This window comes from Terrapene carolina, unplaced genomic scaffold, assembly GCF_002925995.2.
Source record: "Terrapene carolina triunguis isolate 2854851 unplaced genomic scaffold, T_m_triunguis-2.0 Scaffold210, whole genome shotgun sequence".
NCBI lineage: Eukaryota > Metazoa > Chordata > Testudines > Emydidae > Terrapene > Terrapene triunguis.
Genome location: NW_020664561.1, coordinates 42,127,750 through 42,416,107, shown reverse-complemented (window position 1 = coordinate 42,416,107; position 288,358 = coordinate 42,127,750). Strand labels below are relative to the sequence as shown.

The window sequence follows — 288,358 nt, the reverse complement described above, 5'->3', positions numbered from 1 at the left end:
ACCTTTTCAGTAAGCTTGTCCAGAAACGAGAGGGTGATTCCTAGACAGTAGTTGCCAGGATTACTTGCAGTGAGTGCAGGCATTTTAAGACAATATGTGCTATCACTTTTTCTAGGGGCACTGGTAAAATGCCTACCCTGAACACAGGCACTGCTGATATTGGGCAGCAGCATCTTTGATTAGCTTAGGAGATATGTATGGATATTACCATTGGATAATATCATAAGTGGAGCTGGTTGAAAAATTTCAGATGAAAAGTTTTTTCATTGGAAAATATGGTTTTGTTGACCTTTTTCTTTTTTTTCTTTTCTTTTTCTTTTTTTTTTTTTTTTTTTGAGTTTCTGAAGAGACCTTTCAAAACACAGTGAAACATTGGTTCAAACTGAACCAGTTAGTTTCTAATTGGCATTTGAACTTAATGTCATTTGAATGTCATTTTACTTTGAAATGTCAATTAAAAATTAAATGATTCAGTTTGAATGGCTGTTTCAGAACAAAACATTTTTGTTTGAATTGGGGTTTTTATTTTAAATCTCAAACATTTTTATATTGACATTTCCAAATTAATCATTTTTTTTATAACTTATTTCCATGAAAATTTTCAATATTTTGACTTTTCATCCTCAGTCAGGACCAAAATATCAGAATTTACCCAGGGAATTCAGATCTGTTCTCTGACCAGTTTGACCAGCTGTGATCACAAGGTAGTTTATTGGCAGAAGTCGCTTAACAAGACAACAGCTATATAAAAGTATAACTTTTTTTTGTTTTTCTATTTTCTTTTTGTCACAAGGACCTATTAGTTGAAGGTTCATTTGCATCTCAGAGTGATTGATAGCAAATGCAAAAAAAGAGTAGCCCCACACATAGAATGCAAACATACCAGAAAAACTGAAGCGTGAGATTCACAAGAGGGTGTGTAGGTACATATGTGTCCCATGCATTGCTCACTAAAGATACTGTGAAGTCCAGGAGTTATCTGACTGATATGAGACCTTTCTAAAAATGTTATTGCTTCTTTTTCCAAGATTAGATCTGTGTATGCAAATCTTGGCCCACAGAGTGAAGGGAATAATTAGCAGGTTGGGTAATGGACACAAAAGTAGGCTTTTGGCTAAATAGAGTTTTCCCGTTTTAGGGTTCATGCACAAAACCCTGTTATTTTGGAGACACTCATTTCTGCCACGTTGTCAGTTTTCTATTAGTTGCATTTTACTGTACAGAAGAAAACTGCAAACCTGCCAAGTCTGAGTCTTTAGAAGTGAGACTCATTTTGTTCTTTAGAAAAAGTCCAGTCTTAAGCTGTCTCACTCCTTCAAAAAAGACATTCCCAGTGTGGTTCAATGGGGAATTAAAATTTCATTCTTTCTTTCTATGAAAGTTTAATTCTTCTAGGTGCTGTTACCTACACACTCTAAAAACATACCAGGTAAGGCTAACCCAAGATAAACTCCATTGGCTGTAATTATCTAGGGAGACCTGTAATGCTTAAAAATAACAGCATGAATTGCAAAGGATTTTCAATGCCTATGTTTAAAACTTCTTTGTTTAAACAAACGGTCATGAAGAAGTTTCCAGAAGAACTCAGTGCTTTTTCCCTTTTATCCACTGTGGTTGAGTTAAAGGCAATCCTTGAGGGCATTTACTTTTACATGTTTAAAATAATCATTAAGTATTTTGACAGCAACAGAAATCAAAGGTAGTTGAGTTTCGCAAATATAACTTGTGTTTATCTCACCAAGTTTAAGAAAGAAGCAGATAGGATGTATTCCATTATTATTAAGCATTAGCAGTTGTTTAAAAGCTCTTGAATTTGCAGTGCGATGTATCTGAATCCCAGATTGTATATTATTCCCTGGTCTCATTAGAGCTTCCAAGGAGAAAGTCATCTTTATTTCTACAAGCTACTAGTGTATCTGCCAATAGAATTTATGGTGCAGAAGTGGCGGTTAACTCCTATTCCTTTAAAGCACATTTTCTCTTAGGTTATGTATACACCCAGCCGCTAGTTCGGCGGCTGGGAATCGAAGTTCTGGGTTCGACTTATCGCGTCTTGTCTGGACGCGATAAGTCAAACCAGGAAGTGCTCGCCGTCGACTGCGGTACTCCAGCTAGACGAGAGGAGTACCGCGGAGTCGACGGGGGAGCCTGCCTGCCGCGTGTGGACCAAGGTAAGTTCGAACTAAGGTACTTCGAACTTCAGCTACGTTATTCACGTAGCTGAAGTTGCGTACCTTAGTTCGATTTGGGGGTTTAGTGTAGACCAAGCCTTAGAGACCTTGACAGGTTAGCCATAGCGCAAAAGCTTAGTTTGACTTCTGATTGAAGAAGATGAAAAAAGATATTTTGCAAAGGTACAGTAACAAAAATAAAGCCTGACTTATGTAAACCTATAAGGTAATAAACGACCTGATATACCAGATATTGAATTCTGGCTATTATTCTATAATTGTTGTTTATTATTTGTATTACCATAGTATCTAGGAGCCCTAGTTGTGAACCTGGGTCGTATTGTGTTAGATGCTGTACCAACACAGAACAAAAAGATGGTCCCTGAACCAGAAAGCTTACCAAATACTTCTTAATTAAATTATGTACTTGAATTGAGGAAAAGTGGCTGCCTTTTTAAAATATCTGTCAAATTAATCTGTTAATGAATAAAATATAAATACAAATAAAAATATGTATTTTAAAAGTCTAATTACACTATAGTACTAATATAGACTAGACTATATTCATATTTCATCTTGTATTGTGTTAGCATCTAGAGGCCCCAGTGTATCAGGCACAGTACAAATACATAGTAAGAGCCAGTGTCTGACAGACAAAAGGTGTCAGGGAAAACGGGGGCATAGATTGTGGAAGTGACTTGCCCAGGGTCACACAACAGGGCATAGCATAATAGAACAGAACTCAGGTGTCCTGAGTCCTAGTCTAATTCCCTGTCCACTAGATTACACTAACAATATTAGGACCTGATCCTTCAAACATTCATTACTGAATGTCAACCAGAGAGCTGGTGACCTCAATAAAAATGTCACAATGGAAATATGAAACTGTTTAAAGTCACTGGCTTAAACTTAACCAAAGGTTTCAAATTAACTGAAAGGCAAATCAGTAACTTGATGTGGAAATACTGTGATGTTTTGTGCTCGGGAGAGAGGATTGACTCACACATCTTGGAGCAGGCAGCTATCTGGATTCTTTGATATTAAATATAGTACCACAGGCTGTAGAAAACCCACAAGAGAGGGACCCTGTCAGGAGGAGAACTTCTCAGATTCCTCATGTTTTTGTCATTTGTCTCGCCCTGCCACAGCTAGAAGTTGAAAGCCAATCCTATAGATCCCAAAAGATTCATCCCACTATGAAGGTCCTGTGCCTCTGCTTCAGGTCCAGGGGCCCACTGGTCTCTCTTCGGGCTTCCAGACAGCGCAGCCATATTTAAGCCATAGCGCCAAGGCTTTCTCCTCCTTTTGTTTTCTTTTCTGAGGTGCAGCACCCTCAATTCCATTATAAAGCCAATATGAGCTGCAAGCCTTCAGCACCTCTGAAAATCAGGCCCCAGGAATGTAAATATGGGCTTCCAAAAATGGGGGCACCAAAAAACAATGGTTACTTTTGAAAAATTTTGCTCCCTTTAGTGTCTCCCTAGAACATCTGCACTGCTCATAATTGTGTTCTCACAATGGCCCAAGTTGTTGTTGTCACCAGAAAAAATAGGGTAAATGCTGGACCTCATGTGAGGAGGGCTGAGTGGTACCCAGTGGAATGCCAGAGAATTTTAGGGGATGATGGACTGAACTAGCACAGAGGTTAGGAGACACCAAAAGAGGTAAGAGAGCAGAGATCACTCTCGCTAAAAAATGTGTAAGACTAGGCTTTTGTGCCCATGTATAACCAAAAGTTGGGTTTACATCAGATTAAATGAAAGGCACTTTTGTTAATTTCAGACACTGACATAGCTGAAGAGTTAAAAATTGCCTATTCTAAACTTCTATTGTAGAACTGCTGCATGAATGCCATTCATGCTAGCTAAAACTGTTCCAAGACTGCTTCTGTTTATCACACATTCCATTTTTGGAAGATTTTTTGAAAGCAGAATAATATTATTATGAGCTGCATTAAACCTTGTTATGGGTTGCGTTAAAACCTCATTGAAACTGATGAGTAAACGTGCCCCTCACTTAAGATTGCGGTAAGAAACAGTTAAGGCATGGCGCCACACCGAAAACAAAGTATACTGGAGTCTTCCCAGAAACTAGCACCATATGGGTGAAGGATTTGACTGGGTACTGTTCTGGCCAGGTGCGGGGGGAGGGAGGGATGAGAGAGAGAGAAAAGCTGGGGTATAGACAAGAAAAAAAGAGAGAGACCAAGAGCAGAGAAAGAAAGAGAAGCAGAAGCCTGTAAGCAGGGTGTGCATGTGACCCTGGAAGAAGCCTAGAGTCGAGAAAGGTTCTGGTTTGGAAGTGTTGGCTGAAAGACACTTGGGCCTGAAAGCTAAGTAACTGCTCCTTTTGCTGTTGGTTCCTCCTGTGGCCTTGGCTACACTGGCGGTGTACAGCGCTGCAACTTAAAGACTAACAGATTTATTTGGGCATAAGCTTTCGTGAGTAAAAACCTCACTTCTTCGGATGCATGCAAGTGAGGTTTTTACTCACGAAAGCTTATGCCCAAATAAATCTGTTAGTCTTTAAGGTGCCACCAGACTCCTTGTTGTTTTTGTAGATACAGACTAACACGGCTACCCCCTGATACTCAGCGCTGCAACTTGCTGCACTCAGGGGTGTGAAAAAACACCCCCCTGAGCGCAGCAAGTACAGCGCTGTAAAGCGCCAGTGTAATCAGAGCCTGCAGCGCTGCACGCTCGCTCACAGCGCTGCAAGCTATTCCCCTCGGAGAGGTGGAGTACATTCAGCCCGGCGAGAGCTCTCTCGCAGCGCTGGCAGCGCGACTACACTCGCGCTTCACAGCGCTGACGCGGCAGCGCTGTGAAGTCCCGAGTGTACCTAAGGCCTGTGTTTACTGAAGCAGGACTTAGTTTGTACATTACTTATAAACAAACAAGGTTGCATCAAAGAAAATACTAGACTCCATCAGTAATTTCTGCTCCCAACTGGAAATCCCCAGGGCCTGAAACTTTGACTAGCCACTTGGGTCAAGAAAGAGTAACAATATACCATAACATTTAACCTGTCATGCGGGCATGGACGGACCATCCTTTTAACAGAAAGTCAGTGTTATTCAGTGGAGTTTACCCTTCAGGGCAGGAACTCCCTATGTAGAATCAGTGGAAATTTACAGGCTCCAGAAGTGTGCACGTAGATTTGGTCAAGAGTCTACCTCCAACACTTTCTCTCGGCTTTCTGCAGCCCCCTCTTATTGGCATGTTTCCTGAGATGTGATTCAATTGCAAAGAGGAAAAATACTGACAGTGCATAATTTAAATGAAAGGGATACGCTTTGCCACATTTTCATTAAAATTGCAGGAAAAAAAAAACCACCAAGCTGCATGGAGTGTAAGTGAGATCAGAATAGAGTCCAAAGTGCTGTCATTACATATGATAGGTTTTTTCTAGCTCAATAAAGCAGATGTCCTGTATTTACTAAATAACGTTGAAAATGCTGGTCGTGAGGGAAGGAAAGATGCAAACAGTGTAAGGTTCTCTTCCCCCACCAACTCCGCTCTTCCCCCCCACCCTCCCCCACAATGTTTGGTCTTACATTTCTATAGCAAACAGTTCTACATTTCCTTAGGTAGATGGTGGGCCAAAAAGATATAACAAAGATCCGCAAGACCTCAGCTTACTTTTACAACTCTCCCCTGAATAATAATAACAAGGAGTCCGGCGGCAACTTAAAGACTAACAGATTTATTGAGGAAAATAAATTTCACTCCATGCATCTGAAGAAGTGGGGATTTTTACTCATGAAAGCTTATGCCCAAATAAATCTTAGTCTTTAAGGTTCCACCGGACTCCTTGTTGTTTTTGTGCATACAGACTAATGGCTACCCCTCTGATACCTGAATAATAAGATTTTGCTTAATAGTTTGAGGGACAGTTGCAAAAGTTGCTTGAAAAGTGCCTGAAATGACAGGCAAAATATTGAAGATCACATGTGCACAAATTCTGGAAAAAAATCACCATTTTTGCCTTTTCCTGCCTATAAAATAGCCCATGCCTGCCCTTGCTTCTCTGCTTGCAGAGCCAGAAAAGGGCGAGGTCAACAGGGTGGTTTTTTTTTTCCTCATTGACAAATATAAATAAGCATCTATGAGCCCATTCCACCACTCCTGGAGCCACTTTATTTAAACAATATGTTAGTGTAGGATCCACATGTTCTCCCAATCAGGCCATGTGCACGGCATCCCAAAATATTAGAGTAATTTTCACTCATTTCATTAAGTTTTCTCCCCAAGTTTGAGTTTCAGGTATCACATCATCTTTTATATAAAACATATATAAGCATTAGGATAGCTGTATATCATGAGGCCAGATCCTCAGGTGCCATGCAGATGTTTTCTGAAGAATCATAGAATATCAGGGTTGGAAGGGACCTCAGGAGGTTATCTAGTCCAACCCCCTGCTCAAAGCAGGACCAATCCCCAGACAGATTTTTGCCCCACATCCCTAAATGGCCTCCTCAAGGATTGAACTCACAACCCTGTGTTTAGCAGGCCAATACTGCACTGTTGTCAGAATATGGCCATAATGCCAGCCTAACTGTCCCTCAGATGATCAACCCAGTGTAGGTGTGATTGTTGGTTTAACAGAGGCAGCATAATGGATTCTACAGCACCCTTTCTCCTTGCAGTTAGTATAGGGGAGGTGGCTGAAGTCTCTCTAAGCCTCACCAATGCCCAGCCATTGGCAGCCAGTGTAATTTAGAGTAGCCTTCAAGATTATTTAACCTATTCCAGGTTATCAGCACAGAATGAGCTCATGATTGCAGCAGTGCAAAACAGGCTTTATTCTACCTTTGTATTGCTGCCTGGCCTGTGCTGTGTGCTCCTCAGTTGAAGGACCCATATCTTTATATCTCTCTGTCTTTTTAGTGTACTGTTTGGTGATCATTGCTTACACTTTTGGCCAAATTTGCTATATCTTGTTATGTTTCATCATGTTTGCTGCTATTCATAACCCTGGCTTCCAGCAGCCTAATCGGATGCCATGTAACTGAATTTAACACAACAGAATGTATCAAAAATATTTTTTTCCAAATGTTTTTCTTTATCTGCCAGGATGTTAGGTAGTGAGCCATGAATCTGTGGAATGGGGAAACAGAAGCTGTACAAGCAGAGAAATACTTCTGCTGTTTGTGAACTAGTAAGCAGATTTCTCCCAAGTAAAACACAATTTCAATTCACAAACATTTGTTGGAGCTATTAGCATGCAAATGCTTCATGTTCTCAGCCTCCTCGGGGTTTTAAACCAGTGTCTGCGTCTTTCCCTGCCAGTGACCAAAGACATGTGCCAAAGGTCTCCTTTATCTAAGGCTATGTCTACACTTGCAGAGTTTTTGCACTGTGAGTTTCACCGGTGATAAGGAACCGGTGAAAGAAAAGCGCTGGTTTGTGTACACACTTAATTCCTCAGGTGTCAGAGAGTGTTTACACTAGCAGCACTTCCATCACTGATGAGAGCAGCGCTGTAGGGCAGCTATCCCACAGTGCAGCTCTCTCAATAGGTCTTGTGGGAAGGGGAGGGTGAGCTGAAGGCATTCTGGGTTTCTGCTCAGTGCCCCATGCTGCACTGCTTCATGTCCCAGCAGCCCTATTACTTCCTTGTTTCTTTCCTGGCATTTTTTTTAAAACCCCCTGCTGTCTGGCTGCTTTCCCTGCCATATCTACAAGCAAAGGGAAAGGGAGTTTCAAACTTCCCGGGGTTTACAGGGGGAGGGGCGGATGTCCGTTCACTCTGGCCAGCATCTCCACTGCTCTGACGCCAGGTAGTCATTTTGGGAACTGTGGGATATCCTTCGGAGGCCAAAATGTGTTTACACTGGTAGAATGTGTCTTCACTTTCACAACAGCGCAAAAAGAACAGCGGTAAGAGCTGTATGCCTCTTGTGAAGGTGATTTTCTTTTTGCGGTGAAACTTCTGAGTTTCACCACAAAGTCATTAACAAGTGTAGACGCTCCCACAGTTTTAGCGCAAAAAAGGGACATTTTGCGCTTTAAATGGCAAGTGTAGACATAGCCTATGGCAGTGATTCCAGCAATTGATAGCTATGGAGTTAGTTTAGAGTCTCCTCAACTCTTCTACTATGGGCTGCCATTTTTATCCCTGTTGATTCTATCCCTCTCCCAAGTGACCTTGTTTTTATTAATTACTATTTATTTATTTGTTGGGCACTTTGATAAAGATACAATTTCTGCCACAAAGAACCTGCAGTCTACTATGGACAGACAGTACAAATCAGGCATGTAATATATTTGATATGCAATAATCTTAAGGCTGAGTTTTCTGTCTATCCAATGTACTTATGGTGCCCAACACCATGGTATTTCAGCACCTCAAACTCTTTAATGTAGTTATCCTCGCAACGGCCCTGGGAGTGGGACAGTGCTATTATCCCCATTTTACAGAGGCACAGATTGACTACGTGACTTGCCCAAAGCCACAGAAGAAGTCTGCAACGGAGTAAGGAATTGAACTCAAGTCTTCTCAAGCCCAGTCTAGCACTCTAACCACTGTACCATCCTTCCTTTTTGTTATGCAGTGGTTCAGATACCTTTTTTTTTAAAAGAGGCATTTATCTCATTATTTTATCATCTTGAAAGGTTTTGTGGAAATATTGCACCTTGAGAAGGGATGTGAATGAAGGCAGGGTGGCTGTCTAATAATCAGGGGAGGATGACTATAGCAAACATAGATGCAGAGTCACTAAACTCTCAAAAACAACAAGGAGTCCGGTGGCACCTTAAAGACTAACAGATTTATTTGGGCATAAGCTTTTGTGGGTAAAAAACCCACTTCTTCAGATGCGTGGAGTGAAAGTTACAGATGCAGGCATTATATAACGACACATGAAGAGAAGGGAGTACCTCACAAGTGGAGAACCAGTGTTGACAGGGCCAATTCAATCAGGGTGGATGTAGTCCACTCCCAATAATAGATGAGGAGGTGTCAATTCCAAGAGAGGCAAAGCTGCTTCTGTTGTTGTTTTTGTGGATACAGATTAACACGGCTACCCCCAATGCTAAACTCTCAAGTGAGTGTGGGAGATGGCTACAGTGGAAGGGCGTAAGCAGAGTGTAAACAGCAGAGTGAGCAGTAGTATGAAAAGAGAGCCAAGATCAGAAGCAAAATTGCATAGAGTCTTGGGGAAGTTTGACCTTCATGTGGAAGCAATGGAAAGTCAGAGAAAGGATCCACAGAAGATACATAGTCCTGCTGCTTGGACCATGGATGAATTGGTGGGGAGCAAACTAAAACGAGGATGCCAAGAAAAGGTTTTACTCATCAAGGCAAGAGATGACCAAGACATGGACATCTGTTTTACTAGTGGATGGCGAGGAATGGATACATTTTGGAGATTTGTTTTGTTTTTGTTTTTAATAGCAGTATTTACTGACAACCTGGATTTGGGGGGAAAAGAAGGGGAAAAAAAGGAGTTGAATATGACCCCAAGCCTCAGTGATGTGGTCAACAGTGCACTTTTCAACAGGAATGGAGAAGGGGATGGTTTCCAGGGAAAAATCAGATCAATCTCCTCCTTCTACAAATTTAACCTAACTTAATTACTGAGAGACTTAAAAGGGGCATATATTCCTTCTTCTGTTTTTACATGAGGTTTCATCTAATGCGTCCCATATATATAAACAGAACAACTACAGATGTATACATTTGCAGAAAACATTGAATTACATGTCTATCTGTGATGAGAAGCCCTTAATCCTGCCAAATTTTTTATATGAGGCTCTTCTATTGTTTAGTCAGCTCTGAAATGAGAGCCTCTAGCACATGCAGTGCTGCTGTGTACTGCTGTGTCTGTTAAAACATTTATTTCCAGCAGCAAACAATGGGAAATACCACGTGGCACTGAGAATCCAAATCGCAAAAGAGATGCAACATCACAAATAAGTATTTATAAATATTCAACGCCAATGAAGTTATGTTTCTTGTAGACAGCTTTTTTCATGTACCTCCGCAATTACTCATGCCACGAAAAAAAGGATGCTACCACTAAAATGATGAAACCTTAATGTGACCTTTTCCATGAGAGATAAAACATATTGATTGGTGATTGCTGAAGGACATCATTAAACTCTCAATGTTTGATTTCATTTCATTTCATTCATTTATTTATTTATTATTTGGTTGCCCGGCAGGCATCTCTCTACTGACTGACCCTGCCAGTTCAACTATTAAAGAATGTATTTCTCTGAGGAGGCCTGATGTAAACGTGATGATCTGTTTGGTGGCCCTTATGATGGCCCATGAATAAAACATATGACAATGCAGTTTGAGCTGAAGAGCTTTCTATCTGTTACCAAAGAGAATGTTTGGAAGCTCCCCAAAGACCCAAGCGTTTTTAATCCCGCAGGCCTAGTACTTTATTCTCCACTCAGGCTAACCCACAAGAGGTGTGGTTAACTATTTTTCCCCGAATAACTACTTTATAATGGCTTATTAGAAAGGAATTTATGCAGGGGATTGTGTTTTGAATTACTTGTCTATCTGGGATAAGAAGTAAGGGCTTTTCTCTAAAGCTATATAGTTTTCCTTGGGGGGGGGGGGGTAGAAATTTGTTGATTTTCTTGGCCCTTTATTCCAAAGTATGAAAACAGCCTTTTCAGTTTGCGTTTAATAATGTGGATGAATGTACTGTCATTGAACTAGTAAAATGACTTGCTCAGATGTGTTACATTTGTGATCTACTTTAGTCAAGTGAACTTTTCCCCTTGATTACAGACACCAAGTAGCTCTGATTCATGGCTGGAACCAAAAGGTTGGTAATCAGAGTCTCTTGGCAAATCAAAGAGGCAAAACCTGTTCCTGGTTCAGTTGGTGTTAAGGGTGGATAAAGCCAGTGGGGAATTGCTGAATGTGACCTTTCCAGTATAACAAGAGAACTATTGTTTTTATATTTCAAGTTTGTTTTTAAAGCCTTCTCATTAAAAAAATAAATAAATGCTCACAACACATTTTTTCTTGAAATCTCTCTCTTTATGTATAAGCTTTGGCCATTAATCCTGTAATTATGGTCCTGCATATATTTAATTTTTGATCTTCTGTACAAGAAATGATAAAATACACATTTAATATAAAGGCTGATTTATACTATAACTGCTATTGGCCAGACAACTTTCCAGGGACTGTCTCTTATCCATCAACAGTTCTGCTTACAGGAACAAACATTATACTGTGCACAACACTTTTTACACTGTAGCCACCCTATTTTCTTGTTACTTTTTATCAGATGCATTTGTTTCTCTATGCTAACAATGTCTACATAAAAGCCAAACTGCTCAGTACGAAGTACAGACTTATTTTGAGTAATTTGTTTAACACTATAATTGAATGTCAAAGATGCTTCTAATTTAAAAAATAAGGCATAGCTAACTTAGTTTGGATCTTCTTGCAGATTCTTGGGGTTTAATTTAATGCACAGGATATTTCTGATACTAAAATTATCAAAATGATGTCTTAGATGTAAGTCCCCTTGTTTTAATTTTGGTTTTTATGAACACACAATAGCATATGCAACACTTACAACAAGGCCCTCTGGTGCTTCCTACTTTTATTTTCTCAAGATAACTGTAAATGCAGATGACTGGATTCCCGTGTAATTTTTGTTTTATTCCATCCTTCATTTGGATCAGGGATAGTACAAGTATTTAGTGCCTCATCTTTTTGTTGCAACCATTAGTCATTATATTTCCTGAAAGAGACAAGGTGGGTAAGGTAATATATTTTATTGGGCCCCAGGGAGCTCAAAATCTTGTCTCTTTCACCAACAGAAGTTGGCCCAATAAAAGATATTACCTCACTCACCTTGTCTCTCTTATATCCTGGGACCAACACGACTACAACAACACTGCAAATGTTATATTTCCTGACATCTTACAGGGCCTATTCCTGTAGCCATTATTAATTCTTTACTCAAGCCCAAGTCTGATTGTCTTCGTTGGGAGTTTTGAAATCAATAGGAAACGTACTTCAGTAATGAATAGGGCGTGTGGGATTGTCCCTATAGGAAGTAAAATTCTGTTGCCATTGAAATCAATGGTAGGTTTGTCATTGATTTTGATGGGATTGGGATCTGACAGATCCTCAGCGGATGTAAATTGACTTCAATGGAGCTGTGACAATGTACACCAACTGAGGATCTTTCCCCCCAGTCTTTAACTGCATAGCAATGAGGTGCATCTAGTTTTACCTTCCTAGGATTTCAACAATGGGTTTATATTCCTTCCTCCTTTTTGGTCTTCTCCAGCAAGCTGACTGTTGAGAATCAATTCCAGAAAATATAGGCCTCCTTAAACTATAACTCAGAGTCTGGAGGGGAATAGAATAGAAGCTTCTACATTCACATCCAGAAAGTGTTACTTGACACCTGCCAATGTTTTGTTTTGTTGTGTTTCTGAAAGCCTGTGTGGTCTCTTTCAACTCGGGGAAAATCGCTATTTTGTCAACTTCATAAGTTAAGGCCCTCTGTTTCCTAGCTTCAGCCAAAATCTTGTCTCTGACTCATATGTCAAGAGAAAGGCAATAATAGTGCCTCCCCCAATGCTGTGCTTGGCTGCCTCACATTTGTTTTGCTGGAAGAAAGTTGTTCATTGTTCTTATCCATTTTCCCCTTCAGGATATTTTTATGTGGTGCTTTACAATGATTTGGTTGTAAAAGCACAGACTGTAGCAGTAAAAATCTGCCATTGTCAGTCTCTGAATGAGCCCCACCATTTGCACCTGCAAAATTTGTGCCTGCATTTTGCACTCACAGTTCAATTACAGGCATCAAACTGAGTATTTACACCTCTAACTACTTGACCGGTGAGGAGCAAATGAAGAGGGATAAGCATTCAGATCTGTGCCTGCAATTCATGTTTGTAGGTATAAATTGTGATGGCAAAAAGGTGAAGCAAGGCCTCAAACTTTGAATATTTACCCCCTTATATGTGTTATATCATACCAATGCTGATTCATTACCAGTGAGCTGTGTTTGATCTCAAAGAGATACTACCCTTTCCTGACCACAAACTCTGGCAATAACACTGCCCCTTATTCACATGTGGATCCCTACTGATGTCTTTGTGAGTTCTGCACACGGTTTTGTGGACTCTCTCTATTCTCAGTGGCCTCTGCCTCAGAGCTAAGAAATCTTAGGGCCTTCAGCCAATGAAGACTACTTTTGTGAGTCAAGAGAATACGATTTGGCATAAAGTATTGCAGAAAATGGAGCATTGCTTTATGCCCTGACAGCAGCAGAATGGAAAGAAGAAAATGGGAGAGGAAGAAGAAAGAATTCTAGTTCCCCATATTCAGCCTTTCATTTGTTTGGTTCAGTTTAAGCAACACTGTGGGGTCAATTAAAAATAAAACATCCCATTTCATGGAATTAATTTATGATCGTTGCAAGTGGATTTTGAAGGGAGCTTCCATGAGTATGGCTGGTTATTCAGTGGGCCCCTACTTGCTACCTAGTCTGAGAACTTTCTTACCATTATTATTATAAGAATGAAAAAGGGGGAATGCCAACTTCAAATGAAGGAAAACACAAAGTGTGGCTTTATGCTTATCACTAGTCACCCAGGAAGAAATCATCCAGATCACTTGTGGTCCGTATTATTTGACAATTGCCTTCTGGATCCTTCTACATATTAATATATTATCAGTGATGTAGCAATGTCTTATCTTTGTATGGCTTCTCACAGGTTGCTTCACTGATATTCTGAGGCAAGTGGATTTCAGAATACATATTAGAATCAAGAAGTAAAAATTTAATGGCATGGAAGAGTAGTGCGTTTTTTTATGAGATTTGAACAGCTGTCATCTCTGAAATTTCCCTCTCCAAATCATTTTTGACTTTGAACAAGCTTTTACGCAGCCTGGATGATGATGGTGCTACACGTCTAAGGGTATGTCTACACTACGAGGGTAATTCGATTTTACTTAAATCGAATATGTGGAATCGATATTGCAAAGTCGAACGTGTGTGTCCACACTAAGGACACACTAAGGACAGTAATTCGACTTTGTGAGTCCACACTAACGGGGCGAGCGTCGATATTGGAAGCGGTGCACTGTGGGCAGCTATCCCACAGTTCCCTCAGTCCCCGCTGCCCATCGGAATTCTGGGTCGAGCCGCCAATGCCTTCTGGGTAAAAAAAATTTGTCGTCATCCGTCCGTCACTAACGCCCTCTCTCCCTCCATGAAAGCGCCGGCGGGAAATCAGTTCGCGCACTTTTCTGGTCAGTGACAGCGCGGACGCCACAGCACTGCGATCATGGATCACGCTGCGACCATCGCTGCACTTGTGGCCGTTCTCAACACCTCGCAGCTTATCATACACCTTTCCCTGAGGCAGATGAAGAGTAATCAGGCGAGGAGGCTACGACACCGCCGTGATGGCCTGAAGTCGGAGAGTAGCACAGAGCTGTCAGAAACCACGAGCCCCAGCGCCCAGGACATCACGTTGGCAATGGGGCATGTGGATTTTGTTGAACGGCGATTCTGGGCCCGGGAAACAAGCACGGACTGGTGGGACCGTATAGTGCTTCAGGTCTGGGATGAATCCCAGTGGCTGCGAAACTTTCGCATGCGGAAGGGGACTTTCCTCGAACTTTGTGAGTTGCTGTCCCCTGCCCTGAAGCGCAAGGACACCCGCATGCGAGCAGCCCTGACTGTCCAGAAGCGAGTGGCCATAGTCCTCTGGAAGCTTGCAACGCCGGACAGCTACCGGTCAGTCGCGAACCACTTTGGTGTGGGCAAATCTACCGTGGGGGTTGTTGTCATGCAAGTAGCCAAGGCAATCGTGAAGGTACTGCTCCCAAAGGTAGTGACCCTGGGAAACGCGCAGGTCATCATAGATGGCTTTGCCGCGATGGGATTCCCAAACTGCGGTGGGGCTATCGATGGGACTCACATCCCTATCCTGGGACCGGTCCACCAGGCCAGCCAGTACATCAATAGAAAGGGCTACTTTTCAATGGTGCTGCAAGCACTGGTGGACCATCGGGGACGGTTTACAAACATCTACGTCGGATGGCCGGGCAAGGTTCATGACGCTCGCGTGTTCAGGAATTCTGGTCTGTTTAGACGGCTGCAGGAAGGTATTTACTTCCCAGACCACAAAATAACTCTTGGGGATGTGGAGATGCCTACAGTCATCCTCGGGGACCCAGCCTACCCGCTAATGCCCTGGCTCATGAAGCCCTATACTGGCGCCCTGGACACAGAAAAAGAACTGTTCAACTACCGTCTCAGCAAGTGCAGAATGGTGGTGGAGTGTGCTTTTGGCCGTCTCAAAGGGAGATGGAGAAGCTTACTCACTCGCTGTGATCTCAGTGAAACCAATATCCCCATCATTATTGCAGCTTGCTGTGTGCTCCACAATCTGTGTGAGAGCAAGGGGGAGACCTTTATGGCGGGGTGGGAGCTAGAGGCAAATAGCCTGGCTGCTGATTACGTCCAGCCAGACAGCCGGGCCATTAGAAGATCCCAGCGGGACGCCCTGTGCATCCGGGAGGCTTTGAAAGCTAGGTTCCTGAGTGAGCAGGGCAACCAGTGACTTTTCAGTTTGTGGACAGAAAAGCTGAACCTGCCCCCGTTTCTTTACCCAGTTCATTTTGACTATCCTCTCCAGTTACATACCCCCTTCGCCCCCTTCCCCTTCCCAAAAAATAAAATCATTTCGATTTTGTTAATGAACACCGTTGTCTGTATTGCTGTTTTCGCGGGAATATTTTAAACCGGGGACGCAGACTGTGGCGGGGGGCGGGTTCAGTGTTCTGATGCAAATGATGCTTCTAAACTACCGGAATGACAGGCTCCGCACTGGTGGACTGGTTATTTCAATGGAGCCTGCCAGCACTCCTGGTGGGGACTGTGTGTATGTGTCGGCTATGTGACTTTCTGGCAGGGGGGGTAGGGTTACATATCCCCTGCTGCGTGGATCTGTGAGCCAGGATAAGGACCGCTGCATAAGATCTGTAACTGCCCTCCCCCGCCACAAAGTCACAGAGCAACCCCCCCCCCCCAGAACATGAAAAACACCTCCCAGACTGACCAGGGTAACCAGTGACTGCACTGTGTATGTGTCCTGATGCTGGACCTGACACCGCCTCTCTACCCTGCAAAAGGTCACTGTCCTGTCCAATTACCAAGCCCCTTCCCCCCCTCCAGACAGACTCTCCCTCAAAAGAACCTGACTGAAACAGTAATGAACAGAAACATATTTTTTATTAACAACCAGACAGGAAACTGGGGGGTGAAAGTCGGACGGGGGCTTGGGTGAGGCGGGCAGGAAAGGACTTTTCAAATTTTGGGGAATGACAGCCTTCTGGTGCTTGAGCAGTCTGCAGGGGTGGAGTGAGAGTTTTCACGGACTCTGCCACCCCTCCTTCTTTGGACTTTGGGAGAGGGAGGTATGGGACTTGGTGGCGGGGGACTGCGGTTCCTGATAGACTGCTGCGGGGCTCTGTCCTCCTGCCTCCGTTCCTGCAGAACATCAACAAGGCGCCGGAGCGTGTCCGTTTGCTCCCTCAGAAGTCCAAGCAGCGTTTCAGTCGCCTGCTGGTCTTCCTGCCCGCCACCTCTCCTCACGTTCCATGAGTGTCCGGTGCATTTGTGACAAATTCTCCCTCCACTGATTCTGCTGTGCTGCCTGGGCTCAGGAGCAGCCCATTAGTTCTGAGAACATGTCCTCTCGCGTCTTCTTCTTTCTCCGCCTAATGTGCGCTAGCCTCTGGGAGTGTGATGCCAAGCTGGGTTAGGAGACAGTTGCAGATGTGGCTGTGGGAATGAGGAAAAGGCAGTGAATTCCTCCAAAAGATAAATGTGGTTGTGAATCAAGAACATAGTTTTTCTCTGTGAACAAGACCATGAACCACACCTATCACATGCGCACTCCGGACAAGGTCGAATTTTCGAACCTCGCCTTCAGTGCCTGGGCTTTTGCACTGCCGATCTGGGAAGCGGGGCAGGACACGGTACTCTCTGTAGCAGGCAAACATGGTAAGCCGTAGACTTGTGGCTGCTTAAAACTGTAGGAGTACCACTGGCCTCCTTTCACATTGAAAGCACTGCCAGTCTGTGCTGCCAGCAATCGGCCAAGCAGGAACTCTGGCCCTGTCCCACCCCCTCGCGGATGAGCCAGGGAAAGATCCCTGTATGCTGCCCCTCTCCCGCCCCCACCGCGTGGCTGTAAACCAGCGGTCACAGTTCTGTAAAGGAACTTGTTGCAAGCAGTCCCAATACTAACAGTCCCCTACCTAATTCAAAGCAGGTCATCATGAGCGACATAACTCTCATGAGGATCCCGGACACCGAGATCCAACGGATGCTTCGAGAAAGCCTGCAGAGACCGGGGCCCTATGCCGCCATGCTATGCAAGGCAATGATACCGGAGTACCTGCTTGTCTCCTGGCGCGGGAACGTCTCCTACTTCGGAGGACCAAGTAAAGCCGCTCTCCCCAGGAACCTGATGAACAGGCTATCCCACTACCTGCAGCAGAGCTTTGTGGAGATGTCCGTGGAGGACTACTGCTCTATCCCCGGACATATAGACAGGATTCTAATATAGCTGCAGTAGCAGGCACTAAAGAGTGGAGCAGCTTGGGCAGCACAATCATGCAGAACCGGACACTGTTTGATTTTTTTTTAAATAGTTGTTACTGATTACTTAAGCGCCCAGGGGGAAGAAATCATGATTCACAGATTGTTCTTAGTATTAATATTCAAGTTTTGTAAAAAATAAAGGTTAATATGTTTAAAGCACTTACCGCTTGATCCTTCGCCTGAATCTGTGTCCAGGTTACATGCTGGGGAGGGTTGGTAGGGGATCTCTGTAACGGTGATGAAGAGCTCCTGGCTGTCGGGGAAATCAGCTTGGTAAGCGCTGTCGACTGCCTCGTCCTCCTCATCTCCTTCCTCCTCTTCCCCGTCCGCTGAGGAACCGGCCGTGGACAATATCCCATCCTCAGAGTCCACGGTCAGTGGTGGGGTAGTGGTGGCGGCCGCAGCAAGGATGGAATGCAGTGCCTCGTAGAAACGGGATGTGTGGGGCTGGGATCCGGAGCGTCCGTTTGCCTCTTTGGTCTTCTGGTAGCCTTGTCTCAGCTCCTTGATTTTCACGCGGCACTGCGTTGCATCCCGGCTGTAGCCTCTCTCTGCCATGGCTTTGGAGATCTTCTCGTAGATCTTAGCATTCCTTCTTTTGGAGCGCAGCTCTGAAAGCACGGACTCATCGCCCCACACAGCGATGAGATCCAAGACTTCCCGATCAGTCCATGCTGGGGCCCTCTTTCTATTAGATTGCACGGCCATCTCTGCTGGAGAGCTCTGCATCGTTGCCACTGCTGCTGAGCTCACCTCGATGTCCAAAGAGGAACTGAGATTCAAACTGCCCAGACAGGAAAATGAAAATGAATTCAAATTTTCCCGGGGGTGTGGCTGGTCAGAGCATCCGAGCTCGGACTGCTGTCCAGAGCGTCAACAGAGTGGTGCACTGTGGGATAGCTCCCGGAGCTATTACCGTCGATTTCCATCCACACCTAGCCTAATTCGATATGGCCATGTCGAATTTAGCGCTACTCCTCTCGTTGGGGTGGATTACAGAAATCGATTTAAAGAGAGCTTTATGTCGAACTAAATGGCTTCCGGGTGTGGACGGGTGCAGGGTTAATTCGATATAACAGCGCTAAAGTCGACATAAAAGCCTAGTGTAGACCAGGCCTAACTATTAATGTTAACTATGTATTGTTGTGGGGAACTGACATATTTAAAAAGAACTGCTTAATGAACATCTTTCATTACATATCAAGTAGATTAGTGCTGTGGTAATTGAAGAGAATCCAATCAAACTTTAAGAAAAGAATGCTGGTACAAAATGTATGAAATATAAATTAGATGGTATTAATTTAGGACTAGAATTCTGCCTTTAAGGTACACTCTACGGTGGCAGATGCAGACTCATACTACTTCTTGAGAGCTCCCAGAGGCATTGTGCCTGAGCAAAGAATAATTTCTGCAGAGGCTCCTGAGGTATGTTGGTCAGAACAGTCAAGACTGTACAAAAGATACAGCTGCACTGCACACCCTTTTGACAGCAAATAGAATACAAATACTACATGCCTCCTTAGCATGGGTATAACAGCAGTGTAGATGGTGAGATACTACTTAGGCAAGCAGAGTAAAGACATATCTGAACTCTGTGGCTAAGTGTGTGCGTATGTACCCTGCATGGCTCTCTACTCACCCAAGCAGTGTCTCCTCAATCTACACTGCTGTGTAGCATCCCTGTGCCTCCCCAATGCTGGAGCCTTTCCCCACTTCAGGGAAAGGTTCCAGCAGTGGGGAAAAAATTTAGCAGGGGAGAGGCAGCAGGGAAAGTCTCCACCAGCACCCTACCGCCGAGCCCTTCCCTGCTGCCTCCCCCTGACAGAGCCTTTCGCTGCCATGGGTAACTAAAAAGTCCAGTCTGTGGACACAGCCTGCATTTCACTGTGGTGTTTAGCTACGCATACCCTATGTGCTGCTGTAAGTGTTGTGCAATGTACATGTCGTCAAAGTGTTGCATGCCCAGTCAGGACCAGCTATGTTGCCTAATTCGGAGGAAGATAACAGGGCAATTTAGGAAGACTAGATCCCAAACTCAGGACTGAGATTGGGTCTGAACCCTTGTGCTGATGTATTGGGGAACCCTTTGTATCTTCCCCTCCTTGTGCATGCACTTACAGAGCCAGGTCCAATGTGGCCCTTAATGGCACACATTCTACAAAGAACACAATTTATTTTGTTCTTGTTCTGCTGCTTTTAAATACCATTAAGAACTTTACTCTGAGGCTTAGGAGCATTGCTAGCCCACATTAATGAACTTACAGGATCTATGCCTGAAATGTAAGCAGGCTTGTTAATAAGAGACCAACCAAACCGATCTGGACAATTTGGGGGCATCATTGGATGTACGATACCTGACTCTCCAAAGTTAGTCATATATTTTATTATAGACACAACACTGTACAGGCCACCAGTGAGATTTGTAGTTCAGACTTGTTCAAACCAATCCCAGAGTAGTTGCCTAGGGGAACCTTTATAAAACCTTCCTGTTGCCATGCATAAATCACTCATGTCATGTGATGAGTGGTTTGTGGTTGGTGGTTTTGTGTTTTTGGGTTTTTGTTTTTTTTTTCCCTTCCCAGCATTAACAGCAGCCATTCCAGTTTCTCTGTTACTGTGAGACAAATAAGAGCCAGTACGTGAAGCTGGCTGGGAAACTAACTCCCCGAAAATTCCTAAACACAAAATATAACAAATAATTACTTTAAATACTTGGGAAAACCTTTAAGATATTATTTATTTAGGTTCTGTGTTGTCAATTTTTTATAAGGGAGACTAGCTCTTTAGGAATACCTCTTAAAACTTGAAATTATTTTATAACTCCTAAATGTTTTTGTCCTTTTCCCTTTAAAAAGCATTAATTTGTTTTTCTGCCTCTTGATTAGAATTAAAATAATTAAGTTATTTTATTTACCAACTGTGATTTCCCAAACACCTTATGCCAGAAAACCCTCTTTGCTCATGCATTTGCATGGTGATTAATGGGGGCACAGCACGGGAAATAGTTATTGGAAGTTACAAAATGTTGTAGAATGAAATCCATGCTTTGGGGGTAGTGCAGAGGTGCAGCAGCTGAATGAAAGCTCCCAAAAATCCAAGGCACGGCCGGGGGGAGGAGGGGGAGTGTACATGGATGCTGCATCACATTTTAAGGACCATTACAGGCCAGCTCTCCCTTTGTTTGGGAGCGACTCAGCTGCTAGCCTAGAGTAGACCATAGAGTCAAGGGTCCTTGCACTCCAGATGTTACCAGTCCACAGGCAGTTCTTGTGCTCAGGTTGTGGCTGGCCTCCATAGGGGGTGGGGAAATGGGAGAGAAAGCTGTCCCTACTGCCTGGTGGAGATTCCACTCTTTCATGCTGTGAGAGTTCGACTAGTTTATCAAATAAATTAGTTTAATGGATGTGCTACCTCCTCTGCTAATGTCTCTAAATAACTCTCAGTGTTAGCTGTCAACTGGGAAATCAAATAACCATCAAACTATTGAACAGGACCAATGCCCCAGTTTACTTCCTTAGTCTTCTCCACTGGGAAAACACTACACACATTAAGACAGTGCAAACCAGACTCACTATCCTTTCCTCATTTACTCTTAGCCAAAAAAAAATCTCTCACCAAATTGGAGAGATTAGTAGAGAATCTGATAGCAGCTAATTGTCTGGGGTTGGGGGTGGGGGGGAGAAGGGGGTGAAGTGAAGCCACTGAATCTTTTTGATGGGACAGGAAAGAAACTGTGTTTGAGAGATCAAATTCGGAAAGTACCTCTGCTGAGGAGGAATTTGTGCCAAAAGGACAATGGCAAGATACCAAGTTACAAAAGGAAGCCAAGGGTAAGCCACACTGAAATCAAAGGAGTCCCACTGTGGAATGAATGGAATGTTCAGAAAGGGAAGACTATGTATTGACAATCCGGCTTGATCTGCATGTCAAAGCCAACATCCACTATATAGAGACATGCATTGCTGGAAAAATGCTCTGATAAACAAAGTGCTTGAGGCCATGTCATGTTTTCCTCATCTGCCGCTTTCAGGACAGGTACATAGCATGAAACAGAATGCCTTCTTTTTCCAGAAACCTCAGTACTAAAGGGACAATTGAGATAAACAGTAACAGGCACATTTTAATGTCTGGGACTAAGAGCAGCACCAGCAGTAAAATTCACTAATGCACCATCACAGTTTTTGACTGCTAAAAAAGAAAAGCACATGATTTTTCTCATCAGCTCATAATGGCTCAGAACTCTTCAATGAACTCAAACTATTTCAGTCTAAGGGCTTGTCTACACTGCCACTTTACAGCACTGCAACTTTCTCGCTCAGGGGTGTGAAAAAACATCACTTTAGTCCCACTTAAGCTCTGTGGGATCTGATGTATTGTCTATCTCTTCTTACTAAACAAGTGAAATGATCTTAAGTCAAATAGCTCATTTGCTATAGTTCAGTGGCAAACAGAGTTGTCAGGAAGTTTAACTGGAGCTGATAAATGTCATTAGGAAAAAAAAAGTTTCATTCAAGGATGAATGGTTTAAACTTATCACAGATATTCAGCCAATTTACAAACGTTTTACCTGGTTTAAATGCCATAACTAATGTTAACAGGGAGATTTTCATTATCGTTAACAGAAAAACATTGCACTTGAAGTAGATTGGCATAAATTGCAATTGCCTCTGCACTGCACTTTTTTTTTTTTTTAATTTATAGAAACAGAAGTTGCTAGTTCAGAAAGAAGGCCACTATTCTTGGTTCTTTTGCAAGCAAGAGAGGTAAGAAGAAACTGAAATATTGATACTAAATGTAGCTTTAGTTTGAAAACTACACTGCTCTGAGCTGGCATGATGATGATCTTTCCCGGAAAGTACAACTTTTGGAAAACAAAACTTCCAGACATAATACCACAAAGGTAAGCCAACAGTGGCTGGAATTCTTATTATGTCATGGAGGTCACAGAAGTCATGAAACCCGTGACTTCCACAGACCTCTGTGACATTGGGGAACCCCTGCAGCAGCCCAGCCAGCCGGCAGCAAGGGGACCCCGCAGCTGCCCAGCTGCCACGGAGGATAATCCTGCTGCCCCTACAGCTCCCAGCCACTTGGAAACGGAGTCCCCGGAAGTGCTGGACCCTCTTCCCTCCCCATTTTGTCAGGTATGTTTTTAGTAAAAGTCTGGGACAGGTCACAGCTTCCATGAATTTTTGTTTATTGCCCGGGACCTGTCCATGACTTTTACACCACTACCCCGATATAACGCGACCCAATATAACACGAATTCTGATATAATGCAGTAAAGCAGTGCTCCGGGGGGGAGGGGCTGAGCACTCTAGTGGATCAAAGCAAGTTCGATATAACGCGGTTTCACCTATAACACGGTAAGATTTTTTGGCTCCAGAGGACAGCGTTATATCAAGGTAGAGGTGTACTAAAAATATCCATGGCAAAATTGTAGCCTTACTTAGCAGGCATTCTAGGTCTGTACCTTAGGACTGGCACCCTGAACATGCTGGCACCATTGTTGTTCAAAATGGTCAACAAGATGACAAGATGCTAGACTTCTGAACTCAGTTCATTTCAGAAGCTGGGATTGGCTAAGCAGTCAGGCAGGAACCCAGAAGATCAGACTTTCTTGTGTAATTTCAAATACCTCTGATCTTGGCCAGAATCTGAAAATCCATAGTCCTGTACATTTCCCCCGTAAAGTTCTAAGCAAAGACATAGCTGGTTCTTATTTTCATGAGACCGGTTTGCCCATCCCCATAACTCACAAGTTCTGAAAGTGCCAGTATCTATCTTTTCCAACTTCTAGTAGTCTTAACTTTGATTGCATGGTAAAACAGACATTCACATCAGAAATTCTCTTCTTTTTCAGTCCTCAAAATTCCCCTTGGGTGAAATTGACTTCTGAGAGAGGACATGCCCATGCACGGCTTAAGCCCTGTTTAAGACTCCCATGTTAAGGTCTTAACTAAGGCTTAAGTAGTGCACAAGAAATGGTAGGGGCCCTCTGCTCTGATTTTCACCCGTGCTGAGTTTCAGTCTGATGCAGATAATGTTAGCGACGCGAGTCTAGTGCCATGTGGTTTACATAGCTGCACATGGTTCATTTAATATGAAGATACCAGGCTAAATCCAGACCAGGTATTAGTGAGCGCCACTCATATTGACTTCAGTGGCGCTGCACCCACTCACAACATCTTGAATTTGTCCCATTGTGTTAAAAATCCTCAGATAAGAAGAGAGGGCTTTAAACAAGAAGCATTTTGTTAGTAAAAAGATGGATTTACATTACAGCTAAGGCCGTTTTGTTGTGGACACATTGTTTTCAATTGAACAAAAGTGGGCCAGAGAGACTTTAACCTAGTTAGGAGAGAGTGTGGCGGGGGGGGGGGGGGGAAGAGGGGGGGGGGGGATTCTTTTATTTGTTTGTTTGGGGTTTTTTAGTTATCAGTCATTAAATAGAGACCAAAAAAATCACAGGGGGAGACTTGTAAAATGGCTCTTGTGATCCTCAAGGGCTTTCTTTCAGTCTTTTCATCAACAGAACTGGTCTATATCATAAGTCTTATTTATAAGGAGGCTTTCAGGCAATTTCACACTTCTTTTCTCTGATGCAGCCCAAAAAAACATGTAAACCCAAGGGATTAGTAGCGATTTAGAGGGAAAATAGTGTAAAGTTACACCATGAACTGAGCCAGTGCAGCTGGCTTGATGCACTGTTCCCTAGGGCTACTACAGTGAATGAAACTTATCTAAGTGCCCCCAGTCCACTCCCACACTGCTAGTGTACTGAATCCTTTGTTATATTGTGCCCTAGAATTACTCAGTCTCAGGGGGCAGTCCAGGCTTTAATGGCCTGCAGTGTGGAAAGAGAGAGGCGCTCACTATCTAGGAACTGAAAGCTAAACCTCTTTTTATATTTCTTGTCAGTAACAATTGGGCAGCATAGTAAACAAAATGTTTACTCAGGCAGTGCCAGTTGGTTAGTCTCCTCTGATTCAATTACTGACATGCTAGAATATCCTAAAATGGAAAATAAATTATGGCATTACCGGCCCATTGTGGGTCAATCTAGAGTTACTTAAAAAAACAAACAAATTGTACCAATTATATTGCTTTACAACTGGTCCAGACTGATAATTAATGATACTGCAAATCACAGAGCCTTATTTTGAGAACGTATTTTCTCATTCATTTAATTTCAACTGCAAATCAGCTGCTCAGAACCTAACCAAAATACTTTTTATGTACTTTCATCTTATGTCAACTAACTTAACTGACTTATGTCAACTGAAACTACATTTTATGTTTAAGCAGCTACAAAAATCATTATATAAACAATTGCTTTTCTGTAAACGTTAGAAGTATACATATGCAAATAAAAGTAACTAGTCACAAATTTCAGTTCAGTCTTAAATGTGAAGACTATAATGCCCATCATTTTTAGAATGAGAGAGGCTTGAAAACCCATTGCGTTTGGAAAAATAAAGAGCGGTATCTCACTGCCATTTGCAAATGAAGTACTGATTTTTTTACAGGGCTGCTGTGATTATAATTGTACAGATGAATCCAGTGATTTCACATGTTTGCATATCTGCCATTTACATATAAATGCCAAAAAGAGACACAAAAGACCTTATTTAGGTCCTGATCCTGTTGAAATCAATGACAAAACGTCCTTTGCTTCGAAGTTGAAGAATCAGGCCCATACAGCACAGTTCTGTAATCTTTGTGGTCTAGATTCCAACAGTCTTGCTGCTCACTTTGAGTAGTATTCATTTCAATGGAATTAACTCAGAGGATAGGCTACTACTCCATGTGAGTCAAGATTGTAGAATCTGGGAGTTTTCCTTGATAAGTAGTGCATGATTAGGCTCAGCCCCTTTTCACTGGAGTGTTGTCAGGATTAATTTGTTAATGTCAGTGCAGCACTTAGTAGATATAATAAAGAAAATAAAGTGACTTTGGTGATGAGTGCCATAGAAATGCTTTTAAATGAATAAAATGCCATCTAAGTGCTAAGTATTATTATGATTACTGCCTGCATTTGGGAAGAAGTGGTTAAATACAGTGGGATGTGGGTGTAAAATTACATTTTAAATGGTTCTATTTTTGAGATTACTTATCAGCATGATTAGTGTGATAATAATTACATTTATCATTAATAATGCATTTTTGGAAAGTTAGGCAGAAAAAGCTAACAAGTTTCATTTTGATTTTGCTAGAAATGTACAGCTCTTTCCAAAAGCAATCTGTGGAACTTGTCTCTGGAATGCAGCTGTGTAAGATTTCACTAACATCTTGCAGGTGGAGCCTAATTTTAGTTCAGCCTTGAGAAGGGGGAATTGTTTTCCCTCTGATATGCACAGCACCATAACAGCAGCAAAGCAGGTGGAGCCTTTAGACGAGTACTTGTTTACTTTCCTGTTTAAAAAAAAAAAAGAGATGATTCAAATCGTTAATCATACAGTTTCGATTTGATTTTAGCGAGTCTAACAAAATAGTCTGGAGCACATTTGACCTACTGTGACTCAAATGTGGAACAAAAGCAATGAAATGGAAAATGTTCAGAAATGAACATTGAATCCTAAATATAGTGGAGAGGGAGCTAGGGAATGACAGGGCGGGGGGGGGGGGAATTTTTGAACTACGCCACCACAGCCACAAAAGAGCAGCAGAATCAGCCTCTCATTTAGTATTATGAAGTGGACTACTGCTTGTGTCACTGAAAAGAGAACTGTACCAGGAGATAAAGGCTGAATCCTGTGAAGACCACTTACTATTGCTAACTAGTCCAGTTGGCAAAATAAGATGATTATAAATCTTAATGGTTTACTAGTGATAAGCTTAGTTTTTAGGCCTGCCAAAAAGCCTTATTCATTAAGTGGTGAACAACTTGTAATTTCTTTGTAATTTGTTTATGAAGCATCTCAATTTGTACCCAGTATGGGCCTGAGAGTAAAAACTCTTACTCGCACCAGTACCATTGGAGCCAATAGGTAAGCTCTGTATCATTACCCTAAAAAGAACAGTTTCCTACCTGTGGCAACTGCAGCAATTTCTAATATGGAAAAGATGTATTTAATGATGTTTTAGTTCTCTATTAATGCAATTTGGCCGCTAAAAAGCAAGGCAAGCAGCTCAAGCAAGTGCTCCTCAGAGGATCAAGTTGTCCATAACCCACAGTTTGAGCATTAGCAAATCTATGTCCCCAATCCTGCAAAGACTTATGTGGCTGCTTAACTATCTCTGCATTGAATAGTCCTGTTAATTCAATGGAATTACTCAGAGTGCATAAATTAAGCAGCTACTTAAGTCTCTGAAGGATCAGGGCCAGTGTCCATTTGGAAGAACAACTACACTCCTATGCATAATGTGCCATCCTGGTGGAAATTGTATTACCTGCATAGACAGTGAGCTTCTTTATTTCTGCCAGGCAGAGCTTTTTAAAGGAACTGAATGGGTGACTCTGCTGGCCTCTGCAAAGAACTATTGTTTCGTTTGTTACCATCTTCAGGAATCCTTCTGGGAGTTCATAGTTACAATTTTGTTCATTACCTATAAGTATATAGACACTGCATTCCAAACACCTCTCTTAATGAGCTGTTAAAGGAGATGTCTCAATTTGTCTCCATCAACAAGAAGTATTCTTAAATAATTTCTAAAGAAATGTAAATTGCTCCTGCATTGAGAATTAGGTGGTTAATTAAAGGTCTATATGCTGTGCTCCTTTCTTTCCCCTTCCTCTAACCAGATGTGGCATGTCTAAATGTCTGCTGAAGAAGGAAAGAATTTACTTAATCAACTAGGTTATCAGCAATTATCTCTTAATAACAGTCATAATGACATAGGACCTTTCATCCAAAGATTCCGAAGTGCTTTATGAATTTTACAAACTGCCCACCTACTTCAGAAATACAGTAATGTCTGGGGTGGAATGCTGGCTTCTGTTTAAGAAGTATTGGAATCCATTACTTGATGCTGACAGGCCTGTGGTGCTCAGGTGAGATGAACAGGTGGCTTAACTCTTATCTCTCAGAGGTCTCCGATAGGGCAGTGGTGGGCAACAGTTCATATACCCTAAGGGAGCAGTCTTGTGGAGGTCACAGAATTCCTTGATGTCCTTTCCTTGTTCAGAGTTTGTAGGGGACTGTGAGGAGGGTTAGTGAGGAAGCCTGGGCTGTAGCGTCTTCCGTATGCAGAAGACACCCAGCATTATTTTTCTCTTTGTTCCAGTTGAAGTGTCACAGCTGAGCATCTTTCTGGTGTCTGTTTGAGACTGTGGCATGGATGAGAGCAAATTGGCTGAGTCTCATACAAAGAGGTGATGTTGGTGGGGTGTAGGAAACAACCAAAAGAGGCAACAAGAATTTGCAGAGCAATACTCCATACCTCAGCAGAGATGCACACCCCAAACTCTGTCCTCACCTTGCATAGTGAAAATGCACTGGCCACAGACGTAGGGGCCAGTCTGCCCACTGAAAATTAAAATCATCTACTGAATTCTATATGACAGATAGCTCTGAAATTATCCATAGCCAATACCATAATACTGAGCTTTTAGAGCCACCAAGAATGATGTCGCAACACTGAACAAACAATTAATTATCATTATTCTATCATTTGTTAAACCTCACTTGCTCTTGCCCCAAGTACAAACTGTAGCTACATATATGAAAAGGTCTGTTCTCTCCCATTGATGCCACTAGAGTGCATCTGTATTAGCTATATTATTACCCATGTTTCATCAACAGCCTGCACTAATTCTAAGCTGCTAGTGTAGCATTACTGCCATGTCATAAACAACTCAGCTCTGTCCATGTTAGCGCTTACACTATCACTACCCTCCACCCCGAACAAGTGGTGGCAAGTGGCGGTAGCTTTGTGGCAGCAGAGCACTCCTACAGGACGGTTTGTTTACCTACAGTGTCTGCAGGTTCGGTTGATCGGCGTGGGCCAAAGGATGTGCTGGCTACCGCTTCCTGCAACCCCCATTGGCCTGGAACGGCGAACCGCGACCAGTGGGAGCTGCGATTGGCTGAACCTGCAGACGCTGCAGGTAAACCAACTGTCCCAGCCCGCCAGCGGATTTCCCTGATGGGCCGTGTGCCAAAGGTTGCTGAACCCTGGTGTAGACAAAGCCTAAGGGAATACATGATACAGCTGAAAGAAAAACTAACTTTTAGACGCAGGTGAAAATGAAACAGGGATCATTTTATTCCTATCCCCAATCTTGCATGCCTTGAAGTTACTAGGTGTTTTGGTTCTCAGGAAATGCAGGATGTGGGCCTCTAGTATGTTTTAAAGCAAAGAATACATTGACATAGACATTTTTAAATATTTTTTTTATCAACAAATATTTTCTATTAAGTTTGATTCTGCAAACATTTCCTGAGCCTGCTTCCATTTCTGGTGATTTCAGTTCTGTTAACCCCTAATAAATCTACCTGGGTTCTCCCACATTTCTGATATTTTGTAGCATTTCTTTCTTACTCCTGAGAGAAACTTCTGGCTCTGATTTTAAAAAAATAATTAATTAAATTTAAAAAATGGTGCCAGAACTACCCAACCCATTTCATAGCTTACATTCCTGAATCAGAACTGTGATCCTGGAAAGGAAGTTGAGAGCACTCTTCACCTCATAGGACTGAACCCAGGATTGACTGCCAGTAGCAATAAGTGTTACAGTCCAAATCCTGCTCCCACTGAAGTCAGGGAAAGTTTTGTCATTGGATATCTGTAATATTTCAGCACCTGCTATGTAAATTGGAGTTGGATCTGCTACAAAGATGAAAATTGTTCTTGCAACTAATATACATAGGACCTGACTTCTGATTTCATGTACACCAGTGTAAGTCAGGAGTAACTCCACAGAAGGCAATGGAACCAGAAACTACAGTCATTTCTGCCATATCTAAAAGGATATATTTGTCAAATAAAAGTAAATAAACACCCCTGCGTATTGGCCATAGAGGCCAGAACTAATGCAAGACAAAAATAAGGGTTTTATAACTAGACTCTTTAACATTACTTCGCATTAGAGGCAAGCATTAAAGACCATATACTCCCTCTACCTTTGCCTTAGCAATGAGATTTCTGCCACCAGGTTATCAATGAGATCTGATGCTCTGAGGCATAAAGTGATCACTGCAGGGGTCAGGAAGCCATTTCCTGCTACTAGACAGCATTGCATAATTGTCTAGGTTGGTTGGAATTCTTTTGTGCCTTGCTCTGGAGCATTTGATATTGGCTGCTGCCAGGGGCAGGATACCAGACTATGGTCCTGATCCTGTTTGGGAGTGTTATCACTGATGTCAGTGGGGAAACTGGATCAAGCCCTAAAGCTGTTGCTTTAAACTACGGTAAATCCATTGACATGAACAGGAGGAACTCAGGGAGTTCCGCAGTGGATCAAGGGCAGCCTATGGCTCTGAGGATAAAAAATAATAAATTCTCTAGCAATACTTTAGCACTACAGCAGATGAAAAATTCCATGGGAAATTTTTCAACCACAGAATACTAAGGGACTTGATTCTATTATTCTTCTGTTTCCAGTGGTCTTATAAGTTCAGATTGGAGACATATTTGTGAGATAAAAGATCATAATAATATCTTAATTTCTCAGAGGACATCTTTACAAAAGAACTGTATGCGAAAGGAGTTCTTTCAACGGAATTGTGAAACGAGAGCAGATGAATTTATTGTGAAAGAGCAGGGGACTTGCTGCTGCCCCAGAAATCAGCCTTTATGGATCTGTACTGTAAAGAACGGCCTCTACTCCTATTCCACTCTATTTGATGAGGATTCCTGAAATCTTAATCAGATCTAACAGCAATCTCTTCTGCTCTGCCTCCCCAACTCCCTATTCTGTAGTTGCACTGCCTTTAAAAATAAAATAAAACTATTTCAATGAGAAAGAGAAAAGGAGGGAACGAGAGGTTTTTTTTAATTAACATTGAAATTGCAAATACTAATTGTATGTTAGCATCAAACACTTTTTTTGTTGGTGGTAGTGTAGTGCTTTTTTGTGTTTTTACAAGTTTTCTGTAACCACTAATCAAACATGGATGAGTATCCGTTGAAACAATGTATGTAATTTGTTTACATTGTTAGTTGAGATAATTACAAAGCAAGCACAATGGAAATAACTGGTTTCTTACTTTTATGTGGAAAGCAGGAGGGGGGGACCTCAACCAACCAGCCATTGTCAGCTGCGCTCTAAAATATTGCCTAATTTACAGTTGTTGCATATTAGCATTGCTAAGAATGCTAGGGACATAAAATGTCATGTTGAATATAGGGTGATGACTTCATACCATGGCAAATCTGGGGATATGACCAGTTTGCAGTCACAGAGAAATCAGCTTTAATTAATTTGAGTGCCAGCTCTGTGTATAATTACACAGCATGAGAGTTTGCATGCAAATGCTGAAATGCTGATTGTTCAAATACTTGCATTTACTCATTAATACATTGGGACTAAGCAGAATATAGCACACACACTGCCTGCAAGCTAATTTATATTATACCATAGTTAGCAAACAGAATTCAAATGGTTCTGCTTTCTCAAATAATAAGCACAAAATACAAGTCTTTCAGACTCTTTGGTGACATACCTTGTTGCCCCCTCTTAGCAACCAATTAAAACAAAATGATGAATGTTGAGGTGTCAAAAGCATTTCGGCAGGTTTTTACCTTTACATATTTATTTACGACAATAGCAATTTAAGCTTGTATTTTAGAGTTCACTCTTTTATGTGCCAGTTGTTATCACATGTTGTCACTCTTTTCAATTAGAAAAAACAGCCTGGAAACAAATTTAATTTGATAATAAAGGACGTGCCTGAACATAGGAATTGCCATAACAAAACATAGCCCATCTAGTCTGGTGTGATAATGGACAATGTTAGATGCTTTAAAATGTATATAACTCTGTTCCCTGCCTAACCATAACCTGTGTAATACTATACTTTGGGGGTTATATCTTTCTGGCCTCAACTGGTTGTCAGATTATGGCCTGAGATCGCCATAGTAATTTTATCCTAGCCTGTGTGTATCCATAGATATTGTTCTTCATATGTGTCTAATCATGTTTTTAAGAAATTTGCCTCAACAGTTTCCTGAAGCGGAGGGTTTCACTGATTTATTATAAGTTGGTAATAAAATAGTATTAGGTGTTAAAGTTGTTGTACTTAATTTCATTGAGAGTTCTTTTACTCATAAAATGTGTAAAAGGAGAACCCAAGAGGCCCTCTCTTTATCTTTCATTAATTTATACATAGCAGACACATTTGCTGTTATCCTTCTCCTTTCCAGGCTAAATAGTCCAGAGTTTTTAACATCTCCTTGTATGGAATACCTTTAATCATGTTGATGTCCCTCTCTCGATCTCTTTGAACTATAGTCAGAATTCAGAGAAAAAGATTGGATACACTTATTCATAACAGTTATTTTTATATACATCCATGCACAATAAGAGAGGCCTATATATGAACTTCGGCTATGTGTGTGTTTATTTGCTGGGGTTTTGGGGGTTGGTTGGTTGGTGTTGGTTTTTTTAAGTATATTTTTCATTTGCAAAACGTTCACATTTGTTAGGATTATTTTCAGTCACATAGAAAAACGTTCCTTTGTGTTTTTTGATTATTTAAAGCAATTTTGTTTCCCCAATGCATATGTGCATCCAGCACAGCATGTTCACTGCCTTGAATGAATATGTGGAAATGTTGTTAATTTCCTCATGTGCACGTAGAGGAATGCTTTTTATTATCTAACACACATGTAGGGATGGTGCTTTCTGTGTCTTCTCTTTCATATTGTTTATTTAGAGGAGGCTTCTTTTCATATTTGAAATATAATGGCTATATCAGGTTACAGAGCTGACTATATGTAGACTGTATATGCATTACTTACGGAGGGCATTGAGTATACTACTTAGATTGTAGTGCGTTGATACAAGTTACGGATGCTCTATAGAATTATTGCTTAGTTTTATGAATTGAGGGATAACTGTCCTGAAAACATTTAGGCCTTAATCCTGCCCATAACAGCATAGGCATGTATTACCCTAAAGGCAACAGGATGAGTGAGGTTTTGTACAGGACTCAACGCACACAGAAAGTCCACATCTCCTGCATGCTACAAATCTGTGCTTCATATGGGCTCAAGGTACAGTAGCATGCAGGGGTGTTTTGCAGACAGGGACATTGCCAGTGGATCTGTGGTTGTGTGTGTGTATCCACCTGCCAAGCACCCACATATGGCTACAGATTAGCATGGAGAGGGGTTTGTGGACTTGATCCTGCAAGGTGCTGAGAATTCTAGCCCAATCCAGCAAAATACATGCTTAATTTTAAAGCATTAAATAGTTCCACTGACTTCACTGGAATTATTTCTGTACTTTGTTCATATTATTATGTGTTTTCTGTGAACTTGCTTTAAAACAAACAAACAAAATAACTGGCTGGTTATTTTCCAGCCAGTTTCCCCAAAATATTTGCAAAATGTAGTGAGGATGGGAGAAATTCCACAGAATTTTGCAGTGTGTCCTAGCTGAGCTCCAACGAGATTAGTGCTGAGTAAATAATTAATAATAGAACAAAAATTTGCTTTCCTTATTCCAAAATACAAGTCAGCCGCAACACTATAAAGGGGATAAGGAAGATTTCGAAAACTATAATTCAGTATTAACGTTTAATGGATGTGACACTTGCCTTGTTGTGAAATGTTATAAATCACTCACTGAGGGAAAACAACAGAATATTTGAAGTATATTGCAGGAGGGTTGTGTGGTTCTGGTGTAACACTGAAACAATGACCAGCTGTAGACAGTTTTATACAGGGGTGAAAGTAGAAATAGGGACTTACCGGTACGGGGCTGGGTTGGGGCCGGCTCTGGCCCCCGGAAGGGGCGGGGCCTCGGGCGAAAGGGGCGGGGATTGGGGGTCAGAGTCAGCACCAGCCCGCCCTGTACCGGTAAGTGCCCTCCCCCTCCCCTGCCGGGGTAGCAGCGGCAGCCGGGGGCTCCAGCAGCAGTTTAAAGGACCCAGGGCTTGGCCGCCGCTACCGCCCTGGGCCCTTTAAACTGGTGCCGGAGCCCCCGGCTGCCGCTGCTACTCCAAGGCTCTGAATATTTTAAACATACATATTCTTGTGTTCTGTAATTCATTTCACTTCTGAACTTTTTGTTACTTTCTATTTCTGTAGCTTAGATAATTGGTATATTACAGGATTGCTAGCCCTTAAGACCAGATACTGTCCTCTATCTAAACAGTGAACCATAGTTGATATTATTGGAAGTTGCACTTGCAGACTGAGGGCACCATGGATTTTAACAGTACAGGTTGTCTTGAATTTCATTGCCATACAGCACTCCCATTGACTTCAATTGGCTTAGAAGTGAAACCAAGGCTATGGTTCATTATGGGTCAGATTCACCTCTGGGAAGACCGCTAACACAAGGGCTTAATCGGGACTTAAGCTGTATGCAGGCTTTGTGCTGACCCTCTGCAAAGGGTGAAGGTCACCTCTAAGAAAGAAGGGATCCTTCTAAAACTAGGGCTGATGGCTGGTCCTGCTTCCACTGAACTCAAGGGCTGAAATCCTAACTCTACTGAACTAACTGGGGAAATTTGCCTTTGACTTTCTTTCATGGATCCAGGATTTCACCCATGGAGTTCTGCCATCAACTTAAATGGAAGGGAAGTAGGATCAGATATCATGAGAGTATTTCTCTTTTTAAAAATAATCCTTTATAAATCAAAAAAACTTTGCAATCAATGGGGGAGACTCAGAAGTATGTAGAAATATCAAGAGATTTATCCATTCTCAAATTCAGCCACAAATTACTAGTCTCATTCAGTTATTAGTGGGTGAGATTATATGCTCTGTGTTATACAGAAGGTCAGACTAGAACAGGGGTTCCCAAACTTGGTTCGGGGTTTTTTCAGGGTAAGCCCCTGTTGGACCACAAGACGCTTCCCGCACCTCCCATTGGCCGGGAACGGTGAACCGCAGCCATTGGGAGCTGCGAACGGCCATACCTGCGGACGCTCAGGTAAACAAAGCATCTCGTGGCCCACCAGGGGTTTACCCTGAACAAGCCGCGAACTGAGTTTGGGAATCCCTGGACTAGAATGATCTTAATGGTACCTTCTGGCCTTAAAATTTACAAATCTATACCCTTCTCATAGAAGCTGGTTAATTACATTGCTATATTTACCAGACACTAACATTAAGCTGTTGAATGAATGTATTATTTTTTCCATGAAGATCTGGTAATATCTTTGGCGAGTGTTGATATCATTTCTTCAATCTAGCATGTGGCAAATGATACAGCTTACTGGAGTTTAAACTGTGAAAAACTCTTGATAGCTGATGTTCACACGTCACTCACATCCTCTTGAGCCATGAGCTTTTAGACAGAGGTATTAAAGCAAACTCCATGTGAGGGAGATATACTGTACAAATACCAATCCTATTCATACAAGGGACCAAATGTTTAAAAAAAGAATTATTAAATCAGCTTTATGCCTACGCCTGTTCATTATTTTGCTGACTTGGAAACCTTGGTGTGTTTTGTATCCATTTCATTATCTCCAAACACATGAACTGTAATGGAATTTACATAAAAATCCGGCTGGAGAGTGGAGACTTTACTGCACAGTAAGCTGCCCCTCCTAATCCAATCTTCCCCAATGCAGTTGGCCTGGCAGTTGCCAAACTCAAACAGCAGGGATCTCTTTTGTTCAGAAAAGTATGAATTTGAGCTTTAAAATGAGCAGAAGTCTTTTCTATTACTCAGGATGCTTCCTCTTGCTGAGTTTACATGAGATGTCTAGCAGGAGGTATTATTAAACAGCCTCAGAAATTAGCCAAAAAAACAATTATCTAGGTTTAGCCAGGGAAAGGGGCACAAAGGGCTTAGAGAAATGAGCACTTGAATTTTCATTATTGAGTATCTGTGAAAAACTGCACCACCATTTGAGTTTTATTATTAACCCTGTCAATAAAAAGATTTAATAATTTTAATCAGTCTTGCATTGCACTTTGAGGATACTACACGTAGGAAATAAAACAAGGTTCCTTTATTTCCTTCTGTGTCATTTCACTGGACTCCTACTAGTAGTTATCTCAAAATAGTTTTAATCTTGTGTTAGATTTGTCATGCAGGTTGGTAACTACATGGGAATTTCAGTCTGCTCCTTCACTCTTTACTTAAGCAAAAATCCCATTTACTTAAATTGGTGGCAGACAGAACACAGATGTTCCCTTAGAATCAGGTTAAATATCAGCTTCTAAAAAAAGTCTTGGGGATGGAGTAGTGCATCCTGTTTGTTTGTTTCCCCTCCCCCCCCCTCCCCTAGATAAAAACTGGAGAACAATCCCCACCTATATATAAGAGATTTAAGGTAGTTCACAGTTTAGGCTCACATAGTTGTTCACTGAACCTTTTCATTTAATAGTGAATTTCTATGGTTGTTGCAGAAGGCAGACATGCACATACTGATTTAGGAAGATTTGCTTAGATTGGCTGCAATTTTATCAACAAAACAACACTAGCTAATCTGCCTTAGGGAAAGTACCCCTTGAAAATTACCTGTAGGGGATGATGGCCTATGCTACTTCCCTTTTCTGAAAACATAATTGTGGGACTCTTCATCCTTTGTTTTCAAGGCTCCAGTCCTTGTCCTTGTCTACATCTTATCACTGGTCACCCATCATTTTCATGTTCAGGCTCTTTGTTCCTTTCTCTCTGATGCTATATCCAGCACCACCATGCTTCACTGAATCCTCTCCAAAACCTACCTTTAGTCACAATCCTTCAAACAGGGATATTCAAATTCTTTTCAAACAATAAAAACAGAGAAGCAAGAGTTAACCTGCAGTTAGAAGCTATGCAGGCTCATGAGCCATGCAGTCATGGGCTCTTCGTCTGGTGTCCATTGGTGTCTGCTGCCAGCCTCTTTTTATTTTTGCTGCAGGACCAGTAACCTTAAGAACCAGTAGATCAATATACTCTTCGCTGTGTTCTAGAATTCTAGTCACCAACTGGTACTATTAGAAATCATCTGGAAATTTTTCATCTGGAATTTCCAATAGCAGCTTCAATGGCAGTTTTTTGTCTGCCTGCAGAATCAGGCCTTTTAGTCGATACTTCTAAAGTAAATATGCCAAATTCTGCACTTAGTAAGAAAATGACAATCCAGCGAAAGTCTGTTAGCTTCAATTAACTTATAGTGCTGTCCCTGAGAGCACAGATTGCCCCCACAGTACTATGGACAGTACGCTGTTACTAGCATTCTTTTACCATTAAAGAAATAAACATTTGCTAGCAATTACCAGACAGGGCTTTCTGAGATCACCTCAATTTCCTTCCGTATTAAGAAGGGGAAGTATCTCTGGTAACTGTGTGGTAATGGCTGGCAAATATTGTCATCTTCTTTATGCTGTTTTTTAATGTCATATATTTACTGTTTAGGACCAAATTTTGACCTTCATATTGTTGTAAGTAGATGTGGGAAGGTCCATTACTCCTTCGCTCAGATTTAAAAGAAAAAAAAAATAGCAGTGCAGCCTCTAGCTAAGGTAAAATGCATGTTTGGCTTTTGTCTCCTAGAGCTCTAGAATAGCCGTTAACTTCTGGAAGAAAGAATGAATGGAGCCGTTAACCTGTGGCTGGGTCCCTCCAAATATTGCTGCTGGGGACACAGTGCTAGTAAATTGAGAAGGCACCAAAAGGGCTGCCCAATTTTTTCTGCAGCACTAGAAAATCAACAAAGTCACCTAATGGCTAACTGTAGAAAAGCACAATCATGAGAAGAATCAAATATTTTAAAGCATTCAAAAGAGGGCTACCAAAAAAGTCAAATCCAAATCTGCAGCCAGGGTCACTTGGGCAAAGCTGCTTTCGAAGGTGATAGAAGTGTGTAGGATTGGTCCCGACACTGAAAAGTAGTTGACGTGGTACCTTTGATATGGTGTAAATGGATGCAATTCCACTGAAGTCAATGCAGCTGGGCTGATTTGTGCCAGCTGAGGCTCTGGCTCTTTGTTTTTCGTAGCACTCGTTTCTAGGGAAAGCAAACATTAATTGTCCTTTGCTGGGTCAAAGAAGTCACTGCAGAAGGCTCCCACAATTTATAACTGTACAGTAGGATCCTCCTATTTACAATTAGTATTACTCACTTAAGTGCTATAGAACGTACATGGCAGAACTTAACATATGTGCTTCTGAATGTAGCTGGTAAGTCTCGACACCCTGTTGATGAATGAGGGGCAGTTCCTCATTCATGAATGAGGGGCAGTTGGGAAAAAAAGATACATTATTTTCTGTTTCATGCAACACAGTTCATATAACAGTAATTCAAAAATTGTAAGCTGAAAAATTACACACTGTACCATCTCTTGTGGTTTAATTAAATACACCTTTTTTCCATAAGTATTAGCATCTTAGCTACTAAGCACTCATTTTCTTTAACACAGTCATTTTTCAGTACTGTTTATTCTTTCCTTACTTGTGTGAAGTTAGATGCTCTGTTCACAGTAAACTGCTATTACCTTTAGATCAGCTAACCCTAAACTTTGTTCCATGGAACACTGCTGGTCCATGGAGAAAAGGCACATCACATTGTGCTCAGTTCCAGCTTCACCTATACACACATCCACTTACTGTACTAACTCATTTACATTTCCTATATACTTGCCAAATATCACATGTCATGTAAACATTTGATTTAGTTCCCACAGGGATGTCACATGGCCATGGATGGGAGGAGGAGATGATCAACAAAGCAATTGTTTAATAAGATGTGGTCTGCTCACTGGGAAGAAGTTTGAGAAGCTTTGTGTTAGATGGTTTTTAAAGCTGCTTTCTAGGATATAGTTCAGAAAAGGCCCCTCTCCAAATGTTGGTAAAGATATCTAGTCATTTCACATCTTTCAAAATTCATTTCTGTTCTGTACTAAAACACCCCTTAGGTTCCACACCCCTAGTTATTACTAGTCCAATGTAACAAATTATTTATATCACAACCTAAATGGATGACTCCTTGGACCAAATCCTAATCTGGTATAAATTGATATACCTATGTTGATTTCACTGTAGGATTTGGTGACTAGTGTTGGTCGAGCTTGGCTAGAACTCTGATATCTCAGAGGAAGCCCTTGTTAAAATTTTATAGACAAACTGAAATGTGGTTTGGGATGATTTCCCTGCCTCAGATGGAGGCATACTATCTCTGCATACTGCTATATCGTCCCTGTCAGTGATAACTTACCCCTGTGACTCATAAAACACTAATGAGGAAGGGGAAATTTTTGGCCTTTGAAATGGACAAAATTTTGTCAAGGGTCAGATACTTTCAAAAATTATTTTCTGGGAAAGTTATGATGGGACCTTCTACAAGAGTTTTAAACCCCCTTTCAAATGACAAGAGGTGAGCCCTGTGCTATACTGCCAGTACGCTCAGCACGTTGTTCAAGAGAAAAGTATATTTTCAGCAAGTGCACTTAATATGTTTGTTTGTTTGAGTGATGTTGCCTTCCTCTTTTGTAGTACTGAAGTGAGACCGTTTTATTTACAGTGCAAAGAGCTAGCACAAGGACTATGCATTGCTTGAGACCTCTGTAAACCCTATTTTCAGAGTTTACATGGGATTTAGGGAGTACAAAGGAACTGTAAGAGTGTAGGCTTTTTTTTCCCCCTGGCTCTTTGCACTAGGGTGGATTTCACTGTAAATGAGACATAAATAGATTCTCCAGTCCCTCACCCATATTCTTTGCACTTCTGGGTTGAGCCCGGGCTAAAAGGGCACATTTTTTGTGGGAGTCCCATGTGAAAATATTGGCAGCCAATCACCAGCCAGACTCCAATGGCAATTATTATTTGTTAATTGTGCCACCGCATCCAACAATTTTAATACTTTATTGCAGCACTGTTTCCAAAAACAGCCTGACTTTACAAACCTCAAAAATAAACAAAAGCACCTATTTCTGTGCCACGTTTTAAGCGTTTTCCAAGACAGTCCCGTATTAAATGTACTCTTCTCTAAGGGGGTATGATATCACTGAAGTACCAAATAAGTGCATCTGACTATGTGATAGTCCTTTTTAGCAGTTTGAGCATATTTTTACCACTCTATCTCTGAAACATGTTAAGTTTATACATTACCAATCAGACCCTGGATTGGCCTCATTAACACCATTTTTCATATACCTTTTAACAAGATTTTTTTTTTGTCCCCCTTAATCTATGTACTCAGTAAACCTCAGTTCAGATGGTGCATCCCTAGTTTTCAAAGGGAGCATTTTACCCAGCACTCAGCTGAGCTGGCTGACATTATAAGGAGGGCAAGTAACTTACCCAAGGGCACACATTCCTTCAGTGACTCAATCAGGATTAGAACCAGGATGCTCCTACCTCTCAGTTCTTCACTCTTACCTCTTAATAACATGGCCTCCCTCACTGCTGGAAACATGCAAGTAGATTACATTGATTGTGAGAATTGCCGCAGACAAGGACGAAAACAGTATATTGCACCTGCATAGCCTTGGGACTTGCGACAGGTCAAAGCAGGCTTAGCAGCTGGTTACAGGTAATGCTTCTTTTCACCAGTAAAGGTCAACTTAATGTGAGATCCATATCAAAAGCACTAGCTGACATATTGCCCTAAATCTCTGGTTTTACTCTCTAAAAAGGTACTCTAGTGTCTGGATCTTGCATTCCTGAAGAGTTTGGGGTGTGGAAAAAATGCAGGATCCGGCCGTAGATATCTTAGTTGTAAATACAGTTTGTTAGATTTTATTTGAGTGAATTGATATGGGATTTCATATTATGTTTTCCTTATTTTATTTATGGTTAAATTACGCTTTCCAGGTTGCCATAATTATTAATAATATTTACCCTTAAATTTTGATAAACATTATTTGAGAAACACTACAGATGGTTTTTAGTTTAATGACCAAGATAATGATAACTGCAATGATTAAATAATACAGTCCAATGCAAACCTAGCATCTTCTTAAAAATCCCAGAGCACTTTGCAAAAGCAATAAAACAATAAATTAAAATAACAGCTGGGCTAATCATAATCCAATTTAAAAAGACAACAATTTGGTTTGGTTTTTAAAAGTAAGTCATTTTAGCTTTTCTACTGTCCAAAAGAAAAGAATTCCACAGATACAGTGCTATACGCTGCCTAAAGGCAATAGCTCTCAGCTTATGGTAAACCCCTCAGAACAGATAGCAAACAAAGAGTGGCAGAATAAAAGACAAAGAGAATATGTAATCAATTCCATAAGATAGGAAGTGGTAAGATCATGGACTGACAGTACCTTATATGTTAATAACAGAATCTTAAAATCTATTCAGTGTTATACAAGGAGTCAATGCAGTGACCTGATTACTGATGAAATACGAAAAGACTTCTTAGTCTGCCTTTGTGTCCTGGTGCAGGCATTTTCAGTCAATGGAAACCAGTACATTTACTTATTAGAAAGCTATTCAAAAAAAGAGCTCCATTGTGAGTTCTCTGTAGGCAAACTATGGATGACCAGTTTGGTGTCTTCCTGGGAGAGATGACCATGTAATGTTGAAAGTTCATGAAATAAAAAATTGCTGATGTATTGATATGTAATGATGCACTATGATTATTAAAGGGAAAATAGGGATAAAAAATTACACCAAGGGTTTTCACTGTTGACATAACATATATTGTGTCGCTTATCAAACAAAAAAAGGATATATCCTAATAACATTGTGGACTCATGATGACTGAAATGATGATGAAAATATGCAATACAATAAAACATAATGCAAATGTACATAGTGTTATACTCTCACTAAAAAAAACCATGGTACTTTAGAAAAGCAGTGTAAGGTTAGCAACAGCTGTGCTAAGCATAAGTAAACGGAAAAAGCCAAAGTATCAATTTTTAAAGTATCAATGGGTCTTGGTTAATCAGATGTCACAGCACCCCCAGTGTTGCCAGTGGTTTCATGTCTATGAGCAAAAAACTTCATTGAAAAGTATATAAACAAACTTCTTCTTTTTTTCTTCTAAAAGCCAAGCAAACCTCTGGGATTGGCTGGAGCTCAGCTTTATCTGCAAACTTTCTGGATTGCCTTGCTTTGTTGAATACTCCAAATAAAGTTTAGACAAGCACAAAGATGCTTGTGGCAATCAGATATGGACATAACTCAAGGGGTTAACACAATACTGAGTACTCCCAAATTCTCCTACTTGTAATTATAATTAAAGAGTTTCTTGGCCATTTTGGACTCAGCAAAACTCATTTGAATACAAGTCTTAGAGTACGGCTGGTGTACACTTAAAAGTTAGATTGACCTAGCTATGTAGGTCAGGTGGGTGAAAAATCCAGACTACTGACTGACCTAGCTATGCCAACCTAACACCCAGGGTTATGCCGCCATAGTTACAGTGACATAGTTATGCACTGGTGTAGTCTCCGCTGACATACCCTTGGTGGATGTTTGTTTAATATGTCATAGACTATCTCACAAGCAGTACAAGAGCTCAGATATAGAGCTCTGATTTACAGTGACGATGTCAAATTAGTTGTAGTGCAAATGACAGATTGTGTTGTAAAGGGGCTTTATCAAACCTAACACAGCTAGAAATGTTGTCATGAATTTTAATTTCAGTTAAAATGATTTTCTTAATTTAAACTTTTCTTTGCAGTTTTATGAATGCAAATACGTATGACCATATGACTCACATTGTACCATGAAAGAGTTTAAGTACCCAGAAAACAAAACTGACTCATCCGTTCTCTGGTCCAAGCTGACTTCAAAGAAAAATATATACTAGCAGCATATGTTAAAGTTTAAAAATTCTTTCAATTTTAAGTATTTCAGGGTTATAAGTAACACGGGTAGGGAATTAACAAAAATATGGTTGGTTCTTCACTGTCTTTGTTCATGTGCAAAATGAGTGAAAAGCTGCTGTAAAACCTGCCATTCTTATGAGGTAGAATTTTACACTCACTTTGCATTCGTGTAACTGATCACACAAGGAGCAGTGTAATGGAGAATCAGGCCCTATATTTCTGTTTCAATGTTGTACTTTCAAATGGTGAACAATCTTGCAAACCCACTTGATTTATGCAGTTTGATTATTGCTGAATTCTGCAGGTGCTTCCAAGCACTGGAGCTCCTTTTTGTACAATGGAAGATGGCATGCATGACTCCATTTCCTGACAATTCTAATCCATTTTGGAGTTGCACACACCTCATTGGATAGGTGTTAAAGAAATAGCCTCACATCATTTGACAAGATTTCTTAGATCTTTGAAGTTGTTAAAAGGATGCTGTCCATCTGATTTTTTTTTTTTTTTTAAATCGACCAATTCCCGCCCCCACCCCAGTCCCAATCCTTTGAATATTACATTGATTTTCTAAATATATAGAAGGTTTAGGATTTTTCTGTTCTACCATTGATATTTAGAAGGTTCTTTTCAGAAGACCTGAGGAAACCCCCCGCCCCCCTCACACACACACAGGGCCGGCTCCAGGCACCAGCTTGCCAAGCAGGTGCTTGGGGCGGCCCCTCCGGAGAGTGGCGGCACGTCCAGCTATTCGGCAGCAATTCAGTGGACGGTCCCTCACTCCGGCTCGGAGTGAAGGACCTCCCGCCGAATTGCCGCCGCAGATCGCGATCACGGCTTCTTTTTTTTTTTTTGCGCTGCTTGGGGCGGCAAAAACCCTGAAGCCGGCCCTGCACACACACACACAAAACATTCACAGACACATTTTTCCCCTTTCACTCGATGAAATTGACTGCTGAAAAGGCCAGCCTGAAATCCGTGTGCCATTTAAATCCTATTTAAGCACTCAAAATAGGGCTTAGGTAGTGCATTGGGTTTGTGCTTGCCCTGTGAATAGGGGTGATTTTCATCTGTGCTGCACACTCCTGTCTACTGCCTCTTTATGTTCAGTTTCAGCTTTACTGATACTGTTTCCAGTCAACACTGTCTTGCAGAGATGAGTTGGAGATGCAAACCACTGAGACTTACTACTCACAAAGTCCTGGAATGCACTAAGTAAGGAAGCAAAAATAGAGCAAAAGAAAAGAAAAATTGTCTCATCTCTTGCAGTTATAGAAATCTAAAAATGTTTGGATGAGAGAGCCATTTTCAAGATCCCAGTGTCCTTTTACTGAGTTGGTGAAATGTACTCGAGTTTCTGAGTAAAGATGGTAAATTGTGAATATTTTTATCCAAGATTTTAAAGTTACTTTTTAGTCTTACAAATTGGGCACATAATATTTAAAGACGTGAGAAGACAGACAGTACATGTAATAATACCAGACATTTTTACGCACGCACACACACACACCCGGCTGTGGTGTCCCCTCTGTACTATGTAATGCTTTTCATAAAAGAAATGAGAGCATACACTTGATACTCTGTTCAAGGCAAGGGAGTTATATATGTACACACACACACACACACACACACACACACACACACACACACACACACTCTCTTTATACTGCTGTGTTATGGTATGTTATATACTGGAAGTTATCAGGTCGGGATACCGCCCAACCGGTAGGCAAAAGAATGTTATGGGACTTTGAAATTGGAAAAAGTCAAAGAAGTGATCTCTTGACAGAATTATATAACCTTCTCACACTGTCTCTGAACTTCACTGAATCCTTGAGGTGACAGAAAGCTGGCAGACTAAGCAGAGGCAGCTGCTCGCAATGGTATGCCAAAGATGAATCTGTTCAGGGTGATCAGTGACTGAAAGCTCAACAACCTAAGTCATTGATCACCATGACCCCAGTTGCTGCTAAGTCCATTAGGTTGTAATGAAAGCTTAAAGGAAGGGGGGAGTAGGTGATACAGAGCAGGGCACACACAGGAAAGGAAGAAGAGTCACAAATACTACACCTAAAAACTGTTCAGGAAAATACAAAGCCCATTACTTTGTATGGGGTGCTTGATCAGATAGATTTTTCATTAAGATTCATGGATAAATAAAGGCTGAGAAATTCGGTTATATACATAGGCTGGGATTCCAAAAGAGCCTAAGGAAATTAGATGCTTGTCTCCCATGGAATTTCAATGAGAACTGGGCACCTAACTTCCTTAGTTCCTTTCAAAATCCCAGCACCCTTTCAGCTAATTTATGTATTTGTAGTTGAATATAAAAGCAAGACATCACCCACAGCACACATCAAATGTAGCAAAAGAAAACAATAGTATATTATGTGGATGTGCAAAAAAATATATTTTTTTGTATTATAAAAACAATGAGGAGTCTAGTGGCACCTTAAAGACTAACAGATTTATTTGGGCATAAGCTTTCGTGGGTAAAAAAAAAACCCACTTCTTCAGATGCTTGGAGTGAAAATTACAGATACAGGAATAGATATAATGGCACATGAAAAGAAGGGAGTTACCTTATAAGTGGAGAACCAGTGTTGACAAGGCCAATTCAGTCAGGGTGGATGTGGTCCACTCCCAAAAATTGATGAGGAGGTGTCAATACCAAGAGAGAGAAAATTGCTTTTGTAGTGAGCCAGCCACTCCCAGTCCCTATTCAAGCCCAAATTAATGGTGTTAAGTTTGCAAATGAATTGTAACTCTGCAGTTTCTCTTTGAAGTCTGTTTTTAAAGTTTTTTGGTTGAAGGATGACTACTTTTAAATCTGTTATTGAATGTCCAGGGAGATTGAAGTGTTCTCCTACTGGCTTTTGTATGTTACCATTCCTGATGTCTGATTTGTGTCTGTATTCTTTTACGTAGAGACTGTATGGTCTGGCCCATGTACATGGCAGAGGGGCATTGCTGGCACATGATGGCATATATCACATTAGTAGATGTGCAGGTGAATGAGCCGCTGATGGTGTGGCTGATGTGGTTGGGTCCTCTGATGGTGTCGCTAGAGTAGATATGGGGACAGAGTAGGCAATGGGGTTTGTTACAGGGATTGGTTCCTGGGTTAGTGTTTCTGTGGTGTGGTGTGTAGTTGTTGGTGAGTATTTGCTTCAGGTTGGGGGTGCTGTCTGTAAGCGAGGACTGGCCTGCCTCCCCAGGTCTGTGAGAGTGAGGGATCATTTTCCAGGATAGGTGGTAGCTCGTTGTTGATGTGCTGGAGAGGATTTAGCTGGGGGCTGTACGTGATGGCCAGTGGTGTTCTGTTATTTTCCTTGTTGGGCCTGTCCTGTAGTAGGTGACTTCTGAGTACCCATTTCGCTCTGTCAATCTGTTTCCTCACTTTCCCAGGTGGGTATAGTAGTTTTAAGAATGCTTGATAAAGATCTTGTAGGTGTTTGTCTTTGTCTGAGGGATTGGAGCAAATGCGGTTGTATCTTAGGCCTTGGCTGTAGACAATGGATCATCTGATGTGTCCTGGATGGAAGCTGGAGGCATGTATAGTGGTCAGTAGATTTCTGGTATAGGGTGGTGTTTATGTGACCATCACTTATTTGCACTGTAATGTCCAGGAAGTGGATCTCTTGTGTGGACTGGTCCAGGCTGAGGTTGATGATAGGGTGGAAATTGTTGAAGTCCAGGTGGAATTCTTCAAAGGCCTCCTTCCCGTGGGTCCATATGATGAAGATGTCATCAATGTAGTGCAAGTAGAGGAGGGGCACTAGGGGACGAGAGCTGAGGAATCGTTGTTCTAAGTCAGCCATAAAAATGTTGGCATATTGTGGGGCCATGCGGGTACCCATAGCAGTGCCACTGACTTGAAGGTTGCCCCAAATCTGAAATGGTTGTGGGTGAGGACAAAGTCACAAAGCTCCGCCACCAGGTGTAGCTGTAATTTTCACTCCATGCAGCTAAAGAAGTGGGTTTTTTACCCACAAAAGCTTATGCCCAAATAAATCTGTTAGTCTTTAAGGTGCCACAGGATTCCTCGTTGTTTTTGTGGATACAGACTAACACGGCTACCGCTCTGATGCTTTTTATTATATTCCACTCATAGGGAATAAGACAAAAATAATCAAACAATTGAATTGTTTCAAAAAAGGAATCATTTTAGTGCAGGTCTGCTCTGAAAAGGTGACTTTGTGAGAATGACGGAACAGAGTTCTACATGCATTGTAGCTCAATGATTTCCATATCAAATTTGCTCAGTTTACTACTAAAAAACTGCTTTACTGCTTCAAACTGCTAGTGCTGTACTCAACCTGGGTTCTAAAAGGCCAAGCTGGACTCTTTCTGTCTTATGCATCCCCTTAATTAATAGAGAGTCTGCAGGCCGAATGCTGTCCTCAGTTACACGTGTACAATTCTAGTGCTTTCAGTGGGGTTGAACGGTTGTAACCAAGGGCAGAATTTGAACACAACAAGGATGTATAAATGGCTTCATTGCTATAGTGGATGATGCACAAACTGGAAGAGAATGCAACTTACTCTATCAGAGCTGTGGCTGATGGAAGTACAAACGTTTTTCACTGAAGTGAAATCTCAATACTAGAGCTGGGCAAAATTTTTCAGCTGAAACGTTTTTTTCGGGGGTCAAAATAAAACAAGAACAAAACATTCAGGGGGAAAAATCTGTGTTTCTTTTAGACATTTTGAAATTAAACATTTTGGTCTTTTTATTTGAAATTACTTTTTTTGTTTCAAATTGTCCTTCAATTTTATTTTTAAGTAAGGTTTTAAAACCACAAATTAAATGAAACATTTTGTTCAAAGTAAAAAAAAAATATATTTGTTTTCGGTTTACTTGAGAAACTCCTTCACCCCTCCAACCCCCCAATATTTTCAGTTTGACTAGTGAGCCAGAAAATTAGGTATTCACATAGCTGTACTGTATATGGAAGGGCCTGATCCAGAAGTGAGTGGGAGCCTTTCCATTAACTTCAGTGGGAAATGGATCAGGTCCAGAGAGTGTACCTACTGAACAAAAAGCCACTTTTGAGAGTAGCAATGCACTTTAAGAATAAATATCTTCGATGCTATTGTTAGGAGTAATGATGTCTCATACTGCTCTGTTCTCAGGAAAGGATAGATTCTTATATAACAAGGTGCTTTCATTTCCATATGGCAACAAAGTGTATGAGTGTCCAGCTACTGCTACCTACAAATAGGATGGTACAACAATTTGAGTATAAGAATAGATCTTTGAGCCAAAGCATACATAAATTCAAAGTAATAGATTAATTAATTTCTATTTCCATCAGTAGAAAGTCACATCACAATATGGTGTATATGACCTTTGATTCATGCATTAATATTCCCTTTGTTTTCATTTTCCTTGTCTTTGAATTGGCCCTTTTTGTTTCATTATTGAGCAGCTGGGCTGCAGAAAGTCGTCTTCAACTATATAAAGTTTCCCAATATGTAAAATTTGGGGGCTGAGTTTCATCTTATCCCAGTGCAAATTAGGAGTACCTCCAATTCTAACAGAGTTATATTAGTGTAAAACAGAGGCAAGTGAGGGTAGGATCAAGTCCTTAGGCCAATACAAACTTTATGTGGTTACAGAGCTACTAAAAGATGCAGCCGTAAGTCCTCTGTCTGTAGATGACAGTAGTGACTGTCAGTGCAAGTTTCCCTAGTGTTGCCTCCTTGATATAGAGAGATTACTAGAAGTGAAAATATATCTGTCTCCATATTCATCTCTTTCTTGACCTTAGGCATTCCTAAAACCACCAGAAAGGGTACCTGTTATATGTTCACAATGTTTGGTCAGTACTAATCTGAGAAAACTGAATTAGTAACCTAGAGATGAAAGACCCTGTATTCCATTTCAAGTGCCCTGAGCTATCAGGCCTCCTCTTTCCCCATCCCTTGTACCTCTCTCTCTTGCAAAAAAAACCATTTTTATTTACACAGCAATCTTTCAGCCTAGCCATGGTGACTAGGTTTGGATCAGGGGAAGTAGTAATTTAGAACTTTTACATTCAAGGCCAAATTATCTATCATCTTATTTTCAGCAAGCTCACCCACAAAATATGTGGCTGAAATCTCTTGCATTTGTATAACACTTCATTTGCAAAAAGCCAAATTTACACATGTAAATGCATATTAGTGAACACCCATTTTACTGGATGAATCGCTGGTTGAATATTTCATCTCAGTATCCCTGATTTTGCACAATGCATGTAATATTCTCTTGAATTTCCTTTGATCAACAACTGCATATTCCTGTTAGGTCCCTTTACTGCAGTCATCCCCAAACTGTGGGGTGTGGAGAAACATTCGGGGGGAGGAGGGGTGCAGCAGGGCCTGGGCCAGCCTCCCAGCTATCCAGCCTGAATCTGCCTCTAGTTTCGGCCCCCAGCTGCGACCCCAGCCCTGCCCCCAGTCTTGGCTCCCAACCATGGCTCCACTCCAGGCCCAGCCTCAGCCCCCATTTGCAGCTCCACTCCTGGCTCCAGCCCCGCCCCCAGCTAGGCCCCAGCCTCAACTCCCTTAACCCTGTCTTCCACCGCGGCCCGGCTCCCGGCCCCAGCTCCCAGGGCGGGCACAAACAGGGGTCGGGAGGATGTGACATGAAAAGTTTGGGGACCACTGCTTTACTGGAATCTGTCAAAGTCTTTCAATGTAAAGGGATCTTTTACAGTTAGTTTTAGGACAGTTCTATCAGTATTAGATTTCTTATCTGATTTTTTCTTTATCACCTGAGATCAGTAATATCCTATTTGGACTCACATCTGATTCTCCAGATATTCTGGATGTCGCTATGTGATTAGTCTGCCTTTTGCTAGGTTTCTGATCAGGGGAAAGTTCTCCACTGTTCGTACATTTTCTGTGCTTCCCCCCCCCCCCATTCAGTCTCCAGCTTAGCTTGTTTAACAGGGATTCCCTTCAGTTTTTGTCTTGAAGGGAGACAGAGTTGCACATGTCATTTTGCTTGGCATTCACAACACCTGTGTCAAGGCTGTATCCCCACTTTGAACTTTAGGGTACAAATGTAGGGGCCTGCATGAAAACTTCTAAGCTTATCTACCAGCTTAGCTCTGGTCCGCTGCCACCATCTCAAGAATTCCCTCCCTGGGAAGCCTTGAGAAACCTTTCAGCAATTCCCTGGTGAACACAGATCCAAACCCCCTTGGATCTTAAAACAAGGAGAAATTAACCATCCCCCCTCCTTCCTCCCACCCTCCTTTCACCAACTCCTGGTGAATACAGATCCAAACCCCCTTGGATCTTAAAACAAGGAGAAATCGATCTGGTTCTTAAAAAAGAAGGCTTTTAATTAAAGAAAAAGGTAAAAATCATCTCTGTAAAATCAGTATGGAAAATAACTATACAGGGTAATCAAACTTAAAGAGCTCAGAGGACCCCCCTCTGTCTTAGGTTCAAAGTACAGCAAACAAAGATAAACCCTCTGGTAAAAGGTACATTTACAAGTTGAGAAAACAAAGTAAATCTAAGACGCCTTGCCTGGCTTTTTACTTACAAGTTTGAAATAGGAGAGACTTGTTTAGAAAGATGGGGAGAACCTGGATTGATGTCTGGTCCCTCTCAGTCCCAAGAGCGAACAACCCCTTAAACAAAGGACACAGAACAAAAGCCTTTCCCCCCCCAAGATTTGAAAGTATCTTGTCCCCTTATTGGTCCTTAGGGTCAGGTGTCAGTCAGGTTACCCGAGCTTCTTAACCCTTTACAGGTAAAAGGATTTGGAGTCTCTGGCTAGGAGGGATTCCATAGCACTGTACACAGGAGAGCAGCCACCCTTCCCTTTATAGTTATGACAACCTGTGTGAGCATTTCTCAAATCACATCTGCTGCATAAGTGGGAGCAGAGACAGTAGGCTCCAAGGAGTTCATGTAGACATGTGGTTGGAAAAATTCCTGCTGCTTTTGTTCTTGCCTATAGGCATTTTTCAACAGTTTTCAGTTCAAGTGCACCTTTACCTCTTGTTTAATTTTAATTTGTCTAACAATTTAATAATCCCTTTAGGGAGTGGTAGTGCTATAATAAAAGCATGTATAAATTTTATAAATATATAACCAAGTAGGAGCTCCTAACAACTGCCTCCTCACCATTAAATGGTTAGGCTCTATCCCTTGATTCTTTTAAGGTTTGGGGGAGAAATAGTTTGTGGTCACCATATGTGTAAAACAGTGAAAATAGAAAATCTGTTGGATCTTTCCATAAAGGCTAACCTATAAAAATGAATTTGAGTAAAACTAATGGGATTCTGTAGAAGCCTACAGAAATCACTCCAACCAACATATAGAGAATTATACGCTGCTATTGAATTCCATGCTATGGTTTAAAAATTCTATTAAAAGGCTATCATTCTCTATTAAAAGAACACTCTGAACTTTAAAATTATACTTCTATTACTTACTAACTATTAATTACTTACTAATATTACAAGTACAACCTAGGATTATTATAAATGATTGTGCAGAGAAAATAACTTTGTGCAGTTGACAGCACCCTGTGTATATCAATTTCCCTGACTCCCTTGTATAGTTAGCAAATTTCTCCTAATGTTTGTGTTGGTCTTTCACATGGTCACACAGAGAAAATGCAAATAATAATAATAAAAGGAAACACTTATGTATGTGTTTAACTTTACTCACATGAGTAGTCCCAGTTAGTTCAGCATTGAGTTCAATGAGATTACTCACATCAGTAGAATTAAACACGTCAGAGTTTGCCATGTTCATTATGCAATGTTATGGTCTAATAAATCAAGCTAGCCAAGAGGAAAAAGAAAACTTCTATAAACAGCTACAGAGCACAGTAGAAAAGGTCCCAAAAAGAGACGTCCTCCTCGTAATTGGAGACATGAATGCTAAAATGGGGAGCAATAACACTGGCAGGGAAATTAATATAGGGAAACAAGGCCGCAGTGAAATGAACAAAAATGGTGACATGTTTGTTGACTTTTGTGGAAGGCATGACCTGGTCATTTGAGGAACTATTTTCCTGCACTGTACAATTCACAAAATAACTTTGAGGTTGTCAGATCACAGAACAGAGATCTGATCATGTTACAATTTGGCACAAATGGACAACTTTAAAGGATATACATAGCAGGAACAAGGCAGAGGTGGGAACAGAATAGTGGGAGCGAAATTGAGAATAAAAATAAGAACAAAAAAAGACCCAAACAACAGAGCTGCCCATATTATAACATCACCAATCTAGAACAGATGACGACACAAGAGTTTAGAAATTGTGCTAGCAAACAGATACCAGGCGCTTGAAGATGAAAACAATAGAAGGCAAATGATAACAATCACTCTCTTTTTCCATATTATAGTCAGACATTTCCCAATCACGTTTTCATATTAATTTTTGTTGTTTTTTACAGTTATGTTCAGAGAAACATTTTCAGAAGTATTCAATAATGCAAAAGAGAACAATACTGATTATAGTAATGAAGTGAGACTATAGGAATGTTGCCAATTACATGTTGAGATGACAAACTGATCTTAACTCTGTCCCTTTCCACATCTCCTTTCTGATTTCCCTGCATTCTGTCCAACTTTCGTTCCCGATCATTCCTTTGTTTCCTTCACCATTTGCATTTAATGCCTTTTTTGAGTCCACTATGAATGAAAGCCAAGTTCCTTCCTTCTCCAACCAACTTCTAAACTCCCACCTGTTCTATGAAGCACTCCCTCATGACCAATCAGTGCTATGTGTTTGCTCTGTAATGTGTTTTACCTACTCGTGCCTCCTGTTCAGCTGTTCTCAAACTGTGGGTTGGGACCCCAAGGTGGGTGACAACCCCATTTTAATGGGGTTGCCATTAGACTTGCTGAGGCCCAGGACTGAAGCCCAAACCTGAAGGCTTCATAGAATCATAGAATATAGACTATCAGGGTTGGAAGGGACCTCAGGAGGTCATCTAGTCCAACCCCCTGCTCAAAGCCGGACCAATCCCCAGACAGATTTTTGCCCCAGATCCCTAAATGATTGAACTCACAACCCTGGGTTTAGCAGGCCAATGCTCAAACCACTGAGCTATCCCTGGGTGGCAGGGCTCAGGTTACAGCCCCCCCGACCCAGGACTGAAGCCCTTGGGCTTCAGCTTTGGCTCTGCTGCCTGGGACGGTGGGGCTCAGGTGGGTTCAGGCTTTGATCTCCCCTCTTGGGGTCAGGTAGTAATTTTTGTTGTCAGCAGGCAGTCGTAGTGCAATGAAGTTTGAGAACCACTGCTATCGTTTATAAACTAAGGAGAGCAAGGAATAGTTATTTGTTTGGCACAAGTTCCCTAATTGTACAGGGCCATGGATACTTATAGCACTATAAAAATAATAATAATATGAAGATTATAGGGCAGATCCTCACCTGCTGGTAATCCGCATAGCTCCATGGAAGTCACAGGAATCACTTTTCATATGAATTCTATAAGTGAAGCAAGTTATATTGCAAACGTGATTATCGTCAATGAGTGCGTGGGTATTAGATTTTTTTAGGCATAAGTACTTTTGCACTTCAGTTTTAGTACAAGATTGCAAAACCTGAACTTTAAATGATCTTTCCTTTCCCTAAAGCTTAAATGCTGTTTGGATACTCACTGAAAACTCATGTGTATGTACTGTAATAAATGTGACAGGGAAATAGGCTCTTGGGGCCCGTTCCTGCAAGCCCTTTTGAACATGAATAGTGTCCTTATTTGTATGAGAAATCCCATTGACTATTCCTGTAAGTAAGGGTTTGTAGGACTGGGACTTTAGTTTGTGGGTTCTGTTTCGGAAAACCATCCTGGCGACATAGCAACCTAAATTGCTTTCATTAATGGAGTACTAGACAATGTCTGGTAGACACTGAAAATATGCTGCGACACTACTGTCCTTTTAGCAGGTTTACAACTATGAGGAAAACCACAGCTCAAGGACAATGTGGAGATTATAGTACTTACCGCACTGGCTTTTATTTAAAAGAGCAAAACAACAAATGGATATTTTAATGCATAATATGTGGAAATATGTCATGTTTTAATGCCCTGAGCCCACCATACCTCTCATATCTGTCTGTCTCTACTATAATCTAATTGAATCCATGTAATATATTTTTAATTTGCCCTTCACCATAGAAGCTAGGCATTATTAGGTGCTATCCCAGTTTACCTGGATGTTTGCATATTTTCAACCCAGACGTTTTTTCTACTTCTAAAATACTAAACATTTCTATAATCAAAATTTACTAAGTCCTATGTGCATTTTTCTTTTCCTGTCTCTTGATACTGTCAGTCTTTCAAAATGTAGTTCCTGGTATTGGTTCATTGCCACTAATTATTTTTATTTTAGCCTTTGTCCCTGATTTCTCAGTCTGAGAGTTTAAAGAGGTATGACATACACCAAGAAGTATCTAATCAAGAGATGAGTAATCAAACAAAAAGCTTTTTGGGGAGGGGTGGAAATGGAATGTCTGGCTAATATTGTGTTTCCTGTTTTCAACCCTTAAATAGAGTTCTTGCAGAAACCAGAATACCTGCCCATAGCTTGCTGGGTTGGGTTATTAAATAAGTGGAAGCTTGTAAAGAGGGAGTGGTGGGAGAAACAGCATAAAATCGATGATGTAGAAAGGAGTTAAAGTATACACACTATTCATCTCTTACAGCCTTGGTTGTCAGGGCGCTAAACTCTCTGCAAGTATTTGGGTGGGTGGGTGGGTGTGTATGTGGGGGAAACCTAACCATTAATTCCAAAGAGGTGTTATCAGAGGCATCAGGGTTTGGCTGTAAATTTGACTACATTGCTGTGGTGCACAGAGAAATGAGTGAGGAAATATCTGATTAAAGTGAGCATTGCTGCTGAGGCAACTGAATGTTGCCATAGCAATTGAGATGAAATGTGCAAGAAGTGAGATAATTAAATCTAACCCCTTTAGTAGTTTTGACAGTCAATGCACTGCCAATAGGAAAAGTTATCTACAGTGTTAAAGATAAAACACATTCCTCATGGAAGTAGTCCTTGCTGATATTTTGTTGTTTCCTTTCTAAACACATTGCTTCAGGTAACCTAATCTGAATGTTCTTTTTAATAATCAAATACAGTTTTGACCTTGGTCTGTAACTGCTTAGAACTTTCCTGGCTTATTGTATCATGGGAACTGGCTACACAAAATATCCAAAATGTCCCTCCCCTCCTCCACATCCCCGCTTACAGTATGGTAAAGCCAGGACTGTCATGTTTTAGCTTACAATTCAATAATATCTAGAACGTGCTGCCCTCTTCAGGAACTGGCGATTAAAAATACTTGATTTTGTTTATTGATTCAGAAAATGTAATGAGCAAACATGAACTAGAGCATCTGGTGAGTTTCTTGAACTTTGTAATACACAACCCAAAGACAGAGACTAGTTGCAAAATGAATGGAAAACTGTGATGTAAAAAAGTCTTATCTTACTGGCACTGCAAGAACAAAATTAAAGCCTGGGGCTGTCACATTCATATCCCCTTAAAGAATGTATTTGGTCAGTGGAACCAAAAAACTAAGGACACCGTGGAGTTGAGATTTTTTTTAAATAAATTATTCTGTATAATACCAAGTGACTAGAAATTAAAGATTTTGCATGGCTTAAAAGGGACTCTCACATTAGTTGTCAAGCTAAACTACTCATATGTTTATGTAATTCCCTTTGAAATCAAATGAAGTTGTGTGTGTGTGTGTGTGTGTGTGTTTGGGGGTGGAGGGAATGGTTTCTAAAAATGAGTATAGTCCTGTGGGTTCAGCCACAGGAAGGACAACCATTGCCTGGTCTGAGTGCAGGGATTTTCAAAGTAACAGTGCTGGACCAGCTGTGGGGAATCAATTAATTCACCCCAACACACCAGAGGGATAAACTGAGGGAAAACAAGGCCAAAATCTAGCACTCAGATTCGAGGAGCAAAGATCTCTGAGACAAGCACTGGGGCTGTGAAGAGAACTGGTGTGGAGAGCGGTTTCCTTTTCCTCTTTGAAACTTGGCTAAATTGAGACATGCTGACGTGTCTTTTACCTTTCCTTTTGCTGAGGGCTACCCTGTTGTCCTTTCCTTCAGTGGCCAAAGAGAGGGAGAGATTCTGTGCTACATCTCACAGGATTGAATGTTGGTGAGGGTGTGTAGGGTGGTGTCTGTACTGAATTTCTTCAGTTCTCAGGACTGTCACAGAGTATCATTCATAAGCAACACTTTTTTATTTCAGCAGATTGTAAAGGATATTTAATATCTTTTAATAGCCATCTAAGGAATATTCTTATTTTAATCTTTACATAATATTTTCAGTCCAGTGCAACATGTTTCAGTCCTTTGAAAAGGGAAATATTGGGTCTTATCTGCCATTTGTGTCACTCTAGTTTTATCTCAATATAATTCCATTGATCTCAATTTTACACCATTGCAAAACATTAATGCACCACTGAGAATAGGGGTTGATTTTTCAAAGGCACAAAGGGAAATTAGATGACCATCTCCCCATTGAAAATGTAACACTAGAACCAAATTTTCCAAACAGTGCACAGACAAATCCTAATGGAAGTGCAATCCCAAATCACGAAGGGATTGTGAAATAGTCTCATCTCCTGCACAGAACCTCACCCACCCATCCACTCCTGTAATAGACCCATAATCTCTAAGTTACTGAAGTCCTGAAATCATGATTTAAAGACTTTAAGTTACAGAGAATTCACCATTTACACTAGTTTAAACCTGCCAGTGACCTGTGCCCCATGCTGCAGAGGAAGGTGAAACCCCCCCAGGGTCTCTGCCAATCTGACCCAGGGGAAAACTCCTTCCCGACCCCAAATATGGCAATCAGTTAGACCCTGAGCATCTGGGCAATACCCACCAGCCAGATACCTGGGAAAGAATTCTGTGTAGTTACTCAGAGCCCTCCCCATCTACTGTCCTCTCTCCAGCCATTGGGGATTTTTGCTGTTGCCAGTTGCCAATGGGCTATATGCCATCATAAGCAGTCCTATCATACCATCCCCTCCATAAACTTAGCAAGCTCAGTCTTGAAGCCAGTTAGGATTTTTGCCCCCACTCATGGGCAGCAGTCGAACCCCCACTTTAGAGAGGCTAGCCTGCTGGCCCTGCCACTTTTGCCCGAGCCCCCCTCCCCTCCTTGCGGCTGGAGGAGCTGCCGGCCAGCCCCAGCACCGGCCTAACCCCAAGGCTGCCGGCTCCAATGCCGCTCTGGGCCACTGGCCTGTCCCCTGGGCCAGCCTGAGCCGCCCCAGCCCCTGGCCACCAGCAGGAGCTGAGCCCCCGTCATCTTCAGGGAAGAGGGGAAGTGAGAGTGGGGCCTCCCAGCAGAGTGTGGGCAGGGCCACAGCCTGGGTTAGTGCCGCCCATGCCCCCACTGCTCCCCTGGGAAGGCTGTTCCAGTACTTCACTCCTCTGATGGTTAGAAACCTTTGCCTGATTTTGAGCCTAAACTTAATCACCAGTTTATATCAATTTGTTCTTGGGTCCAGGTACTTAACTTAAATAACTCCTCTTCGTCCCTGGTATTTATCCCTCTGATGTATTTCTAGAGCACAGTCATGACTCCCTCAGCCTTCTTTCGGTTAGTCTAAACAAGCCAAGCTCTTTGAGTCTTCTCTCATAGGTTAGGTTTTTCGTTCCTTTTTCAAAACTGGCCCATACTGCCTAAGTACATGTAACATATGTTCAGATCTGAATTAAAATATTGATCTGTGCTTTCTACGATAGATTTTTTTCATTTTTGTTTTGCTGCTGATGCATTGTGTTTGGCAGTTAGAATCCCTATGGATGAAGGCATAATAACTAATAACATTTTCTTTGCTTTCCAGGGTATTTATGGTACAATGATGAATTTCTTCTTTCCCAGAATGGTAAGCAGAAAGCTATTTCTACCTCTGATAATACTGACTATGAAGAAGAGAAAGTAAATTGTTATAATAAAAGATTGTACATTTATTTTTAAGCAAACTGACAATCTGATAATTATATGGTATATTGAAATGTAAATCTTTGAATATTCAAATCCTGTTCACTAGCTAGAAAAGTCCCACAGAGTATTACATTTATTTCTAAAGACACATAAGAATTTACCATATCTTTTGGAAATGCTTCTGAACCTGGAGTGTTCACCATTGAGGTTTTCTGCATAATTTATTGTAATATATACATACCCACACACACAAATATAGTTTACATCCTATCAGGAGAGAGAGCAAGTGTATCTCTCCTTTACACTGAGAAAGGGTGAGTCCTATACAATGTTTCACTGTGCTGAATTGTATAAAAATTGATCCTTATTTATGTTTCACTAGGGCTTTGCCGCATCTGTGAATTTAAAATTGTATGTTTTCCAAAAGCAGACATCACTTCTTCTGAGAGAGCTGCCTGCTATCATGTTGTTTAAAAAAGATGGTTTCAGTTGTCATTCTCCATTTTTTATGACTGAAAAAGGCAATATTTATTTTACCCCTTGATCATAACGTCTTTACAATCAAATAAAAAGAAAAATTCATCATATTGTACATGTAAAGGTCATCCTAAAATAACACTTCTGAGCAAACTATACTGAATCCTATGAGTATGCTGCTAGGAGAGACATTTCCAACAGTTCTTGGGCATTCCCTTTATAAAGGAATTTCTTTCCACTCCATAAAAATGTAGTTTGAAATCAACATAAAACCATCAAGAAGTGGAACTACTGTTAAAATGGGAAGAAATATTACTGGAAAAAATATCCCCTCCGAGCACAAATTCAAACTTCAAATGTGACTGCTTCTTAGCGTTATAGCTGAAAGACATCCAATCTAATCCCAGAAGGAACTCAAAATCTGCTTTTAAAAGGAGATTATTCAAAAAATTTAATGCATAAGAGCATAAAACAATGAAGGATTAAAATGAGTGCCAGCCTGGTTTTCTGTTGTCTTTGAAACAAGGCAGAAGGGTTCCAGAATTCAAGAAAACCACAGAAAGACACAAGTTTAAAATGAACTTTTAAAAAATGATGATAGGGTTTCTAGTGCACAAAGCAAGGGACTTGTTCTTTGGAACTTTTTTCTCCTATAGGAAAGTAAAGCCTGTAGGTGAAGCTGTTTTGAACAAACTTGTTTTTAACCAGTAGATCAAACCATTTGATAATAACAATGAGGTTCTCTGCTTTGTTGATATATTTACCTGCTTGTTAATAGTGGGTGTCTCAGCAGTATCAGCGTCAAGGATATGTCTGGGGGACTGTGATTAAAAGGGAAAAATAATCATGTAGAACTAACAAATAAAAAAGAGCAGCTCCAAGCAGACATGAGAACCACATTTAACCTCCCAAATCCACAAACAAACAAAAAAAATGCTCAAAAGAACTGAAGAGTCATTTTTAATCAAAAAGATTAACTATGTGACAGTTAAGTATGTTTGGGATTAAACCATCAAAGAACCTGTCTCTTTTGTGTATATTTGCCTATTAGCAGTAGGTACTTGGCACAAGAATCATATATAGGCTGCAGCCATAGATCCTTGCACTACATATACGCTTTTCTACAGTGTTAAGCAATAATATTGTTAAAGGTAAGTGTTTACCAACAGATTTTGACCATGTGTTTACCAACAGATTTTGTCCACTTAAAACAGTTTTAGCTTAAGGCTGAATAAATGAAGGGGACTGCTAGGAAAGTGGTGGAAAAGAAACAACATTTAATTTAGGCTGAAAACAAATATATTCAGTTGGCATCATGATTGGGGTCAATATAGCTATAAGTTTGCAGGTTAAGTAAAATTATTATTATTGGTTGTGTGCCAGCAGTGCGCTTTGCACTATGTAGAACAAAGAAGGACAAGAGTTCTGCCCTCAAGGGTCATATGTCTTATACAAACAAACAAAATGATACATGCAGTGCGCTGGGTGATCAGGCACTGGTGCAGAATACCAAGATAACACTTTTAGGAGGAATAGGTTTTGTAGTTATAACCATATACCCATCCCCAAATATGACATTTTGCCTTTGGCTCCCAGGTACAGAATTATTATGCTAGTTATGGATTACCAGTATGCTAGTATAGATTACCATACTGGTATGGATTACCAGTTTTTTTTTCCTGTAAATAAATTATTTGTTACCTTAAATTAATGCTAAATATATATAATTGTAGCATTTCGTTAAATATATAACCATTTTGTCTTTAAATAGGGTTTTTAAAATTCCATAAATGTTTTTAATCTGTGAAAAATTGCATGTTTTTTTACATCAAGTGAGAATATGAAAGAACTGCTATGATTTCTTGAATAAGACAAAACATTGGTTCTCACTTTTCTCTCAATTAAAACTCCATGCAATTATTTGTGTAGATTATAGATCTCTTTTGGGATTCTGGTTTCATACAGCTTTTTGGTTCATTTCACAGGAATAATATTAATCTTAATTAGCAAAAACAATTGATGGGCTTTTCTCTCTCTCTTTTTTTTTTTATCAGAGTATCATCACTAGATTATCCTGGTAAGTGAAAACTTCTTGTATTTTTAAACAATAAACTGGATATGTTATCTATCCTCAGGTTTGTAGCTTTTTTGTTAGACATCATCTTGTTGAGACGGGGTGGCTTTCTTGATGAGTAGATGACCCTTTTTTTGTCTGGAACCCTAACATTGCTGGGCATTATGCCAACTTAGATTCTAACTATTTATGACCATGCATTCAAGGTTCAACTATGCAAATCACAACTATTAAACAAAAAGACATAGCAGATTTGCTTTTTAAACGTATTACATAGCTCACAAGGTCAACACATTTGTTTTCTCCATTTTAAAATATAGTTTTGTCAGTAATGATCAGTAATGATTGAAGAGATCATCACCTTTTAACATGTTATTTAGACTGAGTCAGATAGAACATAAACATCTTTTCCCTCCTATGCTAGAAAAATAATCATATGGAGTACAGCAAAAAGAAAGAGATTTGGGCTGAAGTAAGAGAGAGAGAGATGCCTGTGAAACGCCTAGATTCCCTGTATCGTACTAATATATAGTCTTTAAGGGGTGCAGTTCCACCATTATAGGAAACTATACATGAATGCGAGGCCCAAATCTGTCCTCATCCTATAGGCAGGACAGCACCACAACCCCTCAGTGGCTGCTATTTCAGTTTTTAGGCTACAGTAGGAGCCATGATCCCACCAAAGCCCCTCTCCAGGAGTTTATGTGGATCTACATTCATTTAGTAGGCATAATCACATAGTCCAGAATTATTGTCCTGACCCAACCCCAGCCACTACCATCCCTATAGTGGATTCCAGCTCTACTGCATGTAAGAATCTACGTTCTCATATGTTACGAGCACTCTACAGCTTCTATGCCCTGAGTGCATTCTGTTCTATTCAGCTTAGGTTCTACCATATCCATCCCTCATGACATCTGAACAGCACCCTAAATGAAAATATAAGTATTGTGCAGTTATGAAGGGAGGTAAAAGTAGCTCTTTGGGGTAGGGCCTGCCACTTACTATGTGTTTGCAGAGTGACCAGCACTGACTGGGATCTCTAGGCACTACGATAAATAAAAATAGGACACAGTAGTCTTGTCCTCAAGTAGAGCTTGTTGTCCAAATTCTTCAAATAAAAGTACAACAAAACTTATTTCAAGAACTGACAGAGAAATATACTGCATAGCAGAACAGAAATCTACAGAATATCTGAATCTGTTTAGATACAAGCACAAATTAATACTAATAAATACAATTTCCATGGCTTAACCAAATGGAGATTTGACTCTAAAACTATGACTGTAAACAATTTATCTACAATTTATCACTCTTCTATTGACCATAATTAATTATAATTAAAACTTGCCTTTTTTTAGGTATTAAATATACAGTGTTACTGTGTTTGCATTTAAATCATATAATTTCTTCTCCTAGTACACTGAACTCCTACAGCATTATTCTCTTCTCATCCTATGTACGTGTGTGGTAAAAAGCAGATATGTTTATTTGAGTTGTGGATGTTGCATGTTTATCATAGAAATATAATAGATAGATTCAAGTTTATGAGGAACATTTTTCATTCAGAAAATCTTGATAACATAACATAAATGATGCTAATGAGACTTGGGCAGTGTATATAATACCAAGACTCAGAAGACAGGGATATTTTTCTTGTTAAATACACATTATCTGGTACTTTTTGAAAATGCCGAAATATATGGTCTCTACTTTGTAACTCATCACGTCTTTAAACTGTTTTAGCTTTTTTCTGGGTAGCACTGAAAATTTATACAAATTAGTTTATAGTGGATAAGGTACTGAAGAAGCATTTGAGGGAAAGTTCATCTAAGTAGACTGTAACCATGAAAATAACATTCACATATTAACAAAGGATCAAGGGCTGCATTCAGCCCCACCAGAAGCAGGTTCCATGGATTTCATTGGGTGTTGTGTCCACTTATTGCAGGACTGAATTTCTTCCCATATGAAAAACAAACACTGAAATGGAAAATGGCTCACTGCACAGGACATTCGCTAGGGAAAGAGACAAAAAAGAACACAGAGAGACCATAGTTGTATTATCTAATTAGCCACAAAAAGCAGAGAAGATTACCTAAACTGAAATAATCCTACTATATCACAATTAGAAGATTAGTGAAAAATGCTAGAAATATAAAAATAGGTAATATAGTGTTAAGAATGGTCAAATGTAAAGTATGTGTTCTAATATAAATAAAATATATCTCACTTTCATTTTAATCACACATAAGTAGTATAATAGATAGGCAAAATTAATAAAATCTCATATGAACAGCGGTGTGCTATAACTGCTCTCGGCAGATCTAAATCACATACTTTTTTTTTTTTTTTTTTTGCCTTCCTTAGTTACACAGAGATCAGGTCCATATTTTTGAGCAGGAAGAAAGCTGGGAGGGAACATTTGTTTCTTTGTCAAGTGAACATGCCAAACGTACAACTGATGGTGGATAAAGACTGCTTATTTTACTGCCCATAAAAATGGGGTTAATTAACAAGGAAACAAGGAAAGGTCGGACTTTTGGAATAGTCTGTATTTTTCCCAAATAAATAATTAACGTTTTAAAGGGGGTGTAAAATAGTTAAATGAGCTTGTAGTAGTTGTAGGGCAAAGGGGATTTTTCAAATGCTATTTCCCAAGCTCTGACTAAATAAAATAACTTAATCTGAATCAAGAGTTGACTATGGCCAAGTAAAGATAGTTTTAGCTTTGTAAGGTACTTATTATATATCAGAAAAGTCAGTTTTATGTGTTAGAGCAAAATAATGTGCTTCAGCGGAGGTGAAGCAATTATGGAAGAAGTGATGTGAGCATTTTAGTGCAGAGTAAAGCCAATTAAGATCAACTAATTGGACAAAGTCTTATTAGTGTGTCTTAGCCAATATCCATTCTGAGCAGATGTAGGACTCGTTGACTTCAAGTTAAAAAATTTTTTAACTTAACAGCTGTAGGGTTGAGACCATGGGTGAAATCCTGGCCCCCTAAAGTCAAGGAGAGTTCACCCAAAATTATTTCACCCCATAGCTTTTTCTCAGCAGGAAGGTAAGGGAGTGGAAAAAGGCTGCCCAGGAAGTAAGGAAGGAACGACTGGGTTAAGGAGAGAGGTTAAGGAGAGAATATAGAGATCTTCTACCAAAATCATGGTGAGATGGGCTTGCACATCCAAGTACAGAGTCTAAGCCTTATTAATTCAATGCAAAGCCTGGTAATTTACTCTCATTTAAACATCTATCCTTTAGTCAATCCATTTTGAAAGATTGCCCTTCTCTAGAGAAAGCAGCAAAGTCCATTGCTCTTGTGTGCAGTCAAATATAAATAATATTTCAAAAGCTAAATTTAAAACATTAGCAATAAAAATACGCAGTGTATATTTCTTTCCTAGGAGCCAAAATGGAAATTGAATTCAATTGAGCCCCACTTACTTAGAATGGAATTCAATTTAAAAAAATCTCCCTGGATTCCATACTGTGGAAAGCCCTCACAAATTTATTTTGGGGAGTTCTGGTGTGGAGGCTGGCCATAGTTTTATTTTTATTTTTTTAATGGAATCCAGTTTCAGTGTTTAAGGTTATTCATAACTCACCTCTGCTGCACAGTTTTCACATATAAACTGACTGAGGACAACTTGTTATTAAAGAAGTCGGCAGGTGTTCGTGCTCTGAAACATATTAAATAAAGAACTCAACAGGCTCACATTGGCTGCAATCTCCAAAGAGAAATTAAATAATGAAGACAGCAGCTCTGCAACAGAGACCATTTCAGCATAAGTACAAGGGCTTGTCAGATGATGGGAAGTTCTGTTACATTTTTTTAACTAGATTCCGCATAAGGGTGTTTGTTATTGATATCAAAATTGTAAATTAGAGATGGTCACAAACCCATACTTTGAGGAAGTCTGGATCCGAAGCCAATAGAGCACTGGAGAAACATCGAGACAAATTCTGGCCTGACTTGTACCTGTTCCATGCCACCTCATTTCTTCAATACTCACCAATGGGCTTGCATGGTGGGCAGAAATTAATTCTATTATTTTACTGACGTTAGCTGAAGCATCTCATCCACACCAATTTCCATGTGCAATAACTTTGGAAAGTCCAGAGGAGAGAGGAGAAAAAAATGACCCTCTTCACTTCTTTAGCAAATATTTTTCTAATGCATGGAGTTTTACCAAATCCTGACCTTAACCTTATTTAAGCTTTTTCCAGACATGGTAAAAATTTAAAATACACGCTCACCCTGCCTTGGGATTTAAGTTTAGATTTTAATTAAATAATTCTAAATTGAATTTTTAAAAGATTAATGACCAAATGTAAGTACAGTCTTACTCTTCCCACAGATTCTGAGTTGCTGAACAATCATATTACAGAAAATGTCTTAAGAATGGCCCTTAATATGAGGAATCACAGAGTGTATTGGTTTTTCCTTTATTAAAAATGTTTCCTTGCAATCATTATTTTAAGAAAATTGACAATTAATAAGAAACATCTAATACAGAGCTTCCTTTTTGGCAAAGGTTGAGTAATATGTGGCCAGATCAAACTCCTATTGAAGCCAATGGATAGTTAACTTCTGTGATTCTATGATTGAGCCCATAAGACTTACTGGAAAATAAATTGTTAAATGCATCCATGGTCACATTTAATATTTATTAAAAACCTGAACTTTCACAATGTATCTTTCACAAGTTTTCACAGTGAAGTAAAATAGTCTTTCAGTAACGTACTTTTATTTAAAAACTCTTACTAATGAAAAAAATGCTACAAAATCTTTGTGCCCACCGCCTCTTCTTATCAATAGAATATATTCCTATAATATAAGCCCTAGAATTCTTGAGATGTCATAAGAATTTGGTTTAGCTTTTCTTTTAAGTGCCAGTTGCATTTTTTTAATGAATAAGAGAATTTCTGAAAATCTCCAAGACCATTTATAATTTCCACTCACACGCCTACAACAGCTCTGCATCAGACTTTTCAAATTTCCATGTCTATTTACGCTTTTTACTTCTACCTCTCCAGGTTAATCACATAGGCTCTGGAACATCAATTTCTAGCAGACCCAGTTACAGACTCTAGAAATCAATAAGTTAATATGTACTTACAAAAAGGAACATTTACTCATTTTCTCAAAAAATACAGAAATTGATTACAATCCAAAACACCTAAGATGTCCCCAGTCCTGCAAACATTGAGGTATGTTAATCTCCATTAACAGGCATAAAGTTACTCACATGTTTAATTGTTTTCAGAATTAGAACTAAGGTCCAAACTTGGCAAAAATTTACACATATTTAACTTTACAAATGGGAGTAGTCTCATTCATTTTAATGGAACATGTTAACATGTTTAAAGATAAGCATGTGTGTTTACAAACTGGGGCCTAACCTTGTGTTAATTCAAATTAAAAAAATAACATGAGTTAAAAAAAAATAGGTTCCAAATTCCTGATGCCTTCTATTCTTAGCAACCGTGTTTTCCAAATCCATAGTCATTATTTCATTTAAGAGGAAAAGAAAAATTCTTTAGTATTATTTACTCACTAGGCATAATTGAAACCTCACCCAAATAAGTTATTGTCTTTACCAGTCTGTTTCTGCCAGCCTGAGGTCCCTTATATGGGTAATTAATATGTCTTTAATAGAAACAGTTGTCTGAAAGTTCATTTGCAACCCCCAAAATAGTTGGAATGAGGCTAAATTGCTTTTAATCAATCATGAAGAATTTTTTCTACAATTGCTCTTTGGAGCCTCGGAACTGCTGTTCTTTCATATTTCCAAATGAAGGCACAAGCTGACTCTGTTTCTTCTCTGAGAAGCTAAACATACTCACAACTGCCTTTACTGAGTCCAAAACCCAATCATGTTACTCTACATCAAATCCATTACCATTTGCAAAAATATAATACAATAGGCCAAATTCCTCTCTGCCTATGAAGCTAATGAACTCAACAGCGTTGCACTGGTGTAACTGAGAACATAAATTGGTGCAATACATACACTCAGTGTTATGCTTATGGCTCATGCCTGTACTCCTTATTCAGGTAAAACTCTTATTTTAAGTCAAGGAGTGAGTTAGGAGTGCAAAATCAAACTCTCTATCTTTAGATTAGTCTCATGTCAAAGCAGAAATGGCTATCTCAGGGATCGGCAACCTTTGGCATGCGGCCTGCCAGGGTAACTACCCTGGCAGGCCGGGGCTGGTTTGTTTACCTGCACATCCGCGGGTTCGACTGATCATGGCTCCCACTGGCTGCGGTTCGCCGCTCCAGGCCAATGGGGGCTGTGAGAAGCCGCAGCCAGCACAATCCCTGGGCTATCTATTGGGTGCCTTGGAATGGAGGGTGAGCAAATGCAGTTTGAGATATTTCATCCACACAGACTTCCATTTGTAACATTTTGACAGAACACAAAGAGGTAAACATAATTCTTGTATATGCAGTATATTAAATGTATATTAAAATTATGATTCTACAGTTTTAATTATATTTAATTATTAGGGCTGTCAAGTGATTAAAAAAATTAATTGTGATTAATCGCACTGTTAAACAATAATAGAATACCAATTATTTAAATATTTTGGGATGTTTTCTACATTTTCAAATATATTGATTTAAATTGCAACACAGAATACAAAGTGTACAGTGCTCACTTTATATTTATTTTTTATTACAAGTGTTTGCACTGTAAAAGGACAAAAGAAATAGTATTTTTCAATTCATCTAATACAAGTACTATAGTGCAATCTCTTATCATGAAAGTTGAACTTACAAATATAGAATTATGTACAAAAATACTTCATTGAAAAATAAAACAATGTAAAATTTTAGCACTTGCAAGTCCACTCAGTCCTACTTCTTGTTCAGCCAATCGCTCAGACAAACAAGTTTGTTTACATTTGTAGGAGATAATGCTGCCCACTTCTTGTTTACAATGTCACCTGAAAGTGAGAACAGGTGTTCTCATGGCACTGTTGTAGCTGGCGTCACAAGGTATTTAGTGCCAGATGCACTAAAGATTCATATGTCCCTTCATGCTTCAACCACCATTCCAGAGGACATGAGTTCATTTTGATGACGGGTTCTACTCGAAAACCATCCAAAGCAGTGTGGACCAACACATGTTCATTTTCATTATCTGAGTCAGATGTCACCAGCAGAAGGTTGATTTTCTTTTTTCGGGTTCTGTAGTTTTCGCATCGGAATGGTGCTCTTTTAAGACTTCTGAAAGCATGTTCCACACCTCGTCCCTCTCAGATTTTGGAAGGCACTTCAGATTCTTAAATCTTGGGTTGAGTGCTGTAGCTGTCTTTAGAAATCTCACATTGGTACCTTCTTTGCATTTTGTCAAATCTGCAATGAAAGTGTTCTTAAAACGAACAACAACATGTGCTGGGTCATCATCCGAGACTGCCGTAACATGAAATATATGGCAGAATGTGGGTAAAACAAAGCGGGGGACGTACAATTCTCCCCCAAGGAGTTCAGTCACAAATTTAATTAACGCATTATTTTTTTAATGAGCATCATCAGCATGGAAGCATGTCCTCTGGATTGGTGGCCGAATGTTTATCATATCTGACACGTAAATACCTTGCAATGCTGGCTACAAAAGTGCCATACAAATGCCTGTTCTCACTTTCTGGTGATATTGTAAATAAGAAGAGGGCAGCATTATCTCCTGTAAATGTAAACAAACTTGTTTGTCTTAGCAATTGGCTGAACAAGAAGTAGGACTGAGTGAACTTGTAGCCTCCCAAGTTTTACATTGTTTTGTTTTTGAGTGCAGTTATGTAACAAAAAAAAAATCTACATTTGTAAGTTGCACTTTCAGTACAAAAAGATTGCACTACAGTACTTGTAAAAGGTGAATTGAAAAATACTATTTATTCTGTTTATCATTTTTACAGTCCAAATATTTGTAATCAAAATATATAATTACAACACAAAATACAAGATATATATGAAAACGTAGAAAAACATCCAAAATGTTTAATAAATTTCAATTGGTAGTTTCTTGTTTAGCAGTGCGATTAAAACTGCGATTAATCGAGATTAATTTTTTTAATTGTGCTTAATTTTTTTTAGTTAATCGCATGAGCTAACTGTGATTAATCAACAGCCCTATTAATTATATATCATTAAAACTGGAAGACTAAGAAAATTAAACATTTCACCAGAGGTTAAGCTGCATATAAGTAAACTTAAAGTAACATGATTATAAACACATATATAATATTTAGCACTTATCTTCAAGGCATATTGCAAGTTTAAAGACCCAGTTCTCCACTTCTTGCACAGCCATAGGCTCATAGACTTTAAGGGCAGAAGGGACCATCGTGATCATCTAGTCTAACGTCCTGCACATTGCAGCCCACAGGACCTCACCCACTCCTGAAATAGACCCCTAACCTCTGGCTGAAGTCCTCAAATCATGGTTTAAAAATTTCAAGTCACAGAGAATTTATCATTTACACTAGTTTAAGGCTGCAAGTTACCCATGCTCCATGCTGCAGAGGAAGGTGAAAAACCCCCAGGGTCTCTGCCAATCTGACCCAGGGGAAAATTCCTTCCTGACCCCACATATGATGATCAGTTAGGCCCTAAGCATGTGAGGAAGATGCACCAGGCAGATACCTGGTAAAGAGCCCTCCTCATCTAGTGTCCCATCTCCAGCCATTGGGGATTTTTACTACTGGCAGTCACGGATGGGCCACATGCCATTGTAGGCAGTCCCATCATACCATCCTCTCCATAAACTTATCAATCTCAGTCTTGATGCTAGTTAGGTGTTTTGCCCCCACTGCTCTCCTCCTATTGGTTTTCATGAGATCTCTGGGTATGCAAGGAATGTCAGATCCGACCCTAAACAATAATCCTCACTGTCTTTGTGAGGCAGTTAAGTTTTATTATTATTCAGATTTTACAGATGTGAAAACCGAAGTTCAGAATTGTTAAATTACTTGCTTTAGGCCACAAAAGGAATCAGTGTCAGAATTAGAACACAGGACTGCCTGGCTCCCAGTCTTGCACTCAAACCAGCCATCTCTATGGGCTTAAGCCAAAGCCCACTGAAGCCTATAGGAAAAACTTCCGTTGACTTCAATAGGCTTTGGATCAGGCCCTAAACACTTACATACTGTCTAGTGATGCTTTCACATCACTGACATATTCCTAAAAAGTTCACTCTCATTTGGTCTTGGGAAAAGATCTCTATAGTTATAAATGTTTTACATATTTTATTTTCTATATTTAAGAGAGGAAATAAGCTTTGCTCCACTTCATATTTATAACTAGTATTGCCAGGATCCACTCACTAACATACTATGGAAGCTAGTTTACTCCAATACTCATTCTAGTTGTCCTTTCTGCAATGAGACACAGCAAATCCCTGTCTTCAGATCTAAATGACTATGAATTCACTGACTCTTTGTCCTGTAAAACTTTTCATATTAATGTAGTTTAATAAGCTGAGAAATGCATTAGCTTTTTAAATAAATCTTTAAATAGGGTAGTTTTAAATCAGAAAGATGTTTTGGTCTTGGAAAATTATGAGAACTAGTATTTGTCTAACAAGACCTTAAGACCCTGGGAAGAATTTTAAGGATTTTTATGAAGCTCAGTATGCATTCTTCGGCTAGGTTTTGGCATAGTTTCAGTATGACTCCAGTGCAACTCAATCAGTTTATTTTATAATTAAAAACAAGGAAATAGTAACAAAAATACATAATATATAGCACTCGTGTTTATAATAGAAACATCCATAAAGGAAGAAACATGTTCTAACTCTTCTCATTACTCCAAAGGGAATTGCATCTTTAATCACACAAAGCACAACGGCTTTCTAATTTTGTTTAAAGTGTTTCAGTACTTACAAAAACCAGATCAGGTTATTGTAAATCTAGAGCAAATTAGAATCATTGGCCTCTGCTCAGCTGTATTCAAGGGTACTATGTAAATCATAAATTTAATGGCATACTAAGACACACATCTGTTTCTATTTTGTAGAAGTTAATAATCTAACTACAGAGTATTTAAACACTACTTTCATTAACTGGAAAATTGAGAAAAATAGCAACTGCTGTAAGTCACAAGGTGTTGTTGCTTTGAACCAAGAAAACTACATTGATAAACTGCAAGTCTATATAGTAAATAGTTTTCAAAGATATTTGTGTCATTGTCTATTGCCTGACCTTGTGCTGCCTCTTTCTTTCTCCTAGAAAAATGTTGCTTAAACAAACAGAGTAGTACTGCTTACTAAAGTCTGCACCTGCACATGGTACATTTTAATCTCTAATGTTAGTAACAAATGGTTTCACAATAAGAAGTAGAAGATGCCTAAATTCCCCTTAAAACTAGATAGTTAATGGTATAGTGTGGTAAAAATATATGCATTTATTTTTACATAATCAATAGACTAATAATTCCAGCATCCTTAAATTAATATTCATTTTCCCCATTGCTTTGCAAAAGATACTTTTATGACCAATACTGATGAAAATTTTCTTTTGCAAAAAAGATTGATTGCTTATGTACATTTGTTTTTATACATTTTATTTTCTAGAATGTCTACCTCATCCCGGAAGTTTTCATATTATTGTCTTTATTTAACGTAGTGGTGTAAACATACATACAATATCAGATGCACTCTACAGTTTGTGGCATTGTGCCAGTATAGGTCCTGTGGCTCTGTGTGGGCAGAAGGGTCCCAGTTGGTGTGGATCTCATTGCAGAATTTGGGCCATTGTTTTTAACTATTGTTTATTAAAGTCTTTTTTTTTTCAAATAAATATGTAAATGATTAGCCAAACAACTGATCAGATGTGTATATACTTTATCCTTTAAAAAAAAATTCAGTTGGGGTTGCAAGTGAGAGTAGAGTTTGGCCCCTAGCTTTGTGCAGTAATAAAAGACTTAAATGTCAAGGTTTACTGTGATAAGATAAAGCCATTATTAAGGTGACAGATTTTGAATGATTAATTCTATTGTGAACCCAGAACACAGTTGCAGTAAGTGGCAAAGTTCAAGCATGTAGAAGATTAAATTAAACACCCATTCATGAAAATTATAATAGCACAAATTATTTCATGATGGAAGAATTGCTCTCTAAAGAATCTATCAGAAAAGATCCAAGCCCTGGGAGGTCACAGATCTAGCTTCAATGCTTGCTCGTTTATGCTAAAATTGTCTAAACTACTAAATACTTTCCATTAGGCTTGGGATGCAGGGACTTGAATGACATTCATATATATAACTGTATGAATATGTATCTCATCTCTCTTATCAGTGCTAGATTCTATGAACTTCTATTTGATATCTATATATACACATACAGTAATACAGATTAGGGGGGGATTGATATATTCACCCTTCTGCCAGTACTGGCTCCCACTGGGGAAATAGTGGATTGAATCCTTATGCTCAAGCATAGGGGACAGGAACAGAAAACTGGAGCGCTAAAGATTCAAATGATGAGAGCAGTAAAACTTTGTGCTTGTGAACTTCAGTAAGACTCCATGAATACCGAGACAGGAAAACCCCACAACTCCTGTGTAGTTATGCCTATGAAAAACTTTCTAATACACTAATAATTTCTAACAATGTCCCCACATAGTTTTCAGGAGACCTTTTCAGCCAGGCAATAAAATTATGCTTAAGAGTGTTGTCTTACTGATATATTATAGCATAGTACTCTGATTCACTACGTGCAATTTAAAAAGGTCTATTTTGGTGCTGATTTTCAACAGACAGCAGCTAGTGCTTAGAATGGGCTGAGGAGTAGCATCTTAATTAATTATTTAATGTTTTTTAATATTTATAATTAGTAGTAGTACTAGGTAGTCAATTGATGTTCCTCACAACAGTAGTGCTGTGTTAATATCACTCTTTCGACTGCAGTATTTTTAGAAAGCATAACCATACCTTCAATCAGACAGGAGCAGTATTTGTCAAAAACATTGAGGTTTGTCAGAAGTAAATGCTCATTTTGAAAAAAAAAAAAAAAAAGAGGTGGAGTATCATTGATCCCTATACTTTAGTGATATTAATACCCTTGTGCTGCAGATATTTGTGATGTAAAACAAATCATTACTGAAACAGATGCCTTTACAAGCAGTTTTTTTTTATTTTATTTTTTTTAAACAAAATGACTTTTCTTACAGCTGTTAGAATCACACCTGGTGGTTTGACAGAAGCATGATAAAATGTGAACTGGAAGACCTAAGTTTGGAAGAAAATCTGGGTCCCAGTCCATGCCAGTAGAGATTGATTGCAAAGCAGTAGTGATGTGCACAGTTTGTGGGGGGTGGGGGAGGATTGACTTCACTGCTGTTTCCAGGCTCTCTGACCAGTGATCCATGATGCATCTCTGGTATCTGCTCCAGAGAGAACCAATCACATAACTGTCAGTGCTACGATGGCAATAAGCACCAAGAGGAAGAAATATCTATATAAGGAACTAGATCATTGGCACAAAGGAGAATCAAAGCAGGCATAATGAGCCAAATGTAGATTTCTCTGGTGGAGGAGGACTCCCTGGGTGGCACAGGACCAACTCAGAGCAGGTCCAGGTGACAGAGTGGTTAAAACACTACCGATGCTTTGTCTAGACTTGAACTACCACTGACTGGAAAGTCTAGGATAAATAAGGTCCTACAAGGATTGGAGAAAAAGAATCCGCTCAGGTTCAGCAGTGGTTCTGTTCTTTTCTCATCATGTTCTTATATTGTGCCCATCACTGTCGTATCTGAGCACAGTGGTCACTCAGTGGTCACTCTTAAAGGTATTTAGGTATTGCTGCACTCAGTGCTACTTCAGCTACTATATGGGCTTTCGAAGTAGCTGGGATGCTTGTACTCTGTTACTTGAGATAGGCAAAGGAATAGGCTTCTTGATCCACCATAGTCACAGATCTACTAGTTTCCCCACTGCACTGTCCATGGCTTGTTAATCTCCTCTTTATGGGCTTCTATCCCTTGTGATGTTCTTTGCTGTGGAACCAGAGCTGTTCCACTGTTTGAGGGCTTTTCATTCCCACTGATGGTTTGTGATGGACAGAGGGAATGTCTGAATTAGGTGACAAGCAGCTCTACGGAGGAGAGATGGTGAGAGAGAGAAAGAGAGAGTATGTGTGAGCAGCTGACCCATAGGGTATGTCTACACTACAGCTAGGAGCACGCCTCTCAGCTCTGGTTGACAGACTCACATCACACTCCATCTATACCCAGCCTGGGTTGACAGACTCATGTCGAACTCCCTGTCTGTACCTGGCCCGGGCCGGGAAAGCTAATGATCCAACCAGCGGACCAAATTCAGTGATGAATCCTGGTCACATGCCACCTGAGGCACGTTGCACACATGCTAAGAGGAAGTTGGACTCAAGCTAGCATGTTAAAAATAGCATGGTGGATGTTGTGGCTTGGGCTGCAGCTCTGACCCTCAAGCCTAGGGCATCAGGTGGTCACACTATTGCTCATATTTCTAAGAGCATGGTTCTACAAAAGCATATACTTCCATCATTTGTATTCACAAATTTACTGCTCAGGGAATGAGGAGACAACTGTATTGTCTTCTCATAAGGAATAATCCTGTTCTTGCTGAACAAAGTTGCTTCTAATATTATTAAATTAAAAAAATAATTTCTGCCTAAGAAACAAGAAACAACAGCCTTGTTGAATACAATTATCTTCATTTTCATGAAGCTATTTAAATTAGAAACATGAGTTTCTACAGTTGGAAAAAAACATCCATGGTTAAAATGTTTGAAGCCCATCAATCTCCTTAACCACACAGCTAATGTGTTCCTTCTGTTTTCTTTGAATGAAATCACCATGAGTGGTTAGATGTTGATTTAACATAAAACAAATGGAAATGGGTGTTTCCTTAGTCATGTGTAGAATTTATTTTTAAAAACAATTAGCAAGTATTCTGAGTAAGTCAATGATTTTGTTATTTCTTAAATAATAATATAGATTGTGAGTCATTAAAATTGATTAGTGTAGTAAAATGTATTCAAACTGCACTTTACTTGTTAGGAACAGCTGCAGAATTTTCTTATTTTATGGATGGATTCTGATTTTTTTCAGTGACATTAAGAACAGTTATTTAGTTTAAAAGAACTGGCAATTGTCAAGATGTAGTTCCAAAGTCTTAAGATAATATACATTTCCTATTGTGGACTAAACCCTGTTCACTTTACAAAACTCTCCTAAGCTTCGCATGAATGAGACAAGCCGGATTTAGCTCTTTTTATCATTCAGTATTGTGTTTGAAATGTTGAAGTCTGAGTGCCAAATTAAATATGTCTTAACACTATAGAAGAGTTAATGTAAATTTTAGTCTGATTATTACACTATGGATATACAGCCCCTTCCATCAGTCTTGGCTCATATTAGGACTAATTATATGTTCACTGATGTGTTATTCACAGGAATGTGTGGATGGATGGGGGAAATCTCTTTTACTAATATTTAAAATGTAATCATTTTTGTACACTCAAATAAAAGAAAAGTGGATGCAGAAAATCTCTGTAAATCTTCAGTCCTTTCTTTTACGAAGAAAAAAAATATCTGGGATAATATTAAATTATGTATCAAGATATTTTCACATTTTTAATTCTTCTTTCATGAATACCCAGACACACACCACAATTTTATGGTAGAAAACTCTCCAGCGGTGTCAACACGGATGCATGGTTGTATATGAAAGCACAGTCTGACCAGTTTTGCAGGATATGTTCCATCATCTTTTTGAAGTATACCCTCCCAAGAACACGGATGACAGTGAATTCTATTCCAAGCGTTGTCATGCACCCTTTCATTAGAACACTCATATTCAGTAAGACATTTACAATTCCTTGTGAATCGTGTCAATAATCTATAACAGTTTGCCATTAGTCTTCAAGGGTCTGATCTGGGACATGAGTAAGTCCCACTGACTTGAAAGGAGTTTTATGCATGGAGAACATGTAGGTTAAAAGATAATGTTAACAAAACCTAACATAATAGAACTGTGTTAGTGAAAGTATTTGTTAAAATAATGTTGATGTAAACAATTTTGTCTGGATTTAAATATTCCCTGTAGTGTTTGGAATCCAGATATTTTGCAGTATTGTGCGTTATGATTATAAACAAAAGAGAAAATGACTAGTCTATATTTACTTTGTGGAGTTTAAGTGGTGTGAAATGCAAAAAGTGAAATGGTGGAAACAAAATTATTTATTCATAACTTTTTCAGTTTTAATGATCTAAAATGTTGTTAGTAAGAAATTGATTTTTAGATATGATTTTTAACCTGACAGTTTTCCTTTCAGTTGTTTTTAATCATTTCACTTATACATATAACAGTGTATTTCCACACTGTATTCCATCTTCTTACTGAAAGGTTTGTTTACATAATTGAATCAACCATAATTTTAAGGGTATTTTTGGCACATTTCATAGCTAACAAAAAGAAGTCATTTAAAGAAAAAGAACAAACTATAATAGGGCTGGAAACATTATTTTAAGGACTGCAGGATCTGGCCCATACTCTTGGAAAAATCTTATTGAAATCAGTGAGGGTAAGAAGTGCAGAATTGAGTCCAAAATATGCTGTGTGGATATATTCTGAAGAAATGTATCTGCAGTTTTACCCGTTGTTACAATTTGTGGCAAAGGTACGTAACTCTTTATGTACAAAGAAATTTAACTCCCAAAGATTCCTAACGAAAGAAAAAAAGTTAGACCACAGTCCAGAAATGGAATCCACGTAGGTGAATCTCCATTGTCTACAGTGAATATCCGCAAAAGGCCAAGTTCTGCTGTCTTCCTCCTTCTTTACTCAGACAAAACTTTCACTGAAGCCAGTCAACGTTTTGCCTAAGAATGGACAGCATGATTCCTCTCTCCCAAAAGAAAAACAAACATAAATCCCTATATATTTTGCACTGTTTATAGCCCAACCCTGCTCCCACTCACTGATTGCAGTAAGAGCAGGAATAGGCCCTCTGTTAGTGGATGACTCTCATAATTTTTTTTTCATCTACAGCTGAACTTAGTTTAGAAAAACTAGAATATCAGTAATAAATATACATGGGCATTTTTGTAGTTATGGTTTCCGTTATAAAGATGTCTCCATAGCAGGTACACTTAACCTCTAAATAGAATCCAGTTTCAGATAAATGCATTTTTAAATGATATACCATTGTGTATGTTTTAATTCTGTTAAACATATCTAAGGGCTTTGCTGGTTCCCTGAAATTATTTATAAAGGTTAATTTTTTTCAGCAAGAAAGAAATGTTTCCCTATTATATGGGAAAGAGTTAAACTGACTATACACAAAGGGCTGTAAAATGCTCACATTAAAACTGAAAAAAAAAATAGTAGAAAAAACATGGACTGGAATCTGGCCTCTGGTTTTTTAATTGAGGTGACCTTTAAGCACATCTGCTTCTCTTAATTCATATTAAGAATTATTTAAAAAAATAGGATTGCATTTTTATGTAGCGGCATCAAACACTGTTATCGCAACAGAAGCTTACATAGTTGAATAAAAAGTAACACGCTAACAAGTTGATATATCAAGTGTTTCTGAATATGGAGATGATGACCCAGATTTTCTGGTGTGATGTGGTTGTTTTGACCTGAACTGCCAGCATATTTTGGACCTAAAGTCATCATGACTGGCACTGGGAGGATCCCCAGAGCACCAAGGTAATCCTGCAGTAGTGTAGAGCCAAGAGAGCTTTTACACCGCTTTGCTGCAAGAAAAAACGAGGGAAGGCCACCAGTAAAAAGGAAAGTGATTGGGTCACACTTGTGCCAAGTATCAGACGGCTAGCTGTGTTAGTCTGTGTCCACTTGTGCAGCTAAACTGATCCTTGGATGGATGTTTGTCCCCATGTGGCAGCCTGGTATTAATTCAGAGCATTTCTTCAGCTGTTCTAAGCCTGCACAAAAGTGAGCTTTAAGTTAAATTGCACAATGCTCTTGATTTGTGTTATCATTTCCCAGGGCTTTGTCTACTGTCCCTCCATTTCTTTATATAAACAAACACTTCCCAATGCCAAGTCCTTCTTGCTGAACTGGGGCTTTCGAATATTTTAAATTTCCACATTTTAGAAACAATAGAACATTTCTTCAGTATTTGCAACTTAAGAAAACACTTCTGGAGCTTTGAGAGGATATTATTGAAAGAAAGCAACAGGATTACTGGACTGTATTTGTACATATACGCACATGATTGGTTCAACTTAATATCTTTCTTGAAATTGTGTTCAAGTATTATTTATCCTGGCCTGACATGCATTCTTTAATGTAGCTCCTTAGTGTGGATTGCTGTCTCTGATTGCTGACATGGGTAATGAATAAGAGGCGTAAGGAAATGTGTTCACTGGACAAGAGCAAAGTAATTTCAATGCAAGGAAATGAAGGAAACAGACCTAGAAAATCCTGAATGCATTTGGGAGCCTTAGACTCATTTTCCTTCCGTTGCTTATTTTTGCTCAGAGATGGTAGCGTGCTCCACAGACTCACGGTCTGGTGACTTATGGGCATGTACACGAACAGTCAGGGCCGTTTTTACTCAGGTAAAGTGTGCACGTTCAGGGTCTTGCACTTTAACTTCTTGGCGCGAGAAGAACGTGCTGAGTGTCCCCTGAAGTCTCACGCATTCAAAGGGCAGCCCTCCCCCTCAGGTACCTTTCTTGGCTTGCCTCCGCGCTCGGCGTGCGCCAGAGCCACTGCAGGCAGATCGCGCACAAAGGAGGAAGGGCTCGCGCTAAAGTTTCAGGGGCCTGACGCTGGCTGCTGCCCCTTTGCGAACGTGCACTGGGAAACGTCCAGCCCTGCATGCTGGAGTCGAGGAGAGAAAGTGCCGAGGGGACGCCTGCCTGGCCGCAGCGTCACGCTCGGCTCGAGAGAAGTGCCTGGGGAAGGGCGTCGGAGGAGAGGCCGAAGGGGAGCCGGGCAGACAGAGCGAGCCAGCCAGGGACACCCAGCACCGTTCGCTTCGCTGTCGGCGGCGCGGGCCCTTTGCAGCCTGCCCGGGACAAACCTTGCAGCAGCTCCATTGGCTGAGAGCGGCTAGCGCTGCCGCGGCTGCTGCCAAAACAGCTCAAGCCAAGCGCCCCCTTTCTCCAGCCCCCCTCCAAGCAGGGCAGCGGCGGCTGCAGCAGCAGCAGCCAGCCGCTCAAATGGAGTGGAAAATGGCCAGTGGTGGCATATAGCGCCATAGATTATCTGCCTCACGTTTTGTATTTAGCTGCCTCTAATCTGCTTTCCTTTGCCTGAGCCCCCAGCTGGGGGTGGGGGAGAGGCAGGCGGGAGAGATTCTGTCCTTTGCGGCCGGTACTATACGCGATAATGTTTATATGATTAGCTGAGCCCAGGGGTGGGGAGTAGAGAGAGGGGGGTGGAGATTGGAGGAGGAGGCTGGAGGTGACTCCAGTTCAGAGCCAGTGGAGAGTCTGTGTCAGGATTTAGCAGTCCCCAGTCACACACACAGAGGTGCATGAGCGAAAAGGAGCTTGCAATACAATTCACTGGGATTGTGTGCGTGTGTTGCGTTACCCCCCCCCCCCCCCCCCATTGCTGTGTGTGTTAGTAGCTCCGCGCTTGGTTCCTGAGCTCCAGCCGTTCACGGGGCAGCGGCGGCGAGAGGAAGACGAGAAATCCGAGGAGGGGCTGGAACTGTATCATGCCAGAGGCCAGAATGTCATCCAGGGAGATGTAAATGAGGTCGATGCGAACGACAGAGACACGGAGAAGGGAGGGGGCTTTGCTCGGCAACATTTGAGTTGGTCGCCCCGCTGCTCCTGACCTGCTGCTGCCATCGCCTTCATTCCCCTTCTCGTGATCGCTGCGGAGAAAGGACTCCCAAGGCTGGTCACATACACTGGGCTTTGCACCGTGGTCCACCCCTTTGATTTATTGCGATTTATTTATTTATTTATTGGTCGGGGAGCCTGGCTATTTTAGACCTTTCCTGCCGAGCGGGGTGTTGGAAACGGCCGGAAAATGTTGACTTAGCCCTAGCAAAGGCAGCCTACCGACCGGCCGGCCGCTTGGAGGAGGAGAAGCCGCCTTGCGTGTGTTGTCCCAGCTCAGCAGCGAGCTGCAGAGCCAGCTGCCTCCCTCTCTCCCTACCCAGCCCAGCTTTCTCCTGCCCGGTCCCCGTTGCGCCTGCTGTTGCTGTGGTGCCTCCTGAACTAACTCCTCTGCCCCTGGCGTTCAGAGGGGGCTCACCCGGCGCACTTCTCTGGGGCATCCGAGTTGAGAGAGAGAGAGCGAGAACCTGGCCCGGCTTCGGTTCCACAGAGCGAGGTAAGACGAGCTCAGGGCAACAGTCTTCCTGCTGCTGTTCCCAGGACCTGTTTGCTACTTGCGTCGCTTCCCTCTTGAGCCGTTTGCAAAAAAAAAAAAAAAGACTGGGGAGGGGGGTTGGCTTGTTTGCTGAACCCAAGGCCGCCCCGCTTCTCCCTTGGGGTATCCCCCGTTCCCAGTGAACCACAGTAAATTGGTGGCGACGGCGAAGAGAGGAATAGGCCCCCCACACCCCATGCAGCCTGTTTTTTTTCACGCCATCACCATTTACTAATAGTCCGCGCCGGTTAACTCAAAGTGCTGAGTGGGGGTGAGGACAGACCGGGCGCGCCGAGGGGGCAGCTGCCACTGGGGGGAAGGAGACTGGGCAGGGGAGGTAGGGCGCGAGGGCCGGCGGCGGGAGCATGGCTTGCTGCCTTTTGGGCAGGCAGAGCCCATGGGGCTGGTTAATCCCCCGACAGGGGCTTCCCAGGCAGCCCCAGAAAGGAGACGGTGACATGAAAATGGAGCCAGATGTGAACTAGGGTGGCCGATCGTGGCCAATTAGAGGCAGGCTCCAGGGGCTGTGGGCCGGCTTCTTGCAGGGGGTGGGCGCCCTGGGGAACCAGGGCTGGCAGGGTGGGAGTGCGGAGGAGCCCCAGTGGCGTGGGGTCCCGGGGCGGCCACAGTCTCTGGGCCCCTGGGGAGAGGGGAGCCGGTGCTGTAGGCTCCTGGGCAGCCGGACTGGTGGAGCGGGACCTGGGGGCGGGCTGCGCTTTCCTGCCCAAAGGGGGCTCCGGGCCGCGGTGGGAGAGCAGGGCCGTGGGCAGACTGCGAGCTGCCGGCCTCTGAAAGAAGTCACTCCCGGGGATCCTCGACCTCCTCCCACAACCCTCACCTTCCCCCCAGCGAGGGCTCTGGTGTCAGAGCTGGGGAAGGCTGTCTCCTGCCAGGCACCCCTGAAAAGGGACCAGGCTGAGCGGCTCTTCCAAAGGAGCCTGCAAGGCTCTAACTAACAGCAGGAGCCATATGGTTCCCGTTACCGGAGCAAGGCAGCCTTTTCTCTCCTCTTTGGTCTGATCCAACATTCTTTCCTGTATATTGAGCCAGCAAGTCTCCTTCTCTCCCCTCCCTCCTTGGGTTCAGAGGAGTAATATCTTGACGTGGGTAGTTCATTCATTTGTCTGTGTGTGTGTATAGAGCAGGCCCCACCAAGTCTGGCGAACTCAAGTTGCGCAATGAAGAAAGTTGCATCCGTTTAGTAAATAATTACCTGTTGCAGATTTATTTTAACTAAATCAGCTTCATGAAGAGCCAGTCCGCCCAGCCGCGAGTGCATAGGGAAAGAGGCTTCCAGCTAGCGATGATAATCCTTCCCAGTTGTGGAAGAAGGAGGGTTTTTTTAGTTTCAGATGTGGAAAGCTGGGGCCATCTGGAGACAGAAAACAAAGTACGTGTGTCACGGGCACCTTTTACTGTATCTGTGTTTAACAAAAATAGTATCCGGTTATAAATCTAAATTAGTGCTGGTGGGGTTTGGACATAGTTGATTTGTCAGAAAGTAAAGATGTGGTATTCAGGTGTATGTTTTTCTTTGCATAGAAATGTTCTTGCGCACACGATGAAGAATTCTGCAGAACAAATGTTCCGTTGTTTGGTTTCTTCAGACACTCTGATTCCCTCCTTTTGTTGCTTGTCACTAAAAGAGGTGCCATTTCACATCATTCTGCACAAATTGTTTGAATTAATGCAAGTGTGAATTCTTACCGTTTGAAGGGGGCTATTAGCATATCAAAGGTTTCTTAGTTCCAGCTCAATTGAGAAAATTTCAGCTTGTCTTCCATTTGCTTCCAAGCAGAGGCCCAAAGGGCAGTGGGAATTGTAAAGGGATAAAATGGGGAGGTGGATTTGGGTTATGTTTCTGAACTTTTGCTGTTTTGTAATTATGTGAGTGAAAAACATTGTCTGTCTGCTGCAGAGCCCTTGCAAACGGTCAGACAATTATTTTCTATTGGTTAATGGTTTGTTCAAGAAAAAGAGTGACCTTTTATGACAGCCACAGTGACATTGCTTCTGGTGTCTTCTGTCTGTTAGTGGGATTTAGAAAGCCTTTTCTACTGGACTCATGCTTTGGGTATGGCCTACACATTATGGCATTAGGGGGTCTGAATAGGAAAAGAACTTCTAATTATTTCAGAGAAAAATGAAATCTTGAAATAAAAGACAATTCCAAACCTTTGAAGTAAACATACTTTTCTCCTTAATATGTAGACTAGGATAATAGACAAGCTTTCATATGTAGTTTAAAGAAAGTGTTACCATCTATTAGCCATGTACTTCAATTTCATTTTTATTATAAGTACATTTCTAATGTGAAAAATAACTTCTTGTAATCTGATTTAATGGGTTAAATATGGGATACTAAGAGCAAAGTATTATATTTTGCGGTTAGTGATAGTGGTGTAGTAAATATTCTTAAGTAGGTGTGGCAAGGCCTGTGTCGGTCTCATAGTAGAATATTTATCATTATGTTTTAAATTGGTTTACATACCTCAAATTTACACAATTTTTGATTCATTAGGTACTGTTGTTTTCCTCTGTTTGCAAAGAGCAATGTCTCAGTCAACCCCCTTTCATTGTCTTAAAAAATCAATATTCATAATCTGGCAAACCAAGAGCCAAGCAAAATGCAGTTATCCTTCAGTAAGGTGGGCCCTTTTCCAGAGAGTCGATGGTTCTTGGGGACTGCATTCTGGTCTCTCTCTTGTCTTTGGCAAAAAATAACTTTATCTCCCAGACCTCTTAAACTGAATAAAATATCATCTGTTTTGTGTGTGTGTGGTTTTTTTTAAAGTGGTTTTGAATGCTTTGTAGGTTCATGGGTTCTTTGCACATTGTAGTATAAGGAATATGAATATGACATGCCTTTATTGTAAGAGGTATCTTTACTAATGTTCAAAAGTGTTCCTTTTACTTTCATTTAATAAAGAAACTGAGTTGCATGGTATAAGAGTCTTGAAGGAAACTGTAGTTAATTACATAGTTTATTTAGATTTCTATTACCCTTAAATGGACATCACTTCAGTATTTTGTAGATAGATGGGTTTTAGTGGTCCTAAAATTGTGTCATTACCTTGAGGTAATTTTTTAGCACTTTATTTGCCTAATGCCTTCAGCTGTCTAAAGTGTACCTTTTGGTGGTATAAAAGGAACATATTGATGTGATTGGCATTATTGCACTTAAGTTGCTGTTAACTAGTCTGCTTTGAATGCAGAGTGCTATAAAGAAAGCGTATTATCCTTAGCGCTATTAGGGATAATCTAAAAATTGTCTTGAAAATGTTGCACTTCAGTTTATGTGATGGTGATCCCAAATTTGACAAATCTCTAAAGATATAAAATGCAGTGGAAGAAAGATTTTCAACATTCAGATGACAAAATTGGACCACTTAGAGAAAAATTAATGTGCAACAGCAGCACTTCAGCTGCCATTTTCAATCACTGTGGGTTTCTATGTGTTGGCAACAGAAAAGGAACATAGACATTCATATAGTTCTGGGAGCTGGTGGTTGGGGAAATCAGGATATTGAATCATGTGGGTAGAACAAACCAATTACTTCAGGTTTTGACTTGAGACTGGCCAATAAACATTTTTTTGGGGGGCTTCTGGCTCCCCCTGCTCATTAATAGACCAACATCAAAGCGAGCAACCAAACTTCCAAATGTTATAAAAACTAATGTAAAGATACAGATCTTACATGTAGTCTTGCAAGTCTTAATTTAAGACAAGCAGTTGGAGTTTTTATTGCAGCAATTTTCACAATCAGCAGAGACATTAACACCAGGCTTCTGGGTGTTTCCTTCCTTACAATGAGCAAGAGGAGAGCTTTAAAAAACAAAGTTTGTTTAGTATAGTTAGTCCTTATTTGATCACTTCAGAAGCTTTCTCCATGTTTTATTTATCCTTTTTATAGCTTTTAATGTTTTAAATCAAGAATTGGTGTTATTCAGAGGATATTTCTTAGCTTGGGTAAGAAAATACTTTATTGAAATTAAAATAATCAAGGTGGCAATAGTTTAAAAGTTTGTGCTATATTTATTTTTTAATGATACATACTAAACATGCGATTTTTGTTTCTGAAAAATGTGATAGTTCAAAGTGAATCTCTATTCGAATAAGGTTATCTCTTTTTTTAGTAGAGTAATCAAATGAATTTACTGTACTGTTTGGTAAATATATTGTAATCTGGCTGGTTGTAATTTCACTTTTAGAAAAACAAGGACCTATTTGCAGCAAATTTTGTCTAAATTCAAGTTGGAAAAACATTTTTATTTAAGTAAGACTAGCAATTAACTGTGTGCATCCAGTATAGGGAAAATTACATAATTAGGAAAAATCAGAGATTGAAGCATAAAGATGATCAAATTTTTTTGGAAAATTTGACCTAAAAAGTTTATCTGATGCACTGGTACTTGCTAGGTTTGCTCGTACCACTTCCATGTAGTGTGTTGACTTTCATATTGAAAATTTTTGTAGATTTCTTCTAAACAGCTCTTGCTGAACTTGTTGGTAAAATTATCTTTACCAGGAACTACACTAATCCCTAGACAATTCTTTTAAATTTTAAATAATTGCAATACATTTTCCTGAGCCGTCATATTTTCCATTGGGAAGTACATGAGGATGACAGATAAAACAAGAACTTGAAGTAGCTATTAATGATCTTACCAGGTGAAGTGCAAGAGAAGAAGTTAAAATATGTCTGGCGGATAATTGAAATCATATTCATGCACAGGTAGGCAGTCAGTTATAAAGCAGCATACTTTATAGCAAACTTTAGTGAAATGATAATCAATCATGTTACTTAGATATGTCATGTTCAACAGAAATTTTTTAAAGCATTTTATAGGATTGATACATTTGTGATGTGAAAAGGCAGCTTGAAATAGCAAAATATTCTACTTCTTAAGTATTTAGGTGCAGCTTTAAACTTAATTCTGTCTTTTATTTTTGTTTTTCAAATCTCAGAGTTTGAAAAAACTAAAAGATTTAAACAATCACTGTATTGCAAGTGGATGTCAAGATAACTGGAAAAGCAAAAAGCTATGTAAAGGCCATTCTCAGTATTTTTAACAATGCCGTTTAATATTTAAATAGATTTCAAAGATAGGTTCATTTGCTTTCCAACAGTTCTTAAAATAAGAGTTTAGGTGGTTCTGTAGGGATAGGTAAGCTTGTGGTATTGTTTGAATACATCTATAGGAAGAGGTGCATTCAATCTTTACTTAATGAACACACTTATTTCAATCTGAGCTGTGTCCAGAAAAAGATGAATTCAAAGTTGTCACTCTTAAAGCCCTGCTCAATAACCATATTTTCTTGAAGCTCAACTTCTTCACCTGTCAGTGTGTGAAATACAGGTTCCAACATTTTGGGGTTGAGGAGTGTATGCTGCTTACTCGCTAGTGATTTAAGTTGTAAAAATGCATTGCTTAATGAGTAGTACAATCAATTCAACCCTCTTACGATACAAACTGATAATTTAAAACCAGTTCTTAAGAAAAGGGCCCTTGATCAGATTCTGAATTATAGCATAGTCCAGGTTATGGGTCATTATCTTAAACTGAGTATTTTATGGGACTTTGAAGAAATATATAATTTGCATGTGTCATGATTTCTTTCTTGTTTGATTTTCATCAGTCATTATTGCCACGATTCAACTTACACAAGCCTGTTATTTACCAAAAATTATTTAGAAAGGCATAATAATCAAGAGCATTGCAGACTGACTGAAGCAAACACAATGCTTAACACCTGCAGGTAAAGTGCAGCCTACTGCAAAATGCTATTGATTGCTTTTGTGGCACAAAGCAAGCTTAAATACAATTTATTTAATTACAACAAAATTGCAGTTTTATGAAGTAATATACTTCATCTTTTTAGAAGATTTTACATGTTATTTGCTGGTAAGTAAAATCCCATCACAGTAGTATGAATTTGTTCAATTACCAGAGCAGCTAAGGGGAATGAGATGGGGTGGGGAAATCAATTTACACTGAAAAGCTCCAGAAATGAGATTAACTTGGTTAGTAGGAATTTGCCAGCAGTATCTAAATTGCTTAATATTATAAAATATTACCATATTTCATGTACAGTAAGAATGTTGACTACACATCATATTTGTTGTTTTTGGCTGTTTTTTTGTATCATGTAAGCATTTCTATTTTTATTCCTACAATAGCATTTGCAGATAAGTCAAAAGTCTAACAATAACTTTTCAAAATAGAGGGACTAATACTCTCCTCTAAAAGAAATAGTACTATTTTAGATAAGTGATCACAACTAGTTATTTCTCCTGTCTAGCTTGTTGTCTGTAAATACCTTAGCAGACATTTCAGACTGAAAGGCAAGAGATAAAATGTTAATTTCAGAGTGGCCCCAACAGTGTCCATATTCTTCTTGTCTGTAATGTAAAAAGTCTTTGCTCATCACCTCCAGAATAAAAAAGCCATTGTTACTTCTTAATATAAACCATTTTTTGTGGAGTATTTAATATTGACATTAGCATTTTATCTTTAATCCTTATATGTAAACAGTGAACTGGAATTTTTGTATCTGCAAAATCTGTTGTGGTTTAGACTTCCTAATATTTAACCAGGCATCTGCTGGACTCTGTTCTTGCTTCATTCAGTCACCAAAACTGACTTTGCTACAAGGACGGGCAACATGACAAGTTAGAACCAGTGGACCATTTGTAGGTAATAAAGTCAGTTTACTGGAATTTCTGAGGAAAGTGGTTAAAAAGAGAGGACAAATGTCACTATGAATAGAGATGTTTTAATCAGACCTTCTGCCTTAGGGTAAAATTTAGGTCTGTTTTAACCAGGATGTAATGTCTCCCTCTACAGAGAACAGTATTAATTACGGTGTGACAAGGGAATGTGTATTGAGGAAAATGGGGTCTCTCTTGGTCTTGTCATTGATTTTTCTAATCTGTGAGGAGTACGTTATAAATATTAAAATTCACACAAAGGGAACTCAACTCCGTATTTCAATGCTGAAAGCAGTTACCTTCAAAGAACTGTATTTAAAACCAATAGACCTTTTCCAAGGGCCTCTTTAGTGGTGTGAAGTTTAAAATATTGTGTTCCTTTCAAAGTAATGCAGTGGTGCAGTTTTTCATCAGAGTGCTTGCTTCCATTTTATTGTGTAAACATGACAGAGTCTAAGTCTGTCTCTGCTAGGTTCCTTGGAGCATTAAACCGCTCTGAAAAGAATATCCTTTTATTTTAAAAGCAGTTTTAAAACAGATCTTTTCTACCATCTTTTTTTCTTTTTTCAGCTGCCATAAATATATAATGTAGTATGGCATAATTGCCCACAGATCTTTGTTGTGCCCAAGTTGTCTTGTTGGAAGAGAATGGGGGCAGAGTTGCGGGGGGGGGGGGGGGGTTGAGGGCTTTACACTGTTTGCTGTATGTTTTTTTTTTTAATTTTGCATTTTAATTGTTACTTGTCCTGATTAGCTACAAATGCTTAGCCAAAGTACAAGCCAAAACAGTAGTTGTCTTAGGAATTTTTTACAAGGACTAGATTTTAGATGCTAACTTCTAATGCAGTACAGAGTAAAAGCTGTTTAATATTTTGATACTGAATTTAGTAAGGGATTGTATTACATCATTCTTCGTAAAAAAGAAAAATAAGGAAAGGTGTTCTTTTATCTGGTGGTGGTGGTTTTTGAAGAAAAGGATATTTTAATGTTATTCATCAAAAGCTACACAGATTTTTGATAAAAATTAGATATTTATTTATGGATATATTTTTAACTCTTTTTCTTGTATTGCAGTACAGAGTAAAGTAACTCACTGTGTGTGAGCTGTGCTTTTAAACTACGTTACTTGTATATTTATTTGGTTGCTTCTAGATGTGGTAGAATATTCACTCTAATTTAGACGGGTTTCTTCCTTTCTTTGTGTCCTCTGTTGGTATTTTCATATCAATCAACACCTCATACTGGTTATTGTTCTGAATCTAGATGACGGAATAATCTAACACCCGTTACTGTCAAAAATTGTTCCTGGCAGCTGGGGGAGGGGTTGACTGACCTTGTTTGAGACTCTAATACTTGCTTTGTAGTTGATGGGATTTGGTGTGCATGGATGGTCTTACCATCCAAGCACTGATTGCAATATGATACCTTTCCCACCATCCTTTTTCTTTCTTCAGCTGCCATAAATATATATTGTTGTATGGCATAACTGCCCACTGACCTCTCCTCAATTTTGAGCAATGGTTAATGTCAGTTCTGAATAAAATACATTTTAAAAAATGTAGTAACTATTTCAATTGTTGATTTTGCATTTCAGAAGATGATAGGTCTAATTTTTTTGGCAAGCTCATGACTCCAGCTTACATGACAGAACATGATCATGTTAAACTGACTCAGCCATTGTTTTACCCATTTTTACTGTGTTGAAACTTTGGAAACTTTTTCTGTTTGAACTCGTTGAATAGAAAGGTTTGTGTTCAGAACACAAGAGATGACACAGCTCTTTGGGCTGAAGAAATAATACGGCTCCTAAAAGATCTGTTCTCAGTATTTTGTTTGGTAGGTTTTACATTTAGACATCAGAAGATCGAGGTTTAGGTCTATTGATGTGACTGATTTCAGTGTAGCTGAAGTATTCCTTATAGGAGGATTGGCACGGCCTGATTGTCCTCTCATTTATATTGGCAAATATCTTGGGTAAGTGCATTTATACTGAAATCAGTGGAGCTATACTAATGTAAAACTAGTGTAAGTGAGAGGACTATTAATGTTCTAGTGTATTAATGGCAAAGGTGTCTAAGTTGAGAAAAGGGAGGGGATAAAATAAACAGTATATTTTAGATGATACAGGAAGGGATGGGGGGGGGGGAGAGGGACAGAAGAACTGCCTCCACTCACAGGAGTTTGAAAGAGATAGCTTTGAGAGAGAAAAACAAAACATCCTTTCCCCCTTTACAAACCATAGTCTTGTTGAATACTTGCATAGATCCTCATCCCGCTGAGATGCTGCCCCCACTCCCTTTGCTCAACGTTCTCCATTTTAGGAGTTATATACTAGTACCTGATAATGACAGGTTATGGATCCACCCACTAAAAACGTCCCTGCAGCAGGAGAGAGCTCAACATCTGCCAGCCATTGTCCAGACGTGTGTGTCCAAAATTTGCCCTGTTTTTTGTCCTGGTTAACCACTATACCCTTACTAGAATGTCATCAAATATGGATTCTCTCAGATTATGTCATCTGGTTTTTAATGTAAATTGATGTTGAAAGCAATGCAAGCTATAGTTTTAGTTTAGTTCAGGGGTCGGCAACCTTTCAGAAGTGGTGTGCCGAGTCTTCATTTATTCACTCTAATTTAAGGTTTCGCGTGCCAGTGATACATTTTAATGTTTTTAGAAGGTCTGTAAGTCTATAATATATAATTAAACTATTGTTGTATGTAAATAAGGTTTTTAAAATGTTTTAAGAAGCTTCATTTAAAATTAAATTAAAATGCAGAGCCCCCGGGCAGTGTGAGTGCCACTGAAAATCAGTTCACGTGCCGCCTTTGGCATGCGTGCCATAGGTTGCCTACCCCTGGTTTAGTTTCTAGAGCGGAAGGATGGTCCACTGGTTAGTGCACTAGCCTAGGACTTACAGAGAGGCCTGATTTTATTTCCTTGCTCCACGTAGATTTTCTGTGTGACCATGGACAGATGGGCAAATCACTTAGCCCTCTGTTCCCCAGTCCCCCATCTGTAAAAATGAAGGTAATAGCACTGCCCTACCTCACAGGCGAGAAGTGAGGATAAATATATTAAAGCAGTGCTTCTCAAAGCCGGTCTGTCGCTTGTTCAGGGAAAGCCCCTGACGGTCCGGGCTGGTTTGTTTACTGCCGCGTCCGCAGGTTCGGCCAATCGCGGCTCCCACTGGCCGCGGTTCGCTGCTCCAGGCCAATGGGGGCTGCGGGAAGGGCAGCCAGCACATCCTTCGGCCCGCACCGCTTCCCACAGCCCCCATTGGCCTGGAGAGGCGAACTCCGGCCAGTGGGAGCCGTGATCGGCCGAACCTGCGGACGCGGCAGGTAAACAAATCAGCCCAGACTGCCAGGGCCTTTCTCTGAACGAGCGGCGGCTCGTCTTTGAGAAGCACTGCATTAAAGGTTGTGAAGTGTTTCAAGATCTACTATTAAGGAGTGCTTTGTAAGAGCTAGGTATTATGTTTATTTTTTCAGCTAGAACAGTCCACGTAGGGCCAAATCCCTCTTCTTACAGGACGAGTAGTCCTCCTGAAATGTCACTACTTACAGGATTTGGTCCTGAAAAGAAAGATAGCCTTACTCACTCTCTAATTCTTTCTTTCCATGTTAGAAAAGGCATTAACATTGCCGCCACACTCAAGTCTTTCCAGTTGTTTGAGACTGAGTGCTGGAGGTTAGACAGGACAATTGCTTAATTTTGATCTGCTTAATATTTATAGTTCCAGTCATTGAGGATTTTTTTCCATTTATGTTGAATTTTTTTTATTAAAGTTCATGTTACATATGTTATGAAGAATAAATAAAGACATTTCAAGCAGGGAAAATGCTGATTGGAAGGCTAATAAAAAGCAATCTTCCTTCAGTTGAATGAAAACTAGTTATAAAAACAAGATGATTGCTTCCATAAATATTATACAGATTACTATAGACTTAATTTTTAAATGGTTGAGTAGAACTTAACATATCTGTGTTGAACTTAATTGATTCTAAACTTTGTAGAGATATGTATCTCAAAGTGGCATAGGGTCTTATCTTCAGCAGTAAATACAGCCACAATGCTGCTGTTTGTTTGTTTTTAAGTAAGGGAGATACACCAGACAGGCTGGATGTGTTGTCTTGTTTTGGGTGGTCTGTCATTTCAGGTTAGCTTTGTGTAAACAGAACAGTGTTTTTCCTTCCCCTGAAAACATTTAGGTGACTTTGAAAAAGAAGTCTGTGTATCTTGAATATTAAGGACTAAAGCTGTACACATAACTATTCTGAAGGGCAATAATAGTCCTGTAGAGCCAGCAACAATATTTTAAGGGTGGCTTCTCCAGTAGCTGTTTGTATCAGATAACTGATAGAAAAAGGATATCTTGGGGGAATTGGTGACCAATTATCAGGGTTCTTTTCTGGCTACTGCCCACATTTTTCATATATTTTTGCTAACCCTTCTTATTACCTGCAGAGGGAGCTTGTATATGAGATAATCAACATAATCAAGGCATTGAGGGCTGAAATGTTTCCAGTAAATACAATTTCATTTCATTGAATACTCTGTCATACTCATGCAGTGCAGAAAGAAAGCTTGTTTAAAGGATTTTCCATCACTAACAGAGATGACAATGGGGAAAGATATAAAAAGTCAGGAAGTCAACATTTACACTATAATTGTTTCGGACTTAAGAGAAGTCCCTTTATTTCGTTACTGGAAATGAAAAAAGAATTGAAGGAAATAATTTTCTTGCACATCAAATTGATATTTTTATTCCATTTATGATGGTTACAAAAAAAGCCTTGGGAAGCAAAGTACAGCAAATTCATTGGTTGCATAAACTGTCTCCTCTCTTTTAACAAATGTCCTGCGGACATCAGATAGAGAACATAGTACTTTGAGGACATATGAAAGTGCCTGCATAGAATCTAAGCAGAAAGCATTAGATCTTATCCATTTAAATATTAATTATAATTGGCCTATTTAGAGATGCAAGTTTCTTTTAATTTTCATGCTTTTATGAAATAACCTGTAATGTTAGTCAATTTCATAATTATATAGTTGACAAATTAGTGCATTAGTACTTAAACAGGACAACTAGTGGTTAAGAATCAATCCAGCATTAAGATTTCTAGAAAACTGCTGTCTTAAAAAATAATGCACGCAGAAGAATACTGAATTATAAGATTATTTGTAAATAAATAAAAAACACTACTTTTAAGAAGCAGAAATGCTTTCATTTGAAACAATGAATGAAAAGATCTGTTGGTATAGGTTTGAGAATTTTCATTGTAAATTTCTGGGCATTGAAATGATGATCCTTTAAAAAAGTTAAGACCTTTTTAGTGAAGAAAACAATTCATTTTTAATATAGCCTTGCTTGCTGAGCAAGAAGCATTTAAATAAATTCTGCACTATTTAGCTCTGAAAAATGGTGGCAGTCATTTTTCATTTAAAATATTTCAGTAAGTTTGCAAGCTATTTGCTATTATACTGTTATGAAATAAAGCATTATGCATAGTTGCACATTCCATAAAACAGAAACAGCACTCAATAACATGCTCCCTTGTAATAAATCCTCCAAGAAAATTGATTTGAGAGTTGATTTTCCATCAGTTTATTACAGAGCTGTAAACTTAAAACATATATGTGCAGCGGAATGCAGTCGTCTTGTTGCATTTTGGATTATCATTTTAAACACCTAGAAAAGGTTTACTATGTCTAACAGGGCACCATCTCAGTGCCGATTTATTATTTATACTGGCTAATCCTTGCTAATGTGAAAAGTCAGCTTGTTATTGTAACACCAAATGGCCCTCTAAGTAGGGAAACAGTTAAGTAGATCTGCTGTAATAGGTTGTTGTCTAATAAAGAGATTTATGGTATTGGAAAGGGCTATTGTATAGGTATTACCCTCTCACAGCATGATCATGTATTATCTTAACAACTCAGTGCCACGTTTATGTGGAGCATTTTTATAACAGGGTAAGAATATTAGCCACAGCAATTACACTCCAATAGGATTATAGTGGTAAGATTTATAGAAAATATATGAATGCTGTCTTTTATAGAAATTTTGATAGATATTGGTGGTTGAAAAGTTGCAGCATGATTTGCTTGTGAAAATATATTAGTTTATGATGAAGAGAGAGTGGTTTCTTAAATTAATCTTACTGAGGAATAATGGGGACGCAATTAACATAATCTGTTTCCGCACAGTGTGTTTTTTCTCTGTGAGGTAAGGATTACTCAGAAATTCAGCCCAGAGAAGATTGTTCTACAAAATACAATAAGTATCAGGGAGTGTGTATAACTTCAATTCTGGTGTGGGGATAATACTGCTAGGATTAAGTTCTACTCTTGCAACTTCACAAATTTGAAGGTAGGACAACAATGTTTTTAAAATGCTATGTTGAAAGTCCTTTTGTGTAGATTTTACTTGCTTGAAATAATCTTACTCAGTTTTGGCTTTACTATGAAACCAATTTTGGTTTTATTTACTGCTAGATGTACTTGTTAGGGTACATCCTTATGAAGACAAGACAATTAAGTAACTAAATAACAGCAGCTACCACACTTTCTAACTAGTTACAAGTTTAGATTATATTTTGAAATGTAGCAACCATTACCCATTGATTTATTTTATTGAAACCTGGTGTAGGAATCCTTTTGAGAATGAAAAGTAATGAAAGTTATGTAGTATTTGTATTGTTTCCCTTTGTATAGCTTTCAAGATGTTTCCTACTTCTTAACATTTTCCATCTCCCCACTTCTCTCCCTCCTAAAACCTGCCCCCTCCAAAAAAAGGACACATTGAGGAAAGCAATGTACCATGGTTAGTTACATTTAATCAAACTAATTACATATTATCAATGGAAGGCACTTAAATGGAATGATAGATCAAAATAAGGTCCTGTTATAAATTAGGATTACCCGAACCCGAACTACAATATTGTAAATTATAAATATAATTACTGTAGATTTTATGATAGTTTAAATGTAAATTATTTAATAAGGGGAAGATGTGTATCTTAAATACAATTTTTAAAAATAACAAACACCAAAAAAATCTCTCTTGCTTTCCTTGGGTACATTGTGACAAGATGAAGTCTTAATTAGGTCTTTCAAATTAAGGAAATGTACACATTGCTGTTTTCATTACTGAAAAGCCTTCCAACAAGTATGTATATATTTTGCATGAACACAAATATATTATTGGTTGAAAGTGTATGTGAATACAATATCATGAAATGTTTGGTATCAATAGAGAAAAAAATGAATACTTCCATATTTGAGCCACATAATTTATATCACTGTTAAGTGATTACTAGTAACTAGTAGAAAAACATACCCAAATATTGACAACGTTTTTTTAATATATAGTCATACAAAGTAATATTGCTAGTGTAGCTAACATACTGATGTTTTAGTGAATAACGTCCATTTCATTAGGGTTTAAAAATAAATAATGAATTATTCAAAATTTGATTTTTAGTTACTTTGTTGGTCACCGATGGATTGTAGTCAGTAATTCATTTATCTTCTGTATGCATAATTAGAGTGGAGCATTAAGGAGCTTTGTCATTTTGGATCTTTTAGGTAGAACAAGAATTATGAGCGAAGAATAACACATTTTGTTTTAGAAAAACATCAGTAGGTATGTGGACTGTTATGACATTTTGTCCATGTTGGACTCTGGAACGGGATTGCAACTTTTGTCTAAAAAGTAAAAAATCTAAGGGACAAATTCTACCCTTGGTGTGTGTGGGGCTCCCATCAATTTAACTGAAAGAGCCATGCTTACATACTTGAGGACAACACTCGGTCTATATGCGTTAACTAAAAATAAAGCCAACACTCAGAAGTAAATGAAAAGTAAAAATAGTGGAAAGAAACCTAAAATCCATCATAAAAGGTAATAGAGTGAATTAAAAGCCCCGATGTTGGCCAGCATGGAAAACCTCACTTTAAAAATTGAGCTCATACATTTTTGTCGTATTATAATAGAAGGATTAAGAAGCAATAGGTTAACAGCGTATTAGTCCATTCATTGTCTACATATATGTTTCAGTAAATACATTTTTTAGATGCCTTAAGAAGAAAAATTATAGCATATATATATATATATATATGCAATAGTATTTAATTAAATGCTGAATCCTTACATTTTTACTTATACATTTTCAAAATGTTTCTAAATAAATGTGGAATAAAAAAGATTACCTTTCCAGCACAGATTTGGGTTTTTATTTTATTTTGTTTGCCTTTTTGCACAAATTCTGTACTGAATGTCTTTTTAAAATGAGGATTCTCCTGTTTCACAAAATAGTAAATCAAAACACAAGTCTGTGCTGTTATCATTTTACTAGCACTGTGTATTAAAAGTGAAGCTACTTTATAAGGTAATAGTTAACTGCCTATGGAAAACATTCATATGTAGAAAGGGGATTTAGTTTTAGTTTATTGTGGTGTTTTTCACTGACTCTTTTGAAGAGCAGATCTGTTGTGATGAATAAAACTTGTATTTAGCAAATGGAATGTAAGTGACCAGCAGCTATTGGCTTATGAGTGAAAAATCCACAACATAGAATAAAGCAAAGCAATGAGCCTTTGAAATACACCTGTGAATGAAATTCTTCATTTTTAACTGTCATCTACAGAGAATTCAAATATTTCCTCTACACATTAAGATACTATTTTGTTAGCAACATCTTTTCCAACATTATACTGTTTCTGATATACTGATTTTTGCAACCATATAAGCAAAGTAGTATAAGATGTTTGTAAATTATATGGTGGCTTATAATTTCTATATAATGCTGTAACTTACAGGAAGATCATCCTATTTATTATATGTTATTTGATTAATGGTCAACTGTAACTCTGTGTGTGGGTTTTTCTTTTTTAATATAGTTTCTTAATGTTTACTGTCTGGCTTTGATTAGTTTTGCTTCTGCTTGGTTGTCAATATGCTGTAAAATTCTTGTTTTCATAGCATTCACCTCACTGGACAAGTTTTGCAAAATAAAAAAAATAGTACCTGCATCTGAAAGTACTGCATGTATTTTTGTTTGATGTAATTTCCATTTTGCAAATAACTGTTGATTGGAGAAAAAGTTTAACATGCTAGTCAAGTAAATAAGACAGTAAGTCAAGTCAGAAATAAATTAAAATTTTACATGAAATTTACTAGAAGATGTTTTGAGTACACATTTGATTAAATTCATGTAGAAATGAATTAACATTTGATTTGGAGAAATTGAAGAAAATGGCATTAATGAATTAACTTCAGTGTAGTACCAATTTGATTTTTATAACAGCTTCTTAAAACCCTTTCCAATGATTTGTAGGTATTTACCCGTTTATAATTAAATTTCTTTTTGTTTATTTTGTTTTGAAAATTCACAGTTCCTGTTTTTTTGCTAATGCTTTACTTGATCAGAAAAAAATCATATTTCTAAATGCCACACCTCCAGCCATATATACAATCATATAATCTAGTTTCCACAACTTTTTCATGTTTGAGAAATATTAATGTAAAAGTAATCAAAGAAACTGTGGTTGTAGGGTGGTTACTTGGAGAAAACCTTTCAAATGCCGTCCATGTGGATGATATTATTTGCTGCCTTCAGAAACACTGGAATCATTCTGCTGATATGTCCTGTGACTTTGGAGCTTGATTGTGACTCATAAGTGGTGAAAAGAGGTCTTTCCTGCTTACTCCAAAAACATACGCTCCTTGAGTTAAGTTTGTTAGACCCTTGAACGAGTTATTTTACTGCGGGAGACTTGTAAAATAGGTTGTGACATTTCATTCTATGCACTGACACATAGAAGTGTTTCCCTTATAGCAAAACACACTTTTTCTGCTATTTAAATATGTATTAATATATTAAATAGTATATAAATACTATCTGACATTCATAAGTCTGGAGGACTAAGATTTCTTCTATGTGCAAATTTAAATTGACATCTAGATTCCTTTAGTTGCTTTATAATAAAACAAAGGTGTAATAAGTACTACCTTAGTTACTGATCAAGAAATGAAGGTAATCCCTCCTACCTATCCCCCCAAAAGTTTCATAAAGTGGATAGTTATTTGGGGAAAGATAAGATCATTATGAGAAGGAACACTAGACTTTGAGAGTGAACTATTTCCAGCTAAAGACATTTGGAACCAAAGTTTGTCCTTTTTCTGTTCACAGTCAAAAAGTCAAAATCTCCATTTTAATGAAGACTTTTCAAAGAACAGACAGGTTGAGAAAGACACTGTATTTTTTTACATGCTCTTTCCTTTTAAGCATAGAACCCTTAGGGTATAAATTAAAGAGTATGTTAGCCTTTATAGTTGATTTCAATCTGCGCAAGGGCAGTAAAGTGTTAAAATTCAGATATAGATTGTAAATGACTTGGTGGTCTTCAGTTTTTTACCCTTTTCTTTCTTGACTCCTTATACCACTAAAATATAGTTTGTGGGAACGAGGAAAAGTAATTTGGCACAGTGTAGATTACGATGATAGAAATGCCTTATTAAGTAGGAAACGTTCTAGTGTCTGCATGTAAACTGAATTCATTATGAAAATCATATTGGGACATATAAACATGAAGATATTGGGCTTTATCCTGCACTTAATGAAAAATTGTGGTTTGCCATCTCCAGACTGCAATAATCCTTGACCAAACTCCCTATACAGGACTGCAAATGGGCTAGATGCCGACTCAGGAAAGTTGTGAAAAATGGCCTCTCTAGACACAGGGAGATGTGCACCTTCCCTTGATAATGGTGCATTTACACCAATCACCAACCCCAGACAGAGGGCTGTTAGTGAAAAGATTTTGTGTAACTTCTACCCTTTTTGTTGTTATGTTTATTGTTGTAACTGTTGAGGTTTCAAATACTCCTTAGCATTTAGTTAAAATATTCACCAAGTGCTGAAAAGGAAATCTGCAGATTATAAGAGTTAAAACCATAAAACCAAAAACATGTAAAATTTAAACAAAATCCCATACCACAGAGCCAGATAAGACAGGCTGCCAGGCCTGCAGCTGCAGTGTTCCTGCATGTACACTTACAAGTACATAAAACTCCCTGACTTCATATCAGAAGTCACAGCAAAAGAGCACCTTTGTTCTGGGTAGGGGGAGAAGAACTTTGGGTATACAAGGCAACTTGCTTGGGTGGAGTAAATGGGATTTAGCTCTAGCAGCCTCTCTCTCAACCACCTTTCTTAATCATCAGACAGGAGGTTTGAGTAAGCAAGCTCTAGGCCACCCAGGGCAGTGTGATTAACAGTCATTAATCTAGTGAGTAACCTGCTCTGGGACAACTGGCTGATCCGCAGGCTAGCCTAATAGCCCTGATTATACCAGTACAGAATTGGGCCAATATGGAGTAGTTTTTGGGGGTTAGATTCTTAGTGAGGAAACTAACAACTAAATACAGTTTTGTTCTTTAAAATCTTCATATTTGTAAACTTTCTTGAAGGTTCTTGTCAAATTTCAATTGTTTTGCAATCTTTGCTACTTATACTTCATTCTTAAAAATTAATAATCTTGTTGAATAGTGTTTCCCAATCAACTTGAATTATTGATGCCTTGGTCCTCAGTAGAAGGACATTGTTACTTTTCTTCCCCTACAGCAGTACGTATTACCCCATTTTAATGAGCTACATCCCAGTGCAGCTAGAAAAAAAATGATAAAATTTTCATAATTGTGGCTTACTTAATAGAGCTCAAGCTGCAAAATATGTGGCAAATAAACTTTATGCAAAGCCCAGGCCTTAGGAAATTGATGTTGTCTGAACATTAAAGTAATTAAGGTACATGCTGGTTACATGTTGAAGGGAATACTCTGTTGCCAAAACTATGATCATTGCAAGACAAATTCTTAGAATTGAATGAAATGTTTACCAGTGTATTTACGTAACTGAAAGGATCAGTTTAGCTGACTTGTTTAGGAATGTGTGTTTATTCCTTGCTTTGATATTATGGTTGAGATAAATATTTTCAAAGCAAACAAAATGGAAACACAGGCAACTTGAAGGATATTACATGAGTTCTTACTCTTGAATGATTGGCTTTTATATATTTATATCTCTCTGTGTGTATAAATACACACAAACATATGTATTCACTTTTTAATTTTAAAATCTGAAAGCATTTGCAAAGATGGGTAAATAGTATTATCATAGATTTATAGGTGACAAAACTGCAGCATACAGAGGGTAAGGGACTTGTCCAGGATCACCCAGCAACTCAGTGCCAGAATCAGGATCAGGAATAAAACCCAGGTCTCCTGGCTCTCAGCCCCAGTGGATGAGACCCATATACACGCTTCCTTTAGGTAGTAAGTGATCATAGTGTGAGAAAGCTGAAACGTATTGTTCAGGATTGCACTTTCACAGTGTTATTTTTGGTCTCTTACTGTACCACAGAGGTCATTGTGGTGTACTGACTGTAGAAAATTTATGCTATGTTTGCTGTAATCTGTACTTGAATGTATACAGTATTAATTTCATGTAGAATATTTTATTTTTTAGAAAATATTGAATATTGTTGTTTTAGGTCAAAATGCATCAATTCACCTCCTGACTAAATGTATCATTAAAATAGAACAAAGGCTCTTATAGAGAGCATATTGACACATGGCAATATCATGCAAAGTGGTGTAGTAAAAGCTGACATAAGAAAGCTAGGTTCATTATCAGTGAGTCATTAGTCTTCTTGTTTAATGGAAGAATAGACTTTGAAAGCTCTTTCCCCCACCCTATTAAAAAACAAAACATTGGGGAAAAAGAAACCTCCCCTCCTCGGCTGTCCCCAATAATGCACTACCAATAAACTAGGCATTTACTGCAGTCATGACCTCTTGTACTTCTGGATTTGATTCTGAAACAAAAATTGCCCAGAATCTGTAGCAGGCATGTTGATACTCTCTGGTGAACTTTTATATATTCTTTTATCATTGTAAAATTATCAATACTGTATAGAAGATAACTTGCAGAACATAAAACTATTAGTAATTGCTTCCAAATAATGTATTTCACGTGTGTACACACACACACACACACACACACACACACAAAACCCATGTCTCTCAGCATGTTTTAACACTTGAATGGTCACTCAAACATAATTGGTTGCCAGAATTATTTCTTTTCTCACACATGTATTGCTATTTTGGACCATTCTCAACCAAATGAATGTACAACTTCTGATTTAGCTTGGTTACCTTTTAAAAAGTCAGCATTTACACTCACCATAACATTTCTCTGTGGTTAGGATATGAGGTAATGCTTGTACCTTGGGTTCCACAGTGTACTAGTGTGTCAACTATTGGTAAATGCTGACTATCCACTCTAAACAAAACAAATTACACTTGAGGTAATTTAGACCAGTAAGCTTTTCTGCCGTCTGCACCCTGCCTTTCCCTGTACTCTTCAGCATTTTCTCTGTTCCCTGTTGTATTTCATTCTTCAGTTGTTGTCAGTCTTCTCCGGCTCTCTCTATTGCTTCTTTATTTTGCACAGACTCCTGGACAGCTTCTTCACTCCTTCTGTTGCCTTCATTCCATTTGCACAGACCTCTTGATAGAGTCCTGCTCCTTCTGCTGCCTCTCTTCTCCGGGTCTTCCCAGTTCCATCTGCTTCCTTTCCCTTTACAGGTTACCCAAGGGCTTTCCCACTATCACTACACTTCAAGGGAGCTGAGGGAGCATGTCTTGTTTCAGGTCTCCATGCTCCAATTGCTTTCCCCCCCCTCCTGTACAGTATGCTTCTAATTGATTTCTGGAGAGTACTTATTAGAGTTGGGGGAGAGTCTACTTATTGATGCTTACTGTGTTTTCTGATTTTTAGTCTATCACAAAGGTGCCCAGAACACTCTAATCACCTTTACTGTTAAATATAAAAAGAATAAACAAACTCATGGAGGATCATGTGGTGGTAGTTGAGATGGGGCAAAGGATTCGATACAGAGAAATACATTTGGGGAAATTGTGAAAATCCAGTGATCTAGATTAGATGTGGAGTTCTAAAATTGCTAAATGACAAATTATTTTCTCTTTGTCAACCTCATATACATTTTCTAGCAGGGCAGAAACAACCTTCCCTAAATCTAGTTTTAGATTGTTCTGTCAGCTGCTCTTTCATCCTGAATGTGAGGTGAGTAAATGTTTAAAACTGTATTTGCTAAAAATATTTGTTGTATTTCAAAGAACAGAGTGTTTTGGTAAAGCAGTCTTAACTTTCTGGCCTGACCTATTGTTTTCTGTTGAAAGTGCCTTCACCTTACAACGAATGTTAAAATCTGATTAAGATGTCATTGTGTTCTTTGCTACCACAGCAGAAGACTACTATAAATTGCATTATATGAAACTGAATAATACAGTTTGATTTAAAGTATTAATAATACCTAAAATTGTACATTCTTGCTGTGGGGATTCGGGATTTTAATTTAGTGAAATGCCATAACGTCTTTTTGTGCTTAGTTTGATGAGTGTTATGTGAGAATTCCATTTTACCAAATTAGGGAAGATGTATATATCACACCGTTTACAAACTCTAATTATTAAAACCTGTTACATTTCATATTTAATATTCAGATGTCTGTGCAAAAGAGCTGCTTAGATTTATTGTCAGCATTGTTTGATTCCTGTATTAAAGTTGATTAAATTGCAAATGCTAATCTGAGCAACTGTGGAAGGTTGTGATCTGGATTTGAAAATAACAATGGGGCTACTGCAACTACAGTAAATCTTTAATAATAAGCAAGCCTTGCACACAACAGGAGGAATGCATGCTATGAAAGAGACCCACACATTGATACAGTTTGAGGCATAAGGCAAAAGTCAAGTGACTCTTGAATCTGAGATGTGCCAATATCTCTCAGCGTAGTTTGTCAAGTTTTAGTCCACTTGAAAAAAAAATAGAGTATGTACGTTTTTACATTATCACATCTTTTGGGGGTGTATATGAGTAGTGACTTAATTATTCATAACTTTTATTTAAAATGATTATTCATTTAAAAGTCAAACTGATTTTCAAAAGCATATCTTTGGAGACCTTAGGACAGTCAGGATCCTAATCTCTCTATCCCATCTCAAACAATGGTGACTCCTGCCTTTGAAGTATATATGGGAGCTGTGGGAGTAGTGTTCAGCCAAAAGAAACCATCAGTTTGAAAAAATATATGCTAAATCTACCTACATCCTGGCTTAGTGCCTTAAAGCTTATTCTTTCGAACAGCTAGTTTCCGTTGGCTAAAAGAGGCTTCAGCCCCAGTTATGGGTACTTCAAAGCCTGGTGCAGGTAACAGGTTCTGACCTGTGCGTCAGTTGTCACATATTGGAATCTTTTTTGACCTTGTTACCTGTAGTTTTTTCATCTCTTTAAAATGCACCATGTAAAATTCCACCTCTCACAGGAAAATACTATCATACTCGTTTTCAAAACAATGCATAGCTTGGACAGAAATGCTAAAATTAGCCAACCAGACCAATCAATGAAAAATAACGTGAAACCCTGAAGGGATTTCATTGCCAATTAAAAAAAAAATACATCAAATGTTTCCTTTTTATAGGTGCCTGACTGGCATGGCACTGGGCTCTCATGTCTGGAGACCTAGGGGCAAATTTGATTTTGGTTAAAAGACACAAACCAAGTTTGTTGATCTCATTCCGTTTTGTCCACACTACAAAACCATGGTACAGTGTGGCATGATTGGCAATTTATTATTTAGTTGTCTAAAACTGAAATTGCAGGGGTTGAGTTGCCTCGGCAGTACTGTGCAGAGAAGTGGGTGTAGTGTTGGCCTATTGTGTTTTTGGCTCAAACCAATGTTATGTGTCTCTCACTTCAGAAGCATTAAGATTCACCAAATTCTTCCTTAAAATATATTTTAAAATTCTTAATAAAAAATGTAATCTTCAGAATTTTAATTGTTTTAAACACATGCATACACATCTATCCAAAGAAGAGAGTACTGTGAAAATAAATTATTTTATAAAAATTAAGAAAATAAGTCAGCCAGAACCATAACAAATTTTGGTAGAGAAACCGGCATTTGGAAATTGATTAGTAAGTAACTTCATTACTGAAAAACTACTTAGAGCATGGGTTCTTACAAGGTTCTTATCTGAAAAATTTTGCGTGCACGGACACACACACACACACACACACACACACACACACCCACACTACGTAGTAATACACCTCACTGTTGTCATAAGCTAAAGTTACCAATTGAACAATAAAGGTATAATTTATGCCAAACCAGTTTATATATCTAGATGCTTTTTCAGAAGATTGACAATTCAGTAGAGACTGCCTTTATATATTTTGCTATATAAAATGCTTATTAATGTTGTTAGATGTTGCACTTTAATCCCCTAGAATGATTGTTTGGTACCAGCAGGAGATTTATTAAGCTTCAGTTGTATGAAACAGTGTGTGCATAAGCTGCTACTTAGATTCTAAAAATGCCATTGAAAACTGTTAAAAAGTTCTAACGGTAATTGGCAGAGAGGTATTAGCTGTTCTAAAAGAAGTATGTATGTACTGTTGGCCCTTGTGCTGTAACCTCTTTATCATTTATCTTCTTGTATTAATGTCACTGAATTATTAATTCATGAGCAAGGGTGGATAGGGTGAAGGCACTATTTAAATGTGTGGCAAATGTATCCTTATCGCTGGAGACATGAAAAGAGTCATTTTGTGTTATCTGTAAAATGGAAAGGACATTTTAAAATTTCATTTACAGTAATCCACTTCACTTCCAGTAAAACACCTAGATTATTGCTGCCATAATATAATGCTCTTATTAAAACCTTCTCCCCACTTTTCACTTAATAAATAAGGTGGATAGACAAATGCAGACTTCATTGTTCTCATGTTTTGCACACATGAGATCTGCAGCTGACAAATTAAGTGTGTAGTTAATTGTTTAAAAAAGTAATTTCTATTAGTGGCAAATGAAGTAGTGACTATCAAGTATTCACAAATAAGATATTCAGAAGTAGACAGCATGTAATTTAAAATGGCAACATATTACGTGTCACACAACTCCAGGCCTTGAGGTTTAAACTCTGCCTACTTGGGAAGTTTGAACTGTACTTGAGCAGAAGGAATAAAATTTTTCCCACATCATGGGAAGTATGTCCTGGCATGATTGTCAGAAATAAAAATAATTTAAATATGAATTTTATAAATGACACAGACCCTTGCTTTGAGTCAAGTAAAAGTTGAGAAAACTAGAGAACATAAAGAGTTACTTTCCTAAGACATATGTCAAATTTTTAGAGAAAAAATTAAACTGAAACTGGGGTATATCCTGAGTTTTGTCTGGAGTGGGAAGATTGAAATTAATATTGTAAGAGTTCAAATCTGCTTCAGTGTAGATTTTTTTAAAAGTGTTTTAGAAAATGAGTCAAGACATGTAGTGCTTTCAGTGATTCCAGTCTGTAAGATTATTTTCCATTCTGCCCTTCCTTTGGTATTAGTATCCACTGCTACAGGGAAGAGAGAGAGAAGATAACATGTAAGGTATAAGAGAAAAGAAAAGTGTAAATTGAAATTAAGCTACATCTTGCGTTTGCAACTGCTTTAGTTAAGGTTTCTATTCAAAACCCTGTGTTTGGTTGCTTATCACTTTTCAGAATTTGTACATTATATTTTCCAGCCTTGATCTTTTCCCAAAGGTAATGTTAATAAAATAAAATAGTTCTGCCATCTCTAAGTAGCTCTTTAAGTAGTTCTCAGCTCTCCCTTGAAATGTCTGGGAGCAGGAGGTTTATATTAGACATGAAAATAGCCCCACTGAGGAGAAATGCCTTTTGAGTGTTCCCAGGAATAGAACATATGGGATGCTGGGGAGGGCACAGTAGCTTTTTGATTTGACAAAGTTTTGACCCATTGAAAATCACACTAAGCTCATAAAGGATGAAAGTTACCTCATTCAGAGAGCCAGTACAAGATGCATGCAACACTGAAATAAGTCCCATTTCAGTGCACAACTAAGAGAGGTCACGATATGCATGGATACTTCAATTGTACAGAAAATGTTTTGCCCCGATCCTGTAATAAGATGTTCATGGATAACCCTGCATCTACATGGAGCCCCACTGAAGTAAATGGGTCTCTAAATGGGCACTGGGGTCCACCTACATACAACTCATTGCAGAATCAGGCCCTAAGTTAGGTTATGTATTGCACAGAGTCCTGCAAAACTTATTGCATATGTCACAAGAGATATGCATGACAATTGTATGAGAAATAGTATGTTATATAATTAAAGACTGTATAGTAATTCATACATACAATGGACCGAGTTAAGGCTGCATGTCCAGTTTTAACTGTGTCATTTCCTGGATTTGGAGCATTAACATTCTGTCAGTATCGAAGATTCTCTTTGTAAACTAGGAAGGCAAGGGAGGAAATTGACTGTGAAGAAGGAAGGAGAGATAAGAGGTATTTTTTTTTTTTTACTTTAATTATTTGTAGGTTTTAAGCCTTCTACTGTGCAGCTCCCCCACTGTGTAAATTAGTATGTCTGGAGGATTCACTTTCTGTCAGTGATTGGCAGGAGGAACTGCTTTTTCTGTTGCTGATATTCATAGTGGGGTCTTCTGAAGAGTTATCTAGGTTCAGTGCAGTCCCGTTCATATAAGCCAGGTCTCCACTGTGGAATATCATTCTTGTTTTGATCGTAGTTTAAAGGTTGTATGCTATGTATTTGTTTTAATGTTTTTTTTAAAGGGCTAAGCATTTTGTTCTGTTTACTTCTTTATCTCTCGCCCTCTTAGATATTATTACCATTAGAGATTTTAATAGCATCATGACTCAGGATTGTACGTGGGATGCTGGATAGTGCACAGTAGCTTTCATATTTATCTGCAGTGGGGCATTGCACTATTTTAATGTAATTAAATGGTTTGTAAAGTGTTTGGGGAATAAGGCTTCATTGAAAGCACTCTAGAAGTTTATTTTATTTTGTTGTTGTTGGTTTTTAATGGGACTATTCTGTGGTCCTTTGAAGCATTTGGCTATTGGAACCATGGTAAGGAAACAAGGATTTCTGATCAAAGTAATATTAATGATTCTTTTAAAACAAAAAAAAAATGGGAGGGGTAAATTTGAAATAAGAAAAAAGTATATGGTGAAGTTCGTTTATAAAAATAGTCTTTAATAAAGAGGATTATTACAGTGCTATGTTAAATATTAATATCTGAAGTTATAATGAAAGATCAGGTATTTAAAAATAGGGATCTCTCCCTCACATAAGTCTTTCTCTTTACATATAGTTACAGCTTTTTCATATTTATTTGTAAGCTCATCAGATATATTTCATCCTAGATTACCTCACTGTTCCCAAGAAATCCCTGTTGGTAATATTGGTGACCTAATATATGACAGATCTTGGGTCATTATTATTTCATGTAGTGGTCATATGGATAGACCAAGAGGGAATCTGAATATCGATTCACTGAATGGCTAGTAACAGTGATTTATGAATCCAGGATTCAGTGCAGTGAGCCAAAAATAATCAGCATTACATCTTATGTGCCACCATTGATTTTGTTTCATATTTCACTGCACAGTGATTAGGCCATGATCTCACAGATGTTAACGTTCGAACCATATTCTTTTTGTAACCATCAAGCTATGCCACTAATTACATCCAGTGCAGTATGTGTATTTTTATAATAATATATTTCTGCTAGTTTTTTTTAAAAACAGTTAATTTTTTCCACTTATTTTTGTACCTGATTTGGTCTGATTTTAAGAAAATACCAAAGGTGATTTTTTTTCATCCCCAAAGACCTGTCCTCAAAACTGTGAACAGTATCATATATATACATGGTATAGAAATTTATTTTCAGCATAATGTATGGAAAAGTGCCAAATTAAGATGTAACTGTATCCTTCAGAAAGCTGCTGAAATGGATGCTATCCTGATACTCCCATATAATTAGTAGGTTATTTTCCTATAAAAAAGAGTGTGTAAAAACAGTGTGTTTCCAGCATGAGCAGTGTTACCAAACCTAGATCTGTAAAGGTCTGTTCATGCTTACAGTGTAGGATCAGGTTGCAGAACGGTTGTCCCCTTACCCGATTACAACACAGTTGCAATTTGTAGTGTCAGGACCTCAAGGCTTTATTTAGCCCAGTTATGGAATGTGTTTAAAAGGTGATGAGTTCTTGTCCACTCTTTAAGCTTCTATTGGGTTGTAACTATGTTCCCGGACTTGCTTGTGTTTTCCCAGGTAGATGTGTCCTACACTGATGACATTATTTATTTCAGTGTGTCAGCTGTAAAAGGCATGTCTGAACCTCTCTTCTCTTTGACATACTAACTTTTCTCTGCTCTTATGCCAAGTGAGGAAAGGTCATAAAGCGTATCAAGTATGTTAAAATCCTTGCAGTCAGCTACACAAAGCATCATGTGACATCCATTCCAGAGGTATAGGCATGTCTGATCACAGTTCCATTTTGTTTGTCTACCTCCACTTCAAACAAATTCTCTGCTGTGAAAAATACTAGTTGAAAAAAGGAATTAAATCAAGTGACATAACATCTTTCAGGAAAATGGGTCTTTGCAAAGCCCTGTCAAGACTGTCAACGAATATTTTACTGTCTTACAAGACTACAGTGTGTGTATGATTTTAGACCGGTGGTTTCTCATCTAAAAGGAAAGATACATCTTTTTTAAAATAAAGGATTATTTTGTGGATTTCTCATCTGTGAGAAATTTGAAAAGCCTTTGAATTTTCTTTAGCTGTAAGATTTTCTTTTGGTTTGTCATATGGTTCTATGAGTGTTTTTATAGCTATTCATTATTCCCTTGTTTATTTTTGATGTTCATAAAAATCTATCCTATAAGAAAATGAGAGCTATTTGTTTTGCATTTTCAACAGCCTAGGACTATTTATGAAGAGAACGGGAAACAGCCTCAGACTGTGCCTCTGGTGTCCAAAGCGATCAGCATATTTAACATGCTCAGCATGACACTAAGATATTACAGCCGATAACAGTTGTAATTGACTTACAGAATCTCTTCCCCTCCCCCAGTTTTCATGTACTGGGGATTTATCATTAGGGCACCAGCAAGAGTCAGTGATACACCGAGGCCAAAAATATGAAACGACTTCAGTTTAACTGTTTGAGTTCAAGTAGTCTCAGTCAGTGATGCAGTGTCAATTGAAATGAAATGGATGAATAATGAGTAACGGGTGACCCTCATGATTCTGAGGATCTAGTGAAGGCAAAAGAGAAAGATTAAAACTTGGCAAAAATAGAGTGCCTGGAGCCAAAAAAAGCCTTTCTGATTAGCACTAGCAAGGATTTACTTTCCTGGCTTATTGAATGAAAACTCCCCAGAGCGTCCATGCTGTATCCTGTGTTAACAAGAAGGGGCTGAACGAGCCTGTCAGGAAAGGCACTCCATGTAGAATATATATACACAATACCTGGTGAAAACACAAGAATGGAACTGAGCCAAATTGGAGTTATAAAGAGAAATGAACATCTTTGCCCTTTTTAATTGAATCCCATTTATTTTCCTTGTGAATTATTGAGGCAGACCATTGAGTTGCTGCATTTTGATGGGATAAATTGTTGTCATACTATTAAATAATTTGTTTAGTGTTGCTTCTCATACAGGTAGATCCTCCTTTGTGAGTAAACTTCCACTGCTCTGATTAACAGAGGGACTAATTTTTGTGATCTCTGCTTCAGTTTAGATTCAGGGTGCATGTATATTTATCCCATACTGTTTCAGGCTTTGCTAAAGCATTGATGTATCACTTCACGGTACAAGGCAGCTGAGTGCATAGAAATGACTTTTTTATTGTAAGGCTGGGTGACCTTGGTCACGTCTTGTTCTTACTGTGCTATTCCCTTCCCTGATACTGCATTCCTTCTGTACTGCTCAGACAGAAATGTTTTGTGTTAGAAACCCAATGTTCAAGGTGTTAATTAATGGGGATTGTTGCGTACAGAACCAAAGATAAGACTCCAGGGTTAGGTCTTTAGAGTTGCAATATTTTTAATGGAATATCAGTCTTTGTTGACCAATTTTAGATAGAGCTGGTTTAGTCTATCCGTTTCTTCTGCAATAAGCAACCTGTTTAATTGGAAGTGGATTGCAGACTGACCACTTACCATAGTTGTTAAAATTATGCTAGCTAAACAGAGTTGTGTATTGCTTGTGTCTCTAGTTTTTTTTACAAGGTCTTGCAATTTAAGAGATGTGATATGGCTTCTCAGTTGTGTAGCATTAATGTAAAGCTATTAAAGCAAGTTAAGTCCCCCCCACTTTAAATAACCTTGCTGACGGGTTAGGCATGTCTTGAATATTTAGTGCATCTAATAAATGTAAATATGTTACTTGCTGAAAGACTGCAACTGTCTCTTATGTTGCAAGCAAAGTATAAAACAGAGGGGCTGTTGGACAATAAACAATGCTAAGGCACATTCCAATATTTCACTAGTGGAGCTTGAAAGAAGGTTTTAGTAGTAGTGGTGCATTATTTGACTTTTTACATGGCAGTATTATAGGATCATTAATGGTCATTTTTGTAAAACTGGGAAACCTCATGGACACAGGCTTTCTGTGGAGATCAAGTAGTCTGTATATGTGTCTCCACATGTCATAGAATATCAGGGTTGGAATGGACCTCAGAAGGTCATCTAGTCCAACCCCCTGCTCAAAGCAGGACCAATCCCTAACTATTTTTTTGCCCCAGATCCCTAAATGGCCTCCTCACAGATTGAACTCACAACCCTGGCTTTAGCAGGCCAATGCTCAAGCCACTGAGCTATCCCTCCTCCGTCCTTGCCTCCCTATCCTTTCTTAGGCCTGGTCTACACTACGACTTTAATTCGGATTTAGCAGCGTTAAGCCGAATTAACCCTTCACCCGTCCACACTACAGAGCCAGTTAATTCGAATTAAAGGGCACTTTAAATCGATTTCTGTACTCCACCTCGACGAGCGGAGTAGAGCCAAAATCGACTTTGTTAATTCGAATTAAGGTTAGTGTGGCCGCCACCACCGAATTAAAGTGGTTAAAAGTAATGGGGTAGTGTGGCCGCACACCACCGAATTAATGTGGTTAAAAACCGAATTAATGTGCTTAGTGTGGCCGCGCACAATCGAATTTATACAACCTGTTTCCCAAATTCGAATTATCTAAATTCGGATTAATCACGTAGTGTAGACATACCCCAAGATGTATTTTAGTCTCCTGAGGACTGAAATGCTTTAGTCTAACCAAACTAATTGGACTCTGTGTAGGAGTTTCAGAGTGAAATTTAACAGCCTGTGATATACAAGAAATCAGACTAGACAATCTCCTGGTCCCTTCTGGCCTTAAACTCTATGAAATCTATGGATTTTTAAAATTTACTTATTTAAAATTTAATAGCTAAGATTACAAAAGGTGGTGATGGTGAGATGGGCGGCAGGATAGTGCTTATAAAAAGAGCCTCTAGGGCAGTGGTTCTCAACCAGGGATACATGTACTTCTGGGGGTACATCAACTCATCTCGAGGGTTTGCCTAGTTTTACAACAGGTTACATAAAAAGCTCTAGTGAAGTCAATACAAATTAAAATTTCATACAGACAATGACTTGTTACTGTTCTATATGCTATATCGGTGGTTCTCAAACTGTGGGTGAGTTCGTTTTAATGGGGTTGCCAGGGCCAGCGTTAGACTTGCTGGGACCTAGGGCAGAAAGACGATGCCCGAGACCCACCATGCGGGGCTGAAGCCTAAGCCTGAGTTTTTAAGTGAGGTGAAACTTGGGGTACGCAAGACAACTCTGACTCCTGAAAAGAGTACAGTAGTCTGGAAAGGTGGAGAACCACTGCTCTAGAGTTCTGCTTGTTGCTCTGCCACTGGCTCAGTGTGTGATCTTGTGTAATTCACCTTGTTTCTCTGAGCCTCAGCTTATCCATTAATAAAGTGGGTATGCTTATCTACCTTAGGTATGATGAGGCTTAATTGAAGTTTGCAGAAGCACTTTGAGGTCCTAAGATGACAGAGCTATATATAAATTCAAAATAGTAATATTGATGGGATTGTAGGATCTTGAAAGCTCTTCAGCAAAAGAAACAACTAGGCTTACATAAACACAACTTCAGAGCTCCTCTCCATTTTCATTAATGGTGGGGCCTGATAGAATAGGACAACGTGTTACTCAAAGGGGGAGAGGGACAGCTCTTTGCATGTTGTTTTGGACCTCTCAGAACCCTTGGGGCTTGGGTTCCGCAGAATTTGGGGATATGTCTAAGAGGGAGAAGCTCCTTTCAGAGAGCCGCTTATCTCCAGACAGTGCCTATTTCAAGGGGAGCTGATACTTGGAGCAGCATTTTCTGTTTCTGGGGTGCTCCTGAGCAGTGTGGAGGGGGGAGAGGAGAGAAGGAAGCTAATGGTAGAACATGTTCTGTAGGAGATGGGCAGCTAGGCTTAGAGGTTTCAGCAGTCAGAGGGGTCGGGGAACAGGGCAGAGATTTTAGGACAGGGGCAGTCAATAGGCAGACCGTGGGCCAAATCTGGACCGCCATACACTTTTGAATGGACCCCAAAATCTTTTTATTTACATATTATCATCATCATTGTTTTTTTGTTTGTGTTTTTATTATTTTCTCCACAGTCTGGACCTTGACCAAGAAATTTGGACCTCGACAAAAAATAATTGGCTACCTCTGTTTTAGGATATGTAGGGCTGGGAGCAGAGCTCCGTGCATTCCATAGTGCTGCACAAGTCTGAATGCTGACTTCTCCTGATTTTTCCCTCCTTCAACAGGAAATATACAAAGTAAACCTCTCAGTTCCAGTTCAGGTTTTCCTGTGAGAGACTACAATATGGCCCAGAGGTAGGGATTTAAATTACAGCTGAAGTTTTTTGGACAGCTTTTGTTGCACTCTTAAGCAGTCTTTGCTCTGGGGAGCATCTCTCTTTCCCACTCTCAAACATTCTCTCTGGATCACCAATAGCTTAGGCCTATTAAGATCTGAGAGGAAACAAGTTATTTGCACAGGATAACCACTTGCTATGATCTACTTTTCTGTTTGCAAAGAGGTAACTTAATATGGCTTTTCCTGGTCCTGTTTGTTTGTTTTTTGGATTTTGTTGTTGTTGTGAGATTCCATTGTCTCTACATCTTTGCATTTACGTGATCAGAAAGATGAGACTGACAGCAATGTTTATCCCTACAAGTGTCCTTTGTCTCCAGCTTGTCTTTGGAGAAACTTTTTCCAGGATTTGTTTTATTGTGCTGCTGAACAGTTGATTCAGTATTGTAATGTCCTTTTATTTTAATTGAATTAGTTACTATTCAGGGTTTCATAACAATTTGCTTAATGGAGGGTTGTTATTAATTTGGTTAAAAAAATAAAAAACAACAACAAAAATCTCTTGAAGTCAGTTTTCAAACTGTATTTGAATTTTTTTCTGGCCTTTTGAAAGCACATCTTAGTGATAAACAGTCTGATGAAGGCTAATTAGTTTCTTTAGACATATTTTGCTTCAGTGCAACAAAGTGAGTCAAGTTTTATTTCCCAGTAGACTAGAACAGTATAAATGTTGTACACCCACTATTTCTGTTTGTCACAGACATTTCAGTTTACATTGTTCCTTCACCTGGGTGGTAGTTGCTGTTTTTGTAGTGTCCCAGGAACATTCTCAAGCCCCTTCTATAAACTATTGCTGGGTGTTATAACACCTAAAATAAGTCCATTTAGTAGGTTTGAGGCCTTTACTCCTTCCCTCTGCCATTGGTTTTCCTATCTGGGCAGCTATTTCCTAGAAAGTGGTCATCAGTCTCTAATAGTGCTCTGATTATTTCCTTCCTTTCTTCTCATAAACAAGAAGGCATTGAGGTGAAGAATGACAAAGCACAGCCTTGTCACTATCCACTTTGAGGTGAAAAAAAACTTTTCAAAATTTATGCATACAGTTAAGCAGCCCATACAGCATTAAGTTATGGAAATAAAAAAGCCCATTTAAAACTAAATCTCAGGAAATCAAAATCCTCTGGATGGACTGGGAGCAATCAAAAGGCTGACTTAATTTCACGTGTAGCCATTATTGTGACGCATCCACACTCTCAAATTATTCTAATTACTTGCTCAAATCATACTGAGCAGTCTGCAGTGTCTGTGAAATAGTTCAGTGATTTAGCCCTTTGGGTGTGACGGGTGAAGAATTAATCTAAATTCTCCTTAGGCTTTTTCTGTGGGAGAATTCCCAGTTTTTGATAACTTAGTATCAATACCTGCTTTTCTCCTGAGCAGGAACTCCTTAGCAATCTTACTTTCAGCTGCATGCAGTGTCATATGCGGATTTTAGATTTTTCAATATGCAAAGCCCTCTCAGCCCAGGATGAAAGATTTAAGAGATAAAATATGACTATCTCAGATTAATTGGTGATGGATCTTTCACCTCTAGGCACTTGGGCTTGGGCCAGGAAGAGCTACTCTGTTTTTGTTCTGCTCTTTGTGGAACTACATGTGTTATATGCATCACTCTGCCTCTTTGCTTGAAGAGCACTTGTTGGCTGTATTTGCAAATTGCAGGAAAAGAGCCTCTTTTGTTGAAAGCTTAGAATGCCAGTTCTCTTTCATTTCCCTGTATATGAGACTGTAAGAGCTTTGCATTCTGTAAGAGGTATGTGGGAAAAAATCCAACAGTGAAGTGGCATCGCCATTAAAGCCACGTCCACTGTGAAGCAGCATACTTGGCTACTCTAAATTATTAAACTCTTGTCTGACTGCATTGGTATTATGTCTTCCTGCACTCACAGCCAATGAAAGTGTGCGAGTCTTGTGGACAAGCAGCAGCAGTATTCCACTGATGGATTCATTGCTGCCCACAGGACTGTGTATAGCAACTCTGAAACAAATGAAGTGATTGTTAATTTCACCCTGCTGCTGCTTGTCAAAGCAATGAACAACATCAGAGGCATTGCAGCAGTCTGTCTACAGACTCAATGTGTTTGTGACCACGAGGGTTAGAAACTTTTTTTTAAAGGAAAGTGTAAATTCTCCAGAAATCAATGATTTGGGCATCCTTGCCAAGGAGAGCTTTCTCACTTGTCATTGGTGACTGGATGAATAGATTTTTCAAGTCCTAAGTGTACACCAATTTATAGACTCCCATATGGCCATTGAACTGAAACTTCTACAGTGTATCTCCACTAGGGCACTATCATGATCGTTGATGCATTTTGTATAGCAGCTTTGATCCCTAAGGATCTCAAGGCTGTTCTATAACAACTTTATAAAATGTCATTCATTCACAGCTCTGGGGCTTTAAAAAAAAAAGGTGTGAATGGATTGAAATGGACTACCAAGGACTATCCAGAGTACTGGGGTGTGCGGGTAGTTGCCCTTTCATCGGCTTAAGTGATTTTGCTGCTTCCAGCCTCAGTTTGCTATGGACAAGCAAGAAAGATAAAATAGGATACATGATCTATGGAACTTTGGAAAGTCAGGTTACTTATTTTACATGTAACCTCAGGCACCCAAATTTGAAAATTTTGGTCTGTCTGCCTATAGGGTCTGGAGTAATGTGGTATAGAACTTGTCTCCTTTGATCTATGTCTGTGCAGCATTTTTCAGAGGTTCATTATTATCATGTTCTGAGTTGCACACTCCTCTAGCTCATAGAGCCCACACTCATACTGGAAATTCAACTGTGCATTCACATTGATATCTTTAATATCTCAAACAGCTGTCTGCTGGAGACTGGGCCAGCTCATAGACCTACCTATGAAAGAGGAAGTAACCTGTTATTCCGATGGTTGTTGCAAGAACGAAGGCACTGACTGAAGAGTGCACATGGCTGGTCAGACTTTCCAGTTCAATAACTGTTTTCCACTATCATAAAAAAAAAATTCAAACATACCTTTTTAAAGTCTTTCGTGTTACATGGTATACAGGAGAAGTTCAGGTGAAGTTGGTTTCTCAAGTAGAACTAAGGAGTTCAGTCACTTGCTAAACCCAATGTGATCATGTGCAATACCATCTTTGACCTGGGCTAATGAACATGTGATTTGAAGTGGCAATATTAACATTGTGCTTGCAACACGTGGTTTTTTTCCCCCTTGTTTGAAAGGTTTTTCATTGTGGTTAGAAGTTCTTTGAAACTCACTGGTCAAAGAAGCACGAGCTTCCTCAGCAAAATGGTTATTTTGATGACAATGTTGCTGTTTTAGCTTTTTGTCTGAGGAGGCAGAACTACATCTCTACCTCGATATAACGCTGTCCTCGGGGGCCAAAAAATCTTACCGCGTTATAGGTGAAACTGTGTTATATTGAACTTGCTTTGATCCATCGGAGTGCGCAGCCCCGCCCCCCCGGAGCACTGCTTTACCGCATTATATCCAAATTCGTGTTATATCAGGTCGCGTTATATCGAGATAGTGGTGTATGTGTAATAGGAAAAACTGGCGTTCCTATCTCCTGTGGAAGCCCTGATGTGGAGGGGTCCTGCTGAGCTTCTCTTTTGAGGTTTTATTGTTGGTCTGTATCTCTTTCTGTACTTGGATCTGTTTTGTATCAGTGTTGTGTAGAATAATGTGTCTGATGGGGTTTTTTGTGTTTAAACCCCACTCATCTGCAAATCATGTTCTTATCTTCACTGTATCTCTTAGTAGGAGCACATTAACTACAATCACATTTTAAACTTCTTCATCCTGGTTAATCACTGACCTTGATCATAAATCCAGCACGCCTGCCCGCTCCCCAGCCACAGTACAGCTGTACTTCATGTTCTATTTTTGACTTTCTGTCTTCATGTCAGCTAAACTTTGATATCCGATATGTGAATAATTTTTTTTAAATTTGTTAGTATATGACTAACAATGGAATCTTTCTTTGTTTGTTTGTTTTCCATCCCCAGATATGAAGATCAATGATACAGACCACCGGCTTCAATGATGCTGGGCATTTATAACTGGGTTCATTAAGGAATACAAAGAAAATACTTAAAGGGATCAATAATGGTGTCTTCTGGTTGCAGAATGCAATTTTTTTGGTTACTTCTCATAATCGGCTTCCTACAGAATACAGAAGGTAAGATTATATTATATCTTTTAGTTATGCTCCAGATGAGAGACCACATGCTCTTGTATAATTTTAAAATATTATTTTGCTTTTAGATTACTCAGGAGTTTTAGGATGCATCTGCCTAACTAGAAACAACTAATTACTACCTGTCCTGTTCTAGAGCTTAGCTGTTAGTCGAAATGATTGATATTAAAACAAAACAAACATTAAAAATAAACGGACATTGTTTGATACAGTGACACCAAATAACAGTATTCAGACAACTGGAGTGATGATAGAACTGGTAGGTGGTTTATTTTTAGATTCCTTCTATTCAGTCCTCTCACTATACTGTTCTTGAGCACAAGTAAATTGCAAGTTATATAAACAATGCATAGTTGTTTAAAATATGTTCTAATGGAACCAAAAGCAGCAGTCAGAGCACCTATTTTACTTACATTGATTGGCAAATATTGGCAAATATTTCATTAAAATCAGTGCTATACGTCTGAGAATTGGGCAAATGAAACTGAAAGTGCATACAGGAGCGCTGCCAGTTTAAAAACCTAACTGCTCTCTGTAAATTGTTCACCTCTGGTACATATAGCACCTAAGATTGCTCTTAAATAGAAGAGATTAGTGAGGAAAAACTTTTTTTTTCTTTGTGTAAAATCAGTTCACTGTTTCGATAATATAGTCAGTCTCCTTGGTGTTTTTGTGGCTTTTTTAGACAATTAGAGTGGAGCGAGAAACATTTTAAAAGAATAGGAAAATATGATTTTAATTTTTTTAATCACAAATATTGGCAAGGGAATTTCGGGCTAAGTGTAATATCTAAAAATATTTGTAACTTTTTAAAAATTAACTAGGTTTCAAGTTGGCCGTTTTCCTTTAATAGCATTCATCCCCATAGTTAGATAACCCCATGACTGATAGATAATATACTACTTTTAAGAGTGTAATGATTTAATTTGCAGTTCTTCAGTTACATCTGATACCACTTAAAAAAAAAAAAAAAGTAGGGAATTCACTATGTATGAATTCTTTGGATTCATAGGTCAAACCCCTCTGAGTAATTCAGAAAATAGAGTGCAGTAAAACTAAACAAGCACTACTGTCAAACAAAACCCAGCAAAGTTTAAAGCTTAAATATCTTATAAAAGCTCTCACATTCAATATATATTTATTTAAACATTTGTTCTAGTCTAAGACTCTCTCAACTTACTCAGTTCTTGGGCTTGAATTGATAAACCTATTTGGCTGAAATATAGTAATAACTCCTATGTAGACGTCAAGGAGTACACTTCAAGGAGTACCTTCCTGAGGGTTATTGCCTTTGAAAAGTCTAGTTTTGCCTAAACAGCTTTCAAGATTTCTCTCTTCCCCCATCTTCTCCCCGCCCCGAGTTGTGAGTATAGTGCTGAAGACCAACACATTAATCTTTTGTATTGTATGATTCTTTGGATGGTAACTTATGATTTGTTAGAGACTATACATTTGTGTGTTCTTGGTGTCCTTCATGTTTTTAGTCTTGGATGAAACCTTATTGTCATATGAAAGACAAGTTTCTGCAGATGGGAAGCCACTAGGAGCTTAGATAGCTAAATTTTACAGCTAGTTGGCTTTGGTAATTACTGTGTTTGATGCAAAAATGCATTCATCTTGCAAGAATGAATGAACTAGTCTAAAATTGTATTTAAAAGATAGTACTGGGAAATGGTGTTTTCACTTCATGGCTTTTCCAATTAAAGATGCTCAATGACAGTTATGAAATCTTAAGTTTGTGTGTGTGCGTAGTTATTTAAAAATCTCTCAACTCAGAATTTTAAAATATTTATCAAAATATCTCAGTATTGGAGTTCAGCAATATGTAGCAGTTGAAGAAGATCTGGAAGCAGGAAGGGGAAAATGGTATAGAACACATAGTTATAATTTTTTCTGATTAACTTAGATATATCTAACAAGCAATTTACTACTGTGTTTGGGTAGGAAAAATAAACTGAAAGCTTTTGCATGCCGAATTGTTACAATTTGCAGAAAGGTAATTTTCATTTTCATTTGTAACATTTCAGATCCATGTTGTTCTATCCCTATTCGGGCTTCTAGGAGGCAGTAGCAATCTTTTGATGCTTCAGTGCTGAATTCAATTCCTTTAAAGTCTACACAAGACTTACTTTCTCTGCTAAAATAAATGGAAGGAAATTGGGAGCAGCTAACAGAATCACACACAATTAATTATAAATTCTAATAATAAATGAAATATTTTGGCACTGTATTTTGAAAGTGAATATTAATATTGAGTTGATTCAAGCCACCAGAAGCAAAGTGAATACAGCATTGCTAGACTTTCTGACGAGATTGCGTTGCCTTTTGTTTGTCATAAAATATGCCAAGTGTAACATGCTCTAGTAACGATGCTTCATCCCTGGAAGTATAACCACAAACAAATGCTAAAAAACGGTATCTAAGACAGTTGTTCTCCAACTTTTGTACTGTGGACCCCTTTCACATAGCAAGCCTCTGAGTGTGACGACCCCCCCCCCCTTATAAATTAAAAACATTTTTGTATATATTTAACACCGTTATAAATGCTGGAGGCAAAGCAGGGTTTGGGGTGGAGGCTGACAGCTCATGACCCCCAATGTAATAACCTTCCGACGCCCTGAGGGGTCCCTACCCCCAGTTTGAGAACCCTTGAAAATAGGAGTATCTTTAATTCTCTGACTTGGAATCTAGCTACTTAATTTTTGTTATGGAAATCTTATATACATAAGCAGGTTGTTGCAGCGGGTAGAAAAAAACTAACTAAATTTCATGCTGTTAAGAGTGAATGTTTCTGTACAGTGAAAAAAGATTCCAGGTGTGGACCAATGGTTCATTAGTCCACTTAATTAAAATTTTTCCAATCAAGACAAACTCCTCGTTGCTGTCACAGTAGCTTAACCCAATAGGTTGTTAGCAGACAGACTGTTTCACGAGAGACTGCAGTATTATTTGCAGTATCTATCAAGTCAAGAATCATATCTGCAGTTAAGAGAAGTTTCTTTTTTCTTTTCTTTTCTTTTCTTTTTCTTTTTGAGGCAACAGGCCAAGGGGTTTGCTTTTGAAGCAGTTCCTTCCTACAGGTAAAGAGAACCTGGAAAGGACATATACTGGCAGTTAGAAGGAAAACTGCAGAGAGTTAGCACATACTTCTGGTACATTGATCTGTCATTTCAGTTTGTTTTACAGAAGTCTGACAGGGCATCATAGCCTGCTAACAGCAGTAAGTAGATAATAAATGTGACACCAAATAAAGAGAACCAAGCAAAAGAAGGAAACATGAGGGAAGAAGAGCTAAAGTTAATTAGCTTAAATATTTACTTTACGTTTTATTTTAACGTTACGATCAAGATTTGATTTAACTTTTTGATTCATTTTATGTCAAAGTAATTAGGGAAGAAATTCCAAAAACGTGTCAGTGGGTTTGATGTCTCATGTATAGGAGGATTTTAAAAGTTTTTTTTTTTTTCATCCTCGTGTATTTGATTTTTAAAAAACTCTGTTTCCTAAAGTAATAGCTAATATTAATTAGTTTCAGCCCCTCTTTGTCTATAAATAGTCATTTTTGTTTACATTAAAATGAAAAGCATAAAACCCAGATTTTTAAACATTATATACTCCAGTGGAGTAGACAATATATTTTGTTTCACAAAATTTTATTTACAAAAATTGAAAGTGCTTCTAAATGTGCACCTGGAATTATTACATTTATTTTAAAAGATACATTTAAATACAGGTACTATACACACTTAGTTCCTGAAACATGGAGAATGCATGTAGCATTCTTAGCCCCCTCCGAATCCTCTGAAGGCAATGGGAGTTGAAGGGTCTGAGCACATTTCAAAAGATGCTCAACATCCTTGCACAATTGAGACCCCCCCCAGGGCCTAATTCTGCAAACAGCTGTACACATGAATAAATTCACATATGTATATATGTAAGTGTTAGCGGGATTGGGCCCGTAGTAGTTAAAACAAACAAACCCTTGTTCACAGCATATCTTGAATTGATAGGAGAGCTTCACTAATAGAGAAATCAACTTTTTGTTAACTGATTTCATTTTTGTTTCGTCCATTTCTTCCAGGGTAGTGCTTACTGTAGCATCATGTGTCAGTAAGTAGGAATGTAAATTGAATTTCTTTAGCTTGGAGAATTAAATCACAGTAACTCTGTGTGAAACACTACATTTATTAGGCAACTTCTTGGTTTAACGAAGTATCCACAAACATAACGAGTACAATTTTGCGCCACTTCTGTTAAGCAACCAATTTTTGTCAGTCCCTTGTGTGCTCAATTCTGATAGGTTTTACTGAATCCATACTGCATAATGGAGTCTTAGTAAGTAAAAGTCAGATATTTGAATGTTAGCACTATTTGGCACTAGTGATTAATTATAAATAACAGCAGCTCTTGGAAAATGGGGATAGATTTCAGGATAAGTCATCCAACATAGTGTATTTTATGATTCCATTAGTAAAAATGTTTTTGTTAAATAATGAATGCAGATTATTTAAAGGCAAAGATTTATGTAAAAAGGAATGGTAGGGTGCCTATAAAAAACAAAACAGATGTATTGAGTCCTGCTTTCAATATTTGTTGTGAACAAACGCAGAAATACTTTCATGGTGTTTATTTAGTGATGTTTCTATTTTGTTTCCTGAAACAGACATAGGGCCAACACAGCTTTTAAAAAGTAAATTGATCTAAATAGTGAAATCAAATCTTTCTTTTTAAAGAAAAATGCCAAGTAAACTTTTCAAGTGAAGTTTTAGATTAAGGAGGCTATCAGACTAGCTGGCAAAAAAAACAACCAAACAAACAAAAAAGCATCAGATTATTTAGCACGTGGGCAGTGCATGTCCTTTCGTTCATTCCCTCTATGGTGGGACTTGAGGTTCATGTTTTGTGAAAGAAAATAGCTATTTCAAAAATGTAGGAGAAATGACATGGGAATAGAGAAGTCTGATAGCCTTAACAGTCTCAGTTTGTGAAGTGCCATTTTAAATATTGCACTAATACTTGTTTAGAGGACTTACTAAGAAATCTTAATTTTAGCCACTAAATTATTTATTTTAATTCATACACACTCTCAAATTTGTTATAATTTTAACAAAAAAAAATTGAAATCTAAATTGCTGTATGCTAGGTATTAGCTACTCTTTTAAAGAGCTGTGTTCCTGCTGTCATTTGCTAAAACTTTGAATTCCTCTTGTGAAAGGGGAAACTGTATTGTGGCTTCAGAGGCTCTCCTCACAAGGAGAGAAGGACTTTGAAAATTTGTCAAAAAAATGTACAAACACAATTTACTCCTGCTAAGGGCAGATGTTACCTTTCCAGAGTCTTCTAAACTTTTGCTTCAATTTACCACTTTTCATTGTGATAAGCTTGTTCAGTCTCAATGGGAATAGCTACATGACCAACCACTAGGATGAGATTGAATTGACTCAGCTACCTTGGCTTAGCCTACTGACACAGTTGACTCTGAGTCTTCCCCCCCCCCCCCCCCCGCTCCCATATTTGGATATGTTTTAGATTAGTTAAAGACTATAGGGTGCCTTTTCTACAAGGTACATGTGGATTGGCCACACATCTCCTATATAAAATTTATTGGGACTCTCAGTGCTATGTTATGGAGCACAGAGAATGTAATATATCATTTTAATTTTTACTACCTTTAATGGTTTTAAAACCAAATCACTGTATACATTTATTTTAATGATTGCATTCCTGTTTTGTACTAAAATGGAAGTATACTGTTGTATCTGAGAAACAGGGCATTTTATTTAGCTTTATCAGTACACACTTCAGTCCTCCTTAGTTGTGTTTGTATTATACTTGTGGAACATAGTACAAAATGGAGAGGTTCGTAACCCATAGGATGGGGAAGCATAAAACATCTGAATTAGTGTATAACTGAAGACCATGCACTGAAAGTTCTCTTCTTACTACTGTCGTATTTGTCCACATCAGAATCAGAAAATAATGAAGGTTCTCATAAAGTATAATAAATCTAAATTTAGCATGCAAAACCCTAATCCTGCAATCATGCATTTAATTTTACACCCACAAATAGTTCAGTTGAAGTCTATGGAGTACTCGTGTGAGTAAAGTTGCATGCACCAATCTTTGCAGGATCACATCCATATATTGAACGGAATATTTATGCTAGTAATTCGGTTAAAACCTATCTTACTGACTTTGTGCCAATAAACATACTTACACAGTAGTAATACAAATATATTGTTGAATATAAGATTCACATAAAACACTAATTTTCATGTTCACTTCTGTATTTGTGATTTAGTTCCAGGATGTGTTCCACAAGGAACAAGAAAGCAATCCATTCAGAATAAAAAGGGACTTTGCTTTATGTCTGTGCATGTTCTCTTTGTAAGTGTGCTTGATGGTCTATATGACCTTTCTGTATGCTGGTATACAATTGCTTATGCCAATATGACAAGTTTCCCAGACAACAGAGGCACTTAAAAGTTGACTTTGGTGTTTTTGAAGTGTGATATAGTAACACAATATTTACTTTTTAACATAAATATGATATCTTCAGTTCTTTCTATAGGGTAATTATATAAAGACAAAGATCCTTAATAAGCAATACTTTGCTCTAAATTCTACTGTATCCCTAGCAATGCATTTATTTTTGTAAAATCATCTTGCAAAGTTTTGTTTCTAACTCACTCTAAAATTAATAAAAATTCACATCATTAAAGCTAGAGCCATTTTCAGTTTTATATGCTATCTTCTGTAGCATTAGTTTATTCACTGATAAATCTTATCAAGCTTGACAGATTTATTGTAATGTACAGGTATGACTGGATTGATGTTTTGAAAGTTATATCTAAAACTATTGGATTTTCTCCTGAATTGCCATCCTTGTTCTTAACAATGTAAAATTTCCCCACATTTAGCACACCAGTAAATTTTGTGTCATCTTAAATCCATAGAAATATTATGACAAACTGAAACAGAGCAATCTTTGCTGACATATAGGAACTAAACAAAGCCCCATGATTCAAGATGTCTCAAATTTTCTGTCTACCAAAAAGAAATTTGAACTAACTAGTCCACGAACTTTCAAAACCCAATTGTGCTAAAGCTTTTTGTGTTTCCGTTATCTCTATCTTCTAGCTTTCTTTTGAAGTGTAAAGAAATAGAGCTGTATAAATGTTTGCTCAGTTGGTGGATGCCTCTTTCAATAAATGGAGACAATTCATCCATATCCAAGTGACATTAAGACATTCCTTTTAAGGGGAGTGAGGGAAAATGTGTTCATTTCCAATGACACTAAATCAGTTCAGGTGGTTTGGAATTTTTCATCCTTTTTCTTTTCTTACCTTATACTAATAAGGTAATTCACTGCTATTTCAGTGCTGTGCATTAGTGATGTTTGCAAAAAAAAAAAAAAAAAAAAAAGAATCTTTCCCCCTCCCCAGAAATGTGTGAGTGGGAGAGGGGTTGGAAAGCAAACTAAATTTTTGTATTGGTTGCCTAAGCAACTCATACATGGGAGAAACCCAGAGAGTTCACATAACTTCAATTCCTGCTTATAGTGCTAGGCTAACGAGAGCTAACTTTTCCCCCCAGCCACATAAATTAGGAGTTAGACCAGTGTAATTGATGATCTATACTAGCAGAGACTATAAGTAGTCCATGACACTGTTTTGAGAGGTTTTTCCTATTAAACGTGAATTCAGTAAGTTCATTTAAAGCTGTCATTCTCAGCAGATTCTGCAAATATGTTGTATTTTTAGGTGGGAAAAGAAGTGAGAAATATTTTGTCTTTAAATTGTAGCTGGAAGATTTTTGTCCTGTTTCATATCACCTCTTGATTGTAAACATCTCTGTCGAATTGGCCTTTTATCCACTGATCCTGTCTGACTACTTGGCATGCAACCTGACCTTCCTTCCCCAATGTTTCACATTATTATCTCCCATATTCTCCCCATTGAGCTGTCCCAGTTCTTTTCTCTAGCTCAAGGCTGATAGGTTGCCTCTGATATTTTTGTCTACTTCTTCAAGCAAGTTTCTGTTGTGAAAGGGTGTTGCTTGTAAAATGAATTTTAATAATGTAGTACGGATTATAAAATGTATCTTCAGCATTGCAATTCTGTTTGGAAAAATGTGGTTTTGTGGCCATTTAGAATTGATTAGGTATTTCAGTGGTTTCAAGATAAATTTGCTCTTAGTAAACAAAAAAGAGCAGTTTGGCGCTTACACTTTTATATTGTTTAATTTGCAACAGATGAAGTTGGTGTGCATGAAGAATGAAGCCTGGAAAGTACTAGAAGGCAAACTAGTGGTTCGTGATGTGGATTATTACCCATTAGTATGGATGGAATCACAATATATCATTTTATAGATTACCAGCTAAAAGAAAATGTTATTAATACAACATGTTATACAGTGTTGTTTCAAGTGCTACTCAATAACCATCAACTTTGAATTTTCTCTATATGTTTATAGATTGTTTTGCAATGTACTTTTTAAAAAAAGAAGAAGAAAACTTTTTACACGGAACTGTAAATGTTCCAGCACTCAAACCACCTGAAGTATGTGCAGTGTAAATACAGGGTATGAAAACCTTGAATACCTGCATATAATAAACTGCCTTAAAAGATTTTATAGAAATAATGTTTTACTAAAAGCAGAGTGCCCGTAGAGGAAGATTATTCAAGAAATAGATTGAGTTGCCAAATGTATTTGTTGACTAACTACATTAATATATTAATTAGCTTTGAGTTTGACTTGATTAAATCAATGGAGTTGTAACACATTCTGACAACAGTTGCGCTTACAGTATGAGACATATTTAATCTGTAACATGCATTATTATCTAGCTTTTGCATGATATGTTTTTGAACAACATTTTCATATCGCCATTTATTTAAGACAAGAAACTTGTTTAATCCTTTGCTTTTAGAGTTTAGACAAAGAGAAGTGCTCTGAATATTAGCTTTCAAAAACTTTCTTTTGTTGCATTGATGACATTCATAGCAGAATCAATTATACTAGCCTTATTTACCATGAAAGTGTATCTGAGAGCTATCATTCCATTCCTCAGCAGTATTGTTAATTGGCTGATAGCTGATAGCAAATGTACAGTGACAGTAGTGGGGAAAACATTTAGTGAGAAAAGACTTGATCAAGTTGTACTGAAGTGGCAGGTTCTGGCCAAATTTAGGCTCTTGATCCCATTTCCACTTGGAGTAAAATATTAAATGGTGAAGAAAGAACAAAATGCATTTAAGAGCATTCAGAGATGTTAAGGAACAATAAAACTCTGTAACCATGTAAATGACAGCAGCTGACTATTTGAATTAACTTTGTGTTTAGCTTAATTTGGGGTCCTAATTATTCTTAACTTACGTGAGTAGATTTCAATTATAGTATACTGCAGGGATTTGTAGCTAAGGCAACTGAAGGAATCATTTCACATAAAGTACTTTTGTTCAACTGATTAGGCAGGTTAAAATGGAACGATAGAAAATTGAAACCTTGTCTGATAAGGCCCAACGGATTGTTTCCAGTTGCATCATGAAAAAATTGTGCTAGTACAGTTCATTCCCTCTCCACCCCATCACAAGATTTGCATCAATAGAGAAGATGTATTGTATAATATGTTTATAACCCGATAAAGTATTTTTATTTCAAAAGATTACAGGCTTAGTGCCAGAGTAAACCTGATTGCAACCAACTGATTATAGCGACTACTAAAATAAGAGTGTGGCTATAATTAAGGAATATATTCATATTTCCATGAACCCTTAGATTAAGTCTTTGTAAGGGCAGTTTTTTTTCCCCCTAGAAGCTTATGTTGAGTATTTTATAACATTACTTATCTGAGCTTTTAAATTGTAAGAAGTTGACACTGCTGCCCATGTGGAATAACTACTTCCTCAACAAAGAGTTTTAGTGCATACTGTAATAAAAAGTACCCAGAATAGATGTACTTCTGATAGAGACACTGTAAAGGTGGCATGCCTCAAAGTTTAAACATCTTACAAAGTCAGTATTCCTAAATGTCCTCCAGATACTTGAAAAAAATAACATGCTGTGACATACCAGGATACAATCCAGACTAATGAGTAGCTGTGTAACCCCTGCCCTCTAACCTGGAGTGCCCTTTACAATGCTTTACTGCTGTAGCCTCCAGCCTGGACTGCTCACAAACAGCCTCAAGCATTAAGTTACTCGCAGGTAGGTAGGTAGGTAGGTGTGTGTGTGTTGTAGCCAGCCAGCCACACCGTGGCTTTTACCAGCCTAAGTTATACTGCATGGTGACCCCCAACACACTCTGTCTTAGATTCCCTCCCCCCGAAATGTATGTCCTGTACTGCCAGCCCTCTCCTGGACAATACAAGTTTATATCAAGTCAGTTACTTTAGTAGAAATAATATGCACACAACTTGTCACCCCAAATGGACAGACACTCCCCTGACACTTCAATTTAATCACACTGGATTAAAGCAATAGAACAAGGTTTTTAATTATAAAGAGAGAGATTTTAAGTGAGTACAAGTGATGAGGCATAAAAGTCAGAAATGGTTACAAGAAAAATAAAGATAAAATGCAATTGGTGCCTAATTTAACAAGTTATGTTTCATTCAAAGCAAAGTTTTCTCACCACATGCTTTCAGCAGTCTTACTGACCAAACTTCTTAGGTCAGAACCCCTTCTCCCAGAATCTGATGAATGCTTCCTTTATTACTTCGGTGTCATCAATGTGATAGGTGTGTATGTGTGTGTGGGTTTCGTGGGGTATTTGTCCCTCCTTTTTATAGTTTCAGTCCCCCTCTTGAAAAACATTTCCAGCTGAGTACAAAAAGTCTATGTGGAAAGATGTTCCCTGCTGCTTTTTCCTCACCTGTTTGAGCTTCCTTTGCTTCCCTTCCCTATTGATGACGCTTTCCTGCTTAAATGCAAATTAAGCTGAGCCCACATTCTTTTGTTTAAGACAGACCTGTTTGCCAACTTCTGCTTGGGTAGGGCTGTGGTTTGGAACACATGTTAATAACATCATACTGGGAAATCTCTTAAACTTCACATGCAATGTTGCCACACACATTTTACCAGGATTGTAATGACCAGCAAATTACAAGTTTTCAAATGATACTCCGCAATGCATACTTAATACAAAGATTATTACAATAGGACAGGGAATCGGCAGCCAGCACATCCCTCGGCCCGCGTCGCTTCCCACAGCCCCCATTGTCCTGGAGTGGTGAACAGCGACCAGTGGAAGCCGCGATCGGCCGAACTTGCACACGCGGCAGGTAAACAAACCAGCCTGGCCCGCCAGGGTGCTTAAGCTGGTGGGCCGTGCGCCAAAGGTTGCCGATCCCTGCAATAGGGTGTACAGCACAGGGATACGTTCTGTCACACATGCCTCCAAAATGAAGTCTGCATCATGGTTTAAGTCCCTGCTTCTAAAGTGAGTAAACTAAACTTGCTGTTTTTGTTTTGTTCCCCCGGCATAACTATCATGTTGTCTGCCCTCCTCTGCCTTCTGGCTCAGTAATTCTGAACAGCCAGGGTAGTGAAAGTTACAAGGGTTCTTACCCTGCTGACTCAGAAAAGCAGAGTGGAGGAACAGCACAACATCTATGTCTGCAAACCAAAACATAGGTCTAATTCAGGTCTGCCAGCTTTGACCATGCCCCTAGAGTACACACTTAGAGCATATGTATACTGGCTTCATAGAAGCCACTTTGTTATTATGTGTGAATGTTGTCTTAGGCATTAAGCACAAAAATGGTTTAATTCTGCTGTGGTCAGAGTGATGCTCTGATTTCATAGCACATCAACGTGCTTTTTCAATGCATTTAAAAAAAAAGACTGTATTAAAACACATTTTAAAGTGAAGTTCTTAAACTAGGTAAAACCTAATTACATTTAAGTAAGGAAATTAATAAATAAGTTTAAATGCCACTGAGAAACAGTGGTTTCCAGAAGTGGCTGACAAAAATGGGTGTTTTTGCTCATACGTCTGACATATTTCTCAGCTATTGTTAGTTCTCAGCTGATAGTATAGCATTAATTGTGTATGTGGCCCCTGTTAGTGAACTAGGAGAGCTCTCTGGAACTCGTGGAGATGTGCAATGCCTCCCTCATGCCATTTTTTCATTTTCTAAAACCTGTGTAGTATAGAATAATGGTTTCTACCACTGGGAAGGCATAGAGGGAATGGAAGTCTTTGTACAGGGCCACCCTAAAATAAGTGAATCTTAATGAAATGTTACAAAGTTTAATTTTTATAAACGTTTGCTCATACCTGCAGGTGTTTGTGGATGTTGGGGAACACGACTTTTTGGAACTCTGTAGCTGGTATATTCCTTCTATTAAAGGCTGTGGCTTCCCTTATATGCTTGTACAGGAAAGATGGGGGCATGGGCTACCCTCATCACATGACTTAGCATGGTAGGTTGATCAGTCTCTGCAAGACTTGCTGCCGCAAGTGGGTGGAGAGGTATGTGGGGGCACTGGCACATACAGGAGGAATAATTTTTACTAAATGAAGGGCTGGCTCAGATTGTTTCCAAAGGAGGAAAACCAGGGATCAAATTTGTGACTGTGTTACAATCCAGTCCCTGTTCTGCCCTTGGGGAAACTAAGCACCATCACTTAACCAAAGCTAGTAAAAACTCCATAATGCAGACCTAAGTAAGTTTTCCTTGTAATACTCAGATTATAACACATATAGGGAATCATATACAATCTTGCCTACAGCAATTTAAAGGTGACCTGCAAAAGAGGGGAGAGTGAAGAGGAAATAGTTTTTTGCCCTGTTTTCATTAATGATGTATAAAGAAATCCTGAACATTAGTTTGGTTCTTTAGCAGAGAAAGGTTCTCCTTGGTTTTTACCTTAGGTATTCAGAGCCTGTCTAGACTGCAAGACTGATGAGTTGGTGAACTAGAGAAAAGATAACTTCATAACTTATGTTCTTATGATCATAAGAGTCAACAGTAGAGGCAGAGTAATTGAGGGAGAAGGGATTTTTAGTTAGACTTCATAAAACTTTGGGTTTTTATATGCCGTTTGTTAATACTTAGATAACTTCTCAGATGTTTTAGAAAGGATGTCTTTGTGAAAGATTCATTACCTCCATCCTTTCAGCAATGTGTGAGAGGTGGTAAAATAGAGGTCCTCAAGCACTCTTCCAACACCAGAGAAGAACAGAGTTGATCTTTCTAAGGTAAAAAGTAAATAGGAAAAATAAAAATAATTTTTTCATACATCAGGAGCAAAGAGGGGGAAAAAGCCCACAAAACAAAACAAGGGAACAAGCCCAGCTTCAAAAAATCATTTGCAGTTCACCTTCAGCATTTGTATAAGGTAGTAGGCAAAGACTGCATGTATTCTATTGGATAAAGTATTTGCCTATGTATTGCATTGTTAATAAGTTCAAATCTTGTCAAACTGGTACCTTTATTAAAATTTGTAGCATTCCACTCTCAACTTGGTCCTCTGCTAGGGGTCTGGAATCCATACATGAGAACTTTAGTGTGGAGAACTAAGTTTACTCTAATGGTCTTGCTTAATGTGACTATTTAAACACCTAGTTCTATTTTATTGTAGCTATTTTATCATATCTTTATTGATCCCATCATTTCTAAATGTGAAGAAGATATTTTAGAGGCCAATTTGATCCCCCTTTGTGGGAGGAGGGGACAACGTTTAGGGATATTCTTGGGGGAGGGGAGAGGCAAGGGGAGGTGGAAATAGAGAAGTATTTTCTCTGTGATGTCATCCATATTCTTTTTCTGACTCTGCAGAAGTACCTCTCGAGGAGTTCCTCAGGAATCTTGGTTTTCTGGTGCAAATGGAATAGGCTTCTGAGTGCCTCTCCATAGCATCACTACCCAGTCACCCTTTGGGACTGCAAACCAAGTGATTGTTGTCATGAATTTAGGTCCCATTAATTTGTGCTCAGAAAACCTTCTTGAAGGGAATCCCAGGGAAGTGGCCAGTGGGGAAGCCCCTAGCAGCAGAGCCAGAGGATGCCAGGGAGAGAGAGAGCCATTTAGATGGCTGTGGCTTCTAGAGATGTATGGACTAGAGATGTGTGGACTCCCCTATTTCCCCCCCCCCCAAACTTTCTGCCCACTCCATAGTGGCGGGGGAAACTCTGCTTACCTGCCCTGCCTCACTATGGAATGATAATGAAGAAACTTGTAGCATTTCCAGTCCTCTGCTCAAAAAATCCTTTGGAACAAGCACACTCCATGTTCACGTCTCACTCACCTCAGGTTCACAACAATGCAATTCTATAGATTTCAGTGGAGTTGCTTCTAATTTACTAAAAAAAGAACAGGAGTACTTGTGGCACCTTAGAGACTAACAAATTTATTAGAGCATAAGCTTTCGTGGGCTACAGCCCACTTCTTCGGATGCATATAATTTACCAGCATCAGAAGAGAATCAGGCCTTCTCAATTTATCCAAATTAACAAGCTGGTCCTTTAAACAGATCTTTGGGCCTGAGTTTACAGACAAACCTTTCAGGGCTCCACAATGTAATTCCAATAGGAACCAAAAATTATACCAGATTGTATCAGTAGTCCCTCTAATCCAGAATTTTGTCTTCAGCAGTGGTCAGAGTTAGATGCTAAGGTATAAAAAAGGTGACCTGCCAATAGTGGAAGTTCCTTCCTAATCTTATCAGTTAGTAATTGGTTTACATGTTTAAACATGAGGGTTTATAGTTCTGCTTTAAAACATAACACTATATACAGTTATATTCCATATGATATGACTATAACTGAGTGGTGGTCTTATTCAACTAAATGTCTAATCCTTTTTTATTTCCTGCTAAGTTCTTGGACTCGATATTATGGCACTGAGTTCCACAGTTTGTGCAGTGTGTAAAAAATGTATTTACTGTAATCAGTTTTAAATTCGCCTTTCAATTTCATTCAGTGTCTCCTTGTTCTTGTGTAATAAAAGAAAGGAAGTAGGAGTATGCTATTTACCTTCTCTCTACAATCATTTTATATACCTCTCTTCTGTCCTCTTACTCTCGTCTCCTCTCTAAACGAAACAGTCCCAATCTTTTCCTTCTCACTTTACATGGGCGTTTCATGAAGGCTAATGCTTTTCATTGTCCATCTCTGGACCCCTTAGGTTTCTGCTATAAACTTTTAGATAGTGTGACCAGGATGGAACACAGTTTTCCAAGCTTGGGTAACCATCAGTTTATATAATAATGTTTATAGTATTTACATTTTCAAAATGTTTTCTATCCCATTCTTTATCTTAATATTTTGTTTGTTTTATTGCCATTGTATCTGGAGTAGAGGTTTTCATTGAATCATGTTAGGTCCTTTTCCTGAGTAATTAGAGTTAGTTTAGAACACAACAATGCTTATAAATAGTTTAAAATTATTCCTTCTAATGTGAATTACCTTGCATTTGACAACATTTAATTTTGTTTACCATCATGATACCCATTAACCTTTCTCTGTGAGATCCCTGTGAAGTTTCTTAGTCTTCTGTAGTCTTGACTAACCTAAATAACTTTATATTATCAGCAGACTCTGTCATGTCATTTGTTGTCACCACCATTTCCAGATCATGAAGAAATATATGGAACACTACCAATCCAAATATGGAATCTTGTATCTTTCTCCACCCTGCCCTCTTATCCTTATCTACCCAACACCATCTGTGATGAGGAAATTATTCATTTTCTCTGCATTGTCTTCACTCTCCTTAACTGCTCCCTTAGCTCCCTGATGTCCAGCAGACCCATCAGTTCTTTCACAGGCTTCCTACTTTTGTTACACTTAAATAATTTCATGTTATGAGATCATTGGAAAATGTTTTGGAAAAATATCTACACATTTGAGGTGTGCACAGAACATTGTGGCATGTTTTCTTGTTACATGAGTGAGAGTACAATAATATTTTACTTTAAAATATTGTTATGAATGTCTATTTCTAACTGCTGCAAATACTTTTCTATAATTTGGTAACTGACACATTCTGTTGAAAATTTTACCACACATAAATGTAGCAAACTCTTCCGTGTGTATTAAATAGCTCTCTCTGCTGTGCAAACCGTGCATTGTGGGCTTGGTACTTGAGTATAATATACTCTTCTATTTAGGGACTTTTTGAAAGTCAGATTTTGTTTTAAATTAAAAAAATGCATGGCCAACACATGCCCTGCAAGAAAAGAAGGCAGTTGCAGCTGGTCCAGAGAGGGTCTGTTATGTACATAAAAGTTTCATGTCAGCATTTCAACACAACATTCTTTTGGGGTATCTATGTTATCACTGAATGAGAAACTGTTTCACATTGACAGGCGGATAGAATGTTGTGCTGAATGTGTAAATTGGAATTATCACATCTAGCATTTCCCTTTACCAGGTGCCAGTTTGCTGCTGCAGTTCTGCAATAATGTCGAAGTAGTGCCAGGAATAGTTTCACTTGCTAATTATCTTTTATCATCTCCAGTATTTAGTGCTTGGGCAAACAGCTTGTCCAGGTGTTTTCAGGAATGCCTAGTAGGACAGTGCAAGACTGCAGGTGCTCATGTGGCAGTAAGGACAATAAACAGAACACCAAAGGTATCTGCATCCATCTGTGTAATTCTTATTAAATTCAAGGTTTTAAAGTCCCTAATGTACTAAGGACAAGCCTGTCAGTACTCTTCACTTCCTGTGTAACTTGTGAATGTGAAAAAGTAAAGAAAACTGCTATTCAAAGTAATGCTTAAAGAAAAATGTATTTTTTTAGCAACCTGATTATTACATTTGTGCTTCTTGAGAAAGGAAAATACTTACATATCAGTAAGAGCTTTACAAAGAATTTCATGTTAAAATAAATACAATTTGATAGTTTAGAGAAGTAGAGGAATCAGGGTTTCCTTTCCTCATTCTGTTTTCCAGATTCCTGTTTAAAGGGATTACATCATTTTAGTAATGCTTCTTTGATCTGTCATTTAAACAGAAGTGTTTGCCTTACAAGCTCTTTGTGGGCTAGAGCTAGTCACTAACAGAATATAATGGAATTAATATTTTTACAGTTCTTTAAGAATTCATATTACAATCCTTTGCAAAATATGACTGAAAAACTGTGCGCTTTAAGCACAGAACATTAAAAGCTGCCTTTTTGTTCATAATCCAGTAATGCAGAGATCTGAGTTATCCTTCCCTGGGCCTATTAATTAATCAGTGCAGTCAAAGAAGCCAGAGGACTTTTCATGCCACTTGTTTAACCACCACCCAGATTTCTCTGTTACATTTACAGTATACATATTGGCTTTATTGTGGGTAGCTGCAACATCTGTTCTTTCATAGTTTTTGCTTTTCTCATAAGGGTTACACTTTTAATCACTCTCTCGAGATCCACAAGGAAGCTCTGTCAAAGCAGGTTGTCCAAAATTTATAAAGTCCTCTCTGAGCTTGTCAGTAGTCTATATGCAGCCAATGAGAACTTGAGAATTATTGTACCACTCTTCCACCAGCTATATTTCTTTCAACTAGGCTGCCAGTTACTGCTTTATGACATTAGCATTCAGGAGTCTTCATAAGAACACAGCTAAGGAGTAAAGGTATCTGCTCCTTTCGTTTGGACCATGAAGTTACATATAAAGTCATTGATAAGTTCAAGACATGAGTTTGGAGTCATAGTGGAGAAAATGAGTTGCGTGTTATATGAAGGGTACACTTTTATAAATAGTTTATAAAGGGTTAATAAATGATTAATATAATATAGATTGTTATAGAATTCAGTAGATCTGCAGGTTGCTTATAATTACGGCTGCTAATTATCTATAATACCTTCTTCCCATGTGCTTATAGAATCATAGAAATGTAGGGCTGGAGAGGGACCGTGAGAAGTTGAGAAATCCAGCCTCCTGTGCTGAGGTAGGACCAAGTAAACCTAGACCATCCCTGGCAGGTGTTTGTCCAACCTATTCTTAAAAACTTCCAGTGATGGGGATTCCACAACCTCCCTTGGAAACCTATTCCAGAGCTTAACTGCCACCAGTACATACTATTCAGGTCTGTAACATGCTTATAACATCTATTAAACATTTATTAATGCTTTATAAATTTATTTATAAATGTACCATTAATATATATTAAAATGTGACTGAAAACTGTCTGTTTCAGTTAGATAGGTATGTTTTCAAAGGATCTCATTAGGATATTTCAAGGGTTAATTCTCCATGTGATTCTTTGAAAACACCCTACAGACTGAAGCAGACAACTCGGTCCCTGGTTGTAGCTTCATATATGTTTTGGACCATAAGTGAGAGGAGGGAGAATTAATAGCAAAGGATAACAAGACAGCAGCTTTCCTCTAAATGGCAGGAAGAACTGGATATCACAATGTCCTCTACTGACATAAAAATAGTAGATGTCTAGGATAAAGAGTAAAATCCAAATTTGCAGGGCTAGCACTTAGCCCTAGTCTACACTGGGGGGAGGGAGAGGAGGGGGATCGATCTAAGTTATGCAACTTCAGCTACGTGAATAACGTAGCTGAAGTTGATATACTTAGATTGACTTACCATGGTGTCTTCACCACGGTGAGTTGACTGCTGCCGCACCCCCGTCGACTTTACTTGCGCCTCTCGTGGCGCTGGAGTACAGGAGTTGACGGGAGAGTGCTCGGGGGTCGATTTATTGCATCTAGACTAGATGCGATAAATCGATCCCCGCTGGATCGATCACTGCCCACTGATCCGATGGGTAGTGTAGACATACCCTGAGACAATAAGAATACTCTCTTGGGTAAGAAGTTCTCCATTGCAAGCTGGTTGATGTCTCTCTCACTTTGTCTTGATGTAAGCAAAATAGTAAAATTTAGGTGAGACTTAGCCAACACATGCTAATTAGCCTAACCTAAACAGTGTCTTTTTTCCTAGTGTAGAGACAGGTAAAATTTCTAGGTGATCAGTTTTCTACCATAGGCTCAACTAACTAAATTGAGCTACAAGGTGTTTCTCTGCATCTACACCAGGAAAAAGATAGTATTTAGGTCAGGCTAATTAGCATGTGTAAATTAGGCCCAATATAAGCTTGATCACTTTTCCTTGTCAAGACAAAGCCTCTGAGTTTTGTGTGGAAGAGCCTGGAAGCCTTCACATTTTTCCAGGCAGACTAATTTGTATCGGGTAGCTTTCGGTTTGGCCATTGTTCAGACTTGTCTCCTCTAAAAGAGTGTAGCTTCAGGATAGCTTTCCCATATCTCCACTAGAGAGAGAGGATTTTTTTGTGTGTGCTATCCTGTTGGTAGCTGCTGTGTTTTTAGTCTAATCTGTGCTTAGTTGGTTTACAAACAGACATTTTGTGAAGCAGATGTCAGAAGAAATGACTTAACAAGTGAATTCTCTTTTTTTAGATAGTTTCCTTTGGCATTTGAGGTTTGTTGCAGCATGAAACATACCAGGATCCCTTCCAGTGAGAGTAATGGTTTGAGGTATAGAAACCCCTAAGTCTTAAACCTGGCTCTTCTGTGGACTCCCTCTATAATTTTGGGCAAATAACTTGATCATTCTGCCCATGTTTTACCCATCTGTAAAAAAGCAGAAAATATTCACCTAACTGTCCAAGATATTGTGAGGGTTAATTAATGTTTGTAAATTGTTCTGGACATGGAAGTGCTATTTATGATAGTATTATTAAGTCATTGGTCTTGCATACGTTTTTCAGGCTTTTGAGATACTTAATTTGCTTGCTTTCCTGGATATTTTTGGATGTTTTCTTAGTGGGAAACTTGCTGGGCACCAGTTTGCTCATCAAGTTTCTACACATCAGTCTTCATAAGCTTAAGCTATTGCATGTGTAGGGTTTAGGCACTGGATGTATGTCATATGTAGCCGTTCTTTTTTTATTGTGAAAATTATTTCCAGCTCTTCATATATTAACGCATAGTTCTCTTTAGAAACTCATGCAACAGAGGCTAGAGAAACAGTCTTAGCAGGCAAAAGTAGTATACCAAATACTGCTAAGCCTTAAGAGTAGCAGAAATGTTGAGACAAATGTTTTAACCTCCTTCACCCCAATTTAAAGTGTAATGTGCAACAGCCTGTGCTGTTAGTGGCTGGTTGGCTTCAAAGAATTAACATTCTGGTTTTGATCTAAGGATTTAGATTTGGATCGCTTTCTATTACCCCTCTTCTGTTTGTGTTTGTTTGTCTAAATTGTTTGCAATACATATTTCTGTGAATTTATACCTATCTAAAATAAAATGCCATATTTGTGATAATTGGAACCATCTCCCTACAGTCAGTTTAAAAAGTTCCATGATCTTAAGCCATATTGATTTTCAGTCTCGGAGAATGTAATATGTAGTTCTGAGAACAATTAACTGTTTAAGGGAAAATATTTTGGTTTAAATTAGCTATTGATAATGTAAATTGAAACCTGAATTTGCACTCTTAGATCCATCAGTCCAGCTAAATATTGACAGTTGCAGCTTATATCAGTCGAGTGGCAGACAGCACCACCAATCATTTTGCTTTAAGGATTTTGGTACTACAAGACTTAATTTCTCTCCTTGTCTCTTGTTTGAGTATTCACTATTCACTGAGAGCCAGATTTTTAAAAGGTATTTAGATGCCTAAAGATGCAGATAGGCACCTAGTGGAATTTTCAACCATGCCTAGATGCCAACTCCCACTGGTGAGAGTTAGGAATTTAGGCACTTTTGAAAATCCCAGTAGACACTTATCTGCATCTTTAGGTGCCTAAAAACCTTTAAAAATCTGGCCCTGAGAGACAGTCAGAGTAAGATTTTTCAGTTCCTGTTCCTACCTGAAGTCTATCAAACCAATGGAAATGGTTAAATGTGACCTAGATAATAAAGCACTGGACTGGGACTCAGAAGACCTTTTTTCTATTTCTGGCTCTGCTGCTAACCTGATGGGTGACCTTGGGCAAGTCACATCCTCTCCCTTTGCCTCAGTTTCCCCATCTGTAGAATGGGGATAATGATACTGCCCTCCTTTGTAAAGCTCTTTGAGATCTACTTATAAAAATACACTATATAAGAGGTAGGTATAATTTATTATTAAAGGCCAAGAAGTGTATCATATCAATGAATTTTCTACAGGCCTCCAAAGCACCCACTGACATGGTAGCAGAGGTCAGTTCCTCAGGCAATTCTTAGACCAGGCATGGCAGGATTTTCAGAGAATAAGGGTACAATGCTTGCAGGCCAGGTAAAGCCGCAGAGCTCTTCGCTCTGCCTTTCCCTGTAAGAGGTCCAAAAGGTGCCCCAGATCAGGCAGAAATAGATAGTGGAGAGCTGATCTTTTCATTCCCCAGTAGCCAGAGAAAGAAGTCAGATCAACCAATTCTATCCATTCTCATTTTTTGTAGTTGCTATTTCATACGTCTTATTGAGAGACAGATGGTTACAACTGCAGTACAAACTCAACTGGGATTGATCATGCAGGAACAAACCTGTGAGTGAAGACAATTAAAACAGCGAGTTTAACTATTCCTCTGCCAATTTTTATGCCTGTTGTACTAGCAGTACATTGAAAACTTAGGGGGGAAAAACAATTTTTAGCAAGAAGAACACCAAACTATTTTCGCAAAAATACATAACCCAAGCCAGATTGAATAAAGAGATTATTTATTTATCTGTATTATAGTAGTGCCTAGGCGCTCCAGTCACGGACCAGGATGCCATTGTGCTAGGCTCTGTATAAGCACAGAACAAAACAAACACACACAAAAAAGTCTGATCATTTGTTCTCCATGTCCACGGAAGATAGGCCAAAAAGTAATTGGCTTAATCTGCAACCAGGAAGATTGAGATTGGATATTAGAAAAAACTGCCTAACTATAAGAATAGTTAAGCACTAGGATAGGTGGCTTCTCAAGGAGATTGTTGAACCACCTTAATCCTGGCCAAATGGGGTCAGAAAGTAGCGTTTCCAGAGCACTAGCCATTTAGGCCAACATAATGGCAACTAGAAGAAGGATTTTAAAGGACAAGGAATGGAGCTCAGAGGCTTCAACATTTGCTAAATGTTACCCCAGTTGTCCATGAGATACTGTAGTATTTCCAGTACTAAGTTCAGGAGGGAAATGGCAACTTGGCACATGCTGACTACTTTCTCTAAATCACTGATTCATAGAAATGCAGGGCTGCAGGGGACCTCAAGAGGACATCTAGTTCAGCCCCCTGTACTAAAGAAGGGCCAAGTATGCGTAGACCATCCTCGACAGATGTTCTAACTTGTTCTTAAAACCTCCAATAACAGAGATTCTTGGGATTGTCCCTTCCTTTCTCATTTCAGTTTTTTCCGAGATCTCACCTAGTACAAGGAGATTGTGTTGTCTAGTTTCTTCCTTTTGCTTAACAGTGACTAAGGCTATCTCTAATACTTCATGGAAGTCATGTGAGACCCGAAATTCATTCCCAAAATGTCCAAAGACTTAGCTTTTGTGATTAACTACTCCTCTTCTGGGAGGAAACCAGGAGCCAAATATTCTAAAGGAGTTAACAGTTGTATTCTGAAATATACACAGCAAAAGAGGTCTTGTACCCTGTGAAGATTTGCTTTTTCCACTCAATATGTGGTCACTTGCTGGACTGGCAGAAGAAGGGTGGTCTTGTGATTAATTGAGGTACCTGTTTGGGACTTTCCAAACTCATGAAATGTTGGTTCAGTTTCTGACTCTGCTACAGATTTCCATTTGACCTTGGGCAACTCAATGTCTCTTTGCGTCAGTTTCCTATACTTCCTTTCTTATACTTTTTCTTCCTTGTCTATTTAAATTGTAAGCTCTTTTGGTTAATGACTGTTTTTTGCTATGTGTATAGTACAGTTGAGATGATTTCTTCCAGGGTCCTTAGGCATTTTTGTAACAAATAATATTAAAAATAGAGAGAAAGTCCTCTTTGAAAGAGAGATGCAAAGCTGCAGCCTAACAAAGTTTTACCTTCTGTAAAAATGTCTTTAAACTTTTAAATTCTGAGAAAAATAGTCTACCATCTCAGCTGTTCTTATTCTAAAGAACCGCTCTACAGATCCGATTAGTCTATATAGATTGATAAACATTCCTACTTACTTGGTGCTTCTGCTGCGACTCAGGGTAGGTGTACTCTGAAAAGGCTTCAGTGGCACAGCTGCATCACTGTAGCGCTTCAGCAAAGATGCTGCAATGCCGATGGGAGAAGTTCTCCTGTCGGCGTAGTTAATCCACCTCCATGAGAGGTGGTAGTTCTGTCAATGGGAGAAGCCCTCCTGTTGACAGAGCACTGTCTACACAGAGGATTAGGTCGGTATAACTGCATTGCTCAGTGGTGTGGATTTTTCACACACCTGAGCTATGTGGTTATACGGATGTAAGTTTATAGTGTAAACCTGACCTCACAAAAAACGAAATTTAAAATTTTAAAATACTAGAAAACAGATAGTAAGTATCCCAGTTAATTTTTGTAAGATAGACTTAAGGATTTTTGGCTTGTGGCTGTATTGTGAACATGGCTGCTGTTAGCAGTAGCTTTTTGTTTTCTCCTAAATGCTGTTTATGTTTGGCATTTACAAATTAAAACAAACATTTTATTTGCTTTTAAAATTGTAAACACAGAACACTTTTAAAATGTATAATAGAAACAGCCTAATCAGCACTGTGCACATGCTAGTAATGTATTTGGTTATAATTTATCTACTTTGTGTATTGCATTTGATCAGAATTGCTAATACGTAAAAGGCTAAAAGTGATAACATGTACATCATTAAATCCAGCCCTGTGACTCTCTCAGTAAATGTTGGATCCTTACATCAACAGTCTTGGGAGAGACTTAAACATGGTGGACATGTCTTCCCGTACTCTTATAGATTTTTTTCTCCCCCTTAGCTTGCCCACTAGGTGCTGCTTTATATTTCTGGCTTGTCCACCCCAAAAATATTTTGAGATGTTATTCATAGTTAATCTCTCTCTCTTTTTTTTTTTTTAGCAGTGTTTTCTTCTCTGGGTAATTTCCAAACTTCCTTAAGTATCAAGGCATTCAAGTTAATGGCATTGAAGTGGCCAGCCAAGATAAGGAAGCATTCTTTAATAGAAGTACAGACATTCTCATAGCCCTTCTTTACTTTGACCGATTGGATAGTGCCATTCCTTTCTAATTGAAACAGCCTTCCATTTTTTCTTTATGAAATTTAGCTACACAGGTTCACATTAGTGTATCTGAAGTGGGTAAAGGATGGGAGGGCTACATTTTTAACCTAGAAACTTGCTTTTTGTGTTGTCTCAGCTCTAGCAACCTACACGCCAGCTGGATATTGTGGATCTGAGTCATATGAATAAAATTTCTAGGCAAGAAACTTAACCTGCATTCTGCAAGCATATTGATACAATATGAAAAAAAAAATTGTCTTATAACCATTTTCACTTAGCAGAGTTGAAGAACATGTCAGCACCACCTCCTGTTATGAGTGCAAATATTTAGGATTTGGCATATTTCATCATTGTTTATACTTAGTCCCTGCCCTTGACTCTTACTCTCTCTGTCTTCCTCTACATGTTGCCCAATGCTGCACACTGTCAGCACTGAATAAATCTGTTCTGCCTTCAAATCCTAGTGTGGGGCTCCTGCTTAAATTAATAAGGAACCAAGTGTATAAATCTGAGCACAGAATTTGGCCCCGTGGCAGTATTTTACGGTAGGGTCTATACTGTGGCAGGACATTCTGAAATGCCTATTCTCCTATATTTTAGACTGTAAGACATACAACATGATCAAAGAGTTTTTCTACGTAAGAGTTTATGAGGGTAATTGTTCTTCTCTCCTCTAGCGGTAATTACCTCTCTCATTCAGACTGTTTGAGCAATTAGTAAGAAAAGAGACTGGATGGAACAAAGATACATATCAATAAAAGTCATAAATAACCAAAAGCACAGTAGCAGTATAAAACACAGTTACTGAAATGTAGCATATTTTTTAAACGCAGAATCAAGGTTTTTTTTTTTTAATATTGCCATTTTTATTTTGACATAATGGTATACGTGTTCCCAACATTTCAGTGAAGGAGACAGTCTCTGAAACAAAACACACCATTTATACAGGCTGTGGAAAACTGAGCTCTCAAATTATTCTGACTTCAGCAGTATGAATTACACATATAAGCAGAGTCTTTCACATAAGATTACCACTTCCCCATCCCACACTCACACCTGCATTTTCAAAAAGTCATGCCTTTTGAAGATAGGCTTGTACACCGACCCCAATAGTAACGTGATAAAACATGATTGATTTTCTGTGATGATATTTTTATGTGTGAAATATCCATAGTTGTTGCTTCACCTGAAATTTGCATTTTAATAATCATAATTTATAATATTATACAACACTTTTCATCTGAGGATATTCAAGCTCTTCACACACTATTAACAGATACTCCCAACACCTTGTGATATAAGAAACTAGCTACTTCTATCCCCATTTACAGATAGGGAAACTGAGGCAAAGAGATTATGTGACTGTCTCAAGGTCATAGGTTGGCTCAGAGACAAACAGGTATAGAACTCAGGATTTTTACTCCCCTTTTTTCCCATGGAAATTGAAAGATTTTTATGACTCTATTTAAGAAAAGAATAGGATAGAACCTAGGTTGGCTCAAAGTTTATAGTAAGACCTCTGCTTATAAATTTGGGGTGATCACCAATTTTTATAGCTACAGTTAATTTCCATGGAGAAAAACTGGCACCAAGTTTCTTCTGCTGTTCTACGGTTCCCAGTAGCATTTTATCCCATCTTGATCACTTTTATTATAACCCCACAAAACAGCTGGCAGAATGTGTAGATTAAAATGATGCTTTTATAAGAACGATAAAGTGTCAGACTAGTTTTACCCTGACATTTTGGGCAGCCAGGTTTTAATTATTGACTAAAGTTGTTAATTCAGTTTGATAAAAGCAGTATCTAAATGATAGATGTAGATGTCAAAATGCCACAGAGGGTTCTATATCTTTGATTAAAGGTGTTACTACAGTGTTAAACCCAGATTACGAGAGCATCTTAAATTCTATTGATTCTGTCAGCCTGCTTCTTAATGTGCCATTAAAACTCAATGTTTAAAAAAAAAAAAGGGGGGGGGGGGGGACTAAAAATGACATTGAACTCTGCACCAGAGGTGCTGATTTCTCTGCTAGTTTCCAAGAGACTGTCCTTATGTCTATCAGTCAAGAAAGTACTCTGTGAATCAGTCTGATTTGGCTGTCTTGCTTTAAATTTCATTTTGTTATACATGCTTTACCCATCTTGGGACATTGTATCAGAGCATGTGCTTGGGGGATGCAGCTGTCAAGCATTATTCCAGATAAACAGAACCCAAGCTACATCATATCAGAAACACTGTCCAGAAAATCAGATACTGCTTTCTTTCTGGATTAGCCTGCCTTTCTCTTAGATGTGCCACAAACAGTGCTTGGAACATTATGTACAGTGCTTGGCACATTATGTACAGTGCTTGGCACATTTTGATTAGTTACAAATTCATGAATATATGCTGCTTTTGTTTAATGCTTGTTTGTTATGACCCTGGGCAAGCTACTATTCCCTTCCCCTCTCTGTCATGTTAGTGCTCTGCTTCCCTCAGTAAAAGAAGGGGTAATTCTAGCATGCAGATGACATGATCTCAAGTTAGAATATTTTTTTTATCTCATTAATATCCTGTTTTGGAAATGGAGAGGGGAGACGGAGAGAAGTCATTAAACAGTGCTGCAATATGACGTTGGGACCAATCCTGTGCTGGTTTGATTATACAAGATGACCTCATCTTTTCTGTAGCTTTTTAGGATTTCAAAAGTATGATACAATGGTAAAAGTAAAAGTTAAAAAGTACAGTTGATGGGTAAATGCAGGTGTCAGCTCCTTGAAAGTACTGTAAGTACAACGCAGTACCTACCATACTCAGCAGAAATCTGTGCTTTTTAAGGCATAGTTCTGGAGTCTTAAAATTCCACCTGCCCTACATGAAGGGAGTATTTTTTTTTTTTTATTTAACAGAAGCCAAATGTTGTTCAATAGAATTCACTCCACAGGGAAGATGGAATTTTAACACTCCCGGTCTGTACCTAGAAGAGCAAGTTTTAAAAACCAGCATGTGTCTGATTTTTTTCATTATGTTTCTTAATGGAAATGCAGCAACAGCATGTGCTGTGACTGTACCTCAGATACTGTTCTGTAAAATTTATACCTGAAAATATACAATTTAAATAGGGGAAAGGATATTTTTTTTCTTTTAAGTAGCTTCTGGGAAACCGGGAATGGTTTGAAAATAATCATGAATTAGAATGAATTATGTCACATAGCTGTGGAGGCCATTTAGTATTTCAAAAACACAGCAGGGGGCCTTTTTAAAAGACATAATTAAAAAAAAAAAAGGGGGGAAGAAGATACAGACTGTTACGGATGTTAAGTTCCAAGCTTTCAGAATAATCTAAGTTCTTCTGAAATCTGTCTTACTATTGTCATCTATTAGCATGTGTAATATTTCTCTTTAGTCAGTGTATGCACTTTAGTAGATGGGGAAATGTCAATAGGTCATGACTATGTTGGTCAACTTCATAGTCTTTTGGTGAAATATTATTTAATTACTTTTAGATAAAAAGATTCTTTTGAGAGAACATTTGAATAAAAATCATGATACTCACTGCTATGAAATAACTTATCTTAAACAAGAAAAAGACCTTGCCTCTTTAGTTGATTTACATATACGTATAAATAATGAAGCTGTCTCAAAAGACTAAGGGTCAGTACTTCTCTTATGCAAACTATCAAGTTGTATGTCATATGTTTTAAATCAGCTCTAGACTTTTTAGTCACTGGACATCACCGATTAAAACAACTCTTCGTAGCTGCACTTGGGGATACATTTATAAGCGTTAGCTTCAGTTGTAATTTCAGTTGTTTTGAATAGTTAGTGACCATTTTTGGGAGGGTGGGAGGAGGACTACCAGAGTCATCCTGGCACTTAAATAGTGAGGACAAATGCCTGGTTTTTGAAAGGTAGAGGGTAGAAAAAAATAAGTGGGGCAATTTCAGTGCTATGAATATTTCTGAAAAATTTAAAATGCAAACCTGGAATCGAAAATGTATCTGAGACTTTCATTTTTCCTTTATTTTAATGTTTATCTGCAATTGTTATATTGCGTTCTCTAAATTCCAATGACATATTTACTGCTGTAGATATGGGTCAGTAATGCTGTGACACTAGCCATTAGCATCTGTAAACTGGATATTGTCTTATACTGTTTATAGCTTCATTCCCTGTACCATTACATAAATAAAGCATTCAGTATGTGCATCAGTGCTATCAAGCATGAATACCCTGGTGGACTGGGAATTAAATGCCAAGTGAGGGTCAGAAGCAACAAAGGCTGAATAACACTCAGCAAATGTATACATATTAGGTAAGGAACACTGCTCCTGATGCAGAAGAAATTGAATAAGCACCTTGCAATGTCTAGATGGAGCATAAAGACTTCTTTTGTTTGCCTGAACTGCCATCATTGACCCATGTAGAATATTCCATTATTGAATGAGTTGGACAATGGTTTATTAAAGGTAAAAGGAAATCTTTGGGATTCAGATTCCTCTGTGTTGTTAAATCTTTAGGCCTATTTATTATATTGGCTAAATACCATGCATAGGGAACATACAGAAAAGTACAGTAACTATCAAATTTATAAGTCTTAGATAACATTGACTGATACGTTCTCTTAGCAATGTAAAAAATGGTTTGATGCCTTTGATACTTTTTCCTAGATTCTTTTTAAAAATACCTTTATAAATAGCTGTGAGTATTTATGCATGCAATGGAGTAGTAATTTTATAGTAGGAATTGCTGTAGTTTCAGTTTTTTAGAGCATTCCTCTTTTATGTTGATGCAAATACAAAGTTAAAATTCTGAGTTTTCAAAACTGAAATGTGTATGTAATTGACGCTTCAAGGCAAACCAGCAGTGTCACACTTTTTGGCTCACTGACATGATATGATTGCCCAACCTGCCTTTTTTTACTTACGTAATTTGAATGGCTTTTTCTAAGAATTTCAGTTATGTTCTCTTGTTTAATCTAAATGTAAAGAAATGCCTAGCAAAAGTTCCCAAAAGCTGAGCAAAGTTCTTTTTTTTTTTCTTATGTTTTAATTATACCTATAAAGCGACATATTTTGGTAAATACTGAAATTGGTTATTCCTGGTTCACTGTAGTTTGGCTTGTTTCAGAACACTATAGTATATGTACTGAAAATATAATTAAGGTTTAGCAGGAAACATTGTGCATGCCTTCAAACGAGTACTCATAAGCTTTATCATTTTTTTTCTTTGGTGGCCTGAAGTATGAATAATGAGCTTTTTCTCCCCTCTGTGATATAGGTCATTTTCTGTTACTATTAGAGATTCTTTTATGAACAACTAAAATGAAAAGGCAATTTTTTATTGAGAAGTCTTTTTTAAAACACAAGAGCAAAATTAAATAGGTGACTTCTTGGAAAGCTGAACCAAGGGATAATTATTCCTTTGGATGAATAATAGCCAGGAATAGTTGAAGTACTGATAATTGTCCTTGCTCCCTTAAAACATTGTTCTTGGGTCTTATATATGGAAATTAGGATGGCCATAATTCTAATTCAGGGGTGTGTGTGTGGGGATCCTGCAGTTTAGAAGGAAAAAGTATTATGAATGAATTTTCCTAGTCAGTGAAGTCAATGGACTTTCAGTGGACTTTGGATCCCAACTTCACAGAATCACATGAGAGTAGACCCAGTTGGCTTCTATGAGACTACTCATGCGAAAAGTTAAGCACATGGTTAAGTGTTTCCAGGATTTTTTGGTGGGGTGGGGTGGTAAATGTGTAACTATACCTCATTTTTAGGTAGGTTGGCTATCTGATTTTGAGTTACTTACAATATATACTCGTTCATTAACCCGTTCATTTATAAGCCGACCCCCCCAAGATGGTTAGGTAAAAATAGCAAAAACTGTATGACCCTTTTATAAGCCGACCCTATATTTCCAGGGTTGGCAATTTTGGCTCCCCCTGTTAGGGCAAGCCACTGGTGGGACAGGATGTTTTGTTTACCTGGAGTGTCTGCAGGCATAGAGACTCTCAGCTCCCTGTGACGGCGGTTCGCCGTTCCCAGCCAATGGGAGCTTCGGGCTCCCGCAGCTCCCATTGGCTGGGAACGGTGAACCGCGGCCACAGGGAGCTGAGGGGCTCCATGCCTGCAGACGCTCCAGGTAAACAAAACGACAATGTATTAGATATTCAATTCAATGATTCCATAGAGCTTAAAATCATCAAATTTTGGTGTAGACCTGTTTATAAGCTGACCCCCGCTCTTTGATGAGTTATTTTTTAACCAAAAATATTCGGCTTATGTATATACGGTAAATACTTTTGGAATGAAAAACCAGGTGAAATAAATCTGGTGGTGTTTTTTCCAGGTGAGATATCTTTAGGCCAGATTTACTTCAGTGGAGCTATACCAAATGACAGTAGTCAAGGATCTCGCCCCCCTCTTTACATTTTGTTTTTATGATTCTATATAAAAGTTTATTTAGGGATCAGGAAAAAAATACATATCTAACTCTGAGTTGACAATCATTTTCAGTGTGCAGCCTAAAATGTTCTATTTTATTTTTATTAAAAATATATTTATTTTTAATTTCATTTCTAATTTTTAAACACTATTTATATACATGATGGCAACAGGAGCTCAAGATGCTTTGTGGCCATTCATAAAGCTCTTTATTTGCAAGCTGGCTAACAGGCAGCATTGAAAATGTTGAGTTTCTGATTACTCAGGCCTGGTTTGCATTGAAGAATTAGACAGACCTTTCTATGTTGCTCAGGGGTGTGAAAAATTTACATCCCTGAGCACCCTAGTTAGGTAGATCTAACCTCCAGTGCAGATGTGGATAGGTCAACAGAAGAATTCTTACCCTCTCATAAAGGTGGATTAACTACAGTGATGGAAACCCCCTTCTATCACAGTAGGAAGAGTCTACACTGTGGTGCTACAATGGCATAGTTGAAGTGCCATAGCTTTGCCACCATAGTGTCAGTGTAGACAAGCCCACACAGGTATAGTGTTAAGTGTTATCTCCAAAGGATCAAGGTAGGATTGAGTCTGTTCACTTGAGAAAGTTATTGTTAATTAGGTTTAATGCTGATTTTTAAAATTGGATTTTGAGGTGTAAAACAGGTTGTGTATGTAGGAATTTTTAAGAAAATTTAATCCTAAAAACAAAACCCCACTCTTAAGTCATTTGATCCTCTCACTGCTGACCTGTGGCACTGCTCAAGTGGAAGAATACAGCCTGCTCCACATCCTTCACTTTCACCTATTCCTTAATGTTTCCATTGAGAGGCCGGACAACTTCATTTCCTCTGAGCATCCCCAGATAAATTAGATACCCAGAGCAATTTAGTTTATGCCCAATTAGTGGTTTGTTAGGAATTTTACAGAAAAATGGCGAACAATAAAAATAAATCTGTGCATCTTATAGGAAACATCACTAGACTGGAAGTAAATATAAAGTTGCAGAATAATGCCATATTATCTTTTCTCTGTCCTTATGAAAGGCCTCTGTTCCTTACCCATCTGGGGGAGGTAGTACAGAGAAAAAAACACGAGAGTGCATCTGCAGGAAATTCCCTTCTTCAATTACAGGGGAGTCCCAATACTTCACAGGTTTGGACTCAAGTGTTCTTTAAAGTACAATTCAACTCTGAAAAGTGATTGTAAAATGGTATTGTGGGTTCTACTCATGTATTTCAATAGCTTCTATGTTAAATTTGCCCAGTTTTCAGTTAGATTTTTTTTTTAACTGCCAGATCAGCAGACCCAATCTAGGATTAAAAAGAAGGGTACAATTTTTGCCATCTGTCTGTTACCCACCCACCCACCAACACCATTTATTTATGAATGGAGCCTCAGAACTACACAATGTGACCCTAAATATTTTACCAGATTATTCAATCTACTTCAAATACTTCAATTTGTTTTTCATCCATAATTGTTAATTTGTAAACTGATAATTAAGTTTTTGTCACATAATGGCTTTTTAAAAAGTTCTAATGAAAAGTTGATTGTACCACCATAATGAATATGCTGAATTTGTGCTTGTACAGCACTATTTCTGCTTAGACATTCTGTAATTTCTACTTCATTATCCAAACAAGATTTCAACGTCTCCTACGAGCATATCTTCATGATTAATTGGTCTATTAACCATAAGGTACATCATGCAAGAGGGTAATCTAGCAGTGATGTTTTGGAATGTATGCGATGTCATCCTGGGGCCTAAATAGATGCTCCAAAGAGCCACCAGTCTACTGTAGACTTAGCTATGCTGTCTAAACGGTAAGCAGGGTATGGTAATGCATCATTATAAATTGCATGTAAATGCTTTAATTGCTAGAAAATAAATTGTTAAAGTTAAAGAAAATAAATTGGTGTCTTAAAGTTACTAAAGAATTTATGCTATAGATCTGGATTACATAGAACACTGTTTCTAACAATTGAGGAAATAATATACTTTAAAAGCTCAATTTAAGTTATATATTTTTAGTTTTCCACCAATTTTCTGTGTCTTACATTTGACAAACTTTGGTTTAAATTCCACCTTTGATTACTGAATTCATTTATCAGTTGTATGAGTGTAATTGAGGGCAAAATTTATCTCATTGTTTTTGTCCCCTCTCCCCCTCGGTCTTTTAGTTGTAATTGAAATTAACAGGGTTGCTTTTGTTTAACAATAGTAACAACTAATGCCTGGTCATGCCAAAATGTCTTTGTTTGTGAATCACTGATTGATATTGGTACCTCTCTGGGAATAGTGTTTATTAGTTAACTGCAGCTGCAGAATATGCACAAAGGTGTCTGGGTTTTTTATTTTTTTAAGGGCAAAATAGAAATAGTATCCTTTGACATTTCTTTAACTCTGGCAGTAGCAATGGTGGTTACCACCATCCTTCTACTCCACCAGATTAATTAAAATCAAGGTGATTTAACTTGCTGATTTTAATCATGATTTAAATCAACAAGCAGAAAGCCTTAGTTTAAGGTAATTGATTTTAATGGTGTTTTGCATGTGTACTTTTTAGTTATTTTCCTAAAGAAAGGTTGGTTCTCATTAGTTGGTAACCATTAAATCATCTTGATTTGCAGCTAAATATAGCCTTTTCACTAGACTTGTTGCTTCTTTCTTCTAACCAGGAGAATACATGATTCCATACACGTTTATTTAAGCAATTGTATAGCTTAGTTTAAATTTATTCAGATTATTATTGTTTACATTTTTATTTTATAAAATGGTGAATGATACATTTCTTGTTTAGTAGATAATGATTAGGTTTTTTTACTTGTGATTTGCATCAGGCTCTATTTGGATAGACATTCAAATTCAGTTAAAATGCATGAAAACAGTATTTTATTTATCTATTTTTAATTAAATAAAGCTATCTTAAATGTGCTAAAACATAAGAAAAGAATCAAAAATTTTATCATAATGTTTTGCATTTAAGACTGATTTATTGGACAAATGAAGTATTATCTGTAGTTAATGAATTGAACCGATTATTTCTGGTCACTATGTCTTTCAAGATTTTAGAAATAATAAATCTTATCCTCTCACACTGAGTTTTTATTCACGAATTGGTAGAGGAAGACAAGGTTTCCTGCTTTTGCAATTCCCAAAGTTCCTTAATTTTGAATGAGCTAGTTGTTGAACTGAACTAATTGAGTACAGCGAAATGAAGAATATATTCTCTCTACTGCTGCAGAAGAGGCTACTGCTATGAAAGGCTGGTTTTGCAGTTCACCAGGCTGTGGTTCTAGGTGCTTAGCCAATGACTTCCACCTGTGCAGTGTTTTGACTTTCTTTAAAACTTGGGCAGAAAATATGTACTACTTAATATTATTTTTTGTATTTAGTTTAAATGGTTTTAGTAGATTATAAGAAGTTTAGGCCTTAACATCGGTTGTCAATTTCAAATTTAATTTTAAATAGATTCATTTAAAAAAAAACTAATTTAATTTAAATAAAAAAATCTGATTTTATCCACACTGCGCTTTCTACTCCCAAAAGAGATAGTTGTAATCTAGAGGCACTTCCCTATGAGCTTATTAAATATTTTTTAAAACATTTATAAGAGATAGTGTGCCTGGTGGGAAGGTGGGTGAGGTAATATCTTTTATTGGACCAACTTCAGTCGGTGAGAGACAGACCGGTTTTTGAGCCACACAGAGCTCTTGTGTCTCTGATCCACAGACGTTGGTCCACCATATCTCGCTAGTATCCTGGCACTGACACTTCTACACCAACACTGGATCCAGGGGTGAAAGTAACTTAAAGAACTTACCGGTACGCTAGAGTCCTGAGCGGGGGCGTGGCCCCAACTGGAGGAGGCGTGGCCTCAACCGGAAGAGGCAGGGCCTTTCAATATTAAAAGGCCCGGGGGTTCCGGCTGTGGCTGGGAGCCCCAGGGCCTTTAAATCACCCCAGAGCTACCAGCTGCAGAGGTAGCTGAGAGCACAGGGGCTCAGGGGCGAATTAAAGGGCCAGGGGCTCCGGCCGCTGCGGAGCTCCAGGCCATTTAAATCACCGCAGGAGCCCTGCCTTCTCCACCCCAGGGCGGCAGGGCTCCGGCAGTGATTTAAAGGGCCCGGGGCTCCGCTGCTGAGGGGAGCCCCAGGCCCTTTAAAGCGCCGCCCGAGCCCAGCTGCCGGAGCCCCGGTGGTGATTTAAAGGGCCACAGGCTCCCCACAGCGGCCAGAGCTCCGTGCCCTTTAAATCACTGCTGGGGAAGCCAGTCCAGTCCAGTACGCCATATTGGCTCTTTCCAGTACGCCGTACCAGACCGTACCAGCTTACTTTCACCTCTGACTGGATCTAAAAAGTTTGACAGTTTCACTTTCAGAGAGGGATTTATTATTTCAATTTTTAAGGGTTGAAATGTCTTTATGTTGCAAATCTCAAAGAGAAGACCTGATTCGCAACTTCTGTGCACAAAAAACTCCAGTTGAGTTCACTCCCATTGATTATATTGAGAGAGTTTGAAGGCCTTTAAAACTAATTCCTCAAGGAGAATGAAATTCTCAAATTCTGCATAATCTGGGCAACTGGGCTTTATGTTCAGCACAGAAGTTGAAGGATTCAAAATACATGTACACATGACAGCATGCTGCCCAGTAGATAAAGAGATGCCAGAAGGTACCATTATGATCATTTTTTTCGACATAGGTCATGGAATATCAAGCCTGTAACTTTTGGTTGAGCTAGAGCATCTCTCTTAGAAAGATATCTAGTCTTGATTTAAAAACCTCGAGTGACAAGAATCTACCATGTCCCCAAGTGTGTTTTTCCAATAGCTAATTTCCTTCACTGTTTAGCAATAAGGGGCAAATTTTTTAATGTAATTTAGTCTGTTTCATCTTTTGCATCTTTTTATACGTTTGTCTGCCTTTGTCACTCTCCAATGCTACTCTGAACTGCCCTACTTATGCATCTGAGTATCACATTTGCTCTGTTAGCCACCACGTTGCACTGCAAGCTCATGTTCAATTGCTTATCCACCAGGATGCTCAAATCCCTTTGAGTCACTGCTTTCCAAAATACATTCCCCCTTCCTGTAAGTGTGATTTGTGTTGTTTGTTCCTCGATATATGGCCTTGCAGTTGACCGTATTAAATGTGTTTTTCAAGTGAACTCACCTTCCCAAGTGTTCCAGATCACCCCGTAAAACTTTTTTTTATTTGCACTCCACCAATATTTGTGTCATCTGCAAGCTTTACCAGCAATTATTTTATTTTTTCTTTCACCTAATTGATAAAGATATCGAAAAGCATTGAGGCAAGAATCCTGTGGAACCTTACTGGAAACATCCCAACTGGGTGATCCCCCATTTGCACTTTTTTTTAGATCTATTGGTTAGCCAGTTTTTAATCCATCTGTTATGTGCTACCTTGATTTTGCATATTGTTAAATTTAATATTGAATGTCTCATTTTAAGTCAAATGCCACACAGAAGTCTAAGTTAAGTTCATGTACACTTTTATATGTATATACATAAACCCTTAAGATGTAACAAACAACTGTAAAATACACAATCACATGTAAAATATGACAAATGTACTCATGTATTTAGTGGGAAAATATTGTAGTTTATATTGGAAAATCTTTAAAGAAGCAAATGGCATAAGGACATATTTTCAGTGTATTACACAAAATATTTGACCTGTACAACTACACATTTAAATAGAACTTATTTATTGCAAACAATACTTAAGGCTAATTGGTAATAAGAGTGCATATTGTGAGCTACCTCAGTGTGGGCCAAACCTGAGGTATGGTATGTGGGATGTGTGCTTGAAAAATACACTCAGAGGCAGGCAGGGCAGAAGCCTCAGTGCCCACTTGCTGTAGTTAGCATGTAGCCAAGCCAGAGCCACTAGTAGGGGATACAGGGAAACACTGAGTTCTTGGTCAGAGGGTCCATCCAGTGGTCACTCCTGCCCCCCACCCCATTCCCCTGTCCTGTCCCGTCCCGTCCCCTCTCCCCCCCCGGCCAATACAGAGCCACCAGGGATGCAGAGCAGAGAAGGGTGTGTGGAGAGATTTTCTGTTACTGGTGCACCTCATATGGCAGAAATACATAATTTTAGCTGTTTGGGCCTCAAAAACCGGACGCCTGGCAACCCTAGTGCTGCATTAATTCATCTTACCTATACTTTACTTAGTTTACTGTTCCCTTTTGAGGTATTCCATACTGTTCTCTGTGTCATGCCAGCTGGTGAGGTACACTACTTGGGGTGAAGATATCATGACACAGGCGTTCTTTTTCCCATTGTTGGTGAGATCACCTTTGCTTTTGTGCTTCACGGTGTAAAAATCATCTGCTGTTGCTATGAGGTTTAAGGAAAAAAAGTTAGCAAGGGTAAGATGTAAGGCTCCATTTAAAAAAATGTCTGCGTGATAAATAAGGAAGTATCAGCCAAAACAACAATAATTTTAGGGAGGGAAGCTTGCTTATGTGTAGGGGTTTTTTAAAGCTTTTGTACTGATGTCTGGCCTCACACCAGTTTTAGTCAGATTCCTACTCTGAAGCCATATGACACCTGGCTAAAAGCACAGTTGAGGGGCACAAAGCTGACCATCTAAAGAAAAATCTGTGTGCAATGGTGAGAGGTTTTTTGTGGGGTGTGTGTGGGGGGTAATTTTTGCTTAAACAAATGCCTGCTGGTAATCTTCACTTCCTTTTTAAATATCAGTTCTAATCAGTAAATAACAGTGAAACTAAAGACAGAAGGAGTAGTTTTAAATATTTTCAGCATTGGTCTGGAAGTTGTGATGACTAAGACTCCCCATGCAGAATTAGTTAAATCGAAGACCACAACTTTTTATTACCTGTGATGTAACAGAACTAGCGGAGGAACTGCCAGGCAGCTTCTCCCCACACAAACCTGACAGGCCAAGTCTAGTGCAGCTCACGAATGGTGGTACAGGCAGTTAAATCCATAAGAGGAGGCTACCTCTTCTCTCCTCTGCTGTGAAATCCATGTGAGGTCCAGGACCAAGATGTCCCCTTTCCCTTTCCTTGTGGGAGGGATAAGCGCCTCTCCCCTTGCCATGCATCGTAGAGCAATGGTCCAGCCATTTGCCACCTGGATAGTGCCTGGGCCTGCAGCCAGCTACTCTGGCTTCCACTTTCTTGTTTAACCTGCACTGGACACCTGCCAGCACCTAAAAGGAACCCCCTCCTGCTAATGGAAAAAACTGACATAAATATCCCCTAGATTACACAAAACACATCAAATCATTGGTAAAAACAGGTGCATCCTTTCTTCCTTGAAAAGTCTGGCAGAAGGATAAGATATCCTTCCGTGACTGATCACTGATTTCCTAAGGAATTTGGCCACCCTCCCTAATGGTACATATTTTTAAAAAAGCCTGATTGACCTTGACTAGCCCAGTAGCTCCCTCCCAACCCTTCCCCCCAACAGAGCATTTATTACTAAACCAGAAAAAAACCCTGCTTCATCTTGGAGAAATGAGAATAAACAGAATATGAAAATAGCATCAAAAGTCCTCAAAATCTCTATTCAGATTGGTCAGGCTATACATGTTATCAGACTATTCGACCAAATAGTACTGCTAGAACATCAGGTTGGCTCCCCATTGGGGGAAGAAATGCAGAGCTTACTAACTTCCCCCCTGTCAAAGTGGGGAAATGCAGTTTATTATTAAGCCCCCATAACATGTGGGATGGGGGACATGTACAGAGTTTATTATTAATCCCTGCCCCAAATAGGGGTGGAGGAAGAAAGTACAGAGTTCATTCATCTCTGTTCTTCAGTAAGAGTGGCAGGGGTCAGTACAGAATTTATTAACCCCTCGCTACAGAAGGGGAAAATATCAAAGCGAGGGAGGATTATAGGTTAGAGCCAGCAATGCCTTAGTCCAACAGACCACTCAAGGAGGTGTCCTAAAAGGTAACGCCCACACTCATTTCAGGGCATTCACCAAGCCTTACGTGGTCACTGCTTAATGGGGTGGGGGTTGGCCAGGAAGTCTTATGGCTCCGTCACTCCTCAGCTGATGCTGCCATTTCTTGGGTTGGCTTACGACCCAGCTCCTGCAACATCTACCGGCACTTCTTCCCTGGGCATGTCTGAAAGGAAACAAGCACAGATGACAGCCCACCCAACGGAGCTATGACACGAATGATGTTCCACATGAGTTAGGTGTCGGGGTGGGAACTAATGCCCTGCTATAGCATGAGGCTATCAAAGAAGGGAAGAGGCAGGAGCTCCCTTTCTTTCCTGCTCAAGTAAGGACACCAAGAGGCATCATTCACCTACTGGTCCAGCCAAATCTCTCCCCCATCCTTGCAAACTGGGGGTGGGAATGGGGAGGGAGAAAAGGCTGCATTAGTGTGATGGGTGTATGGTGTGATCTGTGGGGAGTTATTACTGACATCTGTGCTCACTTTCAAAAGACTCTTAAAAAGGTTGAAGCCAGACATCAGAGCATTAATTTATTATTTCCCCAGTCATGGTTCATGCATACACTGAATTTCTTAGAGAGTCTGAGAGAACTGTCAGTGTGAAAGCAAACATTAGGGAGCAAAAGCATTTGAACGCAGGATTTAGTTTATTTAATCTATCTTGTTTTTGTATAAACACATTTAATATTGCTTACTACTAGCTGTGTATGCTTTTGGGCATGAAGATGCCCTTGATTCCTATCTTGTTTAGGAATGTTTGTTCACACTTTATCAGAAATTGGTCCTGATTGACAACAGACATTTGTGTTTTTAGCCTGACTGTTGTTAATGCTTCAGTGCCACAGTGCCACAGTGAATAATAGCAGACATATGGCATTAGAAGTGCATGATGATTTTAATACTTTCAGGGCAGTAGTTTCCCCAACCTGTCTACCGCTGACAGTGGACTGGCTTTGGGAAAATTGGAAGCAAGCATCAAAGAATTAATTAAGAACCAATCTTCATTGAATGATCCTAAAAATATTTGAAAAAAGCCCTTAGTGTGATGCTTTACTCTATTATGGATTTTACTCACAACTTTGCAAACAAACCTCTGCCGGTTGTCATTTTACAAAGAGATAGGGTTTTAGCTGAAGAATGAGTTTTTGATCTCCACTCTAGTTCATCTTTTTGTTCCAGGAAATCATCATCTTAACAAAGATTGCTGAGACATTTATCCTGTGTGTATGCAAAGAAGGAAGGAAGAAATTGGCACCTATTCATCTGTCATTTAAGAGGCATATCCTGCCAGCTGTGCCACATGATCATACCTGTAATGGGTTTAATCTACAGCTTTCTTTTCTAACATGCCAGATTAAGTTGACTACATTTATAGCATGAAACCAGTTTTTGCAAGGTAGATTAAAATGAGAACAAAGTAAGAACTGTATTTATTCATGTTTTATTGTAGCTTACACAAAGAAAATATAAAAGTTAAGGCTCAGGGTCTATTTTGTAAGTCCAGGGTCTTTACTGAAATGTGAACGCATTTTAAGACACCTACCTATTTCAAAGGTACTATTGATAGACCACCTGCTGTTGACATGCAATAAGGAAAATGGAGGGATGTAAATGAGTTTGTGATTTGCCTTCCTTTGAATACAAATGAGGCATACAATCTCCTGTCCTGTACTCTAATAGTGAACTACTGGAATGTATTCAATGTGCTTTGTTGGGAAGTGAGGGCTGTCATAATCGATTACCATTAGATTCTTCTTTGTTACATGAATTCTTGTTGGCACTGGATAATTTGAATGTGATTCAGTTGGAATACATGCTATTTAATATATGTCACTAAATAAGTATAGTGTAAATACTTTTTGTCAGTAAGGAAGTAGTTCTGATTGAAATTTGGAAAGACCATTTTATCTGAACTTAAATTACTGGTGAAGAATTTATGGCCAAGAATGAGAGAGATAATGGATTAATCGAAACAGGAAAGAGCCTAAAAAGCTGATTTTTTTTAGTGGTTGCAAACATAATCTTTCCCTTTCAGAATGTTGAGAATGCATTCAGAACAGACCCATGGAGAACTTGTCTAGAATTCCCTGCCAGTTTCTTTACTTAACCGTGAAGCTTGCAAATTTTATGTATCTGTTCTTTTACCAAAATTTGTCAATTTTGGTAAAAGAACAGATACATAAAATTTGTTACTGACAGAGATGTCGGTATGTTGAAAGGTAACTTGTGTGGCTTTCTACTTTTAATGCAGATGCAGCATCCTGTTTAAGTATGTTACTTGATGTGAGTATCTAACATTTTTCTAGTGGCCTGACATAAACTTGTTTAGGATAGAAATGGCAGTGAGCAGGAAGAGCTCAATTACTCTTTGGATTGATGAGATAAAGAATAAAATCATCAGGAACGTTTCTTTGGATAGGACAGGTGACAGCTATAGAAGGGGGTTTAGACTGATTTCCATTCTTTGTTTTATATGATCCTTCTTGAAGAAGTTGACAGATTTATTTTAAGCTAGCACCTCCCCTTTCTGTACCCATAAATTTTGAAAGGACTCCACTATGATTCATTCATGGTTGAAAACTGCCACAGGCTGTCTCCTCCCATCATATTAGCCATTGCTTTCAGTATCTGCCATGCATTCCCTGTTCCTGCGTGGCTTCAAAAGCAACAATTGGCACAAAGGGATGGAACACCCTAATGACAGATTTCACTCTCCTTAATATCACTGGTCAGTCTGAAAAATTAAAGATGGGAATGATTTCATAACATCAGTAACTTTGGCTAGATACTGATTTTGTATTTTAATAGCAAGATTCAAAACTATAAAACTTGCAAGCCATATTAATGTCTGCTATTCATTAAAAGAGCAGCAAACATAATATTTTGCTTATGAGACACTTTTTACTGGAGGTCTAGTTTTTCTACCCCAAACTTGGCTCAAAGCAAAAATAAACATTCCCACAGAAACTGGCATAAACCTTTCAGATTGTATCTTTGTCTTTTCCTTGCAGTTTTTGCTATGGTTGCAGTTAGCTGGAATCGCTTTGTCTCATATTGCTTCTGGGGATGACCAATATAATATTAATCTGCATTTGTTAATCCTGTTTTGTAATTAAATCCATCTCTTAATATAACTTCCATACAGCTTTGAATGAAAAGGAATTTATGGAAACATGACTTGCTTTTTATAACATAGTTTGAGGATTATTAAATCAACACTAGAGAAAAAAGTTTGCTCACAGAACTAAAGATTTTCTCTTTGTTATTCTTGCTTTGCTGGTGCTATGGGGGAAAAAAGAGCATTCAAGCTGGGTTGCATGTGGTTTAGCTCTAATTCTATAGGCTGCACACTCTTTCTCCCCAAAATCCCCACAGCAAGTGACCTTGTCAGACAAAAGTGTGGAATAATGGGAGGCAGCCCAGGGACTGTGGCTCATTTACAAGCAGCTGTTTGCTACTGTCAGAACAAAGGCAAATCAAAGTTGCATTAACGGGGTATGACAGGCACAGTGAGCAACTCCCCAACAATGCTCATCCTCTAGTGTTATCCTGGTTATAAAATTGGTTTGCCTTAAGAAGAAATGGACATGGGGTCAAGTCAGATGTATGTTTTTTTTAAATCCTTTCAAAATTAAACATGTTTAGTTGACCAAGTATTGATGGAATTCAATTAAATATATAGAATGGCAAAAAAGAATGTTAATGATTTTCCATATATAAAATCATATGAACAAAGTAGGGAACTGATCATTATAATATGTCTTTGCAGTAAGATGCGCTTCTAGTATAATCTGGCATGCACTTTCTTTCTGACCTGTTGCGTTTCACACAGTCTAAAGTGAAGTGGATCCATTTTTATGATTCTTAAATTCTGCATGGTATCTAAGAATCTTTGCAGGAGCCCAGTTTCTTCTGCTTAGTTTCTGTAATCGTGTGGTCTTTGTCTTGGGCTGAAACTTTCCCCTTAAATCATTTCTGCATCTTGCTTAGTGACACAGAGGTAGATATCTGCCCAGTAGTAAAGATATATTTTGAATGATGTCCTTCTTCCCTTCAATTTCTACTAAAAACTTCCACTGAATTCTGTGCAAGTTGTGTGTGGAGAACTATGATGACATGATTTGTGGGGCATCACACCATGTATTTGAATGGGAATTTCAACGTTGGTAATTGGTAAATAAATATCTTATGAGAATGTAGAAGTGGCCCGACAAAATGTTCCTGACAGTCGAAATATCTACAATTTGTAACATAGCTAGTACTTCTTAAAAATGACTTAATTCAGCAAAAATGGTGCAAATTTAGCTATGTGGATGAGACAGCTGAATAACTTCAGCCTTTATCATTGAACTCCCAACCTTCATTTATTTCTAGTTGAAGCCATTCTAATCATTGGTGTCACTGTGAGCATGTCTGACAAGGAGGTTTAAGAAGAAAAGAAATTAAAGTAGAAAGGGCAGAAAAAATGCTAGGTATGAAACTATTTAAGAAGGCACCCAATAGGCAGTGTATTTCTGTGTTTATTGTATCTTGTGTAGTGTTATAAGGCTGAAAGGAGAGTGAGTTGAACAGTCCCAGAAGTGCAGTACCCATTACTGGCTATGTCACAAATTGTAGATATTTCGACTGTCAGGAACATTTTGTCTGGCCACTTCTACTTTCTCATAAGACACCTATTCTACCATTTCCCTGAGAAATACACTGCATAAAGTGTCTTATTGTTATGAATTTAAAAATAAGGGAAGCAGTGAGACCTATACATTTATTTGACAAATTGATGTGGGGTATTACCATGTCCTTCTTTGCTGGTATATGAGCCTATATAACGTTTAGGTTACTTGATGCTTTTTGGGGGGGGGGGAGGGGGGGACAAGGGGGCAGGGGAGGGGAAGAACCTTTAAAATAAACTATACTGCAAAATAAAAAGCAACTATATAGTACATTTTAAAACCTCATATTTGACTTATGTTTTAAACATCAAGATATGGTCAAGATTAATTTTTTTCTTTTAAGTCTTCAATGCCATTTTTTGTAAATATGCTGAGAAGGTACAGAGATGAATAACATCTTGATTGAAAACTAAAGTAGAACAATTTATTTTGTAACTTTGAGAAATAGCACACTACAGTTCTATGTGCCCTTTAAGGTCAGACTTTATCCACTTATGTATATACAAAGTTACACGTGAAAAGAACTGTGCATACTTTCTGAGCACTGACATATGCGTGTGCAATAGATGAAATTTATGTACACAGAATTATTATTAATTATTTGTATTATAATATCACCTAGATTGGAGTCCAGTTGTGCTAGGGACTGTATATTGACTGTTAATGCAGGTGGTTTTGCACATATAAGTATGAAGGATTTATTGAGGCTCCCTTGAAAATTTGGCCAGTAAAGTCTTTCTCCTTTCCCTCACCTATTATCAACTGAAATACTGAAAATCCATAAGACTAAAACAAGCTCGGGGGAGACAGTTTCTGCTTAATATTGAAAATGCACCCAAAGTTTAAATTGCGTTGTTCATTTTTAAGTATATAATAGAGCTTTTTTATTTGTATACAACATGCATTTGCACATGGCTTAGAAGTCAAAAAATGGGAAGTTCAGTTACAATCATCTAAATTTTGTTTCTCTAAAGGTTCAAAATTTCTTGTACTGTTGTATGTGGTGCATAATATCCAGCAATGTTACTTTCTGTATCATCCTCTTTGTAGTCATTAGATTTAGCAATAATTAAAGAAATGGAGACTTTACTTTGTGGTGAAGCAGTCTGTTAACCTCATATGTTTGTTTCCTGAATTCCTTTCAGTTAATGTTCCTTTTCTTGCTGGGAAAGGAGGACATTTTGTTCATTACTTTGCTTGAATAGTACTAACACCCTAGCAGATGGTCACTTTCCAACTGGGTTGTCTTAAAAAAAGAAATTAAAATATTATAGCACCAGGGAGAGACGTTGTAATGTGTCCATTTCAAATTAACAGGTCGTTTTTTCTACTACTTTATGATTATAAAATAGCTCAATGTCACATAAAAGGTTAAAAGCTGGAGTAAATGGCATCATGGGAAATTTGAAATAAATAGGGTCTCATATGGTTTATAGCTCTATACTTGAACACACAAGTAAAATATTTCTTTACTTGAAAAGATATTTTTGTGAGAGCTTGCCATGTTAATATGCACTGTGGTCACAACAGATTCTAGTTGAAGCAGTTTAATTTACAAGGTAATTTTTGTTCTTGTTCTCTAAATTACACTTTGCAAAGGTCACCTGTTGAAACTCATAGAAACCACTTGAGAGTGAGAATTTTAAATGTTTCAGAGAAAGTTGAAATTATCCATCACAATTCATTGAATTATTCTACTTGTGGTTGGGTAGTTGCTTTTGATGGCTCTGGAGCAGTTCAGAGATCCTGACTTAAGGACCATTTCAGTCTCTGAGCCCCAATCCAGCAGGCACAATATTATTTCATATCAGTGATAAATTTGTCCTTTGGTGGCAAGGGTAAAAGCAGATGCACTGTATGATAGCTCTGGTAACCCCTGCTGGATAAGACTCATAGATTTGGCAATGGTTGTGAATGCAGCTTGTCTAAGAGGATGGCTGATTTATCACCCACACAGAGAATGAGATGTTGGAAAAGCTTCAAATGGGGATGCCAGTAGCCACTTGTGAGGTAGCTCCAGCTCCTTCCTTCATGTGTGCTAGAAAATTCTGTAGCAGTTCGGCCTAAGATGGTGTACATCTATCTAGCTGGAGTTGACTGTCCCAAGCAGGAATGTTGTGCTCACCAAGAGTAGAGGCTGAAAAATAAAGTACAAAAAAGAATGTAGACATGCCTACAGTTTGGTTTATGTGTATAAAACTAGCATGAGAAAGGAGGAGAGCCCTTTTGTCGTTCTAAATCATTAGCAATGGTAACCTTTACAATTATGCAAGTAATGCACAGCTGTTACCATTTGTACTCCTGATACTAAACAATTTTATTTGTTTGTTTTTGCTTTGAATGGGGGATTAAGAAAATATTTTTAATGCCACCAGAGGCTCTGGTAGTGGAGTTCAAAAAAGAAAAATGTCAATCTAAAATTCTTCTGCCTCCAGAGTTTTCCCCTCAATATAGAGTACATGCAATTTTCATGAAGGGGAATACCATGTATGCTGTGATTATCTCCTTCCAGTCTTCCAGTCAGGGGCCCTATGGAAGAGTTATGAGTCAATTAGCGTCCTAGCCAATCTCTCTCAAAGTATTTCCAGTTTTTATCTCTGTTCTGTTTCCAGCAGTCTTTTTTTAGAAATGTTTTGGTAATTCGTAACAAAAAAAGTATATTTTACACTTACCTTAATTTCTTAGGAGGAAAAACTATAGGGGGAACTGGGGGAATAAGTACTCATGTAGGCAAATCAAGCTAGCAGATATAATTTCCTCCAAAATGATCTCTCTTATTTATTATTATTTGCAAGTGGTTTCTTTTAATTACTTTTAAGAGAGAGAGAGAGAGAGAGAGAGAGACTTTGTGTGTGTCATACAAGATAGGGAAAGGCAGAGTCCTGTATACTTCACTCTTGGATGTCCACCAATTAGGAGACAGGTCTGCCTGCTTTTGGTTTCATGCCAAAGAGGCTTTTTTAATCAAACAATATAACAATGGCTTATTAAAAACTCAGAGGATATTAGTAAATGTTTAGCAATTCAAGCTACACTGCTACAATGGGTAAGAATTTTGAAAGCTTCAGCTCAGGATCGTGGGAGGCTAAGAGAAAAATTGAGGACCTGGATACAGTGATTGATGGATACAGTGCTGTTCTAACAGGGAATACTAAAGATTGTAAAGCACTGACAAATCAAATTGACCACCTGGAAAACAGTGCAGGTTAAGAAATATCAGGTTGATAAGACTTCCTACCAACAGGAGAAGCCAGGGTATTTTTTTCACAGTGGATTATGAAGGTGCAAGGTATGGATCATTTTGATCTCCTTGTATATAGCAAATTGTATCTCTGGGAAAGCCAGCCATATGACATCTGGTATGGTACTTATAGAATGTGAAACTCTTGGAAGGAGGAAAAATAAATTGGTGTGGAAAGCTGAGTAGCCTTCAGGATTATAAAAGAAAGCAAAAAAGACACAAGGAAGTTTTGCTGTCATAATGTTTAAAATAAGAAGTCATTAATTGTTCTAATAAGAATAAAATTCTGGCTAAATTATGTCATATTAAGTTAGCTGTAAAAATCAGACAAAGGTCTTTGTATTTTCTCCCATAGATGCTACAAATGTGTATTCCAAAGGAACATGTTTGTACCCAAATGGTACAATATGTGCTTGGGACTGGCCTTTTATTATGCAAACTTTGGTTAAGCATAGTCATGCACATGTTTTAGCCAGACAGTATGAACTTTAATTTTTATATGTATAGGGGATTGCTCTGCCGTTACCAACAACAGCTGCTATAGCTGAAGACAGGTTGGAGTACAGTGTGTTTGGAGGGGGTAAGAAAAGGGAAGATAATGGATTGTTTAGGATGAAATGTCTACTCAGCTTTCCATGACAGAGTATTTCCATAAATTTATTAAATTAAGCTATGCATATTCAAGCACCTTTCTACTGATGTAACTGAGTGCGTGTTAAGGGGTTGCACAGATTTCATCATATTAGGTTATGTCTACACCACACTCCTTATAATGGCTTGACTGTGCTGCTGGAGCCGCGCCATTGTAAGGTGTGCGGTGTAGCCGCTCTTTATCACTCGGAGAGAGGCGAGGGGCAGTAGCTTCATCATCGGGAGCGCCGCTCCTGCCGACGGAACGCTGTCCATACCGGCACTTTTAGTTAAAACTTTTGTCTTCCAGAGGGGTGTGTGTTTTTTCACACTCCTGAACCACAAACGTTTTACCAATGTAAGTGCTGGTGTAGAAATAGTCTTAGCTTCTGAACTGAAATAGCTAAAGCTGTACAAAAACTTGTGTGTAGACCAGGCCTTAGAGCAGGAAGTGAGGAAACAAGCACATGACCTGTGAAGACAGCTGGGGAGAGCAGCAAGTGCACCAACAGTGGCACCCTTCAGTAGCAGAAGTGAAGAACTGTAGGCAAACATTGTTTTCAGTTCCAGCTGCTCTGGGATGAAGGTCAAAGATTTGGGAAATCATGACGGTTGACAAGCATGAGTGAATTAATGTACATGAGTAGGAGAACCTATGACTGATATGCATCTCATTTCCTGGGAGCAGATTTTTCTTGTAACCACAAATATGGGCAAACTTTCTGAGAAGCCTACTGTAGAACCAGAATTTACTGCATCTTATGGCTTGCATATCCCATTTTTTCACAGATTTTTTAATCACAGAAGTACTCATCATTACTGTGATTTAGAACAAAGATTTTACCCATTGTTTCCCATATCAGTAATTATGTGGAGTGAATTGCTGGGATACTTGAACATTACAGCAGTAGAAAACCTGTGCTCTGTACTCTTATCTTGAGATGCTTGGTTTATCCAACAGACAGACAAAACAATTACAGTTGGTAGAGCCAATAAAGCTAAATAAACAAGTGGATGAATAGACAGAAGGAAGTAGCTGTCAACATGTGGTTATATTTACTTCTCTCTGAAGATTGAACACGTTTAATTCTGATGTTCTTTGTGTACATTGCGATATCTAAAAAAGGAAACAAGTTGCTAAAAGCAAAACAATGGATAAATAAATCAAAAACTATTATTATATCACTTTGTTCCATATTTTCCTTTAATTTTAAAGTTGTTACCAGTATATTGTGGTGGTGACCAAATGCCCTCACCAAGATTGAGGCCCCACTGTGCTAGGCACTATGAAAACACGAAGGAAAGACACTGCTCCCTGCACCAAAGAGCTTGCATTCTAAAATAACAGAAAGTGATGAAGAGTGAGGGAAAGTTATACAGTTCAAGTGGTCAGGGTTCATCTTGTTTATCTTGACATGTTTTGTTTATATTACAGAACTTAGTTTTAGGAGTGTGTTTTTTTGGTGGTCAGTGACTGGTGTTGGACTGGGGGGGAGGGAGTGATTGTCTGAGCGAGAGAGAAGTGTTTAAATGGAGGAAGGGAAGATGAAAGAGAAGCACAATAATAGGGATAGTGAGGCAGGGCAGCTGAACGATTGCTGAACTGTAGGAGAGGGGCAGGATTAAGAGGAAACCAATAACCAGCAAATGGAGACGAATCACCAAACGTTCCTTTCCAGATCTCTTTCCAATCTCTCTTTCTCTGATTCCTAGCAGGAGGCCTTTCCTCTCTCCCACCCAATATGCCCTCCCCCTTTCTGTCTGCTCCAGGTTTCTGAGAGGCAAGTGATATGATGGGTGCGCCTACCTAGCCCCTCTGCAGTTCTCCTCTCTTTCGAAAGTTGGGGGTGTCTCCTCTGAAAACTGGCACAGAATTTCTTGGGAGATGGGGTGGGGAAAAATAGAGTTTCTCCCCTCTTCTCATCTCTTAGGGCTACTGTTCTTTGGAGTAGCTTTATCTGCTACAACCCCAGCTGGCGCTAACCCTGATGATGCATGAGTCTGCCACGCCTCTCCCCCCTCCCCCAAAAAGAAGAAGAAAAGATAAAGTTTAGCTACTTACTCACCCTGAGACTTAAATTTATGAAAAGTGATTGTCACGGGGGGAGAATAGAGAGAAGCCATACTTTAAGCCTCCCAAATAGCAGGGCATCAGATTAGATTTAATATTTATTTGGTTTTGGTTTTTAAGCACCGTGGTTTCACTTGCTGTAGAGTATGCTTCATTTTTCCTGGTCATCTTTTTCATGATCATCCTACATAACTGCTCTAAAATCAGAGCTTGGTCGGTCACCTCTTCTAGTTGATGTTTTTCAGACTGGGGTTGAAACAATGAGAAACTGGAGATTCCCAGGACTTGTCACAGACCAAGATAACAATGCTCAAGATTTCCCAACAATAACTTAAGGAGGCCTTTCTAGTAAATACAGCTGCTGAGACCATCCAAAGCACTGTCAAGTAGTTCAGTCCCATTTCTAATATGAGGGTTGATAGGAATATACTAGAGCTTATACTAGTTAATTACTGTCTACAGATTTAAAAAAAAGATGGTGCTGAATGCAACGTTTGTGTGGTAGCATGGCCCTGTTCAGTGAAGCTCAATGCATGTTACGTGATTGCCTGAGAGGAATAGAAAAGCTACTTTCTCAGTCTCTGACCAGAATGCATGATAAGGCTTGGTGTCAAAAAGGGCAAGATGGGGCTCACAGCAATTATGGCAGAGGCATACTGGTTTCCTTGACAACCAGATTGAGGATTCTTTGTGATTTATTATTTACCACTTCAAACCCTCGTTCTGTGATTTAATTAGGGAGAGGGATTTCCATATGTCCAGTCCCTTCCAAATTTGAATACCCCAGCACTATTGTTATGACTACACTGCAACTATCCCAAATTGATGTTGCGCTGAAACAGCTACAAATTAGGCTCAGCATTTAGCTTTGTGGAATTTTAGGCAGGTCGCTTAGACAACAGTTAACTGAAATTCAAAGGATATTATACTGGGTGATGACTTGTTAATCTACACTTACTAACAAGGATAATAGACATCTGTGCTCACTCTCCCCCCTCTCCACCCCAGGTTTTTTCAAATGCCTCGGCTTGCAACAAGTGACACTACTCAGTCTTCTTTAGATATGTAGGAAAACAAAATAGTTTCTCCTGTGACCCAGCTTAATAATAAAATAGTTAATGGAGATATACTATCTCCTAGAGCTGGAAGGGACCTTGAAAGGTCATCAAGTCCAGCCCGCTGCCTTCACTAGCAGGACCAAGTACTGATTTTGCCCCAGATCCCTCAGTGGCCCCCTCAAGGATTGAACTCACAACCCTGGGTTTAGCAGGCCAATGCTCAAACCACTGAGCTATCCCTCCCCCCTTCTTTCCCTTGTTTTGCAGTTTGCTGTTTCAAATTATTTTCTATTTGCTGAGTACAGTAATATTTTTCAGCCACCCTTAAGAATATGTAAATATAGATATAAATAGATATTTGTTTTCTAACTTTACTTTTTCATTAAGGTGGACACTTTGTCATCTGAACAGGAACTCTGTGTGTTCTGGAGCAAAGACTCAGTTACTTGTATAATCAGTCAGAGACATTGTAAACACAGTTAAATATGGATTTCTAATTGCTTCAAGTGTTTTTCAGATATATATTTCTTGAATTGTATAATTAGATCAAATTGTGATCAATGGTACATTTTATCTCTCATAAATTTAAAAAACAATTTCATTATCTATTCAGACATGATCATTTATATAAGATGTATATTTTTTCAGGAACATAACTACAATGTTAAGTGAGGAGGAGTTACTGTATCACTGGAAAGCCTCTCTCACTGCATGTTGAGGCTGAAATTGGGGCCTCCTAAATAAATTTTTAAGAAAACAACTTTGCTGGGTTGCATGTTTTTTATTACATATTTGGCATGAAGCTTCTGCTGCATTCGATATAATAAATTAAGCAAAGTCCTATGTTTGTCAGAGCTTGGACTGGAATGCAGGGTATGTTGAAAGTGATTCAGGAGGTGGCACTTTCCCCTTCATAGGGCAGATCCAAAGCCCACTGAGGGCTGTACACTTAAAACTTGTATTGAAATACCTACATGTCTTGGGGGCGTGAAAAATCCACACGCCTGAGAGACGTAGCTTTGCTGCCCTAACCCCCGGTATAGACAGTGCTAGATTGAAGGAATAATTCTTCTGTTGACCTAGCTACCGCTTCTCGGGATGGTGGATTAACTACAGTGACGGGAGAACCAGTGAGTGTCCACATGGAAGTGCTACAGCAGCACAGCTGCAGTGTTTTAAGTGTAGACATACCCTGAATAGGTGGAAAGACTCCTGTTGACTTCAGTGGCCTTTGTGTCAAGTCCTACATCAATACTAAACCAATGTCCCATGGTGTTGGTAAGGGGTACTGGCAGCTAAAGACACTGTCTTTTTAAATGAAACAGAACAATGAGGCTCATTAATGATCCCATTGCATTTTTCCTGAGCACAATGGTGTTGAGCCTGGGTGATCTGACCAAATTCTAACAGCTCGCTCCTGCATTCATTAAGTCAATGGAAACCTCCCATTGACTTTAATGGTGCAGGATCAGGGCCTAATTGGGGTAATTAGATTCTGCTTTGCCCTAAATTTCCCCATTATTTTTGAGTGCAGCAGCTCCAAAGAGTTGTGTAATGTTGTCCCTTACCTCAGAGGTGGATGCATTTCTTTGCTGAGTAAAGTGCTTCCTAAATATTGCATATGGTTTACAAAGTGCACTTGCATTGTTGGATAAATGTAAATCATCACTGAGGAAAGTAGTAGTATTTCCTTTTTTCCCCAGTAAATATTATTTCACCCAGCAAATTTATTATACTGTATAGAACAAGATAATGTGGGCCAGATTCAGTGGAGCAGTGCTGGGTTACAGCAGCTAAAGCTCTGGCTTTCATAGTCAAAATAGGGCAGAAGTGAAAAATACATCACAATTGATTTATAGAAGTATGCATATTGCAAAGAAATAGATGCATTTTCCTGTAACTGTGGATGCCTGGGAAAATCCCTACTTGTACAAAAAGCTTCATGGTTTCTTTACTGTCTAAGCAGAGCAGAACCCCCTTTTAACATCTCAACTGAAAGATCAGCAGAGTAAACAGAATGGTGCTCAGCTTAATCTGCCTGAGAACAGTTAGAGGTGGAATCAGCCCTGCTGTGATTTGTACTTCCATGAAGTTGAGGTGTTCAGTACCTGATGATTAGATCACAAGCTATCCCCTCCTTTCTGCAAAACCCATCCTACTGTTTGTACACCTAAATAGTGTGTCTTGAGAACACGCTTTTTGATAGTTTCAGTAGGAAAGTGTAGTTTTAGGTGGGATGGAAAAAAAGAGCAGTCAGATCTGTTATATTTGATGGCTGCCTTTTTGAAATACTTGCTTCAGATATTTAGAGCAAGAATTTTCAAAAACAAAATTGCAGGCAAGTCTGGCAGTATATGTAATGTGTATTAATCTGTGAAGAAATTGCCTTATTTTCCAAGACTGTAATAATGGTGCAGTGAATTGTCTAGTTTGTGGGACTCACATGATGCCTGCATTTCTACATATCTCACATACAGCTTTCCAGTTTCTTTCATAAATTGATGCACTGTTTTGGAAGTGCAATTTATCAGCTATTAGATGCATGCTTCTTAAAAGGACGATATTAGTATATGTAAATATTTCCTGTCTCTAGTCCTTTGAAGTGTGTGCTTGTTGTTACTTTCGAATGTAAATACACCTCTACGTCGAAATAATGCTGTCCTCGGGAGCCAAAAAATCTTACCGTGTTATAGGTGAAACCGCGTTATATTGAACTTGCTTTGATCCCCCGGGGGGCCCACCCCCCCCCCCCCCCGAGCACTGCTTTACCACGTTATATCCGAATTCGTGTTATATCGGGTCGCGTTATATCGAGGTAACGGTGTAATATTAATCATGGAACTTCTGTCCCATGCATTCATAAGAAAAATGATTTTTGATTGTGTCTTGGGGTGGCTATTTCTGGGCCCTCTCCATTTCCATCCTCTCTCACTTGAGCACATGTACGCTGTCCATGCCAACACTGTCTGGCTAAGAGCTGAGAGCAGTACCTGTACTTTCTAGTGCACTCATTACCATAGCATTTGAGTACCCAGAAGAAGGGTAGTTTTGTGGCTAAGACACAGAACTTGAATTCTGAGATTTTAGGTTCAGTTTCCACCTGTGTGACTTAAATTACTTAATCTCTCAGGAACCTTGTTCACTATCTGTGAGAGAGGCTGTGGACACATGCCTACAGTTCCCCTATAGTTGGTTAATGCCACATTGTAGGTGTCTGATTTCCCCTTACTCAGGTATTTTCTCAGAGATACAGAGTAATTGTTTCATACAAAATATGGTTAGAAAAGATTACTTAGTCTTTCAGTCTGACACTAGGCATTTTTCAAGATTACTCACTGCTCATTCTGTTTTTGATAATATCTGAAGTGACTGCATTTGCCATAAAGTACATTTTTTAAATTGTTCTTCTGCTTGTTCTAAAAATGTATATCTGCTATATTTTGGCCATCAGTTTGCTCAGTGGGATCTTGCTTCTTGATATTTACAAGGGTTCTTCTTTCTCCTCCTAATCTAGTCCACTAGAAATATTTTAGAGGGTAGAGTGAATGAACGTAGGTATTGCTATGCTAAGAATAAATGTGTATGCACTCTAACTTTGTCTGAAGTGACGTGCTTCCATAGAAACCAAACACATTTTTCATTGTAAATTACACATGTGATAATAGTCTCCACACTGTCTCTATACATTTAGAAGAACACACCAAAAGAACAGAGGACATGTACACACACCCATTGTTACTTAAACCAGTTTAAAAATGTTTCACAAGTCTACACTTCTAAAAGAAACAAGACAAAACCCACCCTTGTACAATAATCTCTTGTACAAAATCTCTTATTGTACAATAACCCTTGTACAAAGATGCTACTGTTTACAGTGCTGATATTACACTATTTTTGGTGAATACTATAATAAATTGTAGAGGTAAACTCACATATTGTAACCTACGCATGGACTTGTATTTTCAGTTCAGTTTTCACACATAGATGTAGCATGCTGCATTTTGAAAATATAGCCTAAGAGGTGAATTTCCTTGTTCATAAAAGTCAATACAGAAAATACTTGTCATTCTATTAATTATAATTAATTATAATAAAATTCCTGAATGAGAACTGAACATGATGAAAAAGTACGGTAATTGCCAAGTAAGGGACAGATATTTTGTTACCTGTACTCAGGTTGAGTAGTACTGAGTTAATGGGATAACTGTGAAGTATGTTACTACTCAAAATGAGTAAGAGCATCAGAATGTGATCCTTAACTTTTACTGAAAGTAGAAACTTTGCTAAGCTGAACAAGGCAAGGTATAACCCTTTCACAAGCCAATGCACACAAAAGGCAATGAGTCATTACTGGCAACTTCATCCTGAGCAATATTTTGATCTTCTGTAGAGTGGTTTGACTTTCACTAATGTGCATATTCATAAGGAATTTTTACCCTTTTTTGAATTTGATTGCACATTCATGCATCACTGTGTGTAACTTATTTATTCAAGGTTTGGGGTATTTTTAAGCTTGGGGGAAAATGGTATTTTGCCTTTGTCCAACTGTCAACTCAGCATAGGCTTTTGAACATTGCTTATGGTTTTGTTTTTTCTCTTTACCAACCTTATGGTTAGCAGAAGTTCCCAGGCAAGTAGGACTGGGTGAGAGAATTTTGAAATAATTGTTTACCAAGAAATGATATTTTAAAGCAAATACAAAAATTACAATATATTTGAGTTTTGCTACCAACATCCTGTGGGGAGGAAGCAATTCAGCAGGAAATCCTGTTGGCACAGAATTTATGACACAGAAACCATTTGTGTGGCTTGCCTCCCTGTCTCAGCCCTCACTGAGGTTGTTCCAAATTCAGAAGCTTCTCCTTCCTGACAGGTAGCATGTTCAGTTAAGTGCACTGATGGCTAACCATGGGGGATAAGCTCTGAGAGACTAATTGATAGACACCCTCTGGCTGATTTGTTTTGAGAAACTTTTAAAGGTACTATGTGTTTAAGTGCTAAAGTAGAAAAGTAGGGTGCCCTCCTTCAGCAGGCAAAATATCGAGTGCCTACAATGTAAAGAAAAAGAAAGGAGACACTTGTCACCTGGGAACAGGCACCAAACTGGCAAAAGGAAGGGAGTGTCATGGATAGATGAATGGCTTCAGACTGGGATTATTCTAAACCTGGAGGACAAAGTTCTGCCCTCAGATGCTTGAAAGTCCCATTGAAATAAATGGGGGATGCGCATACATCTGAGCATAAAATTTGGCCCTGTGTGAGGATTGAATACCTCATATGCCTATTTAGGTGTGGTTCTGAGTGTTTCACCTTTAGGTCATGTGATTCCTATGTACCACAAGTTGGCAGTGATCAGAAATTGCCAGTGTCAAGTACCTGGTTTGGTGGCTTTTATTGAATTAATTGGTGGTTTCAATCAAATTCCAGTGCAGTGGCATTCAAGTGCAAAAAACACCACCACAGTGTGGTGTTAATTAGCACCCTTGTGGCAATTGCTGCAGGCAGGTGAAGGATTAAATGGGCATGAAAACAAGTCTGTGTGTTTACCCATAGTAGTGATTCCCTTCAGAATAAGGTTGAGGCGTGCCGGAGTAGGGTAGGAAAGCTTGCACTGCCACTGTCTGTGCTGTACTTGTTCTGGATGATTAGAGGACTTCAGTTTATGGAGCTGTCAATCTAGCACTCTTTTCTCTTGCTGTTTTAAAGAAAGAAAAATTGAAGTCTGCTGCCATGGAAAGCTAGATTTTTGGCCCTCTTGATTAAGGAGAGAGAGAGCTGCCTAGGTGAATTTAAATGAGGTATCCACCATAATTAACCATATGCAGAAGGAACTGTCACAGTTACAGTAAAGAAATGGGTTCCACTGCCCAGCCAGTTCCTGGTGCAGAAATCAGGTAGGCCTCAAAAATCATGTTTTGCTTCATAGGATTGTTTTTGAGAACGACAGGGGAAAAGAGATTATGAAAGGCAGATTCTAATATACTTCAGTGAAGTGGAAGCCAGAATCCAGTATTCTGTTGGAGGCTGTGCCTCAAAGAGGTTTCCGTGCTATATGTTTATGTATATACAAAATAGCTATATGATTATACAAAATTGCCAACTGTTGTAATTATGTTGCTTACAGCAAACCTTGAAATATACTAAAATTTGACAAATGTTTTCCAAATTTTAAATGACTTTTAGATTTCATATTAAAATAATTCCATTTTTCAGTCCTTTAATCTGAGGAGTTTGTTGAGAAAAGCTGTCATTAATTACTTAATGTTTGTAAAGTGCTTTGAATACGAAAATTGCTTGTAAGTGCACATTATTATTTTCAAAGAGCAAGGCTTCCAGATTTGGTATAGTGGGATTGTAAAATAAAATAAGGGGTCAGATGAGCTGTTCAGTCATTACTAATTGTCCGATGCAGCACTCTTGTACTCATGCCAGTAGTCCTTACTTATTAGAGTAATTCATTGAAGTAGAACTGTTGCTTGAATGACAGAGTAAAGACAACTCATGTGAGTATGGGTTTGAAGGATCAGGTGGCATATTGGGATTTTTAACCTTTTGTTAAAGTTCAAATAATAAATATGTCTTTGCTGTCATGTAATTTCCTCAGAATTATACAGTAGATAATTTTTAGCAATCAGGTAAAAAAGATTAAAAATTGAAATAAGATGCTTTACATTTAGTTGGACTATTAAAATGGATTTTCAGCAGTGAATAATCCATTCTCTCTAGATGCTCTTTTAGATACATTCTTTTGTTCCATCTCTGATGTGAAAATGTTACACTCTATATGAAGATGATGGCAGGACAACCAATTTTAAAAAGGGGTCATTTTCTGCATATTTTTCTATCCTGGTTGGAACAGCTGGCTGTTGTCTACTGTGGCATTGATTCATACTGTTTACATTTTATCTAGTGGATTTCACTGAAATGAGAACTGAGTACTGTGAACTCCAGACCTCGGAGTAGTATCAGAAGCTCTTATTGTGCCTATGTAATCTTTTAATAGACATGCTTGCCAGAACGATTTTTTCCTTTGAAGCTAGAATTAGATAGCACACTTGTCATTTAAATTGCCTATATCTTTGTGGTATTTGCTACTGCAAAGCATGATCTGTTGACCAGTATTGGATAATTTAGAAGCTGTTTAACAAAATAACATGCTTGTTTGTATAAAATATACACTGCCACGTGTGGCCCCCCCCCCCCAAAGGTGTGTGTGGGGGGGGAGAGGGACAGAGAGACTACCCTTAGTGGTGGTGTTAGATCGATCCTGTGAGGAATTTCTGGATTCTGAGGGTTTTATGCATGACTTGACAAATGCTTTGGTGAGCCCATGCTATGAATTCCCATAATTTTTGTAAACTGCCCCTCTTCTCCCTCTGTCTCTCTCTCTGTCTCTCTCTCTCTCTCTCTCTCTCTCTCTCTCATACCTACACACATAATGCATTCTTTCAGAAGTAGGGAGAAGGATTCTAAACACAGTTGTTCATACATATCTGCTTTTTTATAGAATGCAGAATTACAAAATATTCTCATCCAGTCTATCCCGTTTTGATCGGAAAATAAAAGAACTTTTTTCATCAAGCTTTGCATTTGTTTAACAAGTTATTATTGAAATTCTGCTCAACATGCCTCACTGTGTCTTGTTTGGAACTTGAATTGTATTTCATGATTTGATAAAATAAACGATTGTGAGAGAGACAACTGTAAACATTCTTCTTGAAAAGATGTGCTCTTTCCGAAAGACCTTTCCATAAGAGCCAAATAACACAAAAACTGACATTTCATTGTTATAATCACCCTGGTCAGTTTTGTTTCGTGTTCATATTACCTTCAACGACTGCACTCTTTTGCTTCGAATAATTTTGTATTTCCAGGAAGATTTACTGGTGGTTTAAGTTTTACCAAGGTTCTAACCGCAAGTAGTACTCATAGTTGCCAGTAATATTACTCTTTTTGTTTTTTCTTTACATGGGGAAAAATTCCAAGGTAACTTTTTTTTAATCTTTGTATATTAAGCTTGTTGCATTCTGTTAATATTGGCAACTCAAAAGGATTGTATGCGAGTGGGCACAAAACTGTATTATTAACTTCTCTTTGTGCTTTTATTAATTTAGATAACTTGTTAAAGACAAAATATTTCTTTAATTGGATTAAGTAGCTTGACAACAGGATGGTAAATGAGGCAGAACATGACATTTTGCAAACTTCTGTAAAATATTTTTTAGCATAGTGTGGATCACATTATGTCTACTTAGTAAAGCAGAGCATGCAAATTAGATTTCTGCAATGTGTACTTCAGTTTGCAATTAAATAGGAATAAGTAGTGGGGAAAGTTTCTTTACAAACTATTCTTTGGACTCAATGATCGATATGGCACAAAGAAACGCCTGCTACCATTAAAAATCCCCATTAACTTACTTTTAGCCTTACTTGAAACTGGAAACATGATCTTAGAAGAGCAGATTTATTTTATTATTTCAGATACAATGAATACACTCAACTGAACTTTGAGCAAGTAAAATGTGCAACAGGCATATGTTTGCCATGAAAATTGTTTATAAGTTGAGTGTTCAGCATGACAGCAACCTTGTTCTTTTTCTCATTAAGTATTTTTCTCCTTTCCATTTTAGGAAAGAAATCTGATTAAAATATATAAACACAAATGAATCGGAGGTAGCATATGCTTCAGTTGGCAATAGGCTGTTACTTGAGTTAATGTTTAGCTTGTGCTTGCAGTCACAGCCCCAGTACTGTAAAGGTCCTTGACAATCAGCTAGCACTGTGCTTCCTTAGACATCATGAGCACTGTCATCCAGGACATGGTTAGCCTGGAAGCAATTAGCAAAAACAACAAGGAAAGTTGATTTTTATTTTTGTTTTGATTTGCAGTCTAACAAAATAGTTTGTGTGTGGCACTGTAAAGTTTTTTCATCCAGGCAGCAGACTGAATGAAGATTCATTAGTAAAGCAGGGTGTTCAAAACATTAATGGCTGGAAGTGCACCTGAGATATAAAGTTGCTAGTGACAATAGTAATTATTGACAGAGTAGCATACTTACTTGTAAAAAGCTTTGAAATGATGCAAAACCCTGGTCTTTCAAATTTCCATCCTGTAGCAGTTTATCAGGAGTTATCTCCTGAATGTGAATGTATTTCAGTCCTAAGTCACTGCACCTGTTGCCAAGAGGTATTTATTCCAGTCATTCACCAAAAGCACAGAGCGTTATTGCTTGACATTTTATAGCACTGGAAAAAAAGCTGTCTTTTCAAAATCATTTGTTCAGAGAGGAGAAAATGGAGCAAAACAGTTCATTTTATCCTAAGCACTGCTATTTGGCAGTGTTCACATTTGCACGGCACAAAGCTGCAATATTGATTTTTCACTCACAAGGCCTCCCACTAGTTCTTTCTTCGATTGTCAGGGTTGTAAGATGGATTGAATTACACTTTGCTTGTTGAAATGCTTATTTTTTCTTTGTTGATAGCAAAAGATTATAAATGAAGCTTAGAATAAAGATCACATCAGCTTTGTTACAGGACTTGTAAATTTTTTTTGCTTACTTTATGGTAATTGTGTTGTAAAAATTCCATAGAGGGACCTCCCTGTCTAACACACTGCTTTCCCGCCTTCTCTCTCTGCAAAGTAGCATCCTACAATATAATGTGAGTGTCCTCTGTTACCCAATGAGTGACCTGATGTTAGCTTGTCTAATATTTTGAAATGTCAGCCCAAATATAGAGCAATGCATGTAGGGAAGGGGGAGGGGAAATCTAGGTCAATGTAGAATTGGTGATACTTAAATCAATTGCCACTTCCCTTAGATATAAGATTTGCAGTTAGCTAACATCAGTACAGTATTTTTAGGATTCAGTATATTTCCTGTTGCAAATATAAATGAGGGTAACGATCTGTATTCATCATAGATAATGTAGCATGATTTTCAGTACCATCCCTGTAACGATAGAAGTGTCTGACCTGATGCTGCAAACACGGAGTGGCTTACTGTGCTCAGTCAGCCACACACTGTCAGCTACTTTAACCTCTCTTAGAAGCAAGATGCTCTGCACCCATCTAGCGCTCCTCTACAAACTGCCAGGAGGCCACAGGAAAAATCCGGCAGCATAGGCAGAATTAACTAATTCCCTACTTTGTGCTGGATGACTTCATTTTCAGAATCACAGAATGCAGGAATGGCAACCATTGGCAGCATTATTACTAGTCCTGGCATGGCTGGGGCCATGGTGGTTTGTTTGGAGGAGCTGTTATATGCATCTGTGGGCATCTCATTCCTCTGCCCATTTTGCACCCTTATGGGGGTGTAGAATGGGGTAATGGTCAGATTCTGTAGCTTCTCTGCAGTAATTTGTTGCAAAGGAAGAATATATACAGGCCATAGTCACAAGCTAAAGTGTATATACTTTGGATCAAAATATGTTGACTGTAATTGAATCACACTCATGTATCGGAGACGAGAGCATGACCTTCTGGCTTTATCTTGGCCCATTGTGACTAGATTTAGCAAAGATCTAATATTAGTGTTTGATGCCATGCATCATATGTTCTGTCAAACCTAGGGGCACGAGTTTTGGATGATGTGAAAGTTTAATTTGAAGTTTCTTTTTTTTAAAGTGTACCGTTCTTTCTTCTGTTTTTAATAAATATTAAAATGGATGAGTGTAAACTGACTTCGCTTACAGATTGACATGATTAAAAGAAACAAGTCTTTTCTTGTTTTCTTCCCTTGCCTAGGGAGGTTGTGGAATCTCCATCTCTGGAGATATTTAAGAGTAGGTTAGATAAATGTCTATCAGGGATGGTCTAGACAGTATTTGGTCCTGCCATGCGGGCAGGGGACTGGACTCGATGACCTCTCGAGGTCCCTTCCAGTCCTAGAATCTATGAATCTATGAATCTATTTTGGAGATCTTACAACTCATCATCTCAATTCAATGGAAGTTTTAATCCACAGATTACTAACACAATAGAAAGAATGCCTCTACTACTGCCAAGATCACTTTCTCGCCCGTCAATTTGACCATATCATTTCTTTCTTTAAATCTTTCCACTGGATTCTCCTTCTCCACCTCATCAAATTCAAGATTATTGTCCTTTCCTTCAAAGCTCTATATAATTCTGCCCTTCTGTACTTATTTGGCCTTGTCCTTTTTGTCACTTCTTGTCTCTTCTGCTTCTCCAGTTACTCCACTATCCTCAAATTCTCCCCCAGTCATCTCTGCGCTTTCTTCCATTTTGCTCAGAATACTCTTCCTGTGCTGATCCACAAAGCCACTACTTTCTCTGCTTTTGATTCTCTTCTAAAGACATACTTCTGATACCATGACTATAAGAAACCAGTGTGTATGTGACTTGAGAATATTCTCTTTCATGCCCCCATCCAAATGCCCCAAAATGGCACATGCTACACCACCTGCTCTTTGTCTGTTTGTCTTTGTTTGAATTTTAGCTATGTATTATTGTTACAATGCATTTATTATTATAAACTCTTTGGTGCAGAAACTAGGCATTCTTTATGTTTGGTTGGAAAACACATAGCACCGCGTGAGAACTACTATAAATAAATAATAATTATGCCAGTCGTATTAATACGTATACCAGTGGTGTCCAAACCACAGCTCTTTTACAGTTGAAGTGCAGCTCTCAGAGCCCCTTACACCGCCCTCCCATTCTCCCACATACCAGACTGGGGGGTGGGGGGAGCTCGGGGCTTTTGCCCAGCGGGGAGGGGAGTCTAGGGGCTTCAGCCCTGTGGGGATGCCTGTTAGGGCTCAGGGCTTCATCCCCATGGGGCACACCTGCTGGGGCTGGGAGCTTCAGCAGGTGCTTCCCGTGGGGCTGAAACCCCCAGAACCATCTCTCTACAGGGCAGAAGACCCGAGCCACCACCCCGCCACGGGGCTGAAGCCCCAAGCCCCGGCAAGCACACCCGGCTCTCGAACTTCTGTTGATTATCATGTGTGTCTCAGAGGGTCAGTAACTTTGGCCACCCCTGCAATTCACCATATTTAAAATAGACTATACCAAATGATTCATATGCTGTGTTGCATGTGTGTAATAAATGTCTGAACCAAAAATCTTTCTGATCACATAATGACTGTATGTGTGTAATAGTTGTATATTATTCCAAATGTTTTGCTTATGGAAGGGAGAGAAATGTTTAGATAGGTAATTCTTGAAATACCTAACCCTTTAGTGTACACCAGAAACCTTTATGGAATCTTAACTATAACAGTGCTAGAGTGTGTTACTAGTTTTACTAGAATGCTTAAAAAAAAAAAAAAATCTGTGGTGCTGTTGAAAAGTATCTACTATTTTTAAAGAAGTTATTTAGTACTATCAAATCATCTAACTTATCCCACAATTTAAGATGATGATGGGTTCAAATTTTGTGTCAGGGAGACAGAGCAATCTGATCTATGTTAAATCTTGTACGTATAGCACAGTGGTTCTCAAATTTTTATGCTGGTGACCCCTTTCACATAGCATGACTCTGAGTGCGACCCCCCCCACCCCCTTATAAATTAAAACCACTTTTTTAATATATTTAACACCATTATAAATGCTGGAAGCAAAACGGGGTTTGGGGTGGAGGCTGACAGCTCGCAGCCCCCCAATGTAATAAGTTGAGGGATTCCGACCCCCAGTTTGAGAACCCCTGGTATAGCAGAATATAGCATATAGCTACTTTATGCTAGCACTCTACACTGACTGCATAATGATGATAAAGGACAAAAGGTTTCCTATTGAATTAGCTAGTCCTAGGTTTTGGTGCCCCAGATAATTGCATGTTACTTCAAAACCCTCAATGGAATGGTTTGCTTTAAGGAATTCTCTCAGACAGAAGAAGATTTCGTGGGGGGGGGGGGGGGAATTGTAAAGGGGATGAATTTTCCTGATTGGACGCAGGAACTTTTCAGCACACTTCTGCAGTCCATTGCAGAAATTACTCACATACTTACTCGTAGTGCTGTTACTCAAGTAATGTGCTATTAGTTTATGCAAAATGGCACAGGTACGTACACTAAAATGTAGGTCTGCCGAGCAGCTCTTACAAGCTGTTATGTACTGTGTCTGTGTCAGGCAGAAACTGTCATGGGGGCCACTTTTGGGACATAGAACATCCAAGAAAGGAAAGCTGTATTTCAAAGAGCGAGGAGAGGCACAAAGAGGAGAGAACCGAGACAGGCAACGCTTTTTCCTCACATTGTTTAGCTGTGACTCTCATCATCTCTGCCTGCTCCCCACTCTTGCAGACTGCTTCTCAGGCTGGGATCTGAGTAGTTAGATAGAGGGCAAAGTAGCTGCTTGGCAAGTTGCTCATCATAAGGCCCTCTTGCCATCCCAAACACCGTTATCACCAGGGAACCCACACCTGAGACCACACCTCCGTCCTACCACCAGGCGGACACTCACTGCCCCAGTCAAGCACCTCCCACCGCCACCACTCAGCCAGCTGCCCCAAGTGCACTCCCTCTCCCAACATCTTGGGTCAGAGCCAGAGGTCAGAAGCCGAATGCCGGAGCCCAGAGTGAGCCAGAGGCATGGTCGGGAAGCAGAGCCGGGGGTCAGAGCCAAAGGTGTCCAGGATGGATAAGGGCAGGAGCAGGCATAGGCTGGGAGCAGGCATGGGAGCAGGAAGCAGGATCAAGCACAGTTGCAGTGTGGGATGTGTTGTGCTGGCTGCTGCTGGGTCAAGTAGTAGTTTAGCTCCATCCGTTCACCAAGTCAATCAGGCAACCCCCTGCTAGCCTCAGCTATGCCCCAGTGTGTTGGTGGGAGACTGACCTTGCTGCAGTTGGCTCCCTGACACTGCACTTCCACCCAACCAGCTTCTTTTGCCACTGCCCACTACACACTCAGCTGCACCAGGCACTTCCCCCTACTAGAACTCCCACCGAATCAACTTCTTCATCTATCCAGATGCTCCAGCTGACTCCTCCAGCTGCCCCTCCTTATCCTTCTTAGGGCTGGTCTTCACTACCCGCCCGGATTGGCGGTAGAAAACTGATCTCTCGGGGATCGATTTATTGCGTCTCGTCGGGACGCGATAATCGATCCCCGAATCGATGTGCGTACTCCACCAGCCCAGGTAGGAGTAAGCGCCATCGACGGGGGAGCCGCGGCGGTCGATTTGCCGCCGTCCTCACAGCGGGGTAAGTCGGATCAGATACGTCGAATTCAGCTACGCTATTCCCGTAGCTGAATTTGCATATCTGAAATCGATCTCCCCCCCCGTAGTGTAGACGTAGCCTTAGAGAGACAGGTTCTCCTGGGGTGGAGAAAGGGGAGGTTAAGGTCCTGCCTCTGAAAACTCGGCAGCTATGTGAATTGGTTGTGAGAAGAATTCTCCCCTGTTGTGTAGCTGAGTTTTCTGCAAATGTGCAATAAAAGAGCAACAGCACATTGATTTACACTGTAAAAACAGTAGCTTTTCAGTGCAAAGGACTGAAAACTTAACTTTGTAACATTTTTTTTAATTAAAGCTCAGAATGTGTAGAATCCAGAAGAAACCACCAAGCAATTCTGAAATTCTGAAAACGTTTCTTCACTCTGTGATTTTCTCTTATGCCTGGCAATACCTCATTACTGTATTTATCTCTGCTTCTAAAAGGGAGACCCTGGACCAATTCAATATGAATTTAGATCTTTGGAAAACATTCAGGAATTTTTAAAGATATTTTGCAATTAGGCTAATATGATTACAATGCCAAAAGCTATGTTCTGTGAACATGATAAAAAACGTCTGTAATGGCTTGTGTTACTTTCCTCTCCTTGAGCATGGGATAGAAAGTGTAACATCCATGCATACGCCAGAAAGTGTTTTCCTTTTGTCAGTTTTTTCTCATTGTTTTAATTTGATTCCTAATTTTTTTTTTTAAGGTTTCAGCCGAGCAGCACTACCATTTGGTTTAGTTAGGAGAGAACTGTCTTGCGAGGGCTACTCCATTGACCTTCGGTGTCCAGGAAGTGATGTCATTATGATAGAGAGTGCTAATTATGGACGGACAGATGACAAGATTTGTGATGCCGACCCTTTCCAAATGGAAAACACAGAATGCTTCCTCCCAGATGCCTACAAAATTATGACACAAAGGTAAAAATGCATTTACTGTTTTCCAAAAGTGTACCACACAATTAATTTACGCATTGTATATGTACTGATTTGCATTTTGTCTCAATTAAAATATCCGTATCATTTTTATCTAGTAATATTACAAAGAAATTGAAGCTAGCTACCAGCAAATCTTTCTGAGTTCCTTTTATAGTCTCTGTGACAAAAGTGAGAAAGCAGGCAGGTGATTGCAAGGAGAATGAAACATTTCACGTCTTTGAAGTGTCACTGTATCCTCGTCTTTCAGGAGGTCAAACTGCACTCAAAAAGTATTCAAATGGCTGCTGCACATTTAAGCAGTTTCTAAATGCCCATGCTAAGTTAAATGCTTGCTATCAATACGATCAATAACTGACCCCCTGCTCACCTACAAAACATATCAAACTAAAAAAACTGTACAGACAGGTCAGTTCTTTGGAAAGGCGGTAGATATTGTCCTCTTAGAGGACGAAACTGCTTTCTGACTGTCTTGCTCAGCAGGTATTGCTATCACTCCAGCGTTCAGCAAGTCGCCCTGTTAGTTTCAGGGTATGAGACATAGCACCAATAAAAGGGACTTACTGTACAAAAGCATCACAGAGACTGCATCTGCACTGAAGATTTACAGAAATTCTCCTGTCACGGCCTAATAAATACTTGTGTAGATCAGCCAGCGCTAACAATTGTGGAAGCTCTAGTGTAGATTGGTCATGGGCATTTTTACCATCCTATCATCATCAGAGATTGGATAGAGACCATCTGAAAAAACTCCCTTGTAAGTGCTCAGATGATATCTACATATGATTAGCTTTGTCCATTTTTGTTATAAAATACAAAAAATCATGTCTTTTCAAATAGTCTCATTTTAACAGACAAATGAGTAGATATTGGTCAAGATTGATATGATTTCCCCCTCTTCAAAAAAACCCACCCCTCATTATTCTCGGGGGGGGTGGGGGAGAAGAGGGGGCCTAGAAAAAGGTGGAGAGAACCATAAAGATTTATGAAGTCAAGTGCATGGTATTTCTTTTATGCTTTATTTCTTTAATTATATTTTCTTATACTATAAAAAGGCATGTTTTCTGTAAGTAAAGCTAAAAACAATAATTGAGTCTCCAGTCTACTATTGTCTTATTACTCTTTATCTTCCCTTCTATACCAGTACACTTTCACCAATTTATTTTGTATTTCAGTACCTAGCCTATTATGAAGTTTTTCCACAGTTTTATTTCCACGCTTTTCAACCATTTTGATGTTATTAATTGTAACAACAGCCTTCATAGACCTAGAATTAGGGTAGAAATCTGGATCTTCAATTTTAAATGCTAGAAGGGTATTAAGGAATTTGAGATTATGTTTCACCTGATGGCTTTTGTATTTGTGGTCAGTACTGGAAGGACTCCAAAGCTAATCCTGGCCAAGTTAATGGAAAGGTTCCAGAACTTCTCTGAATCAGTTTGAATTGTCTTTTTGTGGTTCTAGTTCATTGTTGTTAAATAGATCAAGACAGATTTCCACTGAGACTGCAGCAGCAGTGTCATCAGCCTGAGCGTCATCTGTCAAGTCCCTTCGAAACCACTTTCAGTTGCTTTGTAAGTGTAGTGCTTCTCTGTAGAGTTCCTTGTTGTGTAAATTACATGTTGTGTTTTGATCAAAGTCTTCTTTATGCTCAGCACATGTTTCAGGATTGTGGCAGTTGGATGCAAATATAAACACGCAATCTTCCTGAGAGTTCCACCAGAGTGTCATTGGGAAGCTGGGACATCAGTTTTTTCGTCAGTGTGCATCAAGCTTATGGTGGTTGCAGAAGTATTTTTGAATTTTCATGATCTGCAGAACTGGGCTAGGTGTTACTTTATATCTCAACTGGAAAAAATCGTGTGCTGCATATGTCAGAGGTTTAGGTTGTTTGCATCTGAGAAGTTTTAAACTTTCAATTTTTTAAAATTCTCTTTTGTTATCTAAGCAAATGGCCAAGACCATGTGTCACACTTTTTTTCTACTTTCTTGGCTGAAATTTCTAGAATTTTTGACTTTAATGTTCTGTGGTTTTCTTTTTCAGACACAGAATCAATGACATTTAGTAGGAATGCACTTTCCCTCTGTCTTCCAATATTTTCTTAACATTGCTCAATTTGTGCTATATAAAAAGAAGGTTGCAACTTTCTTATCAAGTATTTCAAGTCTTTATCTTTCATTTGTTTATAATAGCATAACCAGTGATTGATCTTAGTTATTTTGGAGGGTGAATGGATGCTGGTCCTGAATAAAATGTATTTTGAAGGGGTGTTGTATGTCTTGAAACAGGCACTTGTTTTTATCGCAGCTGTATTTCAATGACAACAGTGGTATAGAGGATCATCAGACTCACTAGTGTACTGCTGTCTTACCTCAGCAGAAAAAAAGCTTAATTCATTTGTACACTTGCTCATGAAGAAACCATTTTTTTGTGCTTTTTGAGATGAGCACTAATCCTTTCCATCTCACTACTTAACAGCTCCTGACAATGTTTTCTTTTTACTTCAGAAGAATGATCTATTTCCATTATTACTTCAGTCCATTCAGTTACTTTCTGCTGCCTTCAATTTTTTGGCAAACTAAATCATATAAATTCATAGAATGATGTTTGGTAATTACTAAATGCTAGCCATGTGTTTGCAGTATTACTCCGCAGCTTTAGCATTTACTACAAATCTAAGAAACAACCTAGTGAAAACTTAAGATTGAAAAATAAGATGAGCTAACCAATTTAGTATAGAATTGTGATATCAGAAGCCATGTCCACTTTCTAGAAGCTTGTAGATTCTGGCAAACTAAATCTCTCTTAACATTGAGAGATCCACCATCTGCTTCAGCATCCAATGTTAGTTGATACTACCCACTGGACATGGTCATCTCTTTACACTTACTTGTTTCTTTTCTTCTTTACGTTTCTTGATAGTTCTTAATTTTCTCATTTTTTTCCTAATAGGCCCATCTTAGAACATTGATGTTCTTCAACACTTTGCTTTTAACTTCAAGTATTTTTTATTCACTGATTGAAATTAGATCCAGTGACTCTAGTATAAAATCTTTCACCTATATGTTATGGTAGAACCTCAGAGTTACAAATACCTTGGGAACCGAGGTTGTTCATGATTCTGAAATGTTCATAACCCTGAACAAAATGTTATGGTTATTCATTCAAAAGTTTACAACTGAACATTGATTTCATACAGCTTTGAAACTTCACTTCACAAAAGAAAAATGCTGCTTTTAGACATCTTAATTTAGATGAAACAAGCACAGAAACAGTTTCCTTACCTTGTCCATTTTTAAAAAACTTCTCTTCATTTTTTTAGTAGTTTACACTTAACGCAATATTTGCCTTTTTTGGGGGGTGGGGTTGGGGGGAGGAGGGTCTCTGCTTCTGCCTGAGTGCATACTTACAGTTCCAAATGAGGTTTGTGGCTGACCAGTCAGTTCAGTATGTTCATGTAAACAGAAGTTCAAAATATTAACTTAAAAAAGGAAGGGAAAACCTGGCAGCGCTTCCATCCCCCCCATGCTCTCAGCCCTACATCCACAAAACCCTATGGGGTTGTGGGGTGGGGTGTGGAGGTGTGGTAGGAACTGTATTTCCCACAACTCTAGATTTGGTCAATTTCATATAGTTATGTGTTAGCTGTTTGTTATTCCTTTTTTTTTTTTTTTTTTTTGGTAATGTAACATTATTTCTAAAATATGTGTTAATGAATGAGCAGTATAACTGCCTAGCAGTAGTTCCAAGCCATGTGGGATTTTTATGTGTAAAAACAATCTGGATGAGTTGATACTTATTAACTACACAAGCCTCCCCTAGGGAGAAATTTACTATTTTTCCCATACTTTTTTCTTTACATTTTAAAAAAAATGAAATAAGGTTAGACACATAAGGAGCCTGAGGACAAGAACTTCCTTGCTTGTGAAGTGTCCTGTGCGCAGCTGTAGCCAGTAACTCTTGTGAGACTTTGAAGTTGACATGACTAGCTAATATTGTTCTTTGTAGACAAATTGGTGGCTTGAAAATTAACTTTAAAAAAAAATTCCACTTAGAAGCCAGTTTTAGAAGAATTAAGATGGTTTGCCTGAGTTATTTTCAAACTGCCTGTTCACCTATGAAGACTTTCTGCCTGCAGTGTCAACTTCAAAGCCTCGCTTTACAGATACTGAGGAACTGCAGATGATCACTACCAATTTCTGTTGAGGCAGGCACTGAAGATTTTATGGCTTCTCCTGCTTGCTTTGTTTTCAGTTTTTATAAATTTAAATAATAACATTTGAATGTTATTTGGCTTATTATAGAATGTCTAATTTTAAAACATATATATATATATATGTTTTAAAATTAGACATTCTATAATAAGCCAAATAACATTCAAATGTGTGTGGTTGTTAGGAGAGCCACATTTTTCTGGATGCTGGGGGCACTTTCTTTCCAAGTATGGATAGAATACAACAAAATACGCCTTTTATGTTTGGTAATTCTTTCTGGATGATATTAGACAGTTGAAGTGAATTATCCAACTTATATTTTAAAACAGAATTCCTAGAAGATGATACATACAAGCACTAAGCAAAACCCTGATGAATATTAATAACAGAGATTTGTGTGGTGCCAATATAATACAAGTGGTTCACTTTCTTTTGGCATGTATATTCCAAGAACCACATGGCTTTCTTTAAAATTTTGGATCATCAAGGAGGTAAAATTTCTGCATTGGTGAGTGATTAGAAGAAAGCTGCCAGTCAGGATCTCTGGGTTCCATGCCCATCTCTACAACTGACTTGATCTAAGTCATTTAACCATTTTGTGACCTGGTAGAACTAATATGAAATGAAACTAATGGGCTTAAAAGAAAATTTGTCATATGACTCTGGATCACACAGAACTGATAGTTCGTTTAGAAAGGCAAAAACAACAAAATTTGAGTGCCTGAAAAGTGTTAATGGACAGCAAAAGTAGCTTTCTAAATCAAATGCAGTGCCCTTAACAATAAAGGCTATAACATTTTTATTCTACAAGCAGCTGCCTGGATCTTTGAAGATGAGATCTGGTCTGTATCCTGCCACGAAGAACAGTTTCAAATAGGCCTTTGAAAGAAGGAAAAATTAAAAATGATCAGAAAACTGTACAAACTTTGCAACTTGTGAATGCACCAAATGAAAGGATATTTATCACACAGTCGTAATAGCCTGTCCATTTTTTAAAAAGTGTTTATAGAAAAGATATCCAGATTATTTTTGAACTGCAACCAAAAAGTGACCGTTTCCTTTGTTAATAATATTGGACTTTCTGGGCCAGACTCTCATTTACACTAAGACCCCCATACACCACTCTGGCAATGTAAATGGGCCTTTAAGTAAATGCCATTTAAACCCACCTACGGTTCCTTTATACTGCCAGAGTGGTGTAAACGGACATTAGCATTAATAAACCAAATTGACACAGATTCTTATCTTTATAATGATTCAGAAAAGTATGCAATCCAAAAAAAAAAAGAAAAGAAAAAGTCAGGCAGGTATCACCCTTAGCTAAAAGTGATCTTTTCACTCTTAAAAGCACGTGCGAACACATACACATATACAACAATTAGCCCACATTAGAATACCTTTGTAAATGAAAGAAGTTCAGGTAAAATTATTTTTCTTAAAATAATGTTTCAGTGAGTGTACTAATAAATGCATATGTGACTCACTTGCAAATGTGTTTTGGGAAACTAACACAAAATAAATTAAGGGCATGCCTACACAGCCCCCCAGTTCACACAGCAAGGGTGTGAGTTGAAGTGCGCACTGGCATTCTGCAAAGTAACTCACGCCTCATGGATGCTGCTGGCACAAACTAAAAGGAATCTAGTAAAGTTCATGTTCTCTAAGTCTTCTTTCAAATATGACTATGTTAATGTGAACTGGGTACCTTTTAGTTCACGCCAGTAGCAACCCCACAGGAGAGTTACTATGCAGCATGTTAGTGCGTGCTGCGATTCACACCCCCGTAGTCTGAACTTAGAGGCTGTGTAGACATAGCCAGAGAGTGTTCTTTTTAAAAGAGTGGATTCTAGCATTTAACTAAATAATTGTCACAAGAGAGAGCTAGTTTCCTTACTCTGAAAAAAATATTGATTGTATCCTCAGAAGAGTTCCACAGAAGGTAGGGAAATTGTGGAAATATCACTTAAAAGATGTAGTTTTTATAAGAGGAAGGGGGAATGAGCCCAAGAGCCATCCCTCTCCCTCTCTCTCCATACAACCTTTGGAAGCCCTGCCTACAAGTAAGTGGCTGTACTGTTGTGGTGAAGAGGGTCTGGATGGAGTGAGAGAAAGCCAGATGAAAAGCCACTGATGCTGAGGAGCCAGCGAGTGGTGCAGATTCTATGCCTCCATGCAGATGCCCTGGTCCTCCAGGGGTATACGGATATCTGTGGGGAAATCCTTAAATAAGGACAAATTGTAGGAAACTTTGAGTTGAAACTTCCTGAGCTTTGTGCCCCTTACACCGTTTTTCTCCTCATGAGTGCTAGATTACTGTGATTGTATTTTGTTTGTTTAACAGCACTGAAATTTGTTTTAGAAAAATGCACAAAGATTCCCATGGGTTTGTTTTCCAGAAGACAGATAAGAAGAGTAGATGTACATAAGGTACAGGTCAAATTAGGGACCTTCCCCTCTTTCAGAAATCCTTCTTTATAAAATGTTACTACAGAAAAGTAGGAGAATAGGGCACACAAAAGCTGAACTAAAGGAAGAAATTCTTTAATACAATTATTGCTTTATCTTCCTTCATGCATATTACTCTTCCGCTGCAGGATAGCACACAACTTCAATCACCATATCCACCATGACAACAGAGTGACGTTCCCGTTTACAGTCCTGGCACCTTGCATTCCTTCCATGCTGTAATACTTTAACCTCTTGTGTCCATCATTCACCTTCCATAAGACTCAGCTGCACTCCAGCCAAAGTTCTATAGAAGAGCAATTTACTTGATTTGTTCCCTTGACCTTTCTATTTTTGGGATAGGAGGAAGGTCACTTAAACTTCCTAGATCCTTGATTTGAGAGTTGCCCCTCTTCCTTTTTCCCTAAGCCCTGCAAATATGATGGAAAATGGACACTCATTTGCTGGGGAAAGAGAGAGCAGGAAAGAGAGGAGATGTTCAATCTTTTCCTAGCAATGCAATGATTTTTTACATTCCACGTATCAATGTGTGTGATATATCATTGAAAGAAAAAATGAAATACCCTTCCACTCAGAATACACATCCTGCAAGTGCTACATATGTTCCTTGCTTGTCAGGCCTACAAAAGAAACAGTGGCATATCAGATTATCTCCTTTCAAGTGAAAACAAGCCAGGTTCTTTCTAATTGAAATGAAGTAAATCTTTCCCTGGACTCCAGTCTTGGATGGAGGGAGTGTCAATCGCCAATCCCTGCTGATTAATCTCATCAGAATGAAACACTTTAACTTCTTAAGCCCTGTCTGCACCAGTGGAACGCAAAACTGGTTTCAGAACTGGGTTGGCATATTGCATGCTCTGCCAGAATAAACCATTTTAGAGCATCTCAACCTAACTCCCTCTGACAGGTCTCAGACTTGATTCAGTGACCGGGTGTAGCCTGGCTTTAGGACTACATTCCTTAATGTAGTTTTAAACTATTATAATGGCCAACACTTCCTAGTCAACTCCTCATCTCTAGAAGGTGTGTTGTTGAGTATGAAGCACCTCTCTTTTGGGGGTCTGTCAGGCATAGACAAGGGCTCATCAGACCCCTGCTGCTGTTTGTGCTTTTATATGACTACAGTAGCTATTCCTTTTATGGATGAGGGTTGCCTTTGTTAAAGATATTCAGTAGTGAAACGTGTCTCATAGTATGATGTAACCTGCATTTTTCTATTTCTGTTCCCTGGATAGTTTGGATATTTGCTCTCCTTTTTATATCCAAAAAGTAGTAATATTGATATCAGATATCAATTTGGATGACTACTGCCCTGAATGCACGTGCATCAATGCTGCCATAGTAAATGACCGAATGTAAAATATAAGGTCCTTATTTTGCTTTGGCATGTCATTGATGCCCAGTACCAGATTGCTGATATCTTCTTCACAACTTCTTCTTTAGCATACACGTTTATTAAAGCCATCCAATCCCTTTTAGACTGCTATTAAAAAACTCCTCACATAAAAGAAGACATACAGTCATAAGTCCTGATGCTGCAAACAGTCACCCACGTGAGTATATTTATTCAAGTGGATGTTAAAGGGCTCCTCATACTTAAATTGGGCTTCTGACCATAGCCAATGCTGTGTGTCTCTGTAGATTTTGCTTCTGTGTATGAGGCTTGATACTGAATTATGACTCAAGTATAAGGAAAAAAACAGAAACCATACAGTGACCCAAGTGCAAATCTCTTTTTTATGAATTAAGATGTTCATTATAGAGTGGTATAGCACTGAATATTTATGAGTCACACCAAAATCTTTAGTCCACTGAACATGCTGCGTTATTAGAGGGAAAAGCAGTCATGTCCATGGGATGATAAAAAACCTTACTTGACAGTGTTCATTTTTGCTACCATTAATTTTAAATTAAAAATTGGTAAGCTTGGTTTATTCATTTAAAAAAAGAACAATATTTATATAGATGTAATGGTTCGATCATTCTCTCACAGTATCTTTTAACAGTCTGGATACAAAAAGCCTCACTTTATTAAGTCTGAAAAACAGTCGGGTGAAGTGAGACAACTATCAGTGCAAGTTTATTCACTTTTTGTGTTCTGTGGTTGTTTTCTGCAGTATGTGATTTGTAGATTGATCTCTGGCATTGTAATTATCTTAAGAAATGGACAGTCTGCAAAAGAAAGAACTTTTCCTAAACTTATTAAAATAGGCTACCTATTTGGAAAACTTCAATAAGAATGAATTTGACTTAAAATTAAATTGGGATACATTATTAAGCTGCTTATAGATGTTTTATTTTGTAATTTGGGATCTTTAAGCTGTTTTTATTTCCTTTGTCACTAACAAAAATTGTGATCAAATTCTTTTCTTGTATCACTGTATGTTTTTATTTGATTGGTGTATATGTGTTTTGGGGCATATTTTTTCATCACTCTGTGCAGTATATTCATTTGCAGTATTGTATGCACACATTATGTGAGAAGTATGTTTCAGATTCGATCACTTTATTACAGATTTAGGGTCCCATCCAGCATTCCATTAGTGAGTTCACTAATGTATGTAAAATCTCTTATGTAGATTGTATCGCTTACTATACATATTGTTATGATTAAGTTATTTAGCCACTTTATTTGGTGGATTAATGACAGTGAGAACTTGGCTGAGACAACATTTGTTTTACCCTCAGTGCATTGAATTTTTAGCTTTCCGTTCATTATTTTAGATAATTTGTATACTTTCTGTTCACTTGGTGACTTTCTGGTCCTGAGATAGTCTCATTGATAATTTATGTTCTGAGATATTTAATATATAAAAAGAACATGTTTATAAATAGCTAAGACAATTTTGGGGTCATAAAATATCACTATAAGAGTATAAGACCATTATTTTTATATTTCCATAAACAGTTTGGTTAGATTCACTATAGTACTAGTCAAAACAGCTAAATTATCTGATAAGTTGATTTAGGACTTTTATACATGTGTTCATATAGACATTTATCTCAACATTTGCTGAGGCGACCTTTATTAAGCTATGATGACTGCTGAATATGAAATGTAACCAAGGTTTTTTTTATTCAAATATAATTTAAATATTCATCAAAGAGGAGTTATGCTCGAAACTGACAGAGACTATTAACATCAAAAAATATAATTAACTGCACTGGGTATCAAGAAGCAGAGTTAGCCAAATAGCCGAGAGGTCTAATTGCTCTAGAGCTTGAGAAGCAATGGTTTTATTTTATACTGTTGCTGAAGAATTAATAGTAATGTGGTTTCCTATGTGAAGCAATTAAAAGGCCTGTTAAGATTCATTGCTCTATAGGAAATCTGTTGAATATCACTTTGTAAACAGGATTGACATGTTTAAAAAAAAAAAAGTGCATGAAGATGAGTATTGATAGGGCGAGTGTAGATCTTAAATTAACAGAGATTAGTGTGAATTGAAAAATATGTTTAAGTAGAATTATGAGAACTTTTTAGTGTTATGAAAGTAGTGCTGGCAATGACATAATCTAAAAAGCTTTCAGTGTTAATAATGCAATTATTTATTGCTATAGAATTTAGAAGAATTATTACAGTAAGAGAATTTAGCTGGGGAGAAGAAGAAAAGAAAGAAAAACAAGGATTTAGAAGTTAAAAAGTGGCCACAGAGTAATGTAGAAATGTACGCATTTCACATTCTGGAAGTTTACTTCTTCCACAGAGCTTAAAGAGCGCACTGATCTTTGTATCTCAATTAAGCTTTTTAGTTGAATGCAATAAGAAAATATCTTTTATTGAATCCCATAGATCTTGCATTTGCCCAAGCTATACTCTTAAATTGGACAGACATTCTGATGGCATTTTGACATTAATGAGGTTACTGAACTGAAAAAGTTTAAGGGCCAAAGATATGAGCATCAGTATGATGTTACAGAATTAATTTCTTTCTTTCTTTCTTTTTAAATAATGAAGTTGCAACTAATTACTTAATAAATTGACCATGATTACTGAAAGACATAGTAATTCCAGTCTTTATCCTTTTTTTATGTAGACCAATAATACGCCTTCTCCCCCCCCCCAGCCCCCAAAATCTGGACCCACAAATTAAAGGGGAGCCACAAAGCGTTCTTTTATGAAATGTAATAACCTTGAATATACTAAATGTGTATATATAAATATATATTATTACATTTACAATAAAATCTTACTTTTTAGGGTGTTTGTAGTCTTAAAAAAGATTAAAAATATCTCAATGCTAAAACAAAACTAAAAATCCTAACTAGAACTTCAGTTTCATATAAAGATTTGCTGCCTGTGTCATACATTATTTAACATGCTCACCCTGTTTAGATCAGTGACATAAGAGTGCGTGCTAGTTTCTCAGAAGAGTACTGTCTTTGCCGCATCACAGCACACTGCCTTGTACTCCCAGACTTGCACATGGTGTTAGCAGATATTTAAAGCACTTCAACCTAACATTTTATAGGTCATGATGAACTGAGCCTATAAAACAAGTTACTGCTATGAAGTTAATGCAGTCTTAGAGTGTAGCATAGACTGAATATTTTACTCAGTACTCATGTAATATTTTTAGTTTGCTTGGGAAACATCAATGGGGTGGGGGATTCTTATCTCATATAAATTTGCAGTGTCAAATCTGTTTCATAACACAACTATGGTACAGAATCCTGCACTTCAAATTTACTATCTGGAGTCATATATTTTTTCAAGTTTGTCACGAAAGTATGGCAGTTATACCTACAATTTTGATTTCTTAATACATACATAGTCTCTAAAAACCTTAAAAGATGAATTGCGGATTTTAAAAAAAGCATTTTTTGAACAAATGTAGGGGATATTATAATCTCAGACCTTTGCTACATGCAACAAGAACCTGGCGTCCCCGCCCAGACTCTTTTAGCTTAAACATCTTGCAGTGAGAGACCTTAATATTTATTAAAAACATATAATATCTCATCTGGCAAGATATGTACTTTTTCCTTGTGCAAAAGCTTCCATATTAAATTATTAGTGGCAGTCTGTGCAATTAAGATCCTTTAACCTTACCGTTCATTACTTCCAGTATAATGTTCTCTTTCTCACTTTTAGCTGAAGGGACAGTGATTTTGAAAATGTATTTAATCTAAGCATTTTATCAGCACTGTGAAACTATTGTTTCAGCATAAATCAAACTGTGCTTCCTAACCCCGGGATTTGTAGGAGACCATGTTTCTGTTTAACAACAAGCCATTTTGGACTCAATTATTTTCTAATTTAAAAGTAACAATAACCAGTTCTCTACCCATCATCTTTCTGATGTTAACTTCATTTCTTATATACAGTGAACTCAGCTGTACTATTATGCTTCCAAAGCTGTAGGTGTTTTCTTATCTAGAATGTAGCAGCACAGATATTGCCTTCAGTGTATTATTCTAGTGCCAGCATCACAGATGGGCATGAAAACCATCATTTACTTTGTATATTTAGCTTTCTTAGATAATTTCACTGCCTTTGTGACAGATATAGCAAAAGGACACCTCCTGGAGTCGCATTTAAAAAAGAGCACTTTGGGTAATATGCTGTAGACAGAATACGTATGAGTTAGTGTTCAGTTATCATGAATGCCATCAGCAATGCCTTGTTGCTTTCTTATCAGCCACTTCCTGCTGTCAGCCCAATGCTAATTTCAATAGAAAAGGATTTGCATTAAATGTAATGCAGTATTATATATAGCTAACATGGGGGTTTTAATTGTGCAAACACATGAGACTCCTGCAGTGGTAGGTAGTTTGATAAAAGGATTAGATTATAAATATTTCTGTCACAATTAAAGATTAGCTCCAAGTTGATAGAGATGAGCTAGAGAATTTTTTCATACATTTCTTACGCAGGTGAGCCTGCTTGATTTTGTATGTAAAAACCACAAGACACCCATTTCTGCAAATGTAAAAGCAAGCAAAGAAACAAAAATCCACCCTACTTCATCGAGTTAAGACTGGGCACACTAGGATTCAGAAAAAAATAGTTTAAACAAGTACTTTAATCTAAACTGCAAATCAAAAAAGAGGGGAAAAAAGTAGCACTGTACTTCTTGAGTTAGAAGAGTGGGAAGATACCTTTGCTGAGGAAGTCTTGTACCTGGGAGCCTTGTGAGCTTTCCAGATGATAATTAGATCCAGACATCACTGTGGATAATGAATAACTGTGCTTTTGTGACAGGCTTTCCGTTGAATAAAAGAAAGTACTTGTAGTAAGGACTTTGAGATACATTTTAATGAAAATGACACCACTGTTATTGAGTTGATTGAAGACCCTACAAGAGACAGCACTTCTGTCTCAAGTTTTAAACCATATTCGGAAAAGAAATCAGCAGATGAAATCAAAAGGCTCTAATTTTGTTTTTAGTCATCAGTTCAACATATATTCCTATAAAGCCCAGACTGAAACATGAAGAAATGGTTTAAAAAAGGACTGTGCGATGTTGCTGTCAGATTGTAGTCTGAGTACCTTTCAAAAAATAAAATAAAAGGAAGTGATGAAATTAGTTATCTTTGGGCCTAAGATTTCAACTCTTGTTATGTATTTTGCCTCTGGAGGTCTGTTCAGCTGCACACCTGAATCACTGCCATAACCCTGCGGAATCAGCAGATACCTACTGATGGCACAGTGCCTTTGTTGATGAAAATCATAACCAAAAAGGGGTGTTCTCCAGGGCAGGTTTACTAAAAACAATTTATTCTTTTTCACCCTGTAAAACTCATCTTACATGCAGGTTCTTTTGCATTATTACAAACTCTAATCCTCTGAGTGGGTAATTAACGGACCAGAAAAGCCATTTGTGGAAAGGAAGAGACATAAGGGTGAAAAATATTTCTCCACTGAATGATCTTTAAGGAGTAAATAATTACAAGAGCGAGAGGTTTGGGATGACCAACCTAAATCTGAGTATAATTAGGAGGAACACAGTCTGGAAATTGAAGCACTTGGCATGTGCAACAATTCTTATATCATAAGACTAATTAAATATTTAAAAGCGAAAATACTCGCACTATTTGAAGAAAAATAACCTGCTACAAAAGGGTCGCTAACTTTGCAGATAATTAGCAAGGGTTATGGGGGGAAGAATATCACAGATTGGCTCCAAGGTTCCTTTGCAAGGTCATATCTTATTATGCTGTATCTTTTATATGTTCTGGTAACAAGTTTCTTGCTAATTTAATCTAACTAGGGCATCCCATAGCGATTTCCCATTTCCCTTGTTAAAAATGTGATCATTTCTCTATGTGCAAACTGCAGTAGGTGAACATTTTATACATAATTGCTCCTAATTGATACAGGTCAAATATATTTTTTAATTATTCAAGAGGAAGTTTTGAAATTACGAACACAATATTGATGTTTAAAGATCAGTTAGGTTTTTTTTAATTTTGGAATTATGCTTTTCTCTCCACTGTATAGTGAGACCTGGTGACCCGGTAAATTCAACCTGGTCTCAGTGGCCTGCTCTGTACATAAATAAGGCTTACTGTCTTACTAAAACTACCCTACATTTATGTTGAGTGTGCAGTTCTACAAATGAGAGTTGTGCTAGATTAATAAGACCCTGAGTCAAACCTAATTTGCATTAAACTGACGCAAAGGTCCAGTCAAATTGTAAGGAATTATCAAAGTGCCTGAAGTATCAGAAGTTGTATTGACAAATAGCCATTGTAACTTTAAAATTGCTTATATGAATAATAAAGGGGGATTTGAGGGGCAATTTTAAGATGCATTCAAGATCTGTATAAGTTAACTTGTAGAATAAATCTATGCATACTTTCATAATTTATGGTACAATATATATTACTCAGAGAATCACATTAAAGTGAGTAGGAAGCAGTCTTAAGTTGTAAAACTTTTAACTACATTATGAAAATGGTAAATGCCAGCCCATGGATAAAAAAGAATTACAGGGTTGCAGAAATGAGCATAAAATAATTTTTACTATCATCCGGTGCTTTTTATCTTTGTGTGTTCATTACAGTACTAAGCATGAGAGGGAGAAATTGGGGTTAGTTTCCCCCCCCCTACACTTTTTGTATTTTGTACTATAGTGTTGTATGTTAGAAATTAACATTAGAATGTAATTTGACTACATTAGCATCAAATCCTCTTCTGAAACCTGCATAGCTTCCAAAAGACAATGCCTGCAACTAAAACGGTGCCGGTTTTTGTGAGAATCCTGGTAAGCATTAGTCTGAATATCTGCATATGCTCGCCCAAGTAGAGGTTTTACTCTAAAAAAACTGGCTTACTTGCCCCATTAACCAGAGGAAAAGAGTTGGAAAAAAAGACGGGGAGAAAAATTATCCAGTACCTGTGGGGAAGGACAAATGAGGATAATCTGTGTCACTTACTCAAATACTTTGATAATACTTAGCTTACATAGCTAGATAAGCACACCTGTGTGTTATTTACTCCTTTTCAGTGGTGAAATGGTTTACTTGAGTGCTTTGTACAGAGCACCCCACAGCGTCTGTTAACCAGGGTCTGCTTATGCTTAGGTTTGTCCTTTACCAAACTTACACTGCCATTCTCCCTATGCTGTGCCCTCACTTGCAACAAATAAAGTAAAATAAACATGTATGTGTTTTTATTCCAGCTTCCCCACCCCAGCCAGAAATGCAGCGGAAATCCTATTTAGTACGTAGCTGATTTCTTCTTCATGCTGTCACACTTCCCTTTTTTTGTTTGCATGCACAGCTAGAATTCATTGCAAGAATTTAGCCCAGGAAAATAAGAGAGATGGTCTACTTAAGATCATTCTTCGTCTGAGGACTAGAGACGATTTTCTTTTATATTAGATTTATAAGTAACACCTAAAATTACTATACGTGAAAGATATTAAAGAAAAAGGAATTATTTTATTTTGTGTTCTTTCTATACCTGACTACACTTTGTGTATAATTAGTTTCACTGTATCTCCTGTATAGAGCATAGCCAGTTAGATCATCAATGTCCCCTGTTTTAATAGGTCTTTTCCACAACAATAAGGGAGAGAGAAACATTTTTTAAAAATAGGAAAATGTGTTTGTAAAACCACAAAATCGGCAGAGAAACTAGGGACAGATGAAATACCTGAAAATCCTTTTAACTCATGTTTTAATTGGCTTGATATCAAGTTTATGGTGTTCCTGTAGTACTGGCATTCACGTCAATAAACAAAGCACTAAAATAGGAATGAATTGTGGCAAGAGTAATCTATCTGATAAATTATCTGTGAATAATTAAGAATAGTTTAAAGTTTCCCCTTTCTAACATTTGGCTGCTTTGAATTTTGAAAACATGAATACTAAAAGCAGCTAGATCAACACATTAAAAATTGTTAAAAGTGTGAGGTTGAAATCAGGAAAAATGAGGCTTACTTCAGCATACAAATCTAATATGCATCTATTGATATTGAATCAGAGGAGATAATCCTATGAAGGAGATTGTGGGAGATACACTTTTTCTTGTAATTTAACAAATTTGAATGTTTATCCTTCAAAGCAATTATTAAATCTTAACGGTTTTAATCCTGAGAATCCTACAAGATTACAATGCAATAGGCAGCAGATATTACTTATGAATTATGACTTCATATTTATGTGACAAATGGGAACGTTACTATGGAACATCTCCTTTTGCCATATTAATTACACAGCATTTAGCTTCCTAATGTTATGTTGACTTAGTAATTAGTAAGACTCAACAAATCATCAATATTATATTTTTCTCAACCCAGTAGTGTCAGAATTGTGGATAGTAATCAACTGTCTCAAAAAAAAAAAAATAACATTGAAAAAATGTATTCTTTCAAAATGTTTTTTTCATTCGGACCGGCCAAGGAGTGATGTAAATTTTGAGACCAGCAATGTGAGTCTGCAAACCAATTTCTGGGCTGCCTTAATAATGGTTTAAGAGTCAGAAAGATCTCTAACATTTAAGCAAATTGCTAAGGGCCAAATTCTGTTCTCATATGTGCACATCCATCTCCCATTTTTCTTCTGATTGTTAAAACCAACATCAAAGCAGGTCGATTTCTGGTTTCCCTTTGAGCTGAGTAAAGTGGGTGCTATTTTCCTTTAAAGGAATAATCTTAGGGGTTACTATCTTGCAAACGAAGGAGTCCTATACACAGTAGTAAGAAAATTGCCAGTGAGGCATACTTTACTTTTAAAAAGCCAGGTATGCAGTCGCATATCAGTCTGTCAGAGGGTTGTGCTTTGCAGGCAGGGGGAGATGTTCACCCTCTCTGCATGTGTTGACTGTTGTATTGTTACTATTTCTATAGCAACATTGATGTTGCAACAATGACTGCCGCACACCTCTTCAAACCTGAGCTCAACGGCCAAAGCTAATATTGGTTCTTTAGGGCTTTCTTTCTTGACAATTTTTCTTTTGGGATTAGGATAAGCTCAGTTTACCAACTGTTTAGGTATCATATCTAGCATGTAGTAAAGTATTAGTCATAGCATGTAGTAAAGTATATGTATTTTTAAAACGTTGGATCCCAGGAATATAATGTTCTTGCTACTTTGTGTTGTCTATGTAACTTTCTAAGACTAAATTAGAAAAAAACTAGCACTTAAATTGTGCTTGATATCTTCAGAGATATGCATCCGAAGAAGTGGGTTGTAGCCCACGAAAGCTTATGCTCTAATAAATTTGTTAGTCTCTAAGGTGCCACAAGTACTCCTGTTATTTTTTCAGAGATGTTTGGCAGTCCTGCAAAGACTTATCTTCCTCCATAACTTTACTCACCGAGAGTCGTCCCAGTGACTGCATATAGAGCCTTGACTGCAATGGGACTTCTTCTAGTGTGTAAAGTTAATCATGTGCATAAGTTTTTGCAGGATCAGTGCTTTAATTAATTTCTGTTATCCCCACATCCCTGACAACTTATTTAAATTGATATTCCCATTTTACAGCTGAGGATACTAAAGCAGTGTGGATAAGTGACCTGTTGAAGACACAAAAGCAGTCGTTGTCAGAGCTGGAATTAGAATTTGGAAGTTGCTGACTTGAGTCAGATTCTCAAAGTATTAGTCCATGCCTCTTCCCATGTAAAGTAATGCTAATGCTTATATTTGAATTTGAATTTTTTCAAAAACATTGTGTACATACGTGTAATTTACATATTAATATTGGGAAAGTTAGCACGGCCATTGTGCATGTGAAAATGCAAGTGCATCGGATACCTCAATTGCAGGCCCATCAGGAGTATCTCTAAAGTTAGGCTCTGGGTCTGCAGTATTTTTTCTATTTAAAAGGATGTTGTTGCACTGCAACATGTGGGATATATATCTGCTTTGGCCATAACACATCCATCAGCCCCATCCAGTCTTCATTACCTGAGGCACAAGGGGTGGGGAAATGAGCAGGAACAGCATGAGAAGCAGCTACTCACTCAACTCAACTCAGTCTGCTTTCATCCCTCAAGTGGATGAAAACAGGCTGCTGTAGGCAGTATGCAGGACCATATTACCATGCAAGATAGAGCCCTATAAAGTATTTAATCAATTTGTCATCAGAGCAAGGCACAAAGAAATCTGATTTTCAGTTTCAAAAACATTTTAAAAATAGTTTTATTCCTTTATCTGTTTGTCAATTAACTGTTTTGTATGCTTGTGTCTTCTGTGTACTGATGATGACTGCTCAGTATTACATATTTACTTCATGAAAAGTTGTATTCACAAAAATATCCAGAATTAAGAATACATGGACAAAAATATTCTGATAACCTTAGAGTTTTGACCTGAACTTTTGTCCTCTTTGACATGCCATTGATTTTTTTATGGTACATTATTATACTTGTTAGATTATATGCTCAAAACACAAAGCTTTAGAAAGAGAAGTTAATAAATGGGAATTATTTCCTATATCCGCTAAAAGGAACCGTATAGATTATATTTAAATACGACCTCCCCTTATTCAAGCTGTGTGAGCCATCTAATGTTAAAGTCATGCCAGTGTATAACTTTCCAAATTTCAGTACTACTTCAGTTTTCCAGTTCTGCCATGATATACCGCGCTTTTCATTTTAATGCTGGAGTATTTGTTCAAGTCCGCAGATTTTGCATTTTTAATCTTCCTTAGAACAGTGGTGAATAATGGCCCCTGGCAGGAGATAATGAAATTTTCTTAATTTATATTTTCAAGCAGAAGCCTCAATTGAAAATGGCATTCTATGGCCTGGAGACATAGCTCTAGTGCATGTTTCAGGGGAACTGTAATAATAATGCAATGCCAACAGTGACGGGGAATGATAGGACAGTGAAGAAGTAATTTAAGGAAGAAAAGAGAATGTACGAAAGCTTTATTGTAGCATATCTAATGATCTGCTGAAGATTCCCAATGGCTTTTGGAGCATGACAGAAGAAACTAATGTTATCTTGCCAAAACAGAAGCCCCTGCTTAATCAGCAGAATAAGACTATTGATTAAAACACCTCACACAATACATTACACGAGGAATCTCATCTCCATACTTTGCACTTGGTAAAGTATAATAATGAGCATAAGATAATCAAAAGAAGAGCAGAAGCAATTTGTTGGGAATTGTACAAGTCAAGATTAGAGTTTAAATGCAAACAAATTAGCATGGAAAGTACGGCTGTCTTTAAAGCTGAACACATGAAGGTAACATATAGTACAGGGAGAGATTTGTGGTGGGTAAAAATACTTGCTGCAGCCATACTGCTACTTGTTTCATTTACCATTTTCTCTCACTTTCATCTGATGTGTGAAGGGGCCATTCCTACATTTGTACAATCATCCTCCTGAGGTGAATAGAGTTCAACATTGTTCTGTAACTGTTAATTTAACTCTGTGTTTGATTTCAGATTACCATAAGTGACATCTCTGCATTATGAAAATTTAACCTTTTCATTCATACTAAAATGATAGCGAAAAGGCAGTGGTAGAGTACACAATTACACCTTAACATTATATTCCAGCAGGCTAGCGTACTACTTACATTTCCTCCTGGAAAATTCTTGCCTTTGTTAACATAACAGGCTAGGTAGTCATTCCTTCAGCACTGCAGTTAATCTCTGCTTAACTAGGGTTTCTAATTTAATTCATATACCAGTCTTTACAAATCAGTTATCACTGCATTTATATAAAGTCTTGCACAAATCAGGTTTATTTGCTTTTAAGTGACAAATTCATTGTATCATACGTCTTTGTAAATATTGTGGGTGCCTTAAATGTTACTGTTAATCCTTAATTATTTAGAGTGACAGTCTCTGGAGGCTAAAATTAATTTTTCTTGGTAATTATTAATATTTTATATACATTTTTATGTTGAAAATTTAAAAGGGTGTTATTCCTGTTCACTGGAAGAAACCTGAAATGTTCAGGAAGGAGTGGGATTCATTAAAAGTGTTTTTCTTTTAAATGCTTTTCTCAGCAAACTAGAAAATAATTAGAGCGCCATCCTTAATTCCTGATATAACATCTTACTTATTCTTGTACAAGTTAATAAAATGAAATAATAAAATAACAGTGAACTCCAGCTCCCTAGGAAGTCAGTGGAAGTTGCAGGTGAGTCATGCAGCCTAGGAATCAGACTCTTAAGAGTCTTAAGGATGCGTAGTATCTCCCCTCTTTGTTCTCATTGTGGTGTATTTAACAAAGATTAAAAAAGCGGGAACTGCGTACAAAAGTGGTGGTTAGCAGAAATTAGTCTTTGTGCTCAGATGATGCTACACTGAGGGCTTGTCTAAACTTATAGTGCTGCAGCGGCAGCACTGAGTGATGATGCTACCTAAGCTGATGGGAGAACTTCTCCCATCGGTGTAGATCCTTCACCTCCTCGAGAGGTGGTAGCTGTGTTGAAGGAAGAATCCCTCCTGTCAACATAGCATTGGGGGTTAGGTCCATATAACTGTCACTCAGAGGTTTGGAAAATTCATATAAGTTGATAGTGTAGACCAAGAGGGGGGGAAGGATAGCTCAGTGGTTTGAGCATTGGCCTGCTAAACCCAGGATTGTGAGTTCAATCCTTGAGGGAGCCACTTAGGGATCTGGGGCAAAATCAGTACTTGGTCCTGCTAGTGAAGGCAGGGGGCTGGACTTAATGACCTTTCAGGGTCTCTTCCAGTTCTATGAGATAGGTATATCTCCATATTAAAAAAAAAAATTTTTTTCAGACTGTCTAGGCCTGTTAATTTTTAAGGGACCTTCCAATATAAAGTCCTAATGTGTTTTTAAAAATTAAAATTTTGGGATATATAAAAAATCAGAATTCTCAAATGAGCATCTGAAAAATATGTAAGGGAACTATAAATGTAGGTGGACACAGAACACTCAAGTACTCCCACATTCCAGGAAACTATACAAATTTAATGACTTGCCTATAGCTAGAACAATTTTAAAATAGATTTGGATAGATGGACCAAGCTAACATTATACTGGTTAGAAAAGACGACATCGGTTACAATGAATGTACTTCAAGTTAATTATTAATGACACTTCTTCTCTAATGGTGTCTAATACATTTTTACCAATTGGCAGTACCTTTATTTCCATATTTATTTGAGGTTGGAAAACCCTGTGAGCTAGCAGCTTTCACAATAGGGTTTCTCTGTCTCAACAGGATGGCAGGTGAAGGAGAAGAGAGCAAGACAGAGAGACTTTGTTGCACAGCTTCTAATAGTGTAATAGAATTTGGCTGTGTATCACACACTCGATTCTCATGGCATCTCAAAATGATGAAGTAGTAATTAGAGTGGTGACTATGTACGTTTGGTATTCCTTTTTCTACTTCCCCAGTCCCTCACACAATGCATAAGAGAACAGGAAGGCCCTAATTTGGAGAGTGCATGGAGGGCCAAAGGCACTTACACTGTGTGTTCTCCAGCATTGATTCATAAGAGTATATTTCCTCTCAGTAGCTCTCTATACAGAGCCTCAGCAATGTGTGGCTCAGCAACCAACAGGGATTGGGTATGAGTTGGGATAAGCCACACTTTGTAACTTGTTCTCCACACAATGTACGTTGTAGTTTGTGAAAGATATTGCATTGCATTGCCCCTTTGAGCAGCTGTAGCTAGTGCTCTGTGGTTTTCACTCAGAGAATCAGGATGCATATTGGACGGGCAGGCAGCCTTCAATAGCATGGCAGGTGTGTGGGGGAGGGGAGGGAGGGCAGCACAAAAACAACAGGGGGTCTCCACATAGCTCCGTGAGGTGTTCTCATGGTTCAACAGACCATGCAAGAAATCCTGGCCATCCCCCAATCCTGTGCACAACCACCAGCTTCCTGGTATTCAGAGGAAAATGTACTTGTCTACTACTTCAAAAGCCACACTAGTGAAGTTAGTAGAGTCCTGGCTTCTGGGTTTACTTGGCCAGGAAAAAAGATGGCTCACTGTGACACACACAGTTCTGCACTACCATTTGAATGGTATAGTCCTCAAATAAGAAAAGTACGTTCCCATGATTTCTTAAGTTATACTTGCTTTACCAATTTAGAGATATTATGAATTAAAGAACAGAATGATCTCACACCTGTTTGTAGTGGATAGCTGTGGAAAAGCATTGACACAAGATGGATTACCTTAACTTGCGACCTCGTATTCAGGAGTGTGGGAACTCATAGTAATAGAGAAGTTGATATACAGCTGGAGTCAAAGGCTAGACTATTATTTTAAGTTCTGGCTTTCTGGCAACAAAATGGCAAATGAAATTTAATGTGGATAAATGTAAAGTAATGCACATTGGAAAAAATAACATACAATATGATCAGGAGTACTTGTGGCACCTTAGAGACTAACAAATTTATTAGAGCATAAGCTTTCGTGGGCTACAACCCACTTCTTCGGATGCATATAGAGTGAAACATATATTGAGGAGAAATATATACACATGTGTATATATGTGTGTATATATATCTCCTCAATATATGTTTCACTCTATATGCATCCGAAGAAGTGGGTTGTAGCCCACGAAAGCTTATGCTCTAATAAATTTGTTAGTCTCTAAGGTGCCACAAGTACTCCTGTTCTTTTTGCGGATACAGACTAACACGGCTGCTACTCTGATACCATATGATGGGGGCTAATTTAGCAACAACTAGTCAGGAAAGAGATCTTGGAGTCATCGTAGATAGTTCTCTGAAGACGTCCATGCAGTGTACAGCGACAGTCAAAAAAGCAAACAGGATGTTAGGAATCATTCAAAAAGGGATAGAGAATAAGCCGGAGAATATCTTATTGTCTTTATATAAATCCACGGTACGCTCACATCTTGAATACTGCATACAAATGTGGTCTCCTTATCTCAAAAAAAGATATACTGACATTAGAAAAGGTTCAGAGAAGGGCAACTAAAATGATTAGGGGTTTGGAACGGGTCCCATATGAGGAGATATTAAAGAGGCTAGGACTTTTCAGCTTGGAAAAGAGGAGACTAAGGGGGGATATGATAGAGGTATATAAAATCATGAGTGGTATGGAGAAAGTGAATAAGGAAAAGTTATTTTCTTGTTCCCATAATATAAGAACTAGAGGCCACTAAATGAAATTAATGGGCAGCAGGTTTAAAACAAAAGGAAGTTCTGCTTCACACAGTGCACAGTCAACGTGTGGAACTCCTTGCCTGATGAGGTTGTGAAGGCTAGGGCTATAACAGGGTTTAAAAGAGAACTAGATAAATTCATGGAGGTTAAGTCCATTAATGGCTATTAGCCAGGATGGGTAAGGAATGGTGTCCCTAGCCTCTGTTTGTCAGAAGGTGGAGATGGATGGCAGAAGAGAGATCACTTGATCATTACCTGTTAGGTTCACTCCCTCTGGGGCACCTGGCATTGGCCACTGTCGGTAGACAGAATACTGGGCTAGATGGTCCTTTGGTCTGACCCAGTATGGCTTTTCTTATGTTCTTTATTCAGTTTGCTAACAAACAAAACTCACCCATGAGAAGATGAGCCAAGCTCTTTTCTTTTTAGACACCAAACTATCTGACCTTTTACTTTCCTGTTTCTTTTCATAGGACACTTAAGAAAATAAAGAAAAACACCTTAAGTTTTGCATAGTTCTGGTGAAGCTATCTGATGATGTTGCCTTTCAAATGCCAACCTAATATCTCTTCTATATTTTTAAAACTGAACAACAGTCTAAAACAGTTGCCAGTTTTAACCATTACTATTTTTTGTACAAAATAATGTAAAAAGCAGTTGTTCCTGTCTACCACGAAAGCTTTTGTGCAAAGTTCTATCAAATGGCACAATTCAGTAGGTTTCTAAAGTGATCTGTTAACTGTTTTAATAAAGAGCTTTTTTTTTCCTTCTTGGAGGTTATTTCAGTTTAAACAACTCTCTGATGATTCAGCAGTTTTAACTGTTATTTTAAAAGATCCTTATCAGGTCATTCTTTGAAGTGACTTCTACTTCCTATAATCCAACAGAGAAATAGCCATGTTTGCAATGGGAAGTTTAGTAATACATTGATTGTTCATTAAACTTTCATAAGTGTGAAAGTTCATGTTCTTGATCTGTAGTAACCCCTCAAAACAAAATCACAGCTCTCTTTTGGTACAGAAAACAAACATTCAGCAGCATGTAGATGTCTAAAGAGCAAGGGAATTGGTTCTGGCATAAGCAAAGCCACGTCAAAACTATTCATATTGATTACTTCATGTTATTTTAATATGCAAACGTCTCACATCAAAACAATGCTCCCTATTGATTTATTACATGCTTTATTGAGTATCAGTATGGAGCCAATGGGGTAGTTACCTCAATCAAAGGGGTGGAGTTAATATTTGGAGTAACATTGACTCCCAGATCTAAGGGTATGAAGCTTGAACTGAAATATTATCTTGAATCTTTATTTAAGGATGTTAACTGATCTAATATTAATTATTTCTGTTTCCTTATTGATTGGATTGCCCAAGTTTGAAAGGAGTCTGCTCTGTATTACACTATTTTAGTATAAACTTGCAAACTAAAATCTCATTTTAAATTAATTAGCTTACTTCTTGTTCCACTTACAGGTGCAACAACCGAACACAGTGTATAGTAGTTACTGGGTCAGATGTGTTTCCTGACCCTTGTCCTGGAACGTACAAATATCTTGAAGTTCAGTATGAATGTGTTCCTTACAGTAAGTACAAACTTTTTTTGTTCTTGTTCACTTCCTCCAGCCTTCACACTTAATGCTGGAGCACTATTACATGCAAAAGAAGCATATGTTTATGGCCTACAGAACCATTATGCATGCAGAGCACTTACAGACTAGGGCCTCCAATTAGCTTCACGAAGTGTGGAAGGAAGCCTAGTGTGATGCTGGCCAAGTGTCTGTCTGTGTTCTTAAGTGTTTGGCTTTTAAGGCTACTGTTTTTCAAGAAACAAACTTGAATTAGCTATTCAGTAGGCTAGATAGAAATTTGTTCTTTTGCCCAGTACCAGTTGCTGACAAATTGGTTTGGCTCACAGTTTTCTAAAGAAGGAATTGACTTCAATTTTAATCATTATCAACTTGAAAGGCTACCTGCTGTGTGGTTACTTTGGGTGTATGACAGAACCCACTACAGAGGTATCGGAGGCAAGTGTCTCAGTTATTATTAAATTTTGAAAGAAAGCTTTGTGCTTTCAGGTTCAGGAGCACATTCACAAGTGCACATGAATTCAGAATTAATAATTTATCATTAAATTGATAAAATATCACTTAGTATCACATAGGAAAAAGAAATAGACATTCATCTTTAACATAAATAAAACAATTTGTTTTATGACTGGAAATAATCTTTCAAAAAGAATATTTTAAAATTTAATACTCAGAATGAAAAATCAGTAGTCCGTGGCACTACAGCAGTTTTGCATAATGTCCTTTCTAATGCCAGAATTCAGTAGTATTTAAAATTATAATGAAAATTGTTTTTTTAAACTGAAGAGTGTTTAAGTTTTTAAAGGTTCTACTAATTCAACACTTCCAACTGTTTTCATTTCCTCTTAAGGTCACTTTTTGGAGTGACTTCTCCCTCTTCCTTTAATCAAGCAGAGAAATGGCCATGCTTACAGTGTGAAGTTTAGCAATACAGTGATTGATCCATAAATTGTTCCAGTTGTTAAGGTTAATGTTCTTGATTTCAAACCAAAACTTTCATTTGGACAGGAAACAAAGCTTGTCTCAGATGCAAAAAACTCTCAAGTAGCAGAAGATACACATCGGAAACACAAGGGAATGAGTTCTGGCATAAGTAAAGCCATGTCAAAACTGTCCATATTGGTTTTTGCACATTATTTTGAAATGCAAACTTCTTAAATCAAAACAGTGCTCTATATTGCTTCACTACATTAGCTTTATTCAGCATCCGTTAAAGGCCAAACACAAATCACCTTCTGTTTTCATCACTGCTGTGTATTGCTGTGTCGTTGTGAAATGGATGCTTTATGATTTTTTTCTATACCTTTTGTAGGTTGGATGCCTACTTTATACACTACTCCTTGGTACTGTTCCTCCCGTGTGTAATATTGGTGACCCGTTGTAACCTTTCTTCTTGTCCCACTTTTGAGGAGTTATGTTTTGTCCCGATCTAACCAATATTATTTTGTTTAATTAAAGTCACTTTTACTTTAGCACAATTTCTGTTCCCAAATTCCTAGAAAAAGGGCAGTGCATCTTATTCCAAAGCATGAGGTCAATCAAAAGCCAAGAGGTTATTTTTCCGTGGAGCCAGTTCCAGTAGGCCAATCTATAGAGAAAAGTATTATGCAAATATTATCAAACTTTAAAACAATTTTCTATGCTGTTTTAGGGAGACGTGTGGATATTCTTCTGATTGGGTATTCCTATCTACAGGGACTTTTTCTTTTTCAGTTATCAGAAGTATAGTGCCACAACGCAGCCTACGCTGATCTCTAACTTGTAGCCGTTCTATTCCTTAAAATGTTTGCTTTGTTTAATTCCATTGACGCCCCCCGTGAATTATTCTGTGTTAGTGTAACTCTGGACATAGATATATATATATATATTTTTTTTCCCAAAGTGAAGATTAGGAAGTTGTAACTGCAGCTTGCCCAGTGGTGACACCAGGAGTAGTTACAACGTTGTCACAGGAATTATCCTATTGGCAACCCCCAGAAGCTTTGATGAATCAGTCCAGATAAGCTTTACCATTCAAATGCTTATCCTAACCTTGTGATGTCTCACTATCCCTTCCCATTTTTTCTCTTCCCTCTTACTACTTCCCAACATCTATCCCTATATTTCCAAAACTACTTCTCTCTGATGCCCAACAAAAATACATTTATCAGTTCTAGTGTTCTCTCCCTACTGGGCTGTGTGTGACTGCTCTATATGAATCTTCAGTGCTCTGGGCCCTTTGTGGCACTTAAAAACTCAGCGCTGGCATGTAGAATGCCTGAAATCCCAAGGTTTGTAAATTGCAGTTGGCCCAACATAAGAGTTGGACTCATGTTAGATCCCCTAGGAAGGATTTCAGAAAGGTCGTCTAGGCCTTTTGGAGGTCTAGGTGAGGGAAGAGATTACTGATCCTACATTTCAAACCTAAAACCAAAAAAAAGTTCTTATTCCTGTTCTTATTTTTCTGAACTGGTCTCTTTTCCCTATCCCTTCACCCCCCAAATCTTTAATTATCACAAGATTTTGTTTTTTAAAAAAGCTATGAAATCTCATGGTTACTTCTATTCTGTCCATGAGAGAGTAAACATGGTTGATAGTGAGAGATTTTGTGGTAAAAGTTATAGCTCTCTCTCACACATAGAATTTAATGTCTCACCCTTGTATAGTGTGTGGCATACTAGCTTTTCCATGTCTTGCTGGCCTTCATAAATACATATAGTACCTTGCTGACCATGCATATTGCTAGAGCTCCCTGGGTTCTGTGTTCATGGTCCTCATAACAAAATCCTTTATGAGAAACTTATTTTGTTTGCCTCTCAAAATTCATATCTATTGCTGATATTTTTCTAATCCTCTTCAATAAAAACGATCTTTTGGGATGCCCAGGTGAATCGCCATTAAAAATGGAATTCTAAACAAATTTGATATGCATTGCTTTGTCCTAAAATTAGAGTGTTATTGATTGAATTACAGAGAAATTGAGAGTGCCCTACTTGACATTTCTCTCAATTATGCTGCACAATATATGTTGATACTTTGATTGAATAACAGAAGTCAGCCCTTGTAGGATTAATAAGCACATCAGAAGCACTACTTTCTACATCTATGCATGAAATTTTATTTTAAGCCTTATTTGGACTCAGGAATTCAATGGAAAACATTTTAAAAGTGTTTTATTTTCTCTCTCTATTGATTGGACTTTGAAGCATTTGTTTACTTCAGTAAGCCCATCTGTCCCTGAAAAGCGTACAGCTGTACACCAATGTACTCAGAGCAGACATGCCATTAATGATTTTTGTTATCCGTGTCTTTTCACAACTGCCCTACTATTACTGATTCTAAGCAGGTACAATATTGTTCTTTGCTGAGGAATAAGCTCATGCATCATAGTTCACAGATGGAATCATCTGAAAGTCACTATCAGAATTGTGGCAACCTAGAAATTCTGTTCTGTTTACTTTGATAAGTCCGTAACTACAAATAGCAGGAAAATAAGTGTGTTATCTGAAGATGTATAAATGAACAAGGCTAGGAAAAATACCATTCATTTTAAAAACATTAACCAAAAGAAAGTTTCTAAATTGTCCCCTGAAGAAATATTAGATGGGTTCAGTCAGTGCTGTTCTCACATAATAACACAGGTAATGTTGTTAAATGAAACCAAAAATCCACAACCTTTTGTGGAAGAAAGAAATATGTTTCCTAGATAATACCATAATACTGAAGGTGTAATAGCTGTACAGGTAGTTTTCATACGCTTCTTTGGTATCAACAGATACTGTTATAAAGGAGTGGTACAACTGGCATTGTCCAGGTCATTTATTGAAACTGAAGGAACATACTTCAAAAGTCCCACTGACAGTGTGAACTGGTTTTTATGGCTAGTAATTATTGGGAGGCTATTTACTGGTTGGACTTTGGTTGTAACACCCTTCATGTAACTACATAATCTATTCCTTTAAACTTCTTTGGGAAAGAATTGCTTCAGTAATGTAACAACTCTGCTAATCAGGTTTGTTTTATGAAGCACTTTCCTTTAATGGTGTGTGTGGTGGTGGAGATGGTATTTGTTTTCAATGCTTGGTATGATTGTCTTTACATACTAGCTTGCTGTTTCGGGCTTAGTCGATGATGCTGGAGAATGCCTGAATGAGCTAAATGTTAATTTTTTTCTTCTCTTTTCTTCTTGCTTACTGTGCTTTTGCTTCTTCCTTCTAGATATTTTCGCTTGTTCCTTTTACTCTGATTTTGCAGTTCTAGACTGAGAAGTTACAGTATTCTCAAGATTAACATTCTGGGGGGGGAGGGGGAATCCCCAAGGAAAACTAAAGGCAATGAGCCACTTCACTTACAAGAAAGAAAAACAGAACACTGACCTGGGGATTATAAGCACGCGCCCACACATGCGCTCGCTCACACACGCCCACACATCCCTACCTGTGTATAATATATATTAATATTTCATTTTAAAAAAACAACTTGATAGGAATATACATTGCATTTGGGAAGGGTATGTATATCATGCATTAGTGAAGTCATTCATTATTTATTCAGGTTCACTAAGTGAAACTACATGCCAACATATCGGTGTTGCCTCCTTAATCTACTAAAATGATTGATCCATGTTCACTTATGTAACTTTAGAATCTTTCTCCTGCTAGGTTTTCCTGTTGTCTGTTTCTCTTTTCCAATATAGTGCAGTTCTTATTCTCCCTATATTTAGCGTCTGTTACTAATTTAATCTTAGATTAATAGTCAATTTATGTTAATCTTCTTTCTTTTTTCCTTGCACTTTTTTATTTTTCTTCCGATGCTTAAAATAGAAGTGGAGCAAAAAGGTAAATAACGTATACAGTCCAAACCCCAGCTCCTTGTTATGTGCCTTATGGATGTTAACCTCCTCCCTTCCCCTACCCACAACACTCTGATATTATGATAATCAGCAGGATCTCATAAGTACACCTCATAAAGAAGTCGACTGTTTGCAGTAAAGAGACTTGGTTGCTTAAAGTAGGTGGTGGGATATAGTGTCTGAAAAACTTGGGGCTGGAGGGGAGATTCCCTTGCTTTCTCTCTTTCCCTGTCTTTCTCTCATCCTTGGGTACTTTCCTGTTAATAAAATGTCATCTTGCCTGGCTTCCAGAACCCACTCCATAGCATGCCTTGGTTACAGGGTTTCCTGGTCTGTTTCATTCATTGCTTTGGTTGTGTTTTGTTTTCTCTGCTCCTAATTGCTTTCTCTATATACCTGATGATTTCTTTTGTTTCTTTATTTTTAATCGAGGCACCTCCTTTTTCAGCCTCACCACTTCTTAAAGTTCTAAACAATTTGATGTGATTTTTTACTGAAATGATCTACCACACTACTACACACCAGTTAAAAGCTCTGGAGCCTAAATGCTGTATTCACTAAAGTCTAAGATGAAAATGCAAGAGTAGCTCTACATTTTTAGATGTACATGTGTGCTATTGAGCCTTGGTCTGTACTAGTGAAAACAGTTCCCATCCACTTTACATACCGGTACAATAAGGACATGGTAACTTTAAGAAAAGTGGATGATAAAGAGTGATAATTGCAATTATTATCAAATTAAATGAATCTTTTCTTCCTGACACAGTCATTATGACTTACCTAGTCTGTTTGGTTGCATGAATGTTTTAATTTGACATAATTCTTGTCTTACTTCTCTCTGTGACTGTTAGTTTTTGTTTGCCCGGGGACGTTGAAAGCAATTGTGGACTCACCGTCTTTATATGAAGCTGAACAAAAGGCAGGTGCTTGGTGCAAAGATCCTCTCCAGGCTGCAGATAAAATATACTTCATGCCATGGACTCCATATCGCACTGATACTTTGATAGAATATGCTTCTTTAGAGGACTTCCAAAATGGACGCCAACAGACAACTTACAAACTTCCAAATAGAGTGGATGGCACTGGATTTGTGGTCTATGATGGTGCTGTATTTTTTAACAAAGAAAGAACCAGGAACATTGTAAAGTTTGACTTGAGGACTAGAATTAAAAGTGGAGAGGCCATTATCAATTATGCTAACTACCATGACACTTCTCCATACAGATGGGGAGGAAAGACTGATATTGATTTAGCAGTTGATGAAAATGGTTTATGGGTAATTTATGCAACGGAACAAAACAATGGAATGATAGTTATTAGCCAATTGAATCCATATACTCTTCGCTTTGAAGCAACATGGGAAACCACATATGACAAACGGGCAGCATCCAATGCTTTTATGATATGTGGAGTCCTCTATGTAGTCCGATCAGTGTATCAAGACAACGAAAGTGAAACTGGCAAGAATGCAATTGATTACATTTACAACACCAGGTTAAGCAGAGGAGAATATGTAGAAGTTCCCTTCCCCAACCAGTACCAGTACATCGCAGCAGTGGATTACAACCCAAGAGATAACCACCTGTATGTGTGGAACAACAACTTCATTCTTCGATACTCTCTAGAGTTTGGCCCACCTGACCCAGCCCAAGGTAAGCATTTGCTTTTCCTTCTGCAGTCCACTTGTATCATCGTTAATATAACATATATTCTGACATTTTTGTTTATAGACCTTGATTTTGGCAGAAGGGCAAGGATTTTTTAGGTACTCAGTACACATGGCAGTGTTACTTTATGTTAGTATGACACACATTGAAGTGCCTACTTTGTAGCTCTAAATCACAGGAGAATTATTTTATTAGGAATAAATGCTTGTATTTGTGTCATCTTTACTAGAGGAGATCTGTTGAAATAAGACTTATTTCATTCATTTTGAGCCAGAAACCTATTAGCATTTGTGCTCTGCTTCCTGACTTTTAATTGATTACAGTATACCTGCAGACCTTTTAACTTCTTGGCACCAGCAGTTGAAGGAGATGTGTGCTAGGAGGTCTTGGGGGGACTGATGGGGTTAATGTGCAATGCCAGGTATAAATGTTCTAAAGTTTTTCCATCCTGCTTGCACTGTCTCCAGTATCTGCTTAGACAAGATTATCCTATATCTTTCTAGCAGATGATGACATTGTGGAATTACACATTAGTCTTCCAGGTAAGTCTGTAACAATTGCAATCAATCTGAAATGAGCACAACTATCTGCATCAGCTCTCTTCCTCCCTCCCCCTCTTCCTTCCCCCAAAAGAGGCCTTTAGGGACACAGATCTCATAAGAAATGACTTCAACAAGTATGAACCACAAAGTTAATACCTAGAGATAGAGTAAATTCATGAAGAGCTACTCTGTGTGGAACATTTTGGAAAGGGAGATACAGGGAGAGGGAAGAATTTTGACAAGCTTTTTTATCATTGAAGGCAAATGTTTCACTTCTCATGTCATTAATGTGTACATTTAGTAACTTTTTTTCCCACTTCAGAAAGCCTTACAGTAAGGTCTTGTCTACTATGCACAAAAGTTGTACCACTTCAGTTATACTAGTATAGTCAAAGCGGTACCATTCCCACTAGTGCGAACACAGTTATATTGGTATAAAGGTGCTTTTTACCAGTATAACTATTCTTAGTATGGGAAGGAGAACAAGCTATGCTGGTATAAGGTACCTTCGTACTGCTATTACTGCGTCCACACTAACGGTTGTACATGTATAACTATTTTGATAAAAAAAATCCCACCTCGTAACTGACATAATTATATTGGTACAAAAACTGTACGTAGACCAAGCCTTAGATTGTTTTTGGATTGTTGTTATATGTTGTAATTGTATGCTGCAGAACGTTTAACGATGATGGGGTCAATTGGAAAACAGATGCTGGTTCTAAGTATTTTATGGGACTGGGGCAACTGCCCTAGTGTTCGTTTCACTGTTGGAGCTCTAGTCAAACAGAAGGTGAGTGAAGCAAGAGCTTGAAAGGGAGTAAAAAGCTTTTTGAGCTCTTTGCTAATACTACTCTTCCCTTCCTTAGATAGAACACAGTGTTTTCACTGTTCGTCCATGAAGGTATCTTTAGAAAATTTTGGTGGTGGTTTGAGAGTCTCTGTGTAATTATCCTGTTGCAGTTCTAAGCTCAGTGGAAGACAGTGACTGTATATTGATTTTTAATTTTATTTTACTACAGACACACAAATAAATCTATGTACTTGTTTCTCTTAGCGACTGGCTGAACAAGAAGTAGGACTGAGTGGACTTGTAGGCTCTAAAGTTTCACATTGTTATGTGTTTGAGTGCAGTTATGTAACAAAAAAATCTACATTTGTAAGTTGCACTTGCATGATAAAGAGACCGTACTACAGTACCTTTATGAGGTGAATTGAAAAATACTATTTCTTTTGTTTATCATTTTTACAGTGCAAATATTTGTAATAAAAATAATACAAAGTGATCAGTGTACACTTTATATTCTGTGTTGTAATTGAAATTGATATATTTGAAAATGTAGAAAAACATCAAAAATATTTAATAAATTTTAATTGGTATTCTATTGTTTAACAGTGTTATTAAAACTGCGATTAATTTTTTGAGTTAATCACGTGAGTTAACTGTGATTAATCGACTGCCCTAATATATATAACCTTATATATAACACATACATATATACACATAAGAACTAAAAATAAATTTTACCTCATCTCCTTCAATGTAAAAGTATGTCTGCAGCTGAGATCATTCTTCCCAGATTGGGTAGATGGATTTGTGTTAGCGAGCATGCTAAAAATAGCAGTGTAGCCTGGGCACTGGCTCAGTCTAGCCACCTGGGTGTGTATCCGGGGGGGTCAGAGCAGTTTTGTACTCAGCTAGCCCGAGCTGCTTGTCAGTGGGTATTTTTAGCTAGCTCGAGAAGAGCTAGCACGAGTCTGTCTATCCGTGCTGGGAAGCACTCTCTGAGCGTCAGTGTAAACATACCCTAAGCCAGCTCCCCATAGTTAAAGAAACAGCACATTGAAGAGGGACATAAGCTGCCTAATATGAATGCCCTTTAAATACACAAAAATAAAGTCATAGCGGGATTAGGAAGACAGCCCTTAAAACCAATATTTTGTTTGTATAAAATACTCAGATGACTTTAGTGTCAGCATAATATTAAATTAATCTGTGAAAATTGACCATCAGTTTTCTTATTACAGTACAATGTGATTGTGGTGTCTTGATGTGTAAGACACTTATTGGTAGACTGGAGGTCAAATTTTGAGATCATTGGTGGTTTTTTTGGGGTTTTTTTTTTTTTTTGTAGTTGCACAAGATCATTTATAACAACTGTCAATGCACACTTTATATGTGGAACTCATTTTCAGAGGGTGTTGTGATGGCCAAAAGTATAACTGGGTTCAAAAAAGAATTAGGTAAGTTCAGGGAGGATAGGTCCACCAATGGTTATTAGCCAATATAGTCAGGGATGCAACCCCATGCTCTGGGTGCCCCTAAACATCTGTCTGGCAGAAGCTGGGACTGGATGTTGGAATGGATCACGTGATAATTGCCCTGTTCTGTTCATTCTCTCTGAAGGATCTGACACTGGCCACTGTCAGAAGACAGGATACGGGGCTAGATGGACTATTTGTCTGACTCAGTATGGCCATTCTTATGTTCTTAACTGCCTATTCATAAAGTGGGGTGTTGTTTCTACATCTTTTAATCATAGCACCTTGGTGTTTTGCTGCCTTGTCCTAAAATACCCTAGTATCAGGCATTTAATGATGTCATAGAGTTAGTGCTGTAAAAGCAGACGTCCTGGCTTTGACTTCTTCTGTTGGAATGGTTAATTTGGGGCCATTATGGAAAATTTAGCGATCTGTGTCACTTCTCTTTGGAATGGGAGCAGTAATGACTCTCTCTGATCCCTCTGTCACCTGTCTATCTGCTGTCTTGACTCTGTCAATGCTTGGCTACACCATAACTTCCAAATGCTTAGTGTTTCAAAGACTGAAGTCCTCCTGGGTAAAAAGACTTCTTTGTCATATCTGACTCACACTCCTGAAGTCAGACATTCACATTACTCCCAAGGCCCAAAATCTTGGACTCGTTCTTGACCTCAGACCTATGTTTTCCTTCTTCAGATGTCTTCCTTATGTTTAATTCTGCCTATTGCAATCTCTAGAATATTGCCAGTATTTGACTTTACTTTGACCCTGCCTTTGCTGAAACCTTTATCCATGCTTTAATCACAATCTCTCCTATTGCAATTGTCTATTTTACAATTTTCTTCAATCCTTCAGGGAATTCAGAATGTTGTGACCAAAGTACTCTCTTGCACCAAGAAACAGACTGATATCACATCGGCCTTTTCTCTCCTTCACAGTCCCTTCCCTTGACTTCATCCTTTGTATGCTATTTTCACCCTCTCTGCACTTATGGGAATTACTGTACAAAGTTCTGTAAAGTATTCTCTATGCTACCGCTCCCTCCACAGCACTTTGATACTTCGTATGATTGAACACCACATAAAAACTGTGTAGGAATGTGGTTTCTTGGGTTAAGTGAAAAGATAAGTTTTTAAAAAGTTATATTCCTAAATTCGTAACAAAATATATTTTGACTTAAAATAACAAACAGATGCAACTCAAAACAAGTGTGTAAACCATACCAGATTCTTCTTTACTTGCCTGGCAAGCCGTGTGGGTGAGGATACTGCATTTTTTCAGATTTAAAAATTTTATTAAGATGATAAAAAAAAAGTGAACGGTACAGAGTTTAAGCATAGAAGTTTCTGGTTATCAAGGAATAACACACAGATTATCGAGGGTGCAAAGTTTGGTTTAAGATCGGGTGGCATAAGGAATACATAATCTGCAATATCCCCGATTGGGGGTAAAAGGTTGATGGGGCAAAGTACAGACATTGAGATATGAGGGTATGAAGTTCATAGAGTGGCTATGTTCGCGTGTGGAGTATAATGAGTGGATATGATGATGAGGATGGATTGACCCTCATTTGGTGAGATTTAATGTTCAGGGAGTTTATGGTTCCAGTTCATATGATCCGACGGAGAAAGTCTCTTGGTCCCTTTCTCGTAGTCGAAGAACGATGTCACTCTGGCTCACGCCTCCTGGTACTGTCGGTGGCCAGTGATGTGCTTGATGTAGATGTCCCTGGACCATGGGATGGTGTCTGAGACCATGAGGCGCCGCATGAGCCATGCATAGCGTCGACCGATCCTGCGGGTCCGCAGCACATGCTCGTTGCAGGGGTCCCAGGCGCCCAGGGCTCTGATGATCAGGACATCCATCTGCACCTCGTAGCCCTTCACTCTGAGTGTCGGCCAGGGGGGCGTACTTTTCCAGCTTACGATCTCAGGCTTCACAAAATACCGGGGTCCTGTTCTCAAAGGAGACCGTGACGTCAACGAGGATGATCTTTTTCTGGGCCTCGTCGGTGATGACGACATCAGGTTGTAGCTGGCTGTTGGTACCAGGGATGGCGCAGTTCACGGAGAGCTCCCCCAAGTGTGGTGCGATGGTTTTCACCAGGCGGTTCTGGGTGGTGTAGCTGCCAGGCTCTGGAGTGGGGTTTGCAGCTGCACAGGACGTGGGGCAGCGTCTCGTTGGAATAGCCGCATTTCCCGTGGCGGACGGCTCCGTTGAGCAGGACGCAGTTGAGCCGGGCACGGTGGATGAACCGCCAGTCGGTGAAACGGGTGAAACCGCTCCTGGCGGGGAAGTGGTTGCTGGCGTCCCACTTGCTGGTCAACTCAAAGGCTTTACCCTGGTCCGGTTTACGCTTCAGGGTTTCCACATACAGCGAGTGGATGGCAGCCTTCAGGGTCCTCTCCAGCAAGCCCCTGGCACTCGGGGTGACGATGGTGTTGTCATCGGACCTGATCTGCGGCACCCGGACTCCCAGCTCCTGGCGCTCTTCGCAGCACTCCCAGCGGCAGCCAATGCGCTTCCCCAGGCGACGCGTGGTGTTGCGAGTGCGGGACCACAGTGAAGCGATGTCGCACCTGTCCCGTCCAAATTCCCCATCCAGGGAGCCGCTCAGGAAGGTGGTGATGTCTTGGTTGGAAGGGGCTCTGCTGATCCGCTTCTCTGTCGCATCACGCAGGGCGTTCGCCGCGATGTTCCTTACCGTGGCATCGGGACATGTCAGCAGGCAGAAGGCGTGGGTGATTACTGTGACGTCGCACAGATCACCCATGCGGGGGACGTTGGCGCCGCCGTGCCTGTGGGCAATGTAGACCAGCTCATTGCTGGCTCTCTGGGGAAGGAATAGCCACTTCTTCGCCAGCTGCCGGATGATCTTGTCTGCCTTGTTGAGGGGCACCTTCGCCACGGCGGATCCCCTTAGGGTGAACGAGATGTGTGGGATCAGGAAGGTGTTCAGGGCGTTTATCTTCTGTCATGATGCCAGCAGCGAGGCGTCAATCTTGGCGGCATCCTGCAAGATCTCCTGGATGGTGTTCTTGGGTGTCTGCCGGATACGGAAACCTGTTGGCGTGCCCAAGTACTGGTATGCCTGCCCCTCTGCCAGGGGGATGACGGGCTCACCCTGGATCTGGAGCTCACAGACACCGAAAAAATGCAAGAAGGCAGAAGAAATTCAGGAATAAAATACTTTCTAAATTGAAAGAATTAGGAGGAGCAGGGGGTATTTTCAAAAATGGATATGTTGTTACATTGTAGTGCTTTTTGGCATCAAAGAGAAGGCAGATTCTTTTCTCAGTGAATTAGGGGAAGATTTAATCTATGTTCATTCCAATTTGTGCTAACCGTGCAAAACAGTTCAAACTGGAGTTCATTCTCCTTATTTGCAGCATGTTAACTATCATTACATTTTATCAGATCACTGCAGGAAAATATAGCAGCTGTGGGTGTGTTTAGAGCACAAGCCCTTATAGTGCCATTACCCAGGCCTTAAAATAATGGGAAGTTGGTGCAAATAAATCTTTATCACCCCAAGAATCTTCCAAGGAGCCATGCAGCAAACAGCTAAAGAAAATCAGATCTCCGCCATTATCTCATGCTGCTGATTGATTGAGGAGTGGTCATGGTGAAAGAGATGAGATAATGGTAGCCAATTAACCCAGTTTTCAACTGTAGCAATTTTGCTAGTTTATTGAAACCTTTATTATCATGTGCAGATATCAATTAAGAACATGGGTTATGCTAACTTTGTGTTCTCAACTAAGCAGGATTGGCTGGGTTAATAGCTGGCTGCGCAATTTCTTAATCCCTATGTGCTGCAGGAAGTGTTGGTGATTTCCCTGAGTCAGAATTGAAACAATACCCCGGGTCTGTGCTAGGCGGCCATCTTTCAGAAGAAATGTAAAACAAAGGTCCTTGCTACTTGTGGGGTATTTCAAATCCCACGGCACTGTTTGGGAGCATAGGAAGTGTTAACTCAGTGACCTAGACAAATGCCAATGGGTCTGTTGTTTCTTTGTTAGGGTAAAATTTTCAAAAGTGCTTAAGTGACTTAGAAGCCTCAGGCCTGGTCTAAGCTCGGAAATAAAATCGGTATAACTATGTTGCTCAAGGGTATGAAAAATCCAGACCTCTGAGCGATGCAGTTAAACCAGCCTAGCCCATGGTGTAGACAGCGCTATGTCAACAGGAGAATTTGCCTGTAGACCTTGCTACCGCCTCTCGGGGAGGTACGATACCTATGCCAATGGGGGAAGCCCTCCTGTCGGCATAGGTAGTAGCTTCACTGAAGCGTTACTGCGGTGCAGCTGCAGTGGAGGAGCGTTTTAAGTTGTAACAAGCCCTAAGTCTTGTTTTCAGAATTGATTTAGGCACGTAGGCGGCTACATCTCATTGAAAGTCATTGGGATTTAAAGCCAGATTTTTAAAGGTATTTAGGCACCTAAAGATGCAGATAGGAACCTTGTAGAATTTTTTAAAGTGCCTAGGCCCCAACTTCCATTGAAGTCAATGGGAGTCAGGCATTTCAGTGAGAGTTAGGCACTTAGATGCCTAGTGGGATTTTGAAAAGAAGTTACGAGCATATTTAGGTGCCAAAATACCTTTAGTAATCTGGCTTTTACTATCTAAATTACACTTTCCATTGGGGGGGAAATTATTATTTACTCCCTGTTTTAAATTGTTAAGCTATTCTGTTACATAGCACACTGTTAAACAGTTGCTGTATTTCACCCCAGTGATTCCTACATTTTCATTGGGGGAAGGAGTAATCCATTTGGGTAGAGGGGTCCCAACCCTCTCGGATTGGCCGGGAGACTACCGGAATCAGCCTCGATCTCCCGGTGACTATTGAAAGCAATCCAGGAGATTTTAATAGGCCGCTAAAAATCTGGTTGGTGGCGCAGTGAGGCTAAAGAAGGTTCCCTACCTGTCCTGGCTCCACACGGCTCCCAGAAGCGGCCGGGATGTCCAGCTCCTAGGCACAAGGTCGGCCGGGGTGGAGAGCGGGTGTGTGTCTCCATGCGCTGCCCCCGCCCCAAGCACCAACTCCGCAGCTCCTATTGGCCGAGAACCATGGCCCTGAGCCTAGGAGCCGGAGGGACATGCCGGTCGCTTCCAGGAGCCGACCGAGGTAAGCGCTGCCCAGCCGGAGCCCGCATCCCTGTGCCAACTCCCTCCCAGAGCCCGCACCCCCAACCGCCTCCTATACCCCAGGCTTGAGCTTCCTCGGCCCCCGACCAGAGCCCCCTCCTGCACTCCGAACCCCTTGACCCCTAACCGGAGTCCCCTCCTGCACTCCGAACACCTCGGCCCTCACCCAGAGCCCGCTCCTGCACCCCAAACCTCTCACCCCAGAGCCCTCATCCCCTCCCGCACCCCAACTCCCTGCCCCAGCCTGGAGCCCCCTCCCACACTATGAATTCCTCATTTCTGGCCCTACCCCAGAGCCCACACCCCCATCCCGAGCCCTCAGTCCCCTGCACCCCAACCCCTGCCCCAGCCCAGTGAAAGTGAGTGAGGGTGGGGGAGAGTGAGCGACAGAGGGAGGTGAGATGGAGTTAGCAGGGGCAGAGCCTCAGAGAAGGGGCATGGCCTCAGGGGAAGGGGCAGGGCAAGGGTGTTCAGGTTTGTGCAATTAGAAAGTTGGCAACCCTATTTGGATAGTTTGAGTATTAATTTAAATTTGGTCTAGGAAAAAGCATGTATATGTATAGGATATAAATGTAAGCTAATTTACCATCTACACAATAATTACATTTACCTCTTTTTGTTTGTATTTTTACTTGTTTGTGCAGTCCAGTTTCAGCTGAACACATTCTCACAAAATTTTTTTTTTTTAAAGGAAGTTTTCCTCCTCCCACTGCCACAAGTATTGTAGCCCAGTCTAAAAGCCCAGTCTAAAAGTTAAGACCAAACAAAATGAGATTTCGTAACTGCTTTAGTTTTGATGTGGGAGGCAAATTAAACATTTCTTAACCCCCTACAGTCCCATCCCTGCTTCTGGGCACAAGAGAGTGATTTTCTACCTGACGCTGATATGCAGTCCTGGGGTGTAAGCAGTTACTCGACAGCTGTCACTTCCTCATTGTAAATTTCTGGTTGATGGCATATCAGGCTTGCATGTTCTCTCCTTCCTAGTGCTGTACAGATATTACCTAATAGTCATTATTCGAATTAAGTTGCAATGAAAAAAAGAATAAACTCTAGTTTTGCATCTAAATAGAAATCTTAGATTACATTGTAGATTAAATCCTCCCATAGTTCCTTAAATACAAAATGACCTACCTTTTAAATGCTAGATGTTTTTCAAAAGTGATTTCGTGAATTGTGTTGTTTTTTTTAACATTTTCTACTGAAGGTGCTTCTCCTTTCCTGCACTTCCAACTCCATTTGAATTATTGTAGTGTGCTCTTTCAGATATGCAATTCCACTCAGGTCTTGGGGAAAGTATTTTGTAGATAGTTTTTTAAAATACATTTTATTTTTGTGATTTTATGTTATTACTAATTAGGGATTATAAATAATTTTTAAAATGTCTTTCTTATTACCAGTATTTGCAGATCATCCCCTTAAAACCAAAGTAGATGTGCTGTATAATTTATTTTAATGGGTAGCATTGAAAATAGTCTGTAGCAAATCAGCTGCACTCAGAGTTGCAGTATGAAATTGTGTTCTTAAAATAGTCACCTCACTATTGAATTTCAAATATTTGTCATGAGTCCTTTTACTGATATTTAGCTAGTTCCTATAATATTTAGACTATTCTTGTCCCAAAACCAAAAGTAAAGGTCTAATAACAGTACTAATTGCAATATTGTTAATACAGATTTCATTGATTAAATATGTACTAATTATAACTGTGTCATGGGATATATAGGATAATAGTTATAATCCGTCCCCCCTGCTCCATTCTCACCTCCCCACCCCTCAGCACCTGATTCAGCAGCAGTTACTTGACACTTCTTCAAGTGATTGTGATGCTTTTGACAAATGTTAATTGAGAAAGCACTGAAAGCCTGGCTGCATTGTAATCAAAAGAAAATTACAGAGATTTCACAAGATGTCATGCAAATACTTACAAAAAAAAGATAGACAGGTTTGAATAGGTTTTTGCTGCAGCTGGGTAGGCAAGAAGTTCAGCAGGATTACACAGGCAGTACTCAAACAGTAAATAAATTAGACTGGAAATAAGATGCAAACTTAAGAAGTTTCTGATTGAGATGGAGAGTAATGTCAGAAAGAATATCTTTGCATATATTGTTTTTACAAGAAATTTAGTTTGCTCTTTAAGAACTTGAAACTGAAAACAAATCAAAAATTGCCATGTAAATTTATACTTTAGCAAGGTCAGTTGATATTGTCTATAAAACATTTATCCATGAAGAATTGTTATAAGTGAATAATGTGAAAAAGGATTTTAATTAAAAAAAAAATGTGTAACTTGAAATGTGTAAACAACATTTGAGACTCTTAAAACATTTTTTGAAAAATTCAAAAAAATCTGAAAGACAGCTTGGGTACACTTGTTTACACTTGCGGTTTAATTTATTTTCAAGTATGTATATTTTTGGTAAATCATAGCCCAAGGACATGAGGTGAAAATTCCCTTTGTATGATTAGGGTAAGCCCAGGGTTGTGAGGGGGCCACTTAGGGATCTGGGGCAAAATCAGTACTTGGTCCTGCTAGTGAAGGCAGGGGGCTGGACTCGGTGACCTTTCAGGGTCCCTTCCAGTTCTAGGAGATAGGTATATCTCCATATATTATTTTATTATTATATAAGCCTATGAGAAGTAACAAAAAAACCCCAAACCCAACAACCCCAAAAACTGAAAAATGTCAGATCCATTTGTTTCCAGTATGTCTGACAAGAGGTGAAGTAAATACCTGTCCTTCATTTTAAATTCTTCAGGACAGGGGCTTGTCTTTGCTTTGTCTGTAAAGCACCATGCATGCCTGTGGAGATGCAGAAATAACAAATGATGCAGCTGCATTCTTCCGCTGGCCCTTATTGCTATCAGATGAACAAATTATGGTGGTGAGCATAATATTCATAGATACCAATATTATACTTCTGTAGCCTAATAGGACTCCAAACAGATCTGTTCTGTGCTCCATCAGTACAAGGATTATTTGTTAGTACATTCCGTATGTGGGTCAGCAGAATCAATTGGTTGTGGGTCTCAAATCAGAAATTATTTGGTCTAACCCAGTGTTGTCTTGACACAGAAGATTAAGCCATGTATTTGCCACGGGCTTGAATTACTTGTTTCTTCATACCCGCTTTATATATAAAAAGAAATGTTAAAACCTGAGATGATCAAAAACTAAGACAACACATACATGCTAGGCTTTTCTTCTGTTGGGATCTAATCAAGCAAGAATGATGCCGGGTGAGAAGATGTTACAGTAATTATTTTCCTGCAAGGTGTAGAGTGGGTGACGATGTTTTTTAGATTTTAAATGGCCTAGTTATTTACAGCCCACAATTTTTTGTTGTTACACTGAGCTTGATTGTTTACAGCACATTGATTTAAATTACTCTATCATACTGCTCTTTTTTAAGGTGATTAGAACATGTTTAATTGTTTTATGTGTATTTCTCATGTACTGATAATTCATTACCAGTGCCTCTCGGCCTTTAGCAATGTAACTATCAATTTGTATCAGAGAGAAGGTGTAAACAAAATGTACTGAACCATCATGTTAATTTGAGACTGAGAGAATTAAAAAAAGAATAGAAACTCTTTCAGAATTATACGCTTAACAGTGACTGTAGAGAGCGCAAAAGATTGATACTGAAATAAAGAAAAAAAGACACAAGAGAATCATGTAAAATCACATAACCTTTTTTTTACCTTTCTTCACTATTTTGAAGAACAATTATTTTTATTACTCCTATTTTCTCCCTACAGTGCCTACTACCGCAGTGACAATAACTTCTTCAGCAGAGCTATACAAAACCACTGTGTCAACCATAAGCACGACTTCACAGAAAGGCCCCATAAGCACAACATTAGCTGGAGGCACAAAGGAAGGAAGCAGAGGGCCCAAGCCACCACCAGCAGTTTCCACAACGAAAATTCCTCCTGTGACAAGTTTTTTCCCTTTGCCAGAGAGATTCTGTGAACCTGATGAGGCCAGGGGGATTAGCTGGCCTCAGACGCAAAGAGGAATGATGGTTGAACGCCCTTGTCCCAAAGGAACTCGAGGTATTGCCTTAAAAAAAATCTTGATCTCAAGTAAATGTTTCAAAAGGAATGGACAACTCTTTTATGGCATTTTTTGTTTTGGGTAATCTCAAACTGTCATGATTTTTGTTACTCGGTGTATGTAGTGTTTGTTCAGGCTTTGATCTATAAAAGGCATTTGAAAATAGGTACAGAATGACCTCACACACGCTTTTTAAGAATCCAGGGCAAATTTTGCTTGAGAACTGTAGAGAAGCTTGCTTACAGCTGCCTTTCCCATTATGAGCTGCTCTCTGGATGATTTCCAGGGAAAATCAAGAGATTTTTGTTTGTTTGCTGTAAAAGTCTGATACTTTACCCTGATTTGTATATTGCCATTTGTAATTTACATTATTTTCTTACATTTTGTCAGTTGTTTCCACTAGTGCTATTCAAAATTTAATAAAGAGTTTGGAGTGCATTGTAGCTGATTTCCCGAATGCATGCAGAAAAATGGTTTCAATTTCACTGTTGTTTCTACATCTGTTGTAGGAACTGCCTCGTATCTCTGCATGGTTTCCACTGGAACATGGAACCCTAAGGGCCCTGATCTTAGCAACTGTACCTCACACTGGGTAAATCAGCTGGCTCAGAAGGTTGGTTGGAACCCTTTAATATGATACACACTGGTGATTAAGGGTTTTAACTCTGAACATAAATTATTCAGCTTTGTATGTTGAAACCATCTTTATTACTCTTTGTTCAATTTAAAAGCAGAAAGAATTATGCATACTTTGTCTGTAAAGCATTTACTGAAAGCTAGGTTCACATGTGTTCTTTGGTAAGCTGTTTTCTAAATTAAACTCTTTTAATGAGTCCATGCTTGCTTAATTTCATTCCTATTAAATTCAAACGTGCTTTTTGATGTTCAATAGAAAAAAAGTACATTCACCTAATAAATCAAGTACTATAAAGTGCACACCAAAATATGTACGGTATAAGCAGATGTTTAGCTAACTGAAAATGATGGAAGAAAGTGCATTCTAAAAAAGTGCATTAAAAACAGAATATGATTAGAGTGCAGCATCACTTTTTGTTTTTCCCCTCCCTAGTGAGCCTTAGTGAGGTTTATGAAACTAAATAATTTGCCATCACTACCAGCTGCTTGACTTTCAAATGCCTCAAACACTGGTATGAACAAAAAGATTTATTAGTGTCTGATAACAGTGGTAAAATAAAAGTGAAGATGAAATAGAAGATCTAGCCCAAAATCACCAATCTGATTTCTGGTTTTGATGGCTGTTAAGAACTGCTTTGTGTGTTATGGATCTAAGAACTTTTAATCTTCTGAGATAAAGTTACTGGTTCAATTAGTTGTGGATTTCAATGTACGTGCAAATGATTATTTTGCCACAACAAAGGTATACACAGAATCAGAATTGGAAGCCACAGGTAGAACAAGGGATCCTGCTGAGATAATATAAATTGTCTTTTCAGATCAGAAGTGGAGAAAATGCTGCTAGTCTTGCCAATGAACTGGCTAAACACACCAAAGGACCAGTTTTTGCTGGTGATGTGAGTTCATCAGTGAGGCTGATGGAACAGTTGGTGGACATTCTTGATGCTCAACTGCAAGAACTGAGACCTAGTGAAAAAGACTCAGCTGGGCGGAGTTATAACAAGGTACACAGCTTCCCACACCTCCATCTGCTAGGATAATCCTTTTTTCCCTTTCAGAAACATTACTGCCAAATCTATGCTTTACTCCTACTGTACAAATAAAGATTTAAGAAAAAAACAAATCCACAATAAAGTGTAAATTTTATTAATTGGCTGACATGAAGCTCAGTAGATGACTGGGTTCAAATATAAAATGTGTGTATGCTTATTCAAATATTGAATATATCACCTCTGGTTTGAGAAGAAGGGACACTATTGAACTCTGGGGAGTAGCGTATCTTCATGGAAACCTATTGCAGGATCAGAGCCTTTGCTAGTCCATTTAAGACCTGAGCATTAGTCACTAATGATAATTGGGTATAATAAACATGTTATTACTACTGGCAAATATTATCACAGATAAAAATATCTCTTGATGTTCTTGAATATGAATCATAATAACATTATCATTCCAGTTTTCCGGTTGTGAGTGCTAAACTTCTTGCCCATTGTGATTCAGTCAGCACAATATAAATTAAGGATTTTTCACACAGTCTGTTTTGGAAAGACCATCCCATCCTCTCACATCTCCCACTCTGGCAACTACAGTCTTGAGATTTTAGCTCTTTCAAGAGTGGTTGATGGTTTTATTCAAAATGCCTAGCTATATTGCTGAGCAGAGTTCCTCCAGAGACCAAGCATATGCCCATAGTCTACCCATAGTTTGAACAGAAATCCCATTGATGGAGGAAAGGAAGGTTATAACCAGGTATATGGTTGGGGAGTAGTGTCCTTCAAGAATGTTGCATGGCCCCATGGAAGTACATTGGGCTAAAACTAGACAGACATCTGGACTCTGCATACTGAAGATTTGACACACCAGACTAATTTTTTGATATTTCTGTAGCTTCCAGAATGTGTCTAACCTCTGATTTTCTTTTTTCTTACTAAAAAGCTCCAAAAACGAGAGAAGACATGCAGGGCTTACCTTAAGGTATCTCTCCTGTGCTGTCACCCTGCTTTCACCCTGCTTCAGCAACCTGCCACGCTTTATCATCTTGCTGCATGATCCTATGTATTTCAGTCTTTGATAAATGTGTTTTGTGCCCCATATCAACTGTACAAATGTTGGCTTTGCACAGGTATAATACTCTCAGAATAAGCAAATGATCAGCGCTTACAACTCTTCTCCTCCCCCCTGCCCCCAATCGAAAAGTAATGAGTATTGTGATTTGGAGATGTTAATATCTCTGTTTCCTTATGTTATGTTTGTGGAGAAAAAATGTCAATAAAACAGAAATGGTGTCAGTTGCTAGTTTCTCGCTTTTTCTGAGGTGCAATCTTAAATTCCAGAGATTTTTGTTAAGAGTCTTTACAAAGGTCAGATTCAGCAACTTAAGGGAGTGGACTGCAAATAAAAATAAAATCATCCTGTAACTTTACAGTACAGTATGCGCCAAGTGCCCCATTAGCTAAGCTACAAGGGGCATGCAGTATATTGTTACCTGACTTTCAGTTTCTTGCAGATTCTGCAGCCTCCATCCCTGCAGTGCCCAGTTCCCACACTGTGATGCTGTGCCAGTTATGTCACTGCCACCACTCAGTACTGCTAGTGGAAGAAACTGGCCTAGAGTGGATCACGTAAGTGGCTTTTTAAAATTATATTGCACGGTTTTTCAAAGTTTCTTTTTTAATATTATTAATTTTTGCTTACACCCTATGGGATATAATACAATGGTAATAAAAACTTTGAAACACCGCACAACATAATAAAAAGAAAAGCCTCTTATCTGACATTCCCCCCTTTATATAGGACTGCTCCAGTCACCAGCCTTCACAGGCTAGAGCCTTGCATAGAAATTGGAGCTGGTTGGTCACAGCAAGAATAGTTACTGTGAGATCCAAAGGGAAAAAAGGAAATAGGAGTGGTGGAATCAGATTTCAAATAATAATATTTTAATTGTCCCTTTTAGCCTGGTTAATGGGGAGCACAGCAGATATTGTTGGAATGGACTGAATTTTCATAATTCATTTGCAGTTCACCTTTTAAGATATAGGTTAATGGGAAATATAGTAATTGGTGTGTTGCCCAGGACACGTGTGTCATTGGGACAAAAATAGTCTTTTATTTTTCCCCCCTCTCTTTAGCAGGGAGGAGAGCGCACCTCAGAAATATTATTATATTGATAATCATTTTGATTCCACTGAAGAAGAGTTAGATTGTTCCGTAGTAAATAAGGCATGCTTCAAGTTAATGAATGCATATAATCAGCACGGTATATAGATACACAAGAAACAGTAGCACGACCTTAATTTCTGACCGGTATCATTTTCAGTGAGTCTCAAATGAGCTTCTCTGTTCAGATAAGAATAACAAACCTCTTGAAATTACAAATCAAAAACTGACTTACACTATGCAAATGAAGCAAGTTCCCACTTTGTGACAGAGGATTCAATTGTACCTCAGATTAGAGGCTCCAATCTGTATTTCTTGGTGACTAATGAATCTGGCCTCTGCAGACCAATTTCTGTTCCACTCTAGTTAATGGCTGCAGCAGTATCAGTGTGAGCATTTTGACTATTCTGTCTCCCATTAGAGAACGAAAAAAAGCCTTTTAATGCCACTTCGAAGTATCTTCAACCTGCCAGGAAGGTTGTGTGGCTCACAATGCTGGCAGAAAGAGGATATAAAGATGGATTAGGCTAATTAATCTTGCTCTGACAATAGCCTCAACCAACTTTTCCTAATCATTCATGTGCACAGTGTAGTATTCCAAACCAATATTTTTGTGTTCCGTTTCCATTCCCAGTGCTTTTAAACTGATCAAATTATATATGTGCTTAATGACACATTATGACTAGGTAAATGGAACAATGATTCAGCAATGCATGGCATATTCAATGCACAGCTACATTATGCATTAATGTGTAAGAGCCTGCCTTCAATTGATTAACTGATTACTGTGATTGATTGGATTATTTTGTAAAGAGAATGTAATGATGTCTCTTCAAATTCCCTTTTCTCCTTACTTACTGTTGTTTTATATGCAGCTTAATGAACCCTAATACATAATAATATAGTTGTCACAGTGCAGACTTTCAAAAATGGGAACTTTGTTCAGTTTTGTAATTGCTTTCACAAATAACAGGGTCAGTCAGTGGGCATCTTGTTTGCTCTACTGATTTCCTTTGTTGAATGACCATTGTGCAGGAATGGAAGTTAGTAAGCTTCCAAGTATTTGTCAACAGGTACAGGAAAGGGGAGAGAGAGTGGTGCAGACTATTTTATAACTACTGAGGCAACTTCATTTCATGCCTCTTATAATAAAAGAGAGAGTTTGTCTTAGACAACAGATTATGGTACTGTAGCTGCATGTGTTGTGTTAAGTTTGCAGGATAATAGTATTGCCTTTTTAGCCTAAACGTTGGAATGCTGGCTTTGGTATTTTTGGTGTTTTCTAAATGTGAATTATATTTTTTTGACATTAACTTCAATATTAAGCTTCAGGCAAGACCATTTGCATTGGTTCTTACATTTCTCAGCACATTAGTAACGCAGCCTTCATATCTGATACGAAACAAGTCAGATCTGCATGTTTACCAGTGACAGATGATACACTGCTGGTGACTAGTGCACCTCTATTTGTGCTAGTTCAACAAAGGGTTGGAAATATTTTTATGTTGAAAATAGTTTTCTGGTGCCATTAAATCACAGTAAATCATCTTGACAGTTAAATATTATAATTGTCACCAGATAACATTGGAAACTTTCTCCCACTGCCTAGGGCAATCACACCTAATGATAGTTTTCTAATGAATACAGGCAATCGTTGACACAGTGAACAACCTGCTCAGGCCTGAAGCTCTAGAATCCTGGAAAGATATGAATTCTTCAGAACAAGCACACGCTGCAACAATGTTACTTGATACACTAGAAGAAGGTGCTTTTGTCTTGGCTGACAATCTCTTAGAACCAACTAGAGTCTCAATGCCCACTGAAAACATTGGTAAGTTAATTTGTCTTCAAGTGTAGTTTCAAATACTGCATATCCCGCTATGACAAGAAAACAACAACCAAGGTTAATAGTCACAGTACACTAGGAAAGCTGGGGTCTGCAGTACTTGGTAGTGAGCTGCAGCTTCCCATCTAGGGGGTGGGGGGGAAGTGTTCGTAAATTGGGGTGTTTTCTTAATTAGTTAAAAAAAGTATTCTTCTGTAGCATAATTAATGCTATGTAAAAAAGTAAAGCAGTTCATGTTGCAAAGTTCATCTACAATTGAAAAATCATTAGCAAAATGTATGGATATGAATAGTGCTTAAATGCCAGAGAATGGATTTTCTGAAGTAACTGAAATGCTTGCTGTGGAGCTGTGGAAATGTTTTCCCATTATATATAATCTGTTCCTAATGAATTTAAATTACTTTCTGGAATGTGCTTTGCCAGTTACATTTTTTAGGCACATAGAACATGGACCAAATGTTTATATTAAACATAACTGCCTTCAGGTGAATGCATTCAGTGAACTACATCTCCCATAATGCAGAATAGCCATGCTCTATAGATTACAAAATAGTTGCAGATACTTGGAACATAATTTAGAATTTAAATGGTGGCCCCGATGAAGGGCTCAGCATTAGGGATCTACAAAGACAGGTATAGTCTTGAGTTAGTTATACCCACTGCTGGTACATAAAATTAAAATGTCTTTAGTGTACTGATGAGTCACGTCTCAGTGAGGTACAAGGGGAAAGGGAAGCATATGATGCCGAGGTGCTGGGTCAGAGGCTTGGGGATTGGACTGAGAGATTTGGGAATGGGAAGTGTATTGAATAAATAATTTTTTGGATGGGGGTGTGAGAAGAATGCTGAACTGCTGGGTACTTCGGGTCTCGCAGGTGAAAGGCCTCTAGATCAACTTAGGTTTTAATCCAAATAAATAATATCTTAAACCTCTATTTTCCCTCTTAAAACTGCATCCTAAACATCACATTGTAAGCAAAGTAATATTGGTGTGAACTGTGCACTTGTAAATTCAAATTCTGGATGGCCCTTACTTTTTATAGTGGTGGCTCTGCCTGCCTAATTATAGAACTTTCATAGGAAATGTTTATCATCATCACTAGTTACACCAATTGACATTGCAAAAGTTTCACTCCCTTATTAGGAGTTTGGATAGAATCTCTTTGTGAAAAGCTTTTGAGAGTTTGAGCTGGATTTAACTGTTGAAGAATAATTTTAAAAAACATATTCTCTTTTGTCTGATTTAATTGAAGACATTTTTCATTCTTATTTTTACCTTTACTTTTTTCCCCTTGAAAAACAGTAAGTACACATCTTTTGCAAATTAGCCTACATGCCACTTGTAAGGCAACAGCTTCCTTTAAAGTAGACTGTGTATCTAGGCCCCTGATCTTTCAAACACTGATGTACAAGTAGTTCTATTGAGTTAGATGGGACTACTTGTACGTCAGTGCTCAGGAGAAGCTGCCTTCAAATTAAAATAATATATTGCTCATGTCAAGGCTACTGATGTCAGTCAAGGCCTAACAGACCAGCTGTGCACGCACAACTCCCATTAAACTAAATGGCATTCAGAAACAGAACAACCTAAAATCTTAACTCCAGAAAGGCTTGCAGCGGACTACCCGTCCCCTCCATTCCCCACAGTTCTCCCTCTCTCCCCTTTAAAGACATTCTGAGTGAAATACTGCCCCCCACCCCCATTGAACTCAGTGGTAAAAGTCTCCTTGACTTCAGTGACCCGTGATGTCACAATTTATACTTATACTGAACTTATTAGTCAAATAAATAGTCTCCATGCAAAAACCACTGTAGATCTGTCATGTTCTTGTACATTCACTGTTTTGTTGGTTATTGGAAGCATTTGTGTTTGTCCTTCAGAATATGTAGGGGGGGAAATTTAAACCATTGTCAAATGTGATGTACAGGTGGGCGTAAATGCCAGGTTTTAACACTGAGGCAAAGATATTTCCTGATAAGTGGGCTGTCCTGAACTGAGTAATTTTACCTATCAAAGAGCATCCAAACTTGCCAGGTAATTCGATAAAACCTTAGTTCCGCACTATACAGACCTGAGTTAAATGTAAAGAACTGATAGTAACAGTTTAAATCGTTTTTAAAATACTTGTTTGGCAGAACATAAAATGTCTTCCAACAACTCTTTAACATACATGCAGAAAACCTTTTGGACTTTTCTAGACACAAATACAGATTCACATAACTATACTATTTAAACGCACCTAGCTATTTACAGTATTTTAGGATAGCCTTAGTATTGCATAATTGCTGTTAAAAACTGTAGACAGACACTAACAATTTATGCAGTAGAGACACTCTGGGCTTCAAAAATTAAGCATTTCTTCAACCTAAGATTTTACAACATTTTTAAAGTGATATCTTGTAAGCACACAATAAAACAAGGTTTGTTATCATGTTTTCACCACTGAAGTGCTGTTACTTTGGTAGTATGAACTAAGTTTGATTAAACATTAAAGAAACTAAGTCCACATAGTTGAAATATGCCAGCATGCATCTGTCTTGAAGAGGCAAACAAGGACAGCAGAATAAGGAGTTTTCAGAGTTATCACCTGGCACATTGTAATTTGACCACAAAATATGTTTTCTACTTTTTTTTTCTCCCCTCCCCTGTTGGTTTGTGTTTGGTCCGACTAGTTCTGGAAGTTGCAGTGCTCAGTACAGAAGGCCAGGTGCAGGACTTGAAATTTCCTCAGGGCAGTGAAGGAGGGAATTTGATCCAACTCTCTGCAAACACTGTGAAACAGAACAGCAGGAATGGTAAGTTTGGGCACATAAACAATCTGACTCCCTTTAATCTGTGTAAAATACACATTTAAAGCAATAGTAATTTAAATCTTGCATTTCTGAATATGTTAATACATTGACTTGCGGAAGTAAAAATAGCTGTTCAGTGGCTCTTTCTTGTATGGAGTGTGTGTAAGTCTCTTTGGTTGGAATCCAAATCCTGCATAATGCATTCATCTTTGCTGATGTTTTATTTTGCATTTAGACAATAGATTATTCAGCACACATTGTACTCTTCACCTACAATTCCATGACATTATAATGGGAGTTTTCCTTTAATAGGATTAGCAAAATTGGTTTTCATCATTTACAAAAGTTTGGGACGGTTCCTCAGTACCGAAAACGCAACCATAAAGCTGGGTAGTGACTTCGCTGGTCGGAACAGTACCATTGCAGTGAACTCCCACGTCATTGCAGCCTCCATCAACAAGGAGTCCAGCCGCGTGTACCTGACTGATCCTGTGCTTTTTACCCTGGAACACATTGATGTGAGTTATGCTAATGAATTAATGGGAAGGACATAAAATCAGCAAGAGAGAAGAGCAAAGCAGAAAAAACCACCTTCCTTCCATTTGAATTTTAAATGTTGGACTAGGTCAGAGACACAAGTTTATTTAAGTCTATGAACATAAAATTAAATGAGCCTGGTTCAGTGATTATTAGAACTTAAGTGTATTCTTAATGAAAGCTAATTCAGTAATCAACATGAAAATCTAAATGACTCTAATTTGTTTCTAAGTGAAAATTAACTCTTACCTTAGAATCAGGATAGAAAAATATCAACTGCTATGACTCTGCCTGTTTAATGTAGCAAAATTAAATGACACTTGGAGTACTTACTTTAATTCCGGGCCAGCTTTGAGAAACCTTTACAAATTGTTCAAGTAGATTTATGCAACAGAGAACAGAGTGTAGCTTCTACAGTCTCCGATGCCTCAAAGTTTGCTGCCTATCTTCCTCGTGACTGCTAAATCCATATGTTTCTTTTCACTACACTCTTTCACTGTGCTGTTTGAGTTGGGTTCTTCCTGTTCCCATGCCAAGAGAGTGGGTATAGTAAACTATCAGGACTGGCTCAGAAAAATATGTGTGGGTTTTCCTCTTTTTTATCTACTTCAGCAGGTTCTCCTTGAAGTAGGCCTTGAGGAGCTAACCCTTTCCCAGTGCCTCTTATGTGCAACTTTGGTTTGCTCAAAAATGAGAATAGAAAAGGGACAGTATTTTTAAATGGTCAGTTACAGGTGAAATCCTACAGAATAAATTCAGTTTTAATTTTGCAGAAAGAAAAAAAAGACTACAATGCACCATTAGTGCATAAAATAGTAAGATGGAAATTGTAATTGTTTAAAATTGGGTCTACAGTAATTGAGATTACACATTAGAGTGTTTCGGACTATAAAGTCCCTTTTAAACTAGATGTCTGCCTTGTACAACATAGTCCACAACTTTGCTGATGAAAAACTTTATAGTCCGAAACATGCAAAGTTTAATCTAAATTACCTTTTACATATATTGAACAACTGTTATTACCATTTTAGAGTGTAAAATCCTAATTTTATTTTATCCTTTTATTCCCCAGCCTGACAATTATTTCAATGCAAATTGCTCCTTCTGGAACTACTCAGAGAGGACTATGATGGGATACTGGTCCACTCAGGGGTGCAAGCTGATTGACACAAATAAAACTCATACATCTTGTGCTTGCAGCCACCTAACCAACTTTGCAATCCTTATGGCCCATAGGGAAATTGTGGTAAGTAATGATGCTTCTAGTCAGTATAGAGCAAACCTTTGAAGGTTTGGCTTTAATATGCAGAAGAAAGCAAAAGTTCAGATGCTTATCCAAATCCTAAACATATCTCTGAGCATTTCCAACTTTCATGCATCACTTCCAAGAGAAGCTTCCTCTCCATATGACCTTTCTCCCTCTTCCATAGAGCTGATCACAAGGTGAGGGGAACATTTTTTTTTTTTAATTGTTTCTGATTTTTGTCACAATCTTATTTTTGTTGAAATTTTCTGACCAGATGTGCTTTCCCACAACTGGACAGGTTTCAGGTCCCTCCTTTCAACTTCTAGCCCCCTGCCTTTAACAAACTCCCAGATACAGCTGGATATGAATTGTGGGGAAGTTTGTGTATTCTATGCCCTCCCTTAAACACAAGCTGCTATACTAATGATGAGGTCCAGCAGCCTCTTTACTGGGTTCTTCAAACTTCCCTGCACTACAGAGCTTTGCCATCTAGCTGCATACCATGCTGCCTATGAGATCTCTAAAGTCCCAGAGCATGTGACATTTGAATGGCTCTGGGACTTTGCCTGGACATTGTGCACTTTGGAGAGCGGCTAAATAGGGAAGCCCAAGAGTGCCTGCAAATATAAACGTAGCAGCAGCATAGCCCAGCAAAGAAGCTGCCAGAGAGTTGCTGAGCCATACAACCAATATAAAAAATAAAACGAAGGAGAATGACAGGATTGACCCTGTGGCCAATGAAAGTGAGGACAATCTTCTGAACCAGTCTTTACCTGAACATGAGGTTTGAGTTTGTGTTGTAAGTTGAAGGGTCAGATGAGTTACTCTGCTTTTTTTTTTGTTCTAATTGATTTCTTCATGATGAATGTTCACATATTTCTTCCACTCAGGCTTCTTGGACATAGAGTTGTAGGTTTGTTGGAAAGAACTAAGGTTTTCTCTTATAGACTATTATAAGAATTTTCTTTTGTATCTGCACATGTGTACAGTAATACATTCACGGTACAAGTCTCTTCCACAGAATTTTCTTCAAGCTTACAGATCACCATGAAAAAAGTAAAAATATTATCTCGTCTATTTCAAATTTCTATCTCTGTGCACTCAGAGCTGCCTTTCTTGCATCCACACTAATCTTGAACAGCAGATAAATCTGACATCAGATTGATAAAATACTTAGCACGTTTCTTCTGTCATCTATAAAATTCATCAGGAATTTTCTAGCTGCTACCTGTTTAAATGATCTTCTGTTTGTACTGATAAGTGGCCATATTAATTTTCTCCATTCTTGATTATTTTCAGTACAAAGATGGAGTGCATGAGCTACTCCTTACTGTCATCACCTGGGTGGGAATTGTCATCTCCCTTGTATGCCTGGCCATCTGCATCTTCACATTCTGTTTCTTCCGTGGCCTACAAAGTGATCGTAATACTATTCACAAGAATCTTTGTATCAACCTATTCATTGCAGAGTTCATTTTCCTAATAGGCATCGATAAAACAGAATACAAAGTAAGTCTGTGTGCATATTGATCTTGTTCTCTGAAAATGACTGTTTGAAATGGATGTGAATTTAAATATGACACCACTGCCAAGCTTTCAAGTTTCTGTATGTAACGGACACAGCAAGGCTGGGATAAAAGGCGTTACAAAAGATTAAGATGGACATGTTCACAAATAATATTTGCAGGCATCAAAAATACCATTATAGCTTCTATTTCCCTCTTAAAGGGAAATAGTGTTTTTCCATTAAGAAGCATATGTTAATAAAGATAGGTGATTTAAAGGGTACTTGTCAAAGTGGTGCTGAAATTAAATGTTGATGTACCAGAAACGTGAACTTTTTACACTGAAGACCTCTGAGTGTCTGATGCAACTTTTTGAAGCTTTGGTGAAATTCATCCCATCATTCAGAGCTGAGAGAGTGGATTAGAATTTAATAATTTGGTAGTATTTCACCCAGCATTCAGCTAGACAGGAGTGAATCTAAATTGGCTACTGATACAACAGCAGAACTTCCTAAAATAGTAAAAGCAAAGTTATTTTATATTAAAGCAGATAGAAAATTCGGATGGCTGCATAAGAATTTTAAACAGAAGATATAAATAATACATGTATAACCAACTGTTCTTTATTTATCTTCATGTACCAAATCATCTACAATGTAAGTCTTGCAGTAGTGTTAACATCCCAGTCCCAAAATTAAGGAATTGTTTTTAATGCTTCCACTACAGTAAGGAATATTAATAAGTTATTTCCATACTTAACGTACGTAGTGCAATTGAGTATACTTTCTGCAGCTACTGTGGACATGATACATTACGAACATTTCTGAATATCTAGCGTATGTTTTTGGCTAGTGAAAACTACTCTGGACTTGTGAAGGGTCTTTGGTAGAAATATTCAGTTACTACCTTCATAACAAAATTGAATGCTGTTTCATTTGCAGTGTATCGAATTAGCTAGGAAGGTTTTAGCAGTTTGTATTTTCATGTTTCTCTTTCTTTGCAGATTGCATGTCCGATATTTGCAGGCCTCTTACACTTTTTCTTCCTGGCAGCATTTGCCTGGATGTGCCTAGAAGGAGTGCAGCTCTATCTCATGTTAGTAGAAGTATTTGAAAGTGAATATTCTAGGAAGAAGTACTACTATGTTGCTGGCTACCTCTTCCCTGCCACAGTAGTTGGTGTCTCAGCAGCTATTGACTATAAGAGCTATGGAACAGAGAAAGCGTAAGTAATTGCAAGTGACCTGAGTGTTTTTCAAGTGAATAATTTTTTTAAAGCCTGTTAGCTGTCAGAGGGTCCCTGACAGACTAAAATAGCATTTGAAAGCTTTATTGGTAAGAGAATGGCAATGCCATGCACAAATTACAATCAAGTCTTTTGTAATTGTCTAGGTTCAGAGGATTTGTACTCTGGAGAGGCAGATTCTAAATTATAGTCTTTCTTTTAACACAAAAGATTGACCTAAAACAAATTGAAAAAGTAAATAACTTTTTGGCCTCAAATGGATATTAAGTAAAAATTCTTCCGAACTTAAAGTGTCTGACAGGCTTAACCACCCAGTTTTAAGCTAATGCTTCATTAGATCTCTTTGTTCAGCTGGCCCTCTGGCTAACTCTCATTTTGAATTATGACAGTACAATATTCCAACCTATATATTTCACTTTGATAATATTTTATCAGAAGGGTAAAGCAGGATTAAAATTACCCATTGCCTTTTATTTATAAAAATACAGATATTTATAGAAAGTGACAGACGGTAGACATAGAATGTTTCTGAGGATTTGAGTTGCTGGAGGCATGAATTTGCCTTCCAATGGTGTTTTACTTTGTCCTTTGATGAAATTAGTTACAGTATGGGAAGATATTGTTGACTTCTAGAAAGCTGCTTGATTTTGCTACTGATGAAAGACAAATAAAAGAGATTCAGCAGGGTGCTGGGCTATATGAAAAATGAACCACTAAGTGAAGTCACCCGATAAGTTTATGCATCATTTACTTTAATATCATATGTGTTTTTTCTTACTATTCAACTCCCAGATGGGGTATTTTATTTATATCATACTGTTTTGTAGCAAAACATGACATCTGAACGTTTTTTAGCTTGCATTCTTCAGGGATCAGCACTTTGCTTATGATATAAAGTTAAAGGCAAATTTTGAAGATTACATAGAAACCCTATGAAACTAAAGCATTTACTGATGTCGGGTTTCATCAGTCCATAGCAAAAACTTTGACTGAACCTAAAAAGAGAGCAAGAGAGAGGTGGTTTTTTTTTTTTTTTTGTTTGTTTGATTTAAATTAGTTTTGGTATGTAAGGAGAAAACCAGAGCAGATGATCAACAATCTTGTTAAAGAAAACCCAGGAAAACAGCCCTAGCTAAGGGCGGGGGGGGGGAGGAATGGCCATGATTAAGATGGTACTGTTCACTGTTGTTGGCTCATTGTGTATTCACATTGAAACACCTGTTCAAGGATTATTTAAGATGGGTTTTGCACTTTCCATTTTTACAACTCAGGAACCAATGTAATCATTTAACTTTCATTGCCTTTTTCATCACAGTTGCTGGCTCCACGTAGATAACTATTTTATCTGGAGTTTCATTGGGCCTGTTACCTTCATTATTCTGGTAAGAGTGCTTTCCTTCTCCCCCCTACCCCCCACCTCCCCTTTCCTTCCCCCTTTTGCTCATTTTACAAGAGCAACAGCGTCGTGAAGGTTGAGTAACATCAGTCATTACAAATCCTACTCTGAGTTTTGTATGAAAATAATTAAGGCAAATTTATAATGGGAACAAGGGACTGTAAAGAATGTTTAAAATATAGTTCTGACCAAATTATTAATGTTCAGAACTCATTTGGTGCTTCTTCACTTCTTCTTTTTGTCCTTATTATTTTAATACTGAAGGTCATATTGATATGGCAGTCATATGACAGATCAATATAGTACTAAATACAGATTACAAAAGGCCATTATTATTACTACCATCTATTGAGTTGGTTTTGTACATGTTCAAAAATTGTAACTAAGTATTTATCCAACAGACTGGAATGACTCAAACAGAAGTTCCAATCCTCTGGGTAAATAATTCAATCTAATAATTCTGCATACATATGCTATATGTGTGTATATATTTGTAAGTGTTTTTCCCCATATGCATATTTATGTTATGTGTACTATGTATAAAACACTCACGTGTTTTTTATATAAAAAATAATCAGTGTATTGTGAGCCCAATAGAAAATCCATGCGAGTCATTCCAGTGGGTGGAAATATTTTAATTATATATATTTTTTTTATATATTTTTTTTTTAAATAAAAAATGGAGTGGTTAACTCATTTATTATCCATTCCTAGAACCATTCCAGTCTTTACAATAAATAGAACATGGTTATATATTCAGCCAGGGGAAGATCTGCTGCAGTTGATGCAAACTAGTGGAAAAAGAGGTGTAAGAATTTGGAAGAAAAGGATGTTCAAAATGAATTTACAACTCAATTTTATGGTTGTGGTGTCAGAGCTCTGAAAGGTCCAGCTGTGCTTGAGTGTGCACTGATTTTCTGTAGGTACATAAGAGAGAGTTCATAACTTTGAAATTTTGGAACAGTGAAGTGGGTTTTATTAGTGTTTTTAGAAACCTACGGTAATAAAATACCATATCCTGTGCATTTATATAATGCCATGGTTGTGACAAAAACTGACAAAAGCCAAGAAATTAAAATTTCTGACACTCCCTTCACTAATTCGAGCTTTGTAGTCTTGTCATATTTTTTTCAGCCTCAAGGATAGTTTGTCAGCCTTAATTTTTAAATTCCTGCCTTTTATTGATTTATACAGTGAATTATTTAAGCACATTTTTTTGTATTTTATAATTTACACTGCCCCAGAATGTGAAAGAAAATTGGTGCATTTTGAATCTACGAATTATAGTGAAAAGATGTGCAAGACCATCCAAGATAGGTAGGCTTGGAAGGATTTGATTTTTATCAAATGTTGGTAAAAGTCAATTTCACTGTACACACAGACCAACCCCAAAAATATTTCCATTGATGATAATCAAAATTTATAGCTAGTCAAAGTAATAAAAATCTCCTTGAGAACTGAGTTTGATTTATGGATATTCACTTTGTATATTTTGACACATAATGTTGACAATCTGTGTTTTAACTTTTATAAAGCTTTAACTTCTTGAATTTCAATGCCTACTGTCATTAAATAATTATTGTCTGACCCACTCCATAATTTACCACACCTGTAAACATTTAAATAGGTAAAATTAGAAAAAACTGCTTAAAATAAACATCGATATTGGTGTCAAAATTATATTTTTAAAAAATTTAATTCTGCCAAGCCTATTGATAGGTGATTTATCCTGTCTTAAGATATCATGCTGAAGTATCTCCAGATGTACTCTTTGTTTATTAGAAGGCCACCTTGGTTAAACAACGGAGTTTTTTCAACCCATTGAGCGTGGACACTTAAGAAAGGACAGGTGCACAATGTGCAAATAGATGCTTCATTTTAAAGATACAGTCACAATGCTGTAAGGATCTGTTATGTAAAATTTCCTTTTATTTTTTCAAATGTCATAGTGTATGTATGTATGGAGAGAGAAAGATAATAGTCTCCTGGAGGTATGAGGAATGTGGTCAAGCAACTAGGAATGTAGTACAAAGTTTAGTCTATTTAAGCAAGTTTAAAGAAAAGGAAATCCCTCCCACTTTGGAATTTGATTCAGTACTAAGCCTTCAACTATATTTAAACGGAATTTTTAATACAGTAGGTCATACTCTTCCAATAGGAGAAGTTGTATACATGATTGCTGCGATCATTTAAAGAAAACTGTTCTAAGTCTGATGTCATACAGTTCAGCTAGTCAGTGCTTTAGGGTCTGGTTATAAGTGTTTTTTGTTTGTTTTTGTTTAACTTATTACTGTAAGCACTTTCTAGAGCACTTCTCTCTGTTTTATATAATATTTCACTTGAGGGGACTAGAACGGGACTTTGCTGAGGGCATTTATATTTCCTCATAATCAGGTCAGAGTGAGAACAGAGGTGAAGGACATTTAAATTATATTGACCATGTACAGTCAGAGTCCACTGTTATTTATCGGTCATGATATTATTATCCTCCAGCAAATCATTTAGACTGAGTGGCTAAAGGCCTTTGGGAGCAGTATTCCCAACTTCACAAATATGAAACAGCAGGTAGCAATCACAACATAGTTCCTGGGAGTAATTCTTCTCCTGCAATTGCTTTGCCCTCTAATCGTCCAACTGAGAGAGAGAGAGGCAGATGAGTAATGGCTGAAAAATAATCTCATGTGCAACGTAACCAGAGAAGAGCCATGTTTGTAGAATAGGGTATTCATTATCAATGGTATGAAAGAGTTTAATATTAGTAATCTTTTCAACATCTGTTACTGGTTTAAATTCTCTCTTATGATGTTTATTAATGAAATAATATGCATATTCTTAGACAATATTGTTTGCTGCTTTAATTTACAAGGTTTTCTCTGTGGTTAAATCCATCCTTCCAATTGCATTAAAATCTATACACGACATCGTGGGGGTCTGTGAGGGAAAACTGCCTTCTGAGGAAGACATAAAACTTTCAACTTCAGTATTTCCATAGACTGTCATGCCTATGGGCACCAGGGTCATTATATCTATGAGAAAAGAGCATGTAAGTAATGAGCGATGGGAAACCATTAGTATGCCTGAAATGGTTTAATGAAAGCTTGGATCATGACACATCAGGAGCTGTTCTCATCATTTGGACAGTTCCATCTGCATCTTTAATAATTAATTCAGTTCAGTAAGAGTTCAGCTTGCACACTCATTTAGAAGCCTTCTTCAGAGAACACCTCTTTGGCTGCCAGTCCCTGAGAGAAATAGGCTTCTGCATGGCTAAGAGCAAAGATCTGGAGGTACACAAACAGTTTTAGAGCTGCATTTGCCAGGTAACAAAAGCTCCAGGGAGGACAAAAAGGGTCAGAACATGTGCAGTTCAGCTAGGTTACTTCAGAGTGGTGTTTCTGTTCTTCTGTCTTATCATATCCATGTCAGCACTGCAGGCTGTGTGGAATGAATTTTAAGCTGCTAAGCTCAGGCAGGCGGGATTCAATTGAGCAGGTTGATGGCTATAAAACAAACAGTGTGCTCCCATAATCTGTGGTCAGAAAAGCCCGAATATTTTGACTTCTATTTAGCTCCATGTTCATTCATACCATTAAGATGGATGAAGTTGGTTAGACTCTTGCTCAGCCAGGACTACTGGGGTATGATCCTCACAGATGGAACTAATAAATTCGCCTGGTAAAGGTTATTTAAACAAAGATTCCGCAGATGTTCTATTTAATCAATACAGGAAAAATGTGTGGTTGTTTTACTCATACTGAAATATGTTATTTCACTAATATGTCTCTATGTGTATAGCGATATATATGTGTGTGTGTGTGTGTGTGTGTGTATATATATATATATATATATATACACACACACACACACACACACACATATACACATATAAATCCACATTATATGTATATAAATATATATTGTAAATGTGTGTTTTTATATGTACACACATGATAAATGTGGCAGTGAAAGACATGTGATAAATTGTATTTGTCATGTTCCTGACTTTCATTCTGCCACTTATCTATCTTTTTTAGGACTCCTTCTAGTCTTTCAGACCTCTCTGCAGCTTATAACAATTTTTTTTTAAATCAACTTGAGACAAAAATATTTCCCTCAAAATTACACTGGTCTGATGTGCAGGACAGACAGTATTCAGTCCGGCATCATTTTAAGGTCCAGTGTCTTCTGATTTTGCAGGGTTAGAAACAAGACTTCTTTGTACTGGTAAAGAGAGAATACCCAGCTTTCCATAGGTTATTGAACTTGCTCTGTAAAGTCCTCAAATATTAGATTTTAGAATGGTGACATTTTTATAGATAGAGATTTTTTTTTTAAATGTTTGTGATAATTTTCTTCCTCGCTCTTGTATATCAAGTCAAATCAGTATCTTAGATGTCTGTATATGAATGCAAGAAGTATGGGGAATAAGCTGGAAGAACTCGAAATGCTAGTAAATAAACACAACTATGACATGGTTGGCATCACAGAGACCTGGTGAGATAATACACGTGACTGGAATATTGGTAAAGAAGGGTACAGCTTGCTCAGGAAGGACTGGCAGGGAAAAGAGGGAGGAGGTGTTGCCTAATATATTAAAAATGTATACACTTAGACTGAGATTGAGATGGAAATATGAGACAGACTTGTTGAAAGTCTCTGGGTAAGGATAAAAGGGGTAAAAAACAAGGGTGATGTCATGGTAGGGGTCTACTACAGACCACCTAACCAGGAAAAAGAGGTGGATGAGGATTTTTTTAAAACAGCTAACAAAATCATCCAAAGCACAGGACTTGGTGGTGATGGGGAACTTCAACTACCCAGACATCTGTTGGGAAAATAACACAGCAGGGCACAGATTATCCAATAAGTTCTTGGAATGTATTGGAGACAATTTTTTATTTCAGAAGGTGGAGATAGCTACCAGGGGAGAGGCTGTTCTAGATTTGATTTTGACAAATAGGGAGGAACTGGTTGAGCATTTGAAAATGGAAGGCAGCTTGGGTGAAAGTGATCATGAAATGATAGAATTCATGATTCTAAGGAATGGTAGGAGGGAGAACAGCAAAATAAAGACAATGGATTTCAAGAAGGCAGACTAGCAAACTCAGGGAGTTGGTAGGTTAGATCCCATGGGAAGCAAGTCTAAGGGGAAAAACAATAGAAGACAGTTGGCAGTTTTTCAAAGAGACATTATTAAGGGCACAAGAGCAAACTATCCCACTGCGTAGGAAAGATAGGAAGTATGGCAAGAGACCACGCTGGCTTAACCAGGAGATCTTCAATGATCTAAAAATCAAAAAAGAGTCCTACAAAAAGTGGAAACTAGATCAAATTACAAAAGATGAATATAAGCAAATAACACAAGTATGTAGGGACAAAATTAGAAAGGCCAAGGCACAAAACAAGATCAGTTTAGCTAGAGACATAAAGGGTAACAAGAAAACATTCTACAAATACATTAGAAACAAGAGGAAGACCAAGGATAGGGTAGGCCCATTACTCAATAAAGGGGGGAGGGAATAATAACAGAAAATGTGGAAATGGCAGAGGTGCTTAATGACGTCTTTGTTTCAGTTTTCACCAAGTAGATTGGTGGTGATTGGACGTCTAACGTAGTGAATGCCAGTGAAAATGAGGTAGGATCAGAAGAGGCTAAAATAGGGAAAGAACAAATTTAAAATTACGTGGACAAATTAGATGTCTTCAAGTCACCAGGACCTGATGAAATGCATCCTAGAATACTCAAGAAGCTGACTGAGGAGATATCTAAGCCATTAGCAATTATCTTTGAGAAGTCATGGAAGATGGGAGAGATTCCAGAAGACTGGAAAAGGGCAGATACAGTGCCCATCTATAAAAAGGGAAATAAGGACAACACAGAGAATTACAGACCAGTCAGCTTAATTTCTGTACCTGGAAAGATAATGGAGCAAATAATTAAGCAATCAGTTTGCAAACATCTAGAAGATAATAAGGTGATAAGTAATAGTCAGCACGGATTTATCAAAATCGTGTCAAACCAACCTGATAGCTTTCTTTGACAGGGTAACAAGCCTTGTGGATGGGGGGAAGTGGTAGACGTGGTACATCTTGATTTTAGTAAAGCTTTAAATACTGTCCCGCATGACCTTCTCATAAATAAACTAGGGAAATGCAACCTAGAGGGAGCTACTATAAGGTGGGTGCATAACTGGTTGGAAAACCGTTCCCAGAGAGTAGTTATCAGTGGTTCACAGTCATGCTGGAAGTGCATAACGAGTGGGATCCTGCAGGGATCAGTTCTGGGTCCGGTTCTGTTCAATATCTTCATCAGTGATTTAGATAATGGCATACAGAGTACACTTATAAAGTTTGCGGACAATACCAAGCTGGGAGGGGTTGCAAGTGCTCTGGAGGATAGGATTAAAATTCAAAATGATCTGGACAAACTGGAGAAATGGTCTGAAGTAAATAGGATGAAATTCAATAAGAACAAATGCAAAGTACTCCACTTAGGAAGGAACAATTAGTGCACATATACAAAATGGGAAATGACTGCCTAGGAAAGAGTACTGCAGAAAGGGATCTGGGGGTCATAGTGGACCACAAACTAAATATGAGTCAACTATGTAACGCTGTTGCAAAAAAAACTAACATTCTGGGATGCATTAGCAGGAGTATTGTAAGCAAGACGCAGGAAGTAATTCTTCTGCTCTAGTCTGCTCTGATTAGGCCTCAATTGGAGTATTGTGTCCAGTTCTGGGGACCACATTTCAGGAAAGATTTGGACAAATTGGAGAGAGTCCAGAGAAGAAGAACAAAAATGATTAAAGGTCTAAAAAACCTGATCTATGAGGGAAGATGGAAAAAATTGGGTTTGTTTAGTCTGGAGAAGAGAAGACTGAGAGGGGACATGATAACAGTTTTCAAGCATGTAAAAAGTAGTTACAAGGAGGAGGACGAAAAAATACTTTTCTTAACCTCTGAGGAGAGGACAAGAAGCAATGGGCTTAAATTGCAGCAAGGAGCTTTAGGTTGGACATTAGGAAAAGCTTCCTAACTGTCAGGGTGGTTAAGCACTGGAATAAATTGCCTAGGGAGGTTGTGGAATCTCCATTATTGAAGATTTTTAAGAGCAGGTTAGACAAACACCTGTCAGGAATGGTCTAGATAATTAATCCTGCCACGAGTGCAGGGGACTGGAATTAACCTTGCAACGTTTCTTCCTAACACCTATCTGTGCTATGTAGTGATTTTACATTATAATTCTCTCAAATTTATCTGTGGACTTTCTCATTATTCATGTAAAGCAGAATTTTCAAAGCTTGTTGGCTAGTTAGACTCCTAAATTCATATTTAGACACTTAAAAAGAACTGGCCTGATTTTCAGAGGTGCTGACCTACCCCAGCTCCCAGAGTTAGCCCAATGCTGCCTGTTTTTGAAAATCATCCTATGTATGTATAGGCAATACAGCTAGAGATGAGCTAAGGAGGCGGTATTTAGATGTAGACTTTGGGTTAGAATTGATATTTGAGGCCAAATCAGTATTAGGGTTTGGATTCTGATTTTAGGAATCCAAAATCCCATAAGACTTTGCCTAAAATGGTGGAAGCCTTGTGAATTCAGCAGCTCCGCTAATCACAAGAAGATGCAAAATTTTGGTGACATCAAATGAACTTTCACTTAATGTGAAGCTGTGCTAGATCCTGAGGGCCTGTACTGTTGTTCAGCAAGACTCTTTGAACCTATCATCACATATTGCCTGTGCATTTGATTTCTTTGAAGTCCACCCAAGATGAAGGCCTCTCCTTAGTTTGGCTTGCAGCACCACATCCACCAACTGGATTTGGATCTCATTAAAGGATAATTTTTTTTTTAATCTATTTGACACCAGATATGTATTAACTGATAACTTACTGGTATTTACTGGAGAATGTCAAACTCTAAAAGATGAAACCACTAATTCAAGAATTTGGGTGTCCCATATTTTCTATGGAGGAAGAGGAGAATAGATATAGATCAGTTGAAGGTTAGATTGATTTATAACAATTAAAGAATAAATAGATGAACTTGGGTCAATGTTTGATTTTCTTGAGACAGGTGGAAAATTCGGTGTAATATAATGCTGCAGTTGTGAAAGCAAAAAGCATCATGTCCATTGGTTGAATTGTCATAGGCTAGAGAGAGGCCCATTTTTTTCAGAAGTGCAAACACAAAACTCACCCTGTAATTTGATAGGCCTCTGTGGATTTTATGCATTGGAATGTGATTTATTTTTAAATTTTCTATTGATATTAAGAAATTCAGTATTTAGGATGAATGACTCTTTTTAAAACAACAGCTTCAAATGCATTGAGTCATCTGGATAACAGCTGATACAGATTAGTGGAAAAGAAGCAAAATATCTGGTTCATTCTCTCTCGTGCATGCACCCACACCTCCCTCAATAGGAAGGGAGTTAAAGCCATTTATTCTAAAAGTAATTATTTTCCATCATGTTCCCCTGTCCTTTCTGCTTGGTGTATTATGTAATAAAATGAATACACCCAGAACAGCAAATTATTTAAAAGAACTGAACCCCTTTTTTCATGATAGGAGGTGAGTGAGATAAAAGGGGATGTGTCTTTCCCCAAGGTTAGCTCTATGCCACTTACAGTTTTTGCACAGATAGAATAATTTTCTGATAGTTACAGAGCGCATATACAGAGCCAATGTTTTTTAATCCTTTTTCAGATGGTGAACTAGTGTTCTTTTGTTGCTGATGTTTCAAATTATATCATTTTTCACAGAGATGTGAAGAACAAGTATCATATGGTCTGTTGTCATAGTTACTTTGTCTTGAAGTACAGTACTTTAATGCTTTTTATTTTGAAGGTTCTTTTTCATCTACCATGATACAACTATATCATCTTTAGTAAAATACTGGACTACTTTGCAGTTCTATTTTCTAAATTTTAATAAATATTGAGAAGATATTTGGTAACATTAGCCTCCAATTCTGAAATGATATCCATACAGGCAAAGCCTGCGTGAAGCCCTGTTGCCCTATTAGAACATTGTGTGGGCTCAGGGGTAGGGACTTGACTGCTTGGCTATCATTGCAGGACGAGATCCTTACTCTATAAATATAGGCTTTTATTTTTCCACATTTTAGATGCCTAACTGGCAATTAGACTTCTCATGTTCAAAGAATCATAGGGTGAAATCCTGCCAGTTTTCATCGAGTGCTGGTCCCTATGGGTATTCACTGTGGGAGTGCGTGCACTCCATGTGCCCAGGACTGGAAACTCTTACTGTGTGGAAGTATAGAAGTTGGTAGTGCCAGTTCCACCAATGGTCTTCACACACGAAGTCAACCTGAATAGAGCTACCAAAGCCTCATCCCAGGACTCCTATAGAACAGCCAGGGATTAATGGCAGTCCCCATGGGACCTGCCCCCATCCCTGTGAACCCACCTACTGGCCATACTGGAGCACTTGAGACCCTTACTATCGAGTCCCAGACTTTGAACACCGAGGGCACAGATTTCATCAGAAATCACCTCCAGTGCAAGAGCCTGAGCCCTCTCTAGGGCAGGCAAAAGAACACGAGCAGACGGTACCTCTGAATCTGCCAAGGGCTTCTTTTTCATCTGTGGACAAGTGATGATACCAGTCTCCCCCTCCTCAAGATGATTACAAGCGGTAATAGGAACTTCTCTGGAGGAATACTGAAACCCCCCAGATCTCACTGGAAGAGGTTCAGGATCCTCCCTTCTCCCCACATGGTCATGGACATTCTCTTGTCAGTGGCACCCTCTGAAGTGGCACTTCCTATGAATGAGGCTGTTTTGGAGCCAGCTAAGGACACCTCAGCCACATGGGCCCCTACCCCAAAGAGAACTGAAAAGAAGTATGTTGTTCCCCCTAAGGAGGCAGAATATTTGTTCTCTTACCCAAACCAGAACTCTCTGGTTGTCTAAGCTGTCACAGAGCAGAATGACTAACCAGTCAAGGGTCATTCCTTCAGATAAGGATGCCAGAAAGAACTTTTCTTCAGCCAGTCTACTTTTCCATATCAAGAACTAATGGATGCTTATGTCAAAATACAACATCATGAACTACAACAAGAGTTGACCAATAAATTACCTTAGTAATGCAGGCCCCAATTCCAGGCTATTCTGGAAATCTAATGGCCAGGTCATCCCTTCAGCTGTCATTGGACATAGCGGACAGAGTTTCCTGTGATGTCAGTAGTTGAGGCAGGTTTCTTGGCTGCAGCCATTGGGGTTCCCCAGAAAGGTTCAGGTGATGGTAGAAGATCTCCCCATTGAGGTTAACAAGCCTTCAGCAAGAAAACCAGTGAGTCACTTCACTCACTCCAAGACTCTCATGCCACTCTCCATTCCTTGGGAATATGCGCCCCACCATCTTGCAGAAAATATTCTTAAGTGCTGCAGCATACATTCCAACCAGTCACATGGCCATTCTACCCTCAGAGGCCCTCTGAGCCACCAAGAAAGCACCTTAGAGTACAGTGCGGCAGACACACCACTCCACTATCGTCCCTTGTCCAGACCCAACTGCCTAATTCAGTTAGGGGCTGGAGAGGCCATAATTAGGGAAAGGGCTTTTTCTCCAAATAATTCCTCATCCCCAAAAAGAAAGGGAGCTGCAGACTCATCTTGGACCTCAGGCATCTGAATGTCTTCATCTACCACATAAAATTCAGGATGATTACCCTAGTTGCTCTAATCCCCTCCCTGAACAAAGGAGACTGATCTGCAACTCTCGATTTAAGATGTTTATTTTCATAAGGATATTCCCCCAGCACAGGCATCCTGCGTTTTTGGGTGGCTATAGAGACTAAACCCAGTACAAGATGTTCCCCTTTGGTCTTGGAGTGGCCCCACGGGTTTTTACAAAGCTATGCACTTTCGCCAGCAACTCTGAAGTATATTTCCCTATCTAGACAGATTCTTCATAATGAGAACCTCAGCATTCATCTCAGTCTTCAGACAACAGTCTGGTCCTGCATGGTAGCATGCACCTATGTGACCCCCTTTATCCAGGCTACATTTGTGCAGTATCCAGGCTTGGCTGAGAAAGGTCTACCTTTCAAACAGGGATTCCTTAGACAAGAGAGTCTCAGTTCCTTGTAGCATCTGGACACCTCTCACCTGGGGGGAGAAGGACATTGTTTGTGTGATGGTTCCCTTTGCTCCCTCCCTTCCCACAAAGGCACTCATTATAGACGTGTCTCTACGAGGCTGGGGAGTGCACCTGGACAACTACATAGGTCCAGGTTCCTGGACTGTCAGGTACCAGACCATCTAGGCACAACTGCTGTCCTGCTCCCTAACTAACTGCGCTGCTGGGCAATCTTAGAATTCTGAGTGGGCACAGCCTCCAATTGGCTGCTAGTGTAGCAGTCTTTCTTATAAGCGTGGCCCCCACAGCAGTTTAGTGGCTGCTCAACACATACCACATCCACAGCTGTACTTGCCCTTGTTCCAGCCTGCTTCCCGTCCCTGCTCCTGCTTTCCTCCAGCCGTTGCTCCCCTCTGGCTTCAGACTTCCCCCAGCTCTGCCTCTGGCTTACAAGTCTGGTTGAACCTCCAGTTTTGGCATTCGGCTTCTGTCTCACTGGTACTGACTCTCAGCTCATTTCCTGGACTCTGCCCACCCTGGCACCCACTTCAAAATGATATATCAAACTCTTACCTTCACCACTAGGCCTGACCACCCATGACCTGGTTGGCACATTCCACATCAACTTTCTTGAACTGCGAGTAGGCCACAAGGTGTGCAAGCAATTCCGATCCACTCGTGTCCAGGTCAGGGTGGACAACATCTATGTATAAATGAACAGAGGGGAGTGAGGTCCGTACTACTCTGGAGGGAGGCTGTCTAGCTCTGAAATTGGTGCATTCACCATCAAATCATCCTCACTGCAGTGCACATACCAGGAACGATGAAATTCTGAGCAGAAAGCCTCAGCAGGTATTTTCACAAGGATCACAAGTGGGAACTTCACATCTATGGTACAGCGGATAGTTTGTCAGTGGGTATTCCCCTCATGGGACCTCTTTGCCACCCAGGGAAACAAGAAGTGCCCAGCCTCGAGACACACAGGGGCACAACTCCAGAGGGGATGCCTTCCTAGTGCAGTGGTCAGACCTATTGATATATTCCTTCCCTGTCATCCCCCTCCTACTTCACATATTCTGAAACATCAAGTTGGACAAGGCGATACTGACTTTAATAATACCATGGTGGCCATGACAATCCTGGTGTACCATGGCTCTGCAGATGGCCTCCCGCCAGTACATTTACCTACTGCCATCTCCAAACCTGTTGTCACAGAATGGAGTCAGGACCAGCCATCCCAATCCAGCATCCCTCCATCTGGCAGCCTAGATTTTGGATGGGGGATGGATTTAAAGAGATTCTGCTCAGAGGAATTCCAATCCATCAATCTCAATAGCTGGAAACCCTCTCCATGAAAGTGTGAGGCTGCCACATGGAAGCAATTCTCCTTGTGGTGTCAATATCCAGACAATAAAATGGATGGAGAAAGTAGACTGTGCTAGTGGTTTAAATTAGGTGCCCTTGTTGTGTCTTCTAGGTTTTTCATTTGTTACAGTGGAATAATTTTTAAAAATTGTTTTCCAGACAAGAGTAATACCTGTGAAAGCAAGAAGGAATGAAGAAGGGTAGGTGTAGAAGGGATGGAACTAGTGAGAGAAGGAAAGGGCTCAAGGGGGAAGGAAGGATGGAGTAGTGGCAAGTGGGAAGAAGAATGGTAGCAACAAGGACAAAAATGGGGTGCAAAACATGGGGGGGACAAATGGGTGAAAGAGGAGCAGGTAAGGCGGAGATTAGTGTAACTTTAGGTACTGATGTTCAATAGGGCAGAATTAAACCTAAAATGTAAAATTTAGACCAATAGGTTAAATATGGCAAATGCAGGTTGTATGAGAAGGTAGTGACTTTTGGTGCGGCTAGATTTTGGGTAAAATTGGGACTTTGAAAATGTTACCCTTTGTCCACATTTGAACCAGCATCTTAGGGGTGAAATACTCCAAATACCATTACCAGTCACCTAAATATACTTGAAAATAAACTGAGAGGGTTTTTTTTTAAGTCAATAACATCCTCATTACTCAACCTGTTACTTAAAGTAGTTTAATTTCTTTCTTATCTGTTTTGACAGCTGAATCTTATCTTCCTGGTGATCACATTGTGCAAAATGGTGAAGCACTCAAACACTCTGAAACCAGACTCTAGCAGGTTGGAAAACATTAAGTAAGTGCTTTGTGTTCAAGTATGAGAACTATGATTATTTTCTGATTACTGAACTGATTGAAAGCTACTCTCCATTAGGAACACATGGCTTTGTCTCCCAGCAACTACAAATGTCAGTTAGAAAGAAACAGTACCAATACTGCTTTCCTTTTACCATAATGTCACAGGCATTGGTCAAAATTAGCTCATTTCGGCATGCAGTTAGTGCCAAGAAATTATTTCAGTATCTTTACGGAAATTCTATAGCAAAGTGACAATTTCATTTGCATTTAAAATGTAGTTCAAAATGATGTTCCTGTTTGCATGGCTGATATGATTATGTTAAGTTTGTTTTGTTAAATAGCGTTTTTATTTTAGGGATTCTGAGCAGTTTTCATGTGTAATCCAGTTCTCCCAAGAGAAATGACTCCATTACTATTGTTAACTTACAGATTATCTGTTGTTTTCATGCTAATTGAACAAATGTTTACTTTATATTGGTGCTGTATTTCAGTATCCCTTTTGGAGAGTAATGCAAGTGTTACGTAATTAATAAGAATCTTACAGCTGTGATAGTCTTGTGATAGTCTTTTAGTGTATTCTATTCAGTGTTTTTTTTTTTCAAACTGAAGGCTGTTGCTATAAACTCTTCGAAGGGATGGTGTAATTTAGAACATTAAGGGTTGGTTGTGAAAAGGTCCTACAGATTTGTTTTCAATACTGAAAATGGCAAAGACAGGTTTACATTAAGGCTAACATTTCAAACCAGATGCTATAGATAGGTCAGTATCAGCTTCATTGCATGTTGCATGAGGAGAGAGAACGCTAATCTTTAGCATCTCTCTCTTTTCTTCCTTTTCCTCTTTCTGTCTTCTCATCCACACCAGTAATTACCGTGTTTGTGATGGCTACTATAATACGGACTTACCTGGGTAAGATAGAACCCTACATTAACAAATTCCTAGCATGATATTTTTAATTTTACAAACTCCGTCAATATTGTGGATCACCCTTAATTTTAATTAACTAGTTCGGAATTATCTAATTTGCTAAAGTATTTTTAACTATTTTATGCCTTTATGATTTTAAATTGCTTGCCTCTGCACTTTGAATTTCCTAATTTTGACTAATTTTTATATAAAATACAAAAATGCTTTCATATTAATTTCTGTTACAATTCTGTCTAATAATTTTGTTTCTCTTTTCTGCTTATAATGCTTTCTAGCTATGAAGATAATAAACCATTTATCAAGTAAGATCATTAGTTAGATGTGGAATGCACTGACTAAAATCCCTTTCCCCTTCATTCTGTGCTGTTCTCTACAATTCCTTTTTCCTTAAACTAGTCATGTTGGAATCTCTCTCAAAGACTTTATTTTGTGGATGTATCCATATTTTTGTCACATTTCAGCAAGGCTCCTTCATGTGGAAGTTAGATCACTTAGCCTTAGTTTAGCTGAGTTTACCAGAATATTAAAGCTTTAGGTTCTAGGTTTTTACTCTGCTGTTTAACTTTTGTGTATTTGTTACATTATTTGGTGACACATGGAAGCATCACTGTTCAAAATATAGGGCTCGGTTAGTGGTTAAGCTAGACTTATCAATCCCCTTTGTAAAAATACAGATAAAGCAGTGGGGTAGCTGGTGCTTGTGCTACACCTCTGCATTTTAAAATAGTTTTGACATCTTGTGCAGTTCTTGAATAAGAAAAAGGTCATATCTACTGTTGCTGTTTCCACTGGAGACTGAAAGTACCAAATGGAATTGTTCTTTCTTTTAATAGATGAAAGGTTAAAGCCAAGGATTTTTTGCATTTGAATGTGAACCTAGTAAAAGTCAACTGCAGCAACTGAAATGTTAATATTGGAGTTGGCGGTATGCATTTTTATCAGCAGTGTTACTAAAATTAATTTTCTTTTACAGGTCCTGGGTCTTGGGTGCATTTGCTCTCTTGTGTCTTCTTGGCCTAACATGGTCATTTGGCCTGCTGTTTATCAACGAGGAGACGGTTGTGATGACATATCTCTTCACAGTATTTAATGCTTTCCAGGGAATGTTTATTTTCATCTTTCATTGTGCTCTTCAAAAGAAAGTAAGTTACCGAAAACAAACACACATGGTTTATACCTCTTCAGTAGCCTAATATTTTTAGAAAAGAAATAGCAATGAAGAAAAATGGGAGATAGTGTAATTTCAAGGGAAGGCCTGTCTTCTAGTGTTAGATCAATAGCAGGGAACTGGGAGTCAGAAACCATTGGTGCTGTTTGCAGCAAGTAACTTGCTGTGTGCTCTTAGGCAAGTCATTTAACGACTCTGTGACTCATGTAAGTGTACACTGGGTATTAATAGTTCAGAGGTGTTGCAAGGCTTAGTTAATGTTTCTTAAAGTGGTCTGAGAATCTTGGATGAAAGTTACTATAGGTAACTTCCCACAGCTCCCATTGGCCGGGAATGGCGAACCATGGCCACTGGGAGCTGCGGGTGGCCGTGCAAATGTAAACAAACTGTCTGGTAGCCCACCAGCGGATTACCCTGATGGGCTGCATGTTGCCCACCACTGAGTTAAGGCATCAAACAATGGCTGTTCAACCTTCCAGTCACTTACAATGTCAATGGGTTTGGCTACACTGCAAATGAAGGTGTGGTTGCAATGCAGGTAGGCATATCCATACTAGTTTAATCTAGCTATTGTGGGTAACAATGGCAGTGAAGACACAATGGCACAGACTCTGGTGTGGGCCAGCAACCTGAGTACGTACCCAGAGTCCCCAGCTGGCCTGGACTGGGGAAGTTAGTCCTTGCTGAACGCTGCGCCACCACTTCCTCACTACCAATGTTAGCAGCTAAATTAAAGCTAGTTGGGTATGCCTACTCATGCTGCAGTCAGAGCCTCATTTTCAGTTTAGATGTGTCTCAAGCTGCAGGAGATCACTTCTGGGGTTGAGGGAGTAGTGTACCCTCTATATCAGTGAAAGGTCCTTGCCTTCTCTCTTGAGAGGTGCCAAGTAGTACCAGTGGTGATGGGTAAGGGTTGCAGTGTGGATAACTGTTCATTTCAGAATCAACTGAGACCCCAAAATTAATGCTGAACACCAACAGATGGTAGAAAAATGTGGTCATTAGTTACACAGTAGTATGTGAGGTGGAAGGGAGTTTTCCAAAGTTGACAATTTTTGTATTTTAAAAAATGTTGACTGGCCCAAAGACTGTGGAGTGGGCTCACTTGTAAATTCATGTAAACTACTGACCCTGGGGCAAGAGTCCATGTGTCAGCCTACAGGTTTAAAGCTGAATATCCTTTTAACAATATTCTGAGCTGCCCCATGTTTGTGTGGTTATTGTATATGTATTACTCTAGCAAAAAATGGCAACTGTACCGAAGAGCTTACAATCTGCGTCGGAGTCGTATACCAAATGAGGGTAAAAAGGACATGGTAATAAAGGGAAGGGGGGGAGAGGTGTAAAATGAAAAATTATAGTCATTATCTTCTCTTAAATGTAACCATTTTGAAATAATTTTAGCAAATTTACAATAGACATTTAGCCACTAGATATTTTAACCAATTTACATTTTGGAACTTGTAATCATTAGCTCCTGTTACATGTACCTCACGGGACTTAATTAACTCAATGCTTGTAAAGTGGTTTGAGACCCTTAGATGAAAAGGGTGCTAAGTGCAAAGTATCATTCTTGTGATTTAAATTGTGCATGCTCACCATTTAACTTTGTGTGTTTCTTAATTTGAGGTATACAACTGCTTCCATGCAAACTGTTATAACATGTTTTAGGAAGAGAGCCAGAATAAAAAGAGAAATTTTTATCAAATTGGCTACAGCACTCCTTACACATTCAGAAAGGGAAAACCATAGAGATGGGATTGAATATAGAAAAGAGGGAAAATTGTAAACATAGTAAAGATGCAAATAATTTCTAGATTAGGATATCTTAAAATTTTGCCTTTTTAACCACGTATATAGGATTTGAAAACCAAAGACACATTGCTGTTTTATTTTCTACTATCATGCATTGTTTCTATATTAAGTGGAGTCAAGCAATGTTAAAGTGCCAGTCAAGTATGAAAAAACTTAATCTAGATCAAGAAGATTTATACCTGAAAGAATGCTAAGGCTACCATTTAAGGTTTAAAAGTTTCAGTGCCTTTCAGTGGATATCATCATCCTGTCCCTGTCTGCATAGCTAATGTAGTCTTTTTATTCTGTTATTACTAGTTGGTCACTAAATTGAACAGAGATACAGAATTGTGGAAGAGAAAACTATTATGTTTCCAGTCCTGACAAGATGATAGTGCTGTTACTTCCATCAGTTTCGAACAGGCTATAATTTAGAAATAATGACAGTGGAATGTGCAGTACTGACAGATAATATACATTCACAGCAATATATGCATTAGGCAAAACCGGCCCTGGAGTGTGGTATTTGGGTAAAATACAACTTTGATTGCTATTGTCCCCGTTATAGTATTTCAGAGCATTTAATATCCGTTAACGTTCAGAAATACATTTTCCTTAGGTGTTATGTCATTTAATGATACAGAACTTTACCTTTTCATGAACTTACCCCATTCTAATTATGTATCTGTGATTATATTTTTGTATGGTATAGATGAGTTCATTTAAAATACATACAGTGTACCTTTCCTTTACAAAATATGTAAGTTGGTATCTCTGTATAAAATTCAAGCTTTGACTAAAAAACTGATTTTTAAGTTGAGTAGTCAAATTTGCATCCTGCTCATGCTTTTATAAAAGCATCACGGTAAAACTATGTACTCTATGAATAAAAGACTTGGGGTTTTGAAAGCAAAGCCTGAGTTCTGTGAAAAAAACCTTATTAATTTTTAATGGATTTTCAGTACTACAGTACACAATCTTGCTCTCTCATTTTCACATACATTCACAGGACAGATAAACTTTTCAGAAGTGTCTAGGTGACTGTGGAGCCCAAGTTCCATTTTGAAAAGAAAGTTGGAAAATTAGGAGCCTTAGCAGCCAGCTGACTTTGGAAAAGTCCTGGTGGATAAAATTTTCAGAAACATGTCTTTTACTGATCCATGCAATGCTGCCAGGATATGTGCATGCTATAAGAATTACTTAGAACCAGTTGTCAGTGAGTACATTTGAGGGAAAGAACTACTCTGTAAAATAGTTCTGATGACTTTAATATTAATAAACATCAATACATCTAATTATCAAGACGTTCATTTAGAAACAGAAGGTAACTAGTCATAGGCCAAATTTTGATATTATTACTTAGCTTTTCTTAATCTTTATTCAGACAAAAATCTCATTTAAAACAATTGAAGTTTCAGAGTTCAAACTTCCTGGAGTCAGCAAACATACATAGCAACAAAGATTGTAATTCTTGTGTCTTGACAGTAGTTCTATTGAGTTACCTCATGGCCTGGATTCTACAATCCAAAACTTGGCACTGAGACATTATTGCAGTCTTCACTGACGTGGTTTGCATTCTGCATAGATTAGGGCAGTTTTAAAAAACTGGACTCAATATTTTTGCACTAAAGACTGGAAAGTCTGAAGAGGAAAAAATACCAACCTAATCAGTTTATCAAAGAATGTTTATTTATTCCTGCACAAAACAGTCATTCCATTAAAAAGAAATTACTCACAGAACTGTGCAAAAACGCAGATGTGCAGTAACCTGGTTTACATATATTGATCTATGATAGGAGGCCTTTTTAAATAACTATAAATAACTTGAATTACAAGCTGGTCAGCTGCATTGAAATGAGGAACATTTTGAATTTCTGTGTCTCCCTTAAAGGAATTTGTTTAAAGTTCATTAATAGGTGATGGTTGGTCACATCCTTATCTCAAGAGAGATATTTATTGTGCATCTATTTTTTTTTTTAATATCCCCATTGTTCATCTACAGGTACGTAAGGAATATGGCAAGTGCTTCCGACATTCCTATTGCTGTGGTGGACTACCAACTGAGAGCCCCCACAATTCAGTGAAGGCATCGACAACAAGAACTAGCGCTCGCTATTCCTCTGGCACTCAGGTAACAAAGACTTTGACAGCATCTTCTAATTAACCTTATTTACAAAAGCCTACTGAGACATGTTCCATTCATATGCACTAACTGTCTTCTCATTATAATGATCTAGGTGGCAATACATGGTTTTGTATTGTAGAATTGATTTCTTTTTAAACATTTCCTTTCAGTTTGTTCTTATGCAAACATCCTCTTTTTATTTTTTTATGGAACTGGCAAGGATACCATCATGTTTTATCTAATTGGAATTTAGTAGACTAGATTTTTCATAACAAAGGAGCCATTTAGTTTAGAAATTATTTAGTTTAGAGCAAGAAGCAATGTAGATGCTTCACATGATGACAGATGAAAGGGGGAAAATCTGTTTGTGCCCTAAAATACAATGTTTATGTCTCACTGCTTTACGTTAACAGAGTCGTATAAGAAGGATGTGGAACGACACTGTGAGAAAACAATCTGAATCTTCCTTTATCTCAGGTGACATCAACAGCACTTCAACACTTAATCAAGGTCAGTCACTGGGAACATTTCAATTTAAGATGACTTAGATTTAATAGTATTTGACAGATAAGAGTTAAAACAAATTTGTGTTGGAAAAAAAACTCTCGAACACATGTTCTCTAAAATTACAGTCTTTCACGAGCACATTTTAAAATCTTGTTCACTCAACTTGCCCATTCACTATAGAAATTGACTTTCTCTGTTTATGGGAAATGTTTTTTAATAAGTTTCATCAATAATTTAGCTTAAAAGCAAGAACATAATTTTAAAACTTTACTAACCTTTATAGGTTAAATCTGAAACAGAAATACAAGTCAGTAACATTTTTAATGCATATTTGAGACTATGATTTTTAGACTCAGAAATGTTCCCAGTGAAATCAAATTGACACCATTTCTATGCAAAAGATATGTAAAGATTTTTTTCAGTAAAGTTTTTATCCTTTCTGTGACCATATTGCATCTGCCATGTGTAATGGCCCTAAAAATACACAGCCACATAAGCTAGACTTGCAGGCTTCTGATGACCATAAATTTATTAATCGTTTTAACTTGAATTGAAGGTTATCCAGCATATCTAGTCCATACTAGATGTATGTAACATTTGTGAAGGCCCCAAACACATGCTCATGCCCATGGCCATCCAAAAACGAGAAGAGTTCTAGCCACAATCGCCACCAGTCTTTTCTCCCCTCACCAAACTTTCTGCCAAGGAGCCACTAATGGAGGTAGGGCTGTTCTGTATTAAAGCTGAATGCAACAGCCTGTCACTATGCCCCTTTCCCCCATCTATGCCCTAGCTTTAACTTTTCTCAACTCTGCACCCACATTGTGAGAAAAGAGTATATGAACCTGACCTCGCTGCAACAGACTCCTGCTAAATTGGCAAAATTTAAAAAGACAGTAGCAAAACTACTATTAGTGCTACCAAATTTAGCAACCCCTATAGATGCTGCTCAGTTCCAGTGAAAATCCTGAGGAACCATAATCAGTAAGCCCCTTTACCTTCAACCCACAAACTAAGCATTAGTCCTAACTGCTGAACCTTGAAAATGAGGAAGGCAAAAAACAAACCACCACCAATGCACTAGGATGCTGCTTAGGGTAAAATTACTTCATGACCCCAAATAGACCAGTAGGCTAAACTCAGTGAACTGCCATCCACCTGAATCTTTACATCTACTCTAGAATCTGGTGAACTAAAATTAACCAATTGCTGGGCAGTAGAAGAGGAGTTTGCTGCTGCTGGGAAGAGGTCCTGCATGGGCCAGCAGAAGCCAGCCTTGGACCTCACCTGTCTTTGAAGCCCATCAGTCCCCAGACTTGCTCTGCCTATGCCATGGCCTTCAGTTAATTCAAAGGCCAGGGGCAACGTAGAGTTGAGGCCTAACAGCCATACCACTAGGCAATAGACACAAGGTCTTTTCAAGGGAAGATACCATGACTAAATTAACCCCTTTTCCTTGTGCTAGCCTGCCAAGCTTAGAAAAAGGTTTTTAGTTACAATATCACCATTAGAATGACACAAATCTAAACAAGCTAATTTACTAATTAACGTGGGTTTGGGATGGGTGGGTTTAAATGAAGCTTTAGGCTAAAATTGACAGAAAATATGGAAAGGTTACTTACCTTACGCAGTAACTGGTGTTCTTCGAGATAAACCCCCTGTGGGTGCTCCACTTCGAACACTACTCGAAGATTTACTGTTGGTAAACTGTAAGCTAGTAATTCAAGCTAAAAGTAAAACATATGGGAGAAGATGTAATATATTGTAATATGGAAATGCACTGGAATTAGTATTTCTCATTGTGTCCAAATAGCAACTTTTACAAGTTAGGGTAAAAAGCAATCTAATTGTTAACTAAATTAAACCACTGTCAAATAAAATTAGCATAATCTGTCAATAAAAGAATTCTCTGAACTCCAGGAATTTCTGCTACCTAGAATAAAATATCTCTAGTAGGATAATGGCATTAATATTTAAAATATAATATCTTTAGCTATTGCCTGAATGAGAATCTAATAAATTTAAATATAGTATGAAAATGTAGATGGCTTTTTAGCTCTCTTTGGACATGTAATGTATTCAGATAACATTAGTCCTGATGCAGTTGTGCAACTCAATACAACATAAGTTGAATTTTACCTTAGTGAGATGTTTAAAATCGTGTTTTCAATCAAAGGTTTTAGCATAATTTTTCTTCATTATTCCTACTAATTTAAAAACTAGAAGTCATACAGCCAAATTAACTGGTTTTTAAACATTTAGTTTTTAACAAATTATGCTGAAACTTTGTCTAATAAATAACTTGAAATCTTGTGTAAACGGTGATGCATTGAAGTTGAAAATTAGTAAAATATCTGTTCATATGATCATGTCATGTTTTATTTTATCTTGCTAAGCCAATTGTTAGAGAAATTTAGACATTTAAAAATTTATTTTTAAAACCTGGCAGATACTGTCGCAGCATGAATCTGTCCCAAAAGAACATATGAATGGTTTAATTTCTTAAAGCAAAACATTTTGCTTTCTCCTCAGCATGTGTGCTTTTGCATATACTAAGATAGGCTTGTTGCAGTTTGTCATTCCTTGTATTTCTTTGAAGAAAGTTATTTCCTTCCCCCTCCCCTCTGCTTTTCGAAGGTTAGTAATAACCCAGATGTTTTCATAAGGAATTGTCCAACATCTCTAAATTAATAAAATTTGGATTTTTGAGTTCTGGACCACAGTGTTCAAGGTTCTTGATTAAGCTGTAGCATCTTTAAATAGAATATGGATCCCTATGCATTTAACTGCTATTCTTCTTTAATGTTATTTTTATAGAAAACAGTAAATGTCATTCTCAGCAGGTGTTTACTTTGGGGATTTGGACAGCACCTGTGAATTACTGAAATTTAACTAAGTTTTCTCTCTCCTCCTTCAAATTAGTAGTTCAAATACATTCAGAAATTTTCAGCAAAATTACATTTGACAAGTTCTACATGACTCATCATGAATAAAAAAAATATGTTATAGAAACTGACAGAATAAAATAAAAGAACTGATGTCTCTTTTTCTGTTTCTTTGCTTTAGGAATGACTGGCAATTACCTACTAACAAACCCTCTTCTTCGACCACACGGCACTAACAACCCCTATAACACACTGCTCGCTGAAACAGTTGTATGTAATGCCCCTTCAGCTCCCGTGTTTAACTCACCAGGTGTGCTTATACTTACTGAAAAGAAAATCGCTTTTCTGTAGTCTGAGTCCTTTCTTTTTGCTAGCTAGAAACTCAAGTTGCAATATCCCAATCCTGCATTCTGAATTTCTGTTAGTTTAAGAAATACTTACAGTGTTGCCAATGCCAAGCTTGTAAAACTGCACTATATTATAGTAATGCCTTTGCCATAATAGTATTTACCAATAATTATCCATGTTTTTAACACAGGTGGCATAAATCTTAATATACTATTGCAGGACTGACACCACATGGTCCGAGAGCCCATCTTCAAGATATATATCACTTAGAGGTATCATGTCTATGCAATATAAGCTTCAGTTGACTCAAAATCTTGCCGAGAAAAACCTGCGTGTGGAGTTGATTTAGATAATAAAACAGTGCGAGGCATCTTGACACACTTTTGGATACCCTGGTGTAGAAAATTGCATCCAGCATCAAATATAAGCCAAACTATAGTATAGTGCAGCTTTATGTTAGTTGCTTTCTTTAGGAGACTCTTTAGGTTATAATTAGAACAGTTTAGTTCTCTGGGACTAAGGGTGTCATCACTAACCTAACTTTTGTTGTGATATTATTCAAATGTTTTTCTTAATTGCAGAGCAATTAATAAATTAATATATATCTAGTAGTTACAGTTTTGATGAGTCAAATAATTTTCTCTAGTGTAATTAAAACACTGTTAAAACTTTGACAATATGGAGAACATAAAACCTTGTTTCTGTTTTTTATTTCAAATTTCTTTTTTAACTGAACTGCGGTTTCTATTTTCATTCTCTTGTTTTCTTACTTTCCTTATGCTTTCCTCTAGCAACCTACAGAGAGACAAGTATGGGAGTAAAACTTAACTTTGCCTATCAAATGTAAATTTTTTCAGCATGGTTTTTAATGGGCACAATTAAAACATAACTAGTGGTCATGAAGTAGACTCAGCGGGCAAGTGGTTCACAATTTGCAACTGAAATGTTTCCACATTCAAACAGTACTTCTGTAGTGCTTTTTGGAAAATAACACAAGGTCTGTAGCAAACCCTATTGGTAAATGAGGATACGCAATGCTGAAATAATTTGCTGTTTAAAACCAAAGCAATGTCAAGCAAAAATGCTTAATAATTTACTTACATTTCTACATTCCCACAGTAATCTTGCTACAGGCTATGGAAAGATTTCAAGTGAATTACCTGATCATGGGCAACAAAACTTGCCTCCTCAAATCAGTCAAAACGTATTCTAGAGTGCTTAACTCTGCAGTATATCACAGAACTCTCACCTTGGGTTATCAAATATGTTTTGGTATCTGCTTAGCAGAGCACAGAGAACAAAATTATAAAAATAAATCACTTTCATTAGGGAAATTAATGCCAGCATGCGGTCCATGTGTTGCCTCACTCTTATAAATGCCATATGTTCTGTGCAGCTAAGATCTTGAAACATATATGAAGTTACAAAGCTATGAAGTTGTTTAATCAAAGCTTAAAGAGGCCTTTCAAACAACCATCATCACTTTGTCTAATTCGGTACACATGGCAGGCTGGAATAGCACAATACAAAATTACTTGCAAGTTTTTCAAAAGGAGAATTTAGCTCAAAATTAGTATTCTGCTACCAAAACAGTCTCATGACAAAAACATATCACTTTCATTTTTTTAAAAAATTCAGAAAAAACTTGCATTTTCTAGAGTACGCTGCAGCTTTAAGTGTGGAACAAAGGCAAAACAAGAAAATCTGTAATCTTTTTCAAACAAAAGTTTTTTTCCTATGCTCCTCCAAGCCTTGCATATAATGCAGCAGCCTCACAGTGATCAGTTTCATTCCAATAACATCACTTCATTCTTTCTTTATTTCCAGTCATATTTGTAGTTAAAGTGACTTTCTAGGAATTCACTAACAAACAATCTAACTTTCAATGGTACAGGCTTTTCAGTTTCTTTCAAAACTCTTGTTTTTCTTTGCCTGGGAAGCATTGTGATTTCGTAGTTTACATGTCTTTGTGTCTATAGAAAACACATTTCTTTAACGCAAAAAATTGCCACCATAAGATTCCAATTTTTTTCCTTAAACTTCTTTTCATATCTCCAGCAGACTTACCCAATCTGTCATTCCTCCAGCAGTTAAAAGATGTCAGCCATGGCTGATTTCCTCCTCCCATTCCACAGTTAATATTTATTCTTTGGTTTAATTTCTGTGACCCATGCTTACAGAAATTCCTAACATTTCTGCATTTGAACTGCATGCCCATGGTGTCTGTGGGCCTAAGTCTTAATTGACTATACTGGTTCATTCAGTGCTGTCACTGTGACTGATGCAGACTGCAGGCGAACTTTGACCTTTAGAAGCCCGAGGCCATTGCTGGCAGACAGAATATTAGTGCAAAAATTACATTAAGTGGGAAAAAAGCTATTATTGCTAGTAATCTAATTTGCTGAACCCTTGCTCTGACTAAGTTGCTGAGAAGCTTAGTAATTCTTCATCATGTTACAATAAATCATTTTACTTTCTTTTATATATCAGCTACTCTTAGGCCAGATAGCCTGAGCAGACAGACATGATGTGAGTTGTCAAAGTGAGTCATTCCACCTGCTGTCTATCGTGTTGTTGGATGGTGCTTGTGGGCCCTGGTCCCTTTAGTGTGAAAGTTGGCTGTCCTTGTTTAACATAAATTCTTTGTATTTGTCCATTTTTTCATTCTTTTCTTTACTTCATCTCCAGAAAAAAAAGGAACGGTTAGAACTGTTGTTAAAGTAGTTGCTTGCCAGTTATGTGGGTTTATGTTATACATTTACCTTCAGTTTTGTATGTGGCCTAATTCCTTTTTAATTTAGTGTCGTTTAGGACAAATTCTGTTAATTTTATTTTTCTAATCATGGTGTTGTACTTTAAAATGTAAATGTTTACAAATGAATTGCTTTGCATTACATATGCAAGGGCATGGAGTGAACAGTTCCTTGTGGAAGAGTCATAAAACTGGTACTAAATTATGAAATCAGAATCCCAGAGTTCCCCCTAAATTTCTAAATTAAAATCCAATTCCACCCCATGGGAAATCAGTATTATTTTTTAAATACATCTTTCCTATAAGGTGTGCAACTGTTTACAGTTGGGAATGTTCAATAACCTAACTTTTCTCAAGTCTTACTTCCAAGTACAACTTTGTCCTGAACTACATTAAAGAGTTTTATACAAAAAGAAGAAAAGTAAAAAGAGTGCCAGCGAGTAACCCAAACTGTCCCCTTTCTATTTCAGGACATTCACTGAACAATGCCAGGGATACAAGTGCCATGGATACTCTACCGCTAAATGGTAATTTCAACAACAGCTACTCATTGCGCAATGGAGATTATAATGACAGTGTGCAAGTTGTAGACTGTGGACTAAGCCTGAATGATACTGCTTTTGAAAAAATGATCATTTCAGAATTAGTGCACAACAACCTGCGGGGCAGCAGCAAGAACCACAACCTGGAGCGCACACTCCCAGCCAAAGCTGTGATTGGCGGGAGCAGTAGCGAAGATGATGCAATTGTGGCGGATGCTTCATCTTTGATGCACAGTGACAACCCAGGACTGGAGCTTCACCATAAGGAGCTTGAGGCACCACTCATTCCCCAACGGACTCACTCGCTTCTGTACCAGCCACAGAAGAAAGTGAAGACTGAAGGAACTGACAGCTACGTCTCACAGCTGACAGCTGAGGCTGAAGACCACCTACAATCCCCCAACAGAGACTCTCTTTACACAAGCATGCCCAATCTTAGAGACTCTCCTTATCCAGAGAGCAGCCCTGATGTTGAAGAAGATCTCTCTCCCTCCAGGAGGAGTGAAAATGAAGACATTTACTACAAAAGCATGCCAAATCTTGGAGCTGGCCATCAGCTTCAGATGTACTATCAAATCAGCAGGGGCAATAGTGATGGCTATATAATTCCCATTAACAAAGAAGGATGTATCCCAGAAGGAGATGTTAGGGAAGGACAAATGCAACTAGTGACAAGCCTTTAATAGTGTAGCAAAGAAATACTAAAGGCCACATACAAGTATTAAAAAGACTTTATTGGCCCAACGCAGGCTCCCTCATATCTGCTCAAAGAGACTATTCTGTTCACCCTGTGGTTCTCCGGTGTAAAGGGGATGACTGGACCTTGCAGTTCTGTGAATTTTTATAAAACAAAAACTTTGTATATACACAGAGTATACTAAAATGAATTATTTGTTACAAAGAGAAGAGATACCAACAAGGTATTTTAAGATATCTTCTGCTGCTGAGTTTAACAAAATTGTGAAACAAACAAACAGACAAAAACTTTCCAGCCATTTTACTGCAGCAGTTTGTGAACTATATTTGTAAATATGGCTGCACCCTCCCCCCTCTTTTTTTGGGTAGGCCTGCATTGTATTATATACAAGACGTAGGCTCTAAAATCCTGTGGGACAAATTTACTGTACCTTATTATTCCTGACAAGACTTTCAAAAGCAGGAGAGAGAGATTCTGCATCAGTTTGCAGTTCACTGCAAATCTTTTCCATTAAGGCAAAGATTGAAAACATGTCTAACCACTAGCAATCAAGCCACAGGCCTTATTTCATATATTTCCTCAACTGTACAATGAACTGTTCTCGTGAAAGATGGCTAAAGAAATTATATTTTGTTCTATTGCTAGGGTAAAAAAATACATTTGTGTCCAACTGAAATATAATTATTAAAAATAATTTTAAAGAGTTTGAAGAAAATATTGTGAAGAGCTCTTGGTTGCACATATGTTATAAGCTGTTTTTCTTACACTTTGTTCATAGTACTGTAGTATGTTTAAAATCCAAGTTCTACCTGTTTTCACTTATTTTTCACTGTAAACAGTGTTCTGCTTTGAGAAATTAATTTTTATTCTTATGTTTGACTTTTTTTTAATTGCCAAAAAAAAAATTCCAAGGAGAAATTTCTCTTAGAAGCCAGTTATGCCATGCCTTGCACAAATTTGGTAAAATCTAGCCAAGATTGTAAATCAATTCCCTGTTCATTCTTTACCCAGGGTGGGATGGGGAGGGCTAATGGGGACACTAGACACTTCTCTCAAACTTTCTGGTGAACAAAAGGTGCCTGTCCTTTTAAAAATAAAATAAAACAAATATTACTCCTCCATATTCCTTCTGCCTATATTTAGTAATTTATTTTATGATAAAGATCTAATGAAATGTAAATTGTTTCAGCAAAATTCTGCTTTTTTTCATCCCTTTGTGTAAAACTGTTAATGAGCCCATCACTAATAACCAATGTAAAGTTTAACACCTGTTTGACAGTAAATAAATGTGAATTTTTTTCCAAAATAGGTAAAATGTGAATTATGTATGAATTGTAATTGGTGTGAATTTTCCTTTGACCCAGCTGTATTCTACTTCGAACTGCTCCCTGACATTTCACTATTTAAATACAAAAGAATACAATAGGAGCTGCGTATATGTTTCTACTGAATAGAGGTCATCATTGCTACTTGGCATTCTAGTCACAATCACATATGATCAAAGTCAGAGACATGAGCTCCATTAGGAAATTGTACTGTAATCTCATACATTTACATTAGATTTTTTTTAAATAGGACTCTCTCTATTTTACATTATTTTTAATTTCAGTACAATCACATTTTGGGCAACTGGTTATGTGTTTATAATTAAAGATGAAGATAATGCCTTGCAATGGAAAACGTGTTTAATAAGCAGCATTTATGTAGCAGTGTAAAATCAAACAATCAATGCACCCTTTTGAGATGGGTAAATAAATATTATCCACATTTTACCAGATGGGGAAATTGAGGCAGACAGCTGATGTCTTGACAAGGCAATACAGTAAGTCAATGATAGAGCTGGGATTTAGAAATCTGAATTTCCTGCTTCCCAAACCTCTTCATTTCTCCAGACCATGCTGTTTCTGAGTTGCCTATGGTTTTATGAGATACTAAAAATGCAAAGCATATTGTGATTTCTGTGTATCCAAACAATATTCTGATAAACTCTAACTACCTAAATAGCTCAGAGGACTTACCTGGACTTACCTGGATTTTGGAAAAATAGAATTTCAGAAAAATTAAATTACACTTTTGGAGGACATTTCTGAATTTTGACTAATCTGAATGCCAGCTAACTGGGGTTCAGATAATCAGAGTTTACCTGTATTCTAACTAGCATTTTCTGTGACATAGCAACAATTGATAATGAAGATAAAAGCCATATTTACATAATGTCCAACTGGTAATCCTGCCAACAGGTTTGTTAATGCTTAAGGCTGTAGTTTTTATAGTGTGTTCCCTGGAGGTAAGTGGTCTTTTTCATCAGAGGCTGACGTCTATTTTCCATATATGTCACAAAAATTGAACTCTGAGAAATAAGGATGTGTCCTGAGTCAGGATTTACATCAGATTCCTTTGGATCAAAATGATTCCCCGGGGTCATCCTGCAAGCTTGGAAACGTATTTATTGACTTCTACCTAGAAAATCATGGATTTGAAAATGCTGTATGTATACATTATACATTCACTAATTTTAGATTCTTGCAACACTTATTCATATGAGTAATCCCTGGTCTTATGAGAAGCCTCCTTGTCTTCAGTTGGAGTACCTAGTTGAGCAAGGTCTGCAGGATCATGGCCTTAAAACATACATATTAAAAGAATGTTCAAGTGATGTGTGTGTATAAAACCAAGGACATTTAATTGAAATACTGTCAATGCCTATGGATAATGAAATACATTAAGGAAGTGCTTTAAGAGTATACCCTGTTATGGCCAGATATTGTAGAGAATTATTGGTTTTATTAATATCTTTGCACAGTCTTACTGTTTTTTTAATATATGATTTTTCTAGTGAATATCCTCAAGCAGCTATTTTTTCTGGAGTAGTTCTACTGAAATCAATGAAGAATGGCCCCATGTAATTACATAGCTGACTTTTTGCGGGAGGTCTTGCTTTACATCTCATGGCCTACAGCCATACCATCTTGAATTGTGAACCCTTATCTCACAAACTAAGCAGAGTTGGGTGAAAGGATTGGATCTAAGAATTCCAAAGATAATCAAGTTCTGCTGGAACAGGTGTTGGGGATTCAAGAAGTAGCAGTCTTTTCTTGGAGTCGGTACTTAACCAATTCCCACAGTAATGCCACGAACACACTGTTGTTGAAGGTGCCATCTTTCAGATGAGCAGTAAATCTGCTTGTGATCATTAGAGATCCCCTGGCCTTTGTGGTGTTAACCCCAGTGTCTTGACCAAATTCCTTCGTAGACAATTTCAGTCTGGCTACATGAATTCCCTCAGCAATTTCAATGAGATTTAGTATTGTTTTTCATAGATTCATAGATTCTAGGACTGGAAGGGACCTCGAGAGGTCATCGAGTCCAGTCCCCTGCCCTCATGGCAGGACCAAATACTGTCTAGACCATCCCTGATAGACATTTATCTAACCTACTCTTAAATATCTCCAGAGATGGAGATTCCACAACCTCCCTAGGCAATTTATTCCAGTGTTTAACCACCCTGACAGTTAGGAACTTTTTCCTAATGTCCAACCTAAACCTCCCTTGCTGCAATTTAAGCCCATTGCTTCTTGTTCTATCCTTAGAGACTAAGGTGAACAAGTTTTCTCCCTCCTCCTTATGATACTCTTTTAGATACCTGAAAACTGCTATCATGTCCCCTCTGTCTTCTCTTTTTCAAACTAAACAAACCCAATACTTTCAGCCTTCCTTCATAGGTCATGTTCTCAAGACCTTTAATCATTCTTGTTGCTCTTCTCTGGACCCTCTCTAATTTCTCCACATCTTTCTTGAAATGAGGTGCCCAGAACTGGACACAATACTCCAGTTGAGGCCTAACCAGCGCAGAGTAGAGCGGAAGAATGACTTCTCGTGTCTTGCTCACAACACACCTGTTAATACATCCCAGAATCACGTTTGCTTTTTTTGCAACAGCATCACACTGTTGACTCAGATTTAGCTTGTGGTCCACTATAATCCCTAGATCCCTTTCTGCCGTACTCCTTCCTAGACAGTCTCTTCCCATTCTGTATGTGTGAAACTGATTTTTCCTTCCTAAGTGGAGCACTTTGCATTTGTCTTTGTTAAACTTCATCCTGTTTACCTCAGACCATTTCTCCAATTTGTCCAGATCATTTTGAATTATGACCCTGTCCTCCAAAGCAGTTGCAATCCCTCCCAGTTTGGTATCATCTGCAAACTTAATAAGCGTACTTTCTATGCCAATATCTAAGTCGTTAATGAAGATATTGAACAGAGCCGGTCCCAAAACAGATCCCTGCAGAACCCCACTTGTTTTGCCTTTCCAGCAGGATTGGGAACCATTAATAACAACTCTCTGAGTATGGTTATCCAGCCAGTTATGCACCCACCTTATAGTAGCTTCATCTAAATTGTATTTGCCTAGTTTATCGATAAGAATATCATGCAAGACTGTATCAAATGCCTTACTAAAGTCTAGGTATACCACATCCACAGCTCTCCCTTATCCACAAGACTCGTTATCCTATCAAAGAAAGCTATCAGATTGGTTTGACACGATTTGTTCTTTACAAATCCATGCTGGCTCTTCCCTATCACCTTACCACCTTCCAAGTGTTTGCAGATGATTTCCTTAATTACTTGCTCCATTATCTTCCCTGGCACAGAAGTTAAACTAACTGGTCTGTAGTTTCCTGGGTTGTTTTTATTTCCCTTTTTATAGATGGGCACTATATTTGCCCTTTTCCAGTCTTCTGGAATCTCTCCCGTCTCCCATGATTTTCCAAAGATAATAGCTAGAGGCTCAGATACCTCCTCTATTAGCTCCTTGAGTATTCTAGGATGCATTTCATCAGGCCCTGGTGACTTGCAGGCATCTAACTTTTCTAAGTGATTTTTAACTTCTTCTTTTTTTATTTTATCTGCTAAACCTACCCCCTTCCCATTAGCATTCACTATGTTAGGCATTCCTTCAGACTTCTCGGTGAAGACCGAAACAAAGTAGTCATTAAGCATCTCTGCCATTTCCAAGTTTCCTGTTACCAGGGCCGGCTCCAGGATTTTTGCCGCCCCAAGCAGCAAAAAGAAAAAAAGTGGAAAAAAATAAATAAATAAAACCCGCGATCGCGATCTGCTCTACTGCCACCACTTCAGTCTTCGGCGGCAATTCGGCGGCGGGTCCTTCGCTCCCAGAGGGAGTGAGGGACCCGCCGCCGAATTGCCGCAGAAGAGCCGGACATGCTGCCCCTCTCCGTTGGCCGCCCCAAGCAACTGCTTGCTGGGCTGGTGCCTGGAGCTGGCCCTGCCTGTTACTGTTTCTCCCTCTTCTCTGAGCAGTGGGCCTACCCTGTCTTTGGTCTTCCTCTTGCTTCTAATGTATTGATTAAAAAGTCTTCTTGTTTCCCTTTATTCCCGTAGCTAGTTTGAGCTCATTTTGTGCCTTTGCCTTTCTAATCTTGCCCCTGCATTCCTGTCTTGTTTGCCTATATTCATCCTTTGTAATCTGTCCTAGTTTCCATTTTTTATACGAGTCCTTTTTATTTTTTAGATCATGCAAGATCTCGTGGTTAAGCCAAGGTGGTCTTTTGCCACATTTTCTATCTTTCCTAACCAGCGGAATAGCTTGCTTTTGGGCCCTTAATAGTGTCCCTTTGAAAAACTGCCAACTCTCCTCAGTTGTTTTTCCCCTGTCTTGATTCCCATGGGACCTTACCTATCAGCTCTCTGAGCTTACCAAAATAAGCCTTCCTGAAATCCATTGTCTCTATTTTGCTGTACTCCCTTCTACCCTTCCTTAGAATTGCAAACTCTATGATTTCATGATCACTTTCACCCAAGCTGCCTTCTACTTTCAAATTCTCAATGAGTTCCTCCCTATTTGTTGATAATCAAGTCTAGAACAGCTTCTCCCCAGTAGCTTTTTCAACCTTCTGAAATAAAAAGTTGTCTGCAATGCAGTCCAAGAACTTATTGGATAGTCTGTGCCCCGCTGTGTTATTTTCCCAACATATATCTGGATAGTTGAAGTCCCCCATCATCACCAAATCTTGGACTTTGGATGATTTTGTTAGTTTAAAAAAAGCCTCATCCACCTCTTCCACCTGGTTAGGTGGCCTGTAGTAGACTCCTAGCATGACATCACCCTTGTTTTTTACCCCTTTTAGCCTAACCCAGAGACTCTCAACACTTCCGTCTCCTATGTCCATCTCCATCTCAGTCCAAGTGTGTACATTTTTAATATATAAGGCAACACCTCCTCACTTTTTCCCCTGTGTATCCTTCCTGAGCAAGCTGTACCCATCCACACCAATATTCCAATCGTGTATTATCCCACCAAGTTTCAGTGATGCCAACAATGTCATAGTTGTATTTATTTATTAGCACTTCCAGTTCTTCCTGCTTTTTACCCATACTTCTCACATTTGTATATAGGCATCTAAGATACTGGTTCGATCTTGCCTCCCAGTTTTGCCCTGACCCTCCTTTCTCTCTGCCATTATAGCCCACACTCCCTCTTGTTTCTGACCCATCTCCCAGGTCTCCATGTTCCCCACTTACCTGTGGGCTTTGCTCACCTGTCCCCGTCGAACCTAGTTTAAAGCCCTCCTCACTAGGTTAGCCAGTCTGTGTCCAAATAGGGTCTTTCCCCTGCTCGAAAGGTGAACGCCATCTCTGCCTAGCAGTCCTTCCTTGAATAGCATCCCGTGGTCGAGGAAGCCAAAGCCCTCCTGGCGACACCATTTTCGCAGCCAGGCATTCACCTCCATGATGCATCTGTCTCTGCCCGGGCCCCTACCTTTGACAGGAAGAATCGAAGAGAATACCACCTGCGCTCCAAACTCCTTCACCCGTACTCCCAGAGCCCTGTAGTCACTCTTGATCCACTCAGTGTCACATCTCGCAGTATCATTTGTGCCCACATGGATGAGTAGCATGGGGGTAGTAGAGGGCTGGATAATCCTCGACAATGCCTCCGTAACATTTCGGATATGGGCCGCCGGTGGGCAGCATACCTCCCGAGATGAAATGTCAGGGCAACAGTTGGGCGCCTCCGTCCCCCTCAGCAGAGAGTCTCCGACCACCACTACCCTACGTTTCCTATTCGCAGTGGTGGCAGCAGACCTCCCAGCCTTAAGGGTACGAGGCTTCTCCTCCTTTACTGCAGGTGGTGATTCCTTCTCTCCTGTATCAAGAAGAGCATAATGGTTACCTATTATCACGGCGGGAGGGTTTGGAACAGGGGTGGAGCACTGCCTGCTGCCAGAAGTAACCAGCTGCCAGTGTCCACCCTGAGCCATCTCCTCCTCCACCAGTGGTGTATCAGCAGTCCTGTGTACTGGGACAGCTACCTCAGCTGTCTCCACATGGACACTGTCCAGGAATTGCTCGTGGATTTGGATGCTCCTCAACCTAGCCACCTCCTCCTGTAGCTCTCCCACCTGCTGCCTGAGAGATTCCACCAGCAGGCACCTTTCACATTGGATGGTCCCCCCAGCCTGGATATCAGTAAGTGGAAATTGCAAGTTACAGTCTCTGCAAAACCACACCAGGATCTGGGTAGAAGCATCCATGCTCAGGCGCTCTGTCTGGCTACAGGCGCAGGTGGAGGAGACAGAAGCAGTGCTGGCACAGGTGTTGCGGGTCTTCCTAACCATCGTAAGCCTCCCTCTGTCAAACTCCCTCTCAAACTCCCCTGTCTACAGCCCCCTGTCCGCTGAAAGGGTTGTTTAAGCAAGAAGTTTTGAATGTAGTTGGTTTATAGGTTTTAAGGGGAATAAAGGGAAAACAGATAGAACCGGCAAGGGACCCTTGCCCCCTTCCCACTCCCTTCCCAAACTCCCTTGCGAAACTCCCTGTTAGCAGCCCCTGGTCGCAAAAGCTCCTTGGTCACTTGTGCACTGCTTTATAAAGCCCTGGCCTATATGAATGCTCAGCCAATTACCAGAGGCTTCTAGCTTTCAGACCTTCCTTGGAAGCTCACAGCTTCCAACTGCCAGCCACAGCACATGGTCCTTCAAACAGACTGACAAACACAAGCTCAGCACACAGCAAGTAACCCCCAAACACAAACACACACTACAGACAGTCACTTACCCCAAGGGTGCTGTATTGCTCCTCCTTCACCTGAAGAACTCCCTTGCGAAACTCCCTGTTAGCAGCCCCTGTTCGCAAAAGCGAACTCATCTCCTGTACATCGCTGTGTAATGTTGCTGTGCACTGTTAAACAGCTGATTCATTTCAGCGGTAGGTGAAGTAATCCTAACTCTATACACGTCAGTTCAAATTTAACCCTGAGGTTAGCAGATGCAACTCAACTGATCCCACTGGCTATGCCCCCACTGAGGATAGGAGGTGCAATTCCTGGCATGGGTAGACACAATCACACTAGCTCAGCTGGAGCGAACATTCTAAATGCGGTTGTATGGATTTTGCTGACTAGACAGTGGCTTGGGCTAGTCCCCCAAGTCTGAGCATGTCAGACCCCCTGTACTGCTGCCCACACTGCTACTTTTAGCACTCTAGCTCAAGCTGAGCTAGCATGTCTAGCTACCCCACTGGGAATCACACCTCCCAACTGCAGTGTAAGTATGGGGTAAACTTGATCTATAGTTTGTGGAATTTAATAATGCGCTTTCCATTTCCTTGGGGTAAAAGACCCTCTACTAATAAAGTTATTAATAGAATATATTGAAAACGAGCTACTTAATGTGTTTTAAATCTTAAGTCATCCTCAAAATATGTATCTGATACTGTTTTAGGTCCTTAAGCACTTCAGGAAAATGAGAAAATTACTTCCTGCAGAGAGACTTCATATGAAAAAATCTCACTTAAAAAAAAAATTAGCAAAAAGCAATAGTTTCACCTTGAGTTTAAAAAAAAAAGGGGCGGTTTTAAAAAAAGCAAGAAGCACTCAAAATGACGATGGGCACAAATCGCCATTACCTCACACATTAAGATTGACAGCAGTGGAAAGTAAGTGTGAAGTGACTTTACTATACTAGCAAATCAGAATGGTCTTCTACCCATTTTTGTACTCATTTTGTTTAGTGTGACTTCAGAAGGTGCAGGGCAACAGAATCAGACACCGTGTTGTTGTCCCATTTTGACTCAATTTTAATAAAAACTAAATGAAAACGAGTTAGTTTTATCATCTGGAATGAGACTTCTTTATGCCAAAGCTCAACTCTGCATGAAGTTTTATTGTAAGGCCAGATATTTTTAAAACCAAGTCAGCTCCCCTATGGTTCTCAGCACAGGCCAAATTTATTGTCCTGTTACTAGGGCTCTCAGGTGGTTACTAGCCACTTATTCTTGCATCTTGTATGCCAGTTGAACGTCAACCCAACCGATCCTGCCGTATGGAAGATGCAAGGAGGTAGTGGGATTCCTGAGTCCAGTGTGTGGTCTAGTCCCACAAACCCACTTTGGGCAGGGAGGTCAGGAAAATTAGTGTTTTATCCCACCGCCTCTTTCTGCAGACTCTGGCTACTCAAGTAATTGTTGCAAGTCTGTCACAAGGAGCTAGGAAATAGGGTCCTGGTTTTAACAGGGAAGTGGTGTGGGTTGTGGGAAGGCCATGTTCCCCTCTCACAAACCCACCCTGTTGCAAGAGTAGATTTCTCTCTCAACTGAAAACTTTGTGTCTGGATTTTAAACCAGAATTGCACTCTTGAAATTGGTCAACTAATGTGTAAAGGGTTGGAGTCCAGTTCCCTGCTCGGCTGGGTGGAAGCAGATGCTTTATGCCACCATGCGTGGGGGAGTGGGAGATTTGTTTCCCTGGTATTTATGGGCACCCTGGCAATTGTGGAGTCCAGGACCAGGCAGAACTGCAGGTCTATCAGAGCCAGGATTTCACTCAAAGTTCTTGCTGCTGAGGGCTTCCCCCCCCCCCCCCCCCCAATATACTGTTTTAGAGGTTTTAGAAATACAACTTCCAATTCCCTTTATATGCACAAAATAAATGACCAATGGTGTTTCATTAATTCATGCCTAAAAGCATTAACATCTCATTATATTATGTCACCATTCATTAATCTCAATCTTTCCCCATCCAAAGTTACTGGCATGTGAAACAGATCGCCAAGGCCTTGCTCCACGATACAGCCTAAGTGTTTATAAATAGTAATAGCAAAAATGCACACAGCCAGAAAGCAGGAAGTAAGATTTAAAGCGCTAGCACATAAAATGCATCAGTCAGTCAGACTGCATTACCACGGACCACAGACCAAGTCTTGTTGCAGCTATGGAGATGGGAAATATTTTGGTAGCTTGCTTGTTTGGCACATTTTGGTGGCAGGTGTCTGTGACATGCTTGATGCAGCTTTGCCGTAATTTTGAATGGGCGCCTTCATCCAGTCTATTCCCATATGATAAAATGTTATACTACTGCGTTTGTGAGTCCGTCATTAACATCTAAACATTAACAAACTACAAGGAATTATCTACAACCTTTGGAAGCATTTCAGGTTCATTTTCTAGGCTTTGGAAAGTGCTTATGGTTAAGGGTGTAGACTAGAGCTGTGACAGACTTCCTGTGTGACTTGGAAGGTGATTGCTAGCGCAGCAGCCAGTGGGAGCAAGGCTTAAAGCTGCCCAAGTGCCCTGCCAATCTTCAGCTGCTTCAGGGGCTGAGTTTTGACAGCCTCCCTTGGCTGACCTATGGGTACCAGCACTACCCAGAATCGCTGCAATTCTTTGTGCTGCAGTCCCACCACTGGCACAGACCCTGTGCAAAGGATTGCAATGCGATCTTCAGAGACCAGCAGTCAGCCTTAGTTCCCATGCTGCAGAAAGTTGTCTCTTTCCCTCCCCCCACTGGGTCCCAGGCCCTGTATGTGGACCAAAGCAGAGGGTGAGAATCTCATGCTTTGGGCTAGATTTTAAAAATGATATAGGTGCTTAAGTACTTTTGAAAACCTTATTTGAATCTTCATATGCCCAAAAGTCATCTTAAAAACAAAAAAAAACCCTCTATCAATTCCCCATCTGTAAGTGGGAGTAAATTTCCCCGCTTCACAGGATCGTTATGAGGCCCTCACAAATTAGGGGCTGGGGCGTTTGCAGTACTTGGAGAAACCTTTCATATCTAGCTTATGTAGCTTTGAAGACCTACCCGATGTAAGCCAGATGGGCTCAACCATCATCAAGCTGTAATACTTTTTTGGATTCTACAGTGATCTTGGCCTCTATTTTCTAGCTGTTTCTTTATACATCCTAACATTTTGTTTGCCTGTTCTGACTGCACCTGCACAGCCGGTTGCACTGGGCTCACCATCGTGATAGTCTTTTCCTTAGCTTGGATTTGTCAGTATTGCCATCCTGCTGCCCATTCACCTGCAGCGTTACCCCTGTCGTTCATAATCTTCTTTCCTCTTGCTTAACTGAAATAATTCTCTAACTGCGACTGTTGCTTTGTCACTGCTCTGCTGCTAGTATGTAATTATGTTGAACACCACAGGTCTGAGGGCAGCCTTTTGCCAGGACAAAAACTGAATATTTACTTCTGCTCTGGTTTCTGCCTCTTACGCAGTGTCCAATGCATGAACATGTTACCGCTCAGCCCATGGCTACTTATTGTCCTTAACTGCTTCTTATGAGGAACTTTAAACGAGGTGTTTTGAAAGTCCCTTAACTGACACACCTAAAGAACTTGCATATAAGAGAAGCATGAGTGTCTTGTCACTAGCATTGGGCAGTCACTTCAAGCTTATGCCTGAGTAAAATTTTCAAACACACCTAAGCGGCTCAGGCACATAAGTCCCATTTTAAAAGTGACCTACGCGCTTAAGTGGAAGTGAATTCCCCTGAAGCCCCCCCCATCGTTTCTGAAAACAAGAAAAACAGGTGCACATTTTTATTTTTACTCCACACCCAATTAAATTTTAGTTTTCATGAAAATCACTCTGGGCTGTTAGTGGAGTCTCCTCTCAGGGGTAAAGGGCAACAGAAGGGGGAAGAAAAGGAATCATGACCCCGCCAGGAGAAAGCCAGCAGGGCCTGCAAAAACCTTTCTGTGTGAATGCTGCCTAGTGAGTCTATAAAAGGTATTTGAGGAGGAGGTGACAACGGCTACTGTAGGCAGCCTACTCTCCTTCCCATATAGTGCTCACCTAGGGTGACCAGCCTGCAAGTGTGAAAAATCGGGATGGGGTGGGAGTAATAGGAGCCTATATAAGAAAAAGATCCAAAAATCGGGACTGTCCCTATAAAATTGGGACATCTGGTCACCCTATGCTCACCCATGGCAGTCAGCCTATGTGAGTCTACTTGGGCAAGAGGTGGGGAGGGCAGCTCATCATTTTAAACTGCATGCCTATACTCTACGAGCAAGCTGAAGCTCACATCCAGCACCCAGGGGCGGCTCCAGGCACCAGCGCATCAAGAGAATGCCTGGGGCGGCAAGCCGCGGGTCGCCGTGAGGGCGGCAGTCAGGCTGCCTTCGGCAGCATGTCTGCTGGAGGTCTGCCGGTCCCGCGGTTTCGGCGGCAATTTGGCGGCGGGTATGCCGAAGGCGCGGGACCGGCGGACCTCCCGCAAGCATGCTGCCGAAGGCTGCCTCACTGCCGTGCTTGGGGCGGCAAAATACATAGAACCGCCCCTGCCAGCAGTGGGAGGAAGTGGACCTTCCCCCAGAGCCTAACTTAAGCGTGAGGCTGATGAAAAAGAATATGGCTTAAAACACAGCACTAAAAGGGAGGGTGTTTTTCAAGAGGCAGGGCCATGCTTCTTGTTATAATTATGGTGGCCCCAAAAGCTTGATCTGTTCACAAGAGGAGAGAATGAGGCAAGGGGGAGGAGACTGCATTTTCTCCTTCTTCCCCTACTCAAGTCACACTCTTTGCACATGAACACTGAAAACCCTCACCAATGTAAAATTCTACATGCAAACTGCCAATCTGAGGTGGTGTGCGATGCATTTCTGTTCCTTCCACCTGATTAACCCATATTGCTAAACTGAAGATTGTCTGACAGTACCATCACAGTGTCCTGCTGCTATGTGATCGTGGCAATGGCGTCCCCAGTTCCTGGGGGGTGCCTGACCCCTCCCCCACCGCCCCAGCCCCCATTCCACCCCTCCTCCAAATCCCCACCCTGCCTATTCCTACCCCTGCCCCCTCCCCCAGTGCCTCCTGAATGTTGCTGAACGCGGTGGGTGGGAGGCAGGGAGCAAGAGGAGCTGATGTGCAGGGCCATTGGTGGGCAGAAGGGTGGGAGCTGATACCTGGGGCTGCAGGTGAATGCAGAACATCCCCTAATTTTTCCAAATGTGCTCCAGCCCTGGAGTTGGCACCTATGGATTATCACATGCCCTGCTTGCAAAACTGTCAGGGAAAATTTACCTGCTCAGCTACACATGTTAAGATGTTCAAAGCTGACTAGTCACACAACTCCCATTCATTTTAAATACCCCCCGACACACACACACAGAATAACAATAAATAAATGGGCCTTATAGGAGGCAAGACCATGTATGGGTTAGGGCATGAGCCTGGGCCTTGGGCTACTTAGGAAGTCTATAGTAGGGCAGCTAATTGAACCTGTGTGACCAAGTCAAGCACAGCATCTGTGCCAGCTGGCCCCCTCTGTGAAATGGGGATGAGTGCGCTGCCCTACCACACAGGGGTGGTGTGAGGCTAAATACATGAATGACTGTGATGTGATCAGATATCACCCTAGTGCTGGCTCTAGCTCAGGGGTCGGCAACATTTGGCATGCGGCTCGCCAGGGTAAGCACCCTGGCGGGCCGGGCCAGTTTATTTACCTGCTGACGCGGCCCCCACTGGCTGCGGATCGCTGTCCCGGGCCAATGGGGGCGGCGGGAAGCGGCGCTGGCAAGGGATGTGCTGGCCGCGGCTTCCCGCCACCCCCATTGACCTGGGACGGCGAACCACGGCCAGTGGGGGCCGTGATCGGCCGAACCTGCCGCGTCAGCAGGTAAATAAACTGGCCCGGCCTGCCAGGGTGCTTACCCTGGCGAGCCGCGTGCCAAACGTTGCCGACCCCTGGCGTAGCTGTACGTTAGCTAGATGTTTAAGGAGGAGGGCACTACTCAGTGTAAGGGTAACACAGTCTGGCCCACAGGGAATAGTGTAGCTAAAGTCCCTACATCAGCTTTTAAAATATGCCTCATAGCACAGTGTTGTTAAAAAAACAAACACAGGCTTGTTGCCCAGAAAAAAAGAGAATGAGCGTCTTCTGTGGGCAGAAGCCTTCAAGGCTGACATAATATCACAAATAAGCCTAAATCATAATTAAGACTACAATTTAGTCATGGCGGTGGCAGACGTCATAGCATTCATGACATCCAGTGACCTCTGTGACATCAGCCTGCGGTGGCCAGGAGCTGTGGTGTACTCCCAGTGTCTGTGGCGGCCACTGGAGCGCCAAGCCACTGTGGGTGGTGGGGTACACTGCAGTTCCCCGCAGACATGGGTGGTGGTGCAGAAACCCCTGAGCTCCTGGGCAGCGGGGGACACCTGGAGCTGCTGGCAGCAGGGGTACCTCATAGCCCCGAGCAGCTGCAGGCAGTTCCTAGCCCCTGCGTGGTTGCCCCGCTTCAGGGGGTGTGGGGACCTGCAGATCCCCTTTTTGTCAGGTATATTTTTAGTAAAAGTCACGGACAGGTCACCGCTTCCGTAACTTTTTCTTTTTTGCCCATGACGTGTCCGTGACTTTTACTAAAAATAGCCATGACAAAAATCTTAGGACTCATAATCACATATCTGAGCCTGCAAGGTGCTGGGCACCTTCAACTCTTGTTTTCTTAACACCTTGGAGAAGTCAACTTATGGGGTGTGTGCAGGGGGGGGGGCTCCAGGCACCAACGCTCCAAGCACGTGATTGGGGCGGCAAACCGCGGGGGGCGGCAGTCAGGCTGCCTTCGGCGGCGTGCCTGTGGGAGGTCTGCCGGTCCCGCGGTTTCGGCGGCAATTCGGCGGCGGGTACGCCGAAGATGCGGGACCAGTGGACCTCCCACAGGCATGCCGTCGAATCCGCGTTACCAGAGGACCTCCCGCAGGCACGCCGCTGAAAGCCGCCTGACTGCCGTGGTTGGGGCGGCAAAATACATAGAGTCGCCCCTGGGTGTGTGGGCCAAGTCCAAAGAACCTGTGCTCAAGGCTGTACAGGAAGAGGAGGACACAACAAACTTAACTCAGAATGTAGGTGCTGGTTTGTCCTGCCCTTATCTCTGCCCACCTTTCAGTAAAATTCAAGAGTTTCTGCTTGAGATTAGCACACTCGCTAGCGCCTGCTTGGGCTCCCCGCCTCAAGATGGGAGCATACTGTTAAACCATAACCAGTATTTAATTACACACCTTCTGAGTATTGTTCGGTGGATTGATAGATATTGTATTTAAGGAAATTTCAGATAAATTGTGGACTTTTTGTAGATTAGTGATTCAAGTGTGATTTAATCACAGACTTATTCTTTAATGCCTGTTCCCTTTAGCTTGTAATTTTAATTAGCACCTGCTACCAGTTTACACTGGTAACAGTAATGCTTGTCACTACATCACAGCTGCACAGATTCAGCTTTGACTGGCACTTTGACTTTAACAACCCGCCCCACTGCACGGCTCAGGAGACTGAACAATTAATGCCTTATTTCACTGCTAGCCTGAGCTCCAGCTCCTAAGCAGTAATAGGCTGATTTCTGTTAAACTGCCTACCCTAGCACAAGTAGTTAACAGACATTCAAGGTATCATTCAAGGTGAAGTGGCACGTTAACACCTCTCCGCTTATAGGGGGAAAGGAAGAAAAAGAACTGTGGTGGGAGGGCTGTTTGTCCTAAACCATAAATCCAGTGTCTCTTTTCAGCCCATGATTTTTTAGTGTCTAGCAAAGTCATGGGTGGCGGATATCGTAGGCAAGAGGAGGCTGTGCCTCCCCAAACTGCCTACTATGGTTCCGCCCCCAGGTCAGCATGCCTCCTGCAGGGACTTGGCGCCATTGGGGGGAGTGGTGCTCGGCCATGCTGCCTGCCCGGCACGCTGGGGCTGGCCGCCTGGAGTCCTGGGACTGGGGCGGGGTGCAGTGACCACGCTGCCTGGCCTCCTGAGCACTAGGGCTGGAGGCCACCTGGGGCTGGGGACGCAGCGACCGCGCTGCCTGGCCAGCTGAGTACCGGTACTGGGGGGCACGGCGACCAGACACCTGGAGCCCCAGGGCTGGGGGAACAGCGACTGCGCTGCCTGGCCACCTGAGCACCGGGACTGGGGGTGCGGCCTGGGGCCCTGGGGCTAGGGGCATGGCCGTGGTGGGGGTGATTTGGGCTCCTGCGGGGAAGAAGGAGGGGGGGGCAAAAGGGGAGGAGAGGGGCCTTGGGCACAAGGGGAGGAGCCAAGGGTTAGCCTCCCCGGGCAGCTGGGTCACCTGGCGCCCATGAGCAAAGTTACAAATTTAAGCTCCCAGGCCCATCTTTCTGATGTGTTGTGCAGGTTTCCTTTGAGGAGAAAGGACAGGGTTCAACTACAGACTAGAGTGATCACTTTGTGTTCATCTAAAGGTGAGAAGGTGTTTTTTGCCTTATTTTCCTGTGCACGTTCATTCTAGAGTGTAGCCATTTTCTGGTTGTTGGAGATTTTAGTGCACTGGATAAGGTACACAACATGTTGTGATTGGCCTGTGTAGGACCCATCGATCTTGAAAGGTGTTGATCCTCACAGCAGTGGAGATAAATCTACAGGTTTTGCATTTGTTGTTCTGGAAGGATCTGGTGCCACTTTGAGTTGACATGTCCTGGTCTGTGGAGAGACTGTTTCTGGTGATGAGCTTAGAGAGGGTTTGTGCATAGATGACGGAGCCTGCTGATGGGGTGGGAGTGGGGAGCACAACCACAGAACAGCTTGAGTTCCACTCCCGCCGCCCATAGCCCCTTCTCCCAGAAAGCAGAAACCCCTCTGTGCAACTCCCACTGTTCCTCTGCCTCTCCTAGCAGAATTGAAGCGACAGCCCCCTCCTGAAGCTCTGCCTCTCTGTGCTCGAAGCAGCTCCCTGACTCAGCTGCTCCGCATGGATGGGGCCTGGCTGCACCATGTGACTGAGCAATCTGGGGGTGTGGAATGGGATTCCACATGCCCCCAACATGCAGGTCACCCCTGGGTGTGACTGGGATTGTTTTAAACTCAGAAGAGCGGGGCAGGGGAGATGTCAGGAAAAATTTCTTTCAGGATGAGGTCCCCATTGAGTGTGTGTTGCAACCTGTTTGGGTTCTAGTGTGGGATGGTAGGTGATAACTAGGGGGGTTTATAAGGCCCTCTTCTGACTTCTCAGTCCTAATCCTCAAAGGAAACCTTCACAACACCTTCAAAAGATGAGCCTAGGAGCTTAAATTAATAACTTTGCTAGATACTAAAAATCATGGACTGAATAGAGACACTGAATTTATGGCTTATAGCAACAATCTAGAAGCCCTCCCTCCCCTACTCCTTTCTCCCTATGACAGGAAAGGCATTAACAGGCACTTCACTTTGAAAGCGCCCTGAGAATGTGTGTTAACTACTTATGCTAAACAATCTATTCCACCTTCTATTTAGCTGTGACACTTCCCACAGCTAAAGAGCTCTGTGTAAGCTCAAAAGCTCTCTTGCACAGAAGTTGGTCCAATTCTAGTTATTACCTCACCCACCTTGGCTCTAATATCATGGGACTAACACGGCTACAACACTGCGCATTCAGACTGCAGACATTTGTTTATGACCTACAGAAGCTTGGAAAGCATTATCCAATCCTATAATCAGGAAAACACTAGTTGTTCTAAATTCATAACTTACTTGCTGGAAGGTTTTTCTTAACCAATGCTTTAGTAGCTTCAAACCGTTTCCATTTTGCTCATGTTCTCTTTTTGCTTCTCGGCTCTCTGTGAGCTGAGGGGTGAAAACATTATATTAATAAACCGTATGCTTTAACACACAAAATAGATGGTTTCTCCTCATCTCTCAAAGGTTTAATAGTAGAGGTTGTAACAAATTTCCAGAATACTAAAATCTCATTTCTTTTGCTTAAATATTCTAGCTTACTACAAACCATTATGAATAGACAGAAGAAGTGAACAAAGTACATTTTGTGATGAATTATCTTTATTAGTTTATTGTTTGTTAACTTACAAGCTAATTCATGATATTCAGTCACTTACAGTGGTCTTCCAATCATTGGTTCAAATTAGCAAGGGTCTGAGATCCTGCCAATGTTAATACTGTTAGCCTTTCTTTCATGAAAAATGTTAAGCTTTTGTTCAGTGTGTGATGTATGCAAAGAAAAAATACATGTGTACAGCTATAATTAAATAACTATGGAGTTACTCCAGATTTGTATCAATAGAAATGAGAGTAGAATGAGGCCCACTGCATGGTAATGGTTATTTCTCGCCACTTATCACTGTTGCTCTTCCCTCTGTTTCATTAGCTTAGCACAGAGCAAATGCTTTTCCACATCCCTGCACTCCTCCTTGTAGCTCCACTGTAAATCTACTGCTTAATCACTTGTCTCTCAACAGGTAAGGAATAATAAAACAGTTGGCCAAAAAATATGACCATTTATTGCATTATTTTCTCTTAAACTCATTGACTCAAACTTTATTTATGTGCATTCAGCAGAGCAGTAATCTTTAGAGTGATGATACTGGGCTCCTCCACTCTTAACCAGCACATATTAGCAGGTAGGCTTCCACCCAAGTCTAGCACTGAGGCCTGGTCGACAGAACAAAGTTAGGTCAACACAAAGCATCTTAGGTCAATTTAGTTGTGCATGTGTCTACACTTAAGTTTGTCCACTACCAATGTAAGTGCCCTGTTATGCCAACATAGTAACAACCTCCCCGAGCAGCATAGAGCCATGGTTGATGTAGTGTGAGTGTGGACACTGCGTTACTTATGTCGTCCCTAACTGTCCTCCAGCAGCCGTCCCACAATGCCCCACACTGACAACTCTGGTCAGTGTTGTGAACTCCACTGCCCATCGGTCACAGAAACTGATAGCCCCACAAGTTTTTTAAATACCTTTTACAGATTGGCCAGCACATCTAGCAGCTCTCCATTGTTGAGTGCAACTGACCAGCTGAACATTCTGGCTACATGCTCCAGACACTCCTGCCTAGTGTAGACAGGAGACAGTGGATCTCCTGGGCCTGTGGGGAGAAGAGGCTGTGTAGGCACAGCTCTGAAGCAGCCATAGAAACGTCAACATCTATGAGCAGATTGCTCAGGTGATTGGCCCAGGAGGCCAACCATCAATTCAGTGCCAAGCCTCAGATCCCCTGCTTTTACCAAAAGCTCCATACCATACTCGGTAGAGACTCCACCACTCCCTTCTCCCCCATAGCACCATGGCTATCTCTGAGGACCCCAAGTCACAGGCCTCTGACATGAATATTGAAGAGGAGGAGGATGGGGGACTGGTGACCAGAGATCCAGCTCCACCTCAGTTCAGCTGGTCCCAACAGTCAACCATGGGTGAGCCTGATGCAGGAGAACGAACCTCAGGTAAGCATGCAGATAAATTTTTCATTACAGGAATGGTACCCCCCAAAGTAGCAGGATATCTTTTGACTTTTCATTAATTTACTCATGCTAGGTGGGGTTCTGATAGCCCCAAGTGAGGCAGAGTTGCTATCTTCTGGTCACTCCCCTGAAGTTAGGCATAGGGGGGCCAATGGTAATCCAACAGTTGGGAAAGAAAGGCCCTACTTGCAGGCCTGTGTTCTTACAGATGCAAGCATCATGCACCTTTCTTAGCCAAAAAACACTGCTGTTAGTGAAGTGTCCCCAGAGATCCACCAATTTCAGCATAACCATAAAATAGTAGCCCTTTCTGCTGGTGAACTCTCTGGCAAGGTGATCTGATGAAAATGATAGGGATAATAGAAACAGGAGGAAGATCTATTGTCGATGAGGGGGAAAAGACAATAACAGAAAATGTGGAAATGGCAGAAGTGCTAAATGCTTTTTTTGTTTCAGTCTTCACCAAAAAGGCTAGTAGTGATTGGACAGCTAACATAGTTAACGCCAATAAAAATGAGGTAGGATCTGAGGCTAAAACAGGAAAAGAAAAAAGTTAAAACTTACTCAGACAAGTTAGAGGTCAAGTTAGCAGGGCCTGATGAAATACATCCTAGAATACTCAAGCGGCTGACTGAGGAGCTATCTGAGACATTAGTGATTATCTTCAAAAACTCATGGAAGATGGGAGAGATTCCAGAGGACTGGAAGAGGACAAATATAGTGATAATCTATAAAAAGGAGATTAAGAACAACCCAGGGAATTACATACCAACAGGGCCAGCGATTCCACTAGGCGACCCTAGGCGGTCACCTAGGGCAGCAGGATTTGCGGGGGGGGGGAGGGCAGCATTTTGCCGCCCTTGGTGTAAATTCGGCAGCGGGGGGTCCTTCCACTCCGGCTCTTCAGCAGAAAATCAGCGGTGGGTCCTTCACTTGCTCCGGGACCCGTCACCGAAGTGCCCCAAAGGCACAGAGCAGACGGACCCCCGCCGCCGAATGCTCAGAGGAGGAGCGCTGCCGCCCAGGGCGGCAAAAACCCTGGCGCCGCTCCTGCATACCAGTCAGTTTAACTTCAGTACCCAGAAAGATAATCATAGGCAGCAGATGGGTCTTCCGTTTGGAGAGGCTCACACGCGAGCGCCAGAAGCTCTTCCCTCGCACCCGCCTGGCGCTCACTCCTCTCTGCCCCCTTCCCGGAACAGGGTGGGTCTCCATGGGGCTATGGCCCCCATCACATTTTTCCTGCCTTAGGCGAGTGGTGGTGGGGGACCTCAGGGAAGGGGACGGAGAGGCGTGAGCAGCAGACAGGGGAGACCTTGGGGGATGAAGCGGAATGGCGGCGGGAAGAGGAAGAGGTGGAGTGGGGATGGAGCAGAGCAGGAGTGGGGCCACAGTCCTGGCACCAGTGGCCCCACATATTTCTAAGGAGCTTCGCTTCCAGCACTCTGGAGGGTTACCCACACTGCATCCATGGCATTTCCCCCCTGCATGGCCAGCTTTTTGGGGGGGATGCCTAGCCTCATACATGCCGCCCATGAAGATAATTCAGCAAATAATTTGCAAACACCTAGAAGAAAATAAGGTGACAATGAACAGTCATTCTTGACAAAACCATGTTGAATCATGTCAAACCAACCTAATGGCTTTTTTTGATAGGGTAACATGTCTTGTTGATAGGGGAAAAGCAGTAGATGTGGTATATCTTGACTTTAGTAGGGCTTTTGATATGGTCTTGCATGATCATCTCATAAACAAACTAGGGAAATACAGCCTAGATGGAGCTACTATAAAGCTGAGTGCATCACTGGTTGGAAAACCATTCCCACAGTGTATCAAGTATCAGGGGGTAGTCGTGTTAGTCTGTATCTACAAAAACAACAAGGAGTCTGGTGGCACCTTAAAGACTAACAGATTTATTTGGGCATAAGCTTTCGTGGGTAAAAACTTCACTTCTTCAGATGCATAGAGTGAAAGTTACAGATGCAGGCATTATATACTGACACATGGAGAGCAGGGAGTTACTTCGCAAGCAGTGTAGTTAGCAGTGGTTCACAGTCAAGCTGGAAGAGCATATCAAGTGGGGGTCCTGCAGGGATCAGTCCTGGGTACAGTTCATAGAGAATACACCAATAAAGTTTGTGGGTGATAGCAAGCTGGGAGGGGCTGAAAGTGCTCTCGAGGATAGGAAAAAAATCAAAATGATTTGGAGAAATAGCCTGAAGTAAATAGGGTAAATTCAATAAGGACAAATGCAAAAGTACTCCACTTAGGAAGGAGCAATCAGTTGCATCCATGCAAAATGGGAAATGACTGCCTAGGAAGGAGTACTGCAGAAAGGGATCTGGGGGGTTACAGTGAATCAAAAGCTAAATATGAGTCAATAATGTAACACTGTTGCAAAAAAAAATAGTGAACTCATTCTGGGATGTATCAGCAGGAGTGTTGTAAGCAAGACAAGAGAAATAATTCTTCCATTCTACTCTGCACTGACAAAGCAGGACTTGGCCAGTTCTGGGTGCCACATTTCAAGAAAGATATGGACAAACTGAAGAAAGTCCAGAGGAGAGCAATAAAAATGATTAAAGGTCTAGAAAATATGACCTATGAGGAAAGATTGAAAAAAATTGGGTTTGTTTTAGTCCGGAGAAGAGAACATTAAAGGGGGACATAACGGTTTTCAGTTACATAAAAGGTTGTTACAAGAAGGAGAGTGAAAAATTGTTCTACTTAACATCTGAGGATAGGACAAGAAGCAATGGGCTTAAATTGCAGCAAGGGCGGCTCAGGTTGGAAAATAGGAAAAATTGTCAGGGTAGTTAAGCCCTGGAACAAATTGCCTAGGGAGGTTGTGGAATCTCTGTCATTGGAGATTTTTAAGAACAGGTAAGACAAATACTTGTCAGGGATTGTCTAGTTATTATGTAGCCCTGCCTTGAGTGCAGGGGACTGGACTACATGACCTGTTGATATTCCTTCCGGTCCTACACTTCTGTATGCATGCCCTCTATCATCCACTGCAGTTCAGGAATCCCACAGCTGCAAATCCATCCACTATGTCCTGCACGTTGCCAAGAGTCACAGTCCCGCCTAGCAGGAATCAATTAATGTCAACAGCCCCACACAATGGATTTCCCAATTCCAAACTGATTCCCAAGTGATTGGTAGCAATCTGGAATTGCAAGTTTCCACAGTGTGATTGCCACGCCTTTCTCCACTGTCACTGCAGCTCGCATTTTGATTTCCCTGCGTTGTAGGGCTGGGGCGAGCTCTGCACACAGGTCCAGGAATGTGGCCTTGCAGATCCAAAAGCCACTGCTCATCATCCCACACCTGCATTATGATGTGATCCCACCAGTCAGTGCTCATTTCTCAGGCTGAGAAACAGTGCTCCACCAACTGCAGCTGCTCTGTGAATGCCACCAACAACCTTAACTTGGTTCTTGCTTTGTCCCACAACTATTTGTCCTCCAAGAAATAGTCATGTTCCCCACTGATTCGGTTCTTCTTGCGGCTCTGCAAATACTAAAGGATTGTGCACCCTGTGCTTGTAACATTCATGACAACAGTGCAGAGCTGTTCAGGCTCCATAGTTTTGT

At 39.1% G+C, this 288,358-nt stretch overlaps 1 protein-coding gene and 1 long non-coding RNA gene across 10 annotated transcripts in view; both read left to right on the top strand.

Moving 5' to 3' along the window:
* The window catches only part of LOC113407192, a 272,692-nt gene extending 215,142 nt beyond the window's left edge, over positions 1–57,550 (top strand). The window contains exon 3 of the long non-coding RNA XR_003369955.1: positions 57,482–57,550. This is a non-coding gene — a long non-coding RNA (uncharacterized LOC113407192). The remainder of the gene's footprint in view (positions 1–57,481) is intronic.
* Positions 57,551–80,210: 22,660 nt separating this feature from the next.
* On the top strand, positions 80,211–266,179 carry LOC112103319 (adhesion G protein-coupled receptor L2). Of its 9 annotated transcripts, none has more exons than XM_029912333.1 (22): positions 80,211–80,877; positions 115,099–115,271; positions 180,362–180,575; positions 205,275–205,384; positions 211,070–211,870; positions 223,603–223,899; positions 224,410–224,513; positions 225,355–225,540; positions 226,472–226,510; positions 229,340–229,523; positions 232,212–232,334; positions 232,644–232,849; positions 233,941–234,114; positions 235,414–235,623; positions 236,623–236,843; positions 238,180–238,246; positions 251,436–251,527; positions 253,430–253,598; positions 257,421–257,549; positions 257,957–258,053; positions 261,474–261,555; positions 264,506–264,592. In XM_029912333.1, the coding sequence occupies exons 2-21, from the start codon at positions 115,199–115,201 to the stop codon at positions 261,506–261,508; spliced, it is 3,531 nt and encodes a 1,176-aa protein (XP_029768193.1). In that variant the 5' UTR covers positions 80,211–80,877; positions 115,099–115,198; the 3' UTR covers positions 261,509–261,555; positions 264,506–264,592. The 9 variants fall into 9 exon arrangements, with proteins under 9 accessions (XP_029768193.1, XP_029768192.1, XP_029768194.1 ...); XM_029912332.1 differs by lacking the exon at positions 261,474–261,555 and adding an exon at positions 263,774–263,825 and having other exon boundaries at positions 264,506–264,589; XM_029912334.1 differs by lacking the exon at positions 264,506–264,592 and adding an exon at positions 263,774–263,793.
* The last annotated feature ends 22,179 nt before the right edge of the window (positions 266,180–288,358 follow it).

Bases quoted from the DNA above. Each gene is read 5' to 3' on its own strand.
- LOC112103319 (XM_029912337.1), top strand. From the start codon at position 115,199: ATGGTGTCTTCTGGTTGCAGAATGCAATTTTTTTGGTTACTTCTCATA. The intron at 205,385-211,069 runs GTAAGTACAAAC...TGTGACTGTTAG, and splicing joins GTATGAATGTGTTCCTTACA to TTTTTGTTTGCCCGGGGACG. The intron at 224,514-225,354 runs GTTGGTTGGAAC...TTGTCTTTTCAG, and splicing joins TAAATCAGCTGGCTCAGAAG to ATCAGAAGTGGAGAAAATGC.